Below are 288358 nucleotides of genomic sequence, written 5' to 3'. Positions count from 1 at the left end.
TCCGAGATCCGTACTTCAGGCACCTTAGCATCGGGTACACCTACCTCCGGTGTCACCTTCTTGGGAACAGACGCTTTTTCTACTCCCACGGCCATCAGGGACTCTCTTTCCCTCCATGGCTTTAGGAGGTGCACGTGATATATCTGTTCGGGTTTCCTCCTCCCCGGCTGAGATACCTTGTAGTTTACCTCCCCCACTTTCTCCATGACCTCATATGGACCTTGCCATTTTGCCAAGAACTTACTCTCAACGGTGGGCACCAGAACTAGCACTCTGTCGCCTGGGTTAAAGGTCCTGAGCCTGGCTGATCTATTGTAGACCCTAGACTGGGCCTCTTGTGCCCTTGTCATGTGCTCCTTTACAAGGGGCATTACCGCCGCTATGCAGTCCTGCATGAGGGAGACGTGTTCAATCACACTACGGTGGGGGGTCCTCTCCTGTTCCCAGGTCTCCTTAGCTACATCCAAAAGCCCACGTGGGGAACGGCCATATAACAGCTCAAAGGGTGAGAAACCCGTGGAGGACTGGGGAACTTCACGTATAGCAAACATCAAATAAGGCAACAAACAATCCCAGTCCTTCCCATCTTTGCTGACCACCCTCTTTAGCATCCCCTTCAAGGTCTTGTTAAACCTCTCGACCAGGCCATCTGTCTGAGGATGATATACCGAGGTGCGGAGCTGTTTAACTTGGAGTAATTTACACATCTCCTTCATTACTCTAGACATGAATGGGGTTCCCTGGTCAGTCAAGATTTCCTTGGGGAGGCCTGTACGGGAGAATACCTGGAACAGTTCCCTAGCAATGTTTTTGGAGGAGGTGTTCCTTAACGGGATTGCCTCTGGATACCGCGTAGCGTAGTCCAGGATAACCAGGATGTACTGGTGCCCCCTTGTGGACTTGACTATGGGGCCAACCAAATCCATTGCAATCTGTTCAAACGGCACCTTTATGATTGGTAACGGTACCAGAGGACTCCTGAAGTGGGACACCGGGGCAGTAAGTTGGCACTCAGGGCAGGAGCTACAATACCGGTTTACCTCCTCCCACACCCCGGGCCAGAAAAATCTTTGCAGGATCCTCTCTCGGGTCTTCTCAGTACCTAAGTGCCCTCCAAGCACATGTTTGTGTCCCAAATCTAGCACCAGCGTACGGTGAGATTGGGGTACTACAAGTTGCTCAACCTCCTCACCCCGTACCTGGTCAACCCTGTACAACAGTTCCCCAACAATCACCATTCGGGGGTATATTTTGTCAGCCCCTGGTATTTGGAGTACCCCATTTATCACCTTAACATTCTCCCGTGCTTTAAATAAGGTAGGGTCCTGTAGCTGTGCAGCCCCGGAAAATCTCAAGGTCCGGCATGTCGGCCACCTCCTCGTGGCCCTCAACCTCACCAGCTAGGACCTCTAGGGGGGAGAATTCATCACATGGGGTCACCCCTACTGCTGGTGTGGGTACATTGGCCTCAAAGGGTTCAGGGGCCATGGCCGGACACACCTGATGTCCATTATCTGCAACAGCACCTGACTTGGGTCTTCGTCTCCAGAGGTCCCAAAACACCGGTAAGTCTCTGCCGATAATAGCCTCATGAAACAGGGTCCCCACCACCCCCACTTCATGGGTAATAGAACCACAAGGGGTATGTAGGTTGATGACAGCAGTGGGATATTCGCGAGTATCCCCATGTATACACAACACTCCCACTTTCCGCCCACTGTATAGTCCAGGATCAACCAAAGTTCCCCGCACCAGGGTGACCAGACTCCCTGAGTCTAGCAAGGCTTCCACCGTGTGACCCCCGATTGTGACCATACACACTTGGGGTTCCGCATCCGTGACCGTCTCGGCTGCCAGAACCGGCCAGGCAAACAGTGACACTCGCCGGGTCTGGTTGCAGTCCATTGGCTCCACTGACAGTGGACAGTTGGCAGCAATATGGCCCATTTCATGGCATTGCCAGCACTGGATACGGCTATGACCTCTGTCACGAGCCTCACTGGGTTTCTGTGTATCCACGCCCCCCAACGAACCCCCTCCCAACCTGACCTGTCTCCCCTTTTCCGCAGTAGCAGTCTTACAGATGGTTTGGTGACCCTGTCACTGGCACTGCTTCGTGTGGGAGAGGTAAGTAGAAGATCCTCCGTAGCCCGATTTCTCTCTACTAGGGACACGAGTTCCTCAGCTTTTGTGGGACCGGCCTGTCCAACCCACCGCTGGAGCCGAGAGTGCAGAGAACGGGTGAACTTGTCGAGAACCACTCTCTCTACCATCTGTGCTGGCGTGCAGTCCTCTGGTTGTAGCCACTTCCGGACAAGATGGATCAGGTCATGCATTTGGGAGCGTGGGGGTAGTCTTTCTGAGTAAGCCCACTGGTGGACCCTGCTGGAACGAACTTGAACGGTGACCCCAAGACGAGCCAGAATCTCCGCCTTTAGCTGGGGGTACTCACGGGCCTCTGTTTCACTCAAGTCGAAGTAAGCCTTCTGCGATTCGCCTGTCAGGAACGGTGCCAGGACATCTGCCCACTGCTCAGCCGGTAACTCCTCTCGCTCAGCTACTCGCTCGAACACAGTGAGATACGCCTCCACATCGTCGGTCGCCGTCATCTTTTGTAAAGCCTTCTGCACTGCAGCCCGTGCGGAATTCTGGACAACCGGATACCCTTGCAAACCAGTATGGGACCCCTCAGTAGCCATTGCTTGCGGTGCTGCCATAATGCCGGAAAACTTTTCCATCATCAGCTAGAACATGGCTCGGGACTCTTCCTGCTGCTGGCGGGACCTCTCCTCCTGCTGCTGGAGCATGGCTTGCTGCAGCTGTCGATTAGCTCGGGACTCTTCCTGTTGTTGCTGGAGCATGGCTTGCTGCTGGCGGGATCTCTTCTCCTGTTGCTGGAGCATGGCTTGCTGCAGCTGCCAATTAGCCTGGGACTCTTCCTGCTGCTGGCGGGATCTCTCCTCCTGCTGCTGGAGCATGGCCTTAATAAAGTCCTCCATATTTGCTTTATCCTGCAATTTGCCTGCTGCTTTCACCCAGGCCATGCAATGTTGCAGGATGTAGCGAGCCTTTTCAGGTGTGTGTCTTTTGAACTGCCCGCAATCCGAAGCACCATATGTGGGAGATTTGGCCCAGTAGAGACCGTGGTAGCGGGGTGCTGTGATGCAGTTCAAGACAGTGATACCAAAGTACAGTTCAAAACAGGTCTCGCCTGCGTTTATTGCAGCAGCAAAATCAAACAGCCTTTACACTCAGGCATTAAATAAACAAAAAAAATCCTACCCGTCAGGGTGCTAACTATACAGGTATTCCACTAACTCACCACTATACAAAATCACTTGGCTGCTCCAGACACAGAGGTCAGGGCTGTGTGCTCTCCAGCCTCCTTTCAGAGAGAGACCACACTCTCAGCTCTGCTAGGCAGCTTTATGCAGGCTGATTAGGCTGTTCCCACCACCTGTGTCCAAGGTGCTGGACACCACAACCTCAGCACTAAGGCCTTGCATAATAGGAAAACCTAGGGGAAACATACCGCCCATCCACAGTTAACCCCTTCAGTGTCTCACAAATTATGTTAAACCGGTATGAATTACAGGGATATTCTGGAAATATGAACGTCTCATAATATTATAAATAAATTAATACAACAAAAGTAAATTGAATTGTTTGCTTTTATGATTCACAAAATTTATGGGCTTTCTTACGTAGCCGGAGTTATCTCCAGGATGCCTGCTAGAGGATACTACAACTCTCATGAACCCTCAGTTCAGATCCTCCCTCTCATGCCGTTCCCAGTGATAATCAGACTGTACTGGTCTGTTACCATAGTAATGATGTGTGTAACTGCCATCACTGCACATTATCTCACTGAGATGGCATCTCACACATACTTTTACTTTTACATACTTTACTGATTTACCATGCACCAGCGAGTCATAAATCCCTCCCTATATCAGTATGACCTGCCCGGTGCTAATTGCCTCCGTGTACATCATCATTCAGTCCCCTCCATGTAAAAACTATTACTCCCCTCCAACATGCAGTCCCATGTAAAACATGTCTCCTCCCTTAAAAGGTTCTGTCTGGCATCTGTCGCAGCTGCTTTCAAACAGTGTCACACCTGGGCACAGTTTGTGCTGTAGAAAACATAATGGGGCACATTTACTAAGGGTCCGTGGAATGCATTTCCGCCGGGTTTCCAGAATTTTTCCATTTTGCACCGCATTTAACTGGGGTTTTTGCCGCACGCAATCGGATTTTGACGCATCGGCACCGGCTTTCACGCGACACAAATCGGGGGTCGGACAACCCGATGGATTCATACAATGTGCGGGATCTCAAATTGTGTTGCAAGACAATGCACCTCTATGCACCAGGAAGAAGAAGGTGAACTCCTGCGGACCTCAGCGGGGAGGCGACACATGCAGGATCTCGGGCACACGATCTTGGTGAATTGCACCGGACTTTATCTTCGTCGGACAGTCCGGATCAGGGATCGCTTCATTATCTCTTCATATAATGAAGCAGACATGATTTTCAGATCTTTGTCACCTCTTTTTCATACCAACAAGCAAAGATAAAAAAATCACCTGCCCAACATACAGTGCTACATGTAAGGCATTCCCTAAATCCTAACAACATAGCCCCATGTAAATGCATCCCTCCTTTCCCCCAGCCTCCTAACACGCAGTCCCATGTAACTGTATCCCTCCGGTCCCCCCAGGATTCCTGGTGACAGGTTAACTGTAAAATCCTTTGTTAGTAAATAAGGATTTGTCTGCTGTGCTCAGCAACACTGCTTTCCATGCTCTGAACAAGCAGTGTTTCACTCTGTATCCAGCAGAATTGTGAATACTGTTCCCAACTAAAACAGGGACTTTAGCTCCATAATATATTAAAGGCTTGTATTTGATGGTGGTGTTCATCTTATTAAAATTTTTCTTTTTGCCTCAAAAGTTTAGCTAATTTCTGATTCTAAGATCTAAATGATTGAAAAGTATTTGCACTCTTATCTATTACAAAATAAAATGTTTGAATTAGTGTTCTTATGGCACCGCCATGGGTTCTATTGTCACCCCACAATATTCTAAAAGTTACGGCCAAAACATATTACTTATAGAAGCACTAGAGACAAAATAACACACATTTTAGTTAAAGAAGAAAAAACATTGTTATGCCTGTGTCTGTCTTTTCCTTGGGTAACGCAAAGCCAGACGCTGGACCGGCAAGAGTCAACACTATGGGGGTCATTAACGATTCACGTTTTCCCGACGTGTTACCCGAATATTTCCGATTTGCGTCGATTTCCCCTGAATTGCCCCGGGATTTTGGCGCACACAATCGGATTGTGGCGCATCGGCGCTGGCATGCACGCGGCGGAAATCAGGGGGGCCTGGCCGAACGAAAACCCGACGGATTCGGAAAAACCGCCGCATTTAGAAAAAGAAATGTGTCGCGGAGCTTGCACTTACCTTCACTCAGCACGGCTCGGTGTATTCCAGTGCGTTCCGGGGCAGCGCCACCTGGTGGACGTCGGAGGAACTGCCTTAATAAATCCCGGCCGGACCCGAATCCAGCGCAGAGAACGCGCCGCTGGATCGCGAATGGACCGGGTAAGTAAATCTGCCCCTATGTGACTGTTAGTGCCTTTTCCTACCACCGGGGGCAGAGGTCATCCTCATTATAACTATCCTGTGCTCAGCACATTCCTTGCTGGTTAAAGTCATTTGCTAGCTCTATTATCCTTTCTGTTACAGCTTACTATTTCTGTATTCCCATTTGTTCCCATGATTCTTAGCTTGTTTCTGTGACCATCCTTTGGTGATGTTTCGGGTCTGCACTGTGGCCTAGGCAAGGACTGTCTTTGTGATTGTCCTGTTTCATATAGGATACACAGAGGCAAGCAGGCAGGCTGTTGGGGGGCTGGAGTTTAGGGTGCACTGTCCCCATTACAAACATAACAATGATATTAGTATCAGTATATTTCAATAGTAAATCCAGTATTAAGAATAGTCTTCTTAGGGAGCTGCCATGGGTACCATCAGGACCCCACCCAATCCTAACAGCAATTACAATAAGATTGGAATGATTATTTATGTCTTTTTATAAGTAACGTGTCCTGTTTATAACAATAGATTGAACAGCGGCATATTTTTCTTTGATTTGTTTGTTGATGAGATTAAGTCTATGTTCTCATTCCAAGACTGCCTTAACATTGTCACGATTCTCAGATCTGTTCTGCTCAGGTTCTAAATGGAAATTTTTGGAGCAAGCAAGGACATAAATGTTGCCTATGTTTTGATAGATTTTATCAGAATTTTCTCAAAATTTCCATTCTATAAAGCTGGTTCACATGACTCGCACGTATTGTCTCCGAAAGTGGACGTACGTCAGGTGCTAATACAATGAGACTACGACGACAGTACCGTAAGCAAATACCGTATTTAAACAATCCTTAAAGGAAGTTTTGAATAAATTTAATAACACAGATAAAGGATTGGACAGGATGCCTGCTACGCTATGTTTGGGGACTGAATTCCTGCCCAAAAAGTCTTTTTAGGTGAAAGGCTTATTAGATTAATAACTTAATATCCTTCGCCCCTGCGGCTTATATCTGGCTTAGAATATTTTTCACTTTTGCATAAACAGTAATTTAAAGTTTTTGGTAAATAATTTTTTATACGATTAAAAATGTACAAACTCTCAGATTGAGTGTAGATCTTGTATTGAAATATTGGGGGTCATTTACTAAGGGCCCACTTCGCGTTTTCCCGACGTATTTCCCGAATATTTCCGATTTGCGCCGATTTTCCCTGTATTGCCCCGGGATTTTGGCGCACGCGATCGGATTGTGGCGCCTCGGCGCTGGCATGCACGCGATGGAAATCGGGGGGGGGGGGGGGGGGTGGCTGAACGAAAACCAGACGGATTCGGAAAAACCACCGCATTTAAAACAAAAAATGGAGCTTGCACTTACCTTCACTCAGCCCGGCTCGGTGTATTCAAGTGCATTCCAGGGAACTTCAGCGCAGCAGCGGCACCTGGTGGACGTCGGAGGAACTGCCTTAATAAATCCCGGCCGGACCCGAATCCAGCGCAGAGAACGCGCCACTGGATCGCGAATGGACCGGCTAAGTAAATCTGCCCCATTATTCTCAACTCTTCTCTGGCCGCCCACTTGACGAAAGTTGTTGGCAAGTGTGGGGCGGGTGCTAGGTCAGCAGTGATGTCCCTCAATGTCTCAGAAGTTTCTCCTGCTCCCCCACTCATCACCGGAGCAGGACCTGATCTCTGGGTGACAGACAAAGCCGAGGACCCTGGGGGGACCGCGTAAGTGGTTTATTACCATTTCTGCCTTCTACTTTCTTCACTGCATAGCGCTAAAGTAGCTAAAGTAGCGCTATGCAGGAGCTGGTGCATCATGTGATCGCTGGGTCTTCAGGGGTTAGACAGAGCATCTGGGTCTGATCAGATATTCCCCCCCCAGGAGGTCATTTCCCTCTGTAATTGGGCTCTTGTAGATGCCCAATAGGGAAAAACATTGAATGCATAGATGCTACAGTAGTAAGATTAGTCAAGGTTTCCAGATGAGCTCTGAAGGTTTTGCAAAGTCTGGCAGAAACTACAACTGGAGAAAGTTGTGTTCTGACAAGCTAAGGTCAGGGCAGGGAAGTTTTCTCGCAATACTAAAAAGATCATCATCAGGGATGGCTGAGTTAAGGCACCATAGTAGACAGGCAATGAACTTGGATGGCCTGCACAAAGGCAGATTTTGTTGGGTCAGATGGCAAGAATGTGAAACGTTAGAACACCATAGCAGTCAGAGACATTGTCAAGAACTTGTCTGAACCGTAACCACGATTGGCGCAATCTGTCAGACTGGGTAAAACTAACCCTGCAAGGGCCCTGCATGAAGCAGATAAACTGCCCTGCTGAGGGCAAGACACAGAGGGGCAAACAACTGATAACAGACAGAGAAGCAAAGTCAGACTGAATTGGGTCAAATTCAAAATGGTGGCGAGGCACCGAATGCAATGGGTAGACAATGGTCAAAGGTCGAAAGCACAGAATAGAAAAGTGATAGCAATAACAATAGATACAAAGAGTAAGAGGACTGCAATACCCAAAAACCTGTAATCAGACCTGGGCAGATATATATATATAAGGAGTTCCTGGACGCTGCCCCCAGTAGCTAACTGGTTCAGCCGTCCATCACGTTCACACAGCTTATACTAATACACATGTTCTGATGACACCACCCAGCTTTTCAGAGGAAAACACACACAGCTCAGGCAAGAGATCTGACTCTACAAGGCAGCTGTCAATCTACACTCCCACCCAAGCAACCCCGGGGGTGGTTACAAGCACAAAAGCCTCAAACCTGATTCCTTTCAGAGCACTGCAGGAGCAATACAGCGAGTCCTGACAGATGTATCCTGAAGCTGCTGGGCCAAGAGTAGAATCTGTACCAATCAACCAATTACAATGCTTCAAGTGGTTTCTTTGTGTCGTAAACACTTTCCTAAAAGTCTATATACACATACATTGAAATTCATTTCAACAACCATATTTTGTCAGGTTCGGTCGACCAACTTATTTGTATGGGGTCTCCTGACCCTCCTCAGATGATGTGGGGAAATAAGGATCGTGCAAGTTGGTGCACCAGGCACCAGGGCTGTGGCGTAAGGCTGTAAGGTACATGGTCTGGTCGTTTGGCAGGATGGCTGAGTATCCTTGCAGGAACTATCAAACCTTTATAGAGCCATAAGCTGGAGTAGATGACCTGTTGGCCATGATTTCTGAGAACAGTGAATTGCCATTTACGAAGTTCTGGTTTCACATAGTGACAGCTGACATCAGGACCTTCAGAAGAGCCGACATCCGTAATAAATTTATGGTTGATCTCGGCGAGGTGTTAACTTATTGTAAAATCTAATATTGGTCAACTCAACCACAGAAATGACTTAATATGGAGCAGATGAACCTTCAAGAGCACCAAGTTTATCTTCGATTCCGCCTGCCAGGTCTTTCCAAATGCTGCCACAAACACTTTATTATTCCAGATCCAAAGTCAAGGTTCAAAGCTGAATGGTTTATTGACCTACAGTAGATGATGCTTGATACCAGTGAGGCAACAAAGTAGAGCTTGGTTCTTCTACTTATGTTCTTCTTCTACTTGGTTCTTCTTCCATTATGAAAGTAGTCAAGACCATTCCATTCTTAGAGACTTGTAGCCCAGACCAAAGCCCTTGTTTGTACTTGAAAGTGAATGGTAAAGTTATGGAGGAAACCTCTGCAGGTTCTGAGATGGCCGACAAAATTTGGAGGCACCGGAAGATGAAGTTATAGACTTCTGAGGAGGCAAACGTTGAATCCAGAGTAGCCAAGGTTTCGCGATGAGCTCTGAAGATTTTGCAGAAACCATAACTGGAAATTTGTAGTCTGGGATTCCCTTCAAATCAAGTAAGGGAGTCCTGATAGCAGTAGATGAAGAAGAGCTTAATAGACCTTATGGTTCAGATCCAGAGAAATTGAGGGTCACTATCCCTTCCTCTTGTCACGTTTTCTTGTCTTTCTTGGTTGAACTTGAGGGACACGTGTGTATTTTCTACCCTAATAACTAATACAAAGCCTAGTTATAGATAACCAGATCTATCATATCTCCCAACATCCTCATAGAGAACAAACAGTTGATAGAAATTTTTGCAGTCCATCACTTGGAATCTTTTCCAAAACTTTACCTGCCAAGATGAGTTGACAGTTTCATGGCAAAGATAAGGGTCAAGTTTCATGTTTTTCCGACGCTCTAATTAATCTTCAACTATTTTCAAGGATAAATTAGAGAGAATCACAAGCCAGGGATTTATGGAAGTCATTATTGAAGACACATCGTATGATAAGACTAATCTGTACGGTTCTTTTATAGGAACAGATGAAAGTTTATTCAAGTTTGAAGGATCAATCCAGATCATCGCCTGGTACCAGCAGACCATGACCAGCTGAAGAATATCTTCATATTATCAGTGAAAACCTGTAGATATAATGTTCAGTGTTCTAGAGGAGGGGGTGATGCTCTGCTGGTTGAGCTGGAGTCCTAATTTAACCTTAAATTCTTCGTCACACTATTTCTATGATCTCTTGTCGCCAATGACTTGCCCCCCTCCATCCCCCTCCCCCACACACACACTTTCCTAACCCATGGTAATGTTTTTTGGATACTTGTTGGGGCGAGAGTTAACACTGGACCTTCCACTCAATTTCCAAATATATAGAATTGCTCTCTGGGCCTAAATCATGATGTTCTTCTTTTTTCCTATTCTGAAGCCCAAAAATAACTTGTTGAATCAAGGCTAAGGTGATCTGGTCCCATGTAGAGCAAAAGTGTTGTAAAAAGAGCGGTTTTCACTTTCTCTTTGACCCAATAAAGAAACTGGTTTGTTGCTGAGCGTATATCTTCTTGACTGCCTTGTTTACAATTTTGACTGAACTCATCGGCTCTGACCTCTGCCTGACTACGACTACAGGATACCTATTCTGTTTCAAACGTAGGTTTTGCAAGCAATTGTACTGGTGACTGTGAGGAAGTGGCCGATTAGCTACGAAACACGTTGGGTGCTCCCTGCACCACAACACCAACTGTACTGGGTGACTGGGGTGACTTTTCTGTATTTTTTGTTACTACTTTATCATTCTATCATCCAATATCCCCTATAGTATTTTTTATCCTACTTGTGATGTGAATTGTTACCTAGGACAGTCTTAGGCTGCATTCACACGATGTACGCCTGGCATACCATAGTATGGCGGGCATGCATCGATGCCGGGGAGAGGAGGAGGGGGAGAGCGCCGCTCACCCTCGCCCCTCTCCATAGCTTAACATAGAGCCCGGTGCCGTATTCTGTCGAAATATAGGACATGTTCTATCTTTTTATGGGCTACGTACCGCTCCCGTACAGTGCCGTGAGGCCATTGCGATGTATGGGGGACGTACATACACAGTATATACTTTGGCCGTATATACGTCCACCATACGTTCGTGTGAATGTAGCCTTACCCTCAGGTGTTGTGGGTGATAGTTGATGGGGCCACCACACCCCTGCCAACAATTGTTTGTTTGTGTACCATTTTTTTTTCGTTTAAGTGTTTTTATTATGAGTTTGGGTTCTTGTAGTAAAGTTGGTTACATTTAGTTGGCTTTGCACACGTCTTTATTCTCCTTTTTGTATGCCATGACTGTGACTCACTACCTGAAGCAAAATCCAATTTCCATTATGGGATCCCTTCAACCCCTAGTATGACACATCCTCCCAATGTGAATTACAAGGTGTTAGAGCACACAATGGCCGGTCCCAAGGCTCATGGAAACTAAATGATTGTTATGGTCCAGTTCTCTGTTTTGAAATCTTGTCATTTTAAAACCTTTTTGACATTCTCGTGTAATATAAGTAGTATTCGATTGTCTGCCCTCAGGTTGATCTCTGGGTCAAGTCATCGAAGAGGTTAAGGCAGGAAGAGGTTGTTGTTGTTGCGGTGGCCGGCTTTGAACATTAATAGGCTCTTCATCTTAATAGCTCTTAAATATTTATGCCTGTGCTACTTTTTGTCGCCTACCTGGATACTATATCAAAAAGCAGATCTGTAATTTGCCAAGTGGATAATTTATCAGGTGCAAAAAGCTATAAATTTCACAGCTATTGACTTTAAATAGGCAGGACGCGCTTGATTCTGCCAGGAGAGATTTACAGCTCTGAAGATGGTATTTAAAGATAGGAGTGAAAAAAAATATCGGAAGGAATACAAAGACACCACAAAGTGGAAAACACTAGATGCAGTCGGAAGGTAAAGCGGAGGTTAAGACAACCGGTAGCTCCCTATCACAGTATGACCTACTTTTCGATAGGGAAACACCATGTTTTATATGGTTCATTACGAATCTACTGAGGATGGTTACACCCAAATTGGCCGTAAATTCCATTAGAAAATATATTTTATTGCCCTATTTAAGTGCTTTGTATAAATTGAGTCACTGCAAGTTTGACCACTCATGATGGAATTTGGTGGCTCTTTGTCAGAAGAACCAAACATTGCTTATTCTCTGGGACAAATGGGCTTAGTTTTTACTATTTAATATAAACCACATTAAGAGGTATTCCGGCTAAAAATATTTATGACCTATCCATGGCAGACCATGGGGGTAATAATCCCCTTTACCTACGATGTCCCTAGAAATCTTGCAAAGGATTCCAGACTAATTCTAGGAGCACGGGTGAGCCCGCGACCCACCCGTGACAGTACCTCCCCGGGCTGGGCTGGAAGAATCTCTTTAGAAGGTCACAATCCAATATATTGTCCTCTGGCTCCCATGACCTCTCTTCTGGCCCGAACCACTTCCAGTCAACCAAGAAGAACCGCTTTCCCCTTACTGTCTTCATGTCCAGGATCTCTTTTACCTCATAGGTTCAGGATGACAAGTTTCAGCAGGGAGATGTGGAAAGAATTTGGGATGCGGATAGAAAACGTGGGCCCAGCTTGTAACTGGGGATCTTCAAGTGAACATACTTGGATGACTGCCACACTTTGTCACCTGGAGAGAATATGGGAGGAGACCTGCATTTCTTGTCAGCTTGAGTTTTTGTGCGGGCGGATGCCCAAAGTAGAGACAGACGGGTCTGTTCCCAAATGGATTTTAGGTCTTCTACCAACTCTTCCACAGCAGGAACATCAGCAGACATGGAGAGAGGTAGAGGTGGTTGTGGATGTCTCCCATAGACAACGAAGAATGGAGTGGCACTGGAAGACTCAGAGTCCAGGGAGTTGTAGGAGAACTCTGCCCATGGGAGCAGAGTAGACCAGTCGTCTTGTCGGGCGGAGACAAAATGGCGGAGATAACAGCCTAGGATCTGATTAACCTTCTCGACTTCTCCATTAAACTGAGGGTGATATGCAGAAGAATGTCCAATTTCACCTGGAGTTGGCTGCACAGAGAACGCCAGAACCGGGAAACAAACTGAACCCCAAGGTCAGTTACTATGTGCCGGGGGAGACCAGAAAGCCGGAAGATGTGAGGGAAGAACAGGCTGGCAAGGCAAGGAGCAGACAGCAGGCCTGGCAGCGGGACAAAATGAGACGGAGAGCCGATCAGTTACCACCCAGATGACAGTATTCCCAGAGGAACAGGGAAGGTCTGTGACAAAGTCCCTGGCCACGTAAGTCCACGGGCAACTGGGTATCGGCAACAGCATCATTAGACCAGCAGGTTTGAGGCGTGATGCCTTATTACGAGCACAGGCGGTGCAGATACCCACAAAATCCTGTATGTCTTGGACCAGATCCGGCCACCAATAGTAACGAGAAATGAGGGCTAAGGAGCGCTGCACCCCAGGATGCCCAGCCACACGAGAACAATGTACCCAAGTCAAAATCTTATTCCAAAGGGAAGGTCGGACATAAGTCTTGCCAGGTGGGAGCTGCCGGAGGTCTACTGGAGCGGCCACAACCAGCTGTTCCGGAGGGATGATATGCCGAGGAGCCGGTTCTTCCCCAATAACATCAGAGTCACGTGCGAGGGCATCTGCTTTGATGTTCTTGTTAGCTGGACGAAAATGAATCAAAAAAATTAAAATGTGAAAAGAAAAGGGACCAGCGGGCTTGTGTTGGATTGAGACGTTGAGCTGTCTGGAGGTAAAGGAGATTCTTGTGGTCAGAATATACATTGACCGGGTGACGAGCTCTTTCCAGAAGCTAGCGCCACTCTTCCAAGGCAAGTTTAATAGCCAGGAGTTCCCGATCTCCTATGGAGTAATTCTTCTCAGCCGCAGAGAAGGTTTTGGAAAAGAAACCGCAGGTAAGCGTTCGGCCTTTGGGCCCTCTCAGAGTGGTGCTCCAGCACCTACCGAGGAGGCGTCAACCTCAAGTTGGAATGGTTTCTCTAAATCTGGCCACGTCAGTACAAGAGCAGAGGCGAAGGCAGACTTCAGTCTTGAGAATGCTTCCTCAGCTGCTGGTGGCCAGTGTCTGGGATCAGTGCCTTTTCTAGTTAGGGCCACAATGGGAGATACGAGGGAAGAAAAGTGAGGAATGAATTGCCGGTAATATTTTGCAAAACCCAGGAATCTTTGTATGGCACAAAGTCCCATTGGGCGAGGCCACCAAAGTACCGCAGACAACTTGGTTGGATCCATCTGTAGGCCTTTATCGGAGATTATGTATCCTAGAAACCGAATGCTCTTTTGATGGAATTGGCACTTGTCCAGTTTGGCATAGAGACGATTGGCCCTTAGGCGCCTAAGAACTTGCCGTACATGCACTTGATGAGACTCCAGATCAGGAGAGAAGACCAAGATGTCATCTAAGTAGACAACGACCCAGGTGTATAGCAGGTCTCTGAAGATGTCATTAACAAATTCCTGAAATACTGCAGGCGCATTACACAGGGCATGACCAGGTACTCAAAGTGCCCGTCTCGGGTGTTAAAGGTGTTCTTCCACTCATCGGGGATACGATGCAGTGGTAAGGTCCCGCTTGCTTTTCAGAGAAGACATTGTCCAGGTAAGCAGCGGAAAGACCCTTCAGAGACATGAGAGACGAGGAGGAGGGCATAGTAGAGGCTAGAAGGACAGCCCTGAGACAGCGGGACTGGCATTCAGGACCACAGCAAAGAACCTTCCCAGTCTGCCAGTTAAGGACAGGTGCGTGTCTCTGCAACCACAGAAGTCCCAATAGGATGGAGGAAATGGAGCAGTGGAATCTCTCCATATGCAGGGCACCAACTTGCAGACACAGTGGTACAGTGCGATACCGGACTGGATCAGAGAGAATCTGGCCACTGACTGAAGAGATGACCAGGGTCTTCACAAGGCGGCTCACTGGGGTGTGATGCTGCGAGACCAGGGCAGCATCCACAACATTTCCTGCAGACCCAGAGTCCAGGAAGGCACATACTTGGAACTGGCTGCTAGTACCAACGCTGAGGAGCACAGGAATGATCAAATGTGGAGAAGCTTTTCACACACGTAGGGACGCTTCTCCCAAAAACCCTAGGTGGTGGCATTTCCCGAATGTTGGGGACAAACGGGACACATCCTGATGAAGTGCTCTGGACTCACACTATAAGGGCAGAGGTCTCCCTGTCGTCTTCTGTTGCGTTCCGGGGAAGAGAGTCTGGCTCTGTCCACCTCCATAGGCTCTTTTGCAGAAGGTACAACCGGAGACTGGAGCGGTCTTTGGAAGGCAGGAGCCAGGCGAGTAAGACGTTGTGGACGAACTTGAGGCTGCTCAAAGCGAGACCCTTCGGCACGCTCTCTAAATCGCACATCTATCCGGGTGGCCAGAGAGATTAGACCACTTAGAGTAGACAGGAGATCACGAGCGGCCAGTGCGTCTTTAACATGAGAGGAGAGTCCCTTTTTGAAAGCTGCGGACAGGGCCGCTTCGTTCCAGGAGAGCGCCGAAGCCAGGGTACGGAACTGCACGGCGTACTCTCCCACAGATGAATTGCCCTGGCGCTTATTCAACAATGCAGTCTCAGCAGAGGAGGCCCGTGCAGGTTCTTCGAAAACAGACCGGAATTCTGCAAGAAATGCCGAGAGTGTAGCCGTGGCTGGATCGTCTCTGTCCCAAAGCTGAGTAGCCCAGGCCAGGGCTTTCCCAAAGAGGAGGCTGAGGATAAATGCCATGTTGGATCGCTCTGTGACAAATTGTGACGGCATGAGTTCCATGTGTAAAGAACACTGGGTGATAAAGCCCCTGCATAGCTTGGGATCCCCGTCATATGTGTCGGGCATAGAAACACGTAGCCTGGGTTCAGTAGCAGGAAGGACAGCCGGGGTAGCAGGAGTTGCAGGCAGTAGCACAAGAGGGATTGGAAGTCATACCTGAGTTTCAGCACAGGATTACCTGGGGGATAAAAGGTATCTACAGTTTATAACATTAGTGGGTAGTATTAGGGGTACATATCAAAAAATATAGACAAAACCTTTCAGTCCCCTTCAAAATTTTCCACTAAAAGGCAAAACTTGAATCCTAAGACCATAATGAAAACAACCATGTGACATTTTTTTAATATCATTGACTTATAATGGGCCCTTTGTGGATAATTGGCCGAAAGGCTTCCTTGTGCACTAGGGACCGGTACTGGCTGCCAAATGGGCCTCCCCCTAGAGCTAAGCCCCGGGCACAGATTATCCATTGAACACAATGTCATTGGAAGGCAAGTAATGATGTGGAAATAGAGTGAAGGAATAAAGCGGTCCACAAGAAGAACCAGCGCCGATCAGTTTGAGCCGGTTTGATGGTTGGAAGCACAACGTGATACAATATTGTTACATTGAAGACACAGGACATTGAGTACATCTAATAGTAATTAAAAAATCAATTAAAATGAATGTCAAAGAGGAAACGGCGGTGAGACTATAGATTCTTTGTAGGATGAGATTTAGCTTCAGGCAAAAACTTGGGCAAGCCTTGGGTAATACCAGCGGCTCACGTCTTGTACTTAAGATTTGAGGACTTTTTGTTACCCAGTTTTGTGCCTCCTCTACTAAGACCATAATGAATTCCATAAATTGGCACAAAGAGAATCCCCTTCAGCCCAGACTGATATTTCATCATAACCAGGCGCAACACACAATGGCATTTGGACGTCGGAAACAATACACTTGAATAGATAGAGAACACAGATTGCATACATAGGATTAGGCGATATACAATCCTACCGATCCCATTCAGCCTGGGAGATTGTCTGAACTAGGTGAGATCATTGCCTGGGACTAGTCCATGACAGACGTGAAGCATTGCCATAAACGTATTTACTTACATTATAATAGTGGATTTAGAATTTCTCAATTTTTAATTTTATTAAATCAACAATAAACTTTATTAAAGGGAGAAACTTGGAGAAATAATAATCTCAGTGAATAAAGTGAATACGGGTCGGTCTCGTAGGACCCATTGGAAAGGGATTAATAGACATACTTGGGGGGGTAGCAAACAGAGAGTCATCTCCACAAGAATGTAGGTATAAGTGTCCTACATCAACAGTATAACAAAGAACATCAAACAGAAAACACCACCGTGCACCCGCATCCCACTGACGCCTCGGGATCCAGATTCCAGAATAGCATAGAATAGAAACTAAAATATAGACTTAAAGGGGTGATTCTCATCAAACATTTCTTTAATTGTAAGTTATAAAAACAATTAACCTTTGTGAACTTAATTTCCCAAAAATGCAGCCATGTTATCTATTAGTAACAAGATAGCTGTCCTTGGATATGACCACCATGGCGACGGTGGCCAGGTATGCACTATTCAGGGGTCCAACCATGTGGATCCAGCGTTCATTGCCACAGGACGGCTGTGGGACATGGAGTATCTCACAGACATTTCATATGCAAAAACTATTTGTTTCTTTTGTACAATATCTCCAGCAGCGGTGGTCGTATCCAAATACAGCTTTCTTGTTTCTAAGGGACAACACAGCTACATTCAAGGAAATATAAATTCAAGCCATTTGTCTCAGATAGCATGATATATCTTTTCTTTTTTGCTGTGGATAAATATCCACGTCTTAAGGGGAAGAGCAGCATTGACTGGCTCAGGCCTCATGCACACGACCGGATGGTCTTTTCTGTTCTGTATATATGGCTGTATTCTGTATTGCAACATTATAGCAATGCATTGCATCATATCGGTATAAAATACGGTGGGCTGGCAAATTATGGCTGGCTGACTACTGGCTGCTGACAGAATGCACCTCCCACTGCTTCTAGATACTGCAAGTATATACAGAGGCATATGGTGCACAGCCGTATGCAGCACGTAATTAGTCTGTATTTTTTACGTTCCCATTGACTTCTATGGGTCCAATGGAACAGAAATACAGTGGAAAATAGGACATGCTCTATATTTTTATATGGCTCACTTACGCTACGGTATAATGGACAATACGGCCATGTACATGGATGACCGTGTTGCCCATTGGAATGCATGGGGTCATATTCCGGCCGTATATATGGCCGGTTTTCATACGTGTGGATGTGTCCTTAATCCAGACACGGAGCATGGGGGGAGCCTGGAAAACCTGGAAAACGTTTTCTTAGTGCACACAGGGTTTTAATAAGGAAAGCATGGTCCATGGTAGAATGGAACAGTTCCAGGTCCACCAGGAGTAGACATAGCTTAGGGTCCTCAGGAACTATTAGACCCATCCTGTTGGATTTATGGACCTGTTCCCTGAACCCCTTAACCCCAGGACACAATGGGGCACATTTACTTACCCGGTCCTGTCGCGATCCAGCAGCGCGCTCTCCGTCGAGGATTCGGATCTTCCGGCGATTCACTAAGCTCGTGTGCCTGATGTCCACCAGGTGTCGCTGCTATGCTGAAGTCCGTCGGAGTTCACCATCCTATCTTGGGTGCAGGTAAGCGCGTGTCAAGCGACACATTTTTCTTTTTAAATACCGCAGTTTTTCCAGTTTTTGCCAGCAATTTCCGTTGCAGAATGCCGGCGCGATGCGCCACAATCCGATTGCGTGCGCCAAAAACCCGGGCCAATTCGACAAAAAACGGTAATTTTCGGAAAACCGGATGAAAGAGAGCGATTCGGGCCCTTAGTAAATGTGCCCCAATGGGTTGTAATAAAGTGCCTGAGGTTGTACTTTACTCCGGCAGTCGTTAGATACGACCGGTGGAGGACGTAGATTTGTGACATTCTGTCTCCCAGGAATTTCTCAATTGAGGAACCTGGGAAAAATGCAAATAAGTTTTCCAGGACAGGACAAGGAAAACCACGCCTCTATTCCTACCTTGCAAGGCAACCCCTTTACCCTCAAGCATGACTTTCAGGAAGCCTAATGACATGATGTGGGATTAAAGCCAAACCAGTATATCTATACCAGAAGGAACAGACTCCCAACTGTAGACAGCAGTGTTTCAACATGGTTTTGTCTCTTCGGTATGAAGGCTTTTGACTAGTGTCAGGGAGTAAGAGTTTTCCTTACAGAGACTTTGCCAATTAAGGCAGCCTTGTAGGTGTGTGGAGATTTATTGCCATTGATGCTCCACTAGGATCCTCATCTTTGGGCCATAGTGGAAAGAAGTTACAAAGAGGCACCTCAGTATTCTGGTGGTGCTTGGTCTGGTCTAACTCTGAACCTTCTTATAGTTTTTATCTAGAAAGTGTTCCAGAATTTGGCACATCTTTGGTCCATGACATCACAATTTAAACAACACCCACTTTTAACTGTAGCCACAACCTTTTTTCCAATAAGCAGTTTGTATGTGTCACTGATCATTCTTAGGGTTATCATTGGGTTTACGATATTCCAGGTACTGAATTTTGCATAGGGTCGGTACCACAAGAAAAGTCTCTAGGAATAATTACCATAACTTACTGTTGACACAGAGATATTGAAAAGAATTGATATTTAGTAGTCGTAGTCAGACGGGGAGAGGTCAAGGCTGACATTTTCAGTAGATTGGTAGAAAGTTATTACCCATGAATTAACATTGACTTTTCCCTTGCATTATGTTAAAATAGTGACTACAACATAGAAGGGACTTGCCCATTGTGTAAATGGGATCTTCTATGAGTTTTCATTCTGATTTAATGTTAAAATAACATATGATGTATAACTAGAAGTAAAAAATACAATAATAACATCTCCCCCCCCCCCAATACATGAAAAATATGGATGGACCAGCACATAATACAATGAAAAGTAGGTGTGAATAATTTATATTGAATACAAGGCAAAAAATATTCTAACTAACGATGGATAAAGAGGTGATTGTTTTAAAGGAAGAGCCAATTTGTTTAATACCTAAAACACGAAGGATATTACATAAGTGTGTGGAGTGTATTGACTGCTTTCTTTATTGCATAAGAAGTTTGACGCTCAAGGAAAAAAGCTGCAGCGTATGTGCAGAGAGGAGTTGCCCAACCTACCTGACAGGTGAGTGCACACGTGATCCCTTCAGGGTGGCTGCACGTCCTGGTCTAGAGGAACTGTTCTCCTCATTCACACAATAGAGCGTTTGGCTAATGTCTTCTTTTACTGGTGGATTGTACTAACTGTACATAATGTTATGTTACCCACAGAAGCTCCAACGTGTTCCACCTTCCAGGCCGTTTACTGCTCTGTCAAACATCTGGCGGCTGGAGACCAGGAGCTATGATGTCTCCCATACTCTGCACATAGAGAAGAGGAGATCATAGAAATAGCAGCAGCGTGGAGGCCATTATACAGCATTACTGAGCAGTATATAAATAAATCAAGGCACTTACTGATAAAGGTCATGTTATGCGGAACATTAATCAATAACCTCAACTGAATAACCTTGTGGATGGTTCTGGACATCCATAGTCATCCATAGTGCTCGTCGATGAAGGGTAACATGACCCTCTATGCATCTATATAACTATAAACTATGCCTTTCTTATTTTTAAGAATTATTATATGGCCATAACCACCATCTTCACTACTCATATACACTCACTGGCCACTTTATTAGGTCCACCATGCTAGTAACGGGTTGGACCCCCTTTTGCCTTCAGAACTGCCTCAATTCTTCGTGGCATAGATACAACAAGGTGCTGGAAGCTCCTCAGAGATTTTGCTGCATATTGACATGATGGCATCACACAGTTGCCGCAGATTTGTCGGCTGCACATCCATGATGCGAATCTCCCGTTCCACCACATCCCAAAGATGCTCTATTGGATTGAGATCTGGTGACTGTGGAGCCATTTGTGTCCAGTGACCTCATTGTCATGTTCAAGAAACCAGTCTGAGATGATTCCAGCTTTATGACATGGCGCATTATCCTGCTGAAAGTAGCCATCAGATGTTACAGGGTACATTGTGCTCATAAAGGGATGGACATGGTCAGCAACAATACTCAGGTAGGCTGTGGCGTTGTACCAAGGGGCCCAAAGACACCATGACACCACCACCACCAGCCTGAGCCGCTGATACAAGGCAGGATGGATCCATGACACCACCACCACCAGCCTGACCCGCTGATACAAGGCAGGATGGATCCATGACACCACCACCACCAGCCTGACCCGCTGATACAAGGCAGGATGGATCCATGACACCAGCAGCACCAGCCTGAGCCGCTGATACAAGGCAGGATGGATCCATGACACCACCACCACCAGCCTGAGCCGCTGATACAAGGCAGGATGGATCCATGACACCACCACCACCAGCCTGAGCCGCTGATACAAGGCAGGATGGATCCATGACACCACCACCACCAGCCTGAGCCGCTGATACAAGGCAGGATGGATCCATGACACCACCACCAGCCTGACCCGCTGATACAAGGCAGGATGGATCCATGACACCACCACCAGCCTGAGCCGCTGATACAAGGCAGGATGGATCCATGACACCACCACCACCAGCCTGACCCGCTGATACAAGGCAGGATGGATCCATGACACCACCACCACCAGCCTGACCCGCTGATACAAGGCAGGATGGATCCATGACACCACCACCACCAGCCTGACCCGCTGATACAAGGCAGGATGGATCCATGACACCACCACCACCAGCCTGAGCCGCTGATACAAGGCAGGATGGATCCATGACACCACCACCACCAGCCTGACCCGCTGATACAAGGCAGGATGGATCCATGACACCACCACCAGCCTGAGCCGCTGATACAAGGCAGGATGGATCCATGCTTTCATGTTGTTGACGCCAAATTCTGACCCTACCATCCGAATGTCGCAGCAGAAATCGAGACTCATCAGACCAGGCAACGTTTTTCCAATCTTCTATTGTCCAATTTCGATGAGCTTGTGCAAATTGTAGCCTCAGTTTCCTGTTCTTAGCTGAAAGGAGTGGCACCCGGTGTGGTCTTCTGCTGCTGTGATTGGCTGATTAGAAATTAAGTGTTAACGAGCATTTGGACAGGTGTACCTAATAAAGTGGCCGGTGAGTGTACATGACTGTTGTTTTCTCCTCTACTGTCCTCTCTTGTAATACTAGATTTCTTCTGGAGCTGCCCATTGCACCATGTGTGCCACCAGACTAACATGCGCCGTGCCAGCATAACTTGTCTTAATCCAGCTTGGACTGACGGAATCTGTGCCGCCTGCCTTGACCTTTGGCCTGTACATTGGTTTGACTCCACTAGTACTTGGCTTGCCCTGACCTTGGCTTGCCCCTGACCATTCTCTTTGTGACCCCCTGGTGCTCTGCACATGCATCTTATCCCACCTTAGTTGGCTGCCGTCTCATAGTCTGATTGCAGCAAAGTTTTGATCCTTGTACATAGTTTATAGGATGAAACCAATGTCTTAATGCCCTTGGGAGTACCCGAAAGCCAAATAGTTTAGCGGGAATATTGTGCCCTCCATCCATTGCCTGTAATAGTCATATAGGAGTAGTAGTACTGTGCCCATATATGCAGGATAGAAGTAGTAGTACTGTGCTGTGCCCATATATGCAGGATAGGAGTAGTAGTACTGTGCCCATATATGAAGGATAGAAGTAGTAGTACTGTGCTGTGCCCATATATGCAGGATAGGAGTAGTAGTACTGTGCTCTGCCCATATATACAGGATAGGAGTAGTAGTACTGTGCTGTGCCCATATAGACAGGATAGGAGTAGTAGTACTGTGCTGTGTCCATATATACAGGATAGGAGTAGTAGTACTGTGCTCTGCCCATATATACAGGATAGGAGTAGTAGTACTGTGCTGTGCCCATATAGACAGGATAGGAGTAGTAATACTGTGCTGTATCCATATATACAGGATAGGAGTAGTAGTACTGTGCTGTGCTCATATATACAGGATAGGAGTAGTAGTACTGTTATTTGCCCATATATACGGGAATATTGTGCCCTCCATCCATTGCCTGTAATAGTCATATAGGAGTAGTAGTACTGTGCCCATATATGCAGGATAGAAGTAGTAGTACTGTGCTGTGCCCATATATGCAGGATAGGAGTAGTAGTACTGTGCCCATATATGAAGGATAGAAGTAGTAGTACTGTGCTGTGCCCATATATGCAGGATAGGAGTAGTAGTACTGTGCTCTGCCCATATATACAGGATAGGAGTAGTAGTACTGTGCTGTGCCCATATAGACAGGATAGGAGTAGTAGTACTGTGCTGTGTCCATATATACAGGATAGGAGTAGTAGTACTGTGCTCTGCCCATATATACAGGATAGGAGTAGTAGTACTGTGCCCATATAGACAGGATAGGAGTAGTAATACTGTGCTGTATCCATATATACAGGATAGGAGTAGTAGTACTGTGCTGTGCTCATATATACAGGATAGGAGTAGTAGTACTGTTATTTGCCCATATATACGGGAATATTGTGCCCTCCATCCATTGCCTGTAATAGTCATATAGGAGTAGTAGTACTGTGCTGTGCCCATATATACAGGATTGGAGTAGTAGTACTGTGCTGTGTCCATATATACAGGATAGGAGTAGTAGTACTGTGCTGTGCCCATATATGCAGGATGGAAGTAGTAGTACTGTGCTGTGCCCATATATGCAGGATAGGAGTAGTAGTACTGTGCTCTGCCCATATATACAGGATAGGAGTAGTAGTACTGTGATGTGTCCATATATACAGGATAGGAGTAGTAGTACTACGCTGTGTTCATATATACAGGATAGGAGTAGTAGTACGGTGCTGTGCCCATATATACAGGATAGGAGTAGTAGTACTGTGCTGTGCCCATATATACAGGATAGGAGTAGTAGTACGATGCTGTGCCCATATATACAGGATAGGACTAGTAGTACTGTGCTGTGCTCATATATACAGGATAGGAGTAGTAGTACTGTGCTGTGCCCATATACACAGGATAGGAGTAGTAGTACTGTGCTGTGCCCATATATACAGGATAGGAGTAGTAGTACTGTGCTGTGCTCATAAATACAGGATAGGAGTAGTAGTACTGTGCTGTATCCATATATACAGGATAGGAGTAGTAGTACTGTGCTGTGCTCATATATACAGGATAGGAGTAGTAGTACTGTTATTTGCCCATATATACGGGAATATTGTGCTCTCCATCCATTGCCTGTAATAGTCATATAGGAGTAGTAGTACTGTGCCCATATATGCAGGATAGAAGTAGTAGTACTGTGCTGTGCCCATATATGCAGGATAGGAGTAGTAGTACTGTGCTCTGCCCATATATACAGGATAGGAGTAGTAGTACTGTGATGTGTCCATATATACAGGATAGGAGTAGTAGTACTACGCTGTGTTCATATATACAGGATAGGAGTAGTAGTAACTGTGCTGTGCCCATATATACAGGATATGAGTAGTAGTACTGTGCTGTACCCATATATAAAGAATAGGAGTAATAGTACTGTGCTGTGCCCATATATACAGGATAGGAGCAGTAGTACTGTGCTGTGCCCATATATACAGGATAGGAGTAGTAGTACGGTGCTGTGCCCATATATACAGGATAGGAGTAGTAGTACTGTACTGTGCTCATATATACAGGATAGGACTAGTAGTACTGTGCTGTGCTCATATATACAGGATAGGAGTAGTAGTACTGTGCTGTGCCCATATATACAGGATAGGAGTAGTAGTACTGTGCTGTGCCCATATATACAGGATAGGAGTAGTAGTACTGTGCTGTGCTCATATATACAGGATAGGAGTAGTAGTACTGTGCTGTGCCCATATTTACAGGATAGGAGTAGTAGTACTGTGCTGTGCTCATATATACAGGATAGGAGTAGTAGTACTGTGCTGTGCCCATATATACAGGATAGGAGTAGTAGTACTGTTATCTGCCCATATATGCAGGATAGGAGTAGTAGTACTATGCTGTGCCCATATATACCGGATAGGTGTAGTAGTACTGTGCTGTGTCCATATATACAGGATAGGAGTAGTAGTACTGTGCTGTGTCCATATATACAGGATAGGAGTAGTAGTACTGTGCTGTGTCCATATATACAGGATAGGAGTAGTAGTACTGTGCTGTGCCCATATATACAGGATAGGAGTAGTAGTACTGTGCTGTGCCCATATATACCGGATAGGTGTAGTAGTACTGTTATTTTCCCATACATACAGGATAGGAGTAGTAGTACTGTGCTGTGCCCATATATACAGGATAGGAGTAGTAGTACTGTGCTGTGCCCATATATACAGGATAGGAGTAGTAGTACTGTGCTGTGCCCATACATACAGGATAGGAGTAGTAGTACTGTGCTTTGCCCATATATACAGGATAGGAGTAGTAGTACTGTACTGTGCCCATATATACAGGATAGGAGTAGTAGTACTGTGCTGTGCCTAAATATACAGGATAGGAGTAGTAGTACTGTGCTGTTCCCATATATACAAGATAGGAGTAGCAGTACTGTGCTGTACCCATATATACAGGATAGGAGTAGTAGTACTGTGCTGTGCGCATATATACAGGATAGTAGTAGTAGTACTGTGCTGTGCCCATATATACAGGATAGGAGTAGTAGTACTGTGTGGTGCCCTGATACACAGGATAGGAGTAGTAGTACTGTGCTGTGCCCATACATACAGGATAGGAGGAGTAGTACTGTACTGTGTCCATATATACAGGATAGGAGTAGTAGTACTGTGCTGTGCCCATACATACAGGATAGGAGTAGTAGTACTGTGCTGTGCCCATATATACAGGATAGGAGTAGTAGTACTGTTATTTGCCCATACATACAGGATAGGAGTAGTAGTACTGTGCTGTGCCCATATATACGGGATAGTAGTAGTAGTACTGTGCTGTGCCTAAATATACAGGATAAGAGTAGCAGTACTGTGCTGTGCCCATATATACAGGATAGGAGTTGTAGTACTGTGCTGTGCCCATATATACAGGATAGGAGTAGTAATACTGTTATTTGCCCATACATACAGGATAGGAGTAGTAGTACTTTGCTGTGCCCATATATACAGGATAGGAGTAGTAGTCCTGTGTGGTGCCCTGATACACAGGACAGGAGTAGTAGTACTGTGCTGTGCCCATACATACAGGATAGGAGTAGTAGTACTGTACTGTGTCCATATATACAGGATAGGAGTAGTAGTACTGTGCTGTGCCCATACATACAGGATAGGAGTAGTAGTACTGTGCTGTGCCCATATATACAGGATAGGAGTAGTAGTACTGTGCTGTGCCCATATGTACAGGATAGGAGTACTAGTACTGTGCTGTGCCCATACATACAGGATAGGAGTAGTAGTACTGTGCTGTTCCCATATATACAGGATAGGAGTAGTAGTACTGTGCTGTATCCATATATACAGGATAGGAGTAGTAGTATTGTGCTGTGCCCATATATACAGGATAGGAGTAGTAGTACTGTGCTGTATCCATATATACAGGATAGGAGTAGTAGTATTGTGCTCTGCCCATATATACAGGATAGGAGTAGTAATACTGTTATTTGCCCATACATACGGGATAGGAGTAGTAGTACTGTGCTGTGCCCATATATACAGGATAGGAGTAGTAGTACTGTGCTGTGCCCATATATACAGGATAGGAGTAGTAGTACTGTACTGTGTCCATATATACAGGATAGGAGTAGTAGTACTGTGCTGTGCCCATACATACAGGATAGGAGTAGTAGTACTGTGCTGTGCCCATATATACAGGATAGGAGTAGTAGTACTGTGCTGTATCCATATATACAGGATAGGAGTAGTAGTATTGTGCTGTGCCCATATATACAGGATAGGAGTAGTAGTACTGTGCTGTGCCCATATATACAGGATAGGAGTAGTAGTACTGTGCTGTATCCATATATACAGGATAGGAGTAGTAGTATTGTGCTGTGCCCATATATACAGGATAGGAGTAGTAGTACTGTGCTGTATCCATATATACAGGATAGGAGTAGTAGTATTGTGCTGTGCCCATATATACAGGATAGGAGTAGTAGTACTGTGCTGTATCCATATATACAGGATAGGAGTAGTAGTATTGTGCTGTGCCCATATATACAGGATAGGAGTAGTAGTACTGTGCTGTATCCATATATACAGGATAGGAGTAGTAGTATTGTGCTGTGCCCATATATACAGGATAGGAGTAGTAATACTGTTATTTGCCCATACATACAGGATAGGAGTAGTAGTACTGTGCTGTGCCCATATATACAGGATAGGAGTAGTAGTACTGTGTGGTGCCCTGATACACAGGACAGGAGTAGTAGTACTGTGCTGTGCCCATACATACAGGATAGGAGGAGTAGTACTGTACTGTGTCCATATATACAGGATAGGAGTAGTAGTACTGTGCTGTGCCCATACATACAGAATAGGAGTAGTAGTACTGTGCTGTGCCCATATATACAGGATAGGAGTAGTAGTACTGTGCTGTATCCATATATACAGGATAGGAGTAGTAGTATTGTGCTGTGCCCATATATACAGGATAGGAGTAGCAGTACTGTGCTGTGCCAATATATACAGGATAGGAGTAGTAGTACTGTGCTGTGCCCATATATACAGGATAGGAGTAGTAGTACTGTGCTGTGCCCATACATACAGGATAGGAGTAGTAGTACTGTGCTGTGCCCATATATACAGGATAGGAGTAGTAGTACTGTGCTGTATCCATATATACAGGATAGGAGTAGTAGTATTGTGCTGTGCCCATATATACAGGATAGGAGTAGTAGTACTGTGCTGTATCCATATATACAGGATAGGAGTAGTAGTATTGTGCTGTGCCCATATATACAGGATAGGAGTAGTAGTACTGTGTGGTGCCCTGATACAAAGGATAGGAGTATTGCTGTGCTGTCTATATATATACAAGAAAGGAGCAGTAGTCCTATACAAAGCCGTATGTAGGATAATATGAGTAGTACTTTACTATGCCCCTACTGTACATTCATTACAGGAGAAGACAGACACCCAAGGAATTGGAGCAGCTGCAAACTTTGCCCTATGATTAATGGTTATCACTTATACAAAAGATAAAGAGAGTCATCACCTTACACGTGAAATAAAATAATAAGATAATAAATATCTGCTGTTAATTTCCTCTAAAACATAAACTCGTTGTCCCACATGTGGTGGTGGTGGGGGGAGACCTGCTGCCATGATGTCCCCCATACACTGCACATAGAATGGGATTTTTTGCTTTTTTTTAAATAATACAAAAGTCATAATATAAGTGAAATGTAGAAATAATAAACAATAAATGGAAAGGTAATAAAAAAAAGAGGACAGAAAACTATGGATAGAGGAGCCATTGTTGTAGAGGAACAAGCGAATAAGAGACGCCCAAAACAATGCCCAGAGGAAAACTAAAGACTTGTAAAAGGAAATTACATGAATATGTCAAGTGTCCTGACATTCCTGACAATCGCTTTCTTTATTGCATCAGAGCTTTGACCCTCAAGGAAAAAAAATGAAGCTTTTGTCCAAAGAGAAGTTGCCCAACCTTCCTGAAAGGTGTCAGTACACGTGATCCCTACAATATGGCTGCACATCCAGCTCCGGAGGGACTGTTCTCATAAATCATACAAGGAAGGGGGTGGCTTATTTCTAGTTTATTGCTGTATTGTGCTACCTGTACATCACGTTCTGTATATGTACGTACAGAAGCTCCAACATGAAGCTCCAACATGTGCCTCCATCCAGATGGCCCCACTGTTGCCCTCGGCTCAGAATCTGCCCCACATGTGATGGCTGAAGACCATATACTATCATGTGTCCAATACACTGCGTGTAAAGAAGACGAGATCCTGCCCCTCTATTGCTTTCCCAGCTTCCATTTGAAATCAGGAGCAGCATGGAGGATGTTATATAGTAGTACTGAGCAGTGTAAGAATTTACAGGGACGTTTTTATCCCAACTTTATTCCTATCTGCATCTATGTGTGTTTGTACGCTCCTATGATTGGGCTTGTATGAATCACGAATCTGAACTGCAAAGTTTGGGTTCATAATAAACTTTGCCGATTCATTTCCCCCCGGACTTCTGATGAGTCTGGCTCAACCCCCCCCACGATAATGTCCACAAACTGTTCTGGTACTGATTATGGGTGTTAACTTGTAAATGGAAATGGCAAATCGTTGTCTGCACCGGTGCTATTTTGGGGGGGATCACCAGTGACGTCGTGGAGCACATTAGTAACAGTGCACACTCACTGCATTGATTTAAATCCTGTCGGCGACTTTTCCTGCAGTAGCTAAACAGTTAACATCTGCTATTGGTCTTGGTCCAGATCACTTAATCTACTTATCTTCTGTAGGGATGAGTGGACCCGGATGGCAATGTCGGGTTCGTACTGAACTATAGTTCGCATCAAATGTTGCAACACAGAAGACCTCTCTAAGTCGTATTTAGAGAGTGATTGTGTAAAAAACAGTGTAAATGGAAAATAATAGTGGGATGAGCAGCCTTGTGGAAAGTTTGCACATTATTTTTCAGTCCTGTAAGGCAGTGTTCCCCAACCACCGCTCCTAGATGGGGCCGTGGAATACCTGGTCCGGGCCAATCAAAAACAAAAATATGACGAGAGAAGGCGCAACTTGGCGAAAGGCGAGATGGAAGACCTGTCCCTAGTAGATCTACATTGGTCGTAGGGAGATATTTATCTCGAGTACAGCTACACTCTCCAGTGATGTGTCCACTTTTTATACTATAATCGTATAGCAGGGTTATATAGTATATAGTCTCACTCTCCGATATCACTCCGCCTAACGATTATTCATCCACTGCCTCGACAGCCCTTGAAGACGCCATGTAATGGGGAAACATGTCAGGGGGCTGAAGGGAGGGCGGGCCAGCCAGTGGGTGTGGCCGGCATGGAGTTGGCTGGCGTGGGGTGCTCCTGTCCCTGCACCCTCGCTGCAGACGGCGATTTTTCATATGGTCGTTGCGTAGAGATAAACTCTGCGTAGGACCCGCTGGATGTATCCGGTTGTGCCACAGCCGCGTTGGGTCTATCATATGCCGGCTCGTGAGCATCTATTTAAATGCAGCAATTAAACATTTAACGGCCACAATGCTTTCCAGCACGGGAGTTACGAGACGCATGGTCCCCGTCTGTTACCATAATCCGGGCACAACACAGGTTTTTTAGTTCGGGTTCAGCCAATTTTTACCGATTTTGTAGTCTGGAGATTTTGAGGAGTAAGTTGAGGTTGGAACTGTTCTCCTAACTACCCCCCCATGAGTCTTGTGCCCAGGGCAGTCCCATATAGAAGTGTATATATACAGCATAGAATGGATATTGCTGGTTAGGAGTCCCATTCAGATACGAGAGCTTGTGCTGAATACTACAAGTAGTGAATCCTATTAAGCGTATGACCTAGTTATTCAGCTACTCCCTGGTGTTTATTGGCAGAGATATTGTTTTGATCCTTGTGCAAAGTTGTGGGAACCTTATGACATTCCTAAAACGCTAGCGCTGCCAAAAGCTGGATAGTCACATGCCAGGGGTCCAGGAGCCATCTATGGCCTACAACATGGTGGTCAACTGCCCATGATTGTCCGTAAATCACTTTATAAACAACATACGTGACAGGGACGCAATTCAATTCACATTTTCCATTTCAATTTCTTGATTAAAGGAAAAGTTTTAGAAAATTCCTTTTTTATTGGGTGGAAAAATTCTCCGGCCTCCGTGACTTTCCTTGAAAGGAGACATAATAGGAAGTCACGATACACTTTACTAATTGGTGACACCATGGAGGAACATAAATCTTTCTTACTTTGGATTAAAGGATCGTTGTAAGATTGCGGCTACGGCTTCCTGTGCATTGGGGCCATTTCTTATCTTAAGCTTTTAAGTTTGTGAACCCATTGTCACCAGTTTCCTTATGTTGCATTAAAGATAATCATCTCAAGGACTTGGGACAGTCTGTAAATTATATAGAAATGTTGATACAGTTCTAACCTGGTTTGACATTTTTCATGGCCTTCAATGTTGCTCCATGAATTTGCTTTTGCGGGACCCTAGAGGTAGAACTTGAGAGGACACAGATGTTGTGATCACACCTGGGCCCAAGGACCTTAGAAAGCTCAGGAGGGGTCTCTTCTGCTTACACACAAACCAGTACTATAGACAGTACATTATGGTTAGGGGCTTGGTACTGATTTTGCATCGGAGCCAACAAACTTTAGGTTGGACAAGTAGTCGATCACTCCATACAAGTCAACCTTCGAAAAATAATAGCCACTGATGGTCAAAAGCCAATTACTCTTGTTAACTACTTGACCTCAAGCCTCAGAAGATATATGTCAAACCTTTATGACAGCTGGATGTGACATTACCCACTATAGTATATCAGTATATTCATAAATCGAAGTCCTCAGCAGACACAGCGTCACCACCTCAATTTTGGAAGTTATGCTAATCCTAAGAACGTTATGGCATATGTAGTGGATGTACTCATATTACGCAATAGGTGCCAATCTCTCCTCTTGGACGTGAACCTATCATCTAAATGGAACATGTCCACCAGAATCATCACCAGGGGCAGTGAGAATTGTACGAACCCGGAATGGCTGGAGATGACTGCTAGTCTGCAGGTGTCATGGAAACCTGGGGTTTTGATGTGGGTCTCTTTGACCTCTGTCTGGTCAAGCAGGTCACATGCAAGATTTCCCTCTGGGGCACTCCCGATGTAAATGTCTATATCCCGGCAGATATTAGGGAGGCCCGTGATGGTAGCCGCAGGCCTGGGACACAAATAGGGCATTGGAGATCTTTAAAATAAACTCACAGTTCCTTTAATTGGCAGGCTCCAAACTGCAGCAAAGAGCAGGCTGGCAATGACTCCTCCCTTTTGGAACCCAGCAGGGCTGTAGATTGGCTGGCTATGGCAATAATGAGCACCAGTGGCTGGCAAGAATGTCAGTGTGGACCACTGGTCAGTTGAGAAGAATCTCCTATGGAGCCAGATGGGCTCTACTGCATCAGCTGCGCAACATAAACCTCAGTGGTAGCAGCACACAGAGATAAAGAACTCACAATGGAGCCAGATGGGCTCTACTGCATTAGCAGCACAACAGCAATGTCTATGGTAGCAGCAAACAGTGACAAAGAAATTACAAAGACCAAGTCCTAAGACTAAGGCAATCTCACAAGTTAGACCCAGAGCTCTAAAAGTACCCTATATTTATAGGTTTGGTCTGTCTAGATTCCCTGGGTTACCAGCCAATCATTAGTCTAGAAGCTAGCAGGAAGATACATAATGTAACAGCCATTACTTATACCATCATTAACCCCTTCAGGTCACAGAGATATAATTAAACATAACACAAGTAATTCACTATTTCAGCCATTTGGTGGTAGTGTGGTACTAGAATGCATCTTAACCAGGGGAAGAAGTATGCATTTTAAATATATAATTAAAGGGATCCTGAGTGTAGAGGAGGCCCTAATATAACCTGCTTTACCTTGAGTTGGATCCCAATTGGGTCACCATTCCCACTAGCCTTTTCAGTATGTTAATTTCATACAATGCATTCAGACTGGAAAATGAGTCATATCTGAAACTAAATTATATATCAAAATTTGAAAAAATATGGGGTGAGTGGATGAACACACATTAGGGGGGCGTTCCGCTGCTCAGCCGGACCATGCATCATATTTAACATGCTAAGTCTGTCGCACGTCCTATGCTAAAGGTGCACCACAAAAAAGTTGGTGAAGTCTGTCGGGCCAGTGCAGGGAAGCGTTGGATTCATGATTTTTGTTGCTCGTTCTTAATGAATCAGTCGCACCGAGCATTATCCCCGGGCAGAGCAGTTTTAGTGCAGTTTCCTACATTTTTAGTAAATGTGCCTCATTATATCTGCACAGAGCCACATCTGCCATGAGGCGGGATGAAAATCCCACCTCAGGCGGCAGATTGCAGCCCCCTTTGGAGAGCGGCGTTTGGACCGATTGCCGTTCTCCTTGCCAGTGGCAAAACCGCCGCTGTGTCCCGGGCTGTGTTTCCAGTGATTGCACAGCAATAAATCAGTCTCAGTCTCCCCCTGCGAGCTCCTCCGCGGACCTCCCTCACTTCCTCTGGCGGCAGAACATGCGGGCCAGAAGAGTGAGGACTGCCCTGCACCTGTCTTCTGGCTCCTGCTCCGACTGAGGCCTATGCCTTATTAAAACTCAATAAAAATGTAGCTAATTTTTTAAAAAGTTAATTACGTAATAGCGCAACTCCATGACATTACAAAAATATATTTTATATGTCCAAAGTTATCCATTACAGTCTTCGGAAAAATCACCACCAAGACGACTTTCGATTATGTATCTCAAAGATTTTTCAATATGAAGACAAGTAGTTGACAAGTTCTATGCATAGATGTTTGTATCGTATGGTTATGTCCAGGTAAGGTTCAGGTTCCGGGAAATCTCTTTCCCATCAGTCCTTTGAAGACACTTCCAATGACTTACTGCCTTGAATCCATCTCCTGTGTTTGGAGTAGACAGTGGTGTAACCACAATTTTTGGGGGTTGTAGAGGTTATAGTTGCAATGGGGACCCTATTCCTTCCATTCTTTTGATTCCATGTTATACAATATTACAACTGAATCAGTGAAATGTATGAGGATAATTTCTCTATGAGTCTCAGGAGAACAGTCATGTCTTCTCCATCGTACATATATCTGTCTGGCTGTGAGACAACTGGCTGTAGCAGGACATAATCACTGCTAAGCCCAACCCCTAACGCTAAGCCCCACCCATGCAGATGGTCCCCCGTAGATTGATCCACTTGTTCTCACAAGGATTTCTCCATGGCATGCAGGAAATGCTCTCGTTGACCAACAGTGGGTGCAAGGTCTTGTTCAATTTACTCATATTCATGAATTTATCTGTTTAGTCTTCCTCTAAAACATGCTCTGTTTGTCTTCTTTCTGGCCCAACACAATGGCAGATTCACTTACCCGGTCCATTCGCGATCCAGCGGCTGGTTCTCCGACGCTGATTCTTGTCTTCCGGCGATTCACTAAGGTAGTGTGCCCGATGTCCACTAGGTGTCGCTGCTGCACTGAAATCCGCCGAGGTCCACCGGAGTTCACCAAGCTAGGCTGGGTGCAGGTAAGTGCGTGTCAAGCAACACATTTTTTTTTTTTAAAAACGGCGGTTTTTCCAAATCCGTCGGGTTTTTCGATGGCCACGCCCCCGATTTCCGTCGCGTGCATGCCGGCGCCGATGCAACACAATCCGATCGCATACGCCAAAAACCCGGGGCAATTAATGGAAAACGGTAATATTCGGGAAACACGTCGGAAAAAAAAAGCGATTCGGGCCCTTAGTAAATGACCCCCAATGTTGCCCCCACTTGTTCAACCAAGAGGATGTAGATCCCTCTGAAACCCCATAGGTGACTGAGAATGGGCGAGGAGAAAACTATAAGTGTCCTTATTACCCCACTACTCTCGCTCCCCATTTCCATAGTAGTGATCGTAGAAGCCTAGCCAATTAGTGGCTTGGTGGTCATCACTGTGGCCCATCGTGGGCTCCTGCTCCCGTTACCACCGAGGTCACTTGGTCTTTTTTGTCCTCAGAATCAAAGAACCTAAGAAATGGAGACTCAGCGTCTTAGAATCAGATGCAGAAATGATGACACCGGTTTTTTTTGGACGCCCTTCAAAAATATTCCGTTACATTTTTTTTATGTTGTTTGTTTAGTACAAACTGTTATCAGTGGCTCATCTTCTTATCTCCCGGAATTACAAGGCTCTCTGTTAGTTATGATGTTTTGCATACACAGAACGTCCGACCATTAATAAGACGACGGCCGACATCTATAAAGAAGTTATATTACTGTTATGATGATGGATTATTATGTTATGTAAAGCCAATGGGAGATGGATCACGGAGATTACTGTGTCTGGGCTACAAGGTGTTCTTTAAATAACCTCTTTGGGGTAAAGTCCATTTTGAAAGCTTCTTAGAATAAAAAAAAAAATAAGAAGTTTTTTTCTCCTATTTATTGTATAGAGATTAGGTGCAGTACCACATCCTGGCCATTTATAAAGAGTGGCGCTATTTCAGGGAAAACAGATGAACCTTAATCCTGGATTGTATAAGATTGACCGTTCTTTTTATAGGACTGCGTTTTGAGGACTTGTTTTTTATGGGATGACAATAACTTAATTTTCAGTTCTTTTAGCGATTTGATATAATTACGGTAACAATGAAACTTAGTGCCACGGATTGTCTTTTGAAGTACAGCCGGTCCCCTACTTAAGAACACTCGACTTTCAGACGACCCCTAGTTACAAACCGACCTCTGGATGTTGGTAATTTACTATACTTTAGTCCTAGGCTACAATAATCAGCTGTAATAGTTATTATATGTGTCAGCAATCAAGATTTACCGTATTTTTCGGATTATAAGGCGCACATAAAATTCTTTGATTTTCTCAGAAATCAAAGGTCCGTTTTATAATCCGGTGCCCCTTATATATGAACCGTACTTACAGACAACAGCTGCCTTGTACTGTGCACAGGTCTGCCACCTGCTGGTCATTCATCCTTATAATCAGGTGCGCCTTATAATCCGGTGCCCCTTATATATGAACCTAGATGTTATAGCAGGCATTTATTGATGGTGCGCCTTATACTCCGGTGCACCTTATAGTCCGAAAAATTGTTAATGCTGGTTCTTATGACAACCCAACATTTTTAAAACCCAATTGTCACAGATATATCATATATAAAAAATACTGTTGTGACTTACATACAAATTCAATTTAAGATCAAACCTACAGAACCGATCCTGTATGTAACCAGGGGACTGCCTGTGTTATTAAAAAAAAGTTATGAAATGTGTTTTATATTCTTATTATCTTTGTATCTTTGCAGACTTTTTTTTATAAAATTTAAATTTTTTACATGAATTTGTTTTCTAACAATTTTACTCAATGAAAAACTATATTATTAACTAAATTATTCATACAGGTGTAGTGATAGGTAACGTATTCCCCATAAAGTGGGGAAAATAAGGATTTGATGCACTGCTGATTTAGGAAGTTTTCCCCATTTACAAAGAACGGAGAGGTCGCCATGCAACACCGCACCATGTGAACAGGAAAAAAGGCTCACCATGTGTGAACAGGTGTTGAATACTCACTGTTCCATGTGGTCTCAGACACCAGCTGAGAGGAAGGAGGCGGCCCCTATATGCAGTCTCCTGCTAATTTAAAAACACCTGGGTAGAATGGGACGGAGTGCTAGTACCCGGGGCCCGGAGCCATGGGGGCTATGCCCGCCAGTATGGGTACTGGGGGGCAACCGGATCTTGGTCCCTGCCAGCGCTGTGCTGCAGCGGTGGTTGACGCCTTGTGATGCCGCACATAATAGTGTAGGGGCCCACCGTAAAGAGGTCACCGTGAAGTGGTCGGTGGGCTTATACAATGTGATCAAAATGTAACTAAGAACCTCGAGTTCGTTATATAATGTAGCCTAGCGGCAGGAGATCATTGTGTGATGTGTGGATGTGCGCTCCAGTTCTTTTTCTCTCCGCATGTTGCTACCGTAACTGTGGTGTGATGTTTTTGTAAAATTTTCCCAGTAACGTTATCAAAGGAACAAAACATTCCTCCTGTGATAGGACTGAAGGATGAATTGCTCTCGTTGTCATTCCAAGGCTACAAAGGGAGATTTCTGCCAAGAATAAGTCAGTCTCTGGGATGAGAACGGTGCGGCTGTATTGAAAATTGAATATAGAAATGTTGAATATGAAAATTTAGGTAAGGTGAAAAATGATCTAAGGAGGCCTTAGAAATGGGTGGGCAGTACAATCCGGATCTAAACTGGAAGTAGTGGAATAGTCGGAACCGTTAAGAGCCAGGGTCAAGATGGGAAGATGGGCCAATTGTTGGAGTGAGTACTGATGGGGGCCCTTCCTGCAATTCTTTTCAATAAAGCGATTGTTGCTCCAAGGAGATCTACAGATAACAGAGTTTCCCTTAAACTGAAATGAACTGATTTATATTTCCAACTTCCTACTTATGGAAATGCTATTGCCGATTCTTGTGGGCCATTTAGGTGGCCATGTTCAGTGAGTCAGCTGAGCGTAGTTGCTGACTGTTTAATGCAATTGGGGATCCCTTTATGAGCAAAGTGGTGGGGGCCCAGGGGCATGTGCCCCGGGAGCCCTCCCAATAATCCAGCCTTGGGTAAGGCATATATTGAAGGGTCTCGAGGAGAGAGACAAAGCCATAGATAACTTTTTGAGTGTGAGAAGTTGTCACCTGAAGGATGGATGTGAAGTAACACTGTCCTAGGTGTGGAGCGCGAAAGAAGTTTGATACTGTCTAAAAGTATTATTTTGGGGATTGCGCGGCTCGGACAGGTATTTAAAAGGTATCTGTGCTGGGATTGTGTCGCACCCGATCAGATTTTTTTGTCGCAGCTGTGCTGCTTTAATGCAACAGTAATCAGGGGGCATGCCGTCCGACGATCCCACTGATTCGGACTGAGCACAGGATTTAATATTAAATCGTGTCGCAAGATCAAGCACTTACATGCACCAGGAAGAAGAAGGTGAACTCCGGGGACCTGAGCGGGGAAGTGACACATTCAGGATATCGGGCGCACGATCTTAGTGAACCGCAAGAGTCCATGATCGTTGGACAATGCACTTTCGGTGAACTCCGTGGACCAGGTACTGGATTTGTATCGTCCCAGTAATGTTAACTTTCCAACATTATTTAGTTGGCACCTTGTGCTGTGCTTTGGCTTTAGGTGCCAATATATGTGTTAATCAGTGTTTCTTTACAGGTATTGTTATGGTCGGGCCTATGAACAAACATGGTCTCCGGTTACGAGCGCAGGTGTTGGCACGGCCAGGACAAGGCATTTGGATGCCCTGGTTATGATAATATTGCACTTCCTCACCAGCCGTATAATGATTTCAGAATGTCAACAGATTCACGGTGCAGCAATCACGCTATGATCTCTGTGTTGATGCATCAAACATTGGCCCAACCACTAAAAAGCACCACCTATGTATACCCTCCTATAGGGCACCTCCACTTATTCTGTGATTCATGTTTCGAAGGGAAAAAACACCTATAGTAAAGGAAGCTTAAAGGAAACCTACCATCAGGGATCTACTTAATAAGGTAGATCCCATGGTCGGCTGCTGCCATAACATAGATCCCCATTGTTTTTTTAATTAAATCATTATCTTACATTACATTGATCATAGTATCATAGTTTATACGGTTGAAAAAAGACACTTGTCCATCAAGTTACACCAAGGAAGGGAAGGGATTGGATGAGGAAGGGATTTAGGGGAAACAATTCTATATAACATAACAATCAGGTGTAAAAGGCATCTAGATCCTTCTTGAAGCTCTCTGCTGTCCCTGCTGTGACCAGCGCCTGAGCTCAGCTATTCCACAGATTTACAGTTCTCATAGTAAAAAAGCCCTGTCTCCCCTGGTGATTATGCACAATTCCAATGAAAAAAATGTAAAGTCTTCTCACCAATCCATTGCATGTGGGTTCTGGCCCATGGTGTAGATCCCTCCTGGACTGGAGAACGTTTAAACTTGTATTCCACACTTTTTTGTTGATCCTGCAAACAGGACACTTAGACACCAATGCTTCAAAGATAAAACTCCATCGCTTTATTTTCAGACCGTGGTCCACAAAATGCAAACATTCCAACATAACAGCTTAAAAACCGCAGCAACGCGTTTCAAACGCACTATGCGCCCTTCCTCATGGCTGTGTTGCAAATGATAAGACATGTTACAAGGGCTTACACATGTTATACAGCCCATTTGCAACACAGCCATGAGGAAGGACGCGCGTTGCTGCGGTTTTTAAGCTGTTACATTGGAATTTTTGCATTTTATGGAGCACGGTCCGAAAAAAAAGGCATGGAGTTTTATCTTTGAAGCATTGGTGTCTGTTTGCTGGATCAACAAACAAATTCTGGTGATTAAACCTTGTTTTCTCTAAACGGAGACAGTGCCCCCCTTGTCTTTTGATTTGATTTAATCTGAAACAACTTTCCACCATATTTTTTGTATGGACCATTCATATACTTATATAAATTAATCATGTCCCCTCGTAGTCGTCTCTTTTTCAGACCGAATAAATCTAGTTTTTTTAATCTTTCCTCATAACTAAGACCCTCCATACCCCTTATCATTTTTGTGGCTCTACGTTGAACCCTCTCCAGCTCCAGGGCCTCCTTTTTATGGACCGGTGCACAGAACTGGACGGCATATTCCAGGTGAGGCAGAACCAATGCCTTGTACAGTGGTAAGCTTTCCTCCGCTGATTCTTTTGGAAAAATAAGAGCTCAGTCATCAAAAGCAGGCAACCACTCATCTGCGTGCACCTTCTGTACCAATAGCTTCGGACAGTGCACACAGGGGGCAGAGGAAGCACAATGTACAGAAGGTGGTAGCAGTTGAGTGTGCGTAAGGAGGCAGAGCACAATGTACAGAATAGGGCTCAATTACTAAGGGCCTGTCGGAGGCAATTTTGTCGGGTTTCCTGATGATTTCCATTTTGGAGTACATGATTGGATTGTGACACATTGGAGCTGGCTAGCACAGACGGCTTCTGTCCCCCTGCGAGATCGCGACAGGAACGGGTAAGTTAATGTGCCCCTATTTATTAGCAGACAAGTACACGCAAGGGGCAGATGAAGCACAATATGTACAGAAGGAGGTAGGTGGCATCTGGGCTACTGGGTCGTGGAGTAGCCTTTACTCCCACTCCACGGTGCGGCTACTACACGCCCTAATAGTCTCCGGCACTCATTTGCATAAATCATGACATAACCAATTTAACGGGTTATACTTTATATAATGATTTAATTTTTAAAAAGCTGGGGATCTATGTTTTGGCAGCAACCTACCATGAGATCTACCTTATTAAGTAGATTTGTGAAGATAGGTTTCCTTCAAACCTGCTCCCACCTGCCATTTGCCATTGAGAAAACGGTCAGTTTCCTAATGTTAGAGGAATATCTTTGGAACCACGAAGGCACCGGAGCCCAGGGGCAAGTGAATCCTCTATATTTCATGTAACATTGCGCATATTTTTAACTATTTATGTTACAGGCGGCCATTTTTGGCCCCTCCTACGGTTACCAAACGATGGAGCTATTATAGAATCAAACCTGGTCACCGTACAGAATGATATAATTAGAAGAAGGTTTCTGCTTCAGCAAGGTCCGTTCCAGTCTGATACCAAGCAGCACAAACCCCTAACATCTTCTCGAGAGCAAGAATAAGAATCTTCAGAAGGATGTAACGATTGGTTTGTGGGACAGAACAGGATATTGGAAGGGAAGATATTAGTGTTCAGTGTAGAATGTTCATTAGCTACAAATTGTAAGTTACTACAAAGAAAATTGCCCTAGTTGTTTTCTTCAACATTCTTCAACTTACAGTCATCCGTGGCAAATATAATTGTACATCTTTATCTACTCCGCAGCAGCGTCTTCCATGCAATGTCTTGGCTTGTGGCTCCACCTTGTGCCAGATCTCAATCATGACAAAGTAAAATAATTCCAATCAAAGTGGAGGTAGTTGCTTACTAAAGTTGTGCAAGGTTAATAAAACATGGCTATTTTTATAAGGAAACGGCGCCACACATGTTCCAAGGTTATGTCTGGTATTGCAGCTTAGCCCCCTTATCAGATGTTATCGCAAGTTGTTGGTCAATTACTCGGCCTACATTATACTGAGCACAAAAAATGGCCTTTTGCCCTAAAATATGTTTCAATCAATAAAAAATTTACAAAAATGTGCCTTCCTTAGAGGGTCATCAGTTTTCCCTAAATGAAATAGTCGCTGTCTGGAATTTGCTTACCAAGAAGACACGTTGTACAGTGGCTTTACTATGTGTAGCAGCGCAGTCCTCCGAGCCTGGTGATCTGCTCACAGGTCAGGTGATGGACAGACGGGACATTACCAACCATTGGTGCTAAAATTGGGCTTACATGAGCCCCGCAACCACCTCAAGCAGATGATCAGATAGTAAAGGTCATCCGGACAATTTTTACCAAACCTGACAACACCTTTAAACCACCAAGTAAGTGATCAGTTTTCCAAAGCTCAGAAACTAGTAATTTTAACACACAACAATTAAAGGGGTATTCCAGGAATCAGCATAATTCATATACAAATGAGTCAGTAAAATATAAGCTAATGTGTAATTAGTTGTTATTTAAAACTTTGCTCCCCTTAGCAGAAAATGCTGGTGACATAGACTGTAATGAAGAATTAAAATGCTACTGGCCCTTTAATCAGTCCGTTAATTTTCTCTGCACAGTCCGTTGCAGGACAGAAGATGGCCGCTGGTCACATGTCCACATCACATGTCGTGCAGCTGCCTGGGCAGGTCATGTGATCACCACTATGTTTGGCTGTAGTGGTTGGTTGCACTGCATCCAGTATGGCCAGTGTTGTGGTGATGGCAGTTACACATCATTACTATGGTAACAGAGCAAGAAAAACTTTACATCATCACCGGGAGCAGAGCATAAGAGGTGGGAGGAGTTACTAAGAACTAAAGGATCATGGAACTTGTAGTTTCCAGTGGCGGCCATCTTATTGATAACTCCACCTACTTTAGAGAGGCCATAAATTTTGTAAATCATAAAATCAAACTATTTAAGCTCCGTTTTGTGATTAATGACATTGAGTTTTGTTACATTCATTTATTTATATCATCATGGGTTTTTGTGTCAGACGTTCATATTCCCGGAATACCCCTTTAACAATATTTGTGAAGAATAATTATACGGTTATGTGGTCCCTATGTTATGTGTATGAAGGTCTCCCAACTCTACCCCGATAGATGAAAACCAAAAAGGTGGAGCTTTAAAGGAAACCTACCATCAGGAGTCTTCTATCAGAAGGAGATGGTAGATTCCTCCTCCCATTGCCTTTACCCTAATCTGTAATTGAATAATCCTGGAACATAACTTGTTTAAAAACTTTATTTTAGTAATATGTAAATTACCTGCAGAGACTCTGTGGGCGTGGAGTAGCCTTAGCTCCAAGTGTTTGGCAAGGGTAGTACACGCCCCAGTAGCCTCTGCAGTTAATTTACATATTACTAAAATAAAGTTTTGTAACAAGTTATGTTAGGTTCCAGGATTATTAAATTAAAGATTAGGGCAGAGGCAGCCGGAGAAATCAACATCACATTTACTACTGATTCCTCATTGTAGGTTTCCGGTACAGGCACTGGATTCTGGTTCCTGCTGCAACAAGTGAGGTGGACGTAGGCTGGCAATTGGAATGCAAAGTGGTCCAGGGTGTGGAGTCAGCCGGGCCAGGGTGTGGATGCCACAGGTCAGCGCACTAACTATAGCCTGATCCAGTTCCTGGCACAGGTTTTAGCACAATTCTACGCCTGGCAGGACAGTAATGCAGGAACACAATGCACCAGCTCTTGATAATTTCCCTCCTGTGGGTCCATCACTGTTCAGCTATATGCAAATATTTTCCTATACCATTATCCAATTCCAGAGAAAATAACCTTCACACACTTCTTTCAATCTTCTTTCAGTAGAAGATTGCTTCCAAGGTCTTCCAAGCCTCAGACGTGTTTGGTCACGGCTGCTCTGTCACTGGCCTTGAGCTCTGTGATCCAGGAGGACATGTCCACACAGCAGTAGACCTCAGGTAGTGGCAAGATACTGTGGCATAACCAGTGACGGATGCCCTTTCCTGATAGACAAGGAGGGGCCCGGGGACGTGTGGTATTGGTTGGGTAGACACTCAACCAGATGTCATCTCTCCTACGTGTCATTTGGAACATATTTGGGGGATTAGAGTGACCGGGCATCAAATGTGGTGACAAATTGCTGAAAATTGGTGTTGGGTTCCCAAAAAATAAGTTTGATTTGTAGTAAATATGATGGACTTTTCAAGGTTTTTCCACCTTATGGAGTGACTTTGCTGACAAATAACAAGGTTTATGATGGAACGTCCGTCTTGTCATTCCAGAGGCAACAAAAACATCTGAAATTATTACTTGGAGATACATTTGATGGCTGTAGCCATGCACGTCAAGGGCAGTAATCAATGTCTTCGTTCCATGGACGTCTGACAGTGGGAGCTTAGTGAACAGTGATGATTGACCCAAGTCACCGCTGGTTGACACCATCTTCAGCGGTTTTGTGATCGGATCGAGCACTTTGCCTGCACTCGCAATGTTTTTTTTAAATTGTATGGAAATGGACGCCTAAAAGCTCAGCCATAAAGCCAAATGAGCAGACATAAAAGCAGCCATCGCAAACATTTTATTTCACGTTTATGGATTTTGTCACTTACTGGAAGTTATAAAGTATGAAAGGATTATTCAATAAAATGAACTTCTACACATTTCAAGGTCAAAAATCCTGGTGGTTAATCTTCCTTCTCCATCGTCTCTTTTATGCTATCGAAGTAATAAACTGTGGAGCAGCCATTCAAATCATCTACTAATGCAGAGGCCAACAATACAGCGCTGCTCAAGAGCCCACGAAAGAAGCAATAACAGGGAATAATATGCCCTCAAGCATGTATTTAAAGCTAAGATGATCGCTCATAAAAGTCTTCAGAAAACAGCGCGGAAAAGTTTCCGGCTAATGCGTTGCATTAAATTGGCAAAGTGGTAAAAATAGTATCCCAGGCGAGATTGTAATCGTAAGGAAAGGAAGGATTTAAGAAGTTGTCGTAGTGTTGTACTAACCCTTCAGTGGACCTCAGATTAGCTAATTACTTTAAAGGTTACTACTGTCCATAAACTCAATATAGCCATTCGCGATCCAGCGGCGCGTTCTCTGCGGTGCATTCGGGTCCGGCCGGGATTCATTAAGGCAGTTCCTCCAACGTCCACCAGGTGGCGCTGCTGCGCTGCAGAGCATCGGAACGCACTCAAGTTCACCGAGCCGGGCTGAGTGAAGGTAAGCGCAAGCTCCACAACACTTTTTTTTAAATGCGGCAGTTTTTCCGAATCCGTCGGGTTTTCATTCGGCCACACCCCCCGATTTCTGTCGCGTGCATGCCAGCGCCGATACGCCACAACCCGATCGCGTGCGCCAAAATCCCCGGGCAATTCAGGGGGAATCGGCGCAAATCGGAAATATTCGGGTAACACGTCGGGAAAACGCGAATTGGGCCCTTAGTAAATGACCCCCATTGTGTCACCAGACTGGTTTGTCTTGGAGCTCATTCCAGGGGCGTTATCCAAGTGTTTTCTTCTTCTAGACGCAGTAAGAGGATTGGGACATTGATGGCGGAAGCATGGCCCATTGGGTCAGAGGACGTGGATGGAAATCATCTGTGGTCAGAGGAGGAAGCAGTTAGGCGTGGTCCAAGGTATAAGGTACCCGAATTCATCGGGTCTATCAGCCATATCCTCCTTCTTCTATTTCCATTTTCAAAAACAGCATAGACAAAACGGAACTCATGATGTTTCATCTCCTCCCAGACCTAACAGTTGTGGCTCCACACTCTCCCCGATCCCTAAAGTCTGCTGCCTAAGAGTCATCTTTGACTCTGCTTTATCCTTTAAGCCCCACATCAAGGCCCTTACTACAACCTGTCGCCTCCATCTCAAGAACATCTCTCATATCTTTCCCATTGCAGAGAATTTAGTTTAAAACATACACAACCTGTCCCCTCCATAGATCTCTGAACTAACCAGTCAATTATGTTCCACACGTTCCTCACAGGACCTTCAGCTTCATTCTATTACCATAAGCTCATCTAACAACCATCTCCAGGACCTCTCCAGTGCATCCCCCATACCCCCCAGATGTCAGATGTCAAAAGATTTAGTGTCTGCAGTCAACAGTTACTTTCTTTACTGATTACATTCAGATGAAAAACAATACAAGCAAATCAAATGGCTGATTTCTCCAATCTTCCTGGCAAAAGAAGGGTTCTATGGTGAGGAAAGGCCTGGGCTAGCTGTCCCTCTCCTTCTCAGAAGGCTGGTACCCAGGCAGAGTATCCCTGTTTTAGCTTCTTCTTCTGGTTGCTCAGGTAGACTGACAGTCTTCTCCTCAAAATCTGTTTCCTAACTGCAAGACACTAAGGACTGGAATTGTTCTACATATATACCTTGTACCTGGGGAGGAGTGGTTACATTTCAGCACAAAACCGCATTTTGTCATAAACCTACATTGAGTTACCATAATATTCAATGGCAGCAAGTTTCTAAAGTGTAAACAACTTTCCAGACAGCACCTGTCATTCTAAAGGTCAAGCTGTTGCTTGTCTGGTAAACAAATCTGTTTTTCCTCTGCAAAACAATAGTTGAAAAATTACTGACATGAATTGCACAGTTTGCATAGGGGAAAAATGCAAATGTCCACAAATGTCCAAAATTTAATGCTTCTCTGATATGGGGCACTACATCTCCATCAACCCTCCCATATAGATTGTGAGCCCTTGTGGGCAGGGTCCTTCTTCCGCTTGTTTCAGATCTCTTTAGTTGTAGTATTTAATACTGGCATCAGTTCTTAATGTATGTGAACCCCGTATTGTTTGTACAGAATTATGGAATTGTGCTGGAAGTTAGAGCAGGCAGTTGTTAGACAGATTGTAGGTTACGTCAAGCAGCTATAGATCAAGAATGAGTCAAGCAGAGGTTGTCGTTTCAAAAAGAATACAGAATTGCAGAACTGATATTGAGTGATACAATAATAATAATAATCCCTTATCAGCAGAAGCTCGGGTAGGTATCGTGGGTATGTGACTCTTATAACCAAGCGTACTCAAGTATTGGGACAGATCTGACATGGGTGCAATGGCCCTTTAAATCTGAAGAGGACCCTCAGGACACTGGCGTTGGTGGCCAAGAGCAGGGACACTCAGCGGTGGGCGAAAGTGAGAAGTATCAATATACTTCCTCATAGACTTACAAGCAGAGAGTGTTCATGGGTAAAAGTTCTATTATCCATCTACTAGATAAACAATTTCCATGGACTGTTCATGGTATTCGGGATTTGTGCTGCTGGGACAGGTATTTAGAAGGGGATTGTGTCGCATGCGATCGTCGGATTCTGGTGCAGCGGCGCCGGCTTTCATGCAACAGAAATGGGGGGTTGGGTCCTTGGATGATCCGACTGATTCGGACTGAGCGCGGAATTTAAGATGAAAATTGTGTTGTAACCAACGCACTTACATACACCAGGAAGAAGAAGGTGAACTCCGGGGACCTGAGCGGGGAAGCGACACATGCAGGATATCGGACGCACGATCTTAGTGACTCCCCGCACAGCGCATTATACACGGACAATGCACTTACATGCACCAGGAAGAAGAAGGTGAACTCCGGGGACCTGAGCGGGGAAGTGACACATGCAGGATATCGGGTGCACGATCTTAGTGACTCCCCGCACAGCACATTATACACGGACAATGCACTTACATGCACCAGGAAGAAGAAGGTGAACTCCGGGGACCTGAACGGGGAAGCGACACATGCAGGATATCGGGTGCACGATCTTAGTGACTCCCCGCACAGCGCATTATACACGGACAATGCACTTACATGCACCAGGAAGAAGAAGGTGAACTCCGTGGACCTGAGCGGGGAAGCGACACATGCAGGATATCAGGAGCACGATCTTAGTGACTCCCCGCACAGCGCATTATACACGGACAATGCACTTACATGCACCAGGAAGAAGAAGGTGAACTCCGGGGACCTGAGCAGGGAAGCGACACATGCAGGATATCGGGGGCAGGATCTTAGTGACTCCCCGCACAGCGCATTATACACGGACAATGCACTTACATGCACCGGGAAGAAGAAGGTGAACTCCGGGGACCTGAGCGGGGAAGTGACACATGCAGGATATCGGGAGCACGATCTTAGTGACTCTCCGCACAACACATTATACACGGACAATGCACTTACATGCACCAGGAAGAAGAAGGTGAACTCCGGGGACCTGAGTGGGGAAGCGACACATGCAGGATATCGGGTGCACGATCTTAGTGACTCCCCGCACAGCGCATTATACACGGACAATGCACTTACATGTACCAAGAAGAAGAAGGTGAACTCCGGGGACCTGAGCGGGGAAGTGACACATGCAGGATATCGGGAGCACGATCTTAGTGACTCTCCGCACAACACATTATACACGGACAATGCACTTACATGTACCAAGAAGAAGAAGGTGAACTCCGGGGACCTGAGTGGGGAAGCGACACATGCAGCATATCTGACGCAGGATCTTAGTTAATTTCCGCACAGCGCATTATACACGGACAATGCACTTACATGCACCAGGAAGAAGAAGGTGAACTCCGGGGACCTGAGCAGGGAAGCGACACATGCAGGATATCGGGCGCAGGATCTTAGTGACTCCCCGCACAGCGCATTATACACGGACAATGCACTTACATGCACGGGGAAGAAGAAGGTGAACTCCGGGGACCTGAGCGGGGAAGTGACACATGCAGGATATCGGGAGCACGATCTTAGTGACTCTCCGCACAACACATTATACACGGACAATGCACTTACATGCACCAGGAAGAAGAAGGTGAACTCCGGGGACCTGAGTGGGGAAGCGACACATGCAGGATATCGGGTGCAGGATCTTAGTGACTCCCCGCACAGCGCATTATACACGGACAATGCACTTACATGTACCAAGAAGAAGAAGGTGAACTCCGGGGACCTGAGCGGGGAAGTGACACATGCAGGATATCGGGAGCACGATCTTAGTGACTCTCCGCACAACACATTATACACGGACAATGCACTTACATGTACCAAGAAGAAGAAGGTGAACTCCGGGGACCTGAGTGGGGAAGCGACACATGCAGCATATCTGACGCAGGATCTTAGTTAATTTCCGCACAGCGCATTATACACGGACAATGCACTTACATGCACCAGGAAGAAGAAGGTGAACTACGGGGACCTGAGCGGGGAAGTGAGACATGCAGGATATCTGACGCAGGATCTTAGTTAATTGCCGCACAGCGCATTATACACGGACAATGCACTTACATGCACCAGGAAGAAGAAGGTGAACTCCGGGGACCTGAGTGGGGAAGCGACACATGCAGGATATCTGACGCAGGATCTTAGTTAATTGCCGCACAGCGCATTATACACGGACAATGCACTTACATGCACCAGGAAGAAGAAGGTGAACTCCAGGGACCTGAGCGGGGAAGTGACACAAGCAGGATATCTGACGCAGGATCTTAGTTAATTGCCGCACAGCGCATTATACACGGACAATGCACTTACATGCACCAGGAAGAAGAAGGTGAACTCCAGGGACCTGAGCGGGGAAGTGACACAAGCAGGATATCTGACGCAGGATCTTAGTTAATTGCCGCACAGCGCATTATACACGGACAATGCACTTACATGCACCAGGAAGAAGAAGGTGAACTCCGGGGACCTGAGTGGGGAAGCGACACATGCAGGATATCGGGCGCACGATCTTAGTGACTCCCCGCACAGCGCATTATACACGGACAATGCACTTACATGCACCAGGAAGAAGAAGGTGAACTGCGGGGACCTGAGCGGGGAAGTGACACAAGCAGGATATAGGGCGCACAATCTTAGTGAATAGCCGCACAGCGCATTATACATGGAGAATGCCCTTTCGGGAACTTTGAGGGAACGGGTAAGTAAATGTGCCCCATTGTTGCAGAAGCTCATGTGTACAGGGGTAGATTCTATGGGGTGTGTAGTTTTTCCATCTGGTCTGTTATGTATCTGTCAGATACCGGTGATGGCACAAACAAAGTAAAATAGTTAAAAATAGAAGTTATGTTATTAGCAGATGGAAGACACATTATTCTAGTGTTTTTCCATAACCATAAGATTCCATGTAATTTTCACCTTAATAATTACTGACCATAATTACAGTCAGAAGATAATAAATGGCTTTGACCTACATAGAAAATGTCATCTGTATTCGTCTCCTGTGTTCCCACCATTATAAAACCACTTTTTATAATATTTTTTGAAAAGTCAAATTCTTATTCGATGATTTGATGTAGGATTGTGGAGAAACACTGAGTTTAGTTTGCTGTGAAGTTCATTCATGTAAACTGCTGCGATCCACAATCTAGCCATGTAATGTTTCGGCCAAGAGCAGGACCTTCTTCAGACTCAGATTGCTGAAATCCCCAGGGTTAGAATGTAGCTCTCCTATGGAAGGAGGCGCAACTCTGCGCTACGTTCTAAAGCCTCATGCACATGAATGTGAGCCCATGGTCGTGTGTCAGCAGCATGTTAGGTCCTCTAACACACCACTGACTGTAGAAGGAACCGCCCGAGTCTGGTCATACACAGAGCAGTGGAAACCATAGCCAGCCTGCCCCCACTTTAGTATATAGCCAGCCCCCTGTAGAACATAGCCACCCTCCTTGTAGTATATAGCCAGCCTGCCCCATCAACTATATAGCCAGCCAGCCCCCCCTGTAGTATATAGCCACCCTCCCCCCCCCCCAGTAGTATATAACCAGCCTTCCTCCCTGTGGTATATAGCCAGTCCACCCCCCCAGTATATAGCCTGTCTGCCCCCAGTAGTAGTATATAGCCAGCCTGACCCCCTTTGGTATATAGCCAGCCCCCCTGTAGTATATAGGCAGCCTGCCCCTTGTAGTATATAGCCACCCCCCTTGTAGTATATAGCCAGCCTACCCCATGTACTATATAGCCAGCCTACCCCCTCTGTGGTATATATCCAGCCTTCCCCCTATAATATATAGCCAGCCTGCCCTCCAGTAGTATATAGCCAGCCTGCCTCCCTGTGGTATATAGCCAGTCTTCCCCCCAGTAGTATATATCCAGTCTGCCCTCAGTAGTATATAGCTAGCCAGCCCCCTGTATTATATAAGTAGTCTGCCCCCCCAGTATATAGCCTGTCTGCCCCCAGTAGTAGTATATAGCCAGCACTGCCCCTCCCTATACTGTATAGCCTGCCCTGCTTTGTTTATAGCCAGTCTGCCCCTTCCTGTAGTATATAGCCTGCTATTCCCCACCCCCGTAGTATACAGCTAGCCAGTCCAAAAAAATTATAAAATATTCACCTACCTGCACTCCCTGAAACCACATAGTGCGACCTTTGAGCAATGATGTTTGCAGCAGCTGTACGCCTGGGTCCCAGAGGGCACCGGCTGTGCACAGCAGCCAGCGATATGCTTATCTTAAAGATACACATATTTCTGGTCGCTACGGGGGGCAGGGACAGCGCTCCAGGATGTAAGGCAAGGGTATCACCCAAGGCGATCGCATCGTCCTGGCCCTGCCCACACATTTTAGATGTTGTAATTTTTGCTGAATTGACCCAAAACGCAAAGTTCGGGTTTGTACCAAACTTCATTGGAAATTCGGGGCAGGGTCCCTGAAGGTTCCGTAATACTACTTGACCCTTGTACAAAATTTTTGGTTTAATTTTTGCTAAACAGGCCAATTATAAAAAAAAAAAAAATTAAAAAATGTATTATAATTGTGTTTGAAACTTGCTTTTTCTAAATCAGTGTTAATTTAAAAAAAAAAATCTTTGCTACTTTATTCTATTTTACGGAATTATTTTTTTCAAAGTCATTTTTGTATAATTTTGCCCAATTTTTAGGTTTTGGAATCATTTTAGTTTTACCTTTAGTTTTACAATTTTTTTAAATAATAATTATGGTTGAATTGTACTTTTTGTAAATCAACGGGGCTCATTTTTCTAAGGGTCCGAATGCCGCACTTTCGGCGGGTTTCCAGAATATTTCCGTTGTGCGCTGAATTGTTCTGGGATTTTGGCGCACACACGATCGGATTTTGGCGCATCGGCAACGGCTTCAATGTGACAGAAATCGGCAGTGTGGCCGTCGGACAACCTGACGGATTCGGAAAAACCGCAGAATTTAAAAAACTAGTTGTGTCGCAAGATCAAGCACTCACATGCATCGGGAAGAAGAAGGTGAACTCCGGCGGACCTGCTGGATATCGGGCGCCCGATCTTAGTGAATCCTGGAAGACCCGATTCCTCATTGGGGAACGCGCTGTGGGATCGCTTCTGGACCGGGTAAGTAAATCTGCCCCAATGTTTTTTTTTTTTCTAAATACATTTTTGCTACTTTGACTTCACTTCATGAATCATTTTATTGTACTTTACGGAATTTTTTTTATTTTTCAAAGTCCTTTTCATTTCATTTTGCCCAATTTTTAGTTTTAAACCTACTTTATCTAAATAAATGTCATTTTTTATTCTGCATTTTCTCTACTTTGACTTTCACTCTTTAATTGGATGAATTATTTTATTCTCCTTGTTTTTTTCAAAGTCTTTCCCCCAAAAATACTTTTTATTTTGTTTTCTAAAAAAAATCAATAAAATGTTTAACTCCTATAAAAAAACAAGTTGACTTTACTTTGTCCAAAAACACATCAGCGCCGCCGTGTTGACGTTATATATCTGTGTAACCTTTTTGTTGGCGAACCCGTGTGAAATTTCATCGCCGAAAAATTAGAGCGTTCCATAAAAGCTTTTGCCTCATTGTTTGCTCCAAAGTAAACTTCAAGTTTAACGATGTGAATTATAGCTCGATAGGAAATGACCTAAGTGCATAAAACTCCAGATTTTCGGTTACACTGGAAAGTGTTTTCACCCCGTTTCTTCTCTTTCCTTGATATAAAGTTCTCCTCCGGGAGCAGAACTACCTTTCCCTCCGACTCCCCTCCGGTGATTTCATTACGCTTGGGTCAGTAAAAACCACCATCTGAATGAAATTTAAAAAAAAAAAATCCAAAAACAACGTGGGCTGTCGTGGTTTGTAACTTGACATATTGGGGGTCATTTACTAAGGGCCTGATTGACGTTTTCCCGACGTGTTACCCGAATATATCCGATTTGCGCCGATTTTCCCTGAATTTCCCCGGGATTTTGGCGCACGCGATCGGATTGTGGCGCATCGGCGCTGGTATACACGCGACGGAAATCGCGGGGCGTGGCCGAACGAAAACCCGACGGATTCGGAAAAACCGCCGCATTTTAAAAAAAAAATGTGTTGCGAAAATTGCACTTACCTTCACTCGGCCCGGCTCGGTGTATTCCAGTGCGTTCCGATGCTCTTCAGCGCAGCAGCGCCACCTGGTGGACGGCAGAGGAACTGCCTTAATAAATCCCGGCCGGACCCGAATCCAGCGCAGAGAACGCGCCGCTGGATCGCGAATGAACCAGGTAAGTAAATCTGCCCCATTGATGTGAAATGACAAGACGTGAGAAAAAAAAACTATTTGGGGGCAAAAAAAAAAAAAAATCAAAAATGTCAAAAGGACATTCGGCAACGAGTAGAACACAGCTCGGTTTATGTAACATTTCCAGTAACAATCTATCTTTGTAGACATCTCCGTGGAGAAAAAAAAAAAACTGAGTATCATATATCACAAATTTAATAGGGTTTTTAGGATTTTCACAAAGTGCCTTGACCAGACTCTCACAGCTGGAGGCGTCACAGCGGGAGATCGAAAACACTGGATCGGCGGGTATTTTTTTTTTTGTAACTCCTGCCAAAATCCATTGAATTTGATCTGGAGTGACTATGAATCTCCGGAATGTTACATTCACTTTTCTCCCGATGAAAAAAAAAAAAAAAAAATAAATAAATAAAAATTTGGGGGACTTCCAGATGGAAACACTAAATGTGCATTAGAAAGGATTGACTATAAAACATTACGGCCCAAATTTGGTTTCAACAATGAACCTTTTGTGAATGGTTTAAAAAAAAAAAAAACATAAAAAAATTTTGAAAAAATTACAAATTAATATCCAAACAAATCTATTAAAAAAAAAAAGTTTTAAAAAAATTTGTCAGATGTGAAGAGGGAACATGGCGAACCTGAGCCCTAAATCCCGGGGCTAATAAATATCCAGCATCAAAGGGATTTTTTTTTAATTAGAAGCACATGTGCCCCGCAACACATTCCTGCCGGAGCGGCTGTAACTCACTGTTATGATGTGTAATAAATGTTCTCGCATTGATCAGACTGTGGATCACACTTCTGTGCGCGAGGGAGACCCAGAGCTGCGCTGCTTTTGGTCGGTCGTTAAAATGGCAGGTTTAAAAATTAATCTTACATTAAGAGGATTTTTTAACAGTTTCCATTAAGTGACGGCAACATAAAAACCGTATGTATAAAGGGAACAGAGAACCTGCTATACATTCCTCTATATATAGCAGTATAATATATGTACATAGGGGCAGTATTATAGTAGTTATATTCCTGTACATAGGGGGCAGTATTATAGTAGTTATATTCTTGTACATAGGGGGCAGTATTATAGTAGTTATATTCTTGTATATAGGGGGCAGTATTATAGTAGTTATATTCTTGTACATAGGAGGCAGTATTATAGTAGTTATATTCTTGTATATAGGGGGCAGTATTATAGTAGTTATATTCTTGTACATAGGGGGCAGTATTATAGTAGTTATATTCTTGTACATAGGGGGCAGTATTATAGTAGTTATATTCTTGTACATAGGGGGCAGTATTATAGTAGTTATATTCTTGTACATAGGGGGCAGTATTATAGTAGTTATATTCTTGTACATAGGGGCAGTATTATAGTAGTTATATTCTTGTACATAGGGGGCAGTATTATAGTAGTTATATTCTTGTACATAGGGGGCAGTATTATAGTAGTTATATTCTTGTACATAGGAGGCAGTATTATAGTAGTTATATTCTTGTGCATAGGGGGCAGTATTATAGGAGTTATATTCTTGTACATAGGGGCAGTATTATAGTAGTTATATTCTTGTACATAGGGGGCAGTATTATAGTAGTTATATTCTTGTACATAGGGGCAGTATTATAGCAGTTATATTCTTGTACATAGGGGCAGTATTATAGTAGTTATATTCCTGTACATAGGGGCAGTATTATAGTAGTTATATTCTTGTACATAGGGGGCAGTATTATAGTAGTTATATTCCTGCACATAGGGACAGTATTATAGTAGTTATATTCTTGTACATAGGGGCAGTATTATAGTAGTTATATTCCTGTACATAGGAGGCAGTATTATAGTAGTTATATTCTTGTACATAGGGGGCAGTATTATAGTAGTTATATTCTTGTACATAGGAGGGCAGTATTATAGTAGTTATATTCCTGTACATAGGGGGCAGTATTATAGTAGTTATATTCCTGTACATAGGGGGCAGTATTATAGTAGTTATATTCCTGTACATAGGGGGCAGTATTATAGTAGTTATATTCTTGTACATAGGGGCAGTATTATAGTAGTTATATTCTTGTACATAGGGGCAGTATTATAGTAGTTATATTCCTGTACATAGGGGGCAGTATTATAGTAGTTATATTCCTGTACATAGAGGGCAGTATTATAGTAGTTATATTCTTGTACATAGGGGCAGTATTATAGTAGTTACATTCCTGTACATAGGGGGCAGTATTATAGTAGATATATTCTTGTACATAGGGGCAGTATTATAGTAGTTATATTCTTGTACATAGGAGGCAGTATTATAGTAGTTATATTCTTGTACATAGGGGGCAGTATTATAGTAGTTATATTCCTGCACATAGGGGCAGTATTATAGTAGTTATATTCTTGTACATAGCGGGCAGTATTATAGTAGTTATATTCTTGTACATAGGAGGCAGTATTATAGTAGTTATATTCTTGTACATAGGGGGCAGTATTATAGTAGTTATATTCCTGTACATAGGGGGCAGTATTATAGAACTTTTATTCCTGTACATAGGGGCAGTAATATAGTAGTTATATTCCTGTACATAGGGGCAGTATTATAGTAGTTATATTCTTGTACATAGGGGGCAGTATTATAGTAGCTATATTCCTGTACATAGGGGGCAGTATTATAGTAGTTATATTCTTGTACATCGGGGGCATTATTATAGTAGTTATATTCTTGTACATAGGGGCAGTATTATGGTAGTTATATTCTTGTACATAGGAGGCAGTATTATAGTAGTTATATTCTTGTACATAGGGGGCAGTATTATAGTAGTTATATTCCTGTACATAGGGGCAGTATTATAGTAGTTATATACTTGTACATATTGGCAGTATTATAGTAGTTATATTCTTGTACATAGGGGACAGTATTATAGTAGTTATATTCTCGTACATAGGGGGCAGTATTATAGTAGTTATATTCTTCTACATAGGGGGCAGTATTATAGAAGTTATATTCCTGTACATAGTGGCAGTATTATTGTAGTTATATTCCTGTACATAGGGGAAAGTATTATAGTACTTATATTCCTGTCCAAAGGGGCAGTATTATAGTAGTTATTTTCCTGTATATAGGGGGCAGTATTATAGTAGTTATATTCCTGTACATAGAGGGCTGTATTATAGTAGTTATATTCTTCTACATAGGGGGCAGTATTATAGAAGTTATATTCCTGTACATAGTGGCAGTATTATTGTAGTTATATTCCTGTACATAGGGGCAGTATTATAGTAGTTATATTCCTGTACATAGGGGCAGTATTATAGAAGTTATATTCCTGTACATAGGGGGCAGTATTATAGTAGTTATATTCCTGTACATAGGGGCAGTATTATAGTAGTTATATTCCTGTACATAGGGGACAGTATTATAGCAGTCATATTCTTGTACATAGGGGACAGTATTAAAGTAGTTATATTCTTGTACATAGGGGGCAGTATAATAGTAGTTATATTCCTGTACATAGGGGGCAGTATTATAGTAGTTATATTCTTGTACATAGGGGACAGTATTATAGTAGTTATATTCTTGTACATAGGGGACAGTATTATAGTAGTTATATTCTCGTACATAGGGGGCAGTATTATAGTAGGTATATTCTTGTACATAGGGGGCAGTATTATAGAAGTTATATTCCTGTACATAGTGGCAGTATTATTGTAGTTATATTCCTGTACATAGGGGAAAGTATTATAGTACTTATATTCCTGTCCATAGGGGCAGTATTATAGTAGTTATTTTCCTGTATATAGGGGGCAGTATTATAGTAGTTATATTCCTGTACATAGAGGGCTGTATTATAGTAGTAATATTCTTCTACATAGGGGGCAGTATTATAGAAGTTATATTCCTGTACACAGTGGCAGTATTATTGTAGTTATATTCCTGTACATAGGGGCAGTATTATAGTAGTTATATTCCTGTACATAGGGGCAGTATTATAGAAGTTATATTCCTGTACATAGGGGGCAGTATTATAGTAGTTATATTCCTGTACATAGGGGCAGTATTATAGTAGTTATATTCCTGTACATAGGGGACAGTATTATAGCAGTCATATTCTTGTACATAGGGGACAGTATTAAAGTAGTTATATTCTTGTACATAGGGGGCAGTATAATAGTAGTTATATTCCTGTACATAGGGGGCAGTATTATAGTAGTTATATTCTTGTACATAGGGGGCAGTATTATAGTAGTTATATTCTTGTACATAGGGGGCAGTATTATAGTAGTTATAGTCTTGTACATAGGGGGCAGTATTATAGAACTTTTATTCCTGTACATAGGGGCAGTAATATAGTAGTTATATTCCTGTACATAGGGGCAGTATTATAGTAGTTATATTCTTGTACATAGGGGCAGTATTATAGTAGCTATATTCCTGTACATAGGGGGCAGTATTATAGTAGTTATATTCTTGTACATCGGGGGCAGTATTATAGTAGTTATATTCTTGTACATAGGGGCAGTATTATAGTAGTTATATTCTTGTACATAGGGGCAGTATTATAGTAGTTATATTCCTGTACATAGGGGCAGTATTATAGTAGTTATATTCTTGTACATAGGGGCAGTATTATAGTAGTTATATTCCTGTACATAGGGGCAGTATTATAGTAGTTATATTCTTGTACATAGGGGCAGTATTATAGTAGTTATATTCTTGTACATAGGGGACAGTATTATAGTAGTTATATTCTCGTACATAGGGGGCAGTATCATAGTAGTTATATTCCTGTACATAGGGGAAAGTATTATAGTACTTATATTCCTGTCCATAGGGGCAGTATTATAGTAGTTATTTTCCTGTATATAGGGGGCAGTATTATAGTAGTTATATTCCTGTACATAGAGGGCTGTATTATAGTAGTTATATTCTTCTACATAGGGGGCAGTATTATAGAAGTTATATTCCTGTACATAGTGGCAGTATTATTGTAGTTATATTCCTGTACATAGGGGCAGTATTATAGTAGTTATATTCCTGTACATAGGGGCAGTATTATAGTAGTAATATTCCTCTACATAGGGGGCAGTATTATAGTAGTTATATTCCTGTACATAGGGGCAGTATTATAGTAGTTATATTCCTGTACATAGGGGACAGTATTATAGCAGTTATATTCTTGTACATAGGGGACAGTATTATAGTAGTTATATTCTTGTACAAAGGGGGCAGTATAATAGTAGTTATATTCCTGTACATAGGGGGCAGTATTATAGTAGTTATATTCTTGTACATAGGGGGCAGTATTATAGTAGTTATATTCCTGTACATAGGGGGCAGTATTATAGTAGTTATTTTCCTGTATATAGGGGGCAGTATTATAGTAGTTATATTCTTGTACATAGGAGACAGTATTATAGTAGTTATATTCTTGTACATAGGGGGCAGAATTATAGTAGGTATATTCTTGTACATAGGGGGGCAGTATTATAGTAGTTATATTCTTGTACATAGGAGGCAGTATTATAGTAGTTATACTCCTGTACATAGGGGGAAGTATTATAGTAGTTATATTCTAGTACATAGGGGGCAGTATTATAGTAGTTATATTCTTGTACATAGGGGGCAGTATTATAGTAGTTATATTCTTGTACATAGGGGGCAGTATTATAGTAGTTATATTCCTGTACATAGGGGGCAGTATTATAGTAGTTATTTTCCTGTACATAGGGGGCAGTATTATAGTAGTTGTATTCCTGTACATAGGGGGCAGTATTATAATAGTTATATTCTTGTACATAAGGGGCAGTATTATAGTAGTTATATTCTTGTACATAGGGGCAGTATTATAGTAGTTATATTCTTGTACATAGGGGGCAGTATTATAGTAGTTATATTCTTGTACATAGGGGGCAGTATTATAGTAGTTATATTCCTGTACATAGGGGGCAGTATTATAGTAGTTATTTTCCTGTACATAGGGGGCAGTATTATAGTAGTTGTATTCCTGTACATAGGGGGCAGTATTATAATAGTTATATTCTTGTACATAAGGGGCAGTATTATAGTAGTTATATTCTTGTACATAGGGGCAGTATTATAGTAGTTATATTCTTGTACATAGGGGGAAGTATTATAGTATATTCTTGTACATAGGCGAAGTATTGTAGTAGTTATATTCTTGTACATAGGGGGCAGTATTATAGTAGTTATATTCTTGTACATAGGGGGCAGTATTATAGTAGTTATATTCTTGTACATAGGGGGCAGTATTATAGTAGTTATATTCCTGTACATAGGGGGCAGTATTATAGTAGTTATATTCTTGTACATAGGGGGCAGTATTATAGTAGTTATATTCCTGTACATAGGGGCAGTATTATAGTAGTTATATTCCTCTACATAGGGGGCAGTATTATAGTAGTTATATTCCTGTACATAGGGGCAGTATTATAGTAGTTATATTCTTGTACACAGGGGGCAGTATTATAGTAGTTGTATTCCTGTACATAGGGGGCAGTATTATAATAGTTATATTCTTGTACATAAGGGGCAGTATTATAGTAGTTATATTCTTGTACATAGGGGCAGTATTATAGTAGTTATATTCTTGTACATAGGGGGAAGTATTATAGTATATTCTTGTACATAGGCGAAGTATTGTAGTAGTTATATTCTTGTACATAGGGGGCAGTATTATAGTAGTTATATTCTTGTACATAGGGGGCAGTATTATAGTAGTTATATTCTTGTACATAGGGGGCAGTATTATAGTAGTTATATTCCTGTACATAGGGGGCAGTATTATAGTAGTTATATTCTTGTACATAGGGGGCAGTATTATAGTAGTTATATTCTTGTACATAGGGGGCAGTATTATAGTAGTTATATTCTTGTACATAGGGGGCAGTATTATAGTAGTTATATTCCTGTACATAGGGGGCAGTATTATAGTAGTTATTTTCTTGTACATAGGGGCAGTATTATAGTAGTTATATTCTTGTACATAGGAGGCATTATTATAGTAGTCATATTCTTGTACATAGGGGGCAGTATTATAGTCGTTATATTCTTGTACATAGGGGGCAGTATTATAGTAGTTATATTCTTGTACATAGGGGGCAGTATTATAGTAGTTATATTCTTGTAAATAGGGGGCAGTATTATAGTAGTTATATTCTTGTACATAAGGGGCAGTATTATAGCAGTTATATTCTTGTACATAGGGGGCAGTATTATAGTAGTTATATTCTTGTACACAGGGGGCAGTATTATAATAGTTATATTCTTGTACATAGGGGGCAGTATTATAGTAGCTATATTCTTGTACATAGGGGCAGTATTATAGTAGATATATTCTTGTACATAGGGGACAGTATTATAGTAGTTATATTCTTGTACATAGGGGTAGTAATATAGTAGTTATATTCCTGTACATAGGGGGCAGTATTATAGTAGTTATATTCTTGTACATAGGGGGCAGTATTATAGTAGTTATATTCTGGTACATAGGAGGCAGTATTATAGTAGTTATATTCCTGTACATAGGGGGCAGTATTATAGTAGTTATATTCTTGCACATAGGGGGCAGTATTATAGTAGTTATACTCTTGTACATAGGGGGCAGTATTATAGTAGTTATATTCTTGTACATAGGGGGCAGTATTAGAGTAGTTATATTCTTGTACATAGGGGGCAGTATTATAGTAGTTATATTCTTGTACATAGGGGGCAGTATTATAGTAGTTATATTCTTGTACATAGGGGGCAGTATTATAGCAGTTATTTTCCTGTACATAGGGGCAGTATTATAGTAGCTATATTCTTGTACATAGGGGGCAGTTTTATAGTAGTTATATTCTTGTACATAGGGGGCAGTATTATAGTAGTTATATTCTTGTACATAGGGGGCAGTTTTATAGTAGTTAGTATAGTGGCAGCAGAACTGTGAAAAATGGTTTTATTTTTTAGCATTGTTGCTTTCCTTGGAGGTCAGTTCTCCTGACACATTCCCTTTATTATCCATACTTAATACCTGGAGATGGTTGCAGATGCAGTAAAATACCTTTAGTAGTGACCAAAACAATGAAAACTCAGATTATTCCCTTATAATCGTAGGTCATATTGGGAATCATTGGATGAATAGATATTGCCTGCACTTTCTAATTTTTCCAAAATATTATGTCCCCCATCCCCTCTTTTCCTCAAGTCACCCTATAGTTAACACCTCCATACTGTTCCTGCAGATTTACTTATCTATCAGAGGGGCAAAGTGGCTGAAGGCTCTGGGACCCAGGACAGAGGGGCCCAATGTAAACTTGTTTCCAGTGACTAGTGTAGGTTACTGTATTATTTTTGACCTTTCAGGACCTGTGGCCGTCTTCCAATGGTTCTTCAGCACAGCCGGAAGAGAGAAAGACAGGGGTCATGTATGAAGTATGTGTGTCTGTCTGTCTTCTATATGTCTGTCTAATGGTACCCCAACCTTATTGTCAAACGCTATTGGACCTCCCACATGTTATGGGGGGACACCTAGGCACCACAAAAACACTGGATTGCATCTTGCAGTATTTCTATTGGCCAGGAGTGTACCATAAGGTAGAGAAATATTGTGAAACCTGCCCTGACTGTCCAATGCATGCTCCAAGGGTGCACTTTCAAAGCCCGTTGGTACCTCTGCCTATTATTGAGGTACCGTTTGAAAGGGTCGCTATGGATTTGGTGGGTCCTCTGGTTAAATCTGCTCTGAGGCGTCAGCATATTTTGGAAGTCAAGGTCTACGCTACTCGATATCCTGAGGCCATCCTGCTATGACACACATCTGCAAAATGAATTGCTAAAGGATTGTTTGCCGTGTTTTGCCGAGTGGGACTGCCCAAGGCCATTTTGGATCCAACTTTATTTTTACGCACAAATAAGGAAACATCAGTGGCTGTCCTAGGTGAGTTCAGCAGGGACCCAGAGCTCTTGGGGTGGGCTCGGCAAGATGAAAATTTACACCCACTACATATAAGCTGCTGTCTGTTTGAAACCCACTCACACAGGCAGCAGCTACAAAACACGTTGCCCAAACTACAACCAAAGCCCGTGTTTTTTTCGCAAATGCCAATGGGACAATCTACGCAGTAACTTATTACTCACTGCGCCGTCACAGGTTTAAATTGTATAGGCACCTGAGGACACCAATACAGTAGAAAGAAGGAGAAGAAGTTTGGATTATCATATTATCTTCCTTCTAGGGTCCTGGGCTGCCTGGGACTGCAAGAGGCCTTGAGTCCTGTCTGGCGAACTCTGCACTGGTGTGATGGTGCGGGTGCCCAATGAGAGGGCTCTGAGTTCCACCCCTGGCACCCGTGCCATAGATTCCCCACCACTGCTCTATATAGTGCTTCTTCTGCTTCCCATTCTGCTTCCCATGTGCTTTGGTGTTCATCTCCGCCTCCTATCCTCTGCAGTCACGTCAGTGTGAGGAGGAGGGGGCCGTCTCATGATTCCCTCATGTTTGAAGACCCCACATTCCTGACAATGTTGGGTTAATCATGTGGGTACTTTGGAGGGACCGCGGGCCGTGGGCAACTACTCAAAACACCCATATGGTAATCCACCATTAGCCACACTAGTAAGTCTACACTGCACTTGCCCGTGAGTTCTAGGGGGGTCTCAGGACCTGCTTCAGCCAATGATTGCCCCCCTCATACCTGTGTACAAGCCAAACAATGACACTCTGTGGTCAATGGAAGTGACATTCCCCTCCGCAGATGCATAAATAAGTTGGGTGCATCTACAGGGTGTTACCATTCCTCCCGTCTGGTTGGCAATTAGTCGTGGGCTTTACAGAGACTTTTTGCTGTGCCATTGTTTCATGTTAAGCTCATGTTTCATTTAGCTCCATGTATGGCTGTGTACTGCGGCTGTAGCTCTATGTATGGCTTTGTACTGCGGCTGTAGCTCTATGTATGGCTGTGTACTGCGGCTGTAGCTCTATGTATGGCTGTGTACTGAGGCTGTAGCTCCATGTATGGCTGTGTACTGTGGCTGTAGCTCCATGTATGGCAGTGTACTGTGGCTGTAGCTCCATGTCTGGCTGTGTACTGCTGCTGTAGCTCCATGTATGGCTGTGTACTGTGGCTGTAGCTCCATGTATGGCTGTGTACTGTGGCTGTAGCTCCATGTATGGCTGTGTACTGCGGCTGTAGCTCCATGTATGGCTGTGTACTGTGGCTGTAGCTCCATGTATGGCTGTGTACTGTGGCTGTAGCTCCATGTATGGCTGTGTACTGGGGCTGTAGCTCCATGTATGGCTGTGTACTGATGCTGTAGCTCCATGTGCAACATCCCCCACCGGGGCCTAGCCTTTTCTTGGGGCCTGGAGGCAGCCGGGGCCCAGAATACCGGAGTGGCTGGCGGTAACAACACGCCAAATGATTCTGTACAAGCGCACTACTGGAGTGATCTTGGAGAGGAACCTCAGGAGTGTGGTCACCAGCCTGGATGCAGGGGCAGGCTGGGATGTAGATGTGTCCAATGCTGGAAGCTGCAGCTTTGGCCTGGTTGTCCTGTGTCACTCTATGTGAAGTAGTTATTGAGATGAGGCCTAGCAGGCCTGTAGTCAGAGCTTGTGCTCAGAGCTCCTCCTGTGTTGAGAGCTCGGCCTGAAGAGATCCGCTCTCTCTGAAGTTTCTGGAACTCTCCTCTAACTCCTCCCCTGACTAAGGGTTTAGTTACTCCCTAGTCAGGTGGTCTCCTTCTCCAATCACACTCCAGTTACAATCGCGGAACATGATTGGATGATAACATTAACATGCTTAACCCTTGCCTATCCAGGAAGAATCTACCGGTGCTCAATTACCTCGATATGTATTGCATAGGTATGGCAGTGTACTGCTGCTGTAGCTCCATGTATGGCTGTGTACTGCTGCTGTAGCACCATATATGGCTGTGTACTACTGCTGTAGCTCCATGTATTGCTGTGTACTGCTGCTGTAGCTCCATGTATGGCTGTGTACTGCTGCTGTAGCTCCATGTATGGCTGTGTACTGCTGCTGTAGCTCCATGTATGGCTGTGTACTGTGGCTTTAGCTCCATGTATGGCTGTGTACTGCTGCTGTAGCTCCATGTATGGCTGTGTACTGCTGCTGTAGCTCCATGTTTTTCTGTGTACTGCTTATCCCATGCTCCAAGGAATCTCAAAGTGGGTCCTTGAAACTTCCAGCCAGATGCAGAGGCAAAATTTAGATGTAGTTGAGCAACACGGAATCGGGAGCCGGAGCAGGGTAAGTGCACTTTCTTTTTCTACAACCCTGCCCTGGCCCTCTAGATTCCTGGAAAACCCCCTTTAGTGATATATACATGGGATAGGTCTTTAATATCAGATTGGCCCAGCATCAGACTCAACACAGAAACTGGAGGATTACAGCTCCGTTATTGGTGTAGTGGGTGTCCAGTTTTACTGCAGGTCACTTTTTTTCCTTTGCCCCCAAATAACGGACCCCAATATTTCACATTGATTTCCTATCCTATGGAAACTTCAACAACAAAATAATCCAGAAAACCCCTCTAATTAAGGTGCATAAATCAAATGTAACCAGCTTCTGAGCTCCCCCTATTGGTGGACCAAGGCAGACAGAATTCTGTTCATTGTTATAGCAGTGAAGGCTGTAAATGGTCTTTTTGGCAGAGGTAGTACCTCAAAGTGGCCACTAGATGCCGATATATGACAATAGAATGTGTAGCATTCAGTAGGTTCTGGATGTCCTGGTACATAGTAACAGGGACAAATCAGTAACTGTAGACTCTGGATTCCGACCCAATACGGCTCATTTACTAAGGGTCCACGGACCGCGATTCCGTTGGGTTTTCCCGAATATTTCCGTTTTGCGATAAATTGCCCCTGGTTTTTGGCGCACACGATCGGATTGTGGCGCATTGGCGTCGGTTTGCATGCGACAGAAATGGGGGGGGGGGCGTGGACGTCAGACAACCCGATGGATTCCGACAAACTGCGGAATTTAAAAAATGAAATGTGTCGCAGGATCAAACACTCACATGCACCAGGAAGAAGCAGGTGAACTCCGGCGGACCTCGGCACAGAAACGACACCTGCAGGAAATTGGATGCACGACCTTAGTGAATCGCGGCAGACCCGAATCCTCATCAGACAACGCACCGCGGGATCGCGACAGGACCGGGTAAGTAAATGTGCCCCAGAATGTCTTCTTCTTGTATTTAGAAAGAGCCTTGTAGGTCAGATAATCCAAAAATCTTCAGTGATAACAGAATGGGATGAGACAGAATAACCTTACACTATACAGACCTGTGGAACAGCACAAATTCCCAACACAAATTACCATCAATATCACAAATGTTCTCTGACAAACTCAGCACCACTACATCTGCATCATCTGCTCCAGGGTCCTTTTAATGCATTGGTCGGCTAAGGGCAAAGGTCACAATGGTGGGACTCCTGTTACCCCTCAAAGAAAACCAGCTGCTATAGAGGATAGGAGGAGTAGTACTGTGCTGTGTCCATATATACAGGATAGGAGTAGTAGTACTGTGCTGTGTCCATATATACAGGATAGGAGTAGTAGTACTGTGTTGTACCCATATATACAGGATAGGAGTAGTAGTACTGTGCTGTGCCCATATATACAGGATAGGAGTAGTAGTACTGTGCTGTGCCCATATATACAGGATATGAGTAGTAGTACTGTGCTGTGCCTAAAAATACAGGATAGGAGTAGTAGTACTGTGCTGTGTCCATATATACAGGATAGGAGTAGTAGTACTGTGCTGTGCCCATATATACAGGATAAGAGTAGTCGTTCTGTGCTGTGCCCATATATACAGGATAGGAGTAGTAGTACTGTTCTCTGTCCATATATACAGGATAGGAGTAGTAGTACTGTGCTGTGTCCATATATACAGGATAAGGGTAGTAGTACTGTGCTGTGCCCATATATACAGGATAAGAGTAGTCGTTCTGTGCTGTGCCCATATATACAGGATAGGAGTAGTAGTACTGTTCTCTGTCCATATATACAGGATAGGAGTAGTCGTACTGTGCTGTGCCCATATATGCAGGATAGGAGTAGTAGTACTGTTCTCTGTCCATATATACAGGATAGGAGTAGTAGTACTGTGCTGTGCCCATATATACAGGATAGGAGTAGTAGTACTGTGCTGTGCCCATATATACAGGATAGGAGTAGTGGTACTGTGCTGTGCCCATATATACAGGATAGGAGTAGTAGTACTGTGCTGTGCCCGTGTATACAGGATAGGAGTAGTAGTACTGTGCTGAGCCCGTGTATACAGGATAGGAGTAGTAGTACTGTGCTGAGCCCATATATACAGGATAGGAGTAGTAGTACTGTGATGTACCCATATATACAGGAGAGGGGTAGTAGTACTGTGCTGTACCCATATATACAGGAGAGGGGTAGTAGTACTGTGCTGTACCCATACATACAGGATAGGAGTAGTAGTACTGTGCTATGCCCATATATACAGGATAGGAGTAGTAGTACTGTGCTGTGCCCATATATACAGGATAGGAGTAGTAGTACTGTGCTGTGCCCATATATACAGGATAGGAGTAGTAGTACTGTGCTGTGCCTATATATACAGGATAGGAGTAGTAGTACTGTGCTGTGTCCCAAGGGTTAATGCAGACATCTGATAAGCAGGAATAGTCTGTTTGGTCCATGTTGGCCTCACTAGCATAGACACCTTTGTAATGTCCATAATGGGCCTGCTTATTATGCAGTAGGGGGAAGGCTGGTAGTGGGACTCCTACTCCATCCGGGCTTCGGTCCTGGGTTTCTGTTTAGCCCCTCAGGTGCAGGTCACAGGTGCAGGTCACAGGCCTTGTTAGAGCCTGATATAATCTGCAGGCCAGAAGCAGCAGGGGAGGCACACAGCAAAGGTAACTGAGTGCCTACTGATATTCTGCTGGCCAAGAGCGTGTGCCAGGCAGCCTGGTACCCGTATAGCTAGGACCTAGCCGGGTAGGGTTTATTTTGTATTTTGTATGTGCCTAAGCCAAGGCTGAATTTGTGTTTTAAAAAAGAAGTGTGAATAAAACACTTGATTTTGGACTTTAACTCTGCATGTGTCCCTGCTTCCTGCACTGCTACAAAGCATCTACCAGAGCAACTCCCCACACATGGTGTGAAGTACACACTAGTTGCATGTCCTGGATGTTGACAGAGCTGAAGCTGAAAGCCACAGCCATGGAAGAGTTAATAAAGCAGCTTGTCCAGTGCAATGTGTAGCAGCAACAAGCCATAGCGGCTCAGCAGCAGGCCAACATGCAGCAACAGAAAAGGCATGAGGAGGCAATTGCAGCGCAGCAACAGCTGCTCCAGCAGGTGACCTGGCAACTGCTCAGCACAGGACTGTCCCAGCGATGACTGTGAAAGACCCCAGGGAAGAGGTCCGTAAAGCCATGACAAAGATGACAGCAGAGGACGATGTGGAGGCCTATCTGACAGGGTTTGAGAGGGTGGCCACCCGTGAGAGGTTGCCACAGCAATACTGGGCAGAGGTGTTGGCCCCATTCTTCGTCGCTGATCCCCAGCAGGCATACTATGATCTGAGCTAGGAGGATGCCCGAGACTACCCGAAGGTAAAGGCAGAGATCTTGGCCCGACTAGGAGTGGATCTGCAGCTATGTGCTCAAAGAGTGCACGACTGGAGTTACCAGGAGGCGCTACCACTGAGGGGGCAGATGCACCAACTAGTTCATTCGGACCGTAAGTGGTTCAAGCCGGAGACCAGCCCAGATTGTGGAGAAAGTTGTTTTGGACCGTTTCCTGAGGGCCTGGCTGGGTGAGATCCAGCAATGGGTGGGGTCTGGTGCCGGAACACTGGTGGGGTTGGTGGAGAGATTTTGTGCTACCCAGTCCCTAAAAAAGGGAGCCTCTTACACCAGGGCAGGCCCTAAAGCACGGAAGGTCATGTCACCCATGAGTCCTCAGGCTAAAACGACGACCCATGTCCGGGAAGTACCCCAGGGGAGGAGGAGGGGGGAGGCTCCCACATATTGCAGCCCATTGCCCCAATTCCTCAGAGCCCATGGACTGCAGTTCCGCCAGAAGGGTTTCTCTCTATGCTGCCGCACTCTACACAGCTACTAGCCCCGACTCTGCTGATGAGCGCCACCTGTGCCGGGTGACTGTGGCAGGGGATCCAGCGTTGGCCCTGATGGACTCAGGCAGTCGGGTGACCTTGGTTAATGGGTCCCTCATAGACCCCAAGACAGTCACAGGGCGCACAATTGGTGTCCTGTGCATCCATGGGGACGTAAAGGACTACCCCACTACAGTTATTAACTTCCAGACCTCTTGTGGAGAGACACTACATGGGGCAGCGGTTGTCAAGAACTTGCCCGATGACCTTATCTTGAGACAAGACTTCCCCATGTTCTGGACTTTATGGCGGGGAAACCAAGAGTTGGGGATTCATTCTCCTGTGTCATCCAGTCAGATCTCAGAACCCGAGCCTGATGACCCAGATTCTGGGGATCCTCCTGTAGGGGTGGCCGCCATAGAAGAAGAGGGTAGTTTAACATTTCCCCTAGATGTTATGGCAGGCGAAACTGAGGAGGTAGTAACAGGGCCACAGTTGTCAGATTTGGAGGTAGCCCATGACAACTTCGGTACTGCACAACCCCAGGACCCCACTCTGGTCCGCTCCAGGGAAAATGTAGTAGAAATTAATGGAGTACCACAGCACAGAGGTGCTGATAAGTTGTTTCCTCGACTGGTGGTTAAGCAGGAATTGTTGTACCGTGGCCATATCGCCAATCGGTATTGGACCTTGCACATAAGCATGTAATGGGAGGACACCTAGGCACCACAAAAACACGGGAACGCCTCTTGCAGCATTTCTATTGGCCAGGAATGTATGATAAGGTAAAAAAAATATTGTGAAACTTGCCCCTTGTCAATTGCATGCTCCCAGGGTGCACTTTCGAAGCCCATTGGTACCTCTGCCCATTATTGAGGTACCATTTGAAAGGGTCGCTATAGATTTGGTGGGTCCGCTGGTTAAATCCACTCGGGGTCATCAGCATATCTTGGTAGTCATGGACTATGCTACTCAATATCCTGAGGCCATCCTGCTACGCCACACATCTGCAAAATTAATGGCTAGAGAATTGTTTGCCATGTTTTGCCGGGTGAGACTACCCAAGGAGATCCTCACAGATCAGGGAGCCCCTTTTATGTTAAAAGTCCCCAAGGAGCTATGTCGGCTCTTTAACATTAAACAGTTACGCACCTCTGTGTACCATCCTCAGACGGATGGATTGGTAGAACGGTTTAACAAAACTCTAAAGAGTATGCTAAAAAAAGTGGTGAACAAGGATGGGAAGGACTGGGATGTACTGTTGCCCTATTTAATGTTCGCCATCCGAGAAGTCCCACAAGCCTCTACTGGGTTCTCGCCGTTTGAGTTAGTGTATGGCAGACATCCCAGAGGTCTCCTGGACATAGCCAAGGAGACATGGGAACAAGAGCCCACCCCCCACAAAAGTGTAATAGACCATATCACAGATATGCAGGACAGGGTGGCGGCCGTCATGTCCATAGTCAAGGAGCATATGGAGGAGGCACAAAGAACCCAAAGCCGGGTTTATAACAGGTCAACAAAAGTAAGGACCTTTAATCCCGGTGATTTGGTTCTTCTGCTAGTCCCCATTGTAGAAAGTAAATTTCTCGCTAAATGGCAAGGACCGTACGAGGTGCTAGAGAAAATAGGAGAGGTGAACTACAGGATACGTCAGCCCGGACGGAGAAAACCCGAGCAGACTTATCATGTAAATCTGTTAAAGGCCTGGAAAGACAGAGAGAGTCTGCATACAGAGATGGTCCTGACTAGTCCACCTCCTGCGCTACCCTCACAGGCTGCAGATAAGCAGCAAGTTTGTAGCAAGAAATACAGATTTGTTTTCAGAGTTGCCTGGTTACACATCTGTAATTAAACATGATATTGTCACTGAGCCAGGGGTAAAGGTAAGATTAAGGCCGTACCGAGTCCCTGAAGCTCGTAGACAAGCATTATCAGAGGAGGTTCAGAAGATGCTGAAGCTAGGGGTTATTGAGGAGTCCAAAAGTGAGTGGGCCAGTCCAATTATTCTGATCCCCAAACCTGATGGGACGTTGCGATTTTGCAACGATTTTAGAAAATTGAATGAGGTGTCTAAGTTCGATGCCTATCCCATGCCACGGGTGGACAAGCTTATTGAAAGACTAGGGGGAGCTCGGTACTTCAACACCCTGGATCTAACCAAAAGCTATTGGCAGGTACCCCTGACAGATAGGCCTAAGGAAAAGACAGCCTTTATCACCCCTGAGGGCCTTTTTCACTATGTTGTGTTACTGTTTGGGCTTCATGGGGCCCCCGCCACCTTCCAACTTTTAATGGACATAGTGTTAAAGCCACATAGGAGATACGCCTCAGCCTATTTGGATGATATCATCATCTTCAGCCTTGAATGGGAGAGTCACTTGGCCAAGGTACAGGCCGTAGTAAACTCTCTAAGGGAAGCGGGCCTGACTGTAAACCCCAAGAAGTGTGCGCTGGGAATGGAGGAGACACACTATTTGGGGTATGTGATCGGTCGAGGTATAATTAAACCTCAGGTCAACAAGATTGACGCTATACAGGGTTTGCTTCAATCAGTGAGCACCAAACAAGTCAGGGCGTTCCTGGGCATTGTCGGGTACTACAGACGGTTTATACCAAACTTTGCCACAGTATCCGCTCCCCTGAATGGACCTGCTGAAGGGTAAAAGATCCGTCATGGTGCGGTGGAATAAACAAGCAGAAGGGGCTTTTCAGGCATTGAAGTCTGCATTGTGTGGATCTCCGTCCTCATTGCGCCAAACTTCAAGAGAGATTTTATTGTGCAGACGGATGCGTCAGATGTAGGGCTGGGAGCTGTCCTGTCTCAGGAGGTGAATGGAGGAGAACACCCCATTACCTACCTGAGCAGGAAGCTCACGCCAGCTGAAAAAAATTACAGTATCGTAGAGAAGGAATGTCTGGAGATAAAGTGGGCATTGGAGTCCCTACGGTACTACTTGCTGGGACGACAGTTCCGTCTCATAACTGACCACTCTCCTCTCACGTGGATGAGTAGAACTAAGGAGAAGAATGCCAGGGTCACTAGGTGGTTCTTGTCCCTCCAAAATTTCAGTTTTACGGTGGAGCACAGAGCCGGGAAACTACAGGGCATGCCTTGTCCCAAGCGCATTGCTTAATGTCAGGAGTTCGCCCCGGTGGGTCTGAACTGAGGGGGAGGGTATGTGAGAAAGTAAGAGGTGTCAATTGGGAGAACTGCTATCTGTCATACAGGCAGATGAAGGATGTGTGGTAAAAGCCCCGGATTTTTTTGCAGTAACCCAGGGGTTAATGCAGATATATAGTAAGCAGGAATAGTCTGTTTTGTCTGTGTTGGCCTCGCTAGCATAGACACCTTTGTAATGTCCGTACTGGGCCTGCTTATTATGGAGTAGGGGTAGGCTGGTAGTGGGACTCCTACTCCACCCGGGCTTAGGTCCTGGGCTTTTGTATAGCCCACAGGTTGTTCCCAGGCCTCATTAGAGCCTGATTTAATCTGCAGGCCAGAAGCAGTAGGTGAGGCACTACCTGGAGAGCTGAAGGCTGGACCGTGTACACACAGCAAAGGTAACTGAGTGCCTCCTGATATTCTGCTGGCCAAGAGCGTGTGCCAGGCAGCCTGGTACATGTATAGTTAGGGGCTTTTATTGTATTAGGCAGTGCCCAGACGGGCAGGATTTATTTTGTACTTTATGTGCCTAAGCCAAGGCTGAATTTGTGTTTTGACAAGGAAGTGTGAATAAACACTTGATTTGGATTTTAACTCTGCATGTGTCCCTGCTTCCTGCACTGCTACAAGGCATCTACCAGAGCAACTCCCCACAATATATACTGGATATGAGTAGTAGTACTGTGCTGTGCCCATATATGCAGGATAGGAGGAGTATTGTGTTGTGCCCATATACACAGGATAGGAGTAGTCGTACTGTGCTGTGTCCATATATACAGGATAGGAGTAGTAGCACTGTGCTGTGCTCCATGTATGGCTGTGTACTGCGGCTGTAGCTCCATGTATGGCTGTGTACTGCGGCTGTAGCTCCATGTATTGCTGTGTACTGCAGCTGTAGCTCCATGTATGGCTGTGTACTGCGGCTGTAGCTCCATGTATGGCTGTGTACTGTGGCTGTAGCTCCATGTATGGCTGTGTACTGCAGCTGTAGCTCCATATATGGCTGTGTACTATGGCTGTAACTCCATGTATGGCTGAGTACTGTGGCTGTAGCTTCATGTATAGCTGTGTACTGCGGCTGTATCTCCATATATGGCTGTGTACTGTGGCTGTATCTCCATATATGGCTGTGTACTGCGGCTGTAGCTCCATGTATGGCTGTGTACTGTGGCTGTATCTCCATATATGGCTGTGTACTGCGGCTGTAGCTCCATGTATGGCTGTGTACTGCGGCTGTAGCTTCATGTATGGCTGTGTACTGCGGCTGTAGCTCCATGTATGGCTGTGTACTGTGGCTGTAGCTCCATGTATGGCTGTGTACTGTGGCTGTAGCTCCATGTATGGCTGTGTACTGCAGCTGTAGCTCCATGTATGGCTGTGTACTGCAGCTGTAGCTCCATGTATGGCTGTGTACTGCGGCTGTAGCTCCATGTATGGCTGTGTACTGCAGCTGTAGCTCCATGTATGGCTGTGTACTATGGCTGTAGCTCCATGTATGGCTGTGTACTGCAGCTGCAGCTCCCTGTATGGCTGTGTACTGCAGCTGTAGCTCCATGTATGGCTGTGTACTGCGGCTGTAGCTCCATGTATGGTTGTGTACTGCGGCTGTAGCTCCATGTATGGCTGTGTACTGCAGCTGTAGCTCCATGTATGGCTGTGTACTATGGCTGTAGCTCCATGTATGGCTGTGTACTGCGGCTGTAGCTCCATGTGTGGCTGTGTACTGAGGCTGTAGCTCCATGTATGGCTGTGTACTGTGGCTGTATCTCCATATATGGCTGTGTACTGCGGCTGTAGCTCCATGTATGGCTGTGTACTGCGGCTGTAGCTCCATGTATGGCTGTGTACTGCGGCTGTAGCTCCATGTATGGCTGTGTACTGCAGCTGTAGCTCCATGTATGGCTGTGTACTATGGCTGTAGCTCCATGTATGGCTGTGTACTGCGGCAGTAGCTCCATGTATGGCTGTGTACTATGGCTGTAGCTCCATGTATGGCTGTGTACTGCGGCTGTATCTCCATATATGGCTGTGTACTGCGGCTGTAGCTCCATGTATGGCTGTGTACTGCGGCTGTAGCTCCATGTATGGCTGTGTACTGCGGCTGTAGCTCCATGTATGGCTGTGTACTGCGGCTGTAGCTCCATGTATGGCTGTGTACTGCGGCTGTAGCTCCATGTATGGCTGTGTACTGCGGCTGTAGCTCCATGTATGGCTGTGTACTGCGGCTGTAGCTCCATGTATGGCTGTGTACTGCGGCTGTAGCTCCATGTATGGCTGTGTACTGCAGCTGTAGCTCGATGTATGGCTGTGTTCTGCGGCTGTAGCTCCATGTATGGCTGTGTACTGTGGCTGTAGCTCCATGTATTGCTGTGTACTGCGGCTGAAGCTCCATGTATGGCTGTGTACTGCAGCTCTAGCTCCATGTATGGCTGTGTACTGCAGCTCTAGCTCCATGTATGGCTGTGTACTGCAGCTGTAGCTCCATATATGGCTGTGTACTATGGCTGTAGCTCCATGTATGGCTGTGTACTGCGGCTGTAGCTCCATGTATGGATGTGTACTGCGGCTGTATCTCCATATATGGCTGTGTACTGCGGCTGTAGCTCCATGTATGGCTGTGTACTGCGGCTGTAGCTCCATGTAAGGCTTTGTACTGTGGCTGTAGCTCCATGTATGGCTGTGTACTGCGCCTGTATCTCCATGTATGGCTGTGTACTGCAGCTGCAGCTCCATGTATGGCTGTGTACTGCAGCTGTAGCTCCATGTATGGCTGTGTACTGCAGCTGTAGCTCCATGTATGGCTGTGTACTGTGGCTGTATCTCCATGTATGGCTGTGTACTGCAGCTGCAGCTCCATGTATGGCTGTGTACTGCAGCTGTAGCTCCATGTATGGCTGTGTACTGCAGCTGTAGCTCCATGTATGGCTGTGTACTGCAGCTGTAGCTCCATGTATGACTGTGTACTGCTGGTGTAGATCCATGTATGGCTGTGTACTGTGGCTGTATCTCCATGTATGGCTGTGTACTGCAGCTGCAGCTCCATGTATGGCTGTGTTCTGCAGTTGTAGCTCCATGTATGGCTGTGTACTGCTGGTGTAGATCCATGTATGGCTGTGTACTGTGGCTGTAGCTCTATGTATAGCTGTGTACTGCGGCTGTAGCTCCATGTATGGCTGTGTACTGTGGCTGTAGATCCATGTATGGCTGTGTACTGTGGCTGTAGCTCCATGTATGGCTGTGTACTGCTGCTGTAGCTCCATATATGGCTGTGTACTGTGGCTGTAGCTCCATGTATGGCTGTGTACTGCGGCTGTAGCTCCATGTATGGCTGTGTACTGCGGCTGTAGCTCCATGTTTGACTGTTTACTGTGCCTTTATCTTCAGTTCCACCTTATAGAAGAAATGTCAGAGTTACAGCAAAGGGGAAATGCTGCAGAATTTTGAGCTTATAAATAATATGAGCACTTACTGTAAATCTGGTGATTTATAGATGATGACTGATTGCACAGTTCTCTATTATTTTTTACACTTTCATGTCAGCTTTTTCATCTCTTCAGCACAAACATTTTAGGTTTCTCACTTCATTACAGTAGCCAACATAGTAACATTACTGCAGCCAATGAGGTCCCCCATTATAGTAATGGTTCCCCACCAGTAGTGAAAACATTAATGATTTCTCACAGCCGATGTTGTCACTGCCCCCCCCCCCCCATAGCGATTATTTTCACTGAGGTCTTACTGTAGCTTATAATGTCAGGGTACCCAATGTAGCCATGATAGTTACAGGGTGCCCTCTATAATCAATATAGTTACAAGCCCTACTGTATCCAAGATATTCACAGGGCCCCCTCTGTAGTCACTATAGTCACAGGGCCCCTCTACAGTCAATTTAATCACAGTCTCCCACTGTAGCCATGATAGTATTGGCAAAGGGCCCTCACTGTAGCCATTATATATATAAAAATTCTTACTTACTGTGTCTGTTGGTTGTTCCAACATGTGCATAAACAAAGAGTCTTAGGATACTTAGGGTTCAAGCCTACTTAGCCCTTTCTTCTGACACAGACATACAAGAGGACACTAACAGGTATCAAAACATTAATGGTTCCCCACAGTAGCCAATAGAGAAATTGTGCCCCCACTGTAGCCATTTTAGTCACTAGGCCACAACTCTAGACAAATAAATTCACAGGGTCCTCTCTGTTGCTAAAAAATCACTGGGCCCCCACAGTAGCCAATATAGCTTCAGGGCAGCACTTTATCCAATATATTCAAAAGATCCGTACTGTGAGTAATATAGTCCTGCTGTAGACAAGATAGTTACATGGCCCCACTGTAGCCATTATTGTTATAAGGACTCCACTGTAGCCACTACAGTCACAGGTGCTTCACTGTAGCCACTACAGTCACAGGTGCTCCACTGTAGCCACTACAGTCACAGGTGCTCCACTGTAGCCACTACAGTCACAGCTGCTCCACTTTAGCCACTACAGTCACAGGTGCTCCACTGTAGCCACTACGGTCACAGGTGCTCCACTTTAGCCACTACAGTCACAGGTGCTCCACTGTAGCCACTACACAGTGGCTCCACTGTGGCTCCACTGTAGCCTCTACAGTCACAGGTGCTCCACTGTAGCCACTACAGTCACAAGTGCTCCACTGTAGCCACTATGGTCACAGGTGCTCCACTGTAGCCACTACGGTCACAGGTGATCCACTGTAGCCACTACGGTCACAGGTGCTCCACTGTAGCCACTACAGTCACAGGTGCTTCACTGTAGCCACTACGGTCACAGGTGCCCTGCTGTAGCCACTACGGTCACAGGTGCCCCACTGTAGCCACTACAGTCACAAGTGCTCCACTGTAGCCACTACGGTCACAGGTGCTCCACTGTAGCCACTACGGTCACAGGTGCTTCACTGTAGCCACTACGGTCACAGGTGCCCCACTGTAGCCACTACAGCTACAGGTGCTCCACTGTAGCCACTAAGGTAAAATTCTTGTATCTTTCTCCTCTCTAGTTTCCTCCCTTCCAGTTTAGCTGGGTCAAACATTCGGGAGCAGTTTATCTTTAGGAGGGCCCCAGGGCATAAGTTTATTTGAGGCCTTCAAAACTTTACAAAACAACATAAAAATATCTTGTAAACTAGAACTAGTGATGAATGAGTTTGTGGCCATAACACGTGGCATCGGAATCAACAGCAGTGAATTCTCAGAATATGAAGTTTAAGTTCCCTTTAGGATATCTGATTGAATAAAAGAGTAGAGGACCACCCAAAACTTTTCTTGCTATTTCCTGCTGTGTTTATTCCAAAATTTAAAAGAGATGAATTCATGAAAATAAAGAGAGATTGGAAAAAAGATAAAATAGCTCATCCGGAGATATAGACCACAAAATTGTGACAACCAGAAGATTTGGATCCCGCAAGTAAGTGACTCATACACCTTACATAGCGATCCACCTATTGTTTCTTTTCCGGACAACTGTATTTTGTGGAAATTAGGAGAAATCGAAATACATTGCAAGTAATTTCAAGTAAAATCAAATCAGGGCAAATTAGAAATCAAAACCATAGACAGACCCTTCTGGTTAGGCTTTTTAAGAGCCATAAGTTGTTCTATATATAATCTGCCCAGGGCATCCTATAAAAATAACACTAATACTTAGGCAAAGGTGAGGCATATTTCCCCATCCCAACCTAGTGTATAATACATGAAGTATTCTTTTTTTGGTATGTATTTATATGTGTGTGATATATTTATGCATGCTGCTTATTTATTGCTGGTATATATTTATATGTGGGGCACAGGCACTGTAGGTATCTATGTGTTTGTTATATTCATTGCAGGTATATATTTATGTGTGTGGCATAGTCACTGCAAATATCTATGTGTTTGTTATATTCATTGCTGTTATATATTTCTATTTGCGGTATAGTCACTGCAGGTTTCTTTGTGTTCTTTATATTCATTACTGGTATGTATTTATATGTGTGGCATAGTCACTGCAGGTATTTATGTGTTTGTTATATTAATTGCTGGTATTTATTTATGTGTGTGGCATAGTCACTGCGGGTATCTATTTGTTTTTTTTTATTCATTGCTGGTATATATTTATATGTGTGGCATAGTCACTGCAGGTATCTATGTGTTTGTTATATTCATTGCTGGTATATATTTATATGTGTGGCATAGTTTCTGCAGGTATCTTTGTGTTTGTTATATTCATTGCTGGTATACATGTATTTTTGCGGCACAGGTACTGCAGTTTCTATGTGTTTGTTATATTAATTGCTGGTATATATTTATATGTGTGGCATAGTCACTGCAGGTATCTATGTGTTTGCTATATTCATTGTTGGTATATATTTAGATGTGTGGCATATTCACTGCAGGTATCTATGTGTTTGTTATATTCATTGCTGATATATGATTATGTATTTACTACATTCATTACAGTTATCTATTTAAATGTGCTATATAATTATTTCAGCTATGTATATATGTGCAGTATTTTTTCTGGAGGTACATATTTTTTGTGCACTATATTTCATGCAGGTAGGCCTCATTCTAAATAATTCCATGTAATTTGGCCTCTTAGATTTATTTTAAACGGGGGGAGGGCACGATTACATATTTCTGCTTAGGTTCGGCTATGATTCTGCCATGTTTTTGCTGTGATTTTACAAGAAGGGGGTCACAATTTTGCTTGTCTGCCTCCACTATCTCACTTTTCCATTGCCAGGTTTGGCCCATGTGTACTGAAGCCGGGAAGTGCTACTCTGGATTTAATGAACCACTGGAAAAGGTCCAGGAGTTTTGGACCCAGGGGAATATAAGTGCTTGTTTTTTTTTTAATTTTGCTCTGGACAAAATGTGACCTTTAATTTTTTGTTTTTACTCTATTGCTTCCACAACTTGCAACCCCAAAACCACAGGCTACACTTTTGGGGGACTTTTTGGGGACATAGCCAAATACATATAATTGTAAATAAAGTCCACTGCTCTATACCTTCACATTCCTGTTACTGAGGAGGTTTAAGTAGGGGACTAAAATACAAGTCAATAAATTATAATTTATGAATTTTGCCTAAACATATTTTTTTATTATTATTCTTTTTTTTTCTCCTTTTTTTGCCTTCCAGCTGCAGCCGAGTAATAACCATTTTATATATCTCTGGTGATTGCATTAGAAGAATCCCAGACCGTGCTGAATATTATGTCATGTGCATGTAAAGCAGATGTTTCAATCGTAAGGGTAAATACATTAGATGGAGTTGAGGTCCTTCTCCGCTCTCCACTTTATGAGGACCTGCATGTGTTTACATTAGAAAGAACCAAGATCATCGCTTGACTGGGGGATAGAGGACATTTATAGAACATCTGCTCTGACATGAAACTAAAAATTGAAAAGCTGAGGGAATATTATAGGATCCTCCATGTGCTGCTTAAAGCCAACTTGACATATCTTTACAACGTGCAGATGACTCAATATCCAGAGTCTACGCCAATCCTGACAGTAAATAACCCGCTAGTATGAGCTGCTCGAAAGCAATAAAGCGAATGGACCTCCATAAATTAACAATATTGGTCTTCTCTTCCCATAATCCAGTCTAAAAAAAAAGTTGTACCCTAAAGTCTTGGCCGTTGTGATGTAGACCCGAGACCAATCCAACAGTGTAGACCAAGAAGAGACCTCCTCAAAGGTGGTTGAGGTGGAGATGCTCAGGCGTGTGTGACAAAGAGGTCCAAAGATTGGGGTGTCCTCCACCAAGCAAAATCAGTAAAGTGCAAGGAACCAATCAAACTCGACAGATCCGAGCCAGATGTACAGTCGCCTAGCCCAAGATAATTTCACCAACCAATCACACAAAAAATCAAGTATAAGCCGAGGCCCCTAATTTTACCAAAAAAACCTGGGAAAACATATTGGGGGTCATTTACTAAGGGCCCGATTCGCGTTTTCCCGAGGTGTTACCCGAATATTTCCGATTTGCGCCGATTTCCCCTGATTTGCCCCGGGATTTTGGCGCATGCGATCGGATTGTGGCGCATCGGCGCTGGCATGCACGCAACGGAAATCGGGGGGCGTTGTTGAACGAAAACCCGACGGATTCGGAAAAAACGCCGTATTAAAAAAAAAAAAGTGTCGCTGGACTCGCGCTTACCTTCAATCGGTCCGGCTTGGTGAAGATCAGTGCATTCCGGGGAACTTCAGTGCAGCAGCGCCACCTGGTGGACGTCGGAGGAACTGCCTTAGTGATTCCCGGCCGGACCCGAATCCACCGCAGAGAACGCGCCGCTGGATCGCGAATGGACTGGGTAAGTAAATCTGCCCCATTGACTCAAGTATAAGCCGAGGGGTGGAATATGCATTGGTCACAACCTCCCCAGTATATAGCCTGCTGGACCCTGCCCAATAGTATATAGCCAGCACCTGCCCCACGGTATATAGCCTGCCAGCCCATATCCCCCAGTATATAGCCAGCCCCCTACCCCAGTATATAGCCAGCAGCGGGGTAGCCGGAAAGGTGAGTTTTGATATATATTTTGTTTTACTCGAGTATAAGCCGAGTTTGGGTTTTCAGCACATTTTTTTGTGCTGAAAAACTGGGCTTATTCTCGAGTATATATGGTAATTTGCCAGAAAATGCCACAAGACACAACACAGATACTGAGCCCATTAGACCACGTCACAACTGTCAATTTTTGATTTAAGTAAAAAATATATAAAAAATAAAAAAATATTGGTTACATCTTACCTGTCTGTAGGGCTTGAGATTGAACAGGGGAAGATAGGTCCAGGATGAAGAGTCAGGAGGTACCTTGGTCAGGACGAAGATGGCAGCACTGCCCCTAGTGTACCCTATGCCTAATGATAGTTTGTGCCCTCACAAGGGCAGTCTTAGAACTAACCCTAAGTCACGCTGCGATGCTGTAGTACACGCTAAGGAGAAATCCTGACCAGTTTCTAGGATGTGCCTTTTCTCAGGGGATCAGAACCAAATTCACTAGGGTATCAGTAGCTTATACCCTGATCACTACATGGGGCAGTGGTCCATCTCAAGAGCACTATGCATACTCATCAGTACACACCATACTGCTCTTGAGGTGGACCACTGTCCTGCCACGGCAGTTATCAAGGTACAAGCTACTGATACCCTGATGAATTCTGTTCTGATCCCCTTTGGCAAGGCCCATCCCTGATAGTCCTAGAAATGAGTCAGGATTCCTTCTTAGGAAGTACTAGAGCATTGAATACTAAGATATGACATCGAGATAATGAAGCTCTGTCCCTTCTATGGCTGGTTCAGCGCTTCTCCTAGCAGGTGAGTTTTTCTCTGCAGGAGAGGATGATGTAATCACTTTTCTCCCTTCCAGACTAATTAATCCCTGCACCATCCCCCAGCTGTTGTGTATGAGTGATCCAGCTCAGGTTGATTGGTCATGTCTTCACTAAGCTTCATTTGTAATTCCAAGCTCCCTTGTGTAATGTGTTGATCGAGGCAGCCATGCTGACCCAGCTTTCCCAAGGTCCTAAATGTTATAAATGTTTTTTCAGCAAAACTGCTCAACTCAGGGATTAACCACGATATGATCCTGCATCAGTGTAGCTACAGCATTCTCCGGGTATGTTTGCTTCATAATGCATCAAATCAAATGGTAGGTTTCCTTTAAGTATATGAGTCAGGTCAGTGCCATATGAAACAGGAGCAACCACACTCTTGATACCTTCTGGACTTTATCGCCAAAAAAGAATAGGGAAGGATCCTTAAGAAACCAGGATAAAATCCCAAAACAACTGCCCATTGCCAAAGCAGCAGGATACAGTAACAGAACAATGCCGGTAAGATGGCGGCTGCCTACATTGTAAAACATGGCGCGCTACCGGCTTCTGTTTTCCGAGTTGCACTTAAAATGAAAAAGTTACCAGAAATGTTACTAAATGAAACCCTTGGCATAACAGTCATATGTAAAAAATCTGTCCTGACCATTAAAAACAACATTCTGGGAATTCTGACAAGGGAAATAATTGTGCATTTTAATACGGACACATTGTTACAGGCAAGAAGCCAGGACAAAGATTTACTCAGTATTCGCATTCCTCGGATACACCTCTGATAAATGCCGGACCTACAGTAGACGCACTTCATCTTCTCAACAATGTAGACCTTCACCAAAGTGACTGTAATACTTGTATTACTACATGGATCGCGCCAATTGCCACGTTACGTGACAGATCCCTCCGACACGAAACATCCATCTCCGGCACAAAGCTTATTCACTAAAGTGCATGTTGTCCGCACTCACAGACGTATTTACACAGGACTATCCCAAGCCCCGTCTTGTTCCAAAGAAAATCCAAGAACTCACAAATCTGTTAACATAGGATTCTCTCCAATATCTGGATTTTTTTAAGTTTTATTTTAAAACCTATTGCGTTAGTCCGTCAAATTCTTGGTCTCCAAATAGTTTTTATGTGCTGTAGGACACATTTCGGGACAGTGTCACACGTTCCACCTCGTTCTTTGTCTACTGATGACTTCCCATGATGCTCTCCACGTATTCTATCTATTTCAGGACAGATTGTTAAGCTTGTACTTAGGAATGCGAATGATTTTAACTGTTCACTTAAGTCTTTTTGAATGTTTCCATTTTGTTCTCCATCTCACCCAGACCACCATGAAGACTTCTTCCAGCCATTACTCATTTGTCACCTAGAAGGCTTTGACTTCTTAGATCTCGGGCACATGCCTCACCTTTTTACCACCCTAATTACAAACTTCCCATTATGTTTGTCCTTCCATTCTACTGTCTTTTAATCCCTCAAAACTGCAATCACTACATATAGGGTCCCTTAACAGATATTAAAGGGGTTTTCCCTCGAAAGAAAATCAAATTTCAATCCCCTACTGATGTTAACGCAAAAAAAGATCATTTTAACCCTTACTTTACAATTTTACTCAGTTTTATTGCTGTTTTGGCTCCTATCACTCCCTAGGCTGCTCAGTGCAAAATCCCAGGGTGTGGGCAGGGCCTCTCTAAGTAGACAAATTATGATCCATCTAGTTCTGTGGGGTGACAATGTGGTTACATTATCAGGGTACAGGTGTATATACATCATCTGGCTTCTGTACTAACACACTGACACATTGGGCCACATTTACTTACCCAGTCCTGTTGCGATCCCGCGGTGCGTTGTCCAACGAGGATTCAGGTCTGTCGCGATTCACTAAGGTCGTGCGTCCGAGTCCCAGCATGTGGCGCTGCTGCGCCCGAGGTCCGCCGGAGTTCACCTTCTTCTTCCCGGTGCATGTGACTGCGTGATCAGCACTGCTACAACTCTGTACTCACAGATATGTGCCTGCCTCCCCCTTCCCCCGGATAACTTATCTTCCTGTAGTTTGCAGCTTCTTGAGAGACAGAAATCTCTGCTGCACGGCCTCACACAGGAATCCAAGATGGCGCCCAACCCAAAGTCAGCAGTTACAGGGTCGTGTCTATGGGCAACTGAAATTGTGTACACCAGGACTGATAGAGACAGGTTGGACTTATATCTGTGAAAAGCTGCATTTTTGTTAATAACAGTGAATTAGAGAATGTGTTATTTTTTTATCCTGAGTACATATAAGAAACTTATCTTCGTGGGAGGAATTCCCCTTTTAGCGCCTCCCATTGTGCACTAGACAGTAATATTGCCTGCAGTCACACTGCTCTGTCAGTGGCATCAACACAGCAACAGAATATGTATTACCAGGTGATATTACAGTTTCTCGTGTTAGCAAAAATTAGCAAAATAATCTCTATTTCAGTTTTTTTTTTGTTGAGATGGGGTAGAGGGCACATTAATGAGCGAAAGAGAAAGAGACCTTTTTGATCTTCCCAATTGGCTGCAATGAAACAAAGAGTGAAAATTGTAAAGGGGTCTGAATACTTTTTGTACCTTTTGTATGTGAAAGATTTAAGTTTATGTTGTTTTCATAGTATTTTGTGGCAGCTCGGTGACTTAGTGGTTGGCAGCGCTGCTTCTTAGTAATGTCCTCCTGGCTTCCAATCCAACCATAATCATGGGGTGGGTGTATCCTGCCAGGGGTCATGTGGGTTTCCAGGTTCCTTCCACACACCTAAAGGATTTTTGGCTTCCTGGGAAGTTGTGGTAATGTAGAGGGGAGGGTTGCATAGAGAAGGTTGGTTCATGATTTATGGTTGTGGGATTAGGAAGGTTTAAAGAGATGAGATTTTAGCAAGATTTGAGAATGTTGGGTAGTAATCTGATGGCCGCAGGTAGCGCATCTCAGGGAATTTCTGCAGCTTAAGAGAAGTCTTGGAGACAAGATCCCACTGCCATAAGCCGTTGTCAAGCAGTTTATCACCTTCCAGATCATATTTTTATGGTCCTTTGTTGTGACATAATCCAGAAAATCAACTTTGAAGCGAGTTGTAAATTTAGCACTGAAGTCAAGCTCTCCTCACCTTTAAATGCCTCCTCTGCTGTGAATGACATCATGCACGAGACTTTAGGAGAGCCATTTAGCGATGTTCATCGGTGCAGAGTCGTCAATTATAGAGAAGGGGATGTTCTGAGGGAGAGCTTGACTTCAGCGATAAACTTCTGTAATTTTAAAGTAAATTTTCTCAATAATGCTATAACACATGTCCAGAAAAGAAACATGATCTGGAAGGTGTCCAGCTGCCTGTCAACATACTGGAAGTGGTTTAATAAATTGTGATAACAGGTTTCCTTTAACTCGCTGCTCCTGATCTCCTCCTCTCTGCTCTGAATGACTGCTGCTGAATTCACCATGAATCATTCTACAGCTTTATTCAGAGCAATGAACAGAAACTGTAGAGCAGCTTAAAAGGGAACCAGTCATCAGCAACTGGTCTAATAAACCACTAGCAGTATATTGTCAAGCAGCGTAACACCTTCTAGTTTTTGTTTCTTTCATGGTCCAGTGCGGTGGCATCATCCAGAAAATCAACTTTGAAGTGAGATGTAAATTGGTTGTATAAAGTCAAGGAGGCGGAGAGTTTAACACTCAAGTCAGGGTGGGGAGCACTGATCGCCTTCTCTGTGATTGACATCATGCATCTGACTTCAGGAGATCTGATTAGTGATGACTCTGGATGTAGGACCATCAAATACAGTGAAGGAGCTTTCTGTGGAGGAGAGAGCTTGAATTCAGCGTTAAAATCTCCACCTCCTTGACTTTATACAACCAATTTAAATCTCATTTAAAAGTTTTTTTTGGATGATGTCACCACACTGGATCATGAAAGAAAGACAATGTGGAACGTGTTCAGCTGCTTGACAACATACCGGTAGTAGTTTATTAGGTCAATTTCTGCTGACAGGTTCCCTTTAAAGCAGAGATCTCATAGCACAGCAGTCAAACCTACCATTTGATTTGATGCAGTATGAAGCAAACATACCCGGAGAATGCTGTAGCTACACTGATGCAGGATCATATCTTGGTTAATCCCTGAGCTGAGTGGTTTTGCTGATAAAACAGATGTAATATTATGATAATGAAGCTCGGTCGCTTCTATGGCTGCTTCAGCGCTTCTCCTAGCAGGTGAGTTAGGTGGAGAGGATGATGTAATCCCTGGGCTGTGCCTGAAGGCAGTATTAAACAACACATTAAACACTGAGCTTGTAATTACAAATGGAGGTTAGTCAAGACATGACTAATCAACCTGAGCTGGATCACTCATACACAGCAGCTGGGGGATGGTGCAGCGATTGATTATTCTGCCTTCAGGCACAACCCAGGGTTTACATCATCCTCTCCTGCAGAGAATAACTCACCTGCTAGGAGAAGCGCTGAAGCAGCCATAGAAGCGACAGAGCTTCATTATCATAATGTTATATCTGTCTTACCAGCAAAACCACTCAGCTCAGGGATTAACCAAGATATGATCCTGCATCAGTGTAGCTACAGCATTCTCCAGGTATGTTTGCTTCATAATGCATCAAATCAAATGGTAGGTTTCCTTTAACTGTGATAAATTATTGCATTTTCTAGAGAGGATCCACTAGTGGGCGCTGTCCATTGTCGCTCCATTGTACGTCCCGTAATCAGTGTTTCCTATCTGTCATGGCAGCTTATATAACTTTCCCCCCCTTTGATCCGTCTAAGAAGAGCTCGGTGCTTTTTGCAGGGATGTTTAACGTTGTTTCAAATACTTGCAAAGATTGATTTTCCAGATGTGCATCAGCACAGGAAATAATTACACTTGTGATCACTTCCAGCTGCCCCGGAGCCTCGCCAGCGTATTCCCAGGAATGAGAGATTGTTTTGTGTTGCGAGAAGAGAGAGCGCCGAGAACACGGTAAATGAATAATGTGTGACCATACAAGCTGTAGAGGGGCCGAAAAAAAATATACACTCAACATCTGAAAGGAAACAGTGACCAGGTCTACGGCCCCCGGTCAGCACGGAGCGCGCCAAAGACGAAAAAACATGCATAAAAAATTATTTAAAATGATCTATTATTTTTGTAACATTTTTATTATCTATTTTCTATATCTATACAAGATAGGGTCCGGAGGTTTGTTCTTAAGTTGAATTTGTATGTAAGTCGAAACTGTATATTTTATAATTGTAGATCCAGACCAAAAATTTTTTTTTGTCCCAGTGACAATTGGAGTTTAAACATTTTTTGCTGTAATGGGACCATAAAGCTTCATTACAGACACCTTACAGCTGATCATTGCAGTCTGGGACTATAGTAACATCCAGAGAGGTCACCAGAGGTCAGAGGGGTTTGTCTGGAGCTAGGGGTTGTCTGTAAGTCGGGTGTCCTTAAGTAGGGGACCGCCTGTACTATAAATCTAAGTCTAAACAAATATAAGATTAAATACAATACAAACACATATGCTGGGGGTCATTTACTAAGGGCCCGATTCGCGTTTTCCCGACGTGTTACCGGAATATTTCCGATTTGCGCCGATTTCACCTGAATTGCCCCGGGATTTTGGCACACGCTATCGGATTGTGGCGCATCGGCGCCGGCATGCACGCGACGGAAATCGGGGGGCATGGCCGAACGAAAACCCGAAGGATTCAGAAAAACCGCCGCATTAAAAAAAAAAAAAAGTGTTGCGGAGCTTGCACTTACCTTCACTAGGAATAGGCCGGTGAACTTGAGTGCGTTCCAATGCTCTTCAGCGCAGCAGCGCCACCTGGTGGACGTCGGAGGAACTACCTTAATGAATCCCGGCCGGACCCGAATCCACCGCAGAGAACGCGCCGCTGGATCGCGAATGGACCGGGTAAGTAAATCTGCCCCATTGTGTATGATATATCATAAACCCTAATAAAACTTCTCCTATTCATAATAGTTTTGAGATAAAAATTCGAAAGATTTGAAGATACATCAGAAAAAAGAGAAATATATATATATAAAATAGTTAAAATAAAATAAATAAAAGTATAAAATAAAATGTACTTTTTAAAGTGTTAACCTACATGTTAGTATTAAAAATGAAAAAAATACAAGAAATAAAACACAAATATTTTTAATATTCTTAATAAATTATCATAATTATAATAGTAATAATTATTTATATTGCGATTATATATTATAATTTTATTATAAGAATTTTAAGGTAATTATTTATAGGGCACCATTAATTCAGTAGTGCTAAACATACTATCATTGGTTATTTATCATTAGGCGGCTCTTTGGGATGGTTCTATGTCTATTTTTGGAGTTCTGCTGCCCATCAGATTCATTAAAGTGGCTTTGGCCCTTTAATAAATGTTCTTATGATCTATTTTCAGCCTTTTTTTTCCAAAAGTCCCAAAAAAGTCTCAAAATGCGTAAAAAGTCCCAGCACATCCACCTGCAGGGACTGGAGTAACTATGAGACTTTTTATGAGACTTTTTGCAAAAGTCTCAAGTCCTGACTGTGGCTTTGCACGTCGTTGCACTAGCAGTAGTTCTATGTTTAGGCCAGATTAATAAAGAGGTGTATATAGTCTATAGTCCTGCGAGACTTTTTAGCAGTGAAAAGTCTCAAAAATCCTCAATGTGACTACTTTGAGACTTTTTTAAGGCCAAAAAAGCCCAGGAAAACCAGTGATAAATAACCCCCTATGGGCGGATTTATCACCATGTGCCAGCATAAACTCCACCCTTCACGTTGCACCCGATATCTAGAGGCTTCGGCCCCCTGATAGAGCGAGGCCAGACAATTCAATGTCAGGTCCTACCTGTTTGAGGCAGGAACCCCCTGCACTAGCCCAATCCACAGCCTCGGAGGGCCCTATTCACAACCCTTGCATGTCGACTGGTTTAAGTTGGTGTAAGGAGGGGAAATAGTCACATTTCCTGGCGCATGAATTATGACTATTTAGAGGCTTGTACACCAGAGAACTGCTATAAAAGCCATGATATATATATATATATATATATATATATATATATACTGTACAGGGAGTAAGACCACCATGGGCCCTGGGCTGTAGGAATATTATGGCCCCTACAAGTCTGGAATCATTTCCTACATCTGGTCCTAGAATCAGCTTCATGATGAATGGGGGATGTGTCCCTTCTGCTGCTTTCAATCTGCAATTTCAGGACCTTTGGAGGACCTGTATATGTCTCTTGTGTACATGTGTGTTGAGAGCAGGAACAGATGCATGAGGATATCATGGGTGAAGGTTCTTCTCAGTATAAAATGTGGTGGGTGGTTTGGGTGGTCATGGGCCCCTTAGAAGGCTTGGGTGGGGGAGGCGGGGAAGGCTGTTGGACAACCCAATGGATTCGGACAAACCTAAAAAAGGTTTTGTGTCCCAAGATCAGCACTCACATGCACCGGGAAGAAGCAGGTGAACTCCGGCGGACCTTGGCGCAGCAGCGACACCTGCTGGAACTCGGACGCACGACCTTAGTAAATTGCGCCGGACCCGAATCCTCGTCGGACAATGCGCCGCGGGATCGCGATGGGACCGGGTAAGTAAATTTGATCCATAGTATAATATATAAATATAATATACGATGCAATAAAGCTTCATTGATACACTGGGGCAGATTTACTTACCCGGTCCTGTCGCGATCCAGTGGCACGTTCTCTGTGGAGGATTCGGGTCTTCCGGCGATTCACTAAGGTAGTTCCCCCGATGTCCACCAGGTGTCGCTGCTGCGCTGAATTCCGTCGGAGTTCACCGTCCTACGCTGGGTGCAGGTAAGCGCGTGTCAGGCGACACTTTTTTTTATAAAAATCACCTGACCACATGAGCTTTCATAAAAACTTAATAAAAATGTTATCTAAAACCTAAAACAAAAATATTTCAGGACCTCCTGATGCCGCAGAGTGAGATATAATCGCATGAATTATTTTTCAAGATGTAAAACATCTGGCGTTGGTTTCTAAGTTTCCATTCGAGTCGCCCTGAAAGGCTAATTCTCACCTCGTCTGTGCGTACGGCCAGCGAGACAGATACTGCCCCGGCACGACAGGTCTGCACTTACTGTAGCCATTGGCTTCCATCCAAGGAAAATTATTAAATGTAAATGTAAAAAAAAAAGTTTTACCCCCAGACAATCAGCTCCAAGGAAAAATCTATAACATTTTTGTATGAACTGTAAACATTAACATGAAATTGGTCGGAATATAATTCGATTCACATGTCCATTAAGTTGTCTTGGCCGACTCGTAACATCTGTATTTGCTTGAATAAACCTGGGGATTTAAAAGTATTTTGGAATTGGATCAAGGCCGAGGCCTCTATGTGAGGACAGATGTTACAGAGATGGGCAATTATACCCCAATGTTGTCTACAATGACTATTTGTTGTGCTACCAATGGCAACCAATGGAGTATAAAGGGACAGCAGCCAATCAGCCATGGAAGAAAGTCGGGTGTTTCTTATTTTTTATTTAATGGAAAATCTACCATCATGGATCTACTTATTAAGGTAGATTCGGTGGCAGGTTTATCTAAGCCCTTTTTAGGGCAAATTTTTCAGTCCCCGCAAACTTTTTAACTCTTTTATTACCCTAAAATGCACATTTCTGGAAGTGGCTACCGGTGGCTGCGCATACTCGGATCCAAAGCCGGAGCTAGTGCGCATGCGCAGCCGCCAGCTCTGTATAGACAGTCTATGCAGAGCGAGGACGTGTGTGCGCAGCTGGATATGTCCTAGTAGGAGGGTAGAAATTTCTGAAAGGGACGTGGAGTAGCCGGAGCTGAAGCTACACGGTGCTGCTACTCAACGCCCCTTTCAGAATTGTGCATGTTAGGGTAATAAAAGATTTAAAAGTTAGCGAGGAATGAAGGATTAGCCCTAAAAGGGACTGGAATGCTATTCATTCGATGAACCTGCCACCGGATCTACCTTAAAAGGTTGATCCATGATGGTAGGTTTCCTTTAAAGGGGGTTTCCAGGCTACAAATATATGTTACATTTCTAAAAGTTAAACTAGTGGGGTCTAACATCCAACACCAGACCGGCAGTCCTCAGAATGGAAAAGGAACCAGACAGCGCCGTTTTCAGTTCAGTGGACAGGCCAGGTAACTGCAGATCAGATTGTATTTATTAGAATGGTAGGTAAGTCGCAGTGACTCCTATGAAAGGGTTGTCCCAAAGTTTGATTGGTATTCCTTCTGCTGTGAATAGAGGATAACAATCTGATTGATGGGGATCTGACAACTGGGACCCCCACTATGAGGAGAACAGCCCCTCACTGATCACGAAGGCTGGGCCCCAGTTGAGGGTTGAGGCAGATTGAGAATGTGTCTGCCGCTGTATTCAATTGTATTCGAGCATCTGGATTGGCTGAGCACGTCCGGCACTCCCATACACGGTGAACGGGAGTGTCAATGATACCCGGGTAATGTGGTCACCGATTGCTGATGCTCCCATGGTGGCAACACGGGTGCTCGGCCTGTCGCTTCATTCCACTGGATAGAAGAGACCCCCCATTCACGTGATCGTTGGGGGTCCCTTTTCATGATCAGTGGGATCCCAGCAGTTGGACCCCCACTGGTCATTTGTCTTGAGAACTTTCTCCCTCTCTAGGCCTTTATAAAAAAGAGGAGGAAAGGGTGACCTACCCCAATATTATATGCATCTCATGTACAAGCACAGCTCAGATTTTTTTTTTTTACATTTAACCCTCCACATTCCTAAGCCATTAGTCCTTAGTCTTAGCACCTAATATGCTAATTAGTTTCTCTTCTTCAAGTTGTTAGTGTCAAGCTATGGTTGCTCAGGAATGGTGGACTGTTAACAAGGGACAAGTGAAAAGAATTTATAGTCTCGCATGATACAATTTGCTGCCTTAAAAATGTTTTAGTTTTTAATAAATAGATTATCTCTTAACATTATTTTGTTTAATCAGTTTTCCCTCCAGAGTTATGGCATTTTCTGTTCTGAAGATACTTGTCAGAAATCTTCCTCAGCAGCAGTGAAGTGGATCTGCCTTGGAGCTGAGTTAAAAAAAAAAGCTGCCCTTACTTCCCATGATGCTTTGTGTACTATGAAGTAACTCCACTAAAAAGAAACTCTGAAGTAATAACAAATCCAGGGGGAAAATACAAGTAAACTGACAACGTGTACATAAAGGGCTGTAGTGCCTATCCTTTGTGCTTCCATCACATGGAGAAGCGTGCATCATGTAATAAGTAGAATAAACCAGCAGTGAAATAGTTACATAAACTACATAGTCTCTGCTGTGTGAGCACAAAAGGTTAACAGCTTCCCTGCTGTGAAGTTTGTGTCTGGAGATAGAAGGGAAAAGGAAGGGGTGAGGGGGTTTGCTGCAGATGTGTCTTTGATCTTAAGAGAGAGGCAGAGAAAGTCTTGCAGAATCACAGACTGGGATGAAGGGACAGGGCTCTCCTGCTAGCTACAAGCTGGATAGGCTAATCAGAAGAACAACAAAGAAACTGCTGCACATAGGTAATGAAAGTAACAGACAAAGTTGTCCTACATCATGGGACCTATTGATCTGTGAGAACCTAAATGTTGCGCTTTAAAGAAATGCAAAAATTAAAAAAAAAATGATGGGAATGCATCTCCAGCCATCTGCACGTCCTCATGTGACCCTTAGATTATTTTTATTTGACTTTTGTTAGAAAAAGGAAATTCTAGATAATCCCAGCTGCAGGAGGCCAAAGGTTAAATAGTTTATGGTCACAGTGACAAAACAAGGGCAACCCTTCAGACAGGATGCGAAGAGCCCGGATTTACATGAGATTTTAGGACACTCACGACTTGTTCAGTGAAAACTGACAGAGGTGTAATTAACTTTAAAAGGGCAAAATGGCAGAAAATCCCATTTTTATTGAAGTGTTTTTTGTTTTTTTACTTTCATTTTGTATTATTCGCTGTACAAAGGCAACAAAGGAAACCTACCAGGGACATTACTCATAGATCCGGGCACCGGGACTGCGGTATCTTCTTATATTTCTTATCCATGACCTCCTTCCTTCTAAGATCACCTTATATAATTATGCTAATGAGTGTGTAGGACTCTGAGGGGGCGTTCCCAGAGCCCTTCCATGCTGTAGCTTCACAGGCTATTACACTGTCTCCCTCCTTCCTATCAGCACTTTCTCCTCCCTCTGCCTGATGTAATCTCACACAAGGGGAGGGGGGAGTGTCATAAAGTGACATTTATCCCAAAATGGGGCCACTTAAAACTTCAAGTCTTTTTTATAGCTGCTTGAAAAATGAAAATATATTGTAAAAATGATACGATTGGCTTGGTCATAGGTCACTACTGAGGGGTGAATTAATCTCACTGATTCTAGTGTAGGATTTTATTATTCCCAAGCAATCAGTGTCATTAGTGTCATGCGGCCTGTAGATAGAATACTATGTACAATATTCTCAACTCCTCCTGCTCTATAACATGCTGTCTGTAGATAGGACACTATGTACCATCTGCTCAGCTCCTCCTGCTCTATAACATGCTGCCTGCAGATAGGACACTATGTACAATCTGCTCAGCTCCTCCTGCTCTATAACATGCTGCCTGCAGATAGGACACTATGTACAATCAGCTCAGCTCCTCCTGCTCTATAAAATGCTGCTTGTAGATAGAACATTATGTACAATCTTCTCAGCTCCTCCTGCTCTATAACATGCTGCCTGTAGATAGGACACAATATACAATCTGCTCAGCTCCTCCTGCTCTATAACATGCTGCCTGCAGCTAGGACACTATGTAAAATCTGTTCAACTCCTCCTGCTCTATAACATGCTGCCTGCTGATAGGACACTATGTACAATCTGCTCAGCTCCTACTGCTCCATAACATGTTGCCTACAGATAGGACACTGCACAATCTGCACAACTCCTGCTGCTCTATAACATGCTGCCTGCAGATGGGACACTATGTACAATCTGATCAGCTAATTCTGCTCTGTAACATGCTGCCTGCAGATAGGACACTATGTACAATCTGCTCAGCTCCTCCTGCTCTATAACATGCTGCCTGCAGATAGGACACTATGTGAAATCTACTCAGCTCCTCCTGCTCTATAACATGCTGCCTGCAGATAGGACACTATGTATAATCTGCTTAACTCCTTCTGATCTATAACATACTGCCTGCATAGAGGACATTGGGGCACATTTACTTACCCGGTCCATTCGCGTTCCAGCGGCGGCTTCTCCGACGAGCGTTCGGGTCTTCCGGTAATTCATGAAGGTCCTGCGCCCGATGTCCGCCGAGGTGCCCCGGAGCTCATCGTCTTCATCGTGGTGCATGTGAGTATGGCCAGTGCGACCAATTTTTTTTTTTAAATGTGGCAGTTTTTCCGAATCCGTCAGGTTTTCGCTCGGCCACGCCCCCCGATTTCCGTTGCGTGCATGCCAGCGCCGATGCGCCACAAACCGATCGCGTGCGCCAAAATCCTGGGGCAATTCATGGAAAATCGCCGCAAATCGGAAATATTCGGGTAACATGTTGGGAAAACGCGAATGAGGCGAGTTGAGCCTCTTCCCTCAGACAGCAGCAACTGCAGGAAGTTGGGTGGAAACATCAAGGGTGCAGTCACCTGCTACAATGCAGGACCTGACAATTTAAAACAATGGGGCACATTTATTTACCCGGCCTCTGGAGTTCACGAGGTACAGAGTGTCCGACGATAATGCACTCCAGCGCGATTCACTAAGATCGTGCGCCCGATATCCTGCATGTGTCGCTTCCCCGCTCAGGTCCCCGGAGTTCACCTTCATCTTCCCTTCCAGGTGCATGTAAGTGCTTGATCTTGCAACACAATTTGAATCTTAAATCCCGCACTCTGTCCAATCAGTCGGTTCGTCCGACGGCCCCCAATTCCTGTTGCATGAAAGCTGGTGCAGCTGCAACACAATCCGATTGCGTGTGACACAATCCCAGCTCAAACCCCTGTTAAATACATGTCTTAGCTGCGCAAATCCTGAAAACCGTGAACAGTCCGACGAAAGTGTGATTTGCGACCATTAGTAAATAAGCCCCAGTGTCACTTCACACCTGATGTCAGCCTGGGTGTGAGACTCGGCATGTAAAACCTTGTGAATGGGAAGGTCTGGCTAGAAATGGTATAACCCACCGTACACAATGGGGCACATTTACCTAACCGCTCCTGCGGAGTTCACAGAGAGTCCATTGTCCATGTGAAATGCCCTGTGCCACGATTCACTAAGATTGTGTGCCCGATATCCTGCATGTGTCACTTCCCCGCTCAGGTCCCCGGAGTTCACCTTCTTCTTCCCGGTGCATGTAAGTGCATTGTCCGTGTATAATGCGCTGTGCGGGGAGTCACTAAGATTGTGCGTCCGATATCCTGCATGTGTCACTTCCCCGCTCAGGTCCCCGGAGTTCACCTTCTTCTTCCTGGTGCATGTAAGTGCATTGTCCGTGTATAATGCGCTGTGCCGCGATTCACTAAGATCGTGCACCCGATATCCTGCATGTGTCACTTCCCCGCTCAGGTCCCTGGAGTTCACCTTCTTCTTCCTGGTGCATGTAAGTGCATTGTCCGTGTATAATGCGCTGTGCGGGGAGTCACTAAGATCCTACATCCGATATCCTGCATGTGTCGCTTCCCCGCTCAGGTCCCCGGAGTTCACCTTCTTCTTCCTGGTGCATGTAAGTGCATTGTCCGTGTATAATGTTCTGTGCGGGGAGTCACTAAGATCCTGCGCCCGATATCCTGCATGTGTCGCTTCCCCGCTCAGGTCCCTGGAGTTCACCTTCTTCCTGGTGCATGTAAGTGCATTGTCCGTGTATAATGCGCTGTGCGGGGAGTCACTAAGATTGTGCGCCCGATATCCTGCATGTGTCGCTTCCCCGCTCAGGTCCTCCGGAGTTCACCTTCTTCTTCCTGGTGCATGTAAGTGCATTGTCCGTGTATAATGCGCTGTGCGGGGAATCACTAAGATCGTGCGCCCGATATCCTGCATGTGTCGCTTCCCCGCTCAGGTCCCCGGAGTTCACCTTCTTCTTCCTGGTGCATGTAAGTGCATTGTTCGTGTATAATGCGCTGTGCAGGGAGTCACTAAGATTGTGCGCCCGATATCCTGCATGTGTCGCTTCCCCGCTCAGGTCCTCCGGAGTTCACCTTCTTCTTCCTGGTGCATGTAAGTGCATTGGATGCGACACAATTTGAATGTTAAATACCGCGCTCAGTCCGAATCAGTCGGATCATCCGATGCAAATTGTTGCAAACATCGGAAAAACCGACCATAGTGTGATCCGCAGACCCTTAGTAAGTAAGCCCCATAGTGTTTTTTTTTTTTTTACTAATAGTGGGATTTGGGACCTTGTAGACACCCCATTACTATAGAGTCACTGCCCTATTATGACATATTCCCCATATTAAAATATTTCCTAGAAATACGACATTCCACCTTCTTCATTCTTTGATGTAAATTTTAGCCACATTAGTAACGATTACGCGTTACAGGAATAGGAATGTGTTTCGCAACCAGCGACCAGAAATTCCATCTTTTCAAGAACACATGTGCTTTCACTTTGTATTTATCCCACATTGCAACATTAAAAGCAACTTGTTTACATTATACGATACATAAAATCCACCGTAAATGTAAACATCTCAGAACAAATTGTCTCAATATTCAGTCAATTAAGATTTTGAGTTATGAGTTAAATATTTGCATATGTAGCGATACAGGATTTATGGATGGTACATTAATGTTCTATGTCTAATAAAGTTTAATAATACAAAGTATGTAATGGCCGTCTGTCAGTGAGAGTTACAGCCATGTAATCGTTATAGGCGGGGATTACTGATTACAGAGGTTTTCTTACTTTACTGCACAATGAATGGGTTGGATCAAGTTTTCCACTTATATTGAGGATCCTTTCACACGAACATGTGAAGAACCGATATCCGGATATCAGTCCCCCTAGAAGCCTATGGCACCTGGCCGCGGTAAGGTAACCACACACGGAATGTACCGTGCGCAGAAGAAAGATAGATGCTCTTTTCCCATATGTAAGGTTGGGAGCTATGCCATCATTCTGGAGAGGAAAGGATGAGTAAAAAAGACGGCTGAGGGGAAACCTCATTATACAAAAGACAGGGGGCATCCTCTACACTTAGAGGAGAGGAGGTTCTACCATCACCATAGACAGGGGGCATCCTCTACACCTACAGGAGAGGAGGTTCTACCATCACCATAGAGAGGAGGCATCCTCTACACCTAGAGGAGAGGAGGTTCTATCATCACCATAGACAGGGGACATCCTCTACACCTAGAGGAGAGGAGGTTCTACCATCACCATAGACAGGGGCATCCTCTACACCTAGAGAAGAGGTGGTTCTACCATCACCATAGACAGGGGGCATCCTCTACACCTAGAGGAGGGGAGGTTCTACCATCACCATAGACAGGGGGCATCCTCTACACCTACAGGAGAGGAGGTTCTACCATCACCATAGAGAGGAGGCATCCTCTACACCTAGAGGAGAGGAGGTTCTACCATCACCATAGACAGGGGGCATCCTCTACACTTAGAGGAGAGGAGGTTCTACCATCACCATAGATGGGGCATCCTCTACACCTAGAGGAGAGGAGGTTCTACCATCACCATAGACATGGGACATCCTCTACACCTAGAGGGGAGGCGGTTCTACCATCACCATAGACAGGGGGCATCCTCTACACTTAGAGGAGAGGAGGTTCTACCATCACCATAGACAGGGGGCATCCTCTATACTTAGAGGAGAGGAGGTTCTACCATCACCATAGACAGGGGGCATCCTCTACACTTAGAGGAGAGGGGGTTCTACCATCACCATAGACAGGGGGCATCCTCTACACTTAGAGGAGAGGAGGTTCTACCATCACCATAGACAGGGGGCATCCTCTACACCTAGAGGAGAGGAGGTTATACCATCACCATAGACAGGGGGCATCCTCTACACCTAGAGAAGAGGTGGTTCTACCATCACCATAGACAGGGGGCATCCTCTACACCTAGAGGAGAGGCAGTTCTACCATCACCATAGACAGGGGGCATCCTCTACACCTAGAGGAGAGGAAGTTCTACCATCACCATAGACAGGGGGCATCCTTTACACTTAGAGGAGAGGAGCTTCTACCATCACCATAGACAGGGGGCATCCTCTACACCTAGAGGAGAGGTGGTTCTACCATCACCATAGACAGGGGGCATCCTCTACACTTAGAGGAAAGGAGGTTCTACCGTCACCATAGACTGGGGGCATCCTCTACACCTAGAGGAGAGGAAGTCCTACCATCACCATAGACAGGGGGCATCCTCTACACTTAGAGGAGAGGAGGTTCTACCATCACCATAGACAGGGGACATCCTCTACACCTAGAGGAGAGGAGGTTCTACCATCACCATAGACAGGGGGCATCCCCTACACCTAGAGGAGAGGAGGTTCTACCATCCCCATAGACACGGGGCATCCTCTACACTTAGATGAGAGGAGGTACTACCATCACCATAGACAGGGGGCATCCTCTATACTTACAGGAGAGGAGGTTCTGCCATCACCATAGACAGGGGGCATCCTCTACACTTAGAGGAGAGGAGGTTCTACCATCACCATAGACAGGGGGCATCCTCTACACCTACAGGAGAGGAGGTTCTACCATCACCATAGACAGGGGCATCCTCTACATCAAGAGGAGAGGAGGTTCTACCATCACCTTAGACAGGGGGCATCCTCTACACCTAGAGGAGAGGAGGTTCTACCATCACCATAGACAGGGGACATCCTCTACACCTACAGGAGAGGAGGTTCTACCATCACCATAGAGAGGAGGCATCCTCTACACCTAGAGGAGAGGAGGTTCTATCATCACCATAGACAGGGGACATCCTCTACACCTAGAGGAGAGGAGGTTCTACCATCACCATAGACAGGGGCATCCTCTACACCTAGAGGAGAGGAGGTTCTACCATCACCATAGACAGGGGGCATCCTCTACACCTAGAGGAGAGGAGGTTCTACCATCACCATAGACAGGGGATCCTCTAAATCTAAAGGAGAGGAGGTTCTACCATCACCATAGACAGGGGGCATCCTCTACACCTACAGGAGAGGAGGTTCTACCATCACCATAGAGAGGAGGCATCCTCTACACCTAGAGGAGAGGAGGTTCTACCATCACCATAGACAGGGGGCATCCTCTACACTTAGAGGAGAGGAGGTTCTACCATCACCATAGATGGGGCATCCTCTACACCTAGAGGAGAGGAGGTTCTACCATCACCATAGATGGGGCATCCCATACACCTAGAGGAGAGGAGGTTCTACCATTACCATAGACAGGGGGCATCCTCTACACCTAGAGGGGAGGCGGTTCTACCATCACCATAGACAGGGGGCATCCTCTACACTTAGAGGAGAGGAGGTTCTACCATCACCATAGACAGGGGGCATCCTCTATACTTAGAGGAGAGGAGGTTCTACCATCACCATAGACAGGGGGCATCCTCTACACTTAGAGGAGAGGAGGTTCTACCATCACCATAGACAGGGGTCATCCTCTACACTTAGAGGAGAGGAGGTTCTACCATCACCATAGACAGGGGGCATCCTCTACACCCAGAGAAGAGGAGGTTATACCATCACCATAGACAGGGGGCATCCTCTACACCTAGAGAAGAGGTGGTTCTACCATCACCATAGACAGGGGGCATCCTCTACACCTAGAGGAGAGGCAGTTCTACCATCACCATAGACAGGGGGCATCCTCTACACCTAGAGGAGAGGAAGTTCTACCATCACCATAGACAGGGGGCATCCTCTACACTTAGAGGAGAGGAGCTTCTACCATCACCATAGACAGGGGGCATCCTCTACACTTAGAGGAGAGGTGGTTCTACCATCACCATAGACAGGGGGCATCCTCTACACCTAGAGGAGAGGAGGTTCTGCCATCACCATAGACAGGGGGCATCCTCTACACTTAGAGGAGAGGAGGTTCTACCATCACCATAGACAGGGGACATCCTCTACACCTAGAGGAGAGGAGGTTCTACCATCACCATAGACAGGGGGCATCCCCTACACCTAGAGGAGAGGAGGTTCTACCATCCCCATAGACACGGGGCATCCTCTACACTTAGATGAGAGGAGGTACTACCATCACCATAGACAGGGGGCATCCTCTATACTTACAGGAGAGGAGGTTCTGCCATCACCATAGACAGGGGGCATCCTCTACACCTAAAGGAGAGGAGGTTCTGCCACCACCATAGACAGGGGCATCCTCTACACCTAGAGGAGAGGAGGTTCTACCATCACCATAGACAGGGGATATCCTCTACACCTAGAGGAGAGGCAGTTCTACCATCACCATAGACAGGGGGCATCCTCTACACCTAGAGGAGAGGAAGTTCTACCATCACCATAGACAGGGGGCATCCTTTACACTTAGAGGAGAGGAGCTTCTACCATCACCATAGACAGGGGGCATCCTCTACACCTAGAGGAGAGGTGGTTCTACCATCACCATAGACAGGGGGCATCCTCTACACTTAGAGGAAAGGAGGTTCTACCGTCACCATAGACTGGGGGCATCCTCTACACCTAGAGGAGAGGAAGTTCTACCATCACCATAGACAGGGGGCATCCTCTACACTTAGAGGAGAGGAGGTTCTACCATCACCATAGACAGGGGACATCCTCTACACCTAGAGGAGAGGAGGTTCTACCATCACCATAGACAGGGGGCATCCCCTACACCTAGAGGAGAGGAGGTTCTACCATCCCCATAGACACGGGGCATCCTCTACACTTAGATGAGAGGAGGTACTACCATCACCATAGACAGGGGGCATCCTCTATACTTACAGGAGAGGAGGTTCTGCCATCACCATAGACAGGGGGCATCCTCTACACTTAGAGGAGAGGAGGTTCTACCATCACCATAGACAGGGGGCATCCTCTACACCTAGAGAAGAGGTGGTTCTACCATCACCATAGACAGGGGGCATCCTCTACACCTAGAGGAGAGGCAGTTCTACCATCACCATAGACAGGGGGCATCCTCTACACCTAGAGGAGAGGAAGTTCTACCATCACCATAGACAGGGGGCATCCTCTACACTTAGAGGAGAGGAGCTTCTACCATCACCATAGACAGGGGGCATCCTCTACACTTAGAGGAGAGGTGGTTCTACCATCACCATAGACAGGGGGCATCCTCTACACCTAGAGGAGAGGAGGTTCTGCCATCACCATAGACAGGGGGCATCCTCTACACTTAGAGGAGAGGAGGTTCTACCATCACCATAGACAGGGGACATCCTCTACACCTAGAGGAGAGGAGGTTCTACCATCACCATAGACAGGGGGCATCCCCTACACCTAGAGGAGAGGAGGTTCTACCATCCCCATAGACACGGGGCATCCTCTACACTTAGATGAGAGGAGGTACTACCATCACCATAGACAGGGGGCATCCTCTATACTTACAGGAGAGGAGGTTCTGCCATCACCATAGACAGGGGGCATCCTCTACACCTAAAGGAGAGGAGGTTCTGCCACCACCATAGACAGGGGCATCCTCTACACCTAGAGGAGAGGAGGTTCTACCATCACCATAGACAGGGGATATCCTCTACACCTAGAGGAGAGGCAGTTCTACCATCACCATAGACAGGGGGCATCCTCTACACCTAGAGGAGAGGAAGTTCTACCATCACCATAGACAGGGGGCATCCTTTACACTTAGAGGAGAGGAGCTTCTACCATCACCATAGACAGGGGGCATCCTCTACACCTAGAGGAGAGGTGGTTCTACCATCACCATAGACAGGGGGCATCCTCTACACTTAGAGGAAAGGAGGTTCTACCGTCACCATAGACTGGGGGCATCCTCTACACCTAGAGGAGAGGAAGTTCTACCATCACCATAGACAGGGGGCATCCTCTACACTTAGAGGAGAGGAGGTTCTACCATCACCATAGACAGGGGACATCCTCTACACCTAGAGGAGAGGAGGTTCTACCATCACCATAGACAGGGGGCATCCCCTACACCTAGAGGAGAGGAGGTTCTACCATCCCCATAGACACGGGGCATCCTCTACACTTAGATGAGAGGAGGTACTACCATCACCATAGACAGGGGGCATCCTCTATACTTACAGGAGAGGAGGTTCTGCCATCACCATAGACAGGGGGCATCCTCTACACTTAGAGGAGAGGAGGTTCTACCATCACCATAGACAGGGGGCATCCTCTACACCTACAGGAGAGGAGGTTCTACCATCACCATAGACAGGGGCATCCTCTACATCAAGAGGAGAGGAGGTTCTACCATCACCTTAGACAGGGGGCATCCTCTACACCTAGAGGAGAGGAGGTTCTACCATCACCATAGACAGGGGACATCCTCTACACCTACAGGAGAGGAGGTTCTACCATCACCATAGAGAGGAGGCATCCTCTACACCTAGAGGAGAGGAGGTTCTATCATCACCATAGACAGGGGACATCCTCTACACCTAGAGGAGAGGAGGTTCTACCATCACCATAGACAGGGGCATCCTCTACACCTAGAGGAGAGGAGGTTCTACCATCACCATAGACAGGGGGCATCCTCTACACCTAGAGGAGAGGAGGTTCTACCATCACCATAGACAGGGGATCCTCTAAATCTAAAGGAGAGGAGGTTCTACCATCACCATAGACAGGGGGCATCCTCTACACCTACAGGAGAGGAGGTTCTACCATCACCATAGAGAGGAGGCATCCTCTACACCTAGAGGAGAGGAGGTTCTACCATCACCATAGACAGGGGGCATCCTCTACACTTAGAGGAGAGGAGGTTCTACCATCACCATAGATGGGGCATCCTCTACACCTAGAGGAGAGGAGGTTCTACCATCACCATAGATGGGGCATCCCATACACCTAGAGGAGAGGAGGTTCTACCATTACCATAGACAGGGGGCATCCTCTACACCTAGAGGGGAGGCGGTTCTACCATCACCATAGACAGGGGATATCCTCTACACCTAGAGGAGAGGTGGTTCTACCATCACCATAGACAGGGGGCATCCTCTACACCTAGAGGAGAGGAGGTTCTACCATCAGCATAGACAGGGGACATCCTCTACACCTAGAGGAGAGGACGTTCTACCATCACCATAGACAGGGGGCATCCTCTACACCTAGAGGAGAGGAGGTTCTACCATCACCATAGACAGGGGGCATCCTCTACACCTAGAGGAGAGGCCGCTCTACCATCACCATAGACAGGGGGCATCCTCTACACCTAGAGGAGAGGAGGTCCTACCATCACCATAGACAGGGGGCATCCTCTACACCTAGAGGAGAGGAGGTTCTACCATCACCATAGACAGGGGGCATCCTCTACACCTAGAGGAGAGGAGGTTCTACCATCACCATAGACAGGGGGCATCCTCTACACCATCTTCAGACTATCAGGCATGTTGGGATTCATACATGGCACCAGGAGAGTCATCATTTGGAGACCACCGGTCTATACTCTGCTCCTACCTGGAATCATTCATGGCACCAGGATTGTCATCAGTTGCTCTATACTTAGTAGTAGTAGAGATCTGCTCCTACCTGGAGTCATCGCATGATGTATGTATTTCCGTTTTATGCCTCTCGGTTCAGGTTTTCTGTCTTCGGTCTTTAATGAAAATCTGTGAGAGGATCCTCATGACATGTGACCTCTCTGCTCATATGAGATACAGTCATCTATTAGTTCTTCAAACATTTTTCTCGTCGCACATGATGTTTGCCCCTGCAGGCAGCGTAAACAGATGGTAGACGAGACCATATCTACCCTGCGTTTTGTCAGCCATACATGAGAGATAAAGGGAAGGATAAGTGCACATTCATCTGGAGTGTTTATAATAATTTCAAGATTTTAGAAAAAGAAGATCTTTTTGAGAAGACAAAATTCTAAAACACTATTTGCGTTTCTTGCAGGGATTTATTTAGCTTCAGTATTGATATAATATGAATATATGTAATGCACAGTCAATATTCAGTGTAGGGAGCAATATCAGGTAATACACAGTATCCGAATGGTTGGCAGTAGGGATGAGTGGACCCAAAACGCAATGGGGACTCGAACACGGACAATCAGGCAGAAGTCCAGGTTTAGCATTCCGGCTCACCTCCGCTGGTTACACCCACCATGGATGCAGGCACGTCCGCACCCCCACTTTGCCTAAGATCGTTTCACCCCAATGATGTCACAAGTGATGAGTGGCGCTGCTGCTAAATGCCACCTGCAGACTGGCCAATGAGTTTTAAAGGGTTAACACAAAGGGGGTCATTTACTAAGGGCCCGATTCGCATTTTCCCGACATGTTACCCAAATATTTCTGATTTGCGCCGATTTCCCCCGGGATTTTGGCGCACGCGATCGGATTTTGCCGCATCAGGGCTGGCATGCACGCGGCGGAAATCAGGGTGCGTGGCCGAACGAAAACCCGACGGATTCTGAAAAACCGCCGCATTTAAAAAAAGAAATGTGTCGCGGAGCTTGCGCTTACCTTCACTAGGAATAGGCCGGTGAACTTGAGTGTGTTCCGATGCTCTTCAGCGCAGAAGCGCCACCTGGTGGACGTCGGAGGAACTGCCTTAATGAATCCCGGCCAGACCCGAATCCGCAGAGAATGCGTCGCTGGATCGCGAATGGACCGGGTAAGTAAATCTGCCCCATAGTTTTTATTGATGGGTGTTTGGATTCAGGTTTGGGTTCCAAAGTTTGGCCAAACTAAGCAAAAGAGTCTGCTCATCACCTCATTGAGGGGTTCATTGAACTGATATTGAGAGCCCATCCTAAGAACAGTTGGGTAAAAGACAGGGGCCAGACGGCACTATAAGGAAGGGGCCAGACAGCACTATAAGGAAGGGGCCAGACAGCACTATAAGGAAGGGGCCAGGCGGCACTATATGGAGGGGCCAGAAAAGGGAGATTGGGAGGAGGGAGTTACACACAAGAAGAAATTATATAAAGTAGGGTATCACAGAAGGAGGACATTCTATTATGTTGGGGTCACTTATAAGTAGAGGAACATTATATAGTGCAGGGTGGACATGTTAAGGAGTAGGTTGGGATCAGAATAAGGGCAAGGCATACAAACTATACATTTTTGGCTAATACCCTCTTCCAGCAGATCCCCTAGATCGCGATTACATAATATTCAGAGCCGCTGGTTTCAGAACAGGATATGCTAATCAGGTCCTTGACCTGGCACCACCCACCTGAAAGTAGAGTGGCTAATTTGCACAGTGAACTAATGCAACTGATTGCTCAGAAACAGTGGCTGAATGATCAAACATTGCAGTAGTGTCACTCAGTGGAGTGGTGCCCATTGTAGATACCCAGAGTATGGAGTCATTACTAATTTTCTCTAGTGGTGGTGCTTGAGGGAAACTGGCTATCTCCTACCTGTCTGTCCAGTCCCCCTCCTCAGGGATAGAGCTTATGTCTAACATCATTGCCATCTAATGGTCTGTTCATGTATTTGTTTACAATGTTTGCTAATTTAAATATTTTAGTATGCATTTTCTGTGTTTATCGTTCGCGTCACCTGGTGGTAAACAGACTTTCCAATTGGCTGGCAGTCAAGAAATTTCCGGCGGAATTCTCCAGTAGTTAATAAAAAGGATTCTATCATGGTTTTGGGTCTGCTCTTCTCTTCTGGAGATTATGTGATTAGAAAGGGAGTTGAGGCAAAGTTATTAAACAGTGACATAGCCGGGTCAAGGAGTCTACAATGAGAATTCCAGCATGCAGGGTTTCCCTTCTGGGATGAAGGAGAAAGTTTCAGTCCCAGGGTCAAGTCTGAATCATATTGTCAGCTTTGCTGCTAGCTCTGCCTGCAACCAGAAATGGATTTTCATCCTGCTGCTCCTTATTGGACAATGATCATACTGTAAGTTAGACCTTTCTGTCTCCCCATGTGTTCCTGGTTGACCGCTTTCTGTCACAGGTCTCCCGATTAACATCCAGGTGTGCCCCAAGGGGAATCTTACTGTCACGGCCATGGGTGCCCCTGCGAGCCATATCCTGCCAAATGATTCTCAAATCAATCTTTAAGAGAACCTGTCAGCAACCTATTGACTGTAACTCGTGTAGCTTATAAATCCCTTGCCGAGTCGTGGGGGCAGTTCATGTAGCTTCTTAAACTTGTGTGTCTTCTGGTGCAAGACCAATAATGAAGTGAGAAGTGCAAGACAGGTAGATTTTTCGCGTTTTTAGGGAAAAGCCAAAGTCACAGGAAACTGTCATTAGTTTTGCTATGTCTAACATCCTAATTTATTAAGTTTAGATTCACGATTCACGTCCTTAGTTGTAGCCAATGATAGATTCCCATTCAATGGGGAAGATTTACTTACCCGGTCCAGTCGCGATACAGCGGCGGGTTCTCCGGCGCTGATTTGGGTCCGGCCGATATCCACTAGGTGTCTCTGCTGCCCCGAGGACCGCCTGAGTTCACCTTCTATTTCTTGGTGCAGGTAAGTTTGTGTCAAGCGACCCTTTTTTTTTAAAAATACCGCGGTTTTTCCAAATCCGTCGGGTTTTCCGATGGCCACCCCCCTGACTTCTGTTGCATGCAACCCGGCGCAATCTGATTGCGTGTGCCAAAATCCCGGCAGAATTCGGCGCAAATCGGAAATCGGATACCCGATTTGGACCCTTAGTAAATGAGCCCCAATAAGTTAAACCTTCATCACTATGTCATGCCAAATTATCACAAATTATCTTGTCAGTTGCAGGAAAAAGGGTTTGCCACTATCACTAAACTTTACCAAGGTAAGTAAAAGAACCTAATAGGGTCAACCATATAGTACTTACCCTGGTAAAGTTTGTGTAAAGTCGTCGGGACTGATAGGTCATGTGACTTGCAGGTCTTGGGACTCCCTGTGATGTCTTGTGTCTTTCTGCTGTCCAATGGTTGAAGGCCCCAAGGACATCTGCACATCCCCTGAACCACTGATATGGGAGTGGCTATGATGTAATGTCTGCACTCCCACCTTCATCGGCTTGAAGACAGCAGGACACGGGGTGTTTTAAGAAGTCCAATATCCTGCTCCGGGTGGGGCATGTGACCGCAGCCTACTGGTGGCTTTACACAAGCTTTACCAGGGTAAGTACTATATGATTGACCCTATTGGGTTCTAGGGAACAAATCCACCAATGGGCAGCACAACTTCCAGGAATAGAAAAGTGCTCTATTGGTTAAGCAACTACGGGTTACGGCTCTGAACTAGAGCCTTCATCGGGTTCAAAAACTCATTAAAAATAACTGGATGTATAAATTATTAGGTTCTTTTACAAACCCAGGTAAAGTTTAGTTATCATGGCCAATTCCTTTAACTCCAACCCTTGTATCATTTTTTTTTGTCTATTCTATTTTTTTTCCATTTGCCGTAGTTTGTTTTGGACTACAGGAAAATTGCAAAAAGAAAATGAGAATCACATCTAAAAGTCCCCAACATATCAAAGCGTCCAACTTTCTATAAACCGAAAGTAAGAATAAATTTTACAATTATAGTAAAACAGAAAAAAAGCCCCAAAATTAGTTTTCCTTCAGTCACCGGACATTTTTGACCGGATGCAATGCCAAATTGTCCAAACTTTATCAACTTTAGTTTTTAAGTATGTTGTATAACTATATTCATGAAGCAAATCATTTTTTTTTATGGTCTATTTTCTGATTTCATCCATTTCTTACTAAATGAGAAATTCCAAAAAAAAAAATGAACATCTCAAATTCATAGCTCGGCACTCGTGTAGGGATCAAAATTGTTAAGAGTTTGATACCATCAAGAGGAAATCCACAATAAAATGTTTTTGACGTTTCGGTCAATCTCTGACCTTCCTCAAAAAAACAGATTGCTGGAGGGCAAACAGAGCAAGTAGAAATAGAGGCCACTGTGCTAACGGGGCCACTGGTTGGTGGTCTATTTCTCTACAGGCAGTCCCTAGGTTACGTACAAGATGGGTTCCGTAGGTTTGTTCTTAAGTTGAATTTCTATGTAAGTCTGTATATTTTATAATTGTAGATCCAGACAAATTTTTTGTTGTCCCAGTGACAATTGGAGTTTCAAAATTTTCTGCTGTAATGGGACCAAGGATTATCAATAAAGCTTCATTACAGACTCCTTACAGCTGATCAGTGCAACCTGGGACTATAATAACATCCAGAGAGGTCACCAGAGGTCATAGTGGGCAGAAGGGTCCTTCTGTAACTAGGAGTAGTCTGTAAGTTGGGTGTCCTTAAGTAGGGGACTGCATGTATTTGCTCTGTTTGCCCTGAGGAAGGTTAGTAAAACTCTTACTCTCACTACACGCATGCTGAGTTATCTGTTTATTACTGAACTTGGGTAATACCCTACTAACCTACTGTAAGTACTTACTGTAAATACTGTACTTACTGTACCTATTACCCACAATACTGTAAATACTGTACTTACTGTACCTATTACCCACAATAAACATCTTAAATTCATATGGATGTGTCCTATTTTATCTAAGTTGGAAATGGTGAATTAAAAAAAAAAAACACAGGGGCATATTTACTAAGGGTTCGCGGACAGCATTTCTGTCGGGTTTCCATTTTGCGCCGGATTTTGGTGCAATCACACCTATTGGGGCACATTTACTTACCCGGTCCAGTCGCGATCCAGCGGCGGGTTCTCTGCACTGGATTCGGGTCCGGCCGGGATTTAATAAGGTAGTTCCTCCGCCGTCCACCAGGTGGCGCTGCTGCGCTGAAAAGCATTTTAACGCGCCGGAATTCACCGAGGCCGTCTGAGTGAAGGTAAGCGGGTCCCGAGCGACACATTTTCGGTTCTTAAATGCGGCGGTTTTTCCGAATACGTCGGGTTTTCGTTCGGCCACGCCCCCCGATTTCCGTCGCGCGCATGCCGGCGCCGATGCGCCACAATCCGATCGCGTGCGCCAAAATCCCAGGGCAATTCAGGTACAATCGGCGCAAATCGGAAATATTCGGGTAACACGTCGGGAAAACGCGAATCGGGCCCTTAGTAAATGACCCCCATTGGGGGTCATTTATTAAGGGCCCGATTCGCGTTTTCCCGACGTGTTACCCGAATATTTCCGTTTTGCGCCGCTTGTACTTAAATTGCCCCGGGATTTTGGCGCACGCGATCGGATTGTGGCGCATCGGCGCTGGCATGCGCGCGACGGAAATCGGGGGGCGTGGCCGAACGAAAACCCGACGTATTCGGAAAAACCGCCGCATTTAAAAACCGAAAATGTGTCGCATAAGGACCGCTTACCTTCACCTGGTCCAGCTCGGTGCATTCCGGCGCGATGAGTTTACTTTCAGCGCAGCAGCGCCACCTGGTGGACGGCGGAAGAACTACCTTATTAAATCCCGGCCGGACCCGAATCCAGAGCGGAGAAGCCGCCGCTGGAACGCGAATGGACCGGGTAAGTAAATTTGCCCCATTGTGTCTCAAGACAATGCACTTACATGCACCAGGAAGAAGAAGGTGAACTCCGGGGACCTGAGCGGGGAAGCGACACATGCAGGATATCGGGTGCAGGATCTTAGTGACTCCCCGCACAGAACATTATACACGGACAATGCACTTACATGCACCAGGAAGAAGAAGGAGGACTCTGGGGACCTGAGCGGGGAAGTGACACATGCAGGATATCGGGTGCACGATCTTAGTGATTCCCCGCACAGCGCATTATACACGGACAATGCACTTACATGCACCAGGAAGAAGAAGGTGAACTCCAGGGACCTGAGCGGGGAAGCGACACATGCAGGATATCGGGCGCACGATCTTAGTAACTCCCTGCACAGCGCATTATACATGGACAATGCACTTACATGCACCAGGAAGAAGAAGGTGAACTCCGGGGACCTGAGCGGGGAAGTTCACCTGCACCTGCACACAAGTTCAAGTGACACATGCAGGATATCGGGTGCACGATCTTAGTGATTCCCCGCACAGCGCATTATACACGGACAATGCACTTACATGCACCAGGAAGGAGAAGGTGAACTCCGGCCACCTGAGCGGGGAAGTGACACATGCAGGATATCGGGTGCACGATCTTAGTGATTCCCCGCACAGCGCATTATACACGGACAATGCACTTACATGCACCAGGAAGAAGAAGGTGAACTCCGGGGACCTGAGCGGGGAAGCGACACATGCAGGATATCGGGCGCACGATCTTAGTGACTCCCTGCACAGCGCATTATACATGGACAATGCACTTACATGCACCAGGAAGAAGAAGGTGAACTCCGGTGACCTGAGCGGGGAAGCGACACATGCAGGATATCGGGTGCAGGATCTTAGTGACTCCCCGCACAGCGCATTATACATGGACAATGCACTTACATGCACCAGGAAGAAGAAGGTGAACTCCAGGGACCTGAGTGGGGAAGCGACACATGCAGGATATCGGGTGCACGATCTTAGTGATTCCCCGCACAGCGCATTATACACGGACAATGCACTTACATGCACCAGGAAGGAGAAGGTGAACTCCGGCCACCTGAGCGGGGAAGTGACACATGCAGGATATCGGGTGCACGATCTTAGTGATTCCCCGCACAGCGCATTATACACGGACAATGCACTTACATGCACCAGGAAGAAGAAGGTGAACTCCGGGGACCTGAGCGGGGAAGCGACACATGCAGGATATCGGGCGCACGATCTTAGTGACTCCCCGCACAGCGCATTATACACGGACAATGCACTTACATGCACCAGGAAGAAGAAGGTGAACTCCGGTGACCTGAGCGGGGAAGCGACACATGCAGGATATCGGGTGCAGGATCTTAGTGACTCCCCGCACAGCGCATTATACATGGACAATGCACTTACATGCACCAGGAAGAAGAAGGAGGACTCTGGGGACCTGAGCGGGGAAGTGACACATGCAGGATATCGGGTGCAGGATCTTAGTGACTCCCCGCACAGCGCATTATACATGGACAATGCACTTACATGCACCAGGAAGAAGAAGGAGGACTCTGGGGACCTGAGCGGGGAAGTGACACATGCAGGATATCGGGTGCAGGATCTTAGTGACTCCCCGCACAGCGCATTATACATGGACAATGCACTTACATGCACCGGGAAGAAGAAGGTGAACTCCGGGGACCTGAGCGGGGAAGCGACACATGCAGGATATCGGGTGCAGGATCTTAGTGACTCCCTGCACAGCGTATTATACACGGACAATGCACTTACATGCACCAGGAAGGAGAAGGTGAACTCCGGGGACCTGAGCGGGGAAGTGACACATGCAGGATATCGGGTGCACAATCTTGTTGAATCGCGGCAGATTTCATCCTCGTTGGACAACGCACCTCGGGGATTGCGCAAGGACCGGGTAAGTAAATGTACCCCATAATTTTGTAAAATTAGTAAACAAAAAAGTCACTAAAATGAGATGATTTGAAATCGCTAAAGATTTAGCTTTTTATGTTTTGCCAAGTTTTGTAAAAATTTGTTGTAAATGTAGTCAACTCAAAGCATTGTGTAAATAATTTTTGTAACTTGTTGTGAATTGTATATTTTTTTTTCCATTCCGTCTGTTTTTGACTGCATGGGAATTGCCCGAAAGAGAAAATTAAAAAAACATCTTAAATTCCACTTATAAAGGAGCCTTTCTTTCTCTCTCTGTTAAAGAATTTATTGCTTAAGTCGAAGGAACCTGGCAAACATCTCGGAGTATATTAAAACTTGGCAGAATCCTAACATTAAATGGGGACATCAAAAGGAACATGTTTTTGGTGTTTTTCCCATGTGTCCCCCATCATAACAAAAATATTTTATGGATGAAGAAGTAAACTATATGCAGCTGGATCGGAGACAAACAATGACTTACATTATCTACGTGGAAGCAAAAAACCAGAAATCAAGTTAAATTGCTTTTGTCATTTCGTTAAATAACGAAACAGTAAGAAAAATCCTCGGCTCCGCTTTCCAGAGTAGGTGTCGCCGCTCGGAGTCAATGACCGCACAAAATGGCACGTCGGCTTTTTTCCATTTCACAAAATAAATTTCTTTCGCAAAAATAAATATCCAGTCTGAAAAAATTTTTTGCTAAGAAAAATAAACACATTCAGATTTACAAAAGCCAAGAAAAAGTGAAACATTCGCCTAATGGAAATTTCCCCGGATTGTGTTTCCGTTAACCAGGTTCCTCTCCGTGCCATGTACCGCGGTGTGACAACAAGTGTATTGATGGGGTCCCAGGTTTGTATTTTGTTTTTCTTTAATGTTTCATTAAGCAGGATTTTCGGGGGTTAGGTTTTCAGCTTTCATCGGCACAGCAGTCCGGCGAGTTGTGTTACATGGCACAAGCGGGAACTGTGTAAACTGAACTATAGAAGTTGGCTCCGAGCCTGAAGACCTCCACTGACCTAGACAATAGTCACGTTCTGTTTTGCATTTTTAAGTCTTGATGAAAAATGTTGCCAAGAAATGAAACCCCAGAAGTAGAGGAGTTAGATCAGAACACGTTATTTCAAAAAGTATTACTGTAAAATCTCCATTTTCTGCAGCCATAGGGTAATTATATTCTGCCTATGGGAAGCATCAGACAAGTAAAATAAGCAAATTAGAAGACAAATTATTTTGCTGCTCTAAGGGAACAGCCTGGATAGATTGGAAGGACAGACAAGGATAGATCGCCATAGGGCTATAACCCATTTCCAGGTGTCCCTACCTAATTGTCCTGTCTACCCTAAGTGGTAGGTAACGATTGGTCGTCAAACCTTTCCTGCACCAAAGTGCAAACATAGAGACAACACGATACAAATGCCAAAGAATAGTCAACAAAATATGGGTCAGAACCAGAAGGACTGATGCAGTACAGAATTGATGGGCAGTCAAAAAAACAGGAAAAGGGTCAACGATTTGACGAAGGTCAATAGAAATTCCAGCAAGCTCTAAAGAAGACTTACGGCAAGTAATGATGAGTGGAACCTGAATGGAGTCACCATCACCTGTAACAGCCACAACCCTGGCAAAGCGGCAGGTGGCATTTAAATTATTGAGCGCTGCCATTTTCAGCGGGATACGCTCTCCTGATGATGCCTTTGCCGATGCCGTTTAAAAGATGAACACCTATGAATAGGAGAAATAGGTGTTACATTAGGGCTGGGTCCAAACACTGAGCTCAAACTCAAAATTGTGGCTGAAAACCAGATTTGAGTTCAGTAACCCAAACACACAGGGGCTTATTTACTATTACTATTCCCGCGGACACATTTCCGTTGGGTTTTCCCACGCTTTCGGGGATCGCGCCCGCGGGACAGGCATTTAGAAGGGCTTTCATGTTACAGAAATCGGGGGCGGGACGTCGGATGATCCAACTGATTTGGACAGAGTGCAAGATTTAACAGTAAAATTATGTCGCAAGACAATGCACTCATATACACCGGGAACAAGATGGTGAACTCCAGGGACCTGAGCGGGGAAGCGACACATGCAGGAAATCGGGAGCACGATCTTTGTGAATTGCGGCAGAGTTCATTCTCGTCAGACACTCCGGATCGGGGAAAGCGCAGGGACGGATTAGTAAATATGCCTCACAATGTTTGGTGCGGACCCGAACATTGCGCTTCAGGCCCCCTCACCACTAATGCCGACCTATACTGATGGAGAAGAGACGGATAGTCTTTTGCTCTCTGTCTGATACTCTGATATTTAAAGTTTTTTCCAGCTGCTTTGGATAATGATGAGGGTAAATGTTACTCCTCTGACAATCGTGGCCACACGAAGGCTCTAATGAAGGTGATGTACAAGGTAACTCGTGTTTGATCTCGGACTCCTCGGGAGGGCTCATCACACGACTTGAACACTCTGTGATCTGTCTATGGGTGGAAGGGAAATCGAATTCTAGAAATACTTTGATTTCTTCACCAAAGGTGACGCCTGTTCACGTCCTTAAGAACAAAAAGAGAAGAGAGAAGAATTTATGGAGTTTCCTTTATTTTATACTTCGGATCTCACTCGTCTACAAATGTCCAGAAGTGACCAAAATGAGAGGAGACCTTCCATGTTATCTGCAGGGAAGGAAAGCGGACAAGTCAGGGAACACAATCATAACTCAATGACCCTCCAGAGCAGTAATAATATAGTGGCCGCATTTCCATCGGGTTTTCTGTCGTTTTCGAGAATCGCGCCGCTGGGACGGGGATTTAGAAGTGGATTGTGACACACACGATTGGATTTTGGTGCATTATCGTTAGCTTTAATGAGACAGAAATCGCGGGGCCGGCCGTCAGGCGATCCGACTGATTCAGACTGAGCGCGGGATTTAACAGTAAAATTGTGTTGCATCTAATGCACTTACATGCACCAGGAAGAAGAAGGTGAACTCCGTCGGACCTGAGCGGGGAAGCGACACATGCAGGATATCGGGCGCACTATCGCGGCAGAGATAATTCTCGTTGGACACTCAGGATCGGGGAAGGCGCAGGGACCGGGCAATTCAGGGAAAATCGGCGCAAAACAGTAATATTTTGGTAACCCGACGGAAAAACGTGGTTCGGGCCCTTAGTAAATGACCCCACTGTGAACAATCTGCTCAGCTCCTCCTGCTCTATAGCATGCTGCCTGCAGATAGGACACTATGTACAATCTGCTCAGCCCCTCCTGCTCTATAACATGCTGCCTGCAGATAGGAAACTATGTACAATCTGCTCAACTCCTCCTGCTCTATAACATGCTGCCTGCAGATAGGACACTATGTACAATCTGCTCAGCCCCTCCTGCTCTATAACATGCTGCCTGCAGATAGGACACTATGTACAATCTACTCAGCTCCTCCTGCTCTATAACATGCTGCCTGCAGATAGGACACTATGTACAATCTGCTCAGCCCCTCCTGCTCTATAACATGCTGCCTGCAGATAGGGCACTATGTACAATCTGCTCAACTCCTCCTGCTCTATAACATGCTGCCTGCAGATAGGACACTATATACAATCTGCACAGCTCCTCCTGCTCTATAACATGCTGCCTGAAGATAGGACACTGGGGCTCATTTACTTACTCGGTCCTGTCGCGATCCAGCGGCGCGTTCTCTGACGAGGATTTGGGTCTGCCGGGATTCACTAAGGTCATGCGCCCAATGACCACCAGGTGTCGCTGCTGCGCTGAAGTCCGCTGGAATTCACCTCCTACGTCTCGGTGTATGTGAGTGCTATTTTTGCGACACAATTTTTTTAAATTTATTTTGCGACTTTTCCTAATCCATTGGGTTTTCCGCCGGCCACGCCCCCTGATTTCTATCACGTGAAAGCCAGCGCCGATGTGCCACAATCCAATCATGTGCGCCAAAATCCCGGGGCAATTCGGCGCAAATTGGAAAAATACGGGAAACCCGGCGGAAAAACATGATTCGGACCCTTTGTACACAGTGGGGCACATTTACTATCTGCTTAGCTCCTCCTGCTCTATAACATGCTGCCTGCTGCTTTACAGCATGTACCGATGCTGGGTGAAGTATCGTTGCCTGTGAATATGTTGCCTACAGATACATTTGACTTTATGTGTAAATACTTTGGGGATTGATTATGGATGAAGCAGTTGGGGATCAGTCTACAATGTAACAAAACCACAAATAATATCTAGTAAACCATAATCCTCACACTCCTGATGTTACACTGCTGGACTCATGTGAAGCCGTTCATCTCCTACGACGATAGATTATTGTATTTCCTACGAGCTGAGATGCGGACGGCAGAGGAGCGCAGTAATCGTTAATGATTGGCGCGGACACGGTGATATTTTCATCAGGGATAAATGGCTTCATTTACCTTTGACGCTTTGAAAGTGAATGTAATATTAGTAAACATCCATTAATGGCCTCGCCTAATGTCACTACATAATTCTGTCTTTGTTAATTACCAAAGCAGATCATATTAATTGACAAGGTTAATAGGTAGTAGACTGTGAAATAAGAGGAAAATCCAGCGTGACCGAGCCGCTGCGCGCTTCAACGTTTGTAACATGCGAGGATATGATGATGATGGAGTTTTGGGGATGGGATCTAATTTTTGTTAGGGGTGAGCAAAAAAGAGACTAAGAGAAGAGCAGATGCTCCCAGAGGGGGGCACGCACCAGCATGTAAGTGCGCTTGGTTTACAATACTTCATCCAGGTGGTAGATGCCCTTTGAGCCCCAGTGCACATGCGTAATCAGAGCTCCTTATGACACTGGAGACAAACCCACAGTACAGTCATGTAGAGGAGCAGATGAGCCCTTTGTTCCCTATATTGTATTAAAGGATATTCATTACATTCTAAAGACTTTTAACATATTAGGAAGAATTTATTAAGCTTTACCTGCCAGACATGGCTCATAAAAATCAGTGTTTCAGCTGATTTTAGGTGGTTTTGACCCACATGCTACTATGGGCATGACAGGGGGTGAAGGTGACCTGGTGGGGAGAGTGGAGGGCAGGTGTGTGAATGCCTCAACCCACAAAAGTTACTAAAGTTTCCACCTGAAAATGAGAAAAAATGTTAAATGCTTTTTAGACAAGGTTTCACTTGGTCTGAACAAGTCAAAGCTGGTGAAAAGCAGGACAGAGCGGTGGCTGGATCTAATTGAAAATTACAAAGCCTTCATCTGCTTTTTAGACAAGGTTTCACTTGGTCTGGACTAATCAAACCTGGTGGAAAGCAGGGCAGAGGAGCGGCTGGCTTTTGGCAATACTTGAATATTGCAAAGGCTCCTTCTGCTTTTTAGACAAGGTTTCACTTGGTTAGAAGTAGTCAAACCTGGTGGAAAGCAGGGCAGAGCAGTGGCTGGCTCTTTTGGATATACTCGAAAATTGCAAAGGTTCCATCTGCTTTTTAAAGAAGGTTTCTCTTGGTCTGAAGTAGTCAAACCTTGTGGAAAGCAGGGCAGATTGGTGGCTGGCTCTTTTGGCTATATCCGAAAAATTGCAAAGCCATCATTTGCTTTGTAGACAAGGTTTCACTTGGTCTGAACTAATGGAACCTGGTGGAAAGCAGGGCAGAGCAGCGGCTAGCTTTTGGCAATACATGAATATTGCAAAGGCTCCATCCGCTTTTTAGACAAGGTTTCACTTGGTCTGAAGTAGTCAAACCTGGTGGAAAGCAGGGCAGAGCAGTGGCTGGCTCTTTTGTGTATACTCGAAAATGACAAAGACTTCATCTGCTTTTTAGCCGCCCCATTGTGGTGATCAGTACTAGCCGTCTGCACACATTTGCTGCTATATTTCAGTTGTTCCTTATAGAAGTGCATAAATACTATCCAGATGTCAAATATTTGTATCTTTCATCGTAAATAATGAGAAAAATGACTTTTCTTCCACTTAATGAGGAAGGATCTCGTAGCGGCAGGTGTCCGGCACACAGCGCACAGGGAGAACGAATGAAATCATCATCCATGACATTTCCCCAAGTTCTTATCAAAGTGAAGTGAACATAAACATTGTCATTCTATGACTTCATTTTCTGGGTGTTGTTTAGAAATATAAACTTTGTGTTAATTTTCAGCGCCGCACCCTTCCGCTCCTCCGCATGTGGACTCCGAATCCTCCGGAGAAGCCATGGCTGATCCAGCACCTGTGCTGATGCGGAGGGATTCTTCATTGTTCTCCAAAATGTGCAAAGAATTGTACAAGACGGATCAGTATTCTGCTATACACAGGGACGAAAATAAGAGTCCGGACCCCATAGCAGGTCCCCCTACCCCTCAGATATACATATTTCTATACGCATACTTGCTGTATAAGGCACATAATGGGGCAGATTTACTTACCCGGACGATTCGCGATCCAGCAGCGCGTTCTCTGCGCTGGATTCGGGTCCGGTCGGGATTTATTAAGGCAGTTCCTCCGACGTCCACCAGGTGGTGCTGCTGCGCTGAAGAGCATCGGAACGCACTGGAATACACTGAGCCGGGCTGAGTGAAGGTAAGTGCAATTTTCGCGACACATTTTTTTAAAAAAATGCAGCGTTTTTTCCAAATCCGCCGGATTTTTGTTCTGCCACGCCCCTTGATTTCCATCACGTGCATGCCAGCGCCGATGCGGCACAATCCGATCGCATGCGCCAAAATCCCGGGGCAATTCAGGGAAAATCGGCGCAAATTGGAAATATTCGGGAAACACGTCGGGAAAACGCGAATCGGGCCCTTAGTAAATGACCCCCAATATCCTCCATTCTTCAGTGTGTCGTGTCAGATCCTAGAGCCCCCTGACACTGCGGGCCCCATAGCAGCTGATATGGCTGCTACCCCTGTTGTTGCGCCCCTTGTATACATATGAAGAGTGGGAGACAAACAGAGTTGCAGTTACCATACTTGGCCACATCAGCGGTTGGCGCTGGTCCGCTGGCTCTGTTCTATAGTTTTATTCCAATTCAAGAGGCAGACGAATCAAAAAATACTCAGGAGCCATAGATCTGATTTTAATGAAATTTTAATTAAATTATCCATTTAAATGAGCAGGAAGACCCCTCCAAAGAGTTTTATTACCCTTACCACTTACCATACAACTTTTGCGAACAGTTAAAAATGCCCATGTCACAGACAGCAAGCAGAGATCTTAGAAAGATAATGAGGTGAAAGAGAAAGTACATTTCAAAGTAGTATTATGGACAACACGGTGGTTCAGTGGTTAGCAAAACAGCCTTGCAGCACGGTGGTTCAGTGGTTAGCAGTACAGTCTTGCAGCACGGTGGTTCAGTGGTTAGCAGTACAGCCTTGCAATACAGTGGTTCAGTGTTTAGCAGTACAGTCTTGCAGCACGGTGGTTCAGTGGTTAGCAGTACAGCCTTGCAACACGGTGGCTCAGTGGTTAGCAGTACAGTCTTACAGCATGGTGGCTCAGTGGTTAGCAGTACAGCCTTGCAGCACGGTGGTTCAGTGGTTAGCAGTACAGCCTTGCAGCACGGTGGTTCAGTGGTTATCAGTACAGCCTTGCAGCACGGTGGTTCAGTGGTTAGCAGTACAGCCTTGCAGCACGGTGGTTCGGTGGTTAGCTTTATGACTTTAAAAGGTAAAACAGAGGAAGCAGTGTCTCCTGCTTTAAGGTACATGGTACTTTTGGGGGTTTTGGTAGACAAATAAGTATACAAATAAGGACACAAGAGTCAGGTAACAGGCTCCGATAGAGATTCAGGATCAGGCACGATAAAGGGTTCCAGATCATGTCGGGAAGGATCCAGTCACAGGTTCAGAATTTCGGATCAGTTTGGGGTACAGGGATCTGATAGAGGCAGGATACAAGTTTTCAGATAAGTTGGAGGATCAGGATCAGGAAGAATCCAGGCTCACATACAGGTTCAGGGCTTAGGATTAAGTTACGGCTCAAGGTTCTGAATCACACAGCATCCGTGCTCAGGTACAGGTTCAGGGTTCCGGATGAGGTTGAGGTTCAAGGTTCTGGATCAGGCAGGATCAGTTGCAGGTTTTAGGATACCGGTCCAGCAAAACACAAACACACAGTAGTACTAGAAATCACCGGAGAAAGGATAACCAGCCCTGAGTCAACTGAGGATTAGAAATTAAGGCGTTCCTGGATGCCGCCCTTGCAGCTGATTGCCTCAGCCGTCCATCAACCACCTGAAAACTAAAAAACCCCATCTCAGAAGAAACATGAAACCACCCAGCTTTCCAGAAAACACACACCCAGCTCAGCCAAGAGAATCAACAATGCAGCCGCCAATCACAGCTCCAGTTGAGATGCCCTGGGTGTGGTTTACAAGCTTATTCAGAGGGTTCTGACCGTCTATACTCATGGCAGGAAAACTAGTCCCACCCACAGTGCACTTGCAGGCTGATTTGCATACTAACACAAAGATGATAATCTCTGCATTGCTCAGAGGTCTCTGCTCCACTTAAAGGTCCTTACAAAGCAGTAATGGGGGTCATTTTGACATAATTGTTGGTATTTCAGGGCTCCTCACACCAGGTCCTGCATCTGGATGTAGAAATTCATCCCCATGAGACTCCGATTGGAGGTTTTCTTTTTATATAAGTGAATTAAATAGAAAATCTCCGGTTCCTTCTTTCTTTCCCCGGAGACTGCTATATGTTAATTTGTTCTAGAATCCGTGCACCGCGCTGATCCGATGTTCCTTGTTACAGCCAATTGCCACTTCCTCCGGAGATGTGCATCTAAAAATAGCGGAGCCCATTGTCGCAGCCTCGGCTCATCCTGGGGATTTTTTTTTTTTCGGTTTTGTTCTCCTTCACATGAAGTGTAACATTGAATTGTTCCAGTGTTTCGGCGGCTTCACACGCGACGTGCGGACAGATGTTATAGTGTTAATTTATTCCTTACAATCCCTCTTTTCCGTGTTATTTTCTCTCCATACATTATGAGACGTTTCGCACAGTGCCTGTTTATTTCAGAGCGGAGGGGACACAAAGGGACGACCTTGCTTCATGCCCATCCACAGCCATGTAATTGCTTCAAGGGCGTCGGGTTTTACAGCAGCTCATAAATGACTGTATAATGCGATTCCTTCCTGTACGGATCCAGATACAAAGTACGACACGGCGAACGCGGCCTCATCTGCCAATAATAAAGGAAAGGAATTAATACGAGAAACATGAAGAAGCAAACACGTTACAATGTAACTACCATTCATTACATAATAACAGTAACAGCCAAAGGACCGATCAATTATATATTCTATACATAGAGAGCAGTAGTATAGCAGTTATATTCCTGTACATAGGGGGCAGTATTATAGTAGTTATATTCCTGTACATAGGAGGCAGTATTATAGTAGTTATATTCTTGTACATAGGGGGCAGTATTATAGTAGTTATATTCCTGTACATAGGGGGCAGTATTATAGTAGTTATATTCTTGTACATAGGGGGCAGTATTATAGTAGTTATATTCTTGTACATAGGGGACAGTATTATAGTAGTTATGTTCTTGTACATAGGTGGCAGTATTATAGTAGTTATATTCTTGTACATAGTGGGGCAGTATTATAGTAGTTATATTCTTGTACATAGGGGGCAGTATTATAGTAGTTATATTCCTGTACATAGGGGCAGTATTATAGTAGTTATATCCCTGTACATAGGGCAGGATTATAGTAGTTATATTCCTGTACATAGGGGGCAGTATTATAGTAGTTATATTCCTGTACATAGGGGGCAGTATTATAGTAGTTATATTCTTGTACATAGGGGGCAGTATTATAGTAGTTATATTCTATACATAGAGAGCAGTAGTATAGCAGTTATATTCCTGTACATAGGGGGCAGTATTATAGTAGTTATATTCCTGTACATAGGAGGCAGTATTATAGTAGTTATATTCTTGTACATAGGGGGCAGTATTATAGTAGTTATATTCCTGTACATAGGGGGCAGTATTATAGTAGTTATATTCTTGTACATAGGGGGCAGTATTATAGTAGTTATATTCTTGTACATAGGGGACAGTATTATAGTAGTTATGTTCTTGTACATAGGTGGCAGTATTATAGTAGTTATATTCTTGTACATAGTGGGGCAGTATTATAGTAGTTATATTCTTGTACATAGGGGGCAGTATTATAGTAGTTATATTCCTGTACATAGGGGCAGTATTATAGTAGTTATATCCCTGTACATAGGGCAGGATTATAGTAGTTATATTCCTGTACATAGGGGGCAGTATTATAGTAGTTATATTCCTGTACATAGGGGGCAGTATTATAGTAGTTATATTCTTGTACATAGGGGGCAGTATTATAGGAGTTATATTCCTGTACATAGGGGGCAGTATTATAGTAGTTATATTCTTGTACATAGGGGGCAGTATTATAGTAGTTATATTCTTGTACATAGGGGGCAGTATTATTGTAGTTATATTCCTGTACATAGGGGGCAGTATTATAGTAGTTATATTCCTGTACATAGGGGGCAGTATTATAGTAGTTATATTCCTGTACATAGGGGGCAGTATTATAGTAGTTATATTCTTGTACATAGGGGCAGTATTATAGTAGTTATATTCCTGTACATAGGGGGCAGTATTATAGTAGTTATATTCTTGTACATAGGGGCAGTATTATAGTAGTTATATTCTTGTACATAGGGGGCAGTATTATAGTAGTCATATTCTTGTACATAGAGATCAGTATTATAGTAGTTATATTCTTGTACATAGGGGGCAGTATTATAGTAGTTATATTCCTGTACATAGGGGTAGTATTATAGTAGTTATATTCCTGTACATAGGGGGCAGTATTATAGTAGTTATATTCTTGTACATAGGGGGCAGTATTATAGTAGTTATATTCTTGTACATAGGGGCAGTATTATAGTAGTTATATTCTTGTACATAGGGGGTAGTATTATAGTAGTTATATTCTTGTACATAGGGGGCAGTATTATAGTAGTTATATTCTTGTACATAGGGGGCAGTACTATAGTAGTTATATTCTTGTACATAGGGGGCAGTATTATAGTAGTTATATTCCTGTACATAGGGGCAGTATTATAGTAGTTATATTCTTGTACATAGGGGCAGTATTATAGTAGTTATATTCTTGTACATAGGGGGTAGTATTATAGTAGTTATATTCTTGTACATAGGGGGCAGTATTATAGTAGTTATATTCTTGTACATAGGGGGCAGTACTATAGTAGTTATATTCTTGTACATAGGGGGCAGTATTATAGTAGTTATATTCTTGTACATAGGGGGCAGTATTATAGTAGTTATATTCTTGTACATAGGGGGCAGTATTATAGTAGTTATATTCTATACATAGAGAGCAGTATTATAGAAGTTATATTCTTGTACTTAGGGGGCAGTATTATAGTAGTTATATTCTTGTACATAGGGGGCAGTATTATAGTAGTTATATTCTTGTACATAGGGGGCAGTATTATAGTAGTTATATTCCTGTACATAAGGGGCAGTATTATAGTAGTTATATTCTTGTACATAGGGGGCAGTATTATAGTAGGTATATACCTTTACATAGGGAGCAGTATTATAGTAGTTATTTTCTTGTACATTGGGGACAGTATTATAGTAGTTATATTCCTGTACATAGGGAGCAGTATTATAGTAGTTATATTCTTGTACATAGGGGGTAGTATTATAGTAGTTATATTCCTGTACATAGGGGGCAGTATTATAGTAGTTATATTCTTGTACATAGGGGCAGTATTATAGTAGTTATATTCCTGTACATAGGGAGCAGTATTATAGTAGTTATATTCTTGTACATAGGGGGTAGTATTATAGTAGTTATATTCCTGTACATAGGGGGCAGTATTATAGTAGTTATATTCTTGTACATAGGGGCAGTATTATAGTAGTTATATTCCTGTACATAGTGAGCAGTATTATAGTAGTTATATTCTTGTACATAGGGGGTAGTATTATAGTAGTTATATTCCTGTACATAGGGGGCAGTATTATAGTAGTTATATTCTTGTACATAGGGGGCAGTATTATAGTAGCTATATTCCTGTACATAGGGGGCAGTATTATAGTAGTTATATTCCTGTACATAGGAGGCAGTATTATAGTAGTTATATTCTTGTACATAGGGGACAGTATTATAGTAGTTATATTCCTGTACATAGGGGACAGTATTGTAGTAGTTATATTCTTGTACATTGGGGGCAGTATTATAGTAGTTTTATTCCTATACAAAGGGGCAGTATTATTGTAGTTATATTCTTGTACATTGGGGGCAGTATTATAGTAGTTATATTCCTGTACATAGGGGACAGTATTATAGTAGTTATATTCTTGTACATAGAGAGCAGTATTATAGTAGTTATATTTCTGTACATAGGGGGCAGTATTATAGTAGGTATATTCCTGTACATTGGGAGCAGTATTATAGTAGTTATAATCCTGTACATAGGGGACAGTATTATAGTAGTTAAATTCTTGTAAATAAGGGGCAGTATTATAGTAGTTATATTCTTGTACATAGGGGGCAGTATTATAGTAGTTATATTCCTGTACATAGGGAGCAGTATTATAGTAGTTATATACTTGTACATTGGGGGCAGTATTATGGTAGTTATATTCCTGTACATAGGGGGAGTATTATAGTATTATATTCTTGTACATAGGGGACAGTATTATCGTAGTTATATTCTTGTACATTGGGGGCAGTATTATAGTAGTTATATTCCTGCACATAGTGGGCAGTATTATAGTAGTTATTTTCCTGTGCATAGGGGGCATTATTATAGTAGTTATATTCCTGTACATAGGGGGCAGTATTATAGTAGTTATATTCTTGTACATAGGGGGCAGTATTATAGTAGTTATATTCTGGTACAAAGGGGGTAGTATTATAGTAGTTATATTCTTGTACATAGGGGCCAGTATTATAGTAGTTATATTCTTGTACATAGGGGGCAGTATTATAGTAGTTATATTCTTTTACATAGGAGGCAGTATTATAGTAGTTATATTCTTGTACATAGGGGGCAGTATTATAGTAGTTATATTCTGGTACAAAGGGGGTAGTATTATAGTAGTTATATTCTTGTACATAGGGGCCAGTATTATAGTAGTTATATTCTTGTACATAGGGGGCAGTATTATAGTAGTTATATTCTTTTACATAGGAGGCAGTATTATAGTAGTTATATTCTTGTACATAGGGGGCAGTATTATAGTAGTTATATTCTTGTACATAGGGGGCAGTAGTATAGTAGTAATATTCTTGTACATAGGGGACAGTATTATAGTAATTATATTCTTGTACATAGGGGGCAGTATTATAGTAGTTATATTCTTGTACATAGGGGGCATTATTATAGTAATTATATTCTTGTATATAGGGGGCAGTATTATGTCAGTTATATTCTTGTACATAGGGGGCAGTATTATAGTAGTTATATTATTGTACATAGGGGCAGTATTATAGTAGTTATATTCTTGTACATAGGGGGCAGTATTATAGTAGTTATATTCCTGTACATAGTGGGCAGTATTATAGTAGTTATATTCCTGTACATAGGGGGCAGTATTATAGTAGTTATATTCCTGTACATAGGGGGCAGTATTATAGTAGTTATATTCTTGTACATAGGGAGCAGTATTATAGTAGTTATATTCTTGTACATAGGGGGCAGTATTATAGTAGTTATATTCTTGTACATAGGGGGCAGTATTATAGTAGTTATATTCTTGTACATAGGGGGCAGTATTATAGTAGTTATATTCTTGTACATAGGGGGCAGTATTATAGTAGTTATATTCCTGCACATAGGGGGCAGTATTATAGTAGTTATATTCTTGTACATAGGGGGCAGTATTATAGTAGTTATATTCTTGTACATAGGGGGCAGTATTATAGTAGTTAGATTCCTGTACATAGGGGGCAGTATTATAGTAGTTATATTCCTGTACATAGGGGGCAGTAGTAGTTATATTCCTGTACATAGGGGGCAGTAGTAGTTATATTCTTGTACATAGGGAAAAGTATTATAGTAGTTATATTCTTGTACAAAGGGGGTAGTATTATAGTAGTTAGATTCTTGTACATAGGGGGCAGTATTATAGTAGTTATATTCTTGTACATAGGGGGCAGTATTATAGTAGTTATATTCTTTTACATAGGAGGCAGTATTATAGTAGTTATATTCTTGTACATAGGGGGCAGTATTATAGTAGTTATATTCTTGTACATAGGGGCAGTATTATAGTAGTAATATTCTTGTACATAGGGGACAGTATTATAGTAATTATATTCTTGTACATAGGGGGCAGTATTATAGTAGTTATATTCTTGTACATAGGGGGCATTATTATAGTAATTATATTCTTGTATATAGGGGGCAGTATTATATCAGTTATATTCTTGTACATAGGGGGCAGTATTATAGTAGTTATATTATTGTACATAGGGGCAGTATTATAGTAGTTATATTTTTGTACATAGGGGGCAGTATTATAGTAGTTATATTCCTGTACATAGTGGGCAGTATTATAGTAGTTATATTCCTGTACATAGGGGGCAGTATTATAGTAGTTATATTCCTGTACATAGGGGGCAGTATTATAGTAGTTATATTCTTGTACATAGGGGGCAGTGTTATAGTAGTTATATTCTTGTACATAGGGGGCAGTATTATAGTAGTTATATTCCTGTACATAGGGGGCAGTATTATAGTAGTTATATTCTTGTACATAGGGGGCAGTATTATAGTAGCTATATTCTTGTACATAGGGGGCAGTATTATAGTAGTTAGATTCCTGTACATAGGGGGCAGTATTATAGTAGTTATATTCCTGTACATAGGGGGCAGTATTATAGTAGTTATATTCCTGTACATAGGGGGCAGTAGTAGTTATATTATTGTACATAGGGAAAAGTATTATAGTAGTTATATTCCTGTACATAGGGGGCAGTATTATAGTAGTTATATTCTTGTACATAGGGGGCAGTAGTAGTTATATTCTTGTGCATAGGGAGTAGTATTATAGTAGTTATATTCCTGTACATGGGGGGCAGTATTATAGTAGTTATATTCTTGTACATAGGGGGCAGTATTATAGTAGTTATATTCCTGTACATAGGGGGCAGTATTATAGTAGTTATATTCCTGTACATGGGGGGCAGTATTATAGTAGTTATATTCCTGTACATGGGGGGCAGTATTATAGTAGTTATATTCTTGTACATAGGAGGCAGTATTATAGTAGTTATATTCTTGTACATAGGGGCAGTACTATAGTAGTTATATTCCTGTACATAGGGAGCAGTATTATAGTAGTTATATTCTTGTACATAGGGGGCAGTATTATAGTAATTATATTCTTGTACATAGGAGGCATTATTATAGTAATTATATTCTTGTATATAGGGGGCAGTATTATAGTAGTTATATACTTGTACATAGGGGGCAGTATTATAGTAGTTATATTCCTGTACATGGGGGGCAGTATTATAGTAGTTATATTCTTGTACATAGGGGGCAGTATTATAGTAATTATATTCTTGTACATAGGAGGCAGTATTTTAGTAGTTATATTCTTGCACATAGGGGGCAGTATTAGAGTAGTTATATTCCTGTACATAGGAGCATTATTATAGTAGTTATATACTTGTAAATAGGGGGCAGTATTATAGTAGTTATATTCTTGTGCATAGGGGGCAGTATTATAGTAGTTATATTCTTGTACATAGGGGGCAGTATTATATTAATTATATTCTTGTATATAGGGGGCAGTATTATATCTGTTATATTCTTGTACAAAGGGGGCAGTATTATAGTAGTTATATTCCTGTACATAGGGGGCAGTATTATAGTAGTTATAATTCTGTACATAGGGGGCAGTAGTAGTTATATTCTTGTACATAGGGAGTAGTATTATATTAGTTATATTCCTTTACATGGGGGGCAGTGTTATAGTAGTTATATTCCTGTACGTAGGGGGCAGTATTATAGTAGTTATATTCCTGTACATAGGTGGCAGTATTATAGTAGTTATATTCCTGTACATGGGGGGCAGTATTATAGTAGTTATATTCTTGTACATAGGGGGCAGTATTATAGTAGTTATATTCTTGTACATAGGGGCATTATTATAGTAGTTATATTCCTGTACATAGGGAGCAGTATTATAGTAGTTATATTCTTGTACATAGGGGGCGGTATTATAGTAGTTTTATTCGTGTACAAAGGGGCAGTATTATAGTAGATATATTCTTGTACATAGGGGGCAGTTTTATAGTAGTTATATTCTTGTACATAGGGGGCAGTATTATAGTAGTTATATTCTTGTACATAGGGCGCAGTATTATAGTAGTTATATTCTTGCACATAGGGGGCGGTATTATAGTAGTTTTATTCGTGTACAAAGGGGCAGTATTATAGTAGATATATTCTTGTACATAGGGGGCAGTTTTATAGTAGTTATACTCTTGTACATAGGGGGCAGTATTATAGTAGTTATATACTTGTACATAGGGCGCAGTATTATAGTAGGTATATTCTTGTAAATAGGGGACAGTATTATAGTAGTTATATTCCTGTACATAGGGAGCAGTATTATAGTAGTTATATTCTTGTACATAGGGGGCAGTATTATAGTAGTTATATTCTTGTACATAGGGGGCGGTATTATAGTAGTAATATTCTTGCACATAGGGGGCGGTATTATAGTAGTTATATTCGTGTACATAGGGGCAGTATTATAGTAGATATATTCTTGTACATAGGGGGCAGTTTTATAGTAGTTATATTCTTGTACATATGGGGCAGTATTATAGTAGTTATATTCTTGTACATAGTGGGCAGTATTATAGTAGATATATTCTTGTACATAGGGGGCAGTATTATAGTAGTTATATTATTGTACATAGGGGCAGTATTATAGTAGTTATATTCTTGTACATAGGGGGCAGTATTATGGTAGTTATATTCCTGTACATAGTGGGCAGTATTATAGTAGTTATATTCCTGTACATAGGGGGCAGTATTATAGTAGTTATATTCTTGTACATAGGGGGCAGTACTGTAGTAGTTAGATTTCTGTACATAGGGGGCAGTATTATAGTAGTTATATTCTTGTACATAGGGGGCAGTATTATAGTAGTTATAGTCCTGTACATAGGGGGCAGTATTATAGTAGTTATATTCCTGTACATAGGGGGTAGTATTATAGTAATTATATTCCTGTACATAGGGGGTATTATTATAGTAGTTATATTCCTTTACATAGGGGGCAGTATTATAGTAGTTATATTCTTGTACATAGGGGGCGGTATTATAGTAGTTATATTCGTGTACATAGGGGCAGTATTATAGTAGATATATTCTTGTACATAGAGGGCAGTTTTATAGTAGTTATATTCTTGTACATAGGGGGCAGTATTATAGTAGTTATATTCTTGTACATAGGGGGCAGTATTATAGTAGATATATTCTTGTACATAGGGGGCAGTATTATAGTAGTTATATTATTGTACATAGGGGCAGTATTATAGTAGTTATATTCTTGTACATAAGGGGCAGTATTATAGTAGTTATATTCCTGTACATAGTGGGCAGTATTATAGTAGTTATATTCCTGTACATAGGGGGCAGTATTATAGTAGTTATATTCCTGTACATAGGGGGCAGTATTATAGTAGTTATATTCTTGTACATAGGGAGCAGTATTATAGTAGTTATATTCTTGTACATAGGGGGCAGTATTATAGTAGTTATATTCTTGTACATAGGGGGCAGTATTATAGTAGTTATATTCTTGTACATAGGGGGCAGTATTATAGTAGTTATATTCTTGTACATAGGGGGCAGTATTATAGTAGTTATATTCTTGTACATAGGGGGCAGTATTATAGTAGTTATATTCTTGTACATAGGGGGCAGTATTATAGTAGTTATATTCTTGTACATAGGGGGCAGTATTATAGTAGTTATATTCCTGTACATAGGGGGCAGTATTATAGTAGTTATATTCTTGTACATAGGGGGCAGTATTATAGTAGTTACAGTCCTGTACATAGGGGGCAGTATTATAGTAGTTATATTCCTGTACATAGGGGGTAGTATTATAGTAGTTATATTCCTGTACATAAGGGGTATTATTATAGTAGTTATATTCCTGTACATAGGAGGCAGTATTATAGTAGTTATATTCTTGTACATAGGGGGCAGTATTATAGTAGTTATATTCTTGTACATAGGGGGTAGTGTTATAGTAGTTATATTCCTGTACATAGGGGGTAGTATTATAGTAGTTATATTCCTGTACATAGGAGGCAGTATTATAGTAGTTATATTCTTGTACATAGGGGCAGTATTATAGTAGTTATATTCTTGTACATAGGGGGCAGTATTATAGTAGTTATATTCTTGTACATAGGGGGCAGTATTATAGTAGTTATATTCTTGTACATAGGGGGCAGTATTATAGTAGTTATAGTCTTGTACATAGGGGGCAGTATTATAGTAGTTATATTCCTGTACATAGGGGGCAGTATTATAGTAGTTATATTCTTGTACATAGGGCGCAGTATTATAGTATATATATTCTTGTACATTGGGGGCAGTATTATAGTAGTTATATTCTTGTACATAGGGAGCAGTATTATAGAAGTTATATTCTTGTACATAGGGGGCAGTATTATAGTAGTTATATTCTTGTACATAGGGGGCAGTATTATAGTAGTTATATTCTTGTACATAGGGGGCAGTATTATATTAGTTATATTCTTTTACATAGGGGGCAGTATTATAGTAGTTATATCCCTGTACATAGGGAGCAGTATTATAGTAGTTATATTCTTGTACATAGGGGGCAGTATTATAGTAGTTATATTCTTGTACATAGGGGGCAGTATTATAGTAGTTATATTCTTGTACATAGGGGGCAGTATTATAGTAGTTATAGTCTTGTACATAGGGTGTAGTATTATAGTAGTTATATTCTTGTACATAGTGGGCAGTATTATAGTAGTTATATTCCTGTACATAGGGGGCAGTATTATAGTAGTTATATTCCTGTACATAGGGGGCAGTATTATAGTAGTTATATTCTTGTACATAGGGTGTAGTATTATAGTAGTTATATTCTTGTACATAGGGGGCAGTATTATAGTAGTTATATTCTTGTACATAGGGTGTAGTATTATAGTAGATATATTCCTGTACATAGGGGGCAGTATTATAGTATTATAGTAGTTATATTCTTGTACATAGGGTGTAGTATTATAGTAGTTATATTCCTGTACATAGGGGGCAGTATTATAGTAGTTATATTCTTGTACATAGGGTGTAGTATTATAGTAGATATATTCCTGTACATAGGGGGCAGTATTATAGTAGTTATATTCCTGTACATAGGGGGCAGTATTATAGTAGTTATATTCTTGTACATAGGGGGCAGTATTATATTAGTTATATTCCTGTACATAGGGGGCAGTATTATAGTAGTTATATTCTTGTACATAGGGGGCAGTATTATAGTAGTTATATTCTTGTACATAGGGGGCAGTATTATAGTAGTTATATTCTTGTACATAGGGGGCAGTATTATAGTAGTTATATTCTTGTACATAGGGGGCAGTATTATAGTAGTTATATTCCTGTACATAGGGGGCAGTATTATAGTAGTTATATTCTTGTACATAGGGGGCAGTATTATAGTAGTTATATTCTTGTACATAGGGGGCAGTATTATAGTAGTTATATTCTTGTACATAGGGGGCAGTATTATAGTAGTTATATTCTTGTACATAGGGGGCAGTATTATAGTAGTTATATTCTTGTACATAGGGGGCAGTATTATAGTAGTTATATTCTTGTACATAGGGGGCAGTATTATAGTAGTTACATTCTTGTACATAGGGGGCAGTATTATAGTAGTTATATTCTTGTACATAGGGGGCAGTATTATAGTAGTTATATTCTTGTACATAGGGGGCAGTATTATAGTAGTTATATTCCTGTACATAGGGGGCAGTATTATAGTAGTTTTACAGACCCCACCTCTGGTATCTGATATGAGGCTTTGTCGTTCTCTTTGCCTGTTATAGTCTTGCACTTACTTAGCTGTCTGTGTTCTTTCTTCTGCATTCTGATACCTTTTTCCCCTTTCCCTGATTTATTGACTATCCATTTGCCTGGTGACTTTGCATGGCTTTTTCCTCTTGGAATAGGACCTTTTTTGGCAACTATCCCTCTCTGCTTCTACTGTCCTGTCTGTGTCTCTGTGGTCTTTAGTGCAGCTATGGAACTTCTTTGAGTTGTTTCCTGTTGCTTAGGGTGGGCTTAGCAATTAGGCAGGGAGAGGTGAGAAACGGCTTTAGTCTCTGGCCCACTGTCACTGTCTTTCCTTCTAGTCGGATCCCTTACCTTGCCAAACAGAAGTGCAGTTTTATTTGACAAGACTGTCACAGTATTATCAGTGTTCTTTTATATTATAAAGAAATTTTTTGCTGCAAAACTTCAACTAAAAACCTATGGGCCAGATGTATCACAATTGCGGTGCTGTGGTTAAGTTTTTGGGGCAGATTTACTTACCCGGGCAATTCGCAATCCATCGAGGATTTGGGTCTTCCGACGATTCAATAAGGTAGTGCGCTCGATGTCCACCAGGTGTCGCTGCTGCACTGAAGTCTGCCGGAGTTCACCAAGCCAGGCCGGGTGCATGTAAGTATGTTTCAAGCGACACATTTAAAAAAAAATCACTGCTACACTCCTCTGCTGCTGTACTATACAGGGGATACACTGCTCTGCTGCTGTACTATACAGGGGATACACTGCTCCGCTGCTGTACTATACAGGGGATACACTGCTCCGCTGCTGTACTATACAGGGGATACACTGCTCTGCTGCTGTACTATACAGGGAATACACTGCTCTGCTGCTGTACTATACAGGGGATACACTGCTCTGCTGCTGTACTATACAGGGGATACACTCCTCTGCTGCTGTACTATACAGGGGATACACTCCTCTGCTGCTGTACTATACAGGGGATACACTCCTCTGCTGCTGTACTATACAGGGGATACACTGCTCTGCTGCTGTACTATACAGGGGATACACTGCTCTGCTGCTGTACTATACAGGGGATACACCGCTCTGCTGCTGTACTATACAGGGGATACACTGCTCTGCTGCTGTACTATACAGGGGATACACTGCTCTGCTGCTGTACTATACAGGGGATACACTGCTCTGCTGCTGTACTATACAGGGGATACACTGCTCTGCTGCTGTACTATACAGGGGATACACTGCTCTGCTGCTGTACTATACAGGGGATACACTGCTCTGCTGCTGTACTATACAGGGGATACACTGCTCTGCTGCTGTACTATACAGGAGATACACTGCTCTGCTGCTGTACTGTACAGGGGATACACTGCTCTGCTGCTGTACTATACAGGGGATACACTGCTCTGCTGCTGTACTATACAGGGGATACACTCCTCTGCTGCTGTACTATACAGGGGATACACTGCTCTGCTGCTGTACTATACAGGGGATACACTGCTCTGCTGCTGTACTATACAGGGGATACACTGCTCTGCTGCTGTACTATACAGGGGATACACTGCTCTGCTGCTGTACTATAGAGGGGATACACTGCTCTGCTGCTGTACTATACAGGGGATACACTGCTCTGCTGCTGTACTATACAGGGGATACACCGCTCTGCTGCTGTACTATACAGGGGATACACTGCTCTGCTGCTGTACTATACAGGAGATACACTGCTCTGCTGCTGTACTATACAGGGGATACACTGCTCTGCTGCTGTACTATACAGGGGATACACTGCTCTGCTGCTGTACTATACAGGGGATACACTCCTCTGCTGCTGTACTATACAGGGGATACACTGCTCTGCTGCTGTACTACACAGGGGATACACTCCTCTGCTGCTGTACTATACAGGGGATACACTGCTCTGCTGCTGTACTATACAGGGGATACACTGCTCTGCTGCTGTACTATACAGGGGATACACTCCTCTGCTGCTGTACTATACAGGGGATACACTGCTCTGCTGCTGTACTATACAGGGGATACTCTGCTCTGCTGCTGTACTATACAGGGGATACACTGCTCTGCTGCTGTACTATACAGGGGATACACTGCTCTGCTGCTGTACTATACAGGGGATACACTGCTCTGCTGCTGCACTATACAGGGGATACACTGCTCTGCTGCAGTACTACACAGGGGATGCACTGCTCTGCTGCTGTACTATACAGGGGATACACTGCTCTGCTGCTGTACTATACAGGGGATACACCGCTCTGCTGCTGTACTATACAGGGGGTACACTGCTCTGCTGCTGTACTATACAGGGGATACACTGCTCTGCTGCTGTACTATACAGGGGATACACTGCTCTGCTGCTGTACTACACATGATACACTGCTCTGCTGCTGTACTATACAGGGGATACACTGCTCTGCTGCTGTACTATACAGGGGATACACTGCTCTGCTGCTGTACTATACAGGGGATACACTGCTCTGCTGCTGTACTATACAGGGGATACACTGCTCTGCTGCTGTACTATACAGGGGATACACTGCTCTGCTGCTGTACTATACAGGATATACACTGCTCTGCTGCTGTACTATACAGGGGATACACTGCTCTGCTGCTGTACTATACAGGGGATACACTGCTCTGCTGCTGTACTATACAGGAGATACACTGCTCTGCTGCTGTACTATACAGGGGATACACTGCTCTGCTGCTGTACTATACAGGGGATACACAGCTCTGCTGCTGTACTATACAGGGGATACACTGCTCTGCTGCTGTAATATACAGGGGATACACTGCTCTGCTGCTGTACTATACAGGGGATACACTGCTCTGCTGCTGTACTATACAGGGGATACACTGCTCTGCTGCTGTACTATACAGGGGATACACTGCTCTGCTGCTGTACTATACAGGGGATACACTGCTCTGCTGCTGTACTATACAGGAGATACACTGCTCTGCTGCTGTACTATACAGGGGTTACACTGCTCTGCTGCTGTACTATACAGGGGATACACTGCTCTGCTGCTGTACTATACAGGGGTATGCACTGCTCTGCTGCTGTACTATACAGGGGGATACACCGCTCTGCTGCTGTACTATACAGGGGATACACTGCTCTGCTGCTCTACTATACAGGGGATACACTGCTCTGCAGAAGAGCTCGGTGCTGCTCCTCAGTGTACGCCACCTTCAGGCTGGAGGGTTTTTGCACTAAAATTGCTCCTAAACGAAAAAAGTTGCTACTGATGAATGATTTTCAGTCGCAGCAAAACATCTGAATTGATAGAATTAATGAGGAAAACATGAGTATTTTTGCTAGTTTGCTGTTTAAGTGCCAGACTGGCGCAAAAACAATGCAAAAAAAACAAGTGATACATCTGGCCCTATATGTACTTATAATTCTAACATATGTGGATTGTATGGGATTTATCGGTTGAGGAAATTGTTTATCTCAGTATTTTACCTTTGACCTAAATTTTTCTTAATCCTCAATCCTTAGAGCACATGGCTACAATCAGCTGAGGCCGTCTGCGGGTAACGCTACATTCCTTACCAACCTGTACAAAATGGCTATGTTTAAAGCCTTGAAAAAAAAAATTATAATTTCTAATTTGGTAAATCTTTTATTTATGTGGCATATAAATAATTGTTCCAGCCTAATATTTAAAATAAGATCCCATCCTGTATGACACTGATCATGTGGATTTCTCTCAAAGTTTTATAGTTTTCGGAGCAAAATACATAAATAATAATAAAAAATGATAAAAAATTATTCCAGAAGTGCAGTGAAGACTGGATGTTCATGAATGTGGCGCACACTGCACGCGCCCAAAGCACTTATTTCCATGGGTTTACACCACTTTTCTAACGAACTTGCCGCCATAAACGTGGCGACTGCTGCGAGTAAGCATGGGAGCGCCCCCCTCTGCGCTTGGGATTGAGTTGCGGTTTGCATAATGTAGATGTGACACAAACACTTCATGAATACATTGGGGCACATTTACTTACCTGTCCGAGTTGCGATCCCCGTGGTGCGTTCCCCGACGTTGATGCACTGTGGCGCGATCCACGTAGATACTGCGCCCGATCTCCTGCATGTGTCGCTTCCCCGCTCAGGTCCCGGAGTTCACCTTCTTCTTCCCGGTGCATGTAACTGCATTGTCCGTGTATAATGCGCTGTGCAGGGAGTCACTAAGATCCTGCACCCAATATCCTGCATGTGTCGCTTCCCCGCTCAGGTCCCCGGAGTTCACCTTCTTCTTCCTTGTGCATGTAAGTGCATTGTCCGTGTATAATGCGCTCTGCGGGGAGTCACTAAGATCGTGCACCCGATATCCTGCATGTGTCACTTCCCCGCTCAGGTCCCCGGAGTTCACCTTCTTCTTCCTGGTGCATGTAAGTGCATTGTCCGTGTATAATGCGCTGTGCGGGGAGTCACTAAGATCGTGCGCCCGATATCCTGCATGTGTCGCTTCCCCGCTCAGGTCCCCGGAGTTCACCTTCTTCTTCCTGGTGCATGTAAGTGCATTGTCCGTGTATAATGCGCTGTGCGGGGAGTCACTAAGATCGTGCACCCGATATCCTGCATGTGTCACTTCCCCGCTCAGGTCCCTGGAGTTCACCTTCTTCTTCCTGGTGCATGTAAGTGCATTGTCTGTGTATAATGCGCTATGTGGGGAGTCACTAAGATCGTGCGCCCGATATCCTGCATGTGTCACTTCCCTGCTCAGGTCCCCGGAGTTCACCTTCTTCTTCCTGGTGCATGTAAGTGCATTGTCCATGTATAATGCGCTGTGCGGGGAGTCACTAAGATCCTGCACCCGATATCCTGCATGTGTCACTTCCCCGCTCAGGTCCCCGGAGTTCACCTTCTTCTTCCTGGTGCATGTAAGTGCATTGTCCGTGTATAATGTGCTGTGCGGGGAGTCACTAAGATCGTGCACCCGATATCCTGCATGTGTCACTTCCCCGCTCAGGTCCCCGGAGTTCACCTTCTTCTTCCTGGTGCATGTAAGTGCATTGTCCGTGTATAATGTGCTGTGCGGGGAGTCACTAAGATCGTGCACCCGATATCCTGCATGTGTCACTTCCCCACTCAGGTCCCCGGAGTTCACCTTCTTCTTCCTGGTGCATGTAAGTGCATTGTCCGTGTATAATGCGCTGTGCGGGGAGTCACTAAGATCCTGCGCCCGATATCCTGCATGTGTCACTTCCCCGCTCAGGTCCCCGGAGTTCACCTTCTTCTTCCTGGTGCATGTAAGTACATTGTCCGTGTATAATGCGCTGTGTGGGGAGTCATTAAGATCGTGCGCCCGATAACCTGCATGTGTCTCTTCCCCGCTCAGGTCCCCGGAGTTCACCTTCTTCTTCCTGGTGCACGTAAGTGCATTGTCCGTGTATAATGCGCTGTGCGGGAAGTCACTAAGATCGTGCGCCCGATATCCTGTATGTGTCTCTTCCCCGCTCAGGTCCCTGGAGTTCACCTTCTTCTTCCTAGTGCATGTAAGTGCATTGTCTGTGTATAATGCGCTGTGTGGGGAGTCACTAAGATCGTGTGTCCGATATCCTGCATGTGTCGCTTCCCCGCTCAGGTCCCCGGAGTTCACCTTCTTCTTCCTGGTGCATGTAAGTGCATTGTCCGTGTATAATGCGCTGTGCAGGGAGTCACTAAGATCATGCGCCCGATATCCTGCATGTGTCACTTCCCCGCTCAGGTCCCCGGAGTTCACCTTCTTCTTCCTGATGCATGTAAGTGCATTGTCCGTGTATAATGCGCTTTGCGGGGAGTCACTAAGATCGTGCCCCGATATCCTGCATGTGTCGCTTCCCCGCTCAGGTCCCCGGCGTTCACCTTCTTCTTCCTGATGCATGTAAGTGCATTGTCCGTGTATAATGCGCTTTGCAGGGAGTCACTAAGATCGTGCGCCCGATATCCTGCATGTGTCGCTTCCCCGCTCAAGTCCCGCCGGAGTTCACCTTCTTCTTACCGATACAGGTAAGTGCTTGGCGACACAAATTAACCTGCTTAGACCAAATTCGTCAGATCGTGCGATGGGCCACCCCCACCCCACCCCCCCTTGATTTGTGTCGCATGACAGCCGGTGCGATTGCGACACAATCTGATCATGTGCAACATAAGCCCCGGCACGATACCCGAGATTGCGTCTGTGGGACCCTTAGTAAATAAGCCCCATAGTGCAGCCATGACACAATACTGGTGCAAACACTTCATGAATACATAGCATACATGCACAAGCATAGCCCCGACCAGGGACAGCTCCAGGTTTAAGTAAGCCCCTGGGCAACTGAGCCTCAATCGGTCCCTTTTCATTGAACTCACGTCTCGAAAGTGATACACGGGGACAACAGTACCCCTTTCCCACAGGTGCAGACTGTGCCCTCCCACACCAGTATAATATAGTTAAATAACCTGATGCTTTGTGTATAAAAACAGTAGAGTAACAAAAGTCACAGTGCCACACCATAGCCGATATAGTCACAGGGGGTCATTTACTAAGGGCCCGATTCGCGTTTTCCCGACGTGTTACCCGAATATTTCCGATTTGCGCCGATTGTACCTGAATTGCCCCGGGATTGTGGCGCATCGGCGCCGGCATGCGCGCGACGGAAATCGGGGGGCGTGGCCGAACGAAAACCCGACGTATTCGGAAAAACCGCCGCATTTAAAAACCGAAAAAGTGTCGCTTGCAAAGCGCTTACCTTCACCTGGTCCGAGGTGGTGCAATCCGGCGCGTTCAGAAGATTTTCAGCGCAGCAGCGCCACCTGGTGGACGGTGGAGGAACTACCTTCATAAATCCCGGCCGGACCCGAATGCAGAGCAGAGAACGCGCCGCTGGATCGCGAATGGGCCTGGGTAAGTAAATCTGCACCACAGTGTCCCCCACTGTAGCCAATAGTACACAATGGGGGTCATTTACTAAGGGCCCGATTCGCATTTTCCCGACATGTTACCCGAATATTTCCGATTCGCGATCGTATTGTGGCGCATCAGCGCTGGCATGCATGCGACGGAAATCGAGGGCGTGGCCGAACGAAAACCCGACGGATTTGGAAAAACCGCCGCATTTAAAGCAAAAAATCTGTCGCAGAGCTTGCACTTACCTTCACTCAGCCCGGCTCGGTGAACTCCATCGAGTTCCGATGCTTTTCAGCGCAGCAGCGCCACCTAGTGGATGTCGGAGGAACTACCTTAATGAATCCCGGCCGGACCCGAATCCACCGCAGAGAACGCGCCGCTGGATCGCGAACGGACCGGGTAAGTAAATCTGCCCCATTGACTGGTAGCGTGTACAGGGGGAAGACTTGTAAATGATTCCATGTTGATCATTTGTATCGGTGTCTTAAAGCGACACTGGTACAATTGATTATTCGGGCGAAATTTAGGGTAGCCCCTCTAGTACCTTTCAACCTCGGCACATGCCCAGGTATGGTGCCAGCCTTGGCCCCGACATTACTCACTGTCATTAAAACAGTGGGACAAGACTGTGGCAGTAACCCTATCCCATCATCCTACCTTATTGTGGACAATGCTTTCCGGTTTGTATTTTTGGTGTCCACCAAAACCATAATTGTCCATCGTACTGACAGAGAATCCATCATACCAGGGAAAGATCTCCACCGCTCCAGTGTTTGATGATTTATAGCAGATTTTTGTTCCCCAGGCCTCAGTGGTTGTGGCCCAAACGAAAATCTAACAGGCCAGTTCAACCTTTGCAAAAGTGCCCCTGGTTATAAAAAGCACCTTCTCATGGTGATGGTTATTCTCTGATCTGTGATTCTATTTTCTTAACTGTTGGTGACAAACCCAACTTAATCTGATTTAAAGGAAGCCTACCATTACGGACCTACCTATTAAGGTAAATCCGGTGGTAGGTGCATCTAACGTATGTAAGGATAGCCTTTTTTAGGGCTAATTCCTTTCTCCCCTCTACCTTTGCTAATCTTTAATTAGGGCAATATGCAAATTTTCTAAAGAAACTACTGGGGCGTGGAGTAGCTGGAGCTGAGGCTACACGGTGCGGCTACTCCACGCCCCAGCAGCCTCTTTGATCTTCCCACCCAGACATCGTCCGCGAAGCCGTAGTTCTGCGCATGCGCAAAGCATGCTGCTCGACTCTAAAGCCGGAGGTACTGTGCATAGCTCCTTGTAGCTGCACGTCCCGGTAGGAGGATCAAAGAGGCTACTGGGGCATGGAATAGCCATACCGTGTAGCCTCAGCTCTGGTTACTCCACACCCCAGTAGCCTCTTTAGAAAATTAGCATATTATCTTCATTAACAAAGATAGAGGGGAGTAAAGGATTAGCCCTAAAAAGGGCTATCCTTACATACGTTAGATACACCTACCACCAGATCTATCTTAATAGGTAGATCCGTAGTGGTAGGTTTCCTTTAAACCATTGATGTGTGTGCACTGACCCTTGGCTTGTAACAAGACTCTTCCTGTCTTGACCTGGGCTTGTCTTTGACTATTCCATGCCTGACCCCATGATGCTTCACATTACCATCTATGGAACCACCTGGGGCCGGCTGCCATCATTAATGGGACTACTTTGTAAGACCCTAAAATCCTGTTGCAGCAAAGTCCAGATTCCAGTACCGGGATCAAAGGGTGAAGAAAACATGATTGTTGGCATAATGCTTTAGTGATTAGTCTTAAGCCAAACCATCTAGTGGCAAAGTAGGTCCACAACTCATAAACTCTCAACCCACAACTGATTCCTGAGGTATGACGTTATCATGGCTAACGCTACGGGGCGCCTAAGAATTCTGGAAATTACTATTTGCTGTTTGGATTCTTTATCCATCCTGGAAAACAAATCTTCATAACTCCTGCCAAGAACTTGTGAGAAAAAATGGATAAAGTGTAGGAGAGGTGAAGCGGTGAGCCAGGAGAGGAGTAAACATGGAGCCGAACCCAAGGGCTGGGCCATTCTTATCCTGAGGTCCAGGCTCTTCTGTTACTCCAGACCTTCATTTGATGTTGACGGCCAAAATACTGTCCAAACTCTTTTTTCATATGACAAGTTGGATATTTTGTAAAAATTTGTTCTGCATTTCCAGTTTGTGACTTGTTTCTGGTTAATGTTATTTGCATCTACACATTCATCTAAGAATAACACATTCTATCCAGAAAAAGGATCAATCCTTGAATTTCTTGACAGAACTGGGCAGCTCTCCCGGATCGCGAGACAAAAGAGGTCAAAATGAGCAGAAAATACCAGATATTCCATTTTATACATTTCTGAAGGCTTTTTTTATAGTATCTGCAGATGTGTCCTTCCTTACCTTTCCTCATCAGGAGGTCTCCTCAGCGTTTCTGGGTTTGTGGGAGAGGGTCTCAAGTTTTGTGCCAAAAACAATTGGAGTTTGAATCAATGTTCAAAGGTTCAGGTTTGGACAAATCATGCCCTCTTGAACTTGGTGTGCCAAAAGCTTAAAGAGGACCTGTCACCCCATTTATCGGCACTAGGAGATGTTACTAAAGTAAGCAGCTCCTAGTGCTTGATCAAACGCCGGAGTGTTATAGTGATAGCGTTACCGGAAACCTCCAGTAACGCTATCAAACACTGCGGCGGGGTACAGTGTAATCATCGGACGCTGCCTCTACCCCAGACCGCCCGCTCGCTCCATAGGCCAGCATTGACTGCCGAGCGCTAGGCGGCAGTCACCGCCCCTAGCCACGCCCCAACCCCGCCCCCTCATGAATACGTCGGACAGCTTTGCAAGCTGTCCGACAATTACATCCTACCCCGCCGCAGTGTTAGATAGTGTTAGGAGGTTTCCGGTAACGCTATCACTCTAACACTGCGGCGTTTGATCAAGCACTAGGAGCTGCTAACTTTAGTAACATCTCCTAGTGCCGATAAATGGGGTGACAGGCCGAGTTCCCCCTCTTGCAAGAGCCGCCCCCCTTCTTTTACCATTTAATGTCCTTTTTTTGTGAATAATAGACTTTAAAATTTATGCAAATTAGCCTAGCCTAGAGGGCTCCTGATTTTTTTAACAACAATGAAGCCTGGTGCCCCTTAGGCTCATTAGCATAATTCAAAGCTGTTTTTTTTTTTTTAAACAAGGGCACATGAAGCAAGAAGAAGAGCAGATCCTGCCAGAGGGGGCACACACCGGTATGTCAGTGTACTTGGTTTACACCACTTCATCCTGGTGGTAGATTTCCTTAAATACCGTATTTTCCGGACTATAAGGCGCACATAAAAACCTAAGATCTGCTGTCTCCGGTAGCGGGGACCTATGTAAGTAGGGTCCGCTGCCCTCCTTCACCTGAACGGACCCCCTTCCCCATCTCCCTGGGGAAACCGCTCACCTCTTGCCGGGTCTGTGGAGAGCCGCTGGTTTTCACACCACGCCCCCGGACCTCCTCCACACCCCCGGACCTCCTTTACGCCCCCGGACCCTGCACCTTATAGTCCGGTGCGCCTTATATATGGAATTATTCCATATATAAGGCCTTTTTAAGTAATGCGCCTTATAGTCCGGTGCGCTTTATGACCCGGAAATATACCAGCTTGGAGGAAGATTTGATCTGTGACTTACAACAGGTTGTTTTTTTCATTGTGTACATACAGTATCCTGACACCTCTCAAAAAATGTAGATTTTTCTAGATATTCTATTAATTTTGGAGTCTCATCTGAGATTTCAATTATAATAGAAATCTGTTCTGGAGCCTCAAATTAGATACATATCTGATATGGTGTCTCAGTTAATTTTGGAGTCCGATCTGAGTTCCCAATTAATTAACATGTTTAGTCTTGGGTCTCAAATAATTTAGAAATCTAGTCTATGGGGGACCAACCTGGTTGGTGGTCTATATCTATATTGAAGACCAGTCTAGGTTCTGAGGTAATTTAGTGGTCTGGTTAGGAGTCTGAATACATTTTAGCATCTGAGGGTTAATCCAAGTGACTTGGGGGCCGTGTGAGTAGTAGAGAGGAGCAAATCATTCAATCAATTCAATTTGTGGAAGTCTTGTGTCTGGATTAGAGATGAGCGAACATACTCGTCCGAGCTTGATGCTCGATCGAGCATTAGCGTACTCGTAACTGCTCGTTGCTCGGACGAGTATTTCGCCCGCTCGAGAAAATGGCAGCTCCCGCCGTTTTGCTTTTTGGCGGCCAGAAACAGAGCCAATCACAAGCCAGGAGACTCTGCACTCCACCCAGCATGACGTGGTACCCTTACATGTCGATAGCAGTGGTTGGCTGGCCAGATCAGGTGACCCTGGGATAGACTAGCCGCTGCCCGCGCTGCTCGGATCATTCTGTGTCTGGATGCCGCTAGGGAGAGAGCTGCTGCTGGTCAGGGAAAGCGTTAGGCTGTTATATTAGCTTACTGTTAGGCAGGAGTGATTCTACAACAGCCCTTCTTAGGGCTACAATAACGTTATCCTTTTTTTTTTATTTGCTTGTGGCTGGGCTTGCTGGCACTAGTAGTGCAGCTAGTACCATATTGTGAGGAATTAGCAGGGGGACTTGCTACCGTTGTGTTTAGCGCTTAGTGACACACATATCCACCTCAAACACCAAAGTGGGAAAATTTATTAGGGGTTTGATTTCAATTAGGCACAGTCTGCCATTTACTTTTTATTTTACGTTTATTTTTTCATAACTCAGCGTCATCTCATCAGTGTGCTTTCATACTTGGCTAGAAAATAGCCATAGGAGAATCCAAACGGCTTACTTACGCCTACAATAGCGTTATATATATTTGATTTCTGGTTGATCTGCTGGTGGCTGTAGTTGCTGCAGTGCATCTACTATCATATTGTGAGCAATTTGGAGTGAGACTTGCGACCACTGTGTTTTGCGCTTAGTGACGCACATATCCATCGCAAAGACCGAAGTGGGAAAATTTATTAGGGCCCGGGGTTGGATTTCAATTAGGCACAGTCTGCCATTTCCTTTTTTATTTTACGTTTATTTTTTTAATAACTCAGTGTCATCTCATCTGGCGTAGCAGTGTGCTTTCATACTTGGCTAGAAAATAGCCATAGCAATAGGATAGCATCGTTTGGTTTTAAAAACTAAAAAACACACAAAAAAAAAAAAAACACAAAAAAAAGGTAAAAAAAAAATTAAAGTTATAACTCTCATTTTCAAAATGTTTAACCCAAGGGCTAGGGGTAGAGGACGAGGGCGGGGACGTGGGCGTCCAACTACTGCAGGGGTCAGAGGCCGTGGTCCTGGGCGGGGTGAGACACCACCTGCTGATGAGGGAGCAGGGGAACGCCGCAGAGCTACACTCCCTAGGTTCATGTCTGAAGTTACTGGGACTCGTGGTAGAGCACTGTTGAGGCCAGAACAGTGCGAACAGGTGATGTCGTGGATTGCCGACAATGCTTCGAGCAATTTGTCCACCAGTCAGTCTTCCACGCAGTCCACCCATGTCACCGAAATCGGCACTCCTCCAGCTCCTGCACCTCAGCCTCCTCCCCCCCAGTCTGCCCCCTCCCAGCAAAATTTGCCATTTGAACCGGCATACTCTGAGGAACTGTTTTCTGGACCCTTCCCACAGTCACAAACCACTTGTCCGGTTGCTGATGAGCAATTTTCCGATGCCCAGGTTTTCCACCAGTCGCAGTCTGTGGGTGATGATGACCTTGTTGACGTAGTGGAAGAAGTGTGTAAAGAGGTGTCCGACGATGAGGAGACACGGTTGTCAGACAGTGGGGAAGTTGTTGTCAGGGCAGGAAGTCCGAGGGGGGAGCAGACTGAGGGATCGGAGGATGATGAGGTGACAGACCCAAGCTGGGTTGAGAGGCCGGGTGAACACAGTGCTTCTGAGACGGAGGAGAGTCCTCGACCAGAACAGGTTGGAAGAGGCAGTGGTGGGGCCAGACGGAGAGGCAGGGCCAGAGCTGGTGCATCAGCGCCAAATGTGTCAACTAGTGAAGCTCCCGTGGCGAGGGCTAGATTTTCAGAAGTCTGGAGGTTCTTTAAGGAAACACCGGATGACCGACGGACTGTGGTGTGCCACATTTGCCACACCAGGATCAGCAGGGGTTCCACCACTACTATCTTAACTACCACCAGTATGCGCAGGCATATGAATGCTAAACACCCCACTCAGTGGCAACAAGCGCGTTCACCTCCGGCCGTGCTCACCACTGCTCCTTCCCCTGTGTCAGCTGATAGTCAGCCCCCTGCCCAGGACCCTGCCACAAAACCCCATCGTCGCCTCCACGATCCTCCACAGCATCCACCAGCGTTCAGCTCTCCATACCCCAGACGCTGGAGCGGAAACGCAAATATAGTGCAACCCACCCGCACGCCCAAGCCCTTAATGTGCACATCTCCAGATTGCTCAGCCTGGAGATGCTGCCCTATAGGCTAGTAGAGACCGAGGCCTTTCGCAGCCTCATGGCGGCGGCCGCCCCTCGGTATTCGGTCCCCAGCCGCCACTACTTTTCCCGATGTGCCGTCCCAGCCCTGCACCAGCACGTGTCAGACAACATAATCCGTGCCCTGACCAACGCCGTTTCTGACAAGGTCCACCTGACCACGGACACGTGGACGAGTGCTGCCGGGCAGGGCCACTATATATCGCTGACGGCACATTGGGTTAACTTGGTGTAGGCTGGGACCGAGTCTGACCCTGCGGCTGGTCATATACTGCCGACGCCGAGGATTGCGGGGCCTACCTCGGTCCAGGTGTTTCAGGCCTACTATGCCTCCTCCTCCTCCCACCCCTCCTCCACCTCCTCCTCCGAACGACCATCCGTGGGCATGGCGCCATCAGTCGGTAGCTCTAGGCACAGCAGCAGTGCCGTCGCTAAGCGACAGCAGGCGGTGCTGAAACTGCTGAGCCTAGGCGATAAAAGGCACACCGCCCAAGAACTATTACAGGGCATCACGGCGCAGACTGATCTGTGGCTGGCACCGCTGAACCTGAAGCCAGGCATGGTTGTGTGTGACAACGGCCGTAACCTGGTGGCGGCTCTGCAACTCGGCAGACTAACACATGTGCCATGCCTGGCCCATGTGTTAAATCTGATAGTTCAGCGTTTCCTCAAGACATACCCCAATCTGTCTGATTTGCTCACGAAGGTGCGCCGCATCTGTGCGCATTTCAGGAAGTCCAGCACAGATGCTGCCACTCTCAGGGCAGCGCAGCGCCGCCTCCAACTGCCCGCTCACCGACTGTTGTGCGACGTGCCCACGAGGTGGAATTCAACACTGACCATGTTATCCAGAGTTTACCAGCAGCGCCGAGCGATTGTAGACTGCCAGATGTCAACTTCCACCAGAACTGGTAGTCAGGTCAGTCAGCTTCCTCAAGTCTACAATGAGGAGTGGACGTGGATGTCTGATATCTGTCAGGTGCTGAGTAACTTTGAGGAGTCAACACAGATGGTCAGTGGCGATGCCGCCATCATCAGCCTCACCATCCCGCTGCTTGGCCTGTTGAAAAACTCTCTGATCAGCATGAAGTCGGAAGCTTTGCGCTCCTCACAAGAGACGGGGGAAGAAGATTCCCTTGTTGATAGCCAAAGCACCCTTAGGTCTGTTTCTCAGCGCATATCGGAGGAGGTGGAGGAGGATGAGGAGGATGAGGAGGAAGAGGAGGAGAATGTTGGCGAGACACAAGAGGGGACCATTGTTGAGTCCTTCACTGTTGAGCGTGTATGGGCAGAAGAAGAGGAGTTGGAGGAGGAGGAAATGGGCAGTCAGGCCAGTGAGGGGAGTGAATTCTTACGCGTTGGTACTCTGGCGCATATGGCAGATTTCATGCTAGGCTGCCTATCCCGTGACCCTCGCGTTCAAAGAATTTATTCCAGCACCGATTACTGGGTGTTCACTCTCCTGGACCCACGGTACAAGCAAAATCTTTCCACTCTCATCCCTGGAGAGGAAAGGAGTGTGAGAATGCATGAATACCAGCAGGCCCTGGTGCACAAGCTGAAACAGTATTTCCCTTCTGACAGCGCTAGCGGCAGAGTGCGTAGTTCTGCGGGACAAGTAGCGAGGGAGAGTAGGCGAGCAGGCAGCTTGTCCAGCACTGGCAGGGGTACGCTTTACAAGGCTTTTGCCAGCTTTATGTCACCCCAGCAAGACACTGTCACCTGTCCCCAGTCTCGGCAGAGTAGGGCTGATCTTTACAGAAAGATGGTGAGGGAGTACGTAGCTGACCATACCATCGTCCTAAATGATCACACAGCTCCCTACAACTACTGGGTTTCAAAGCTGGACATGTGGCACGAACTGGCGCTGTACGCCTTGGAGGTTCTTGCCTGCCCTGCCGCTAGCGTCTTGTCAGAGCGGGTTTTCAGTGCAGCTGGTGGCATCATCACCGATAAGCGTACACGCCTGTCGACTGACAGCGCTGACAGGCTGACGCTTATCAAGATGAATAAAGCCTGGATTTCTCCTAATTTCCAATCTCCACCAGGTGAAGGAAGCTCAACCTGAATAATTTATCCACTCCTCCTCCTCCTCATTTTCCTCCTTCTCCTCCTCTTTGTACAGTAAAGCAGAGGAAACTGGCTATTTTTTGACAGGGCCCACTGGCTCTAGCTATAGTACTTTATGCATTTAATTTTTATGGAGGGCCACTGACCCGGTCCTCTGTTTTAAACAATTTTTGGGAGTGCCACATACAGGCACTCAATCTATTCAATTTTTCTGGAGGGCCACCTACCTGCTCCTCTGGTTTGAAAACTTTTTTGGACTGCCACATACAGGCACTCAATCTATTTCATTTTTATGGAGGGCCACCTACCTGCTCCTCTGGTTTGAAAACTTTTTTGGACTGCCACATACAGGCACTCAATCTATTCCATTTTTATGGAGGGCCACCTACCTGCTCCTCTGGTTTGAAAACTTTTTTGGACTGCCACATACAGGCACTCAATCTATTTCATTTTTATGGAGGGCCACCTACCTGCTCCTCTGGTTTGAAAACTTTTTTGGACTGCCACATACAGGCACTCAATCTATTCCATTTTTATGGAGGGCCACCTACCTGCTCCTCTGGTTTGAAAACTTTTTTGGACTGCCACATACAGGCACTCAATCTATTCCATTTTTATGGAGGGCCACCTACCTGCTCCTCTGGTTTGAAAACTTTTTTGGACTGCCACATACAGGCACTCAATCTATTCCATTTTTATGGAGGGCCACCTACCTGCTCCTCTGGTTTGAAAACTTTTTTGGACTGCCACATACAGGCACTCAATCTATTCCATTTTTATGGAGGGCCACCTACCTGCTCCTCTGGTTTGAAAACCTTTTTGGACTGCCACATACAGGCACTCAATCTATTCCATTTTTATGGAGGGCCACCTACCTGCTCCTCTGGTTTGAAAACTTTTTTGGACTGCCACATACAGGCACTCAATCTATTCCATTTTTATGGAGGGCCACCTACCTGCTCCTCTGGTTTGAAAACTTTTTTGGACTGCCACATACAGGCACTCAATCTATTCCATTTTTATGGAGGGCCACCTACCTGCTCCTCTGGTTTGAAAACTTTTTTGGACTGCCACATACAGGCACTATCCAAATTGAATTGTCTCCATAGCAGCCTCCACACGTTGTCTCCATTGCTACCTCCAAAAGTCGTCCATATAGCTGCCTCCATACATCGTCCCCTTATCAAACGAGGTGTGTCAGGCAGAAATTTGGGTTGTTTTCATGGATTCCACATCAAAGTTGTTAACTTTGTCGCCACCCTGCTGTGTTATCCACAAAATACACTGGCAAACTTTTACCATTTACGGATATTATTTCAGCGCTTCTTGCGCATCTGTTTACATTCCCCTCACCCGCCATATCCTAAACTTATAAGAACGCTACTACACTTGATCTTATACAAAAGGTTCTTAGAAGTGCTGTTTGGGGAGTAGCCTAGAGACAGGGGCTTGGATTGGCGAAAGCTCGCCTGGCAGCGGAGCGCCAGCTCCATGCCAAGAACCAACTAACATAGTTTTAACTGCAGCACCTTTAATCTACTACTAGTTCACTGCCTCCATACATGGCCGCCTTATCAAACGTGCTGTGTCAGGCAGAAATTTGGGTTGTTTTCATGGATTCCACATCAAAGTTGTTAACTTTGTCGCCACCCTGCTGTGTAATCCTCAAAATATACTGGCAAACTTTTACCATTTACGGATATTATTTCAGCGCTTCTTGCGCATCTGTTTACATTCCCCTCACCCGCCATATTCCAAACTTATAAGAACGCTACTACACTTAACTTGGTGCAGGCTGGGACCGAGTCTGACCCTGGGGCTGGTCATATACTGCCGACGCAGAGGATTGCGGGGCCTACCTCGGTCCAGGTGTTTCAGGCCTACTATGCCTCCTCCTCCTCCCACCCCTCCTCCACCTCCTCCTCCTCCTCCGAATTACCATCCGTGGGCATGGCGCCATCAGTCGGTAGCTCTAGGCACAGCAGCAGTGCCGTCGCTAAGCGACAGCAGGCGGTGCTCAAACTGCTGAGCCTAGGTGATAAAAGGCACACCGCCCAAGAGCTATTACAGGGCATTCCGCATCAAACTTGTTAACTTTGTCGCCACCCTGCTGTGTAAGCCACAAAATATACTGGAAAACTTTTTTCATTTACGGATATTATTTCAGCGCTTCTTGCGCAGATGTTTACATTCCCCTCACCCGCCATATCCCAAACTTATAAGAACGCTACTACACTTGATCTTAAACAAAAGGTTCTTAGAAGTGCTGTTTGGGGAGTAGCCTAGAGACAGGGGCTTGGATTGGCAAAAGCTCGCCTGGCAGCGGAGCGCCAGCTCCATCCCAAGATCCAACTAACATAGTTTTAACTGCAGCACCTTTAATCTACTACTAGTTCACTGCCTCCATACATGGTCCCCTTATCAAACGAGCTGTGTCAGGCAGAATTTTGGATTGTTTTCATGGCTTCCATGTTAACTTTGTCGCCACCCTGCTGTGTAATCCACAAAATATACTGGCAAACTTTTATCATGTACCGATATTATTTGAGCGCTTCTTGCTCACCTCCTTTGGTTCCTCTCTGCCACCCATTGGTTTGAAGCCTGAGTCCATTTAGGGTATGTTGCCATGACACTCTCTAGCCTGCCACTGCTGCCGCTGCCTCTGCATGCCGTCCCCTATAGTGTCAGGGTCAATTATTGGATGTTTTAGATGCTATCTAGCCTCATTCGGTCACTCTGTCATGGCCATGCTGTTGCCCATAATTTTGGCATAATGGTGCGATTAAGCAGCCTCAGAGGCATCCATGCATGCTGCCCCTGCTGTTTCCTGTCCATTTCCGTGGTGTTTCCATCCTTTTCTGAGGTTCCCAGGTGTTTGGCCAAGCTTCCCTGTGCAGAGCCTTGGTCCCCTTGAAAAATGCTCGAGTCTCCCATTGACTTCAATGGGGCTCGTTACTCGAAACGAGCACTCGAGCATCGGGAAAAGTTCGTCTCGAATAACGAGTACCCGAGCATTTTAGTGCTCGCTCATCTCTAGTCTGGATTGAATTGGACTGGACCGATTTTGCTCTTATTGTCCTGGAAATTTATGTATAACCCCATCTCGTCCTCTAAACAACATGAAAAGCTCCTAAAATTTCACACCTATCTTTGCTCCCTAAGGCTCTGGCATAAATGACAGTATTAACATTTGTGAAGCAAATCAGATTAGATTTGGTTTAAGTGTCTGAAAAATGCCAGATTCGGTCATTTCTGGTGGAGAAACGTCATCTAGGCATGTCACATTCGAAGAAAGTCTTAGAACCGGTTACCACACACTACAACTGAGCCATTACTCACCTCGTCTTGGCCCCACTACTCCTTAAAGTTCCTATGAGTCTCCTTCCTACATTAACTCATGTTCTTGCCACTTTTTATGCTCCTAATGTAATGTGGACGCTGGACCAGGGCAACAGACAGGAAAGTGAACTCTAAAACTCCAGACCCCCTCCCAACAGCCCTGCCTGTTTGCCTCAGGAATCTCCTAGGCAATACTGGGCAACCACAAAGACTCCAAAATGTGGACATGTAACAAGACAGATAAATAACACAAAGGAAAGGTCGACAAATCTGAGAAAGCATACAAAGTATAGAATCATATACACAGAAGAGTAGTCAAGAACGTAAGCCGAATATTGAAAGTACGGACATATCGCAAGCAGACAAGATAACTAACAAGGAAATCTTCAACCAGCAATCAGGATCGGGCACACAAGGAACTTATTATAATAGGGAATCTGCTCCAAGCAAGAGGGCAGAGCTCTGAGAATGATATATATATATATATAACACCAGATAGAATTCAGCTTCTTCTCAGACGACAGTACAATTTTCAGAAGACCCAGACACAAACGTAACACCTAGCCCATAGTTGCCCTCATCCACAAATCCTATATAAATTGTCTCTCCCCTGTCCCTCCTAATCTCTATTATGTATCCATTTTATGCTTCAGCTCAGGCCCTCCTTCTGAAATTAGCTCATGGAGGGGAAAGGCAAAAGGTCAGAATCATTGCCTGGGCCTAAAAATTCATGATGTTAGAAATCATTGCTAATGAATAATTAGTAGGCGCAGCAAAACATCTGGATTGGTAGGATCCCGAAAAACTGGAGCAAAAACTACAACACAAGGCGACACATCTGGCCACATATTACAAGAAATCTCCCCCAATTCTATCATCCATCTGTACAATGTCACATTGTAGACAGGAGAAAGGAAGGATGAGATATGGAATCGATACATGATGGAGAGTGGGAGATACCACATGCGTCCATCGACAGCTCAGCCGTGAGAACATTGATTTTCCCTTGAAGTACTTAGACTCCGGATGACTCGTTACTGAGGAGGTGTAAATCTTCCCATCTATTCATTGACCTCAATTAAAGGTGTTTGCCACTGATCTCTTATCTTCCTCATATTTTACATTCATAGAACTGACATAAAAAGACATTTCTTGTCATTAAATCTGTCCTTTAGGTCAGTGTTAAAGGCGATGTCAATGCTTCATACAGCGGATTAGGAGGCGGAGCATTGAGGGTGAGAGTAGTAACGAGACGAGGCGAGTATTATACACAGAGGAGACGGCGATGGATCTGACATTGATTGTCTGTTCTCATGTACATTGAAGGTGGTCCCAGTATGACAGAGGATCCTTCGCCTCCTTCCCTCCAGCTCCTTGAATCCTTTAACCCTTTAAAGCCACAGCCGTTTTCCCCTTTAACATTTCAGGGTTTTCTTGTTCCCTCCATCCAGCACGAAGGGGCTCTGATAACACCCTTCCGAGCCCTTCTGACTCATTAGCATAATTATAATAGTTGATTTTAGAAGGATGAGACCATGGATAACAAACATAATAAGATTACCACAGTCCCGGTGCCTGGATCTGGGTGTAAGTGTCCCTCATTTACCATGATGGATTTTGATGGTACATTCCCTTTAAATATTTTGGTCTGTGAAATTGTGAAAAGTGACTATTTAGACATTTGGGCGTTTTTTTTTTGTGACCGTGTTTACCATATGGTACAATGTTGGTATGTTTTGATATATTGTGCATTTTGGGACATGAAGATGCCTAATAGTTGCATTCTAGGCAACGGGTAATTAAAATTTAGTATTTTCTAGTATCTTTTTAGCAGTCTTATGTATTTTTTTTATTATTTTAGCATTTTTCTGTTTTAGGCCCCCTAGGGCAGGGCAAATCCCGAAACCCTTAGTAAATAAGCCCCAATGTCACATGCCCCTTTAAGCTCAAATGCATGTGTCCAAAACACATGTATCACTGTTAAGCTACAACCATCTGTGATGAGTTGAGTTCCTGCCTCTTATTAATCACTTTACTTTAGGCGCAATGTTAGATTCGGACTCTTACATGTGATCCTCCTACAAGCTCCTCTCTGCTTCTCTCCCGCACCCCAGCATGTGAATGACCCTCACAGCAGCACCCAGGTGTGTGACACCCTGCACCCAGTGATCTCCTCAGCAGTGGCTTCTCCTGGAGGGGATCCCCCAGTGCTGGTCTCCTGCTGCACCCCTGTAATTCTGCACAGTATCCTCCTCACACACCATTGTGGTCATCCTGCTACACGGGGGACACTTCTCTGTCCTGTCTGCAGCTCCCACACACTTCTCTTCTATGCTGCTACACGGGGGACACTTCTCGGTCCTGTCTGCAGCTCCCACTCACTTCTCTTCTATGCTGCTACACGGGGGACACTTCTCGGTCCTGTCTGCAGCTCCCACTCACTTCTCTTCTATCCTGCTACACGGGGGACACTTCTCTGTCCTGTCTGCAGCTCCCACTCACTTCTCTTCTATCCTGCTACACGGGGGACACTTCTCTGTCCTGTCTGCAGCTCCCACACACTTCTCTTCTATCCTGCTACACGGAGGACACTTCTCAGTCCTCTCTGCAAAATCCTACAAACTTCTCTTCTCTCCTGCTCTGAGCTGCTGCTTTTGCAGATTGCTTTGTAAATAGAAGGTCAAGAACTGTAAACAAAGGCTGCAGGTAGTGGTTATAGGGGCTATACAAGAAAAAATTTGTATGGCAAATAGTGTGTGGCTCACCCGTTCTGAAGATATTTCAGGGAAGGCTTCCAATCAAGCGGCACGGATCTCCACGTGACCAGCGTGTCCAATAAGCAAGAGAATCCCGAAGGAAAAAAGGTAATCCAGCGCGTATGATAAAAGGATGCCAGCGATTTTAATGACAGATTCCAAATACAGCAATATGTGCAAAAACGCACTACAGCACTGCGTCCAAAGGTGGGCTACATACGTCAGCCTACGCGTTTCGAGCGTTTCTTACGCTCTTACTCATGGCTAGTACACCTCTGAATGCGGGAGACTGAAATAGTGTGCACGGAAGGAACATCACGGGGGGAGGAGACAAAGTGACGCAAGATTCTGAAACAAACAATAAACTATTACAATGGGAAAATTTGGCAACCCAGGAATGTCGTATTTGGTGGGACTCAACCACTCTTAGCAACTATGTGTCAAAGAACATGATACCTCGAGGCTTGAGATTACGTAAAATACCCACCTATATATACTCTCCGAATTTTGTTACAGAGTGGAATAACATCTTGTCCGCCTGTTCCTTAGATCTGATGAAACTTATTATTTCAGAGGAAAACAAGAAACTCAACGAAATTGATCAGGAATTAAATAACATCAAACAAGAATTAAAAACCACAATGGAACAGACCACCTACGACAAAGAGGAACAGAGGATCCAGGATCTCATAAATAATATTGAAGAAAGTATATCGGAAACTAAAAAAGAGAAATTCCAAAGAGACCTCTTTGATTATAACCAAAACCAGGTGTATGAATGGGGAAGAAGAGAACAATATTGGGGCACTCCCAAATCTATCCTGAAGAAGCCCAACAGAAAACGCTTCTCAAAGAAGAAAGCCAAAGTTTAGTTCCTCAGAAGCAGACTTATCGGATATTACTCCTGATCAATCAGATAACGAAACAAATGCACGGCAACACTCTCAATCTGCATATTTCCAGAAAAACAAACCAAGTAAAGCGACAAAAAAAGAAGAGGTGGCAGAAAACACCCGAAAAAAAGATCTGGAAGTAGACCGCAGCCTGAGGAGCCAACAAAAACAAAAACCGACCAACAGATAAACGATTCTTCTAAAGACAGCGAGGGAGTAAATGTTCTTAATTTATCAAATAAAAACCTGTCCAAGGACCAAATTGATGTTCTATCGCTGGGTCTGAACTTTGCACCATCCACGAATTTCGATCTCTTCTCCACTCTTAAAGATATTAATAAATTTATTCGAAACTTAACAGTCAAGAGACACTTTATGGATGAGAACAGCACAAATGATACCTCGAAATCAAACAGCCACAAATATGAACCTAATATTTACAAGAATCTCACCTTTCAGGAACAACGAACGCTCATGACTCTACAGAACTTGGACACCCACCAGAACCTAGACAACGTACCTGTACCCCAACCGGGTTACATTAGAAACCCCAATTTCTACCCTATACAATCTAGGACAAACTCTATGGATGTATTCCAAGATGTTATGGAACGAGAACTGAAAAAACTCTTGGATACCAAATCTAAATACAAACCGAATATGAGCTACAAAATGAGATGTGCCCTTAAAGAACTTAGGGAAGACCAGGGACTAACTATCAGAAGGGCCGATAAAGGGGGTACAGTGGTAGTAATGAATACCCAGGATTATGTCCAACAAGTGGAAAATATGCTACAGGACAGTACCACTTATCGTATCCTCTCCTCCAAGCCCACAGAAATTTTCCGTAAGAAAATTACAACTTTAGTCCAGGGGGGTTTTCAACTGGGAGTCATCGATATGAAACAAAGAGACCACATGCTAGTCGAAAACCCAGTCACCCCTATTTTGTACACTTTACCCAAAGTTCATAAAGGGGAACGTCCACCACCCATGCGACCGATAATTTCGGGGATTGGATCGCTCAACGAGCCTCTATGTGAATGGCTGGACACACTCCTACAGCCCCTAGTCACCAGAACAGCCGGTTACCTAAAAGACACAGGGGATGTCCTCAGAAGCCTTAACAATATCGCATGGTCCGATGAATTCACTTGGGTCAGCTGTGATGCAGTATCACTTTATACGTCCATTCCCCATGAGAAAGCTATGTTAGCTCTTAATTTTCACCTCAACAAATATAGTATGTACACTGCTGACCTTAAGAACTACATCAATGACGTTCTCTGGTTCCTAATGACTCACAACTTCTTTCTATACAATGGAACATTTTACCTCCAAACCAAGGGGGTTTCTATGGGGGCTAAATTTTCACCCTCCATAGCCAATCTTACCATGGCATGGTGGGAGGAGTGTTACCTATATAGCGATGTTAACCCTTTTATAGATGCTATTTTCTGGTACGGCAGATACATCGACGATCTGCTATTCATTTGGCGCGCCGATGTGTCTGCCGTACCGGAATTTCTCGAGTTTTTGAACAACAATGAATGCAACCTCACCTTTACTTATACAAGCAGCAGGGATCATATGGTGTTTTTGGACTTGAATCTCCACACGAACGAGGGCCACATCAACACAAATACATTTAGAAAGAAAGTGGCCGGAAACACCATTTTGCACGCAGGTAGTTTGCACCCCAAACACACTATTAGGTCAATACCGGTGGGTGAACTAACGCGCGCTAAAAGAAATTGTAACTCAGAGCAAGACTTCCTGATCGAGTCCAGAAACATTAAAGGGAGGTTATCCAAAAGGGGCTACACTAATTGTATGCTAAATCGGGCAAGTAGTGTAGTTAGTCACAAACAAAGAGAGGATTTACTGACAAAAAACAAAAGAAACAGCATAACGATAATCCTTTTCTGGTCCTACAATATAGTAATCAATTTGATGACATCAAAAACACTATTCTACGACACCTACCCATTCTCTACCAAGATGAGAAATTAGCACAGATACTTAAAAATGGCTGTAACGTTGTATCAAAAAAAGCACTAACCATAGGCAATATGATTTCACCCAGTTACAAACACAACATCAAACCTAATCCTACATGGCTTTCACATAAAGGCTTTTACCATTGCGGAGCCCAAATTTGTAAAACCTGCAAAGTGGTTAAAACTAAAAAACAATTTTCAAACTCAGATAACACAAAGAAGTTTGATATTAAGATGTACATCAACTGTAACAGCAATCACGTTGTCTATATTATAGAATGCACAACATGTAATATCAAATACGTAGGGGCCACTACTCGCAAACTAAAATGTCGCATCCTTGAACATTTGGGGGACATAGGTAAGACCGGAGCCAACAATTCCACCCGCAAAAAAACTATATCTGGAGCTTCCAAACATTTTATAGAACAACATGGGGGCAACACTACGGGCTTCCTAGCATACGGTATAGAACAAATCCGTCAAAATACAAGAGGGGGAGATCGCAGCAAAAACCTTTTTGATAGGGAAGCATTTTGGATATTGCATCTCGATACCAGATTCCCCAAAGGGATGAATTACAAACATGAATTTATGTTTCACTATTAGCCTCTACCTCAGACTCTCAGATTTCACACTTAGGCTCAAATCCGGGTCCCAACATATCTTCATATGCATTATAAGCTGCGGTTATCTCCAGGTCTGAATACAGGACAAGCTGTGTACCAGCTTTTCCTTTTGTGCCCATAAAAACAATAATAGAAACCTCCCCCCATAATGTGTATACACTCAAATTAGTTTACACCCCATGTCTTTCGGGGTTGCCATTACCACTCCATGCCTGTTAACAAAAATCAACAGTTTATCTCACCGTTGTAAATATATGTAATCTCCATATGTTGCTTTTCTCTACAATTCCCTGCTACATTGTTGCATTTTAATGTTGTTACATTTTTTCGTTCACAAAGGTGCCTATTTTAAGGAATGTATCAATAAATATGTTTTTAAAGCATTAAGATGTTAACACACCTGTGCGGCAGACTCGCACGCTTAACTTTTAACACGATACGGCGGGAGGTATGACTTTGTCTCCTCCCCCCGTGACGTTCCTTCCGTGCACACTATTTCAGTCTCCCGCATTCAGAGGTGTACTAGCCATGAGTAAGAGCGTATGAAACGCTCGAAACGCGTAGGCTGACGTATGTAGCCCACCTTTGGACGCAGTGCTGTAGTGCGTTTTTGCACATATTGCTGTATTTGGAATCTGTCATTAAAATCGCTGGCATCCTTTTATCATACGCGCTGGATTACCTTTTTTCCTTCGGGATTCTCTTGCTTAGTGGTTATAGGGCCTGTAGTGTCTGTAATTTCTGTAGTGTCTGCTGAGCTCTGTGACTGGGAATAAGCTGCTCTGCACAAGAGCTCAGTGGGGAACATTTATCACACTGGGGCGGACCGCACTATCATCAGATATTCCGACGATTTGTGCTGCATTTAGCAGGGGATTTTGGTGCAGCGGCGCCGGCTTTCATGCGACAGAAATTGGGGGGCGGTGCCATCGGATGATCCGACTGATTCGGACTAAGCATTTAAATTGTGTCGCAAGCCAAGCACTTACATGCACCAGGAAGAAGATGGTGAACTCCGGCGGACCTGAGCAGGGAAGCGACACATGCAGGATATCGGGCGCACAATGCAAGTTAATCGCGGCAGCTGTGTGTTCTCGTCAGGGAACGCACAGGGACGGGTAAGTAAATGTGCCCCGCTGTGTTGCTTCTCAGTTTATGCCACCTTCAGGCTGGATTGTTTTTTCACCCACTGTTGCTGATTGGTAGATCAGATCTGGATTGGTAGATAAATGAGGGAATCATGGTTATATTTCCTGCTAGTTTGCTATTTAGTCTCAAAACTGGCGCAAAAACAGTGCAACAGTATGAAAAGGCGCAAAAACAACAGAAAAAATAAGTGATACATCTGGCCCATTGGGGCAGATTTACTTACCCGGCCCATTTGCGATCCAGCGGTGCATTCTGTGCGGTTGATTCGGATCTTCCGGCGATTCACTAAGGCAGTTCCTCTGGCGTCCACCAGATGTCACTGCTGCGCTGAAGTTCCCCGAGGTCCGCCAGAGTGCACCATCCTATACCTGGTGAAGGTAAGCGCGTGTCCCGCAACACTTTTTTTAAAAAAATGCGGCTGTTTCTTTGAATCCGTCGGGTTATCGTTCGGCCACGCCCCCCGATTTACGTTGCGTACATGCCGGCGCCACAATCCGATCACGTGCGCCAAAAACCTGGGGCAATACAGGGAAAATCGGCGCATATCGTAAATATTCAGGTAAAAACGGTTTGATGGTTTATTTGTAGGGACTCCTATAGAAAATAGGGACAATTTACGACTGATTTACGATTCTGGTCTTGGGATTCTTTTCCCCATGTGAGGGTAAGATATTTGGGAATACAAGATGAATAGAAGCGGATTGAAGGTCCTGACGGCTGATGAACCCGGGAGCCGCTGTCTCTGAGCTGTGATACAGATACAAGGGTTTTGCTTACTGCTGCAAATTAAATAAATGCTGACTCCATTGTAGAGAGAAGCAAATTGTCTTCTACTTCACACGGGGACCGGAAAGTCAGTGAGTTACCCCGGCGCCGCAAACATTCTGCTGAATTACCACCGTCCTGGTAATAGCAATTTACAAATCAATTAAAAGGACAGGATGAAATCCCTGCTGTACACACATAGGACTGCGCCGCCGCTTCTCCTGCACAACATGTTCTGTAAAAGTTGCATGAAGGCGAAGAGGAATCAGACTCAATGGGGAGACCTCAGAGGCCACTTATCTGCACTGACAGTATACATCCCCCTGTACTTATAGGATACATGTACTTTACTTAAAGGGATATTCACAGCTCAGGTACTTATTGCATATCCAGAGCGGAGGTCACTGAGCATCACAAGGGACAGCACACCCCGAATCTGTGTCCCTAAAAAGACCACAGTCACTTACAGTATAATGTCACATAGATAAAAGTCTGACAGAAGTGTGTTGCACGCCCCATGTTAAAGATAGACCAGAAAAAAAGTTGGTGCAGCTCTGTCGGAGCAGTGCAGGGGGCACCAGAATCATTAAGAACAGGCGCTAGAAATCCTGAATCTGGCGCCCCCTGCACTATATATATTTTTTGATGGGGTAGGTGGCCCCATTCAGGTGTCTGCTATAGGGCCCTGCCTCTCCTAGTAACACCCCTGGGCGGAGTCTATGGCCTGATCCTTTTGTACTAGGACAGATTTTAATAAATAACCCCCCTAATGTTTGGTACAGAGATTCCGAGGTCTTCTCTCCTCTGCGTCCGTACATTGTGCTTGTCCCTTCTGTGTATTATAACATCTCTGGATCTGGTGTCGCCTCTCAGTTCTATTAATGACACGAGACGTCTGACGGTACCAGCTGCTCGGGACACGGATCGCGGCCTCCTCTGGAAGAAGCCGAATGGATTTTCTTTTATGTAGCAAAATTGTTCCGTTTAACTGAGTCATCGGGAAAAATAAAATAACACTGAAAATTGATGCATTTCTGTTCAGGAGACAATTATTTCAACATAAAGATTTTTACTCCAGTATTTATCATCATTACAAGAATTTCTCCGCCTTAAAGGGGAAATTCTCATCTGGGTGATTGCATTTAAAGGGGTTGTCCGGTGAGGGATTTAAAAAACAAACAAACCTGTACTCACCTCCTCTTTCGCTCCTGGCATCCCCCGCCAGCATCTCGTCGATCCCTACCCCTGTAAATAAACTGCACTGGGGTCACCTGTCCACATATCTCAGTGCCTGGGAATATAGACAGGTGGGTGCGGCCGGAGACTGACCTCAGCGAAGCTTCCATTCAGGGTCACAGGGGTCGAGGCGGCAGCGTGGGACACTCGAAGCAACAATGGAGGTGAGTAATGTTTTGTTTTTTTAAAACCTTTAATTTAATTCTTCTGACATTTACAAACATTTCTTCAATTGCATGTTATTAAAATAATGGGGGTCATTTACTAAGGGCCCGATTCGCGTTTTCCCCACGTGTTACCTGAATATTTCCGACTTGCGCCGATTTTCCCTCTATTGCCCCGGGTTTTTGGCGCACGGGATCGGATTGTCAAAACAAAGAACAAGTTGGTGTGTAAAGGCTAAGTAGTGTATACATTTTATTTCATTCCAATATATAGAAAACACACACAAATGATGCCATGCATCACATTTCATAAAAGCATTTAAAAATGGCGCATCGGCGCCGGCATGCACGTGACGGAAATCGGGGGGCGTGGCCGAACGATAACCTGACGGATTCGGAAAAACCGCTGCATTTTTTAAAAAAATGTCGCGGGAAACGCACTTACCTTCACCAGGTATAGGATGGTGCATTCCGGTGGGCCTCGGGGAACTTCAGCGCAGCAGCGACATCTGGTGGACGTCGGAGGAACTACCTTAGTGAATCGCCGGAAGACCCGAATCAACCGCACAGAACGTGCCGCTGGATCGCGAATGGACCGGGTAAGGAAATCTGCCCCAATGTGTCTGTATGTAGAAGATTTTACAGAAATGTAGCCGTCCTTGGAGTCAACCACAGGTGGTCACACATGTGCTATTGAGCCCCGTCTGACCACTTGGACTCAGCGTTCAACGCCACAGGGCGACTGTGGGACCTGCAGTAATTCCCGGACATTACATATGCAAAAACTATTTGTTTCTTTGTGCAATCACTCCAGCAGTGGTGGTCGTATCCAAGGACAACCATCTTATTTCTAATATAACATATGGAGAACAGTGACATCATTGCCACTATTCTGCATCCAGCGACTGTTAAGGCACCCCCAGAGGGAGGCACCCCCCCCATATATAACTAGAAAACTTCTTTAAAGGCTAAAACAGGCTGATGCTTAAGGTGAAAAACTTTTCCAAAGTGTCTGCAGATACAAATAAAGTTAAAAAAATAGCACCACAGCTGGTCACAGGTTGTTTATGGTACTGCAGTTTAGCCTCTTTCACCTTAAATGAGTCGTCCTGTGAAAAACATGGCCGCCTTATTCCAAAAACAGCGCCACACCTGGCCATGGTTCGTGCTGGTATTACATCATTGCTGTATAACGATGAATGGAGCTGAGTTGCAATATCAGGCACTTCCAATGGTCAGGGGAGGCGCTGTTTTTGGAAGGAAGCTGCTATGTTGTTCAGAATTCTGGACAATGCCTTTAAAGGAGTTGTCCTATAAAAAAAAAAGTCTCTTATAGATTCCCGTAGTGTTGGGAGAACAAGGATCAGGGGTCTTAGTGTGCTGCGGGGTTTTATATGTAGTGATTTATTATTTCACTGCTCCCCCCCCTGTAGATCCCCTTAAAGTACAATCATACTTGGCTAGACAATCCCTTTAAATGATGTGAGCTGTGACAGGTGTAGTGCAGTACTGTGACGGAGGCGGCCATGTTTTTGTAGTCCTGGCCAACCCTTTTAAGTCGGTAATTGACTCTTTTATAAACAAGACTTTCCTCGGATCCAAGCGTCTCCGTCAAAACTGTGGCTCCGATCGTCTGATAAAGAATAATAAACAATATTTCCGATCCGCGGGATTTTTTATTGGGCTCATTTTCCAGGAAAATGTCTGTAAAATAAACAGTCGTCTATTAAGGCGATAAACAAGACATTACACTGGGCTCACATCTGCCGCCTCCCTAATCCGCCGCTGTATGAAATATGTCATGTACAAGACGCTAAAAGCAGAACATGGAGAGACCTGGAGGAGAATGAGAAATACTGCACCGGGCGTCTGCCTTCATCACAAATCCTAATGTCATCCTAAAAAAGTCTGATTAATAATACAGAACGTCACATCGTCCTCCATCTCCTCTGCCATTATTAAGCAGATTTCTCCAAAATTACATAAATATTTGTGATCAAGGAAAAAAAAAACTGGGTTTTATTTATTTTGAAGAATTGGATGCTAATATAACATGCTGCCTACAGATAGACCACTATGTATAATCTGCTCAGCTCCTGCTGCTCTATAACATGCTGCCTACAGATAGACCACTATGTATAATCTACTCAGCTCCTGCTGCTCTATAACATGCTGCCTGCAGATAGACCACTATGTATAATCTGCTCAGCTCCTGCTGCTCTATAACATGCTGCCTACAGATAGACCACTATGTATAATCTACTCAGCTCCTGCTGCTCTATAACATGCTGCCTGCAGATAGACCACTATGTATAATCTACTCAGCTCCTGCTGCTCTATAACATGCTGCCTGCAGATAGGACACTATGTATTATCTACTTAGCTCCTCCTGCTCTATAACATGCTGCCTGCAGATAGGACACTATGTACAATCTGCTCAGCTCCTCCTGCTCTATAACATGCCCCCCCTGCAGATAGGACACTATGTACAATCTGCTCAGCTACTCCTGCTCTACAACACACTGCCTGTAGATAGGACTGTATGTACAATCTGCTCAGCTCCTTCTGCTCTAGAGCATGCTGCCTGCAGATAGGACACTATGTACAATCTGCTCAGCTCCTTCTGCTCTATAACCTGCTGCCTGCAGATAGGACACTATGTGCAATCTGCTCAGCTCCCCCTGCCCTATAACCTGCTGCCTGCAGATAGGACACTATGTACAATCTGCTCAGTTCCTCCTGCTCTATAACATGCCCCCTGCAGATAGGACACTATGTACAATCTGCTCAGCTCCTCCTGCACTATAACACAATGCCTGCAGATAGGACACTATGTACATTCTGCTCAGCTCCTCCTGCTCTATAACATGCTGCCTGTAGATAGGACACTATGTACAATCTGCTCTGCTCCTCCTGTTCTATAACATGCTGCCTGTAGATAGGACACTATGTACAATCTGCTCAGCTCCTCCTGCTCTATAACATGCTGCCGCAGATAGGACACTATGTACAATCTGCTCAGCTCCTCCTGCTCTATAACATGCAGCCTGCAGATAGGACACTATGTACAATGTGCTCAGCTCCTCCTGCTATATAACATGCTGCCTGCAGATAGGACACTATGTACAATGTGCTCAGCTCCTCCTGCTATATAACATGCTGCCTGCAGATAGGACACTATGTACAATGTGCTCAGCTCCTCCTGCTCTATAACATGCTGCCTGTAGATAGGACACTATGTACAATCTGCTCAGCTCCTCCTGCTCTATAACATGCAGCCTGCAGATAGGACACTATGTACAATGTGCTCAGCTCCTCCTGCTATATAACATGCTGCCTGCAGATAGGACACTATGTACAATATGCTCAGATCCTCCTGCTCTATAACGTGCTGCCTGCAGATAGGACACTATGTACAATCTGCTCTGCTCCTCCTGCTCTATAACATGCTGCCAGCAGATAGGACACTATGTACAATATGCTCAGCTCCTCCTGCTCTATAACATGCTGCCTGCAGATAGGACACTATGTACATTCTGCTCAGCTCCTCCTGCTCTATAACGTGCTGCCTGCAGATAGGACACTATGTACATTCTGCTCAGCTCCTCCTGCTCTATAACACACTGCCTGTAGATAGGACTGTATGTACAATGAGTCAGGACTAGGTATGTCTCCATTATTATTGTCTGCTCCGGGGCCTTTATGTATTGTCTGGTTTGGGTATTAGTTACCTCTGTCGGTTATCGTCTGAGTGCAACATTTGGTTTCTATGTTGCTATTTTGTGCTATTGTCGGGGTCTTGATGTTGATTGGTTGGACAGTGCAGCCCTCAGACCAGTAAGGACTGTGGTCCCCGGGTGTCTCTCTGGCGCCACCTATAGAAGGTTTCATTCTTCTGGGGTAGAGCTATTTTTTATTCTTCTTGCCCCATGTAGAGCTACTTATAAGATCCATATCTTACCTGGATCAGTGATGATCAGAACCCACAGGGGTCACACATTTACTTACCCGTCTGGAGGAGCCAGCGAAAGTGCATTGTCCGTGTATAATGCGCTGTGCAGGGAGTCACTAAGATCCTGCGCCCGATATCCTGCATGTGTCACTTCCCCGCTCAGGTCCCCGGAGTTCACCTTCTTCTTCCTGGTGCATGTAAGTGCATTGTCCGTGTATAATGCGCTGTGCAGGGAGTCACTAAGATCCTGTGCCCGATATCCTGCATGTGTCACTTCCCCGCTCAGGTCCCCGGAGTTCACATTCTTCTTCCTGGTGCATGTAAGTGCATTGTCTGTGTATAATGCGCTGTGCGGGGAGTCACTAAGATCGTGCGTCCGATATCCTGCATGTGTCGCTTCCCCGCTCAGGTCCCCGGAGTTCTCCTTCTTCTTCCTGGTGCATGTAAGTGCATTGTCCGTGTATAATGCGCTGTGTGGGGAGTCACTAAGATCCTGCACCCGATATCCTGCATGTGTCGCTTCCCCGCTCAGGTCCCCGGAGTTCACCTTCTTCTTCCTGGTCCATGTAAGTGCATTGTCCGTGTATAATGCGCTGTGCAGGGAGTCACTAAGATCCTGCGTCCGATATCCTGCATGTGTCGCTTCCCCGCTCAGGTCCCCGGAGTTCTCCTTCTTCTTCCTGCTGCATGTAAGTGCATTGTCCTGCCACACAATTTGTATCTTTAATCCCGCGCTCAGTCCGAAACAGTCGGAGCATCTGACGGCCACGCCCCCCGATTTCTGTCACATGGAGGCTAGCGCATCTGTGCCACAGTCCGATCGTATGCGACACAATCCCAGCGCGGACACCTGTTACATACCTGTCCAAGATGCGCAAATACCAAAACCTGCGAATAGTTCGACAAAAGTGCGATCCGCGACCATTAGTAAATAAGTCCCATTGACTTCTATCTGATGCCAGGAAGTGGAGCCTCAACCCATTTTAACCCTTTCGTTTCACAATCCCCAGATGAGTCTTTCACTGTTTGGTCACTGGATGCATCAGAAGCCCATCACCCCCTACTATTGTCTGCAGCAGAAAACCACATCCCCTCTGCAATTACCCCCTATTAAAGGGAATCTACCATCAAGATCCTTCCTGATAAACCAGGGACATTACTCATGGATCCAGGCGCCGGGACTGTGGTATCTTCTTATATATCCCTGCTTCTAAAATCAACTTTTACAATTATGCTACAATTATGTTTTAGCTTCACAGGCTGTTACACTGTGCAGGAGCACTTCCCCCTCTCACTGTGTGCTGAAACTACCTCTGCTGCATTGACATTACATCAAGCAGAGGGAGGGTGATGTGCTGAGGGATCAGGGGGATGCCTGATGTAATGTCACTGCAGCAGAGGTAGTATCAGCAGGGGGGAAGTGCTCCTGCACAGTGTAACAGCCTGTGAAGCTACAGCAGTGACATTGTCTAGTATCGTGAGTCCCTCTGGCTCATTAGCATAATTATAAAAGTATTGATATACATCTAGCACAGTAAACCTTTGTAACCATCATTTAACGCTATATTAACGCTTTACTGACTGGTTGATAATACAGCCCCCGGGTGTTCCCTCTCCATGGATTTTCAACTGAAAAGCCCAATATACTGCAAAACCGACATTAATGCTCCATTACACAGAAAATATCTCTGCAAACCCTGTGTGTAATGATTTATGGCTGCGCCACCTCCCAACCTGACGAGGGGCGACAAAACTCCTCTAAATAATGTGCAGCGGCTCCTACCCACCGCCAGACCCCCCCCCCCCCCCTGCATCAGTAAGAAGGGGTCAGCGAATGTGTAAAACATTGACGGACAAGGTTTTTCTAGCTCTTTCCTGCTGATGACAATTATACTGGCTTTGGCAGAATTCCCAGAAACCTGCCGTTTCGGCAACTGCCCCCCCCACCTCCTCCTCCCCCTCAGCTCTGGGCTCCGCAGAGCCCCCATCCTAAGAGAATCACTTGGTGCCGTGCCCAGGAAATGACAAACAGAAAAGGTCACACATACTCCAAAAAGATATAGTGCTTGGCAAGTTTAATTGACATTGTGCAGCTTTTCAGCCATGGCTGCGGGCGTGCCAGCGCCTAACAGATGCAAGGAACCGAGAGCCGAGGGGGGGGGGGGGCGGCTGGAAAAAGCACTAAATTTTCACTTGTGAAATTTGTAACCGTTTACTGTATTTATGCTCGGCCATTACGTGCTGCAAGTATTTATATCCCCGAGTCAAAGAGTCCTGGAAAATGCGGCTCAGGAAAACTTACGATGCTGGGAGTCAATGGAATGTGACCGGAATTCTGGTGGACGGGGGTCGGGGCTGTTCATGAATGACCCTTCTTATTAGTTTAGGGGAATAGATACTTCAGAGGTAGTTTCCTAATTTTTCCTCTGCTCCAGCTCTGCAATATCCATCAATGGGATGAGGAGACCAAGGATTTATATGGGAATATATACTGTTATATATATATTGCATGAGGGCGTCCAGGTACTTGGATACTTGTATTGCTATTATGTCAATATGACAGATTTTGGAGACGGTGTTATTAGGATATACACAGGGGTTGGTTATATGGTTAGAACTGAAGAATCAACTTTTAAAATTATAAGGGCTCTAGGGGGCATTACCATAGCTCCTCCGTGATATAGCTTCACAAGCTGTTACACTGTCTTCTCCTCAACCCTGCTTGATCAACATTTCCCCCCTTCCCTCTACCTGATAAAATCTTACACAGTGTAACAGCCTGTGAAGCTACAGCTTGGAGGGGCTCTGGTAACACCCCAGAGACGTTCTGGCTCATTAGCGTAATTATAAAAGTTGATTTGAGAAGAAATATAAGAGAAACAAATATAAGGAGATACCACAGTCCCGGTGCATGGATCTATGAGTAATGTCCCTGGTTTGTCAGGATGGATTCTGATGGGAGATTTCCTTTCATTCACAGCTTTTGCTGCTCCATCCTCCGATGTTCTGCTTCATTTTTCAGTACCAAGGTGTAGAGTGAGATAATGCAATGTGCAACACCCTCGCCGATGCAATGGCGAAGGAGTGTTTGTGAATACGCCCCACCTGCATGTACCCACATCACACTACATATTCCTTATAGGACATAGGGGATATTGCAGTGGTGAATCCTGCCTGGCAAGGCAGAAGTTAAGTGTTTTGTATGATGCAAGATGCTATTATCCAATGATCTGTGTTACATCCTGTGCTCTGTAAGCTGAGATGTGATTGGAGGAGCAGCCACCACCTGACCAGAGGGAAAGTAATAAAACCCCTGGCCAGGAATGTTCTGGAGAAGTCTCTCTCAAGAGATCTTCTTTCAGAGAGATTCTAGTGTAGGAGAATCCTAGAGATCAGTGAGTGAGTGAGCAATCTCTGTCTAGCCCATACCAGAGCAGGAAGAGCCTAGCCCCTGCCTCTGAAGAGTGGAGTCTAAGACTAGAGTTAGTGTAGTGAGGAAAGGGGTATCATCTTACCTTTAAGGGTGATACCTGAAGCCCTACAGGACAAGCTGAAGCTTCCTACCAGGACACAGCTGCCTCCCAGCCTGCCCTCTACATCCAGGCTGGTGAACTATCTCCTGAGGCTCCCTCCAACTCACATCTCAGCACCCTACCTACCTGTTAAAGGCACGTTTGCTGCGGTTCCTGCCGGTTCAAATAAAGAACTGTAAGTTGTTTTCTTCAACTTCTGTCTCCGTCTGGTCCCTGCTAATACGGCTGCCTTCATCACCGGCACCCTGTCCATCACCCAGAGACTCACACTCGGGACATTAAGGGGTTGCCCCAGGGAGATCCGCTATAGCAGTCTCTCCCTCATCATTTCTTGCCAACACCACCCTGCTGGAGACCTGCCAGGCTGTAGGACAGCCCTCCGGTTCCCCCGTACCAAGCACCGTGACAACAGCGTGCTTAGGCCGCAACCGCCAGCCACTCCGGTACCGCGGGCCCCGACTGTCTCAAGGCCTCACCTCAAGGGCTAGGCCCCAGTGGGGGATGTTGCAAATGTATCTAAGGAGGTCTAGAGAAGCTTTTCCCAAGTAGTGTGATGGTCTTGGTTTAGCTGGATGGTCACAATGGTTTTTTCTCCCTATCCTCTCACACCTCCCTGGGCTGAGAGAGACACTATGGGAAGGAGGGTGGGCTGTAAGGATCCCCCTTGGGCACTCCTGCTTAATAACAGCCCTGGACTGATGGTACAGGGGTGGCCTATGATGGTAAATGCACCTAGCCAGACCCAGGAAGGAATGTCACCCTTCTAGAGGGTTCTGGGCCAGATGCCAGTTTTGTTAATTTTTGGGGAGTTTTGTCTTGGGGTTAAAAGCACAAACCAATAGTATAAACCTGCTTAATTCCATCCTCCAGCAATGTCCCTCCAGTGTACATCCCTTTAGTGGTACAAGTAGTGTAGCCATAGGGATAGCACCATAAATTTGGATTACTAAGCTGCTGATGCAGCAGAGCTAAACAGGCTCCAAAAGAGACAATCCAGCCTAGTTCATCCAAAGGTCCAGTTTTGCCTACACAGAATCCAGTGAACTGACAGACCTGGAGAAACCATCACCAGCCTGTACTGTTTGGATTGTTTGCCATTAAAGGAACTGTACGTTATCACCACGTTAGTTCAGTGTGCATCCCTGCCGGCCTTTAACATCAAGGGCCTCACATCTGTCAACTGCCAGGGATTGATAATCTATATACACCGAGAGTACCCCGTGGGGACTATCTACCATTCAATGGCCTCCTCCTTCTTTGCTTGTAGCCTGCTGGCCCAGACTGAGGTGGAAGAGGCTTAGTTTAGGACCAAGCTGCCAGAACATTGTCCGTAAGGCCACTACCAAGCCAAGTCCCTATACACTTTTGGTCCCCGGTGGGGTACATTGCAGATGTGTCATTATTAAGAAGTAAAATCCGTTAATGAGGTGGCTCTGCTCACTCAGTGCCAATCTATACAGCAAAGCTGACAAGAGATCCGGAGATACAAGCAAGCGCTGCCTTATTGTGTGCGCTCGGATTCTTAGCATTTGAAGATTTTGTTATGCAGATGGTAAAAATATGTAAAAAAAATGTACCCAAAAAAAAAATGTCCATATAAATAAAAACCAGAATAAATTAACGTCAGTTTAGATGATACATTTCCTTTAATAAACAGGATGATAATCACAATAATCACAGTAATAACAGCAACAGATGAATTACACAGACAATGGATTGAAGCTAATGATGAGGTTTGGATGGATCAGGGAGGGGCGCGGGATGGCAAAAAATAAACACAAAAATATCATTCCTGCCGAGATGAATCGAGTTATTGTTCTCGGTTTTTTTTCCTTTCCCATTTTCTTAAAAGCAAATACATTTCATCGCCGGATTAATTAACAAAGTGGTCGGGGAATCAATATCAATCTCCTCTTCGGAGTATTGTTAGATCTATGATTTCATCTATCAGAATGGCCTCTTATTGGAAATGTTCTACGAGACGGATGCCGGTAAAGACGTCGGATGCGACGGCTGGAGATGAGGAGAATAGGTGGATCAACGAGGGGAAGAGAGTCATCATCATTACAATGGGGCACGAGCGCAAGAGCTTCCAGCGGCCACGCTGATACAATAACAATTTAACGAAACGGCAAAATCTTTACCCGCTAATACGAAAGCCAAAAAATCCAGCGCGGTGAGAGGTGATGGGCATCTAACAGCTGCACGGCCATTGTCTCCATGTGAAAACACCAACCTATTATCATTCCCATATATTTATGGCGGCAGTAACCACCAAGGGCAGAGAAGATCATCTCCTCCGTCATCCGTTATTCGTTCTTACTATAGAGTTCTAAGACTTTACAGAAATAAAGGCTACAAAAAGTTTTTATATGGAAGTAGAACTGTTGTTACCGTTACCCTGCAAAAGAACATTTTGCACAAGGGGCGTTTTCGGGTAACATTTGAATGTTGGCCTCGATAGAGATTCTTTGGGAAGGTCTGTTTCAGTCTTTTAGTCTTCATTATTACAGGACAAGTATGTGCAACATCCCTTAGGATCTAGCCGATTTCAGTGGCTGGAGGAAGCCGAGGCCTGTATACTGGAGTGGCTGGCTAGTGTGGTCTAGCGCACGGCTGTGGTCACGGTGCTTGGTATCAGGAGCAGAGGCCTTGCCCACGGCCTGGCAGGTCTCCAGCAGAGTGTGCAAGAAAATGGAGAGAGAGGCTGAACATGGAGGTTTCTCCCTGGGTCAATCCTGGTGTGTAGATAGGGATCCCTGGTGATGGAGGATGGGGCACCCTTGGCGGTATACAGCCTGATCCAGGCAGGCCTTGTGGTCCTGTGGTCCAAGACAGCCCAGGACGTGCCATGCTCTGCGCTAGTTTAAAGGGACATCCTTAGCTGCCAGGATGACAGGTGGATCGAGAAGGTGTGGACAGAGATGGATTATTGTTGGAGCTCCTGCTCTGGGTCCCCTGATTCTTCCTCTTCATGAGACCCTGAAGCTACAATCCAGATTTCTCCATCTTCTTTCTATTGCATTGGTGTCCTTAAGATGCGATTCCAAGATACGATTGGAACCTGTGATACAGCAGAGATCAATAAGTTAATGCTTAAATTGTCATGTTGGCACTTTGCGACATATAAGTGGTTTTTGGTTGTAATTTGGGCAGTCTGGGGCTTATTTACTTAGGGTCCACGGATCGCATTTCTGTTGGACTTCCCAACGTTTTCGCGATTTGCACTGCTTTGACAGGGATTTAGAAGGGGATTGTGTCACACGCAATCGGATTGTGGTGCGGCTGCGCTGCTTCCATGCAACAGAAATGGGGGGGGGGCGTGCCGTCGGACGATCTGAATGATTCGGACTGAACGTGGGATTAAACATTCAAATTGTCGCAAGACATGCACTTACATGCACCAGGAAGAAGAAGGTGAACTCCAGGGACATGAGCGGAGAAGCGACACATGCAGGATATCGGGCGCAGGATCTTAGTGACTCCCCGCACAGCGCATTATACACGGACGATGCACTTACATGCACCAGGAAGAAGAAGGGGAACTCTGGGGACCTGAGCGGGGAAGAGACACATGCAGGATATCGGGAGCACAATCTTAGTGACTCCCTGCACAGCGCATTATACACGGACAATGCACTTACATGCACCAGGAAGAAGAAGGTGAACTCTGGGGACCTGAGCGGGGAAGCGACACATGCAGGATATCGGGTGCACGATCTTAGTGACTCCCCGCACAGCGCATTATACACAGTCAATGCACTTACATGCACCAGGAAGAAGAAGGTGAACTCCGGGGACCTGAGCGGGGAAGCGACACATGCAGGATATCGGGCACACGATCTTAGTGACTCCCCGCAAAGCGCATTATACACGGACAATGCACTTACATGCACCAGGAAGAAGAAGGTGAACTCCGGGGACCTGAGCGGGGAAGCGACACATGCAGGATATCGGGCGCACGATCTTAGTAAATCGTGGCACAGAGCATTATACACGGACAATGCACTTTCTGTGAACTCCATGGATGGGTAAGTAAATGTGCCCCTCTGTCTCTAAAAGCTTCACCATCACTGCCCTAGAACTTCTTCACAGGTGCAGGATGAAAACGAGAAGTGCAAGGGCCACCCAGGAACCGGGATCCAGAGCGAGACAAGAAGGTCCTCTTTTTTTTCCATCTTGGTCCACTAGGGGTTTTTCCAAAAAAAATTGGCCAGGAGATTTTGGAGAGAGCTGCCCAATATGAATATAATCTCCCATATGCCTTAACTTTACCAAGTGGAAGGAAAAACCTGAAAAAAAAATCATAAATGGGGCAAGTTTAGACCTAAGGAAAGTTATTGATCTTCATTCTTCTACCCTGATCATCATTGGGCTCCTCAAGGTACTGGATTTTGTCTTTAAGGCTTGATGTGTACGTGACTCAACTCCTAAGTCTGGTGCAGATGTCTTTAATTCCGTGAGCTGCTCTCGGTTTATGTATAAGACACCGATACATAATGATTATGGGTCATAGTTGCAGGATCAAAAGTTAGGAAGAGAGCAGTTTCTGCATCAGTCATTTCCCTCATTATGGAGCAGAAGTAGAACAGATACCACGCTGAGCGCCGGTGATAAGACCCAGAGAGAAATTGATTAAAGTGGAGCATTTACACAGATGTTGCTGCGGAATACAAGCATTTAATGAGCCCAGACTTGTTTACTCGTTTGTTTTTATAGCTAAATTCCAGAAGACCACCCTGCCTCCGAGAGCCGCATTATGTGCACATCTCCCCCGAGCTCGCTCATCACCAGGGGCTGATGCATCAATTAATTGTAATACATCTCCCGTTTTCTTCATTACTGTACATTGGAAAAGGTTAAATGGATTCTATATATTTTACGAGAGAAATCTAACGTAGCAGAGAATGTGTAATGCGGTAATCTGCAGATGGAACAGATAGTACTGCCTCCCCCTTTCTCTATGTAAATGATGTGTGTACAGATAGTAATGGCTCAGTCATTCCCTGTTATATATATAAACCGTAACATTAAGAAGGTTTTGTCTTTATTCCCTATTGCCAGTAGTGGATTGTAATAGAGGCGGTTTGGGTGGTATTCGGGGGCCCAAGCCTTCTAGGGGACCCATGGCCACCCAAAACACCCACCAAATTTTATACTCAGAAGAACCTTTACCCAAGAAATCCTTCTACATCTGTTCCTGCTCTCAATATACGTGTACACAAGAGCCATTTCAGGACCTTTGAAGGTCCTCCACAGGTCCTTGAAAGCAGAAAGGGACACATCCTCCATTGTCTAAGAAGCTGATTCTAGTACCAGATGTAGGAAGTGTTTCCAGACTTGTAGGGGCAATAATAGTCAGGGCCCACGGAGGTCTTGCCCACCTCCCCCCTCCCCCACTCTCGAACCCTGCACAATTAGGACAACATAGGACTGCAAAACTCTTAAATGTCCCATAATAATCAATATATCAATAATGAAGAAGATCTGGTCATGTGACTATGTTGGGATTTCCAATATGACTTGCAGATGGACAACTAGTGAATTGACCACAGGGTTATGTGGGCACAAGGAGTGTAAAGCTGAGGTTGTAAGGTCCGATTCCACAAAAGAGCACAAATTAGTGCAAAAGAACAGAAATAGATGCCCATGCAGAGCTATGCCCCTCACCAAAAGTGCCTATGGGGGGCAAGTGTGCAATAGAACATTTTAATAGAGCACTGGAAGAAGGTGATCTAGTCTGGTGGGTAGCTCTGGGTGGATGGCCCAGTACCTGTGCATCACCTACTACCTACCTAAGAAGGAGATGGCACTAGGAGGAAATGTGAAAAAAAAGATGCAGGCACATATAGTACTGTCTCCCTATGGCTGACCAAAATTGTTGTAGGCAGATAGTATTGTCTATCTATTTATGAATGACATTGTTGAAGGCACAGATAGTACTGTCTCCCTACCTCTGACCAAAATTGTTATAGGCAGAAAGTATTGTATCTATATATGACTGACATTGTTGTATGCACAGATAGTACTGTCTCCATACATCTAACCATTGCTGGAAGCGCAGTCCAGATAGTACTGTCTCCCTGTCTCAGAATTTCATTCTTCTAGGCACAGATAGTACTGTCTCTCTGTAAGTGGCACAATTCAAGTAGTACTGTCTCACTATATCTGATCTCCATTGTTGTAGGAACAATGAAAATAGTATTGTCTCCCTATATCTGACCTTCAGCATTGTAGACAGAGAGAGTACTGTCTCCCTATAAATATATATATATATATATATATATATATATATATATATATATATATATGACAGTAATTGGTGTAGACACAGATAGTACTGTATCTCTATATTAGACTGGTATCATTGTGGTCTCTCTATATCAGACTGGTATCATTGTAGGTACAGATAGTACTGTCTCTCTATACAGTAGGTATGGAAAGTCTTCAGACACTTTTAAATTTTTCACTCTTTGTTTTTAATCAAAAAAGTTCTTTTTTGCTCATTAATGTACAATCTGCTCCAATCTTGACTGAACAAAACTGAAATGTAGATATTTTTGCTAGTCTATTAAACATGAAAAACTGAAAAATTATAAGTATTCAGACCCTTTGCTGTGACACTAATATTTAACTCACATGCTGACCATTTCCTTCTGATCCTCCTAGAGATGATTCTACTCCTTCATTGGAGTCCAGCTGTGTTGAATTAGACTGATTGGACTTGATTAGGAAAGGCACAAACCTGTCCATATAAGAGCTCACAGTACATGTCAGAGCACATGAGAATAATGAGGTCTAAGGAACTGCCCAAGGAGCTCAGAGACAGAATTGTGGCAAGGCACAGATGAGGCCAATGTTACAAACAAATGTTTGCAGCACTCAAAGTTCCTCGACCTGGCCATCACGCTAATCTAAGAAATCGTGAAAGAAGAGCCTTGAAGAGAGAAGTAAAGAATATCCCCAAGATCCTTGTGGCTGAGCTCCAGAGATGCAGTAGGGAGATGGTAGACGCCTCTCACTGCAGCCTTCATCAATCGCGGCTTAAGGGCAGAGTCACATGGAGGAGTCCCAGAAATAAAATAAGAGAAAGAAGATTTTCTTCTCTGATGAGACAAAGATGGAACTTTTTGGTGTTAATTCTAAGTGGTGGATAAAACCAGACGCCGCTCATCACCTGCCAAATACATTCCCAGCAGTGACACATGGTGGGGGCAGCATCAGGCTATGGGGGGACAGGACCACTGGGGTGTAATAGAAGAAAAGATGAATGTGGCAAAGTACAAAGATATCCTGGATGAGAACCTCTTCCATAGGGTTCTGGACCTCAGACTGGACCGAACCTTCCAACAAGACAATGACCCTAAGCACACAGCAAAATACCACAGCATAGGCTTCAGGACAACTCTGTGACCGTTCCTGACCGGCCCAGCCAGAGCCCGGACCTAAACCCAATGGAGCATCTCTGGAGAGACTGGAAAATGGCCTCCACCAACGTTCACCATCCAACCTGAGGGAACTGGAGAAGATCTGCAAGGAAGAGGCAGAAGATCCCCAAATCCAGGGGTGAGGAACTTGTAGCATCTTCCCAAGAAGACTCCTGACTGCACCAGCTCCAAAGCTTCTACTCCAAAATGGCCGAATACTTATCACCGGGGGCCGAAAACGTATCCCCCGGGGGCCGAAAACGTATCCCCCGGGGGCAGAATACTTATCACCGGGGGCTAAATACTTATCACCGGGGGCTGAATACTTATCACCAGGGGCTGAATACTTATCACCAGGGGCTGAATACTTATCACCAGGGGCTGAATACTTATCACCGGGGGCTGAATACTTATCACCGGGGGCTGAATACTCATCACCGGGGGCTGAATACTCATCACCAGGGGCTGAATACTCATCACCGGGGGCTGAGTACTTATCTCCAGGGGCTGAATACTTATCACCACGAGCTGAATACTCATCACCGAGGGCCGAATACTTATCACCAGGGGCTGAATACTTATCACCAGGGGCCAAATACTTATCACCGGGGGCTGAATACTTATCTCCAGGGGCTGAATACTTATCACCACGAGCTGAATACTTATCACCGGGGGCTGAATACTTATCACCGGGGGCTGAATACTCATCTTCAAGGGCTGAATACTTATCACCAGGGGCTGAATACTTATCACCGGGGGCTGAATACTTATCACCACGAGCTGAATACTCATCACCGAAGGCCGAATACTTATCACCAGGGGCTGAATACTTATCACCAGGGGCTGAATATTTATCACCGGGGGCTGAATACTTATCACCGGGGGCTGAATACTTATCACCAGGGGCTGAATACTTATCACCAGGGGCTGAATACTTATCACCAGGGGCTGAATACTTATCACCAGGGGCTGAATACTTATCACCAGGGGCTGAATATTTATCACCGGGGGCCAAATACTTATCACCGGGGGCTGAATACTTATCACCAGGGGCTGAATACTTATCACCAGGGGCTGAATACTTATCACCGGGGGCTGAATACTTATCACCGGGGGCTGAATACTTATCACCGGGGGCTGAATACTTACCACCAGGAGCTGAATTGTAGGCACAATACAGATAGTACTGTCTCCCTATATCTGATCTTCATTGTGGTTTCTGTTGTAAAGTTACTACATGGATGTGAAACCCCTTAATGATATTGGCAGGTAGTGCTGTCTCCTTGTCTCCTAAAATGAGATTGACAGCTGAACAAGGAATTTGGGAACTTTCCACTAACCTGTAGCCACCGGGGTCGTCCGCTGTCTGTAAAGTCTTGGACAGTTCCTGTAAGCCGCAGACCTCGGCCTTTGTCGTAATAAGAAGCCGGAGAAGTTTGTGCCGGATTATAATTTTACAGTTGTCGCGTTTCATTAAGGTTTTCCAAGTTTTCCATAGAAATTTTCTCAGCCTGGAATTTTTGTCTAAATTGACCAGAGAAAGCGTTGGCAGTCACAATCCCCTCTGCGTTATATCTGTGGGAGCCGGAAGCCTCGGTGTGGAAATATAAGAGGAAGGTTATGGAACATGAAGGATGATTATGAATTACTGGGATACCCTGGGGTAGAGGTTTCACGAGATGTGGGGGATACTCATATCCAGAGCGTAGTGATGCTACTCCACGGATCCACAATTGCGATTTCTCGAGCGGGTCCAATTACCATCAACCCGGCTCTAATGAGGGGTAAATTGTCTGATCTGAACCACAACCGATACATCACTAACTCGATTAGCGACCTCTTAAAGTGGTTTGTCCATGAAAGAAAGTTCTCAAATTTAAATCCCCTTGTGATGTTACGCAATAAAGATCATTTTAACCCCTTACTTTACAATGTGTCAGGCACCAGGGGTAGTGGACCCACTGGACCACCACGGACGACGACGTAAGCCGACACCTGGGAGTGGCACCCGGTTTTCACCAGAGGCCGCCGCAAAATGGGTTGGACTTGCTATGGTGTGGTACCACCAGGTCGCTCCACAGACACGACTTTGTCTGCGGTGGTGGCCAAGGAGTAGTAGAAGGTTGTGAGGCAGGAGCCTGGTCAGGGACAGGCAGAAGGTCGAGACAGGCAGCACGGGATCAAAGTAGGGGACGCAGCCCAGGAGCGAAGTCAGGAACTGAATCGAGGTCACAACGGGAAACAGGAAGTATAATCGCAAAGGGCAAGGAACCAAGCTTTCTCTCAGCCGATGGCCCTTTAAATCTTACAGAGCCGACGTGCGTGTCCTAGGAGATGGGGACATGCGTGTCGGAGCATGGGAACCGCAGAGACTACCACTGGAGCCAAGGAAGGTAAGTTAGCGTGCAGGCTGGCTCCGAGGGGACATGGAGGTACACGTTTGCCCCTGTGACCCAGGATATGAGTCGCAGGAGCATCCGTGACACAATGTTACTCAGTGTTATACAGTGATGGTCAGTGTAATATTCCAGAGTGTGAGTGGGGAATCTCTAAGCAGACACTTCATGATCCCTATTTGCTTTGAGATGCTGTGTGCTGACAATGTGCTTAGATTATCAGGGTACAGGGTTAATCTAAACTTTCATTTACCTTCTGAACATTCACTAGTATCTGACACATAGAAACAGAGATGAGACAGATCATGAGATGGATATAAATCAGAGTAACACTCTCAGCTCTGCTGCAATAAAACACAGTCAGCACTGCTATGTCACCCCCTCTCCTGGGATCCGGAGCTTATCTTATTTGTAGAGCAGCTGCTTTGTCCTCTCCTTGCTGCTTAATCAGGAACTGCCTCTATCTGTAGTGCTGTCTGCCTCCTACCCCTTCCCCTTCCTCTGCAGTGCAAGAGGAACCACAGGAATCTGCCTGACCATATTTAGGGGTTTACGGTCGGATCCAGGGACAACCAATTGCGTACACCAGGACTGATGGAGACAGGATGGACTTATATCTGTGAAATGCTGTATTTTTGTTAATAACAGTGAATTAGAGAATATTTTATTTCGTTATCTTGAGTACATATAAGACTCTAGTCTTCGTGGGAGGAACACCCCTTTAGCTGAAAAACCTTGAAAACTCTGGTCGGTACCTGAGGAGCTCCACTCTCTCCATTTCTGAAGTTGACTAAAAACCTACAGGGTAGATGTAGGTAAATTTGTGGAATGAAGAGATGGTAATAACCTCCTACTAAACGTGGAAAAAATTAAAGACATTAACTAAGGAACTTGCCCCAGTTTTCTGTCGGACTTTGCGTCTTTATTTCAGTGCAAACTACTTGCACAAGTAATTAAGAAGTGTCTAATGGTGAGCAGACCCATTAAAATTTGTGTTTGGCCGAGCCCTCTACTCCTTCCCATCCTCCGTGGAGGCTGCTGTGCTTTCATGTAATCAGATTCATACATGGTGTACATTTTGCTAATTTTAGGAGACTACAGCTCCTGCGATGATGTCACCCTGGTCACATGCTGAGAAAGCATGGGGAGGAGCTGCTGGATTCAGCCAGAGGAGGCCATGACCACCTCTACTCGCTATAGACATCCCTGGAAACCAGGTAAAATTATAAAGTTGATTTTATGGGGATGTGAGGGAAACAATTTTAGCTAAAAAAGGGAGTCAGCTAAGTACTAAATCTCTATGGGCAGAGCCCTCTACTCCTTCCCATCCTCCATGGAGGCTGCTGTTCTTTCATGCGATCAGATTCATACATGGTGTACATTTTGCTAATTTTTGGAGGCTAGAGGACCTGCGATGATGTCGCCCTGGTCACATGCTGAGAAAGCATGGGGAGGAGCTGCTGGATTCAGCCAGAGGAGGCCATGACCACCTCTACTCGCTCTTGGCATCCCTGGAAACCAGGTAAAATTATAAAGTTGATTTTATGGGGATGTGAGGGAAACAATTTTTAGCTAAAAGAAGGGAGTCAGTTAAGTACTAAGTTTCTATGGGAACCTGCTTCTAGCTGTAAATGTGAAAAATGTGGTGTCAGGTTCCCTTTAAGCTTTTATTATCCAAGGGAATTTAACATTCCGCCATTCTTTATAAATTTCCCAATTTTTTGGGTGCGTGTCCTTCTTTACCTTTCCGATTTCAGATTTATAGGTCACTAATAAGCCGCTTTTCGGAAAGCCTGTGATGGCCTGAGAGGGAATTGCAGTCATTTAAGGTTTTGGTTATCCTGTTGTGATATTAAGTGGGATGGGTCTCCTGAAGAGCTGAAGCCGCATCTGGACACAGGATTTCTCATTTTAAGGGCTTGTGACAAGTGCACCCACTTACAGGGGAGGTGAGGTCCTTAGGAGAATGATTTTTTTATTTGTTTCAACTCTCATTCTCTCAAACTTCTGCCGTATAACCTGTCGGGGAGGCGCGGGGGAGTCATAACGATGGAGTGGAGTTTACAATATACATATACAACTTTCATTCCAGAAACTAGAGGGAAAATGACATATCTGAATCCCCAGCAAGTAATGGTTGAGTTGTCTTCTCTTTTAGGCTACATCCAGAACACGACGGCCATCTTGAAAGCCGTCACATAGCTGGGCCTCACAGGGAACATTCCCGGTCGTTGTTGCACATTTCTTTGTTGATAACTTCTGAACCGTAAGAGATATTACAGAACTGATTTTGGCAATTAATTTCTGAGATGATTCTGCTCTTCTTTGATATATTACATGACCATGATCACATTAGAAAAATTGCTCATTATCCAAATGGTGACTTTCAAGATGGTGGTCATGTTCGGAACATAGCGCTTGTTACTTGCTGGGGGATTCCGATGTCCCATTTTCACTTTTGTTTCTGAAATAAAATGGACTTTTGATTCTCTCACCGTTTATGGGTTTGGACCCAGAGCTTACGTAAAATCTACCATCCTGATAAACCAGGGACATTACCCAGGCACCGGGACTATGGTATCTGCTTATATGTGTTATTCATGGCTTCCTGCCTTCTAAAATCAACTTCTATAATTATGCTAATGTGTAGTGTTGAGCAGACTCAAACCACAAATTTCAGGTTCATATTTTAAACTTTGCGGATTCAGCTCCCCCAACTACGAACTTAACTAGAAGTTCGGGTCCACTTCCCCCCTACATTTTATGGGGTCGGTTCTGTCACCGATGTTGCCAATGGTGTTTATCATAGGCAACTCATAGGCACTAACCTGCAGGTGGCACTGGACGTAGTCATTTTGGGGATCACATCATTGGGAGCAACGATTCTCTCCAAAATGGCGGCATCCAGAGTCATTCAAACAGTTACACCCACGATCAATGTCAGCAACAATCTCGGTTGTTACTGGTTGGGGTCCAGGTTCGGTAATAGAACCCACAATTGAACGGGATTTTACCATTTCTCAAATTTTAACAGGGGTGTTACCATAGCCCCTCAGTGCTGTAGATTCACAGCCTGTTACACTATCACCTCTCCCCCCTGTTGCCTCCGCACTTCCCCCTTCCACTCCCTGATGTGATCTCACACAGTGGGAGGGGGAAGTGCTTCTGCACAGTGTAACAGCCTCTGGGGTGTAAGGGCTGGCCAGATACTATAATTGCTTAGAAACTAAGCCTGATATGGGGTGTGATCGGGCTTAGTGTATCGGGCAGAAAGAGCTGTGGTCCTTATGGTATCACAACCAAGACTCTTATGGATAATCTTATTGGCCTACCCTCTCGGCTTTGTACAGGGTCGGCTGCAGGTGTCAGTAGGCCACTTGGGTGACAGAGCCTCAGTGGGTCCCTGTGCGGCAGAGCCTCAGTGGACCCATTTGCAGTGAACATGGCGGCATTACAAAATTAGAAACTAAAACAGTCTCCTGTTCCCTAAAATATCCCCTAGTTTATCATCCCAAACAGCCCCTCATGGGTATTTTATATAAAACCCGTCGCCGCTTGTGGATTCATTAGATACAGCCCCCCCATGGTTATTTTATACACAGACCCCCTCATCCCCATGGATTCCTTATGTACAGCCTTATGTGGGCCCCCTTAGCAGTTCTGGGCCCTCGGCACTTGCCCAGGTATGCCCAGCGCTGGTGCCGGCCCTGGCTATGCATTTATTATGTGATCATAAGGCAACTATGTAACGACGGCCAAACAAACCTTCACCTACATGGAGCAAAAACTGGTGAATCTCATTGTAGTCTAAAGAAATGGATACATTCCACCAAATTATATCCCCGGCTTTGTGGTTATTATTAGGCAATTTTGATCACCTTGAACATCCCTTTATAAAGGGCACAAATCCTACGAATGTGTAATAAATCCACAATCAACATAAAGCCACATAAACAGACCAAAGCACAGAAGCCTCAGATCCCGAATTTAACAAAAGCAAAATTTTAAATCAATTTCCAGCTATTTTCAGCTCATGTTAAAACGGATGAAATCCTGTCACTTCTTTTCAAAAGCCGCCGACCTCCACCAGAGGATTAAAAGGAACGAAATATAATAATAAGGAGCCCTGCCGCTTCATATAGAAAAAAAAAAGAGAATGTAACAATTGGCTAAATGCCCAGAAAATAAGAGACTCAAGAAAGGTCACACAAATATTTCTCCAAAGAATACAATTTCTAAGGTTAATTGACTGTGAGGTGAACTTCAATGAAGCTTTGTCCTTTAGAAAACCTTGCACGTCCTCAAGCAAATTCTTCAAAATATCCCGGGTGCCTTCACAATAAAATATTGATTGCTTCAATTGGAACCAAGCACTTAGAAAAAATATATGCGCCATTCCCTAATTGAACGCATTTCGCAAGAAGGATCAGTAATAGAAGCTTCATCTGTTTCTCGGTAACATTGTAACGCAGAAGGGAGCGGGGCCCATTACCATGTGTCTGTGCGCCATGGAGAGGGATCACGTGATATGAGCCAATGGAAATTCTACCTCACTCTACATCATGGAGCTTATTTACTAAGGGTTCGCATTTCTGTCCAACTGTTCATGTTTTTCAGGATTCGCGCAGCTTTGACAGGTATTTAACAAGTGCCTGCGCTGGAATTGTGTCGCATGCGATCGGATTGTGGCGACAGAAATCAGGGGACGTGCCATCAGACAATCCGATGGATTCGGACTGAGCGAGGGATTAAACTTTCGAATTGTGTCGCAAGACAATGCACTTATATGCACCAGGAAGAAGATGGTGAACTCCGCCGGACCTGAGCGGGGAAGCGACACATGCAGGGTATCGGACGCACGCTCTTAATGAATCACGGCATAGGGCATTATCATTGGACAATGCTTTTTCGGGGAACTCCACGGACTGGGTAAGTAAATGTGCCCCCATGTGTCCAATCTTTTTCATTATGGGGGACATTGATCATAGGCTAATTGCTGCCCCCACCCCTGGCATGCGCCGGATCCGCCAGAGGCTCCGGCACTGCGCCACCAGGGTTCATCTACGACGGATCAGATCTGGTATAGACGTGCACCAAAGCCTGCGCCTGAACAGTGCACAGGCCTGAGGCAACAATGCCCCACGCCGGGCCACTACATGGCGTAGCACCGCTATCTCCCCTACCCAACTGGCATAGAGGGGGGAAAAGTCGCAATTCCCGTGTTCTGCGAAATCACAACTTGTATCCCTGTTTTCAGATCTCCCTCTACGGGGGTCATTTATCTTATTTCCCCCTTCCCTGAGCTCAATTTTGCGCCTAGTTTTTGCACCTGATTTGTCTTTGTCAAATAAAGTTTTTTTTGCGCCTTATTAGGCAATTGTTTTGCACACCATTGTCTTTCCTAAACATGGTCAGGACTGGTGTGTTATTGTGCAATTATTTGCGCCAATATAGGAGCAAATCAATGTTAAATCAGGCGCAAACATGTGGAAACAGGAGAAAGACAAATTAGGCGCAAACCAGGAAACTGCAGTTTCAGGGGGTCTAGTGAAAAAGGTCTCTCAGCCTTCCAGGGTTATCCCACGCTGGAGGTTGTGTGGACTACTCTCACTATGATAACAATGGCTAGCTGACCTACCTCTTGGAGGTGCGGAACGTCACAGTTATGAAGCCACATGAACAAATCTGAATGTAGCATCATCTTCTTAGAAGACACATGACTATCTTCCCATTGGAAAAACTTGCCCTTGGTAAAAAATGGCGGCTTTGAAGATGGCGGCCATGTTCCGGACATCTCCTTCTCATTCACTCACCTGCTGGGGGATCGGGTTTGTCATTTTACCTGGTCCCAGAACTTTGGACTCACCCTGTACAGATAAAAACAGTACAAATAAGTATAATAGAACAAAAATAATACATAATGGGGTTCATTTACTAAGGACACGATTCGCGTTTTCCCAACGTGTTACCCGAATATTTCCAATTTGCGCCGATTTCCCCTGTATTGCCCCGGGATTTTGGCGCACGCGACGGAAATCGGGGGCGTGGCCGAGCGAAAAACCCAACGGATTCGGAAAAACTGCCGCATTTAAAACAATAAAAGTGTCGTTTGGGACGCGCTTACCTTCACTTGGTCCGGCTCGGTGAACTTGAGTGTGTTCAGATGCTTTTCAGCGCAGCAGCGCCACCTGGTGGGCGGCCGAGGAACTACCTTAGTGAATCCCGGCCAGACCCGAATCCACCGCAGAGAACGTGCCGCTGGATCGCGAACGGACCGGGTAAGTAAATCTGCCCCATCATGTTACTTTTTTTAAAGATACTTTCCTCAGTACAAAATACAGCGGCTTTATCCACGCGTGGCATCACACGACTCATAATGAAATATTCTGTATCTTCATATTTTAGGATACGGTGAAGATCCGAAATTACAGGTGCGCTTTAATGGCTGCTCGCAAAGTTCTCTATGATGTGCGGCTGCAAACCTTTAATAGCTGCCTTCATGTTGAGTCGTATTTTACTGACGATTTCCCCCACATTTTTATAGCGGCAGTAAGTTTGGGGCTCTGGAGAGCACTGTAAATTGATTTGTCTAGGTCATATATAGAGTGTAGAATGGTACATTACTTCTGCATTTCTACTATATTACAGTCTGTGCCAAAAAGCAAAGCCCCCATGAGGCGCGTTGGTGGAACAAAGCCTATAGAATTTACAAGAGGTCTCAAGATGTGCATTGTAACACAAAGTCTATTATTATAAGTGATAAAATATTACCCAATATGCGTCCAGGCGGATCTGCACCAGGCTACATATACATTAACTATCACTGACAGAACGCGGGAAGGGAGCGGGAGGGGAGCAGGAGGCTGCGCTAACCAAAAAGTGATTGATGGGAAAGATCCAAAACAGTGAGGTGGGAAATTTTACACCCAAGTAAAATTAAATGTATAATAGAAATCCTGTATTCTACAGAGTTACAGGTTTTTAATAATCAAAATAATCCAAAATAATCACAAACAGTTACCATCTGCCCGGTCACCAAAGTGTCCTCAGGAAAATCCTGTTAACAAATCTTACCCATACATGTATTTATAGCGTGTGCACCTTGCTCTACCTCATTGTCCTCCACCCTATAAGACTCCACTACACTCATCTCTATGCCACGAAGCACCACTGCATCTTGCTCCACACCATTTTGCATTACTCCACCGTGCAACACCCCACCATGCTCACATCACTGTCCTCCATTCTCAAGCACTCCACTCTGCTGTGACCCACTCCATTCTTCGTCACTCCACTGTGACCCACTCCATTCTTCGTCACTCCACTGTGACCCACTCCATTCTTCGTCACTCCACTGTCACCCACTCCATTCTTCACCACTCCACTGTGATCCACTTAATTATTTGTCACTACACTGTGACCCACTCAATTCTTCGGCACTCCACTGTGACCCACTCCATTCTTCATCACTCCACTGTGATCCACTTCATTCTTCATCACTCCACTGTGATCCACTCCATTCTTCATCACTCCACTGTGATCACTCCATTCTTCATCACTCCACTGTGATCACTCCATTCTTCATCACTCCACTGTGATCACTCCATTCTTCATCACTCCACTGTGACCCACTCCATTCTTCATCACTCCACTGTGATCACTCCATTCTTCATCACTCCAGTGTGACCCACTCCATTCTTCATCACTCCACTGTGACCCACTCCATTCTTCATCACTCCACTGTGATCCACTCCATTCTTCATCACTCCACTGTGATCCACTCCATTCTTCATCACTCCACTGTGATCCACTCCATTCTTCATCACTCCACTGTGATCCACTCCATTCTTCATCACTCCACTGTCATCCACTCCATTCTTCGTCACTCCACTGTGATCCACTCCATTCTTCGTCACTCCACTGTGACCCACTCCATTTTTCATCACTCCACTGTGATCCACTCCATTCTTCGTCACTCCACTGTGATCCACTCCATTCTTCGTCACTCCACTGTGATCCACTCCATTCTTCGTCACTCCACTGTAATCCACTTCATTTTTCATCACTCCACTGTAATCCACTACATTCTTCGTCACTCCACTGTAATCCACTCCATTCTTCGTCACTCCACTGTGACCCACTCCATTTTTCATCACTCCACTGTGATCCACTCCATTCTTCGTCACTCCACTGTGATCCACTCCATTCTTCGTCACTCCACTGTGACCCACTCCATTTTTCATCACTCCACTGTGATCCACTCCATTCTTCGTCACTCCACTGTGATCCACTCCATTCTTCGTCACTCCACTGTGATCCACTCCATTCTTCGTCACTCCACTGTAATCCACTTCATTTTTCATCACTCCACTGTAATCCACTACATTCTTCGTCACTCCACTGTAATCCACTCCAATCTTCGTCACTCCACTGTAATCCTCTCCATTCTTCGTCACTCCACTGTGACCCACTCTATTCTTCGTCACTCCACTGTGACCCACTCCATTCTTCGTCACTCCACTGTGACCCACTCTATTCTTCGTCACTCCACTGTGACCCACTCCATTCTTCGTCACTCCACTGTGACCCACTCCATTCTTCGTCACTCCACTGTGATCCACTCCATTCTTCATCACTCCACTGTGATCCTCTCCATTCTTCGTCAATGCTCTGTAATCCACTCCTTTCTTTGTCACTCCACTGTGACCCGCTCCATTCTTCAATCACTCCACTCCACTGTGCTCTACTCTAATTTTCACCACTCCACAATGCTTCACTCAGCTATGTTTCAATCCTCTGTGCTGCACTCCATTCTTCACCATGTGACTATACTCCACCCCACCGTGCTCCACTCCTTTTTGACCACCCCACTTTGAAACACTCCAATTTACTATGCTCCACTCCACTGTCCTTAACTCCACTCCAATCTGCTCCGTTTCCCACGTCCGTGTGCACCACTATGCAATTCCCTACCTTCCTGTGGTAAATTCCAATATGCACCACTGTGCTGCACTCCACTGTGCACAATGCTATTGTGTTATACTCCTGTGTGCTCCAATCCACTGTACACCAGTCCATTGTTCTCCATACTACTGTGCACCCTCTCCCATGCTTCACTGTGCTCAACTGCCCTGAGCAATTCTCCTTAGTGCTCCACTTCTTAATGAACCACTGCACTGTGCTCCAATCCAGTATGTACCACTTAGCTACGGTTTACTGATCTGTGTACTGCCCGACTGGGCTCCAATCCAGTATGTACCACTTTACCATGTCTACTACACTGTGTACTGCCATACTGTGGTCCAATCCGGGATGTAACACTTTACCATGGTCTACTACACTGTGTACTGCCATACTGTGCTCCAATCCAGTATGTACCACTTTACCATGTCTACTACACTGTGTACTGCCATACTGTGCTCCAATCCAGTATGTACCACTTTACTCTGGTCTACTACACTGTGTACTGCTGTACTCTGCTCCAATCCAGTATGTACCACTTTACTATGGTCTACTACACTGTGTACTGCCAAACTGTGCTCCGATCCAGTATATACCACTTTACTATGGTCTACTACACTGTGTACTGCCATACTATGCTCCAATCCAGTATGCACCACTTTACCATGTCTACTACACTGTGTACTGCCGTACTGTGCTCCAATCCAGTATGCACCACTTTACTATACAGTACTGCCCTCCTGAACTTCCATCCACCATTTTCCACCCCAATATGCATTGCCTCACGTTGCTCGAAAACCACTGAGCAAGACTCTTCAGTGATCCACCTCATAGTAAATAGTGACTAGTGAAAAAATGTGACTATTGAGTCCAGTTGGTCATGTGCCATTAAAGTCTACGCCAATCCTATGGCCAGTGACCGTGGTGGTCATGTGACAACACAAGGATTGGAGGTTGAAGTGATTTAGAACCTTTGCTTTGAGTCTTTCTTGACTTTTTTGTTTCATTTTAGCCTCTGTTATGGCCAGGAACTCTCTTTAACTCTTGATCCTATTATTTGTGACAACCTCTGGTCTCTTATTATCGGCAAAGATTACTTGTAATGCCCTCCACTATTTCACCTTCAGCCATGATTCCTCCTCGGTGCATTAGCGGCAGATGAAAGCCTCCAATGCCGTGAGCCCATCACACACCATTAACCTTTCCCGCTCCAGGATTTTAGTTTACTTTTGCTTTTCTTTAACAGTTGTTTATCAATTTCATCTCGTTGTCTTAGGTTTTTTTTTTTTTTGGCTTCGCAACATGCAAATGGCCGCCGAGGGAAATTATCTTAGTGATCTGTCCAACTGTGCTGCTATGGCAACAAAGACACGGCTTTGTGGCCACACTCATAAACCGCGAGCCTCGGGGAACGTTGTATTATGGAGCTGGCAATCGCCGTCTTAGTGCCGCTAATTTCTCCTTCCGTTTGCTCGACTCTTTATCCCCGGAGTTTCCTCGTTGCAGTTCGGGGACCTGTATTTGATTACTTTGCCGTATCTCATCGGGTTTTTAGTCTTAATTTTTTTGGCCTCCAACCACCAGCGCAGTGATATCTCATCCGTAGAGTCCAGAACTAGCGCAGGACGTAATCTCTTCATCAGCAAATCTGCCTTTTATTGCTTTGTTTTATTTATACCTAATTTTTATCATTATAAAAAAATATATATTTAAAAAAACTAAAAAAAAAATTAACTGCTTTCAGTAATTAAGTAAATATAAGATAGAATTTTTTATGACCCTTAGAGGTTTTGTCACGCCAAGGTAAGTTTTTATTGGATGGTTCTTCTTCTTTTAAAATTTATGATACCTCCCAAAACTGTGTTTGGGGGCCACAATTTTGTGGGTGGAGTTGGAAGGGGCTATTGATAGTGGGTGGGGGAGGACGTAACTATTATTGGGAAGCAAGGGAGTCTAAAAAATGGGGGCGTTAATAGTGTTGAGGACTACAGGAAAGGGGCTACAGGAAGTACATTATACAGTGGGGGCTGGAGGAAGGAGGGTATTAAACAGGGATGACAGGCACATCATAAAGGGTGGGGGCGTAATAAAGGGGGAGGGATTATAAGACGGGTGTTATACAGGGTGGAAGTCAATATGAAGAATGGAGGTTACTATATTGTGTGGGCAAACTAAGAAATGGTGGAGTACAATATGGGCAGTTTGAGCTGTCGCCTGGAGTCTAAGGCTTCTAGGGGAGCCCATGGTCACCTGAATCGGCATAAAGTAGGAGGGACTTACCCTAGATTTGAATCCGGCTAGGGTAGCCCCTCAGGCTCATTAGCATAATTTAAAAAGTTGATTTTAGAAGGAAGGAGGCCACGGATAACACATATAAGAAGATACCACAGTCCCGGTGCCTGGATGTATGAGTAATGTCCCTGGTTTATCAGGATGGATTTTGATGGAAGATTTCCTTAGAAAAAACAGCCACTGCAATTGTAACACATATACATAAGTAAGAGTTTCTATAGGTTTCTTCCTCTCCATTCACAGACCCCTAACGGTATAAACGGGGAGGGCAACAATATAACATAACCGCCTGACCTGTAAACCTTATAACCATCACCATCATCAGTACATACTCAGAATGTACATATTCATATAATTACACATAGTGTATACATCATACATGCTCACAAATATATCTATTGTAGTATGGAACCAGAAGCCTGCTACAGCAGTAACTTAGAGCAGAAGGCAGGGGCTAAATCGTAGCTCAATGCAGAGTGAACAGAGCACAGCAGTGTAAGGACACACCCCCAGAGCCCTTGGAAAACCTAATAGAAATATCTTTATGTCCTGCCTATCAGGTGAGGAGCAGAAAGTGTAACTGGCAAGATAACTGCGAAAACTGCCAGAGGGGGAAGGAGACTGATCCTAGAGTCAATGCTTAGCAGCTTTCTTTATGGTTCTGTGGGATACTACGGAAATTCTATGGGATAAGTGCCTAGACACCTGAGACAACACAACAAATATGATTCCTGGGACACTCAGGAGCTTCAGATGTGATACGTATAGAGGATAGAGCGGTATCATTATATATAAGATCATCCTGCAATGCAGATCCGGGATGTATATAAGAGGGAAGCAGCGATGACCATCACTAAGTAATAAAGTATCCGTGGAAAAATCTAAGCTCTGACTTCATCCTGGTCAAATCAATTCCATAAAAACATCGTAGACTTGGGCTGAGTCATAAGAGGCGGCTGTCATTCTGGGAAATTGGCTTCTTTCATTACAGCAACAATGTCCTCTTTATTGTGTGACCGCGTAATGGAGCCGTCTATTACTGCGTCTCAGCCGCTTCAATACAACTTATTGATTGTGATAGCCACGGTCGTGACGAATAAGCCTGACAAAAGAACGGGATGGTTTATGACCTAAAACTTCCAAAAAGTACAAAGAAATTGACAATTTTTGTATTTTTAAAGGGAAACTAAAGACTAATTGGCCATTGATATATAAACCGGATCAAGAGATTGCGGTCCTTCTCTATCCAACCCCCATCTGACTGCACTCCAGACCCTGTACATCTTATCTAAATAATGTTCTTACTTTTTGCAGTTCCGTCTCTCCTCTGCTTTAAGGGGTTGGCCATTATCACAAAGCTTGGAGGATGAATATTTACAGGGTTTATTGCCTGAAACCAGGGCGGTTGCTCCATCCATAAGAGGTCAACTACTACACAACAAACCTAAGAAGGTGAGCAATTTTACAATCAGGCCACCTATTATTTTCTGTAATTTTTTCCAATGTCATCTGCACCAAGTGCCGCCCATTTCGTTACATTATTAGACTCAAATAGGATAATCTCTATATAACTTACCCTGTTTAAGTTTCTATAAAACTGCCAGGACCGGAGGGTCTTCAGCAGGACTCCGGACTAGCTGTACGTCCCTTCCTTCATAACCGCTCCCATATCAGTGGTTGGAGGGACCGAGGGGACAGTAATGGGTGCACAGCCCCCTCCATCAGTTGGCAGGACAGAGGATGCCACAGGAAGCTCAGAGTCCTGCTGCCAGAGGGGGCATGTGACCCACTAATGCGACTTTATAGAAACGTTACCTTGATAACTGAATAGGTGACCCTCTCAAGGTCCTGTAATTACCAGCCAGGGACAGAACCATCTCTACTGGCTGGGGAGAAGAGGAGAAGATAGCCCTGGTACTGCCTTGTAATGGATACACACTCTCCAGTAGGGGGCACTTGGATAAGACATGTCCACTATAAAGATGGTGGTGCTCAGCTTTACACAAATTGCCAACCTCTGACCAAAAGACCAAGGCCGGGGTCTTCCTACCATCCTGCACAGCTACATAAAACTATACACCAATCCTTTGACGAGTGGCGTCCTGTTTATTGGACTTCATTTTCAACCTGTAGTTATCCTCTTCAACTAAATTCTCCTTGGCATAAATATACTATTAGTGAGGCAGAGCTGTGATTCTCTAATCTATACCCATGACACCTGTGATTTATAATTGTATGACAGCGTCCCTTTAAATATACCTTTAATATGACCAAAAAACACAAGAACAAGATGAGCATATGCTGGTGGCTTTTCAACATTACTAGTGATGAGTGGCCTCCAACCTCAACATTTGGGTCCGTGCTGAACCTTGTCCATGTCCAACCAAGTGGGATCTGTGTCCCAAAATTCACATTTCAAAAAGCTTTTCACCTTGATTTAAGGGTGTTTGAAGAGCGATCACCCACCGCTAAGATCTACAAAGATGCTGATTTTAACTCTTTAAATGCTGCCATTTTCCCGAAGATTGTTGCTCCCTTGTGATGTCCCATGGGTTTTGCCGATCGCGGGTGTTAGCATTTAGCAGTGGATTTGGGTACCCAAACTTCTGTTCAAGGTTATTGTCGAACTCACTGAACCCAAATGGGTGCCCTCATCCCTATACATGACTTATTTATAGTCATGAGATGGACCGGACCTCAAGTATCCAACGAATTACCTTAGAGGGGCGCCATCTTGTCTTGTATTTCCCTTCTGTTTATCATCAGGCAGAATCGGCTACAAAATTGACATAAAAAAATTTTCATCAAAAACCACACTATAAATCTTCATGTGAACGTACCAGAAGTGCAAACTATTACTAGCACAATCTACAAGAAAGATAAAAGGAGAAATAACCAAGACGTTACAGGAAGAAGATGCCTCAATCCAGGCCCAGAACTACCACCATGAATGACCCTTTGCCCTGAGACCATGAGGAGCGATTCCTAATGCTTGAACATTTCACACCTTCATGGATGAAACCTTGACTGAAATCCTCTGCCGGTTGCATACATTTTATTTCATGACATTTCTCAGACAAGCTGAACCCATGGAACCGGAGACATTGGAATGGATATTGAGGTAATGAGGCAGGAGAGCAGGTGCCCGAGTCCGAATGTTACAGAACAAACTCAACTATTTCGTTTCGGGAAAAATTACAGTCGAAAATAATTTTGTCAGTAACGGAGGAATCAGGAGGCGCCGCAGCAGAAATAGATCATCTTCACACCTTTTATTCTCCTCATGCAAAAGGATTTCATAAAACACCGAAGATAAGTGATGCCGAGGAGGAGATGCATCAAATATGTCTACATTAAAGGGGATCTGCAGAAAGTGTGTGAGATCGGCCTACGGTGAGCTGTGTCACCAAAGCTTTGTGTACATGGACTTATCTTCCAGTATTTTAGCTTCTACTAGTGCACTGGGGGGTATGTCCTAACACTGCTGTGCTCTAAGCTCTCTGCATCCAACTGCTCCTCAGCCCCTTCCTCCATCTGTAGCACCCGGCACCTTCAATAACTTTTATTTAGAGCAAAAGCACGTGGCTGTGGACCAACTCAATGCAGAGAGATAAGAGCACAGCAGTGTTAGGACAAAACATAATACCGTCTGGAGAGAGCTTAGAGCACAACAGTGTTAGGACATACCCCCAGTGCACTTGGATAAGCTAAAATCCTGGAAAATAAATCCATATTTCACAGCCCTCTGCTACTAACAGCACATACATCTCTTTAGGGACAATATCTAACACTAGCTACAGTCTTCAAGGTCAAACTTGCCGACAGGTTCGCTTTAAATGGAGTGTTCACTTGTAATGTCCTGGAGTTGGGATCATTATGTAATTTATAGCTTGACCTTCTTGCAAGAGTGGACCCAGTTGGAATGATCACCCTATTAGGCCCTGTAACTTAGAGATACAGCTTTCTAGGGAGCTTGACCCGGTGACCCAGCTTTCTACAAGCTTTGTCTTAGTAGTTACATTAACAGCACCAAGTGCTACAAGTATGTGTTTACTGTCACCTGGTGGTGCTACAGGCTGTCCATTGGCTGCCTCCCTAGAACTTTCTAGAGGCTGTGACCCAGAGTCTATATGTATAGGCTTAGCCCTGGGTTCCAGGTCTCTCCCTAGTCTGTCTAGACAAAGTGGGGGGGATATCACGATTACTTCTGACAGATTTGCACAACAAAACAGTCTAAAATGCCTTCCGACACATTTATGAAGACTTTTCGACCTTTTTTAGCCGTTTTCTAACTTGTCCGGCAAAGGGACATGAATAATGGGCCTGGTCATATGGAAATTAGTCTGTGCTCCAAAAAATTAAGGAGGGTGCACCAAAATGTAGAATACAGTTTAGACTAGCTAAGAGCAGGTCTAAAAGTAGAACTCAACAATCCAGATTGATTATCACAATGATGAGTCTGGTGCAGCACAAGACTAGTGGTGACCGGCTCTGCAATGTCCGAGCCGGGGACACATTATTGAATTCCCCCCATTGTGTCTCTGGTGCAGCAGAGCTCCTGTAGGAGATTCTTCCACCCTGTAGACTACCGCTTAGGGACTGATGTACTAGTTCCTATCCCCTGCTACAAGGGAAGATGTTTTGAACCTTCAGCAAGCCAAAAAGGATAGCCTCCTGCATTCCATCAGAGTTGGACATTGGACAACCTCTTACTGCTGCTGACCTGTCTGCAATACCTTCTAATAAAGGAACTGTCCGTTTTTGCATCATATTCATTTCCCAGTGTGAGTCCCTAACCAAAGCCACCAACAAAGTCTCCCCTTTGCCACCAGCCGGGACGCATCATCACCCAGATCTGGAGTTCTCCAGTAGAAACCTTCTTACCATGTGACCCACCCCCTCTTCTGGCATTACTCTGCTGGCCCTGACAGGTTTGGATGAGGCTTACACCAGAAATCTGGCTACTGTGAAATCCACGGATAGACCAGAATCAAGCCAGTCATTCAGCTCCTGGTTACATCTGGATCCATATAATATCAACCCACGGTGAGGATGTGGCAAACTCTTTCCACAAGTTTAGGGCAACAATGATCCAGTAGCTTGCGGATAACCTAAGATGCACAAGTGGAGTCTAATCTCAAAAAGGCCCAGCAACGGCAAGTCACCTACTCATATCAGCGCAGCCAGGACCCCATTAATGGTTACCCCCAGGATCTGGATATGGCAAGTCAGAGAAACGTAAATCGTAAGTCTTTGAGCAGGTAAATTTTTAATATTTTCCTCTTTGGAGACCGGCCAGATCTATCAGTATGGGAAGCCTGACATTTGCCAGAAGTCATGTTGTGTCTGAAAGTATACAAGTATGGCTGGTGCCAAGCTAAGTCTTGGCGCCCGCTGTTATCTGTTTAGCATTGTGTGACACTATTTGCGATGTTAATTAAAAAGCAATGTGTTCCTGAAGGAAGTTATTAGTGAATGCTGAAAATGCGATTCCTGCCTATGTAACTAAAATGGAAACATCAACATCTTTACAGGACAAAAAGCTGAGAAGGGGTCAACACTCTGCGCCAATGCTTCCGACACTGGCAACAGGTGACAGAGTAACTTCGAAGGAGAGATTCCACTATTGGCAGTGGCAGCCAAGGTCGAGGTACAGGAACAGCAGGCAATCTCGTAGTCGGGGACAGGCAGGAGGTCAGGACAGGCAGCACAAGATCGGAGTCGGAGACGTAGCAACAGGTCAAGGCAGGGCGGCAAAGGAGCGAAGTCAGAAACGGAACCGGGGTCATAACGGGAATTCACAGAAACAGAGCAAGGCATAAACACAGCTTTCTCTAGGGCCCTGGACACAAAGATCCGGCAGGTTGCGATGGGAGAGGCAGGTTTAAAAAGCCTTATGGGAAAATGGCCAGCGCCAATTAAAGGTGCACTGACGCTTTAAATTTTCTGAGGCCAGTGCGCGCCCTAGGACATGAGGACACGGTGCACGGAGTGAGTGGGGACTCGGGAGTGGGGACAGGTATGTGGCGCTGGCGCTGCACCTGCGGGGAGCAAGGGGCACAGGTGATATGGGTCGCGGGACCACCCTTGACACTCAGGATTTCGTAATCCAATATAATACAGCAAAAAAACATGTTACAATTTAAAGGGTAAACAGAATAAACAGTCGGTGCAGCAATTAAGGCCCCTAATTAATCTGATGAAGCCAGGGGTGCTCTAGCCATGAGGCGAGTTGAGCCTCTTGCCCCAGGCAGCAACTCTTGCAGCAAGATGGGGGGCAGCATCAGGTAAGCAGTCACCTGCTACAAAGCAGAACTTGGCACTTCTTCATACTAGATGTCAGCATGGGTGTGAGACACTGTATGGAGAGCCCACGTCCTAAAAAATAACCTGATATACTACTAATGGATGGGGTGGAGGAGCTGCTGTTCTCTTTCTCACCTCAGTTAGCAGAAAGTTTAGGTTCGCTCCTGGATGAAGCCTCCAAATGTTTCTTGCAGGCATCTAGAAGCTCTTTCACTCTTCCTTTGCAGTTTGATCATGTTCTTGAATGCTTGGAGGGTTTTCATTCACAATGGCCGATTTCAGCTCTCATACTTTGGTCAGGACTCATTGAGAGCCATTTTCTTGGTTTTAATCATTCCTGCATACTTTTGGAATTGTGCTTTGGTTCATTGTCTTGCTGGAGGACCCGTGATCTTGGACTCAATCCAAGTTTTCTTACACCGAGTGAGACATTTTGTTCTAAAATCTCTTGATAATTCTTTGATTTCATGATTCCTGTGATACAGTCTCGCCCTCCAGTACAAGACGCAGCACAACAAAACCACAGCGTTATGCATTCTCCTCCATGCTTCACTTTTGGTTGGGTGATATTTTCCTTTGAAGCTCACAATGTGCAACAAAAAATCATTCTTCTCGGAGAAAATAGCCAAAACTTTCAATGCAGTTTGCGTCTACATTTACTAGTCCCTAATGTGGGCAACTGATGCAATATCTCAAGAAACCATTTCAACTGGAAATACTCACTGTACATCACGGACCACGATTCCAGGCTGTTAGCTGGCCACTGAAGACCAAATTCCTACCATCTTGTGCTTATGATGTAGTCTTGAGTACCAGTCCCAAGTCCTACCAGCCTATACCTTCCCTCTATACATTTGGTAAAATAGGGGTATTTATGACCCTTCCCAAGATAACCAATAGAGTCTCCCTCCAACCAGTCCCAACCAAGTTTCCCCTCAAACAACCACATTCAAGAATACGAATGACCAGTCCAAAGACCATTAAAGAAGTTTCCTTGAAAAAAAAGAGTTCCAACACCAATAAAGTTTCTCTGGACTGAGCTGCCTCAAGACTATCAATGGAGTTTCCATGAACAGATCAGTTCCAAGACCACCAATGGAGTTTCCCTTGACCAACCAGCCTAAGACCACCAATGTAGTTTCCCTCAAAAAAAAAAAAAAAAGACTACCAATGGAGTTTCCCTCGACCAACTAGCCTAAGACCCCCAATGTAGTTTCCCTCAACCAACTAGTCTAAGACCATCAATGGAGTTTCCCTGGACTGACAAAAGTCACCTACTAATCAACTGCAACTGATTTGGCTTGGCAAATCAACCAAATTTGGAAAAGGGAGCAAGCTGGTGCTGAAAGTGAGCGTGTCCAACCGATAGATAGTGCTACAGACCATGACCCTATATAAATGTCATATAGGGCAGGGAACCTAAGTGTCCACCATATCCTCTACCAGATGCCTGCTTTTGGGTGTTCTTTACCAAGGTGCATTGTCCGTTCCAGACAACATTTTCGCTACCGGTTCCTACAGTATTAATAAATCTGCCTCTCCTCCTTTTCTCTATATGAATAGATCTTGGATTTCAATAATTCTCTATTCAGTGAAGAGCAAACAATCTGATGGCATAAAATGTATCAGTCTGGACAGTTCTCAATTATAGAACATGTCGTATCAACAGATGTGATTTGGCTCCGGTAGGAAGTATGATCCTCTAGGATAAAGATTGAAATATCTTCCAATTGATTTAACTTAAAGTAAATACTGGAATACGGCCAAAGTCATTATAGACGAGGCGGTGGCAGCGCTAAGGTTGACTTGGTGATTCCATTAAAATCCCAATCTTCTGTTTTAATATATCAGCCAAAGCAAAATACAACTGGTTTTCGGTGTTATTATACGAGGCTTAGACGGAAGGAGAAGAAATAATATACAGCAGATATTGTGTCTGGTTAGATTACGTAGAGTCCATGGCGCATAGAGGCAGCGGAGCCCGATGACAATAATCACATTATTTCAGTATAAATATTCAATTCTCTGGCTAAATTTAGTCTTCTTCCTCTGTCTGCTCACAATGTAGTAACAGTTCATCCTGATCCTCCTAGTTCGTAAATTGCATGCTTAAGATTGCACTAAAGGCTGCAAGAGGCAGTAAAGCAGGTGCCCGTGGGGGGTCTGACGGCCCCTATAGCAGCAAATAGTCACAGATTTTATAAATCCTTGGCGCGTGGTGGGTCCTTCTGTAAATATTCCATTGGGTCCAACTGTTGCAGATTACAGAGCAGTGTTGGGCACCCGAAAGGAGCCGGGGTGAAAACTGCACATCACTCTTGCCAAAACCTTTCTGTCCGCATTGAGAAGCGCTATGGGCTACCAGTTCTCATTGACTTCGGCAGAGCACCCGAGGAAAGAAACTCATTAAATACCTCAGTCAAGAGGGGAACCAAAGAGTCCTTAAATGTCTTATAACACTTGGATGTTAAGCCATCCGGACCTGGCGATTTCCTGAGGGTGTGCCCTTCAATGACCAGGCCAGAACTCAACCTCAAAAACAGAAACTGGTGAAGAAATGGCTTCCTCCTTTAAATAAAACCTGTCTATTCTAGACCTGCAACTACCCCTATAATAGGTGAACCCCGCGTGGCCTGGGGTGTGCCGGATGTGGACATCCACCAGGCGAGCCTCACTAGCTATGCTATTAAGAGCGACGCTATCATAAGTCAGCTTGTCTCTGGAACCTCCCCTATCCTGGGACCTCGTGACAGCATTGAAGTCCCCTCCAAAGACCACCTGCCGACTTGTAAAAAGGTAGGGCTTGATCCTCATAAAGAGACACTTCCTGTCCCACTTGGACTGGGGACCATAGATGTTAATTAGGCGAAGTTCTTGTCCCTTCATGAGGACATCCAGGATAAGGCACCTCCCCATTTCTAACTCAATAACTCGTCGGCATTCTACCGGTGCGGTAAAAAGGACCGCCACTCCGCTATACGGCTCGGCCGCAAGAGACCAATAGGAAGGCCCGTGTCTCCATTCCCTCTTAGCTTTAAACACGGCCGCCAAATCTGGCAGCCTGGTCTCCTGCAAAAATAAAATGTCGGCTTCAACTCGGCCGAGAAAATCAAAGGCCGCAAATCTAGCCGCATCAGACTTAATGCTGGCGACATTAATGGACGCCAGCATCAACGGAGTGGGTGCCGCCATCATGAGTGATTGAGTTAGACGGCTTTTTTCTTACTACTTCCCTTCTCCTGACTGTCTTCTGAAGAGGAACCATTTTTCTTTTTCCCTTCAGAATTAGGGCAACTTCTCTTCAAAGAAATCGATGTGTCGATATCATCATTGGCCCCCCAAGGACCCACCCGGACCACCCTATCTTTCATCCTTGTTTGCTGACTCTCAGTCAGTCTCCCACTCTGAAGACCCTGCATCCCCAGAGCAAAGAGACTCCGCGCCCCCGCAGGCTGCTCCACCACCTCCAGAACCCCACCCTATTTTGCTTTTGTTGGTTTTGTCTTTCAGTATTTGCTGGCTATTGTTGTATCTGCAGCTTATCCCTGGCTCTGTTCGGTAGGAATATATATACTTTCTATGTAGCTTGTTTCTTTGTCTATGGGGAGAGATTCTGTGAAGTTTGTCTGTTCTCTTGTATTCTCTCACCACTTTCCTATCTGTTCCCCTTTGTCTGTGTTCATTTTCTAGTGAGTGTTTTGTGGACCTGTTCTGGTTGTCACACATTATTCTTGTCCTCCCTATTGCCCTTCCTCCTGCATTCAGTCTCGGCTGTGTGTTTATGTGCATGCTGGGATTTCTAGTTCTCCAAGTTTCTACTTGCAGCATATGTTTCATTAGGGGGGCCCACATTTAGTGACCCGACCCTAGTATTCTTCAGTCCTTTTCCCAATTATCTGTAAATGTCTTCTTGTTGGATCCGGGGCTAGTCTGTGGAAGCTGACCATCACCCACAGGCAGGGACTAGCTTAGTCCTAGAGTTAGGGACAGTTTTTCCTTCCCTGTTTCCCTAGCTCTTGCCGCTCTCTTTATATAGTTTCCTGCTGTGTGGCAGCATAGCAGCCCATCAACCATCTATTCTGGATAAGCCTGAACGCCAAAACTGAACCCAAACTTCTAGCTGAAGTCTTTCGGCACAGACCTGAACATTGCTCCCAACGCTAGTAAATTACATCCATTCAGGGTGGGTTTTGGGGGGCAGTGTTTAATTTTAAAAAGTAATCTAGGTAGAGGTCAGCTAAAATTGTTATGTAAATGAAGGTCAAAATCACAGAAAAGACAATATTAAAGGACATTTTTTCATGGACTTTTGGACACTGGGAACCTATTACTCAGGCCACTTCCCATGGCTAAGGCACCTTACAGTAGCATTTGTTTGATGTTTGATTGGCTGACTGGATTGCATTTTTAAAGGGAAGTGTGGGCGTGTCTCTACTCCCCTTACCGGTGATAGGACGTGTTGTCCACCAATCAGGGCCAGTAACAGGGAGAAGTGGTAGATTGCCCGATGCAGGCAAACAGCTAAGGAGGGTTGGTGATTTTTGGGTAAGATGTTACTAAACATAAACCTGTGAATAGTGATTAAAGGATAAAAGATCAGTTTCTATTTCCCCGACTCTCTACGATATGACTGCACCACAAAGCCGAAGTGCAAGAAATTAGGAGCGCAAGTTAAAGACTTCCAGATGGGAAGGAGGACTGCGCTGGGAGCGCGCTGCACACAGGAGCCCTCTCGAAGTACAACATATAAATTGTTAAACAGTATACACCATGTATCTCATCACCTGTCTTGTTTGCAGAAAACAATATGTTGCCATGGCGACAAAAACCAGAGAGAACGGATTCATAAAGATTTACCGTATCTGGAGCCCGAAAATTGTGATAGTAAATTTCCAATTGTTTGACATTTTAAAAAACATAATTATGATCTAAGTGCTTTTCTGTTTAATGGAATAGGGGGGGGGGGCCCTCCGGGAGGGGGAACAGAGGTAATAATTCACTTCTGAAGTTTGGTTTAGACTTTGTGTTTGGGTCTATAATTCCCTTACAGCTGTTGTTTCGGCTGAGGTATTACAATATCTATTAATTATAAATGACGGGAAGGTCTTACGGATGGGAGGTCACTTGTGTGATACAATATACCCGAAAATTACACCGGAATTCCAGAAAAATGACAAAGCTTTAGACCTGCTCATGGCTAGTGGATGGTAAAGCAGCCGAGCGCCATTACCTTCCAGGCCGGGGGTGGGCAATTAGTGTTCCCATGGGGCCACATGAGACATTGTAATAGTATTAGAGCGCCGAACAAATATACTCATCCAGGGGCGTAACTAGGTGAGGCAGGGCCCCATAGCAGACTTAAAAATGTACATATTATACTAATACATACAAACACATCTATATACCTATATACATAAACATACAGTATTTTACTCATACACACAAATATACACTCATATAGAGCATATACACATCACATACAGGGCCATATACAGATGTACAGCATATAGATACACATACAGCATATACACACATATGTACAGCATATATACATCCCACCTCCATTTTTTAGTGTTAGTTTGGATGCAGGGGCCCCCTGACACTGCGGACCCCATAGCGTCTGTCATGGCTGTAGTTACGCCCCTGTACTTACCTCAGTTCTATCCAACTAAGATCTTACAGCCTTCAGCTTCATTAATGTTAACAATACATTACAGTATTGGGCGTGATGCGCTATTCTCATGCGCTGCTGGAGGTGACAGGGGAGCTGGAAGGGGGGCTCTGACCCTCCCCCGCTCGCCGAATGACGCTTGCTGTGGAGAAGGTGATCTCTGGCGTGAGGCGTGGTTGTCCTTGGTCTTGGGGGAGGAGGGGGTCTGCTGGGCCGTGCCAGGGTTCTGCGAAGGGACTCGGAGGACCTCCCGGCACCAGCAAAGGCAGAACCCTCTTACCCACTGGAGCCGAGGGCCGCGCCGTACTACAGTTGGATGGGGCATCATTGGGTGGTGCGTCAGGCCTAAAGTACTATAGTGGCCGGCCCGACGCGCTGGCCATGCTGGCAGGGGAGATGGCGGGACTGATGGGGTTAAGGAAGCCTGCAACCAATCCTGGCCGTGCTCAGCTGCTGCCACCCACATGGGGACCCGTCATACGGTGGCACAATTTTTGTGCGTATCACGGGCCCCACAGAGGGCTATGGCTCCTGGTTATGGTGTGATGAGCACTCCGTGACCTGGCAGGGCCACAAGTTATAGGACAAGTCCTTTTTTCTTTTTAGTTTTTATGTGGCTTTCAGTGGAGAGGGGAGGGATGAGGAGGGCTCACTCGCCATTACTTCTTCACCCAGTCGTGGTCACTGACGGGACCAGCATGCAATTGTATGCCTGAGGCCTTAATCTACAATGTTATTATCAGCTCTGTGCTTCACAAATGGTTGTTAGGTACAGTCGTTTAAGGGGCTGTGCCGAACATTGCAGCTACCCGAACCCAGACTTTAGCCAGAAGTTCAGGTTCAACGTTCAGCCCAAACCCAACTTCCTCTGCTGCCATGACTTCTATAAGGCTTCCAGATCAGTTTCCATAAAGGCTAAAACCTGGAATTGCTTCTTTTATCGGGCGGGTGGGGGTCTCCCATTCTGTCAGAGGGTGTCTGAGCTGTTGGATCATATATTTCCGCGGATAGATGTTAATCTTGACACAACCCCTTTAAGATTCTACCTGGAACCATTAATGTAATTGGGTTGCTGAGCGTCGGAAACATCAGCTTTAAGCATTGAATTCTTTCGCTTGTGTATACGGGAATATTTGTTCACAATCATCGATAGAAAAGCTTCCATCTCCACCTAATATCCCCGCGCTCCTCCATGCAGAGGAACACGGTGTTCTTGTATTTTATTGCTTGATTATGTACTTTGCTGAAATTTCGATTAAGACTGCGACACAGAAAAGCTTGAAAGGATGAGACACTTTGTGAAGAAGAGTTTTCAATCACTGCTGTGAAACAAGAGAAAAGACAGATAGGGCTGCGGGAAATTGCTGTAATTTGGAAATATAAGGCTCCAAACTTTATGTAGAGCCTAAGTAGTAGTTACATGGTAAAATAGGGCGAGGAAGAATATATATTCAGAGATGGGAAAAAAAAAGAACCATCATTTCCTCTGCTGGGTGCTACACTGATTGGAGCGCCGAAAAGACGGATATTATGCGCTATTACGGAAATATCCACATTACCGCCACCTGAATTTGGTTAAAGACTCCAATTTCTTATGAAACCAATTCAATATAATAATGCATCATGCTAACAAATCCCTGGACTGGTGGCAAACAGTAACACGAGCAGCAGCCGGCTGCACATAGACGCATACGGGATAGACATCTTGGGGGTTATTTATCGTTAGGCGGCTCCTCAAGATAGTTTTATGTCTATTTTTGTAGTTCCGCTACCCATCAGATTCAATAAAGTGGCTTTGGCCCTTTGATAAATGTTCTTATGGTCTATTTTCTGTCTTGGATTTTTTTTTCAAAAAGTCCCAAAAAAAGTCTCAAAATGCATAAAAAGTCCCAGCACATCCATCAGTAGGAGACTGGAGTAACTATGAGACTTTTTATGGGACAAGTCATGACTCCGGCTTTGCACATTGGGGCAGATTTACTTACCCGGTCCATTCGCGATCCTGCGGCGCGTTCTCTGCGGTGGATTCAGGTCCGGCCGGGATTCATCAAGGTAGTTCCTCCGACGTCCACCAGGTGGCGCTGCTTCGCTTAAGCATCGGAACGCGCTCAAGTTCACCGGCCTATTCCTAGTGAAGGTAAGTGCAAGCTCCACAACACTTTTCTTTTTTTAAATGCGGCGGTTTTTCTGAATCCGTCGGGTTTTCGTTCGGCCAAGCCCCCCGATTTCCGTCATCTGCATGCCAGCGTTGATGAGCCAAAATCCGATCACATGCGCCAAAATCCAGGGGCAATACAGGGAAAATCGGCGCAAATCGGAAATATTCGGGTAACACGTCGGGAAAACGCAAATCGGGCCCTTAGTAAATGTCCCCCATTGTGTTGCACTAGCAGTAGCTCCATTTTTACTCCAGATCCATGAAGAGGTGGTAATCGTCCCGTGAGACTTTTTAGCAGTGAAAAGTCCCAAAAAAACCACAATGCGACTACTTTGAGACTTTTTTACGCCAAAAACGCCTAGGAAAACCAATGATAAATACCCCTCCTTGTGACAGAGTATTACATAATAAGCCATGATACTGATATCTAGACATGGCCTTCCAAGAGAGATACGAGGGAGAGGTAACTACTCTTTCTTCTAGGGGAGATTTAGTTTACATGAAATGATCCCACTTCATTGGGAGAACTTGTCGGTGCTATTTGATGCGCAGAACAATCCTGCCTGGACCCCTGGCTGTGGGCATTTATAAGTTCTGAGCGACTCTCATTGTGTCCACTAACCAATAGAGATGAGTGGAACCATTCAAGTTCACATTCGTCCAAACCTGAATTGGTGTAGGCACCGATTGTGGGTGTTACCCTATAAATGCTGCTGGCAAAGCCACCAACGGCGTTTAAATGTCAGCGACGCACATCGATGATCACACTCCACAAGATTATCATGAAGCGCCGATCCGATAGAAAGTGGTGGCACTGCAATAAGATGGAGGTGCTGGCATCAAAATGTTGCTGATGACCTTGCTGGGGGCATTTAAAGAGTTAGCACCCCTCATCATTGCCCTGACTGATCGCGGATGTTACTGGCACCAGTTTTACAGGCACTGCACATTGCGTTTCGTGTCCTCTAATCACTACTAGCCAACGTTGCTACCGAGGAACTTTTTTGCTGTTATGACTGTCTGGTTCTGTCTTTCTCTCTGGATTCTCCAGTCTACCCAATGGGGCTTATTTACTGAGGGTCCCACTTTCCTCGGATATTCCGACGTTTTTGAGGATTGCACCGCTGGGGCAGGTATTTAGAAGGGGATTTTGGCACATACGATCGGATTTTGCCGCATTCGCGCCGACTTTCATGCGACAGAAATAGGGGGGTCCATCGGATGTTCCGATGGATTCGGACTGAGTGATGGATTTAACTTAAAACATTTTTTGCAAGTCAATGCACTTACATGAGCGGGGAAGCGAAATCGGGCGCACAATCTTATTGAATTGCGGCACAGTGCATTGTTGTCCGAACTGAGTAAGTAAATGTGCCCCAATATCAAACACCTGTGGAGAGCTTAGTGTGCTCCGCCATACAACCTTCAGGCCCATCAAGACTTCGGCTCCAATACAACTTGCCTCACTTGGCTAGAAACCTTTATATAAGAGAATTTATCCAATATCTATGCTCATAACAACTCCACAAGACACCACCTCACCAATCTAAAGTCTGCCTGTGCTAGGAAAATCGCCCCAAAATCCTGCCAGCTGCTTTTTTAAAGTGACCTCTCCCTTCAAAACCTGCTAGAGATGAACATTGACTGATTCAAAATGGCTTCAAAAATAACAGAAGCAGTATTCCTCAATTGACCACAAAACTTCGGGTATTCCATATTTCTTCACTCGTCTCGACACACAGATAAATCCTCCTCAAAATATCCCTGTCTGAAGTTTTGGATTGCTTTGAGCTGCAGATGGATGGCTAACTGGATGGAGGGATGTGTTTTTTTCTTTTTCCATTAAACTCTGCTGACCTGATAGGACAGATTATCAAACCAGGGATTTTTCCGTTTGGAGGGGTTGTTCTACCTTTGCCACAGAGAGATGCATCCTCTATGCCTAGGGAAGAACAGGTTGTACAACCACAATAGACAGGGGGCATCCTCTACACCAAGAGGAGAGGAGGTTCTACCATCCCCATAGACAGGGGCATCCTCTATACCTAGAGGAGAGGAGGTTCTACCATCACCATAGACAGGGGGCATCCTCTACACCAAGAGGAGAGGAGGTTCTACCATCCCCATAGACAGGGGCATCCTCTATACCTAGAGGAGAGGAGGTTCTACCATCACCATAGACAGGGGACATCCTCTACACCTAGAGGAGAGGAGGTTCTACCATCACCATAGACAGGGGGCATCCTCTACACCTAGAGGAGAGGACGTTCTACCCTCACCATAGACAGGGGACATCCTCTACATCTAGAGGAGAGGAGGTCATACCATCACCATAGACAGAGGGCATCCTCTACACCTAGAGGAGAGGAGGTTCTACCATCACCATAGACAGGGAGCATCCTCTACACCTAGAGGAGAGGAGGTTCTACCATCACCATAGACAGGTGGCATCCTCTACACCCTGAGGAGAGTAGGTTCTACCATTACCATAGACAGGGGGCATCCTCTACACCTAGAGGAGAGGAAGTTCTACCATCACCATAGACAGGGGTCATTCTCTACACCTAGAGGAGAGGAGGTTCTACCATCACCATAGACAGGGAGCATCCTCTACACCTAGAAGAGAGGAGGTTCTACCATCACCATAGACAGGGGGCATCCTCTACACCTAGAGGAGAGGTGGTTCTACCATCACCATAGACAGGGGGCATCCTCTACGCCTAGAGGAGAGGAAATTCTACCAGCACCATAGACAGGAGTCATCCTCTACACCTAGAGGAGAGGAGGTTCTACCATCACCATAGACAGGGGGCATCCTCTACACCTAGAGGAGAGGAGGTTCTACCATCACCATAGACAGGGAGCATCCTCTACACCTAGAGGAGAGGAGGTTCTACCATCACCATAGACAGGGAGCATCCTCTACACCTAGAGGAGAGGAGGTTCTACCATCACCATAGACAGGGAGCATCCTCTACACCTAGAGGATCGGGTGTTCTACCATCACCATAGACAGGGGACATCCTCTATGCCTAGAGGAGAAGAGGTTCTACCATCACCATAGACAGGAGGCATCCTCTAGACCTAGAGGAGGTTCTACCATCACCATAGACAGGAGGCATCCTCTAGACCTAGAGGAGGTTCTACCATCACCATAGACAGGGAGCATCCTGTACACCTAGAGGAGAGGAGGTTCTACCATCACCATAGACAGGAGGCATCCTCTACACCTAGAGGAGGTTCTACCATCACCATAGACAGGAGGCATCCTCTACACCTAGAGGAGGTTCTACCATCACCATAGACAGGGAGCATCCTCTACACCTAGAGGAGAGGAGGTTCTACCATCACCATAGACAGGGGGCATCCTCTACACATAGAGGAGAGGAGGTTCTACCATCACCATAGACAAGCAGCATCCCCTACACCTAGAGGAGAGGAGGTTCTACTATCACCATAGACAGGGGGCATCCTCTACGCCTAGAGGAGAGGAAATTCTACCAGCACCATAGACAGGGGTCATCCTCTACACCTAGAGGAGAGGAGGTTCTACCATCACCATAGACAGGGGGCATCCTCTACACCTAGAGGAGAGGAGGTTCTACCATCACCATAGACAGGGAGCATCCTCTACACCTAGAGGAGAGGAGGTTCTACCATCACCATAGACAGGGGGCATCCTCTACACCTAGAGGAGAGGAGGTTCTACCATCACCATAGACAGGGAGCATCCTCTACACCTAGAGGAGAGGGTGTTCTACCATCACCATAGACATGGGACATCTTCTACACCTAGAGGAGAGGGTGTTCTACCATCACCATAGACAGGGGACATCCTCTAGACCTAGAGGAGGTTCTACCATCACCATAGACAGGGAGCATCCTCTACACCTAGAGGAGAGGGTGTTCTACCATCACCATAGACAGGGGACATCCTCTAGACCTAGAGGAGGTTCTACCATCACCATAGACAGGAGGCATCCTCTACGCCTAGAGGAGAGGAAATTCTACCAGCACCATAGACAGGGGTCATCCTCTACACCTAGAGGAGAGGAGGTTCTACCATCACCATAGACAGGGTGCATCCTCTACACCTAGAGGAGAGGAGGTTCTACCATCACCATAGACAAGGAGCATCCTCTACACCTAGAGGAGAGGAGGTTCTACCATCACCATAGACAGGGGGCATCCTCTACACCTATAGGAGAGGAGGTTCTACCATCACCATAGACAGGGGGCATCCTCTACACCTAGAGTAGAGGAGATTCTACCATCACCATAGACAGGGGGCATCCTCTGCATCTAGAGGAGAGGAGGTTCTACCATCACCATAGACAGGGAGCATCCTCTACACCTAGAGGAGAGGGTGTTCTACCATCACCATAGACAGGGGACATCCTCTAGACCTAGAGGAGGTTCTACCATCACCATAGACAGGGAGCATCCTCTACACCTAGAGGAGAGGGTGTTCTACCATCACCATAGACAGGGGACATCCTCTAGACCTAGAGGAGGTTCTACCATCACCATAGACAGGGAGCATCCTCTACACCTAGAGGAGAGGAGGTTCTACCATCACCATAGACAGGGAGCATCCTGTACACCTAGAGGAGAGGAGGTTCTACCATCACCATAGACAGGGGGCATCCTCTACACCTAGAGGAGAGGAGGTTCTACCATCACCATAGACAGGGAGCATCCTCTACACCTAGAGGAGAGGAGGTTCTACCATCACCATAGAAAGGGGGCATCCTCTACACCTAGAGGAGAGGTGGTTCTACCATCACCATAGACAGGAGGCATCCTTTACACCTAGAGGAGAGGAGGTTCTACCATCACCATAGACAGGGAGCATCCTCTACGCCTAGAGCAGAAGAGGTTCTACCATCACCATAGACAGGAGGCATCCTCTACACCTAGAAGAGAGGAGGTTCTACCGTCACCATAGACAGGGGACATCCTCTACACCTAGAGGAGAGGAGATTCTACCATCACCATAGACAGGGGGCATCCTCTACACCTAGAGGAGAGGAGATTCTACCATCACCATAGACAGGGGGCATCCTCTACACCTAGAGGAGAGGAGGTTCTACCATAACCATAGACAGGGGGCATCCTCTACACCTAGAGGAGAGGAGGTTCTACCATAACCATAGACAGGGGGCATCCTCTACACCTAGAGGAGTGGAGGTTCTACCATCACCATAGACAGGGGACATCTTCTACACCTAGAGGAGAGGAGGTTCTACCATCACCATAGACAGGGGGCATCCTCTACACCTAGAGGAGAGGAGGTTCTACCATCACCATAGACAGGGGACATCCTCTACACCTAGAGGAGAGGAAGTTCTACCATTGCCATAGACAGGGGGCATCCTCTACGCCTAGAGGAGAGGAAGTTCTACTATTACCATAGACAGGGGCATCCTCTTCACCTAGAGGAGAGGAGGTTCTATCATCACCATAGACAGGGGGCATCCTCTACACCTAGAGGAGAGGAGGTTCTACCATCACCATAGACAGGGGGCATCCTCTACACCTAGAGGAGAGGAGGTTCTACCATCACCATAGACAGGGGGCATCCTCTACACCTAGAGGAGAGGAGGTTCTACCGTCACCATAGACAGGGGCATCCTCTACACCTAGAGGAGAGGAGGTTCTACCATCACTATAGACAGGGGGCATCCTCTACACCTAGAGGAGAGGCGGTTCTACCATCACCATAGACAGGGTGCATCCTCTACACCTAGAAGAGAGGAGGTTCTACCGTCACCATAGACAGGGGACATCCTCTACACCTAGAGGAGAGGAGGTTCTACCATCTCCATAGACAGGGGGCATCCTCTACACCTAGAGGAGAGGATATTCTACCATAACTATATACAGGGCGGATCCTCTACTCCTAGAGGAGAGGCAGTTATACCTTTGACATAGAGAGGGGAGCATCTTCTATGCCTAGGCATACCTAGGTTGTACCACCACCATAGATGAGGGGAATCATCTACATCTAAAGGAGAGGTAGTTCTACCATCACCATTGAGGGAGCATCTGCTACACCTAGAAGAGAGGTGGTATTACCATCACCGTAAACAACTTCAGCCTCTTGTTATATCACGCTGCGCAAGAGCAGCGGCGGGGCTATCATACATCGCGGGTATATGATAAATATCCCCATTCAACCTTATCTATGACGATGCTTTGACTTCCCGTTAGTTAACGTCCACACTTTGTTGGTGGAATTCCCCTTTAAGAAGTTTTTTTTTCTTTGCCAAATCCTCCAACTCTATGATGATTCCAGAATAAACAGTTTGAAAGCAAATGATGGTTTTTACCGTCCTCATTGCGATCAGTGAAAAAGCTTTTCCCTCTTTATTATTTCCTCTCCTCTCGCTAACTAGCAATTAAATCATGTGCGCATTGTTAACATCAAATGCGTCTTTATTTCGGCTTATTTTGTAATTTGGCTGTAATTCCCTCAACCCTCTGAGATTAAGCGCGTCTCATTCTCCCCACCAAGTGCTTGTGCGGCTTCCGAAATTTTCTGTAAAATTATAAAGGTTTTATTCTTAAAATAAATGCCCGTGACCAATTATTATTCAGGAACAAATCCTGCTGTTTATTCAAAGAGCGCACAGTGCAATCCGGCACTTGATATACTCCTGATAAATGTGCACATGACAAGGTTATTTGGCGTAGAGAGGATAGAGGGGTTGCCATGGAAACCTATTCACATCGCTCATAAATGCCGTGTGTAGTTATCCTTGCTGCGTATGCAAAAAAAAAAAAAAAAATTTCGACAAAAGACAAGTTGAGCGGTTTAATTTACAGCTCTGGATGTCGGAAGGACAAAAAAAAAAAACACAATACATGCGAGGTGATGGGGATTTGCTGTTTTGCGCTTATTTTAGATGGAAAGATACTCGGAGAAAGGAAAATGTCCCTCTTCAGGGCCGTAAAAAAAACCATTATTACAAGTACCGGTAATTGCCGTGATGGAGAACGGTGGAGAAGAAACGTTTCGTTGGGTTTTGGAAGCCAACGTTGCTTTTCCAGATCTCGAGACGCAAAAATATTCGGCACAGAGGTTCGTGTTATAAATGAGACGATTGAGTCGTTGTGATGTGAGCTCCTCGGGTTCCTGGAAACTGTAAGGACTTGTACTCTGCCGCCTGTTATTTTCCTGGAATTCCAGAGGTCGGGAATTCTTGTGCAATGTGCCAGCGGTGGTGGTGGTGGAGCCGTAATGGATCCCACCTGTTTTCCCTCTCTGAAGGATCATTTGTTTTACGTGGCTGCGGATTCTATTCTTGGGTGTTATGTTCTACGTACACAGAACAGGAGATTAGGAAGGTCATTCTCTGAGATAATTTATTAGCTGTACAGGAGCATCTGTCAAGTGTCCCGGAAAAGGAAAATATGTTTAGATGTAGCAGGAATCCAAGGGCTGGGAAGACGTAGAAGGCTTGTAGGATGGGAAACTATTACACAACGTGACGTGGACCCTAGCGGTAGGACCATCTTCCACCATCGTATTACCTCATACCAGGATACTGAGAGGGGATTTCCCATCTAAATATACTGGAAACATATCCATAGAATGGGTCCTCAATGTCACGTTTGTTGGGTCAGGGGCATAATATACACTCATACTGCCCTTGGCAGGGCACTGGGCTCCTGCATCCTGATAAATACAGCAGGGGTTGAGCCACCGGGCAGTTCTACCCCAGGTCCTGCCTTGCATAGTATTGCTCTATACGCTGTGCCAGTTCTTGGTGAAGAATATAGGTAGATCGCTCTGGGATGCCCCGCTCTGCCACCGGACATGCCACCTCCACATCTCTCCATGCCCACCTGATGTGGAGGCAGTAGTGTATTATAATATAGGTGGCTTGGGCAGTAGCCTGGGGCTTAAGCCTTCTAGAGGGTCCATGGACATCCAAACCACCCACCACATTTTATACTGAGAAGAACCTGCACTCATGATATCCTCGTACATCTGTTCCTGATCTAAACACACATGTACACAAGAGCCATTTCAGGACCTTTAAAGGTCCTCCAAAGGTCTTGAAACCGTTGATTGAAATCAGCAGAAGGGACACATCCTCCATTCCCCAAGGAGCTGATTCTAGTACCAGATGTAGGAAGTGATTCCAGACTTGTAGGAGCCATAATATTCCTACACCCCAGGGTCCATGGTGGTCTTAATCCAACCCTAACAATTACCCTACTCCGAGTCTAATATTGCCACACATTGGGGGGGCATTCATCAATTTGGGCACAGCCTGCCTGCTGGAAACGTGCTATATTTTTTAGTGTGATGTAAGTTAGTGGCGCAAGGGATTAATGATTTGGCGCACGAACCAAAAAGTTAAGAAATGTCCCCCCATTCATGAAGGTGAAATAGAGCCCCCTAGACTTGCTTTTAGCTGCTCTAATAGTGCGCCAAAAACTGTGCCACAAGTCGGAGAAATAGAAGCGCCAGAAAAGAGTCAGATTCCCAAGCTGCGCCACAATGTTGCACCCAAAAACAGAACAAGTCGTGAGAGTCGGAAAAAAACAAAAAAGTGGCACCGACAATTCATAAATAAACCGCAAGATACGCAGCAAGTGGGGCAGAAAATGTGTCACTTTTCTGTTTGAAAGGGAATTACAAATTCCCCCCCCCCCCCCCGTATTGGGTGTTTTGCCAAGGTGTAGTGTATTATTGTATACCATAGATTGGATCAATATTGATTTTTATGGGCGTAGTATTGATCAGTATAAAGTGATATATTATGCTATATATACGGTATATATATATGGCGTGGGGATTTGGCCCAGTAGAGATCGTGGTAGCGGGGTGCTGTGATGCAGTTCAAGACAGTGACACCAAGGTTTAGTCCAAACAGGTCTCGCCTGCGTTTATTGCAGCAGCAAAATAAAACAGCCTTTACATTCAGGCATTAAATAAACAAAAAATCCTACCCATCAGGGTGCTAACTATACAGGTGTTCACTAACTCACCACTATACAAAATCACTTGGCTGCTCCAGGCACAGAGGTCAGGGCTGTGTGCTCTCCAGCCTCCTTCCAGAGAGAGACAACCCTCTCAGCTCTGCTAGGCAGCTTTATGCAGGCTGATTAGGCTGTTCCCACCACCTGTGTCCAAAGTGCTGGACAACACAACCTCAGCACTAAGGCCTTGCATAATAGGAAAACCTAGGGGAAACATACCGCCCATCCACAGTTAACCCCTTCAGTGTCTCACAATGGATTATTGTGAAATTCGTAGTTTGGTGTGTTTGTATGGATTGGTTATGGTGTGGACTGTTATGGTATGGGCTGGTTATGGTGTGGACTGTTATGGGATGGATAGCTGGATTTGCATAGATTCTAATAGCACTTTGTCGAATGGGCAGATGGGTGTGGAATTAGTATGGAATTGGATGGATTATGTAGGAATGTTGTACAGTATATATACATTGCCGTGGCATTGGATGGATTGATTAGCCGTGGTATAGACCAGGTATACATGTGCTGATATAATATGGGCTGGTACCGAATAGTACATGTGTGACGCTGTGGAGACGTGGTCCATATGACCACACACCGGTTCCACGTGGAATATGTAAATAAACCATAACTAGTAAATAAATGGCGCGCGGCCTCCAGCAGAGAACATAAAGCCCTTACAGAGGGCGACACTCAGCGATGGTTCACAGAGATTTTGGCAGAGGCCGCGGCCGCCCGGACAATCTATAAATAAATCCCCGAACAAATCTCCGTCTCATTTATCAAATTAAGTTTCTGTAATTTTCCAGCCAAAGACATTGAGCTCTGACAAATCCTCCGGTGACATCCAGAGGCTGCGCTGCCAGGGACACCGACGGATTGTTACTGTCCAGCTACTTTCTGGGATCCATCAGTCGGCGAGAGGCAAAAATAATGTTTAGTCTCAGAAATCAGCGTCACATTATTTATTACATCTGCTGATCACGGCCCACAAAAAGATAGTAATAATGCACACAGTGATGTCACAGTACAGGGATAATACACACAGTGATGTCACAGTACAGAGATAATACACAGTGATGTCACAGTACAGGGATAATACACAGAGTGATGTCACAGTACAGGGATAATACACAGTGATGTCACAGTACAGGGATAATACACACAGTGATGTCACAGTACAGGGATAATACACACAGTGATGTCATAGTACAGGGATAATACACAAAGTGATGTCACAGTACAGAGATAATACACACAGTGATGTCACAGTACAGGGATAATACACAGTGATGTCACAGTACAGGATAATACACACAGTGATGTCACAGTACAGGATAATACACACAGTGATGTCACAGTACAGGGATAATACACAGTGATGTCACAGTACAGGATAATACACACAGCGATGTCACAGTACAGGGATAATACACACAGTGATGTCACAGTACAGAGATAATACACAGTGATGTCACAGTACAGGGATAATACACACATCGATGTCACTGTACAGAGATAATACACACAGTGATGTCACAGTACAGGGATAATACACACAGTGATGTCACAGTACAGGGATAATACACACAGCGATGTCACAGTACAGGGATAATACACACAGTGATGTCACAGTACAGAGATAATACACACAGCGATGTCACAGTACAGGGATAATACACACAGCGATGTCACAGTACAGGGATAATACACACAGCGATGTCACAGTACAGGGATAATACACACAGTGATGTCACAGTACAGGGATAATACACAGAGTGAAGTCACTGTACAGAGATAATACACACAGTGATGTCACAGTACAGAGATAATACACACAGTGATATCACAGTACAGGGATAATACACACAGTGATGTCACAGTACAGAGATAATACACACAGTGATGTCACAGTACAGGGATAATACACAGTGATGTCACAGTACAGGATAATACACACAGTGATGTCACAGTACAGGGATAATACACAGTGATGTCACAGTACAGGGATAATACACACAGCGATGTCACAGTACAGGGATAATACACACAGTGATGTCACAGTACAGGGATAATACACACAGCGATGTCACAGTACAGGGATAATACACACAGTGATGTCACAGTACAGGGATAATACACACAGTGATGTCACAGGACATGGCTAATACACACAGTGATGTCACAGTACAGAGATAATACACACAGTGATGTCACAGTACAGAGATAATACACACAGTGATGTCACTGTACAGGGATAATACACACAGTGATGTCACAGTACAGGGATAATACACACAGTGATGTCACTGTACAGGGATAATACACACTGTGATGTCACAGTACAGGGATAATACACACAGTGATGTCACAGTACAGAGATAATACACACAGTGATGTCACAGTACAGGGAATATACACACAGTGATGTCACAGTACAGAGATAATACACACAGTGATGTCACAGTACAGAGATAATACACACAGCGATGTCACAGTACAGGGAAAATACACACAGTGATGTCACAGGACATGGATAATACACACAGTGATGTCACAGTACAGAGATAATACACACAGTCATGTCACAGTACAGGGATAATACACACAGTGGTGTCCCAGTACAGGGATAAAACACACAGTGATGTCACAGGACATGGATAATACACACAGTGATGTCACAGTACAGAGATAATACACACAGTGATGTCACAGTACAGGGATAATACACACAGTGATGTCACAGTACAGGGATGATACACACAGTGATGTCACAGTACAGGGATAGTACACAGAGTGATGTAACAGTACAGGGATGATACACACAGTGATGTCACAGTACAGGGATGATACACACAGTGATGTCACAGTACAGGGATAATACACACAGTGATGTCACAGTACAGGGACAATACACACAGTGATGTCACAGTACAGGGATAATACACACAGTGATGTCACAGTACAGAGATAATACACACAGTGATGTCACAGTACAGAGATAATACACACAGTGATGTCACAGTACAGAGATAATACACACAGTGATGTCACAGTACAGGGATAATACACACAGTGATGTCACTGTACAGGGATAATACACACAGTGATGTCACTGTACAGGGATAATACACACAGTGATGTCACAGTACAGGGATAATACACACAGCGATGTCACAGTACAGGGATAATACACACAGCGATGTCACAGTACAGAGATAATACACACAGTGATGTCACAGTACAGAGATAATACACACAGTGATGTCACAGTACAGGGATAATACACACAGTGATGTCACTGTACAGGGATAATACACACAGTGATGTCACTGTACAGGGATAATACACACAGTGATGTCACTGTACAGGGATAATACACACAGTGATGTCACAGTACAGGGATAATACACACAGCGATGTCACAGTACAGGGATAATACACACAGCGATGTCACAGTACAGGGATACTACACACAGTGATGTCACAGTACAGAGATAATACACACAGCGATGTCACAGTACAGGGAAAATACACACAGTGATGTCACAGTACAGGGATAATACACACAGTGATGTCACAGTACAGAGATAATACACACAGTGATGTCACAGTACAGGGAATATACACACAGTGATGTCACAGTACAGAGATAATACACACAGTGATGTCACAGTACAGAGATAATACACACAGTGATGTCACAGTACAGGGAATATACACACAGTGATGTCACAGTACAGGGATAATACACACAGCGATGTCACAGTACAGGGATAATACACACAGTGATGTCACAGTACAGGGACAATACAAACAGTGATGTCACAGTACAGGGATAATACACACAGTGATGTCACAGGACATGGCTAATACACACAGTGATGTCACAGTACAGAGATAATACACACAGTGATGTCACAGTACAGAGATAATACACACAGTGATGTCACTGTACAGGGATAATACACACAGTGATGTCACAGTACAGGGATAATACACACAGTGATGTCACTGTACAGGGATAATACACACTGTGATGTCACAGTACAGGGATAATACACACAGTGATGTCACAGTACAGAGATAATACACACAGTGATGTCACAGTACAGGGATTATACACACAGTGATGTCACAGTACAGAGATAATACACACAGTGATGTCACAGTACAGAGATAATACACACATCGATGTCACAGTACAGGGAAAATACACACAGTGATGTCACAGGACATGGATAATACACACAGTGATGTCACAGTACAGAGATAATACACACAGTCATGTCACAGTACAGGGATAATACACACAGTGGTGTCACAGTACAGGGATAAAACACACAGTGATGTCACAGGACATGGATAATACACACAGTGATGTCACAGTACAGAGATAATACACACAGTGATGTCACAGTACAGGGATAATACACACAGTGATGTCACAGTACAGGGATGATACACACAGTGATGTCACAGTACAGGGATAGTACACAGAGTGATGTAACAGTACAGGGATGATACACACAGTGATGTCACAGTACAGGGATGATACACACAGTGATGTCACAGTACAGGGATAATACACACAGTGATGTCACAGTACAGGGACAATACAAACAGTGATGTCACAGTACAGGGATAATACACACAGTGATGTCACAGTACAGAGATAATACACACAGTGATGTCACAGTACAGAGATAATACACACAGTGATGTCACAGTACAGAGATAATACACACAGTGATGTCACAGTACAGGGATAATACACACAGTGATGTCACTGTACAGGGATAATACACACAGTGATGTCACTGTACAGGGATAATACACACAGTGATGTCACAGTACAGGGATAATACACACAGCGATGTCACAGTACAGGGATAATACACACAGCGATGTCACAGTACAGAGATAATACACACAGTGATGTCACAGTACAGAGATAATACACACAGTGATGTCACAGTACAGGGATAATACACACAGTGATGTCACTGTACAGGGATAATACACACAGTGATGTCACAGTACAGGGATAATACACACAGCGATGTCACAGTACAGGGATAATACACACAGCGATGTCACAGTACAGGGATAATACACACAGCGATGTCACAGTACAGGGATACTACACACAGTGATGTCACAGTACAGAGATAATACACACAGCGATGTCACAGTACAGGGAAAATACACACAGTGATGTCACAGTACAGGGATAATACACACAGTGATGTCACAGTACAGAGATAATACACACAGTGATGTCACAGTACAGGGAATATACACACAGTGATGTCACAGTACAGAGATAATACACACAGTGATGTCACAGTACAGAGATAATACACACAGTGATGTCACAGTACAGGGAATATACACACAGTGATGTCACAGTACAGGGATAATACACACAGCGATGTCACAGTACAGGGATAATACACACAGTGATGTCACAGTACAGGGACAATACAAACAGTGATGTCACAGTACAGGGATAATACACACAGTGATGTCACAGGACATGGCTAATACACACAGTGATGTCACAGTACAGAGATAATACACACAGTGATGTCACAGTACAGAGATAATACACACAGTGATGTCACTGTACAGGGATAATACACACAGTGATGTCACAGTACAGGGATAATACACACAGTGATGTCACTGTACAGGGATAATACACACTGTGATGTCACAGTACAGGGATAATACACACAGTGATGTCACAGTACAGAGATAATACACACAGTGATGTCACAGTACAGGGATTATACACACAGTGATGTCACAGTACAGAGATAATACACACAGTGATGTCACAGTACAGAGATAATACACACAGTGATGTCACAGTACAGGGATGATACACACAGTGATGTCACAGTACAGGGATAGTACACAGAGTGATGTAACAGTACAGGGATGATACACACAGTGATGTCACAGTACAGGGATGATACACACAGTGATGTCACAGCACAGGGATAATACACACAGTGATGTCACAGTACAGGGACAATACAAACAGTGATGTCACAGTACAGGGATAATACACACAGTGATGTCACAGTACAGAGATAATACACACAGTGATGTCACAGTACAGAGATAATACACACAGTGATGTCACTGTACAGGGATAATACACACAGTGATGTCACAGTACAGGGATAATACACACAGTGATGTCACTGTACAGGGATAATACACACTGTGATGTCACAGTACAGGGATAATACACACAGTGATGTCACAGTACAGAGATAATACACACAGTGATGTCACAGTACAGGGATAATACACACAGTGATGTCACTGTACAGGGATAATACACACAGTGATGTCACTGTACAGGGATAATACACACAGTGATGTCACAGTACAGGGATAATACACACAGCGATGTCACAGTACAGGGATAATACACACAGCGATGTCACAGTACAGGGATAATACACACAGCGATGTCACAGTACAGGGATAATACACACAGTGATGTCACAGTACAGGGATAATACACACAGTGATGTCACAGGACATGGCTAATACACACAGTGATGTCACAGTACAGAGATAATACACACAGCGATGTCACAGTACAGGGAAAATACACACAGTGATGTCACAGTACAGGGATAATACACACAGTGATGTCACAGTACAGAGATAATACACACAGTGATGTCACAGTACAGGGAATATACACACAGTGATGTCACAGTACAGAGATAATACACATAGTGATGTCACAGTACAGGGATGATACACACAGCGATGTCACAGTACAGGGATAATACACACAGCGATGTCACAGTACAGAGATAATACACACAGTGATGTCACAGTACAGAGATAATACACACAGCGATGTCACAGTACAGAGATAATACACACAGTGGTGTCACAGTACAGAGATAATACACACAGCGATGTCACAGTACAGAGATAATACACAAGGCGATGTCACAGTACAGAGATAATACAGACGGCGGTGTCACAGTACAGGGAAAATACACACAGCGATGTCACAGTACAGGGATAATACACACAGTGATGTCACAGTACAGGGATAATACACACAGTGATGTCACAGTACAGGGATAATACGCACAGTGATATCACAGTACAGGGATAACACACAGTGATGTCACAGTACAGGGATAATACATACAGTGATGTCACAGAACAGGGATTATACACACAGTGATGTCACAGTACAGAGATAATACACACAGTGATGTCAAAGTACAGAGATAATACACACAGCGATGTCACAGTACAGGGATAATACACACAGTGATGTCACAGTACAGGGATAATACACACAGTGATGTCACAGTACAGGGATAATACACACAGTGATGTCACAGTACAGAGATAATACACACAGTGATGTCACAGTACAGAGATAATACATACAGTGATGTCACAGTACAGGGATAATACACAGAGTGATGTCACAGTACAGATATAATACACTCAGTGATGTCACAGTACAGGGACAACACAAACAGTGATGTCACAGTACAGGGATAATATACACAGTGATGTCACAGTACAGGGATAATACACACAGTAATGTCACAGTACAGGGACAATACACACAGTGATAACACAGTACAGGGATAATATACACAGTGATGTCACAGTACAGGTATAATACACACAGTAATGTCACAGTACAGGGATAATATACACAGTGATGTCACAGTACAGAGATAATACACACAGTGATGTCACAGTACAGGGATAATACACACAGTAATGTCACAGTACAGGAATAATACACACAGGGATGTCACAGTACAGGGACAACACAAACAGTGATGTCACAGTACAGGGATAATATACACAGTGATGTCATAGTACAGTGGATAATACACACAGTGATGTCACAGTACAGGGATAATACACACAGTGATGTCATAGTACAGTGGATAATACACACAGTGATGTCACAGTACAGGGATAATACACACAGTGATGTCACAGTCAAGAGATAATACACACAGTGATGTCACAGTACAGAGATCATACACACAGTAATGTCACAGTACAGGGACAATACACACAGTGATGTCACAGTACAGAGATAATACACACAGTGATGTCACAGTACAGGGGATAATACACACAGGGATGTCACAGTACAGAGATAATACACACAGTGATGTCACAGTACAGAGATAATGCACACAGTGATGTCACAGTACAGGGGATAATACACACAGTGATGTCACAGTACAGTGATAATACACACAGTGATGTCACAGTACAGGGATAATACACACAGTGATGTCACCGTACAGAGATAATACACACAGTGATATCACAGTACAGGGATAATACACACAGTGATGTCACAGTACAGGGATAATACACACAGTGATGTCACAGTACAGGGATAATACACACAGCGATGTCACAGTACAGAGATAATACACACAGTGATATCACAGTACAGGAATAATACACACAGTGATGTCACAGTACAGGGATAATACACACAGTGATGTCACAGTACAGGGATAATACACACAGTGGTGTCACAGTACAGGGATGGTACACAGTGATGTCACAGTACAGGGATAATACACACAGTGATGTCACAGTACAGGGGTAATACACACAGTGATGTCACAGTACAGGGGTAATACACACAGCGATGTCACAGTACAGAGATAATACACACAGTGATATCACAGTACAGGAATAATACACACAGTGATGTCACAGTACAGGGATAATACACGCAGCGATGTCACAGTACAGTGATAATACACACAGTGATGTCACAGTACAGGGATAATACACAGTGATGTCACAGTACAGGGATAATACACACAGTGATGTCACAGTACATTGATAATACATACAGCGATGTCACAGTACAGGGATAATACACAGAGTGATGTCACAGTACAGGGATAATACACACAGTGATGTCACAGTACAGGGATAATACACACAGTGATGTCACAGTACAAAGATAATACACACAGCGATGTCACAGTACAGGGATAATACACACAGTGATGTCACAGTCCAGAGATAATACACACAGTGATGTCACAGTTCAGGGATAATACACACAGTGATGTCACAGTACAGGGATAATACACACAGTGATGTCACAGTACAGGGATAATGCACACAGCAATATCACAGTACAGAGATAATACACACAGTGATGTCACAGTACAGGGATAATACACACAGTGATTTCACAGTACAGGATAATACACACAGTGATGTCACAGTACAGGGATAATACACACAGTGATGTCACAGTACAGGATAATACACACAGTGATGTCACAGTACAGGGATAATACACACAGTGATGTCATAGTACAGGGATAATACACACAGTGATGTCACAGTACAGAGATAAACAGTGATGTCACAGTACAGGCATAATACACACAGTGATGTCACAGTACAGAGATAAACAGTGATATCACAGTACAGGAATAATACACACAGTGATGTCACAGTACAGGGATAATACACACAGTGATGTCATAGTACAGGGATAATACACACAGTGATGTCACAGTACAGAGATAAACAGTGATGTCACAGTACAGGCATAATACACACAGTGATGTCACAGTACAGAGATAAACATTGATATCACAGTACAGGAATAATACACACAGTGATGTCACAGTACAGAGATTATACACAGTAATGTCACAGTACAGGGATTATACACACAGTGATGTCACAGTACAGGGATAATACACACAGTGATGTCACAGTACAGGGATAATACACACAGTGATGTCACAGTACAGAGATAATACACACAGTGATGTCACAGTACAGGGATAATACACACAGTGATGTCACAGTACAGAGATAATACACACAGTGGTGTCACAGTACAGAGATAATACACACCGCGATGTCACAGTACAGAGATAATACACAAGGCGATGTCACAGTACAGAGATAATACACACGGCGGTGTCACAGTACAGAGATAATACACAAGGCGATGTCACAGTACAGAGATAATACACACAGTGAGGTCACTGTACAGGGATTATACACACAGCGATGTCACAGTACAGAGATAATACACACGGCGGTGTCACAGTACAGAGATAATACACAAGGCGATGTCACAGTACAGAGATAATACACACAGTGATGTCACTGTACAGGGATTATACACACAGCGATGTCACAGTACAGAGATAATACACACAGTGGTGTCACAGTACAGAGATAATACACACAGCGATGTCACAGTACAGAGATAATACACAAGGCGATGTCACAGTACAGAGATAATACACACGGCGGTGTCACAGTACAGAGATAATACACACAGTGATGTCACAGTACAGAGATAATACACACAGTGATGTCACTGTACAGGGATTATACACACAGCGATGTCACAGTACAGAGATAATACACACAGTGGTGTCACAGTACAGAGATAATACACACAGTGGTGTCACAGTACAGAGATAATACACACAGTGATGTCACAGTACAGGGATAATACACAAGGCGATGTCACAGTACAGGGATAATACACACGGCGGTGTCACAGTACAGGGAAAATACACACAGCGATGTCACAGTACAGGGATAATACACACAGTGATGTCACAGTACAGGGATAATACACACAGTGATGTCACAGTACAGGGATAATACGCACAGTGATATCACAGTACAGGGATAACACACAGTGATGTCACAGTACAGGGATAATACATACAGTGATGTCACAGAACAGGGATTATACACACAGTGATGTCACAGTACAGGAATAATACACACAGTGATGTCACAGTACAGGGATAATACACACAGTGATGTCAAAGTACAGAGATAATACACACAGCGATGTCACAGTACAGGGATAATACACACAGTGATGTCACAGTACAGGGATAATACACACAGTGATGTCACAGTACAGAGATAATACACACAGTGATGTCACAGTACAGAGATAATACACACAGTGATGTCACAGTACAGAGATAATACATACAGTGATGTCACAGTACAGAGATAATACACAGAGTGATGTCACAGTACAGAGATAATACACTCAGTGATGTCACAGTACAGGGACAACACAAACAGTGATGTCACAGTACAGGGATAATATACACAGTGATGTCACAGTACAGGGATAATACACACAGTAATGTCACAGTACAGGGACAATACACACAGTGATAACACAGTACAGGGATAATATACACAGTGATGTCACAGTACAGGTATAATACACACAGTAATGTCACAGTACAGGGATAATATACACAGTGATGTCACAGTACAGAGATAATACACACAGTGATGTCACAGTACAGGGATAATACACACAGTAATGTCACAGTACAGGAATAATACACACAGGGATGTCACAGTACAGGGACAACACAAACAGTGATGTCACAGTACAGGGATAATATACACAGTGATGTCACAGTACAGGGATAATACACACAGTAATGTCACAGTACAGGGACAATACACACAGTGATATCACAGTACAGAGATAATACACACAGTGATGTCACGGTATAGTGATAATACACACAGCGATGTCACAGTACAGGGATAATACACACAGTGATGTCACAGTACAGGGATAATACACACAGTGATGTCACAGTACAGTGGATAATACACACAGTGATGTCACAGTACAGGGATAATACACACAGTGATGTCACGGTATAGTGATAATACACACAGCGATGTCACAGTACAGGGATAATACACACAGTGATATCACAGTACAGGAATAATACACACAGTGATGTCATAGTACAGTGGATAATACACACAGTGATGTCACAGTACAGAGATAATACACACAGTGATGTCACAGTCAAGAGATAATACACACAGTGATGTCACAGTACAGAGATCATACACACAGTAATGTCACAGTACAGGGACAATACACACAGTGATGTCACAGTACAGAGATAATACACACAGTGATGTCACAGTACAGGGGATAATACACACAGGGATGTCACAGTACAGAGATAATACACACAGTGATGTCACAGTACAGAGATAATGCACACAGTGATGTCACAGTACAGGGGATAATACACACAGTGATGTCACAGTACAGTGATAATACACACAGTGATGTCACAGTACAGGGATAATACACACAGTGATGTCACCGTACAGAGATAATACACACAGTGATATCACAGTACAGGGATAATACACACAGTGATGTCACAGTACAGAGATAATACACACAGTATGTCACAGTACAGGGATAATACACACAGTGATGTCACAGTACAGGGATGGTACACAGTGATGTCACAGTACAGGGATAATACACACAGTGATGTCACAGTACAGGGGTAATACACACAGTGATGTCACAGTACAGGGGTAATACACACAGCGATGTCACAGTACAGAGATAATACACACAGTGATATCACAGTACAGGAATAATACACACAGTGATGTCACAGTACAGGGATAATACACACAGCGATGTCACAGTACAGTGATAATACACACAGTGATGTCACAGTACAGGGATAATACACAGTGATGTCACAGTACAGGGATAATACACACAGTGATGTCACAGTACATTGATAATACATACAGCGATGTCACAGTACAGGGATAATACACAGAGTGATGTCACAGTACAGGGATAATACACACAGTGATGTCACAGTACAGGGATAATACACACAGTGATGTCACAGTACATAGATAATACACACAGCGATGTCACAGTACAGGTATAATACACACAGTGATGTCACAGTCCAGAGATAATACACACAGTGATGTCACAGTTCACGGATAATACACACAGTGATGTCACAGTACAGGGATAATACACACAGTGATGTCACAGTACAGGGATAATGCACACAGCAATATCACAGTACAGAGATAATACACACAGTGATGTCACAGTACAGGGATAATACACACAGTGATTTCACAGTACAGGATAATACACACAGTGATGTCACAGTACAGGGATAATACACACAGTGATGTCACAGTACAGGGATAATACACACAGTGGTGTCACAGTACAGGGATGGTACACAGTGATGTCACAGTACAGGGATAATACACACAGTGATGTCACAGTACAGGGGTAATACACACAGTGATGTCACAGTACAGGGGTAATACACACAGCGATGTCACAGTACAGAGATAATACACACAGTGATATCACAGTACAGGAATAATACACACAGTGATGTCACAGTACAGGGATAATACACACAGCGATGTCACAGTACAGTGATAATACACACAGTGATGTCACAGTACAGGGATAATACACAGTGATGTCACAGTACAGGGATAATACACACAGTGATGTCACAGTACATTGATAATACATACAGCGATGTCACAGTACAGGGATAATACACAGAGTGATGTCACAGTACAGGGATAATACACACAGTGATGTCACAGTACATAGATAATACACACAGCGATGTCACAGTACAGGGATAATACACACAGTGATGTCACAGTCCAGAGATAATACACACAGTGATGTCACAGTTCAGGGATAATACACACAGTGATGTCACAGTACAGGGATAATACACACAGTGATGTCACAGTACAGGGATAATGCACACAGCAATATCACAGTACAGAGATAATACACACAGTGATGTCACAGTACAGGGATAATACACACAGTGATGTCACAGTACAGGGATAATGCACACAGCAATATCACAGTACAGGGATAATACACACAGTGATTTCACAGTACAGGATAATACACACAGTGATGTCACAGTACAGGGATAATACACACAGTGATGTCACAGTACAGGATAATACACACAGTGATGTTACAGTACAGGGATAATACACACAGTGATGTCATAGTACAGGGATAATACACACAGTGATGTCACAGTACAGAGATAAACAGTGATGTCACAGTACAGGCATAATACACACAGTGATGTCACAGTACAGAGATAAACAGTGATATCACAGTACAGGAATAATACACACAGTGATGTCACAGTACAGAGATTATACACAGTAATGTCACAGTACAGGGATTATACACACAGTGATGTCACAGTACAGGGATAATACACACAGTGATGTCACAGTACAGGGATAATACACACAGTGATGTCACAGTACAGGGATAATACACACAGCGATATCACAGTACAGAGATAATACACACAGTGATGTCACAGTACAGAGATAATACACACAGTGATGTCACAGTACAGAGATAATACACACAGTGATGTCACAGTACAGGGATAATACACACAGTGATGTCACAGTACAGGGATAATACACACAGTGATGTCACAGTACAAGGATAATACATACAGTGATGTCACAGCACAGGGATAATACACACAGTGATGTCACAGTACAGAGATAATACACACAGCGATGTCACAGTACAGAGATAATACACACAGCGATGTCACAGTACAGGGATAATACACACAGTGATGTCACAGTACAGGGGATAATACACACACAGCGATGTCACAGTACAGAGATAATACACACAGCGATGTCACAGTACAGAGATAATACACACAGCGATGTCACAGTACAGAGATAATACACACAGCGATGTCACAGTACAGAGATAATACACACAGCGATGTCACAGTACAGGGATAATACACACAGTGATGTCACAGTACAGGGATAATACACACAGTGATGTCACATTACAGGGATAATACACACAGTGATGTCACAGTACAGGGGATAATACACACACAGCGATGTCACAGTACAGAGATAATACACACAGCGATGTCACAGTACAGAGATAATACACACAGCGATGTCACAGTACAGAGATAATACACACAGCGATGTCACAGTACAGAGATAATACACACAGCGATGTCACAGTACAGGGATAATACACACAGTGATGTCACAGTACAGGGATAATACACACAGTGATGTCACATTACAGGGATAATACACACAGTGATGTCACAGTACAGAGATAATACACACAGTGATGTCACAGTACAGGGATAATACACACAGTGATGTCACAGTACAGGGATAATACACACAGTGATGTCACAGTACAAGGATAATACACACAGTGATGTCACAGTACAGGGGATAATACACACAGTGATGTCACAGTACAGGGATAAAACACACAGTGATGTCACAGTACAGGGATAATACACACAGTGATGTCACAGTACAAGGATAATACATACAGTGATGTCACAGCACAGGGATAATACACACAGCGATGTCACAGTACAGAGATAATACACACAGTGATGTCACAGTACAGAGATAATACACACAGTGATGTCACAGTACAGGGATAATACACACAGTGATGTCACAGTACAGGGATAATACACACAGTGATGTCACAGTACAGAGATAATACACACAGTGATGTCACAGTACAGTGATAATACACACAGTGATGTCACAGTACACAGTATATCTTATTCAGGCAGTCCCCGGGTTATGTACAAGATCAGTTCTGTAGGTTTGTTCTTAAGTTGAATTTGTATGTAATATGAAACTGTATATTGTATAATTGTAACCCCAGTTAATTTTTTTTTGGTCTTTGTGTTGTGTTGTCATAAGAACGAGAATTAACAATAAATCTTAATTTTAGACGCCTTTCATAACTGTTCCTGCTAATTATTGTAGTCTAAGGCTAAAGTACAGTAAATTAACAACATCCAGAGGGCCGTTTGTAACTAGAGGTCATCTGTAAGTCAGGTGTTTATAAGTAGGGGACCGCCTGTATATATGCCAATTACATGAAGAGGCTGCTGGGGCATGGAGTAACCTCTTTGTAGCCCTCCTACCCTATCTCCAGAGCTTTGTGCACACTTCTGCTAAGCCGATGTGTCTGTGCAGGAGCAGAGCGCATGCTCAAGGCTCCAAAGCCGGGGCTACCATGCATGCGCAAACCCATCGGCTTTCCGGACGAGCGTGCACATTTCCAGTGAGCAGCGCGCTGAAGATAGGGTAGAAGGGCTACAAAGAGACTATAGGGGTGTGGAGTTCTGCTCCACGGCGCGGCTAATCCACGCCCCAGGAGCCTCTTCATGCAATTTATATGTATACAAGATAAACTTTTTTTTCAAGATATCGGCCACTCAAGATTTTGAAATAAAATGTATAGGACCTGTTTCTAGTAAAGAAACCTGCCATCGGATCTACCTTACTAGGTAGATCCATTGTGGTAGGTTTCCTTTGAAGTAAGGGGACATATTGCCAGAGTGTCCCCCTGGCTAATCATAGCCATAGCAAGTTGTTGGAGGAGTCAGTTTGCTAGATTGGTTGTTCGTCCACCAATCCGGCAATATTTCCAGATCGGGTGGCCAAACCCGACGCCTAACCTGACCATCGGTTCGGCTTATCTTTGCTCTCCATACATCCTTCCCCGCACCACAATGTACTTATGTGTTATAGTGCAGCTAATGAGTTAATTTATACAATTTGGGCGACCTGAAGCCACCACAAGAGGGAACCAGTGAGCATATGTGCAGACAGTATAACATAAAACTCTTAAAGTGTCTTTCACAGTATCTAGTGTCTGAACTGTTGTTCTCTTTGGGGCTCATTTACTAAGGACTCCGCGGCCGCACTTTCGTCGGGTTTCCTGAATTTTTCCGTTTTGCACCAAATTCCACCGGGATTTTGGCACACGCGATCGGATTTTGGCTCAATCGCGCAGGCTTTGAAGCGACAGAAATCGGGTGGCGTCGGACAACCTGATGGATTCAAAAAAGCAGCGGAATTTTTAAAAAAAACCAAATGTGTCGCAAGATCAAGCACTTACATGCGCCAGGAAGAAGCAAGTCAACTCCGGCAGACCTCGGCACAGCAACGATACCTACTGGATATCGGGCGCATGACCTTAGCAAATCCCGGCAGAACCCGAATCCATGTCGGACAACGCGCCGCGGGATCGCAACAGGACCGGGAAAGTAAATGAGCCTCTTTGTCTCGGCAGGGGGGTCGGAGACTAGGAAAAACGGAGCTATGGAGGTTTACAAAGAAAACAATCTCCTAAATTTGTACAAAAGGCTGAAAACACTTCAATTGCTGCTCTCCAAAAATCAACATATGAGGTCATGTCAAGTCCCATAAATTCAGACAATAATGTGGAAGTTCACCAACTTTTGGTTGTCTCTCCAGCCGGAGCCCCTGCAGCTGACAATGACGCATGGATCCCCATTACCACTAATGTGTTGTATAACTATCCCCAAACAACTGGCCGGCACGTAGAGCGTGTCCTGCTGAGCTCAATGTTACTACCAAGAGAACATTATGAATTATATCTTTAGCCAAAATAATCCTTTGCTCACATTTGAGTTGGAGTCTGCTCCAAAGCCATTATTTCCACAAAAACAAGTCATTACACCGCGGGAGATAGTAATAAGGCGTTTTCACTTTATGTACTCGAATATTTACTTAACAACCGGAGCAGAACCTCTTCTGTATTATGTGTCACTTATTCCGGCCAAATCCATTTATTAAGTCATTTTTTTTTTATGTTGTTGTTTTACTTTGATCTTCTTCCTTTACTTCTGGAAAGAATGAACCATGAATCTAGGAATAATAAAAGTATAGACAGTGAGAAGAGGAGAAATGTATCATGGGAAAACAATGGAAAAACTGCTAAAAAAAAGACCACGGAGAAGAGGCCACGGAGCTCGGTGAGGACTCAAGGTCTCCATGTTTGAGTGGTGATCGGCGGTGTCACTGATTGCTGGTGGAATTGACGATATCACATTCACAATTCACAAATTATTAAGGATATTTGGCTTGAAGGTGAAATTCAGAAGGAACCTGCATGCACTCTAATATTTACAAACTTGTGAATGCACATGTACAACTGTTCAAAGTTTCATCACTTTTTGAGCACTTGCTTAAAGCGAACCTGTCACCAGGAATGTCATTTTTATCTGGTGACAGGTTCCAATAGCCTATGCTGTGCTGATTTTAAAATTAAATCGCCTTTGTCAGCATTCTGAATTATTTCAGTACTTTATACAAGTTTCATTCACATTACCTAGCTCCCTGCCAGCAGAATATGGTGAGTCCCGGGAGGAGGGCAGTTGCAGCCTGTGTGTGACTGTGTATCCTCACGCATTCTTCGTCTCCTTCACACCATCCCCCTACTTCTCCTGCCTGCTCATTGTACATGACGGGAAGTGGGAAGGGCGCTGAATGAGTGTGGGGGAGAGGAGATAGACACAGGCTTCAACTGCTCCTCCCAGGGACTCACCACATGCTGCTGGCAGGGAGCCAAGTAATGTAAAATAAACTATTGAAAAGATGCAGAATGCTGACAAAGGCAGTTTTAAAATCACCTGTTTTGGAACCTGTCATCACCTAAAAATCACATTCCTGGTGACAGGTTCCCTTTATTGCCATAGTCACAAAAGGTTTTTGATTAGAGATGAGCGAACATGCTCGTCCGAGCTTGATGCTCGGTCGAGCATTAGGGTACTCGAAACTGCTCGTTACTCGGACGAATACTTCGCCCGCTCGAGAAAATGGCAGCTCCCGCCGTTTTGCTTTTTGGCGGCCAGAAACAGAGCCAATCACAAGCCAGGAGACTCTGCACTCCACCCAGCATGACGTGGTACCCTTACACGTCGATAGCAGTGGTTGGCTGGCCAGATCAGGTGACCCTGGGATAGACTAGCCGCTGGCCGCGCTGCTCGGATCATTCTGTCTCTGGATGCCGCTAGGGAGAGAGCTGCTGCTGGTCAGGGAAAGCGTTAGGGTGTTCTATTAGCTTACTGTTAGGCAGGAGTGATTCTCAAAGAACCCAACAGCCCTTCTTAGGGCTACAATAACGTTCTACTTTTTTTATTTTAATTTGCATCTAGTACCATTTTGTGAGGAATTTGTAGTGGGACTTGCTACCGTTGTGTTTAGCTCTTAGTGGCACACATATCCATAGCAAAGACCGAAGTGGCAAAATTCAGTAGGGGTTGGATTTCTATTAGGCAATAACTCAGTGTCATCTCATCTGGCATAGTAGTGTGCTTCCTTTGATACTTGGCTAGAAAATAGCCATAGGAGAATACAAACAGCTTCTTGAAGCCTACAGTAGCGTTCTATATATTTGATTTCTGGTTGATCTGCTGGTGGCTGTAGTTTCTGCAGTGCATGTACTTGCCAATTCTGAGCAATTTGTAGTGAGACTTGCGACCGCTGTGTTCTGCGCTTAGTGGCGAACATATCCATAGCAAAGGCCGAAGTGGCAAAATTCAGTAGGGGTTGGATTTTCTATTAGGCAATAACTCAGTGTCATCTCATCTGGCATAGTAGTGTGCTTCCTTTGATACTTGGCTAGAAAATAGCCATAGCAATAGGATAGGATTGTTTGGTTTTAAAAACTCAAAAAAAAACAAAAAACACAAAAAAACACCAAAAAAAACAAAAAGAAGTAAAAAAAAAAAAAAAGTTATAACTCTCATTTTAAAAATGTTTAACCCGAGGGCTAGGGGTAGAGGACGAGGGCGGGGACGTGGGCGTCCAACTACTGCAGGGGTCAGAGGCCGTGGTCCTGGGCGGGGTGAGACACCACCTGCTGATGAGGGAGCAGGGGAACGCCGCAGAGCTACACTCCCTAGGTTCATGTCTGAAGTTACTGGGACTCGTGGTAGAGCACTGTTGAGGCCAGAACAGTGCGAACAGGTGATGTCGTGGATTGCTGACAATGCTTCGAGCAATTTGTCCACCACCAGTCAGTCTTCCACGCAGTCCACCCATGTCACCGAAATCCCCACTCCTCCAGCTCCTGCACCTCAGCCTCCTCCCCCCCAGTCTGCCCCCTCCCAGGAAAATTTGGCATTTGAACCGGCATACTCTGAGGAACTGTTTTCTGGACCCTTCCCACAGTCACAAACCACTTGTCCGGTTGCTGCTGAGCAATTTTCCGATGCCCAGGTTTTCCACCAGTCACACTCTGTGGGTGATGATGACCTTCTTGACGTAGTGGAAGTGTGTAAAGAGGTGTCCGACGATGAGGAGACACGGTTGTCAGACAGTGGGGAAGTTGTTGTCAGGGCAGGAAGTCCGAGGGGGGAGCAGACTGAGGGATCGGAGGATGATGAGGTGACAGACCCAAGCTGGGTTGAGAGGCCGGGTGAACACAGTGCTTCTGAGACGGAGGAGAGTCCTCGACCTGAACAGGTTGGAAGAGGCAGTGGTGGGGCCAGACGGAGAGGCAGGGCCAGAGCTGGTGCATCAGCGCCACTGTCAACTAGTGAAGCTCCCGTGGTGAGGGCTCTTGCGGCGAGGGCTAGATCTTCAGAAGTGTGGAGGTTCTTTAAGGAAACACCGGATGACCGACGGACTGTGGTGTGCAACATTTGCCAAACCAGGCTCAGCAGGGGTTCCACCACTACTAGCTTAACTACCACCAGTATGCGCAGGCATATGAATGCTAAGCACCCCACTCAGTGGCAACAAGCCCGTTCACCTCCGGCCGTGCACACCACTGCTCCTTCCCCTGTGTCAGCTGCTAGTCAGCCCCCTGCCCAGGACCCTGGCACAAAAACCCCATCGTCGCCTCCACGATCCTCCACAGCATCCACCAGCGTTCAGCTCTCCATACCCCAGACGCTGGAGCGGAAACGCAAATATAGTGCAACCCACCCGCACGCCCAAGCCCTTAATGTGCACATCTCCAGATTGCTTAGCCTGGAGATGCTGCCCTATAGGCTAGTAGAGACCGAGGCCTTTCGCAACCTCATGGCGGCGGCCGCCCCTCGGTATTCGGTCCCCAGCCGCCACTACTTTTCCCGATGTGCCGTCCCAGCCCTGCACCAGCACGTGTCAGACAACATCATCCGTGCCCTGACCAACGCCGTTTCTGACAAGGTCCACCTGACCACGGACACGTGGACGAGTGCTGCCGGGCAGGGCCACTATATATCGCTGACGGCACATTGGGTTAACTTGGTGGAGGCTGGGACCGAGTCTGACCCTGGGGCTGCTCATATACTGCCGACGCCGAGGATTGCGGGGCCTACCTCGGTCCAGGTGTTTCAGGCCTACTATGCCTCCTCCTCCTCCCACCCCTCCTCCACCTCCTCCTCCGAACTACCATCCGTGGGCACGGCGCCATCAGTCGGTAGCTCTAGGCACAGCAGCAGTGCCGTCGCTAAGCGACAGCAGGCGGTGCTCAAACTGCTGAGCCTAGGCGACAAAAGGCACACCGCCCAAGAGCTATTACAGGGCATCACGGCGCAGACTGATCTGTGGCTGGCACCGCTGAACCTCAAGCCGGGAATGGTTGTGTGTGACAACGGCCGTAACCTGGTGGCGGCTCTGCAACTCGGCAGACTGACACATGTGCCATGCCTGGCCCATGTGTTAAATCTGATAGTGCAGCGTTTCCTCAAGACATACCCCAATCTGTCTGATTTGCTCACGAAGGTGCGCCGCATCTGTGCGCATTTCAGGAAGTCCAGCCCAGATGCTGCCACTCTCAGGGCAGCGCAGCGCCGCCTCCAACTGCCCGCTCACCGACTGTTGTGCGACGTGCCCACGAGGTGGAATTCAACACTGACCATGTTATCCAGAGTTTACCAGCAGCGCAGAGCGATTGTAGACTGCCAGATGTCAACTTCCACCAGAACTGGTAGTCAGGTCAGTCAGCTTCCTCAAGTCTACAATGAGGAGTGGACGTGGATGTCTGATATCTGTCAGGTGCTGAGTAACTTTGAGGAGTCAACACAGATGGTCAGTGGCGATGCCGCCATCATCAGCCTCACCATCCCGCTGCTTGGCCTGTTGAAAAACTCTCTGGTCAGCATGAAGTCGGAAGCTTTGCGCTCGTCACAAGAGACGGGGGAAGAATATTCCCTTGTTGATAGCCAAAGCACCCTGAGGTCTGTTTCTCAGCGCATATCGGAGGAGGTGGAGGTGGAGGAGGATGAGGAGGAAGAGGAGGAGAATGTTGGCGAGACACAAGAGGGGACCATTGTTGAGTCCTTCACTGTTCAGCGTGTATGGGCAGAAGAAGAGGAGTTGGAGGAGTTGGAGGAGGAGGAAATGGACAGTCAGGCCAGTGAGGGGAGTGAATTCTTACGCGTTGGTACTCTGGCGCATATGGCAGATTTCATGCTAGGCTGCCTATCCCGTGACCCTCGCGTTCAAAGAATTTATTCCAGCACCGATTACTGGGTGTTCACTCTCCTGGACCCACGGTACAAGCAAAATCTTCCCACTCTCATCCCTGGAGAGGAAAGGAGTGTGAGAATGCATGAATACCAGCAGGCCCTGGTGCACAAGCTGAAACAGTATTTCCCTTCTGACAGCACTAGCGGCAGAGTGCGTAGTTCTGCGGGACAAGTAGCGAGGGAGAGTAGGCGAGCAGGCAGCTTGTCCAGCACTGGCAAGGGTACGCTTTACAAGGCTTTTGCCAGCTTTATGTCACCCCAGCAAGACACTGTCACCTGTCCCCAGTCTCGGCAGAGTAGGGCTGATCTTTACAGAAAGATGGTGAGGGAGTACGTAGCTGACCATACCATCGTCCTAAATGATCACACAGCTCCCTACAACTACTGGGTTTCAAAGCTGGACATGTGGCACGAACTGGCGCTGTACGCCTTGGAGGTTCTTGCCTGCCCTGCCGCTAGCGTCTTGTCCGAGCGGGTTTTCAGTGCAGCTGGTGGCATCATCACCGATAAGCGTACACGCCTGTCGACTGACAGCGCTGACAGGCTGACGCTTATTAAAATGAATAAAGGCTGGATTTCTCAGAATTTCCAATCTCCACCAGGTGAAGGAAGCTCCTCCTGAATAATGTATGCACTCCTCCTCCTCCTCCTCATTTTCCTCCTTCTCCTCCTCTTTGTACAGTAAAGCAGAGGAAAATGGCTATTTTTTGACAGGGCCCACTGGCTCTTGCTATAGTACTTCATGCATTTAATTTTTCTGGAGGGCCACCTACCCGGTCCTCTGTTTGAAACAATTTTTGTGAGTGCCACATACAGGCACTCAATCTATTCCATTTTTCTGGAGGGCCACCTACCCGGTCCTCTGTTTTAAAAAATTTTTGGGACTGCCACATACAGGCACTCAATCTATTCCATTTTACTGCAGGGCCACCTACCTGCTCCTCTGGTTTGAACAATTTTTGGGACTGCCACATACAGGCACTCAATCTATTCCATTTTACTGGAGGGCCACCTACCTGCTCCTCTGGTTTGAAACATTTTTGGGACTGCCACATACAGGCACTCAATCTATTCCATTTTACTGCAGGGCCACCTACCTGCTCCTCTGGTTTGAACAATTTTTGGGACTGCCACATACAGGCACTCAATCTATTCCATTTTACTGCAGGGCCACCTACCTGCTCCTCTGGTTTGAACAATTTTTGGGACTGCCACATACAGGCACTCAATCTATTCCATTTTACTGGAGGGCCACCTACCTGCTCCTCTGGTTTGAAACATTTTTGGGACTGCCACATACAGGCACTCAATCTATCCCATTTTACTAGAGGGCCACCTACCTGCTCCTCTGGTTTGAAAAATGTTTGGGACTGCCACATACAGGCACTATCCAAATTAAATTGTCTCCATAGCAGCCTCCACACGTTGTCTCCATTGCTACCTCCAAAAGTCGTCCATATAGCTGCCTCCATACATCGTCCCTTTATCAAACGAGGTTCGTCAGGCAGAAATTTGGGTTGTTTTCATGGATTCCACATCAAAGTTGTTAACTTTGTCGCCACCCTGCTGTGTTATCCACAAAATATACTGGCAAACTTTTACCATTTAGGGATATTATTTCAGCGCTTCTTGCGCATCTGTTTACATTCCCCTCACCCGGCATATCCTAAACTTATAAGAACGCTACTACACTTGATCTTATACAAAAGGTTCTTAGAAGTGCTGTTTGGGGAGTAGCCTAGAGACAGGGGCTTGGATTGGCGAAAGCTCGCCTGGCAGCGGAACGCCAGCTCCATGCGCATCATGCGCTTCTTGCGCATCTGTTTACATTCCCCTCACCCGCCATATCCCAAACTTATAAGTACGCTACTACACTTAACTTGGTGCAGGCTGGGACCGAGTCTGACCCTGGGGCTGGTCATATACTGCCGACGCAGAGAATTGCGGGGCCTACCTCGGTCCAGGTCTCAAAGGCCTACTATACCTCCTCCCACCCCTCCTCCACCTCCTCCTCCTCCGAATTACCATCCGTGGGCATGGCGCCATCAGTCGGTAGCTCTAGGCACAGCAGCAGTGCCGTCGCTAAGCGACAGCAGGCGGTGCTGAAACTGCTGAGCCTAGGCGATAAAAGGCACACCGCCCAAGAGCTATTACAGGGCATTCCACATCAAAGTTGTTAACTTTGTCGCCACCCTGCTGTGTAATCCCCAAAATATACTTGCAAACTGTTACCATTTAGGGATATTATTTCAGCGCTTCTTGCGCATCTGTTTACATTCCCCTCACCCGCCATATCCTAAACTTATAAGAACGCTACTACACTTGATCTTATACAAAAGGTTCTTAGAAGTGCTGTTTGGGGAGTAGCCTATAGACAGGGGCTTGGATTGGCGAAAGCTCGCCTGGCAGCGGAGCGCCAGCTCCATGCCAAGATCCAACTAACATAGTTTTAACTGCAGCACCTTTAATCTACTACTAGTTCACTGCCTCCATACATGGTCCCCTTATCAAACGAGCTGTGTCAGGCAGAATTTTGGGTTGTTTTCATGGCTTCCATGTTAACTTTGTCGCCACCCTGCTGTGTAATCCACAAAATATACTGGCAAACTTTTATCATGTACCGATATTATTTGAGCGCTTCTTGCTCACCTCCTTTGGTTCCTCTCTGCCACCCATTGGTTTGAAGCCTGAGTCCATTTAGGGTATGTCGCCATGCCACTCTCTAGCCTGCCACTGCTGCCGCTGCCTCTGCATGCCGTCCCCTATAGTGTCAGGGTCAATTATTGGATGTTTTAGATGCTATCTAGCTTCATTCTGTCACTCTGTCATGGCCATGCTGTTGCCCATAATTTTGGCATAATGGTGCGATTATGCAGCCTCAGAGGCATCCATGCATGCTGCCCCTGCTGTTTCCTGTCCATTTCCGTGGTGTTTCCATCCTTTTCTGAGGTTCCCAGGTGTTTGGCCAAGCTTCCCTGTGCAGAGCCTTGGTCCCCTTGAAAAATGCTCGAGTCTCCCATTGACTTCAATGGGGTTCGTTATTCGAGACGAGCACTCGAGCATCGGGAAAAGTTCGTCTCGAATAACGAGTACCCGAGCATTTTAGTGTTCGCTCATCTCTATTTTTGATCCATAAATTGCCCTGGTTCATATAGTCTTGGTCTCATAGGGGGTCATTTACTAAGGGCCCGATTCGCGTTTTCCCAACGTGTTACCCAATATTTCCGATTTGCGCCGATTTTCCCTGTATTGCCCCGGGTTTTTGGCGCACCCGAACGAATTGTGGCGCATCGGCGCCGGCATACACTAAAAAAAGTGTCGCTCGGCAAGCACTTACCTTCACCCAGCCCGGCTCTGTGTACTCCAGTGCATTCTGATGCTCTTCAGCGCAGCAGTGACATCTGGTAGACGTCAGAGGAACTGCCTTAGTGAATCACCGGAAAACCCGAATCCACCGCAGAGAACGCGCCGCTGGCTCGCGAATGGCCCGGGTAAGTAAATCTGCCCCATAATGTCAAAATGTGAACAGCATGATGAGGAGGACTGTTTGGCTGTGTTCAGGCATTCCAGTTGAATTGCTTTGTGTAATGCAATCCTATAAGAATGGTGAGGGTCTTCTTCCGATGACGATTGCTTTTCAACTTTAACACATGCAATTAGTAACGAGCCCAGGCACAGGAGTCATTGCCTTTCATGTGCTATGGTGGGCGAGGAACCAGTTGGCCTCAGTGCTCTTCACTGATGAAAGCCAATTCACACTGATGGGTTCACACCGGTGGTGGTGGTGTTACAGTGTGGGCAGGTTCGAGTCACTACAGAACTGCCCTACACTGCTCCTGCTACTTGTATCACATCATTAATCCAGTCTTTTGGGGGGAATTTATCATACACCAGTGATCCCTACTGATACATTAGGAGTAGTGATGAGTGGGATTATCATATATGAACTTTAAAAACATTTTTGGTTCATTACCTGCACTTAATCATGAACCACATTGAAATGAATGAGCAGAACTTTAAACACCCAAAAATGGCTGTTCTATGGGTTTAATAAAGGGTAGGGGGCTGCAAAATGGGAGTAATTAAAGGGCAATTGCCCTGCCAAAAATTGGCTAGAGAAAGTACTTAAAAGAATAACAGTTAATAAAAAAATAAAGAAATAAAGTTGTGAAAGTTGAAACCAAATAAAATACTGTTCATCCCACTGCAATATACAACAGTGACCGCATATGAGACCATTTGACATGAGACAGACAGAGACTGTTGTGTTAGACCATTTGGGATTAGACAGTCACTGCCAGTGCACTATAGGATATTATGTGTATATGGATGCAGTTATAATCACTGCCCTGAAAAGGGCAAGTATTTACATTTTCGATCTGTCTCCATTTATAAAAGTCTTCTCTCCCAACCTAGCTGCCCTGAAAAGGGCAATTAATAAATATTTCTAAGTCCCTGCCTGTCCCTTTCAGGTTTGGGTTAAACCGAGCACTCATCAGCCAACGGTAACAACTACTATTGGTGCCACCACCAACTGATGATATGCAGCCGGCAAAGCTTTAGTATCCTTCTTTTCCTTAGAATGCCATTGATGTAATTGGGGAGCAGCGACCCCAGGTATAATAGTGGTGCGCAATTGTGGCATTTAAACAGTTAACACCTGCGATCGGTGCTGGAACTGAGGGGGAAAGATTGTTGAGGTCAAGTGCAGAACCTGAGAATGGACTTCTTGCTTGGGTCTAGAACATTGCAAGTTCAGGTCCGCCCAATGTTTTTAGAAGCTGATATTCTTGCACCTTACATCTTGCGTTGCGTTGGGTCAAGAAGAAAGAACAGGAAGGGTAAAAGCTCATATGCAACTCCTGTATTGGTGGCGCTGTTGTATAGGTGTCTATGGAAAAAAATGACTGGTGATGGTGAGGAGTGGTACTGCACCCAATAAAAATCTATCCAATCTTAAAAATCTATCCAATTTTATTGTAATAAGTTGCAGTAAAAATAAGACGCAACAAACCAAAAAGCCCTTACCAGAAGGAACATACTGATATGTATAACACAGGGAGTCCACCCACCTCTCCAACAGACTTTCTAAGCTTTCAAGACTGACCATTCCTATTCTCAGCTGTCATTTTAGACAAAATTATATTTCTATTTATGCAAATTTGCTTCTCAGCGCACCAGGGGTGTGGCCTCAATTGCTGATGTGCCCGCTTTCTTCTTTCTACACCCTCTACATTTATCATACACCGGGAATTGAGCGCTGGTGTATGATAGCCCCGCCACCCATAATGCTTTGGCCAGAGGGGCCCGGTGCAGCGTATATTTCTACGCCAGGTCCTACCTGGGGTAAAAATAAGCTAAGCCGGGGACTTTTCACATATGAAAAGTCACCAACTGTAGTGAATGCATCAGTGAGCACAGGAATGCCCGCACCGGCACACTGCTATGCTGGTCGTGCCCAATCCCTGGCCAGCCACGCCCACCTGGCAGGGAGGTGGCAGATAGGGGAAAATAATCGCAAGAAATAAGCATCCTGGAGCAGAAGTCCTGATAAATCCCCCTCCTCCTATGTGGGTTGTCAATCATTGGGGGTCATTTATCTTAAGAATGGAATTTTTGGCTTTGCTTGATTTATCTTAGAGGATAGTTCTGCTGTTTTAATCTGTTGGTTTTTATGACTTTAAATAAAAAAGTTTTTGCTCCATTATAATCTTTTTCCAATACCAGTAGGCAACAAAATGTCAAAATTTTTGCAGCCATTGTGCAAATTGTGGGACTTTTTAAAACATCAACATCTGGATTCCAAAGTTTAATCAGGTTCAACATTGGAAAACTCTGTTGTGGGGGAAATGGGGTGAGAGCCCAAGAGCCCTTCAGGATCATTAACATAATTATAAAAATTGATTTTAGAAGGAAGGAGGCCATGGATAACAAATATAAGAAGATGCCACAGTCACTGGGGCTCATTTATGTGATCGGATTGTGGCACATCGGTGCTTTCACGCGACAGAAATCGGGGGCGTGGCCGTCTGACAACCCGACGGATTTGAAAAAACCACGGGATTTTAAAAATGATTTGTGTCGCAAGACATGCACTTACATGCACCGGGAAGAAGAAGGTGAACTCCGGCGGACCTCGGCACAGCACCAGGTAAGTAAATGTGCCCCACTGTGTCTGGATCTATAAGTAATGTTCCTAGATTTTGGTAGGCAGTAGATTTCCTACAATTCTTACAAAACATATTTTAGGACTTTTTTATTTTTCATCTTTTTAGACAGTGGAGATAATATAACATTGTAGTCGCTTCCAGCTTTGGTTTTGTGTTTGTTTCCGTGTTTTCCGTCAGAACAATGGCGGCTAAGTGCTCGGCGATAATGACCTTGTTTGGAGAGCAGATGGTCCATCAGCTTCTTCACAGGACATTTGTGATGAAAATGTAAATCTGTTTCCCTCACATAATTGATAGGAATTTCTTATCATGAGCCGACATGTAGAAGAGCTCGATCCTCTGGATATATTCCAAGCTGAATCTAATCTGCCGTCCGGGTCTCTCTAAGCTTTACATCTTTTTATAGACTTGTATAGTTGACGCGTCTGCAGCTTTCCGGCAGATTTTACTGCTGAAATTATTTAGATCCGATTTTTACCTTTTTCAGAAATTTGGACTATATCTCTGATGTTAGATCAGGGAAATGGTCTGGGGTTATTCCACGCCCCAGTAGCCTCTTTTCTCCGCCTACCATTTCATCTTTGGTGCGCAGCTACCGAGTCCCCGGCATCTGCGGCGTTCTGTGCATGCGCAGAATGCCGGGTACTCGGACGAGGGTGCGCAGCTACGAGGAGCTCCGTGCTGAAGATGAAATGGTAGGCGGAGAAAGGAGGCTACTGGGTCGTGGCGACTTGTAGCCTCATGTCCGGCTACTCCACGCCCCAGTAGCCTCCTTTCTCCGCCTAACATTGCATCTTCGGCACGCAGCTCCTCGTAGCTGCGCGCCCTCGTCCGAATACCCGGCATCTGCGCATTCGCAGAACGAGGCTGGAGCTACTGCGCATGTGCAGATGCCGGGCACCCGGATGAGGGCGTACAGCTACGAGGAGCTGCGTGCCGAAGATGCAATGTTAGGCGGAGAAAGGAGGCTACTGGGGCGTGGAGTGGCCGCGACGTGTACCCTCATGTCCGGCTCCTCCACGCCCCAGTAGCCGCTTAAAAGAATTTACATATCAACGGATTAAAGTTTTCTAAAAGATAGCCGGGACGTGAGGATTAGCCCAAAAAAGAGCTGTCCTCACGTCCCATTCATCCACCTACCACCCAATCTACCTTTATAGGTAGAATCGTGGTGGTAGGTTCCCTTTAAAGGCAAAGTAAACAAAAAATCTGGCGTCCTTAGTTTTAACATCATCTTCTTGAGTTTGTTATTTCTCTTTTTCTTCTTGTTCTTTTTTATACTTTTTAACACTTTTCCTGGTGTCCTCATTAGATGTTCTTTTCCAAGTCTTCAGATATAATTATTTGGATTCTTCTGGTGGAGAGTTTGAATGGATGTGCCGAGGATTAGGGAGGGAGCTTAATATAGCGCGAGCTTCTGCGATTAATTAGATTTGGATGTCTTTACGAGAGCAGCTGCGCTATTTATTTATTTTTTATACATTCGTTTTTTTTTTTTTCAGTTCAGGCCGTAAAAAGATTTATTCAAGTAATGCGCTTGTACCATAAAAAATACAAGGAAATTAGACTTTTTTTTATTTTATTTTCATGAGCGGAAATAAAGGCAAATACAGGGTTAGGGAAAGTATCCTATGAAAACAGACGTATAAAAGCTCCTTTATGCCTGAAGAAGTAAAAATAAGTGAACAAAAATGACATTATGGCTGGAGTCCATTATTTGTGTTTTATATGTGCAGCGCTCTCTGGAGAAGGTGCAGATCTGCAGGGAGATCTCTTTCATGTTCCCAGATTTAGCGGGTGTCAGGGTCACATCCTGTCACCATCTGTATTTGCTTCCTGATGTCAAATGCAAAAAAAACTTTTTTTGTTGGAATATTTTTATTTGACAAATCTGTTCTCATTTATTGAAAGTTAATCGGCTCCCAAGTGACTTTAGGCACCTGCCACCAGCTATGGTAGGTTGTTCTAGTCTTGTAGAAAATCTAACATTGTAGAAAATCTAACATCAAAATACAGAATGGACAAACCAGGGACATTACTCATAGATCCCGGCACCGGGACTGTGGTATCTTCTTAAATTTGTTATCCATGGTCTCCTTCCTTCTAAAATTTAACACAATGCTAATAAGCCAGAACTTCTGGGGGTTGTTACCTGAGCCCCTCAGAGCTGTTGCTTCACAGCTTAGAATAAGTAGAGTTTGAGCATGTGGTCAGGTTGTAGCAGAGAACAGGCCAAGGTTAGAGAAAGTAGAGTTTGAGCATGAGGACAGGTCATGACAGAGAACAGGCCAAGGTCAGAGAATGAAGGGTTTAAGCATGAGGACAAGGCAGGGAACATGCCAAGGTTAGAGAAAGTAAAGTTTGAGCATGAGAAAAGGACATGGCAGAGAACAGGCCAAGGTTAGAGAAAGTAGAGTTCAGGGTGGAGAATAGGCCAAGGTTAGAGAAAGTAGAGTTTGAGCATGAGGACAGGTCATGACAGAGAACAGGCCAAGGTCAGAGAATGAAGGGTTTAAGCATGAGGACAAGGCAGGGAACATGCCAAGGTTAGAGAAAGTAAAGTTTGAGCATGAGAAAAGGACATGGCAGAGAACAGGCCAAGGTTAGAGAAAGTAGAGTTCAGGGTGGAGAATAGGCCAAGGTTAGAGAAAGTAGAGTTTGAGCATGAGGATAGGTCAGGACAGAGAACAGGCCAAAGTCAGGGTAAGAAGAGTTTGAGCGTGAGAAAAGGTCATGGAAGAGAACAGACCAAGGTTAGAGAAAGTAGAGTTTAGGATGGAGAACAGGCCGAGGTTAGAGAAAGTAGAGTTTGAGCATGAGAATAAGTCAAGGCAGAGAACAGACCAAGGTTAGAGAAAGTAGAATTTGAACATGAGGACAGGTCAAGGAAAAGAAAAGCCCAAGTTTAGAGAAAGTAGAGCTTGAGCATGAGGTCCAATCAGGGAAGAGAACAGGCCATGGTTAGAGAAAGTAGAGTTTACGGTGAAGAACTGGCCAAGGTTAGAGAAAGTAGACTTTACGGTGGAGAACAGGCCGAGGTTAGAAAAGGTAGAGTTTGAGCATGAGAATAATTCAAGGCGCAAAACAGATAAAGGTTAGACAAAGTAGAGTTTGAGCATAAGAACAGGTGATGGCAGAGAACAGGCCAAGGTCAGAGAAAGTAGAATTTGAGCATGAGAATAGGTTAGGACAGAGAACAGGCCAAAGTCAGGGAAAGAAGAGTTTGAGCGTGAGAAAAGGTCATGGAAGAGAACAGACCAAGGTTAGAGAAAGTAGAGTTTAGGATGGAGAACAGGCCGAGGTTAGAGAAAGTAGAGTTTGAGCATGAGAATAAGTCAAGGCAGAGAACAGACCAAGGTTAGACAAAGAAGAGTTTGAGCATAAGAACAGGTGATGGCAGAGAACAGACCAAGGTCAGAGAAAGTAGAATTTGAGCATGAGGACAGGTCAGGGAAGAGAACAGGCCAAGTTTAGAGAAAGTATAGTTTGAGCATGAGGACCGACCAAGTATAGTTTGTGCATGAGATAAGGTCATGGGAGAGAACAGGCCAAGATTAGGGCAAGCAAAGTTAAAGCATGGCAAAAATCTTGATAGTTTAAGACAATATAGGTAGGGAAATGGGCAGCACAAACAGAGGTCAAACGTGGGTAATGCACTTAATTTGTGGTGAACACCTTTGCATGTCACCATGATTTATGTACCTTAGTGCTTAGGCACCTTTCCATGGAGAAAGGTGCCTTCAGTATCAAGATGTGAATGGTAACTGGTGCAAACATGCACCCAGGACGTATATGCTCGTCTTGCAGAAGGAGACAGGGCTTACACATATGCAAGGAACATGACATGTACTAGGACTAGAGATGAGCGAGCACTAAAATGCTCGGGTACTCGTTATTCGAGACGAACTTTTCCCGATGCTCGAGTGCTCGTCTCGAATAACGAGCCCCATTAAAGTCAATGGGAGACTCGAGCATTTTTCAAGGGGACCAAGGCTCTGCACAGGGAAGCTTGGCCAAACACCTGGAAACCTCAGAAAAGGATGGAAACACCACGGAAATGGACAGGAAACAGCAGGGGCAGCATGCATGGATGCCTCTAAGGCTGCTTAAACGCACCATTATGCCAAAATTATGGGCAACAGCATGGCCATGACAGAGTGACAGAATGAAGCTAGATAGCATCTAAAACATCCAATAATTGACCCTGACACTATAGGGGACGGCATGCAGAGGCAGCGGCAGCAGCGGCAGGCTAGAGAGTGGCATGGCGACATACCCTAAATGGACTCAGGCTTCAAACTAATGGGTGGCAGAGAGGAACCAAAGGAGGTGAGCAAGAAGCGCTGAAATTATTTCCTCTTTGAACAAAAGGTTGACGGTATATTTAGTCGATAACACAGCATGGTGGCGACATAGTGACCAAGTTCCATAACGTATCTGGTGAAACACCCGAAAAATGAGCCTGACACAGCTCGTTTGATAAGGGGACGACATTTGGAGGCAGCCATGGAGAGGACTTCCATGATTAAGAGCGACAGTATGGGGCATCCATATTGCGCTTCTATGATTGCAACTGCAGGTCTCCAGCATGGCGGCGACAGACGCGCCGAGTTCCACTATGTATCTGGTGAAACACCTGAAAATTCTGCCTGACACAGCTCGTTTGATAAGGGGACGATGTATGGAGGCAGTGAACTAGTAGTAGATTAAAGGTGCTGCAGTTAAAACTATGTTAGTTGGATCTTGAGATGGAGCTGGCGCTCCGCAGCCAGGAGAGCTTTCGCCAATCCAAGCCCCTGTCTCTAGGCTACTCCCCAAACAGCACTTCTAAGAACCTTTTGTATAAGATCAAGTGTAGTAGCGTTCTTATAAGTTTAGGATATGGCGGGTGAGGGGAATGTAAACAGATGCGCAAGAAGCGCTGAAATAATATTGGTAAATGATAAAAGTTTGCCAGTATATTTTGTGGATTACACAGCAGGGTGGCGACAAAGTTAACAAGTTTGATGTGGAAGCCATGAAAACAACCCAAAATTCTGCCTGACACAGCTCGTTTGATAAGGGGACGATGTATGGAGGCAGGGAACTAGTAGTAGATTAAAGGTGCTGCAGTTAAAACTATGTTAGTTGGATCTTGAGATGGAGCTGGCGCTCCGCAGCCAGGCGAGCTTTCGCCAATCCAAGCCCCTGTCTCTAGGCTACTCCCCAAACAGCACTTCTAAGAACCTTTTGTATAAGATCAAGTGTAGTAGCGTTCTTATAAGTTTAGGATATGGCGGGTGAGGGGAATGTAAACAGATGCGCAAGAAGCACTGAAATAATATTGGTAAATGATAAAAGTTTGCCAGTATATTTTGTGGATTACACAGCAGGGTGGCGACAAAGTTAACAAGTTTGATGTGGAAGCCATGAAAACAACCCAAAATTCTGCCCGACACAGCTCGTTTGATAAGGGGACGATGTATGGAGGCAGGGAACTAGTAGTAGATTAAAGGTGCTGCAGTTAAAACTATGTTAGTTGGATCTTGAGATGGAGCTGGCGCTCCGCTGCCAGGCGAGCTTTCGCCAATCCAAGCCCCTGTCTCTAGGCTACTCCCCAAACAGCACTTCTATGAACCTTTTGTATAAGATCAAGTGTAGTAGCGTTCTTATAAGTTTAGGATATGGCGGGTGAGGGGAATGTAAACAGATGCGCAAGAAGCGCTGAAATAATATCCGTAAATGAAAAAAGTTTGCCAGTATATTTTGTGGATTACACAGCAGGGTGGCGACAAAGTTAACAAGTTTGATGTGGAATGCCCTGTAATAGCTCTTGGGCGGTGTGCCTTTTATCGCCTAGGCTCAGCAGTTTGAGCACCGCACTGCTGCTGTGCCTAGAGCTACCGACTGATGGCGCCATGCCCACAGATGGTAATTCGGAGGAGGAGGAGGTGGAGGAGGGGTGGGAGGAGGAGGAGGTATAATAGGCCTTTGAGACCTGGACCGAGGTAGGCCCTGCAATCCTCGGCGTCGGCAGTATATGACCAGCCCCAGGGTCAGACTCGGTCCCAGCCTCCACCAAGTTAAGTGTAGTAGCGTTCTTATAAGTTTGGGATATGGCGGGTGAGGGGAATGTAAACAGATGCGCAAGAAGCGCTGAAATAATATCCGTAAATGGTAAAAGTTTTATTCATCTTAATAAGCGTCAGCCTGTCAGCGCTGTCAGTCGACAGGCGTGTACGCTTATCGGTGATGATGCCACCAGCTGCACTGAAAACCCGCTCGAACAACACGCTAGCGGCAGGGCAGGCAAGAACCTCCAAGGCGTACAGCGCCAGTTCGTGCCACATGTCCAGCTTTGAAACCCAGTAGTTGTAGGGAGCTGTGTGATCATTTAGGACGATGGTATGGTCAGCTACGTACTCCCTCACCATCTTTCTGTAAAGATCAGCCCTACTCTGCCGAGACTGGGGACAGGTGACAGTGTCTTGCTGGGGTGACATAAAGCTGGCAAAAGCCTTGTAAAGCGTACCCTTGCCAGTGCTGGACAAGCTGCCTGCTCGCCTACTCTCCCTCGCTACTTGTCCCGCAGAACTACGCACTCTGCCGCTAGCGCTGTCAGAAGGGAAATAGTGTTTCAGCTTGTGCACCAGGGCCTGCTGGTATTCATGCATTCTCACACTCCTTTCCTCTCCAGGGATGAGAGTGGAAAGATTTTGCTTGTACCGTGGGTCCAGGAGAGTGAACACCCAGTAATCGGTGCTGGAATAAATTCTTTGAACGCGAGGGTCACGGGATAGGCAGCCTAGCATGAAATCTGCCATATGCGCCAGAGTACCAACGCGCAAGAATTCACTCCCCTCACTGGCCTGACTGTCCATTTCCTCCTCCTCCTCCAACTCCTCTTCTTCTGCCCATACATGCTGAACAGTGAAGGACTGAACAATGGTCCTCTCTTGTGTCTTGCCAACATTCTCCTCCTCTTCCTCCTCATCCTCCTCCACCTCCTCCGATATGCGCTGAGAAACAGCCCTGAGGGTGCTTTTTCAACAAGGGAATCTTCTTCCCCCGTCTCTTGTGACGAGCGCAAAGCTTCCGACTTCATGCTGATCAGAGAGTTTTTCAATAGGCCAAGCAGTGGGATGGTCAGGCTGATGATGGCGGCATCGCCACTGACCATCTGTGTTGACTCCTCAAAGTTACTCAGCACCTGACAGATATCAGACATCCACGTCCACTCCTCATTGTAGACTTGAGGAAGCTGACTGACCTGACTACCAGTTCTGGTGGAAGTTGACATCTGGCAGTCTACAATCGCTCGGCGCTGCTGGTAAACTCTGGATAACATGGTTAATGTTGAATTCCACCTCGTGGGCACGTCGCACACCAGACGGTGAGCGGGCAGTTGGAGGCGGCGCTGCGCTGCCCTGAGAGTGGCAGCATCTGTGCTGGACTTCCTGAAATGCGCACAGATGCGGCGCACCTTCGGGAGCAAATCAGACAGATTGGGGTATGTCTTGAGGAAACGCTGAACTATCAGATTTAACACATGGGCCAGGCATGGCACATGTGTCAGTCTGCCGAGTTGCAGAGCCGCCACCAGGTTACGGCCGTTGTCACACACAACCATGCCTGGCTTCAGGTTCAGCGGTGCCAGCCACAGATCAGTCTGCGCCGTGATGCCCTGTAATAGTTCTTGGGCGGTGTGCCTTTTATGGCCTAGGCTCAGCAGTTTGAGCACCGCCTGCTGTCGCTTAGCGACGGCACTGCTGCTGTGCCTAGAGCTAGCGACTGATGGCGCCATGCCCACGGATGGTAGTTCGGAGGAGGAGGTGGAGGAGGGGTGGGAGGAGGAGGAGGCATAGTAGGCCTGAAAGACCTGGACCGAGGTAGGCCCCGCAATCCTCGGCGTCGGCAGTATATGACCAGCCGCAGGGTCAGACTCGGTCCCAGCCTCCACCAAGTTAACCCAATGTGCCGTCAGCGATATATAGTGGCCCTGTCCGGCAGCACTTGTCCACGTGTCCGTGGTCAGGTGGACCTTGTCAGAAACGGCGTTGGTCAGGGCACGGATGATGTTGTCTGACACGTGCTGGTGCAGGGCTGGGACGGCACATCGGGAAAAGTAGTGGCGGCTGGGGACCGAATACCGAGGGGCGGCCGCCGCCATGAGGTTGCGAAAGGCCTCGGTCTCTACTAGCCTATAGGGCAGCATCTCCAGGCTAAGCAATCTGGAGATGTGGACATTAAGGGCTTGGGCGTGCGGGTGGGTTGCACTATATTTCCTTTTCCGCTCCAGCGTCTGGGGTATGGAGAGCTGAACGCTGGTGGATGCTGTGGAGGATCGTGGAGGCGACGATGGGGTTTTTGTGCCAGGGTCCTGGGCAGGGGGCTGACTATCAGCTGACACAGGGGAAGGAGCAGTGGTGTGCACGGCCGGATGTGAACGGGCTTGGTGCCACTGAGTGGGGTGTTTAGCATTCATATGCCTGCGCATACTGGTGGTAGTTAAGCTAGTAGTGGTGGAACCCCTGCTGATCCTGGTTTGGCAAAGGTTGCACACCACAGTCCGTCGGTCATCCGGTGTTTCCTTAAAGAACCTCCAGACTTCTGAAAATCTAGCCCTCGCCGCGGGAGCCCTCGCCAAGGGAGCTTCACTACGTGACACATTTGGCGCTGATGCACCAGCTCTGGCCCTGCCTCTCCGTCTGGCCCCACCACTGCCTCTTCCAACCTGTTCTGCTATAGGACTCGCCTCCGTCTCAGAAGCACTGTGTTCACCCGGCCTCTCAACCCAGCTTGGGTCTGTCACCTCATCATCCTCCGATCCCTCAGTCTGCTCCCCCCTCGAACTTCCTGCCCTGACAACAACTTCACCACTGTCTGACAACCGCGTCTCCTCATCGTCGGACACCTCTTTACACACTTCTTCCACTACGTCAAGAAGGTCATCATCACCCAAAGACTGCGACTGGTGGAAAACCTGGGAATCGGAAAATTGCTCATCAGCAACCGGACAAGTGGTTTGTGACTGTGGGAAGGGTCCAGAAAACAGTTCCTCAGAGTATGCCGGTTCAAATGCCAAATTTTACTGGGAGAGGGCAGACTTGGGGGGAGGAGGCTGAGGTGCAGGAGCTGGAGGAGTGCCGATTTCGGTGACATGGGTGGACTGCGTGGAAGACTGACTGGTGGACAAATTGCTCGAAGCATTGTCGGCAATCCACGACATCACCTGTTCGCACTGTTCTGGCCTCAACAGTGCTCTACCACGAGTCCCAGTAACTTCAGACATGAACCTAGGGCAGGGGTCAGGAACCTTTTTGGCCGAGAGAGCCATGAACGCCACATATTTTAAAATGTTATTCTGGAAGAGCCGTACCATGTGTACATGCCCCCTAGTAGATAGGTAGTCCCAGGGTCACGGGCCCCTGCAGTCTAGGTCTCGGATCGCAGGCACACCTGTGCCCCTCTCTGTGGCGCCCCTTTCCGAGCTCTTTCAACTTTCCGTCTCCCGGCTGGCCAGCACGTGTGCCGTCACTCGCAGATTTAAAGGGGCACTTCCCACTTTCGCAGTTCCTATAAAGACCGGGGGCTACCAGATAGGTAGCCATAGCACATGTCCCCCTGTATATAGGTAGCCACAACACATGCTCCCAGTATATAGGTATCTGCAGCACATACTCCCGTTAGATAGGTAGCCACAGCACATACTCCCAGTAGAAAGGTAGCCACAGCACATACTCCCAGTAGAAAGGTAGCCACAGCACATACTCCCAGTAGAAAGGTAGCCACAGCACATACTCCCAGTATATATTTAGCCACAGCACATACTGCCAGTAGATAGGTAGCCACAGCACATGCCCCCAAGTAGATAGGTAGTCACAGCAAAAAAAAAAAAAAAAAAAGAATATTCACTGACCAGCGCTCCCTGCAGCCAGCTCCTTATTGCTCCCACGTTCTTCTCTTTGAGCCAGGCGATGGTGCCTGGGTCATACAAAGGATGTAGGCTGCGGTAACATCGCTGCCTGTGTCCAGTGATCAGTCTAAGGCCCCTTTCCCACTTGCGTTTTTCACGCACGTTTTCTGCGCGTGCTTTTGATCCGCAGAACTTGCATTGCACTCTGACCCATTGTAATCAATGGGTCTTTGCAGACTTGCATTTTTTTTCACGCACACACGCACGTTTTTTTTTAACGTGCGTTTAAATCTCGACATGCTCTACTTTTGCAAGTCACGTGCGTGAAAAACACACCATACAAGTCTATGGAGACGAATCAAAAATGCATTGCACTCTGAGACACAGGCAAGTGCAATGTAAGTGCAATGCGTTTTTCACGCATCAATTGCCATAGAAAAGATAGAGCTCAGCCCTGAGTCCCTTTCACGCGCATTATCTGTGCGTGAAAAACTGAGACACTGAACAAACTCTGACTGAAAACTGATTGAACTCTGATGCAAAATGTGCGTTTTTCACTGACCAAACCCTGATCGCACCCTGATCAGACTCTGACGTGACTGCAACGCAAGTGTGAAAGGGGCCTAAGACACACACAGCAGCCATCACTATGTATTAAAGATCTGTCTGAGAGCCAGATGCAGCCAACAAAAGAGCCATATCTGGCTCCCGAGCCATAGGTTCCCTACCCCTGACCTAGGGAGTGTAGCTCTGCGGTGTTCCCCTGCTCCCTCATCAGCAGGTGGTGTCTCACCCCGCCCAGGACCACGGCCTCTGACCCCTGCAGTAGTTGGACGCCCACGTCCCCGCCCTCGTCCTCTACCCCTAGCCCTCAGGTTAAACATTTTGAAAATGAAAGTTATAACTTTAATTTTTTTTTTACTTTTTTTTTGTTTTTTTGTTTTTTTTGTGTTTTTTAGTTTTTAAAACCAAACAATGCTATCCTATTGCTATGGCTATTTTCTAGCCAAGTATGAAAGCACACTGCTATGCCAGATGAGATGACGCTGAGTTATGAAAAAATAAACGTAAAATAAAAAGAAACTGGCAGACTGTGCCTAATTGAAATCCAACCCCTAATAAATTGTCCCACTTTGGTCTTTGCGGTGGATATGTGCGTCACTAAGCGCTAAACACAGTGGTCGCAAGTCTCACTACAAATTGCTCACAATATGATAGTAGATGCACTGCAGCAAGGACAGCCACCAGCAGATCAACCAGAAATCATATATAACGCTACTGTAGGCGTAAGTAAGCCGTTTGTATTCTCCTATGGCTATTTTCTAGCCAAGTATGAAAGCACACTGCTATGCCAGATGAGATGACGCTGAGTTATTAAAAAATAAACGTAAAATAAAAAAGGAAATGGCAGACTGTGCCTAATTGAAATACAACCCCGGGCCCTAATAAATTTTCCCACTTCGGTCTTTGCGATGGATATGTGTGTCACTAAGAGCTAAACACAACGGTAGCAAGTCCCCCTGCTAATTCCTCACAATATGGTACTAGATGCAAATAAAAAAAAAAAAGTATAACGTTATTGTAGCCCTAAGAAGGGCTGTTGGGTTCTTGTAGAATCACTCCTGCCTAACAGTAAGCTAATAGAACACCCTAACGCTTTTCCTGACCAGCAGCAGCTCTCTCCCTAGCGGCATCCAGACAGAGAATGATCCGAGCAGCGCGGGCAGCGGCTAGTCTATTCCAGGGTCACCTGATCTGGCCAGCCAACCACTGCTATCGACGTGTAAGGGTACCACGTCATGCTGGGTGGAGTGCAGAGTCTCCTGGCTTGTGATTGGCTCTGTTTCTGGCCGCCAAAAAGCAAAACGGTGGGAGATGCCATTTTCTCGAGCGGGCGAAGTATTCGTCCCAGCAACGAGCAGTTTCGAGTACGCTAATGCTCGAACGAGCATCAAGCTCGGACGAGTGTGTTCGCTCATCTCTAACTAGGACCCATCGGTGTCTTCTTTCAGTATGTCACTGCAAGTAGTAAGTAGTTTGATCCATACAACATTATCAGTGATTAAAGGTGTCAGGTGGGAGGAGTCCATGCCTATAGTCCCCTTTATCGGGTGTGTGCCATGCAATACACAATGGGGCTTATTTACTAAAGGTCGCAGATCGCACTTTCGTCGGACTTTCCGATGTTTTCAGGTTTTGCACGGCTGGAACAGGTATTTTACCGGGAATTGTGTTGCACGCGATGGGATTGTGGCACAGCTGCGCTGCTTTCATGTGACACAAATCGGGGGAACGGACGTCGGAGAGTGGGATTTCACATTCAAATTGTGTCACAAGACAATGCAGCAGGAAGATGAAGGTGAACTCCGGAGGACCTGAGCGGGGAAGAGACACATGCAGGATATCGGGCGCACGATCTTAGTGAGTTGCGGCACAGTTCATTATCGTCGGACAATGCACTAACATGAACTCCGCGGGACCGGGTAAGTAAATGTGCCCCAATGTGTTCCTACAAACAAATTCAGCTCTGCCACATATGAAGTCCCTTTGCCCGTCTGTCATTTTAGCTTCTCCTTCCTAAAGACAAAAATAGTTCTCTATTCCAGAGACACAAGATTCCAATAATTCCACAGCGACGCGTATTCCCCCCCCAATCTCAGATTCCTTATGATTGCCTGATCCGAAAGTGCGTCGCCGCTCCTTATTTTACATTTTGACAGCTTTGTGCCCCTGCGCCTTCAGCATTGGCTTTGATTAAAGTTTTTTTTTTTTTTTCTAGTTATCAAATATTTCTCTTTGGGTCAGTAAATTTGGAAAAAAATGTAAAGAAAATACTCAGCGAGGAATGAACTTAGAGGAATTTAATCAAAGTACAGACATGCAATCATTTCCCGGCTTTCCTGAAAATTGAGAACTGGAGGAGCCTATTACATAGCACATTATGGGTTCTGATGGAAGACTTCTTAATTGGTTAAAGAAGAAACACTTTTTGGAAGTTTTACATATGCAAAGCCTCGGTTAAAGGGAATGGATCAACTTCTTAAAAAATGACATTAAAATATGCTATAGGAGAGGAGCCCACATCTCCTATTCATTGGTGAGATCTTGGGGCAAATTTACTTACCCGGTCCATTCGCGATCCAGCGGCGCGCTCTCTCTGCGGTGGATTCAGGTCTTCCGGCGATTCACTAAGGCAGTTCCTCCGACGTCCACCAGGTGTTGCTGCTGCGCTGAAGTCCGCTGAGGCTCGCCGGAGTTCACGATCTTATACTTGGTGAAGGTAAGTGCGTGCTCCGCAACATTTTTTTTTTTTAATGCGGCGGTTTCTCCGAATCCGGCGGGTTTTCGTACAGCCACGCCCCCCGATTTCCGTCGCAGGCATGCCGGCGCCGATGCGCCACAATCCGATCGCGTGCGCCAAAAACCCGGGGCGATACAGCAATACAAATCGGAAATATTTGGGTAACACGTCGGGAAAACGCGAATCGGGCCCTTAGTGAATTACCCCCCTTGTGTTATATGAGACAAACTTTGTAATATAGGAGCAAACTTTATATAATGGGGCAGATTTATCAAGCTGTCGAAAAGTAAGAACATTTTCAGTTGCACATGGCAACCAATTAGAGCTCAGCCTTCATTTTACCAGTGCTTATGAATATTCTAAAGGAGAGCTGTGATTGGCTGCCATGAGAAACTAAGAACATTCTTACTTTTAGACAGCTTGATAAATCTGCCCCAATGGGGCTCATTTACTAAGGGTCCTGCGGCCGCACTTTGGTCAGATAGTATGACGATTTCCGATCCTCGCCGCATTTAGCATCGGATTTTGCTGCATCTGCACTGGCTTTCACGCGACACAAAGGGGGGGGGGGGGTCATTGAACGATCCGACTGATTCGGACTAAGCGCAGGATTTAACTTTGAAGAAGGTGAACGCCGGCGGAACTGAGCTGGGAAGCGACACATGCAGGATATTGGGCGCACAATCTACGTGAATCGCAGCAGAGTTCATCCTCATCGGACATTCCGGATCGGGAGAATTGCGCAGGGACCGGGAAAGTAAATGTGCCCCAATGAGTCTGCCCTCTGATAACTACTGACTAGTAGACCCACTTATGTGCGGGTCCCGCTCAACCACCCCACCAGCAACACCCACGATCAGTTGCTGGAGCCGATTGTGCCCGTTATCTGTTTAAACGGTGCTGGCAGCATTCTGACGAGGATCGCCACTTCCCAAAATGGCATCAATTTGCCGCTGGCAAACTCAACCAAACCCGAATTTACTGTAAGCGGGTCCCTACTCATTCCTACTACTGACCACATCACAAGTTTAAAGGGATATTCAGGAATAATTTTTTACCTTATCCGGAAAGGGGTTGCATCAAGTTACATTGTTATCCCCTATGAAAAATAATCTGATTGGAGGGCGGCCCTGGTAAGTGTCGCTGGTATGTCAGGTTTGATTTTGATGGTGGATTTGAAGTTACAAAGTTTACTAATATCATCTTTACTTTTGATTTCTGAAAGAAAATAATATGAATTTGAACAGTGAATATCACTTTAAAGGAAATCTACCATTTCTTTGTATGCATTGTGAAACAAACATACCTTGAGAATGCTGTAGCGACACTGATGCAAAAACATATCTTGTTTAATCCCTGATCTGAATAGTTTTGCTGAAAAAACACTTGGCACCTTGGGAAAGCTGGGTGCAGGCTGCCTTACATTAACACATTGCAAGGAGCTTCCTGGACTGTCCAGACAGGACTAATCAATCTGAGCTGGATGACTCATACACAGCAGCTGGGGGGATGGTGCAGCGATTGATTACTTCTGCCTGTCAGGGATAACACAGCGATGACGTATTCTCAGTTTATGCCGGGAGGACAAGACTGGAGCAGTGTAAAATTAGGGTAAGAGGAGAAGCACCGGAGCAGACACTGGAGAGACGGAGCCTCATTATCATAATTTTATAATTGTTTTTCGAGCAAAACCACTCAGATCAGGGATTAGACAAGATATGTTTCTGCATCAGTGTAGCTATAGCATTCTCAAGGTATGTTTGTTTCATACTGCATGAAAACAAAGGGTAGATTTACTTTAAGTTACAAATGACACAGAAAATAGAGCTCTGGTCATTAAGTAGTGAAATTCCACTTTGTCTTATAATTTTCTGGAAAAAAAAAAAGTGAAGCCCTTTTTTAAGCGCTCGTATTACTAATGTCTGTTATTAGGTTTTATCTCGAACCTGTTCAACTGTTGGCGCTTTACAAGTCAATTTTGCTTTTTTGAACATAAAGGAGCTTTTTTTTTTTGTTGTAGAAGTCGGTGAAGGTAACTATTAAAATACGGCTAGTACACATACATGTATACCATAATGGCAGCCATTGTTCACCGCCACATAGTCCGGAATTAGAATCACTTTGCAAATATTCAATAAATGGAAATGTCTGTGACATGTTCCGCCCCTCGGAGCGCGGTTCTTACAATCGTTACGCACGGCGCGGTCATTGTTGCCAATTTCCATAAGATGTTTGCGGTTGATAAGTCTCAGCAGAGATCCCGTCCGCAGCGCAGACAGACGCAAGAAAAGGAACAACGCAGACAAATCCTCGTAACCCCGTTTCCTCCTCTCTTTTTTTTAATGCCTCATTAACTTGGAAGGGTTTACAGTTCTCTCGAAACTTGGAATTCGTGCAAACTAGTGGTCGCCGCTGCCTTGAAACATTTGGAACAAATTATTTCCAATTTTAGGGCCGAAGCGAAGGAATTTCAGACGCAGTAAACAAGTATGAAACACGTTGTCAAACGCCTGAGAAACAAAAAGTTCTGTTTTTTCGGGGGTTTTTTTGACTCTGGTAAAATTCTAAAAAATATTTAGCTAAAAATAAAATCCATTTTTCGGCAAACGATAAACAAGCGAGCTATGAAATGTATTAGGCTGTCACCGGGTAAGGAAATCATTTTTACAGCCCGGATCTTATATGTTTTATGCCTCATTGACATTATAACCACATGCTGAACTAATAGAGACGCAGAAAGGTTACTGCTTGTAACTTATGTCTCCGGCCGCCCGCAGCAAATACCTCTCACATGTCTTGTGTCTTGTCTCCAGACTGGGGAGAAGCTGCCAAAACTGTAACCTGGAGGTCCCAATGCAATATCTCATGTGTCACTAGTCCTTATAGGGAACCTGTCAACAGGTTTTCACCATTAAACCTAATGACAGGTTCCCACAGAAATCTTCATACTGTGCCCCATGATTTCTCTTAAAATCCATAGCTCAGATGTAGCCAAAATCCCTACCACCACAAATCTACCTACAAATTTCCGATGACCCCCATAGCTTCAATCGCTTTTGGTGACAACTGGAAGTCTCTTGCCAGAGACATCCTTTAAAGAAAACCTACCATTTGATTTGATGCATTATGAAGCAAACATACCTGGAGACGGCTGTAGCTACACTGATGCAGGATCAGATCTTGGTTAATCCCTGAGTTGAGTGGTTTTGCTGATAAAACAGACATAACATTATGATAATGAAGCTCTGTCTCTTCTATATCTGCTCTGGCGCTTGCTTTCCCGCTTCTCATAGCAGGAGAGTTTCTCTCTGATTGCATCATCATCTCCTGCACTTCTCTTCCTGCCAGACAGAATAATCAATGGCTGCACCATCCCCCAGCTGCTGTGTATGAGTCATTCAGTTTAGATTTATTAGTGCTTGACTAGTCATGCTTGGTCATTCTTTAAATAGCAGCCATTTGCAATTCCAAGCTCCCATGTAATGCACATGTGTGTGCGCAGCTCCTCCTATCTGCGCTCTGAAGATGACTGGCAGATCGCAAGAGGCTACCTGGGCGTGGAGTAGCCACACAATATTGCTTCAGCTCCAGCTACTCCACGCCCCAGTAGCATCTTTAGTAAATTTGCATATTAGGGCAATTAAAAATTATACGATGGACTAAAGGATGAGCCCTAAAAAAACTATCCTACTACAGATTAGATGAACCTGCCATTGGATCTACCTTAATAGGTAGTGGTGGTTGCCTTCCTTTAAAAGTTGCTGGCACTTTTCCAGGAGACTCACTCATATCACCAGGGACGTGTTTTCTCTTCACTCACCTCCCTCATTCCCCCCTCCCTCATAAATGAGGAAGGGGGAATGAAGGATTAAAGGATGTCTCTGGCAAGAGTGATTGAAGCCATGGAGGTCATGGGGGTCAACAATCGGAGAAAATATGGCACGTCCATGCACCACCATTGTTTAAGTTACTTGCCATAATCGATGAGCATTTAAAGGAAATCTAGCATTACCAAAAAGTAAAAAAAACCTAAACATACTCACCTGGCCTCCTCTTCAACTTGAACCCGGCGCTTGTGTTCTATAATTTTGACACAATGGGAAAAAAGACTTATAATTAGCAGGCTGTAGCGTGGGGACAAGATGTCTAGCACTGCGGGCTGCTAATTAGGCACGCCCCCCCCGTGTGATGTCACCTCCCTCTCCAACATGGGAAAGGGAAGCATCTATCATGAAAGAGACGTGAGTTCAAGCCTCTCGTGTAACATCACCTCCCTCTCCCATATTGGTGATGGAGGTGACGGGGGCGTGCATAATTAGCAGCCTGGAGGTCCGGACGTAAGTAAGTCTTTTTTCTAGGTTATCCCAGCGTGTCAAAATTATAGAACACCAGTGCCGGCATCAAGATGAAGAGGAGTACAGGTGAATATTTCTAGTTTTTTTTTACTTTTTGGTAATGGTAGATTTCCTTTAATGGCAGGTGTCTACTGTTTTATATAGCATGCACCTGTCCTGTGTGCCTTCTCCAAACACCCTTGACAGCACCGTGACATATATTTACATCATTATACCTGAAGGCGTTAGAGGATGCAACAAGCTGGAGTTGGTGAAAGTAGAGAAAGGTCCCAGGGGTTGGCCAGCTTTCAAATAATCTCTTCTACTAGTCTTTGCCTCCTTTGAGAGCTTCAGCCTTTCCCTGTCCTCCTTATGCTGCCCTCTGCATATATACACAGTCTCCTGTCTCTCACTGCTCCAGACCATCCTCATGGTGTCTCCCACTGTGTCTCTCTTCTCAAAGTCTATCCTTACTGATGGAGACAGGAAGAGGGGAGGGAGCAGGATGAGCCATAACACTGCTGCTACAACGCCTACAACTCAGCAGAGCTCAGACATATAAACAAAGAAGCACAGAGAGTCTGCCCACAGTACAAAAGTAAGTATCAGGACTGCTGAATCAATTGATGAACATTCAGAGATTACGCTTCTGGCGTAACATCACCCCCCTCTCCCATATTGGATAGGGAGGTGGTGGTGGCGTGCATAATTAGCAGCCTGGAACTCCGGACATCTCATCTACGCACTCTGGCCTGCTAATTATAAGTATTTTTTCTAGGTGATCCCAGTGTGTCAAGATTGGAGAAGATAAGCACCGGCATCAAGATGAAGAGGAGGACAGGTATTTCTAGTTTTTTTTTTTTTTGCCCTCTGCATATATACACAGTCTCCTGTCTCTCACTGCTCCAGACCATCCTCATGGTGTCTCCCACTGTGTCTCTCTTCTCAAAGTCTATCCTTACTGATGGAGACAGGAAGAGGGGAGGGAGCAGGATGAGCCATAACACTGCTGCTACAACGCCTACAACTCAGCAGAGCTCAGACATATAAACAAAGAAGCACAGAGAGTCTGCCCACAGTACAAAAGTAAGTATCAGGACTGCTGAATCAATTGATGAACATTCAGAGATTACGCTTCTGGCGTAACATCACCCCCCTCTCCCATATTGGATAGGGAGGTGGTGGTGGCGTGCATAATTAGCAGCCTGGAACTCCGGACATCTCATCTACGCACTCTGGCCTGCTAATTATAAGTATTTTTTCTAGGTGATCCCAGTGTGTCAAGATTGGAGAAGATAAGCACCGGCATCAAGATGAAGAGGAGGACAGGTATTTCTAGTTTTTTTTTTTTTTTGCCCTCTGCATATATACACAGTCTCCTGTCTCTCACTGCTCCAGACCATCCTCATGGTGTCTCCCACTGTGTCTCTCTTCTCAAAGTCTATCCTTACTGATGGAGACAGGAAGAGGGGAGGGAGCAGGATGAGCCATAACACTGCTGCTACAACGCCTACAACTCAGCAGAGCTCAGACATATAAACAAAGAAGCACAGAGAGTCTGCCCACAGTACAAAAGTAAGTATCAGGACTGCTGAATCAATTGATGAACATTCAGAGATTACGCCTCTGGCGTAACATCACCCCCCTCTCCCATGTTGAATAGGGAGGTGGTGGTGGCATGCATAATTAGCAGCATGGAACTCCGGACATCTCGTCCACGCACTCTGGCCTGCTAATTATAAGTCTTTTTTTCTAGGTGATCCCAGTGTGTCAAGATTGGAGAAGATAAGCACCGGCATCAAGATGAAGAGGAGGACAGGTATTTCTAGTTTTTTTTTTACTTTTTGGTAATTGACGATTTCCTTTAATGGCAGGTGTCTACTGTTTTATATAGCAGACACCTGTACGACTGTACAACCTGCAGACATATACAACTCAGCAGAGCACGGAGAGTCTGCCCACAGTACAAAAGTAAGTATCAGGACTGCTGAATCAATTGATGAACATTCAGATATTATAAATATGGAAGAAAAGGCACATGGGAAACTTATGTAAAAGAGTGACCAACCCCTTTAAAGGAATTTTCCCTTGTTCTACCTTCTTTATTCCATATATCTGAAAGTTTCTTCTGTTTTCACCATTGTAACCTTCAAGACACAAAAGATTTAATGTTTACAGAAAAAAAAAAATTCTGAGCAGTAAATCTGAACCTCCCGACAATGTGACTCATCAATTAGCAGAAGTTAAGACACATAATATTCCTCTTTATTCACTTGCTGCATTGTGTGTGCGGGGATGAGTAACTCTAATGCATCAGCTGGCACAAGAATTGTCGAAATCAGCGCAAAAAATAAAACATTAAAGCGCCCGGCTCGAATTATTCAACAAACTATAATGCATTAACAAAATGACATCAAATCCCATCTCCAAGTGTCTGTCATTGACCTTGGGCGCTTTACTTGTGTTATATAGTGAAAGCAAAACATAGCAAGAGGCCGATAGAGAGGAGGATTATAATCTATGGGAGTGGGAGATTATCAAAGGGAACAGCGAGTGACTGCACAAGGTCACCATGACCGGAGATTCAATGTCAAATCACCGCGGCTACAATGACTTTCACGTATCTGACATTATCTCCAATGTTCAAGTGTATATTATATTATACGATGATATTATACTATAATAATCCGCTATTACATTATAATATGCTGCCAGGAGGAGACCGATGTACAATGGTATAACAGTACGATAATAATGATAATAATAATAATTTATTTATATAGCGCACACATATTACACATCGCTGCACAGAGTTTGCCAAATCAGTCCCTATCCCCAATGAGGCTCACAATCTAATTAACCTACCAGTATGTTTTGGGGTGTGGGAGGAAACCAGGGGACCCAGAGGAAACCCATGCAAACACGGAGAGAACATACAAACTCTTTGCAGATGTTGACCCTGGGACTTGAACCCAGGGCCCCAGCACTGCGAGGCTGTAGTGCTAACCACCGTGCTGCCCCTGTTCTAGAATACAGCCCCTATGTAAGATTGGCTGATTTACCTCTTAAAGGAAATCTACCACCAGGAGGAAGGATTGTAAACCAAGCACACTGACTTACTGGTGTGTGTCCCCTCTAGCAAGATCTGCTCTTCTTTTAGCTTCTTATGTCCTCGTTTGTACGAAAAAAAAAGGCTTAAAAAATATGCAACTGAGCCTCAGGGGCTCCGAGCTCTATTAACAGCTATGGAGCCCGGAGCACCTCAGACTGATTTACATAATTTTAAAAGCCATTTGTTTGTTAAAATGAAAGCATAAGGAACTAACAGAAGAGCAGATCCTGACAGAGGGGGTACACACCAGTATGTCATTGTGCTTGGTTTACAGTCCTTCATCCTGGTGGAAGATGTCTTTTAAAGGGGTTTTCCCAAGAAAGAAAGTTCTCAAATTTTAGCCTAACCCAAGTTCTCCACGTGTCCCCCGTGCAGGAAATAACAGGGTGTTATATGACAGCCGGGCCCCTGCTCTAACAGAAAAAAAGAGAGAAGACGACGCGTTTAGGACAATCAGGGATGATTACCCGCGACTGGACGACGCATTGGATCTTCCGTTCACTGCTGAACCATGTGGAAATGCCATACATATTGGTGAGCTGATATACAGTATATATATATATATATATATATATATCTTTTTGGTGATAGGTGACATGTTCCCTTTAAGGAATATAAGAGCCTCACTTATTGACTCGTCTCCAATGTGAATCCCCTTCGTAATGACCCCCTCCCCCCCAATCCTGAGACTGTTCACCTTTCTTTCACCCTAAATCTAATGACCAGTTGCCACCTCCCACAGCAAAACGCGTAGCATTAACCCTTTGCCACAATCGGTGCCTGTGCAGATCTCGATATTTCTGAAGATATTTTTCACTCCCACTTCGTAACACTATACGGATCGGTCCTGATGATCCTTTAATAAAGAATTTTGCGGTGAGTATATATCCTGGAACTAATGAGATGACCGTCACCTAAAGTCACATTATTGTAAGAGGAAGGGGCTGCTGACAGATTTCTTTCAAGCATGAATGATGAAAGAGAAATCTTGCGCTGCCTCATCTGGCTATGGCTTGCGGAAGGCTAATGAGCCGCTGGCTGCGGACGTCCTCCCAACACTCGCCGGACCTTCTGCCGGTTACAGTACCAGGGAGGCAAAAACGCACCGGATGACTCCTGCAAATGCCCATAGGATGGGATGAAGGTGCCGGGCGCTGACTACAAATATTTACCGGATTGTCCGTCTCTGGGGGCTCTGGGGGAGAGGTCTAAAGACGCCCCCAGGTGCTCATGGCCAATTAATAATCATTACCAATAAGAATTTTTATATAACCAAGTTTTTAAAAGTTTTTTCATTTTGCTCATAGGTTTTAGGGTCGCCGCACAACTTTTGGGCTGACACCACTCTCCATGCACCTGATATCTTGCTCTTAATTCCTTAACCGCTATACATTTAGTCTATGGGAGAGGGACGTCAAGTAGGGGGCTTCAATATTCACACCAAAAGATTGGGGTAAGCCTATCGCCTTGTTGTATAAGGCTTTAAAATGCACAGCGCTCAAAAATATGCTGAGATGCTTTTATACCCCCGACCGCATACATTTGGCATCCTCAGGGGCGGATAAGGCCACCATAGGCTCTGGGCTGTATGAATATTATGGCTCCTACAAGTCTGGAGTCACTTCCCACATCTGGTACTTGAATCAGCTTTTTGGGCAATGGAGGAGGAGTCCCTTCTGCTGCTTTCAATATGCAGTTCCAGGAACGTTAGAGGACCTTCAAAGGTCCTGAAATGGCTCATGTGTACATGTGTATTGAAAGCAGGAACAGATGTACGAGGATTTTCTTGGTTGAGGGTCCTTCTCTGTATAACATTTGGTGGGTGATTTGGGTGGCCATGGGCCCCCTAGAAAGTTTAGGCCCTATATTATAATCCACTCCCCAAACTCCTCCCCCTTGTGTTTGAGAGGTTGTGGCATGAGGGCTAGAGCCCTAATTGTAACCCCAGAACCCCTGAGGAGTAAGAACTTCTTAATGATTATCAGGCACCAGGGGTAATGAACCCACTGTACCACCGCGGACGATGACGTAAGCCGACACCTGGAAGCGGAGTATAACAAGCGCAGTTTTCACAAGAGCCCGCCACAAAGCGGGTTAGACTTGCTACCACCAGGTTGCTCCAGAGACGCGACTTAGGACAGGTGGCCAGCAGCACGAATTAGTGGTGTGCTGTACTTTAAATCTCACCGAGCCAGCGCACACTAGGAGGCGTGGACCAGGAGAGGCTAGAGTCACCGCGGGCGGGCTGCACGGGTATGAGGGGGCACACGGGTGCGTCTGTGACCCGAGACATGGGTCGCAGGGACACCCATGACAATGATAAAGATCATAGAGCAACAACACTGGAGCCGTTTTGGAGACCTACAAGACCCATCTCCTAAGCTTCCATTAAGAGTTCTGCATATCTCTTCATCTCCGGAGACCCAGGCAGGTGTTTGTCCCACTTCCCAAATTCTGGAAATGTACTGTGGCTAGGATGCACCATAACTCCATAACTTTCTTATAAAGTTATGTCCCAGAGATTCTTTGAAGTTTTGGCTGCGTTTCTTTGAAGACTTCTGATTCCATCCAGTCTGGACAAGGTGTCAAGTTCATCGCACCTAAGTCTTTGAGGCCAGAACCCCTGAAGTTCAACAGCTTGAAACATGCACAGGGGATTCTCCTGCATGTAAAGCATATGGAAAAACCTGACATTTGACCCCCTTGCTATATACTCCACACTCCTTGCTATATACTCCACACTCCTTGCTATATACTCCACAGTAATTATATCAGAACATAGAAGTGTTTTCAGGAGAGTGGACTGGTCCTCTTTACTAGAAAGTCTGGGTCACCAATGAACTAAACACACGGCCTTGTAGGTGAAGTGTCCTGCATCATACCTATGCCTTCCTTTAGAAACTTCATTGCCTGAATGCCGAAAAACCTTCATTTTTATTTATATGCAAATGAGCATTTCAGTGCACCCTGGGCGTGGCCACAAAGTCTGTTGCACCCACTTTTGTCCAGTTTTACACGTGGAGTAGATCACTGGTCAATGAAGACTGAGAGGCAAGCAGTGGGGAGTCAAACTGTGTAACAGACGGTGCACCAGACCTCAGGGCCCCGGTCATGGTGCACCGAAATGCTAATTTGCATATAAATGAAAATGAAGATTTATCTGCGTTAAGGTTGATTTTGATGCAGGACACTTCACCTATAAGGAGCATATGTTAAGGTTATATAACATTTGGAGTCGGCACAATCCCTTTAAATCCCAGGAATGTATTACAGCCACTGGTTACTTTAAGATTTACAGCGCCATTAGCCAACATGTTGTATAAGACATGAAATCCTGTTCCTCTGCCATTTAATAAACTGAAGAATGATTTCAGAAGAGCAGATTAACCTTTTCTGGATAAAAATCAAATTAAAATGGTTTTGCAGATGTGTAATGTCTGTTCCCCTCGCAGATCGCGGCCAGGGATCTCCTCTGCCAATTGACATAAAGGCAAATATTTCGAGCATTACTCTGTATCGATTGCGAGACATTAAGCCTTCTCCCAGATCTCAGACACGGCTTTATTCTGTCTTCAGATATTGTGAACGAGTCCAAATTATACTTGGAGATGATATAAAGCACAAACTTGTAAATGTCACACAGATCCAGAATTTCGGCTGAAATAATCTCCTAATGGAGGAAGGACAAAGCTGTTGTTTAAAGGGATGTTCTGATCTCACATGTACACAAGATAAACCTTTAGAGGGGATTTCTTGACACGTCCACAGGGACCATTTTGGCATTTTGGGGGCCCCAAAAAGTTTTGTCTCTCGGCCCTTCCCCCTCGGGCTGCCACTTTCCTGTTCTGCGCTCCTACTCCGCCTCTTTTCCTAGTTTCCTCCTTACCGGCTAAACCAGAGGGAAAAATAATAGAATAAGAGGAGAAGGACAGTGATGATGTGTTGGGTGGATATGTAGGGATTTACTGGATCGGCTGTGAAATAAAACCTGATAGTGGGAACCAGAATGGAGCAAGTGAAAGACTCTTTACCCCGCCCCACTCTGGTTCCCCCTATCAGATGTTATTTTACAGCCGATCCAGTAAATCCAGAAAATCATTGCAGGGGGCGCCCCAGATGGGTGCCAGAAATCCTGAATCTTTTCCCCGTGTACAGAGCGGTACCGTACCGCATGTGTGAATTGGCCATTGCTGTCTATGGGGGACAAATGTGCGGCTGCAAGCTAGTGGCCGTACATACGTCCCCCATACGGTCATGTAAATGCGGCCTAAGTTGAAGTCTATTCTGGAGACTTCAATCCATGCATGAGACTGTGGTGGCATTGGGGAGCACCTTCAGTGACCGACCCCAAGTGTGAGAAGGAGCAATATCAAAAGTCATTCCTCCTGCCCAACAAGCCCCAAACGGATGTAACCTGTGCCCCCACCACCACCTAACCAGTCCCTGCAGGTCACATTCACAGACTGAATATAAAACTGCCAATCATTGTGTGTCCTTTTTTTATTTTCTTGTTATTTTTTTTTCTTTTTGTTCATTTACCTCATTTACCTGGTGACAAGTTCCCTTTAAACATCCTGAGCACCTGTGTCATCTCTACCCCACCCTCTAATTGCATGAGAAGAGCCTGGACCCCTTCTCACATCCCTAAGCTTAAAAGGAATTCAGGAAAACCCCATGGGGGCCAATGCATTTTGGCCTAGTGGATTTTGGCCATCTGTCCAGATGGAAATTATGGGAGACACGCCTCCTCAGACCATGGGACATCACTTCCTCTGACCATGGAACATCACTTCCTCTGACTATGGGACTTCACTTCCTCTGACCATGGGATATCACTTCCTCTGACCATGGGACATCACTTCCTCTGACCATGGGACATCACTTCCTCTGACCATGGGACATCCTTTCCTCTGACCATGGGACATCCTTTCCTCTGATCAACGGACATCATTTCCTCTGACCATGGGACATCATTTCCTTTGATCAACGGACATCATTTCCTCTGACCATGGGATATCACTTACTCTGACCATGGGACATCACTTCCTCTGACCATGGGACATAATTTCCTCTAATCAAGGGACATCCCTTCTTCTGACCATGGGATATCACTTCCTCTGACCATGGGACATCACATTCTCTGACCATGAAACATCACTTCCTCTGACCATGGGACATCACATTCTCTGATCATGGAACATCACTTTCTCTGACCATGGAACATCACTTCCTCTGACCATGGGACATCACTTCCTCTGACCATGGGACATCACTTCCTCTGACCATGGGACATAATTTCCTCTAATCAAGGGACATCCCTTCTTCTGGCCATGGGATATCACTTCCTCTGACCATGTGACATCACTTCCTCTGACCATGGGACATCACATTCTCTGACCTTGGAACATCACTTCCTCTGACCATGGGACATCACTTCCTCTGACCATGGAACATCACTTCCTCTGACCATGGAACATCACTTCCTCTGACCATGGAACATCACTTCCTCTGACCATGGAACATCACTTCCTCTGACCATGGAACATCACTTCCTCCGACCATGGGACATCACTTCCTCTGATCATGGGACATCACTTGCTCTGGCCATGGGGGATCACTTCCTTTGACCATGGGACTTCACTTCCTTTGACCATGGGACATCACTTCCTCTTACCATGGGAGATCACTTCCTTTGACCATGGGACTTCACTTCCTATGACCATGGGACTTCACTTCCTTTGACCATGGGACATCACTTCCTCTGACCATGGGACATCATTTCCTCTGACCATGGGACTTCACTTCCTCTGACCATGTTACATCACTTCCTCTGACCATGGGAGATCACTTCCTTTGACCATGGGACATCACTTCCTCTGACCATGGGACATCACATTCTCTGATCATGGAACATCACTTCCTCTGACCATGGAACATCACTTCCTCTGACCATGTGACATCACTTCCTCTGACCATGGGACATCACATTCTCTGACCATGGAACATCACTTCCTCTGACCATGGGACATCACATTCTCTGATCATGGAACATCACTTCCTCTGACCATGGGACATCACATTCTCTGATCATGGAACATCACTTCCTCTGACCATGGAACATCACTTCCTCTGACCATGGAACATCACTTCCTCTGACCATGGAACATCACTTCCTCTGACCATGGAACTTCACTTCCTCTGACCATGGAACATCACTTCCTCTGACCATGGAACATCACTTCCTCTGACCATGGAACATCACTTCCTCTGACCATGGAACATCACTTCCTCTGACCATGGGACATCACTTCCTCTGATCATGGGACATCACTTGCTCTGGCCATGGGGGATCACTTCCTTTGACCATGGGACTTCACTTCCTTTGACCATGGGACATCACTTCCTCTTACCATGGGAGATCACTTCCTTTGACCATGGGACTTCACTTCCTATGACCATGGGACTTCACTTCCTTTGACCATGGGACATCACTTCCTCTGACCATGGGACATCATTTCCTCTGACCATGGGACTTCACTTCCTCTGACCATGTTACATCACTTCCTCTGACCATGGGACATCATTTCCTCTGACCATGGGACATCCCTTCCTCTGATCAAGGGACTTCATTTTCTTTGTTGTTCTTAGCTCTAGGAAGGCCACTAATTGAGAGAAGCAGGTCCGGTGACTGTCCACACATCCCCCCGTAATTAGAAGTACCAAAACAAATTAATTATGCCTTTTTGCCTCCTCTGCCCCCACAGGTTTTTCCCGAACTTCTATTGACAAAAAACAATTTATAACAATTTAGGCAACTGCACAATTCAGTACAGTTGCTGATTATATTCTTGGGCTCCATCTATTCTTCGAGCGTCCACTTCTCTTTGTTTGGATGACCATGCATGCTTTACTTCAAGCAATTTGGCAAATGTCTGCAGAATACAAGTCTTAATTTTTTGGCTTTCTTTAGTTTCCACCAGAGGACCCCTTCCTTGACCCTCTTCCTACGCACCTTCCAGCTGGGTGATGCTCTTATAAATTCTCCGAGCTCACATCTGCTCTTCCACATCCTCACCAGTTCTGCAACACTCGGATAATTGAGCAACTAAACATTATACATTGTACAAGATTTTGGCCCAGGAAAACCTCTCTTGGGTTTCCCGTAACCCCACATCTATTTTTCTCGAAGACGTTCTGCCGCACTGAAGTCACGGTGGAAAAGATGCAGTGTAAACACTTTATGTGTCGTGAGAGATTTGGAGCGTTGTTCTTAAGAGCTTCCATTTAGCGAGTACTCGAAGTTGTGCCGCTGGGAACGCGTTTAGTTGTTATTAATTAGGAAAAACAAAGATTCTAGGAAAAAGATACTGCTATTAAGGAAAATGAGTGAGGAAAATACTAGGAGGGATCTGGTGACTGCTCTTTATTGAGGCCGGAGAGCGCGACACAGATGTAGCATTTACAAGAGGCGATGGCTGTATCTTTCATGGCAAGAAATTGCACGCTGTGTTAGGCGCCTATTAGCTTTTGCTTCTTATGGTGAGGCACACTACCCGGGAAGAATTTATCACACATGATTAGAAAAAACATTGTGGATGATATTTTATCAAAACAATGGGGGTCATTTACTAAGGGCCTGAATCGCTACTTTTTGTCTTGTTTCCCGAATATTACCGATTTGCGCTGTTTTCCCCTGAATTGCCCCGAGTTATTGGCGCACGCGATCAGATTGTGGCGAATCTGTGCCGGCATAAATGCAACGGAAACCGGGGGCATGACCGTTTCCGACGGATTCGGAAAAACCGCATTTAAAAAATGTGTCGCTTGACACGCGCTTACCTGCACCCAGGATAGGATTGTGAACTCCGGCGGACTTCAGCACAGCAGCGACACCTGGTGGACATCAGGTGCACGACCTTAGTGAATCGCCGGAAGACCCGAATCCTCGTCGGAGAACGCTGGTTCGCGACAGGACCGGGTAAGTAAATGTGCCCCATTGAGGCGAATTAAAAATCTGACCCTAAAGGAAATCTACTCTTAGAATCCATCATGTTAAACCACTTAGATCCAGGCACCGGGACTGTGGTATCTTCTTATATTTGTCATCCATGGCCTCCTTCCTTCTAAAATGTACTTTTAAAATTATGCTAATGAACCAGAGGGGCTCTAGGGGCATTACCAGAGCCATTGCATGCTGTAGCCTCACAGACTGTTACACTTTTCAGATTAAAGCATGCATTGAGTGAAGGGAGTGAAGAGGGAGCAGAGGGGAGGGGAGACTAAATACCCCCAAGAGTCCTTATAGTTGATTAGCATAATTTTAAAAGTTGATTTTAGAAGGAAGGAGGCAATGGATAACAGATATAAGAAGATACCACAGTCCCGGTGCCTGGATCTATGAGTAATGTCCCTTGTTTATCAGGATGGATTTTGGTGGTAGATTTCCTTTAAATAAATATTGGAAGGCATTAGGTACCGCATGGCTTATATGTTAGTGACCCCTCTTCTATCCTGCCATTAGTAATATCTGTATTCAACTAGAAATATCTTTTTTTTTTTAAAGAAATGTTGATACATTGACAACTGGGTGTTGTCATTTTCCTTGTCAAAGTAGTTTTTCTGACGTTGTCAGTTGTGATTGGATGGTGTCAGTGTGGTCACTTCAACTAGGGCTGCCATTTTATCTGTAATTCTGTTTGTTAGTTAATAGGAATTAAGAAATTAATAACTACAACAGATGCTAACTGCTAAGAAGGAGCCATTTTGGACCTGGATTTAAACATTTTTAACAAACTTTAATCAATATTCAATAGTAAAAGTCAAAACAAGAAATTAGCAATATAGGAAAGTGCTTCTTCCTCCACTTAGTTGGGTTCTTATAATACTCCCTTCTCTCCTAATCTGCATTTTACTCTGAAATCACTACTGAATTTCATCTTGCTAGAATGGACAGAAGCTCAGTGAGGGGTCAGATTACATAGTGGGGCACATTTACTAAGGGTCTGAATCACTCTTTTTCGTCGAGATTCCCGAAAATTAACAGTTTGAGCCAAATCACCCCGGGCTTTTGGCACACGCAATCGGATTGTGGCGCATCGACGCCAGCATGCATGCATGCTGTTGGAAAATCCTGACAGATTCGGAAAAACCACTGTATTTTTAAAAAAAATGTGTCGCTAGACACGCGCTTACCTGCATCCAGGATAGGATGGTCCGGCGAACTCCGGCTGACCTCGGCGCAGCAGCGACACCTGGTGGACATCAGACGCACGACCTTAGTGAATCCCGCAGAACCCGAATCCACATTGGAGAACGCGCCACTGGATCGCGACTGGACCAGGTAAGTAAATGTGCCCCAGTATCTCCATGGAGAAGGGAGGGGGATCTGTGAGTCATGGAAGTGACTGCAGACAAAAAAAGCTTTAAGAAAATGTATGCTAGAAGTCACATAAGGGTTGAGTTACTGCCGGTAACACAAACTGGGCTACTAAATTCTGCCAAATTGCTTGAAAGGTGAAGTAGATATTAAAGCCATGCGCCATTTTTCAAATATGAGATGTGTCTAGTTTGGGACATTCTAACATACCTACGAATTCTCATATTTGTAAAAATTTTAAAACTAAAATTTGAATTTGAGAAATGTTAAAAGTTCTGCTTTAAAGGGAACCTGTCATCAGAAATTGACCAAATAAAACCCACCAGTATGTTGTCAAGCTGCTGAGCACATTCCAGATCGTGTTTCTTTCATGACCCAGTGCGGTGGCATCAACCAGAAAATCAACTTTGAAATGAGATGTAAATTGAAGGTGGAGATTTTGACACTGAAGTCAAGCTCTCTCTCTTCCTGAGAAATCCTCCTTCACTGTAATTGATGGTCCTATATCCAGAGACGTCACTACCCAGATCTCCTGAAGTCAGATGTATGATGTCTATCACAGAGGAGGAGGAGTTCAGAGCTCCCAACCTTGACTTGACTTACAGTTGATTTTCTGGATGATGTCACCATGTGGGACGATGAAAGAAACAAAAACTAGAAGGTGTTATTCTACCTGACAATATATTAGTAGTGGTTTATAAGGCCAATTTCTGATGACAGGTTCCCTTCAAGCTACATAGACATCCAGATCAGTAAATAGCTAACTAATTTACTGCACCGGTCACAGTCCTCCGGTTCTACTATTCTGCTGCTCTACACGATGCTGGGGCCACTGTATGGATGTAGCTTCATGATGCAGGCAGCACAATAATATGGAAAACACTGAAAATGTCAGCCATAGTCAGGAAAGTCACATTTATTTTAAAATTTACTGTAATTAGGGGTGAGCAAACCAAAAAACGCAATGTTCGGGTTTGTGCTGAATATTGCGGATTCAGGTCCCAGAAGGTGGTCATCCCCCACCGGTAACACCTGTAATTGGTGCCAGCACTGATAGTGGGTAGTAAGCATTTAAATGTCACATGACCTCTTTCCCTGGGATCATCACTCCCCAATTATGGCATCAATCACAGATGTTAAAGAGGACCTGTCACCCAAAATTTCGGCACTAGGAGCTGTAAGCATCTCCTGGTACTTAAACAAACGCAGCAGTGTTAGGCTACATTCACACTACAGTATGGGGGACGCATATACGGCCGACGTATATATGGCCGATATACGTCCCCCGTACACTTCTATGGGCTCACGGCCCTGTACGGGAGCGGTACGGTGCCGCACACGTGCGGCACCGTACCACTCCGTAGCCTGGGGAAAGATAGGACATGTCCTATCTCTCCCCATATTATGGCGCCGTGCGCCATTAATTCCTGTGGAGAGGGGCGGGGGTGAGCTGCGCTCACCTCCTCCTCCTCTCTCCGCGCTGCCGTGTGCCCGCCGTGCTACGGTGCGGCGGGCTCACGGCAGTGTGAATTTAGCCTTAGAGTGATAGCGTTACTGGAAACCTCGGGTAACTGAAAACCTAGGGGCAGTCACCGCCCCTACCCACGCCCCAACCTCGCCTGCTCATGAATACATCTGGTCCCATGATTACATTGTACCCCGCGTTACATTGTAAATAGCGTTACTGGAAACCTCCTTCTAACACTGCAGCGTGTGTTCAAGCACTAGGAGCTGCTTACTTTAGTGCCAAAATTTTAGGTGACAGGTCCTCTTTAAAGGACATCTACCACCAGGTCATGGATTGGAAACCAAACACACAGACATGCAGTTTTGTTCCCCCTTTGCCGGACCTGCTCTTTTTTTAGCTTCATGTGCCCTTGTTTTTTTTTTAAAAAAGGCTTTACATTTATGCAAATTAGCCTGAGGCTCTCTCAGGCTAATTTGCATGATTTTAAAAGCCTTTTTTGCAAAACCCTGGGCATAAGAAGCTAAAAGAAGAGCAGTTCATGCCAGAGGGGGCACTCTCCAGAATGTCAGTGTGCTTGGTTTACAATCCTTCATCCTGGTGATAGATGCCCTTTAACTAGTGATAAGTGGATTAGCCGGTGGCATTTAATGGATTATCGATGTTGGCACTGGTGGCTCTAATCAGCAAACTTCGGCAAACTTCACCGGAAGATTGCAGTTTAGATCTGCTCCTCCCTAATTACACTACTCTAAAATCTGTGACAGTCCTGACTGTAGTTGTTCACATTTTCAGTGTTTTCTAGTCAACCCAGTCCACCATGATGGCTTCTTCTAGCTGTACCGTGTCTACATACATTTATAACACAACTTCTCTATTACTTCAATTTTTTCTAAGTGGGTGTTACCAAACTTTTGTTCAAGGTTTGGACAAACTCGTAAAACCTAAAATGAAATGGGTCTGCTCATCACTAACTGTTATCATCTGAAGCAGAAGCCTGTGTAAAGTCTATTTCTACCCCTCTAGGACCAGGTTGTGTTATGTGTCCGCCTACACTGAGCTCCAAGCTATGTCTCTGGACTGAATTGAGTTGAGATTCCGAGCTATGTCCCATTACTTTTGTGTAACGTTCTGGATGTCAATGTTCCCGGCAGAGCAGAACCTTTCCATCTCTTGACTAGACAGAAGAATAAATCCTTTCGAAATCAATTGTGGCCACTGATCGGGGTAAATACGGCATGAAGCATCCACCATTGATTTTGGATCAGTATCGCTCCTGTGCCCAGCCAGTGAGCGGCTGTAACAAACCTTCATTTTATCCCAGAATCAATACAATGATGAAACGCTTTACAGCTCGGATCTTTACTTAATACGGACGTAAAATACACTCTACCGCTACCCCGCTGCTGACATCATAATCTATTATTGATGGCTCGTGTCGGTAAAAGCATTGAAAATATCCCTCCGTTCAATATTCCTTCCAATGCTCATTGTACGGGGGGGAGATTAGGATTGGAGAGACGCGGCAGGATGACAGATTTGACAAAATAACATCAAAAATATTTCAGACCTGTCAGTCCGACGCAAGTTTTTCTCCTCCGTGTATTCCTTGATGGAGGAGCCTGACGTTCAAATTGATAGCGTAGAAGAAGACAGGCGGCTTTTACGGGTTTCACACCTAAATGGGCTCAACTCTACGGAGGCCAAGAGGCACAAACAAATTGGGATTTAGAAGAGAATTCTGCAACCCCCTTCCCCCTCTCTCTCTCCGACCAACAAAAGACATGTTTTCCAGTTCCCGCGACAAGAGTGAAGTATAGATATGATTTTGCTAAAGTGAGATTCTGCGCTCCAAATTGGATATCAATTTGACAAGCAATCTCTCCCGTTACTTCAAAGACGCTCGAGCCAAGTTTAAAAAGCCATCTGTTTGCCGGCTTTGATGTCTGGCGTAGAAAATTGAAAACTGGACACATTTCTTTAACGAAAAAAAAAAAAAAAGAAATAAAAAATTCATGTCAGATGTTATGCGGCTCGGAACGGGTTATGGAGAAGGAAGGGAAATAAAGGCGGCGAATGGTGACTTAAAAAAATTGCTTTGTCAGGCATGAAAAAGGTGTCTGCTAGGATTTCACTTGTACAGATTGAAGGGATCGTACACAAAACACGACCCGAGAAGGAGACGGAAACAGCTACCGAGACTTCACAATAACCTAATGGGGCAAAATGCTCTGAGCCAGTGGAGTTTGACTGACTCTTCGCCCTAGAGAATAGAATAATAAATTATGGATAAACTAAGCTGTGGTCAAACATGTCTCATTTATACACTCACCGGCCACTTTATTAGGTACACCATGCTAGTAACGGGTTGGACCCCCTTTTGCCTTCAGAACTGCCTCAATTCTTCGTGGCATAGATACAACAAGGTGCTGGAAGCTCCTCAGAGATTTTGGTCCATATTGACATGATGGCATCACACAGTTGCCGCAGATTTGTCGGCTGCACATCCATGATGCGAATCTCCCATTCCACCACATCCCAAAGATGCTCTATTGGATTGAGATCTGGTGACTGTGGAGGCCATTTGTGTCCAGTGACCTCATTGTCATGTTCAAGAAACCAGTCTGAGATGATTCCAGCTTTATGACCTGGCGCATTATCCTGCTGAAAGTAGCCATCAGATGTTACAGGGTACATTGTGCTCATAAAGGGATGGACATGGTCAGCAACAATACTCAGGTAGGCTGTGGCATGACACCACCACCACCAGCCTGACCCGCTGATACAAGGCAGGATGGATCCATGCTTTCATGTTGTTGACGCCAAATTCTGACCCTACCATCCGAATGACGCAGCAGAAATCGAGACTCATCAGACCAGGCAACGTTTTTCCAATATTTTACTGTCCAATTTCGATGAGCTTGTGCAAATTGTAGCCTCAGTTTCCTGTTCTTAGCTGAAAGGAGTGGCACCCGGTGTGGTCTTCTGCTGCTGTAGCCCATCTGCCTCAAAGTTCAATGTACTGTGCGTTTAGAGATGCTCTTCTGCCTACCTTGGTTGTAACGGGTGGCGATTTGAGTCACTGTTGCCTTTCTATCAGCTCGAACCAGTCTGCCCATTCTCCTCTGGCATCAACAAGGCATTTCCGCCCACAGAACTGCCGCTCACTGGATGTTTTTTCTTTTGCGGACCATTCTCTGTAAACCCTTGAGATGGTTGTGCGTGAAAATCCCAGTAGATCAGCAGTTTCTGAAATACTCAGACCAGCCCTTCTGGCACCAACAACCATGTCACGTTCAAAGGCCACAAATCACCTTTCTTCCCCCATACTGATGCTCGGTTTGAACTGCAGGAGATTGTCTTGACCATGTCTACATGCCTAAATGCACTGAGTTGCTGCCATGTGATTGGCTGATTAGAAATTAAGTGTTAACGAGCAGTTGGACAGGTGTACCTAATAAAGTGGCCGGTAAGTGTATAGACAAGGTTGCTGATGGGGCCAGGGGTAATAATAGTTACCAAATAGTGGTCAAAGTTCTACTGTTCCAAAATCATCCTTAAATATTCATCTATATCCAGGTCTAAAAAAAACATCCAACTAGCAAATATCTGCCTAAATACTGTTATCCCAGGGGCAGAGTCAGACAATTTCTGAGCTGTTCTTTGAAACCTATATAGATGTGACATCATCTATTGTCATCAGTGATGTAATGATGGTTCAGTGTTATCTATATAGAGGTCATTGTACAGGGAGGAGGAGGAGATAAGCTGTGACATCATCTATTGTCAGTAGTGATGTAATGATGGGTCAGTGTTATCTATATAGAGGTCATTGTACAGGGAGGGGGAGGAGATAAACTGTGACATCATCTATTGTCAGTAGTGATGTAATGATGGGTCAGTGTTATCTATATAGAGGTCATTGTACAGGGAGGAGGAGGGGATAAGCTGTGACATCATCTATTGTCAGTAGTGATGTAATGATGGGTCAGTGTTATCTATATAGAGGTCATTGTACAGGAAGGGGGAGGAGATAAGATGTGACATCATCTATTGTCATCAGTGATGTAATGATGGTTCAGTGTTATCTATATAGAGGTCATTGTACAGGGAGGAGGAGGAGATAAGCTGTGACATCATCTATTGTCAGTAGTGATGTAATGATGGGTCAGTGTTATCTATATAGAGGTCATTGTACAGGGAGGGGGAGGAGATAAGCTGTGACATCATCTATTGTCAGTAGTGATGTAATGATGGGTCAGTGCTATCTATATAGAGGTCATTGTACAGGGAGGAGGAGGAGATAAGCTGTGACATCATCTATTGTCAGCAGTGATGTAATGATGGTTCAGTGTTATCTATATAGAGGTCATTGTACTGGGAGGAGGAGGAGATAAGCTGTGACATCATCTATTGTCAGTAGTGATATAATGATGGGTCAGTGTTATCTATATAGAGGTCATTGTACAGGAGGGGGAGGGGATAAGCGGTGACATCATCTATTGTCAGTAGTGATGTCATGATGGGTCAGTTTTATCTATATAGAGGTCATTGTACAGGGAGGCGGAGGAGATAAGCTGTGACATCATCTATTGTCAGTAGTGATGTAATGATGGGTCAGTGTTATCTATATAGAGGTCATTGTACAGGCAGGGGGAGGAGATAAGCTGTGACATCATCTATTGTCAGTAGCGATGTAATGATGGGTCAGTGTTATCTATATAGAGGTCATTGTACAGGGAGGGGGAGGAGATAAGCTGTGACATCATCTATTGTTAGTAGTGATGTAATGATGGGTCAGTGTTATCTATATAGAGGACATTGTAGAGGGAGGAGGAGGGGATAAGCTGTGACATCATCTATTGTCAGTAGTGATGTAATGATGGGTCAGTGTTATCTATATAGAGGTCATTGTACAGGGAGGGGGAGGAGATAAGCTGTGACATCATCTGTTGTCAGTAGTGATGTAATGATGGGTCAGTGTTATCTATATAGAGGTCATTGTACAGGGAGGGGGAGGAGATAAGCTGTGACCTCATCTATTGTCAGTAGTGATGTAATGATGGGTCAGTGTTATCTATATAGAGGTCATTGTACAGGGAGGGGGAGGAGATAAGCTGTGACATCATCTATTGTCAGTAGTGATGTAATGATGGGTCAGTGTTATCTATATAGAGGTCATTGTACAGGGAGGGGGGAGGAGATAAGCTGTGACATCATCTATTGTCAGTGGTGATGTAATGATGGGTCAGTGTTATCTATATATAGGTCATTGTACAGGGAGGGGGGAGGAGATAAGCTGTGACATCATCTATTGTCAGTAGTGATGTAATGATGGGTCAGTGTTATCTATATACAGGACATTGTACAGGGAGGGGGAGGGGATAAGCTGTGACATCATCTATTGTCAGTAGTGATGTAATGATGGGTCAGTGTTATCTATATAGAGGTCAGTGTACAGGGAGGAGGAGGGGATAAGCTGTGACATCATCTATTGTCAGTAGTGATGTAATGATGGGTCAGTGGTATCTATATAGTTGTCATTGTACAGGGAGGGGGAGGAGATAAGCTGTGACATCATCTATTGTTAGTAGTGATGTAATGATGGGTCAGTGCTATCTATATAGAGGTCATTGTACAGGGAGGGGGAGGAGATAAGCTGTGTCATCATCTATTGTCAGTAGTGATGTAATGATGGGTCAGTGCTATCTATATAGAGGTCATTGTACAGGGAGGGGGAGGAGATAAGCTGTGACATCATCTATTGTCAGCAGTGATGTAATGATGGGTCAGTGTTATCTATATAGAGGTCATTGTACAGGAGGGGGAGGAGATAAGCTGTGACATCATCTATTGTCAGTAGTGATGTAATGATGGGTCAGTGTTATCTATATAGTGGTCATTGTACAGGGAGGGGGAGGAGATAAGCTGTGACATCATCTATTGTCAGTAGTGATGTAATGATGGGTCAGTGTTATCTATATAGAGGTCACTGTACAGGGAGGGGAGGAGATAAGCTGTGACATCATCTATTGTCAGTAGTGATGTAATGATGGGTCAGTGTTATCTATATAGAGGACATTGTACAGGAGGGGGAGGAGATAAGCTGTGACATCATCTATTGTCAGTAGTGATGTAATGATGGGTCAGTGTTATCTATATAGAGGTCATTGTACAGGGAGGGGGAGGAGATAAGCTGTGATATCATCTATTGTCAGTAGTGATGTAATGATGGGTCAGTGTTATCTATATAGAGGACATTGTACAGGGAGGGGGAGGAGATAAGCTCTGACATCATCTATTGTCAGTAGTGATGTAATGATGGGTCAGTGTTATCTATATAGAGGTCATTGTACAGGGAGGGGAGGAGATAAAGTCACCCCGCAGAATGGCTGTTCTTTCATCTAGATATTTGAGGTGATCATGGAGTAACTTCTATTTATGGATCTACAATTTATTTACAGTATGAAAATACTGTATCTTTGAAGTTGTAAAAATAAATGTCCCCTCCATTCTATGACAGATATGTGGTAATCGTCGCCATTGGATACGTTTCATCCTATAATTTCTCTTGTCAAATAAACTGATCACCAATCATTAGACATTAACATTCTTACTTTAAGGATTATACAAGACTCTGAATGCAAAGATGAAAGACAGACAATGGGCACCCGGTGAGGAGAAGACCTCAGAGGTCCATGACCCTGACAACTGCAGATATCCAGGAGGAACGTTCCAAATGAATAGGAGTAGTAGTTCCACACCACATATATTGCTTATCCATGGTAGGAATAGACAGCATGATATAATGAATATATATAGAAGACCAAGACTGATCCCTGCAATAACATCAGTCACATTTACCATCTTATCCTGACATGACCTTAAATTTCTCCCGATCCTGGACCCTATTAGAATCAATGGGGGAGATTTATCAAGCTGCTTAAGAGTAAGAATGTGCTTAGTTGCCCATTTCCTCTTTGAAATATTCATGAAAGTTGGTCTGTGATTGGTTGCCATGTGCAGCTAAGAATATTCTTTCTCGTAGGCAGCTTGATAAATCTCCCCCAATGAGGACCTGAACTCTAAAACCTAAATATCACTGTGAAAGGAGGTAGTAAGGAGCAGAGGGCTGCAAAATGAGGGATACAACTTGACAGCTGACCTGCCCAAAATGGGGTAGGTCATAAGATAAAAAAATAAACAAATTTCAAATATCAATTAAAACCAAATAAAATGCTTTTACTTGAAAATGGTATGGGTATCCAGAACCGGGTATTCTCTCTGCGGTAAAAGACACAAATGAACCATAAAAGCTAGATACCCCTGCAGTTAGAGACCCTTGGGGTATCTAGACCCAGTTATATTGACTGACACTGCAGTTTAGAAGTAAAAGGATACAGTAAATTATCTCACTGTCACACTTCTTCACACTGCCCTGAGAAGGGCAATTATTTATATCCGTCCCTCACAGATTTTTTCTCCCTACATGCCCTCAAAAGGGCAATTACTAAGTAATTAAATCTATACTCTGTCCCTCACTGCAACCTCTCCTTTGCTCTGTTTCCTGAGTGAAATGGCACCAGGACAGGTGACACCAGGACAGGTGACCCTATTTTTATACATCAGAGTCACATGTCCAGCCTGGCCAGTCAAAGGCATGCCCACAGTTGGCATGGTTGTGGTATTTAGGGGCTTCATGCAGGTTGATTAGATGCTCAGATCATAAACTAGCGTTTGTATGTGAAGCCGAACATCTAACCTGAACCAGAACTTGTTACTATGGTCCAGGGTTCAAAATAAGTCCACACATTACTAGTTATAAGGCAGAAATATTTATATAAAAAAGTTCTTTCAAGGGAAGAAATAACCCCGCCACTGCTTTTTGCAGCCTGATACATCAGAGACTCCGACCTCTTGATGTATCCAGCGGGGTCCTGCACATCTGAAAATTCGTCGGGTGCTGCGAGTGCGCAGGCGTGGGGACAGTAACGCCCTTCGCCGGCCCACTCCTGGACGCCCCGCCCACCCCCCCTTCATGCCCCACTACTGAGATGGGAGAACCATGGTAAAATGCCCAAAAATTTACAAATAAAATATATAAATTAAATTCTTCAGGTAAGACTTGGATATTGATTTGAATAGTATTTTTAGTTTTCAGCTTTTAGGATGTTTTGCTCATTTTAACACGTGAGAAGCAAATCATCTGCTGATTGCTGCAGCTAAAATCTGATAAATACCGAGTAATTAATAGTAAATAGAGTCATCAGCGCAGGGATCACCCTCATTAGTCAAGTGCTGCTCTCCGTAATGTTATTCCGATTAAGGGAAGTAATTAGGACATAAATGTGTCTTTTATCCGCAGTCATTTCTCTCCTTATTTATGTCTATTTTTATTCAACGTTATCCATAAAAAAAGAATCTCCCACGGATCACATTTCAGAGCGCTCCTCCTAATAACATAAAATCATAAAAATATTAGACGACTTATTCAGAGTAATTACCCACAAATAAAGATAAGAAAACTTCCGACAGTTTAACGAGACGATTCGTCACCTGGGAATACAATCTTCAATGTAATAGGATCCTACTAATCGCTTAAGAAGAGAAACTTTTCATAATTAGAAAACGGGAACCACTAAGGTCATGGAACATTCAGCACTAGAGATGTTAACTCTTACAACTCCTATAATCCTGGAAGATTTGGTAGGAAGGAAGTGTCCATTCCAATGATGGCACTCATTCTTTCGTCAAGGGTGACTGAGACAACCAGTTTGGCGCACTCCTATAACCCCACACACACACACACTTTTGCCCTCACCAAAGTGCTTAGACCCAAAGCCGGAGCATAGAAAGTGGGGCATGGGGGAAGGAAGTGTCCATTCCTATGATAGCACTCAATGGGGCACATTTACTTACCCGGTCCTGTCGTGATCCCGCGGCGCGATGTCCGACGAGAATTCGAGTCCGGCGCGATTCACCAAGCTCGTGTGCCGAGTTCTGCATCCGTCGCTTCTGCCCCGAGGTCCGGCGGAGTTCACTTGCTTTTTCCCTGTGCATGTAAGTGCATGTCTTGGCGACACAATTTTAAATGGTAAATCCCGCGGGTTGTCTGAATCCGTCGGGTTGTTGACGGCCTGCCCCCCGATCTCTGTTGCCTGCAAGCCGGCGCCGATGCAACACAATCCAATGTACGCCAAAATCTTGGGGCAATTCAGTGCAAAACGGAAATCGTCGGGAAACCCAACTGAAGTGCGGTGTTCGGAATCTTAGTAAATGAGCCCCATTCTTTCATCAAGGCCGGCTGAGACAACCAATTTGGCACAGTCCTATAACCCCCCCCCCCCCCCCCCACACACACACACACACACACATACACACACTTTTGCCCTCACCAAAATTCTTAGACCCAAAGCCATAGCATAGAAAGTTCTGGATATCTGGAAAACCCTTGAAGATAAGGTTTCCCAAAATGCACCATAGGTCCAAGGTTTCCAATTCACTTTGGCTCCTCCTACCCTGAACTACAAGGAACTAAGAGGAATTTGGAGAATGGAGCTCTCAATACTTAAAGGGATTTTCCATATTTAAAAGTCGGCTGATGGCTTCATAAATATAAAGTTCCCATTGTTCCAGAGCTCAAGGATCCAATCCCCAAGGTTTCCAATTTCCATTAGACTTGAGAGGATGATGACATGGCTACTGTTCACAGCACTGGCCTCAGACATTACCTGTACATGTTGGCACATGAGTTCTGAGGTCAGTGATTCACTAAACGTTTACTTGGATGATGGATGTGTAAATGGAATCCACAAGCCTGGAATGTGCAGTTGCCCTCCTTCAGCACCATTACACATGGAGGTACTTGCATGGTTGGGCATCGGGAGCATCATAAATGGGCATACTAGATTTTCACGTAAAATTAAACTGGGTAGATGATTTGTAGTTACAGGACGTAGATAGCCAATCGGTCAGAAGACTTTTGTTTGTGGTATTTTGATGGACAACTAGGAAAATACTTCTCATCAAAGAGCTGGAATGGACAACTGGGCAGAAGACTCTCTTTATTAAAAAATAGAATCACGGATTGATTCTGGTTTTTAGATGGACAATGTGCACAGGCCATTTATTGTAGGACTTTGGTGGACAATGGGGCACAAAGTCCCCTTATTATGGTCCTCAACTGAACAACTGGGCAGAATACCAGTACTCAGGTAAACACATCGGTAGAAGACTTCTCAACATGGTACTTCTAGAAACCTGGGCACAAAACATCTCATGATGGTACATAAATGGATAACTAGACAGAAGACCTGACATCATGGTGCTTAGATTGAGAACTGGACAGAAACACTATTTCCTGACACTTAGATGGACATCTTTGCAGAAGACCCCTCCTGATGGTCCTTTGAAGTAGAACAGAACAGAAGACATCTCACCATGGTACTTATATGTAGGAATGAACAGAAGATCTCGCATCATGGTACTTAGATGTAGAATTGATCAGTAGATCTCTCTCCATGGTACTTAGATGTAGAAATGAACAGAAGAACTCCCACCATGGTACTTATATGTAGGAATGAACAGGAGACCTCTCATCATGGTACTTAGATGTAGAACTGATCAGTAGATCTCCCACAATGGTACTTAGATGTAGAACTGATCAGAAGATCTCCCACCATGGTACTTAGATGTAGAACTGATCATAAGATCTCCACCATGGTACTTAGATGTAGAACTGATCAGAAGATCTCCCACCATGGTACTTGGATGTAGAACTGATCAGAAGATCTCCCATCATGGTACTTAGATGTAGAACTGATCAATAGATTTCCCACCATGGTATTTGGATGTAGAATTGATCAGTAGATCTCCCACCATGGCACATAGATGTAGAACTGATTAGAAGATCTCCCACCATGGTACATAGATGTAGAACTGATCAGAAGATCTCCCATCATGGTACTTAGATGTAGAATTGATCAGTAGATCTCCCACCATGGTACTTAGATGTAGAACTGATCAGAAGACCTCTCACCATGGTACTTAGATGTAGAACTGATCAGTAGATCTCCCACCATGGTCCTTTGAAGTAGAACAGAACAGAAGACATCTCACCATGGTACTTAGATGTAGAACTGATCAGAAGATCTCCCACCATGGTACTTAGATGTAGAATTGATCAGTAGATCTCCCACCATGGTACTTAGATGTAGAACTGATCAGAAGACCTCTCACCATGGTACTTAGATGTAGAACTGATCAGAAGACCTCTCTCCATGGTACTTAGATGTAGAACTGATCAGAAGATCTCCCACCATGGTACTTAGATATAGAACTGATCAGTAGATCTCCCACCATGGTCCTTTGAAGTAGAACAGAACAGAAGACATCTCACCATGGTACTTAGATGTAGAACTGATCAGAAGATCTCTCTCCATTGTACTTAGATGTAGAATTGATCAGTAGATCTCCCACCATGGTACATAGATGTAGAACTGTCAGAAGATCTCTCTCCATGGTACTTAGATGTAGAACTGATCAGAAGACCTCTCACCATGGTACTTGGATGTAGAACTGATCAGAAGATCTCCCACCATGGTACTTAGATGTAGAACTGATCAGTAGATCTCCCACCATGGTACTTAGATGTAGAACTGATCAGAAGATCTCCCACCATGGTACTTAGATGTAGAAATGAACAGAAGAACTCCCACCATGGTACTTATATGTAGGAATGAACAGGAGACCTCTCATCATGGTACTTAGATGTAGAACTGATCAGTAGATCTCCCACAATGGTACTTATATGTAGAACTGATCATAAGATCTCCCACCATGGTACTTAGATGTAGAACTGATCAGTAGATCTCCCACAATGGTACTTATATGTAGAACTGATCATAAGATCTCCCACCATGGTACTTAGATGTAGAACTGATCATAAGATCTCCACCATGGTACTTAGATGTAGAACTGATCAGAAGATCTCCCACCATGGTACTTGGATGTAGAACTGATCAGAAGATCTCCCATCATGGTACTTAGATGTAGAACTGATCAATAGATTTCCCACCATGGTATTTGGATGTAGAATTGATCAGTAGATCTCCCACCATGGTACATAGATGTAGAACTGATTAGAAGATCTCCCACCATGGTACTTAGATGTAGAATTGATCAGTAGATCTCCCACCATGGTACATAGATGTAGAACTGATCAGAAGATCTCCCATCATGGTACTTAGATGTAGAATTGATCAGTAGATCTCCCACCATGGTACTTAGATGTAGAACTGATCAGAAGACCTCTCACCATGGTACTTAGATGTAGAACTGATCAGAAGATCTCTCTCCATGGTACTTAGATGTGGAACTGATCAGAAGACCTCTCTCCATGGTACTTGGATGTAGAACTGATCAGAAGATCTCCCACCATGGTACTTAGATGTAGAACTGATCAGAAGACCTCTCACCATGGTACTTAGATGTAGAACTGATCAGTAGACCTCTCACCAAGGTACAAAGACTGAGAACTGGTCAGAAATACTATTTCCTAGGACGTAGATCCAAAACTGAACAGTAGACCTTTCAATGTGGCACTTGGAGGTACAACTGAACCATCGAGCTATCATCAGATGCTTATATTTCTGGAAACTGGTCAAGTCAAATAAAAGTATCATGTGGTTGTGTCGGTAAATCACAACCTTGGATTGACATTTCAACTTTTTTTATGTAAAAGTCACTTGGAATTTTAATCTCTATGACCTTTTAGTCTCACAGAGTTGGCCAATGCTTCGTTACGTCTGGCCACATCTGTGAAAACCGAGCTCACCGCATCTTCTGAACGTTCCTTCCTAGATTCGTTCAGTCAGACTAGGTGAACAAGTTTACACGTTTCTGCCAGGAAAGAAGAAATGCTAAAATGAAACACGATCCAAATAATATGACTGAAAAATGAGAATTCGTAAGTAGGAAGAAGGAATCTAATATTCAGGAGCCCTGCATGAAACACCGCGATGAAAAGTAAATTGCTAACTTTCATGCATGAAAAATCACAAAGTAGTTTCTGCTACCATAATCTTTAATAGGGGAAAACATGACTGATGCATAAACCGCGGAAATGAATAAAACAAGAAGCCTTCTGTCTCGTAGCGCTCAGGATGATGGGAGCTCAATGGTCCATTTTGCTGGTCGTTTCATCCGGTCTATGATGGATATTAAATAACTGTGCAATTTAAAATTCTATATCTAGGACATCATAAAATAATATTTGGCTATCATTTTTTATAATATCTTTCCAGCAGGAGGAAGGGGACAGGCGTAGCGCTGATTCCTTAAGTGTAGACTTGGGAGGTCCTCAGAGGAAGTTCTCAGGTTGGCTCCATATTGTGATACTGTCAGCACCTGTCCAGCAATCGTGCAACCACAACCAGGCTTGGCGCTAGCTGTCAGACTAGGTAGGTGGTGGCGAACTCACCCTGCGACGTCCCTGCGGACTAAGGCCCTGCCTAAAGCAGATAAACCGCCCTGACAAGGGCGAACCCACTATCAGGAACCTAACTGATGGTCCCAGAGTGACCCTACAAGATGACAGGGAAAACCTACTTTGTCTGGCAGCTGCTGGATGGTGGAGCGGACAGGTAACCGGAATACTGATATAGGTCAGTGTTCACACTGGTAACAGAAACCGACACTAGACTGACAGGAAGGTGGGGTCACACTAGGAGATAAACAACACTGAGGGACAAGCAACAAATACAGACAGACAAGCGAAGTCAAACAAACCGGGTCAAAACCAAGATGGCGGCAAAGGTACAGATTCGTATAGCAAATAGAATGGTCAGTGGGAAAAGCAGAAGTCAGTATACAGAATAGCAAGAAATGGATCTGTCAATCACAGGCAGCTCTGGGTGTGGCTTTCCAGCAAAAAGCCTTAAACCTGATCCATTCAGTACAATTTGCGAGTCCTGACAGATACATTGGGGTCATTTACTAAGGGCCTGATTCGCGTTTTTCCGACGTGTTACCCAAATATTTCCGATTTGCGCTGATTTTCCCTGAATTGTCCCGGGATTTTGGCGCACGTGATCGTATTTTGGCGCATCGGCGCCGGCATGCATGCGACGGAAATCGGGGGGCGTGGCAAAACGAAAACCCGACAGGTTCGGAAAAACCGCAGCATTTAAAAAAAACAAATGTGTCACGAAAATTGCCTTCACTCAGTCCGGCTCGGTGTATTCCAGTGCGTTCCGATGCTCTGCAGCGCAGCAGCGCCACCTGGTGGACGTCGGAGGAACTACCTTAATAAATCCCGGCAGACCCAAATCCACCGCAGAGAACGCGCCTCTGCATCGCAAATGGGCCAGGTAAGTAAATCTGCCTCATTGTCTCTCCCATTCCTAAGCAATTCGTCATCTAATATAAACCTTCCTGTAATGTATGAGATAATATTTGATAATACTTCAAGTAAATGTCCACATTTATGGCACCACTGGTTACAGATCAGACTGCAGGTTGCACCACTGGTTACAGATCAGACTGCAGGCTGCACCACTGGTTACAGATCAGACTGCAGGCTGCACCACTGGTTACAGATCAGACTGCAGGCTGCACCACTGGTTACAGATCAGACTGCAGGCTGCACCACTGGTTACAGATCAGACTGCAGGCTGCACCACTGGTTACAGATCAGACTGCAGGCTGCACCACTGGTTACAGATCAGACTGCAGGCTGCACCACTGGTTACAGACCAGACTGCAGGCTGCACCACTGGTTACAGACCAGACTGCAGGCTGCACCACTGGTTACAGATCAGACTGCAGGCTGCACCACTGGTTACAGACCAGACTGCAGGCTGTACCACTGGTTACAGATCAGACTTCAGGCTGCACCACTGGTTACAGATCAGACTGCAGGCTGCACCACTGGTTACAGATCAGACTGCAGGCTGCACCACTGGTTACAGATCAGACTGCAGGCTGCACCACTGGTTACAGATCAGACTGCAGGGTGCACCACTGGTTACAGATCAGACTGCAGGCTGCACCACTGGTTACAGACCAGACTGCAGGCTGCACCACTGGTTACAGATCAGACTGCAGGCTGTACCACTGGTTACAGATCAGACTGCAGGCTGCACCACTGTTTACAGATAAGACTGCAGGTTGCACCACTGGTTACAGATCAGACTGCAGGCTGCACCACTGTTTACAGATCAGACTGCAGGCTGCACCACTGGTTACAGATCAGACTGCAGGCTGTACCACTGGTTACAGACCAGACTGCAGGCTGCACCACTGGTTACAGACCAGACTGCAGGCTGTACCACTGGTTACAGATCAGACTGCAGGCTGCACCACTGTTTACAGATAAGACTGCAGGTTGCACCACTGGTTACAGATCAGACTGCAGGCTGCACCACTGGTTACAGATCAGACTGCAGGCTGCACCACTGGTTACAGATCAGACTGCAGGCTGCACCACTGGTTACAGATCAGACTGCAGGCTGCACCACTGGTTACAGATCAGACTGCAGGCTGCACCACTAGGACACAGCTCAGACTGCAGGCTGCACCACTGGTTACAGATCAGGCTGCAGGCTGCACCACTGGTTACAGATCAGACTGCAGGCTGCACCACTGGTTACAGATCAGACTGCAGGTTGCACCACTGGTTACAGATCATACTGCAGGCTGCACCACTGGTTACAGATCAGACTGCAGGTTGCACCACTGTTTACAGATCAGACTGCAGGTTGCACCACTGGTTACAGATCAGACTGCAGGTTGCACCACTGTTTACAGATCAGACTGCAGGTTGCACCACTAGGACACAGCTCAGACTGCAGGCTGCACCACTGGTTACAGACCAGACTGCAGGCTGCACCACTGGTTACAGATCAGACTGCAGGCTGCACCACTGGTTACAGACCAGACTGCAGGCTGTACCACTGGTTACAGATCAGACTTCAGGCTGCACCACTGGTTACAGATCAGACTGCAGGCTGCACCACTGGTTACAGATCAGACTGCAGGCTGCACCACTGGTTACAGATCAGACTGCAGGCTGCACCACTGGTTACAGATCAGACTGCAGGGTGCACCACTGGTTACAGATCAGACTGCAGGCTGCACCACTGGTTACAGACCAGACTGCAGGCTGCACCACTGGTTACAGATCAGACTGCAGGCTGTACCACTGGTTACAGATCAGACTGCAGGCTGCACCACTGTTTACAGATAAGACTGCAGGTTGCACCACTGGTTACAGATCAGACTGCAGGCTGCACCACTGTTTACAGATCAGACTGCAGGCTGCACCACTGGTTACAGATCAGACTGCAGGCTGTACCACTGGTTACAGACCAGACTGCAGGCTGCACCACTGGTTACAGACCAGACTGCAGGCTGTACCACTGGTTACAGATCAGACTGCAGGCTGCACCACTGTTTACAGATAAGACTGCAGGTTGCACCACTGGTTACAGATCAGACTGCAGGCTGCACCACTGGTTACAGATCAGACTGCAGGCTGCACCACTGGTTACAGATCAGACTGCAGGCTGCACCACTGGTTACAGATCAGACTGCAGGCTGCACCACTAGGACACAGCTCAGACTGCAGGCTGCACCACTGGTTACAGATCAGGCTGCAGGCTGCACCACTGGTTACAGATCAGACTGCAGGCTGCACCACTGGTTACAGATCAGACTGCAGGTTGCACCACTGGTTACAGATCATACTGCAGGCTGCACCACTGGTTACAGATCAGACTGCAGGTTGCACCACTGTTTACAGATCAGACTGCAGGTTGCACCACTGGTTACAGATCAGACTGCAGGTTGCACCACTGTTTACAGATCAGACTGCAGGTTGCACCACTAGGACACAGCTCAGACTGCAGGCTGCACCACTGGTTACAGATCAGACTGCAGGCTGCACCACTGGTTACAGATCAGACTGCAGGCTGCACCACTGGTTACAGATCAGACTGCAGGTTGCACCACTGGTTACAGATCAGACTGCAGGCTGCACCACTGGTTACAGATCAGACTGCAGGTTGCACCACTGGTTACAGATCAGACTGCAGGTTGCACCACTGGTTACAGATCAGACTGCAGGCTGCACCACTGGTTACAGATCAGACTGCAGGCTGCACCACTGGTTACAGATCAGACTGCAGGCTGCACCACTGGTTACAGATCAGACTGCAGGATGCACCACTGGTTACAGACCAGACTGCAGGCTGTACCACTGGTTACAGACCAGACTGCAGGCTGCACCACTGGTTACAGACCAGACTGCAGGCTGTACCACTGGTTACAGATCAGACTGCAGGCTGCACCACTGTTTACAGATAAGACTGCAGATTGCACCACTGGTTACAGATCAGACTGCAGGCTGCACCACTGTTTACAGATCAGACTGCAGGTTGCACCACTAGGACACAGCTCAGACTGCAGGCTGCACCACTGGTTACAGATCAGACTGCAGGCTGCACCACTGGTTACAGATCAGACTGCAGGCTGCACCACTGGTTACAGATCAGACTGCAGGTTGCACCACTGGTTACAGATCATACTGCAGGCTGCACCACTGGTTACAGATCAGACTGCAGGTTGCACCACTGTTTACAGATCATACTGCAGGCTGCACCACTGGTTACAGATCAGACTGCAGGTTGCACCACTGTTTACAGATCAGACTGCAGGTTGCACCACTGGTTACAGATCAGACTGCAGGTTGCACCACTGTTTACAGATCAGACTGCAGGCTGCACCACTGGTTACAGGTCAGACTGCAGGCTGCACCACTGGTTACAGATCAGACTGCAGGCTGCACCACTGGTTACAGATCAGACTGCAGGCTGCACCACTGGTTACAGATCAGACTGCAGGTTGCACCACTGGTTACAGATCAGACTGCAGGTTGCACCACTGGTTACAGATCAGACTGCAGTTTGCACCACTGGGACACAGATTTATGAGAAATTGGGGCACATTTACTTACCTGGCCGACGGAGTACCCGAAATACTGAATATCCAACGATCATGCACTCCGGCGCGATTCAGAAAGATCGTGCGCCCAATTTCCTACATGTGTCGCTTCCCTGCTCAGGTCCCCGGAGTTCACCTTCTTCTTCCTGGTGCATGTAAGTGCATTGTCTTGTGACACAATTTCAATCTTAATTCCTGCGCTCAGTCCAAATCAGTCGGATCGTCCGACGACCCGTCCCTGATTTCTGATGCATGAAAGCCGGCGCCGATGCGCCAAAATCTGATTAAGTGCAACACAATCCCCTTCTAAATACCTGTCACAGCGAAATCCGACTAAAGTGCGATCCATGGGACCCTTATTAAATAAGCCCCATTATGCAATAGCAGCTGTAGCCTCTGCATGGAAAGGCAACACTTATGTATCTTCTAAGACAGTGATGGCAAACCTTTTAGAGACAGCGTGCCCAAACTACAACCAAGACCCACTTATTTATCACACAGTGCCAACACAGAAATGTAATTTGTGATTTATACTCCCTGCTCTGTCACAGCTTTCATCGATATCAGCACCTGAGGACACCAGGAAAGCAGAAAATAGAAGAAATTTGGATGATCCTTGTAGCTTCCCTCCAGCGTCCCATAAACAGGAATTATTACTTTTAAATTTAAGTAATAAAAATGTTTTGGACACACAATGAATTATACACTGTACATTAAAATTATAAGGACAAACTTTAAAATGCATATAATAAACCATTATAAATTAAAGACTATACTGTAAAAACTAAAGTACCTTCCTGCAAGCCTCTGCTATCTAAGATCACAGGAAGCCATGTGCGCTTCAGTTGGCCACCACAAGCCGACTTACCTGTCCATGCTCCAGTGATGACTTCTGTAGTTCGGCCAGTGCACCGCTAATTGGCGCTGACCGGCCGCTGACCTGATAAATAGCCGGCTTCTTCCTGTGACCCCTT

This window comes from Engystomops pustulosus, chromosome 1 (assembly GCF_040894005.1).
Source record: "Engystomops pustulosus chromosome 1, aEngPut4.maternal, whole genome shotgun sequence".
Classification (NCBI taxonomy): domain Eukaryota; kingdom Metazoa; phylum Chordata; class Amphibia; order Anura; family Leptodactylidae; genus Engystomops; species Engystomops pustulosus.
The sequence above is the reverse complement of the archived record's forward strand: the minus strand, read 5'-3'. Positions refer to the sequence as shown.